Below are 288,358 nucleotides of genomic sequence, written 5' to 3' on the forward strand. Positions count from 1 at the left end.
GCCCACTGGGCTTGGCCCATCCCGTCCCATTGTTACAATTGAGGCCCTGCCCCCTCCCAGAATCCTCCCATCCACTAGATTCAAAGCCAGATTATGCCATGTGCAACAAACAAAAATAAGGGTAACACGCTCAGTAGGATATTGAAGTGATACCCCTGAGCGGTCTGGACAGCGAAATCTCATCTTGAATAGCTTATGATCCTCTCAATTACTGTTCTTGTGGAGGAATGTGTAGCTCTCCCCATATTCTATCCTTGTCTTATGATATGATAGGTGGCAATTGCCAGGCTGCCCAAATCCCAAGGAGAAACTTAGACAGTTTGCAATTTGTATTTAATTATGAGAAGGTATCTTCACTGAAGTCAGTTGTAAAAATGTCATTACAAATTAAATATTTAATTTAAACATTTATTAAAAAGAAAGAAAAGAAAACTTAAACACATAAGATTATATTTACATAGTTAACAATAGTTCTGCAATCATTACCCAAAAGATTTTTGCTTAGTTAAACTCAGAGCCAAACACCCCTCCAAGGAAACAGTACTCAGAGTTTTTCTAAATAAAAATACCACTAAGATTACCAGAAAACATCCATTATTGTTAAAGGGCAAGTATTCAAAAGACTTCTCATTCTCTCATTTGAAACTGGAATACTAAAGCTTATGTCAAAACTTGCAGACACAACATTTGTCTTTTCTGAGGGTGGCTGCAGAGTGCTTTCTTCACAGGTCTGTTTCAACACACATATTGTTTCAGTTCTCATGGCCACGCCTACCTGTACAGCCTTCAATGTCTCTTTAAATATGTTCTTTCTGCTTTCATCTTCATCTCAATTATTTTACACCTTTTTGAAGTTCCCTTTCCCAGAATAGAGATCTCACATGTTATTTTTTATGGCTGCTTCTTTTGGGTAAAAATAAACTTAACAATTTGTTGTATTCATTTACGATCTTTGCAATTATACATTTTCCTTTTGAAATACAATACTTTAACTTCAAGTCACCTACCTTATCTTCCAAATGCATTTTGCTCACTGTTCCCATCTTAACCTTGCTTATCTCCACTTCAAAGGAGGTGCCACATGTGGCTCGCATGTACTGGCAGCACCTATCATTCGAGGACCTGCTGGACTGGGCATGCCATCGAAGACATCGGCTGAGCAGGGGGACAGTGCAACATACCTGCCAGATCATGGTGCACCTGACACCTGAGGAGTACCAATGTCCTGGGGGGGAAATTTGCCAATGCTCTTTGGGAGGGTTTAAACTAATTCAGCAGGGGGATGGGAACCTGAATTGTAGCTCCAGTGTACAGGAGGTTGAGATTAGTGAGGTCATGAGTAAGGTTTCAAGGTCGCAGGAGTGTACCGGCAGGTAGGAAGGTGGTTTGAAGTGTGTCTACTTCAACGCCAGGAGTATCCGGAATAAGGTGGGTGAACTTGCAGCATGGGTTGGTACCTGTGACTTCGATGATGTGGCCATTTCGGAGACATGGATAGAGCAGGGACAGGTATGGTTGTTGCAGGTTCCGGGGTTTAGATGTTTCAGTAAGCTCAGGGAAGGTGGTAAAAGAGGGGGAGGGGTGGCATTGTTAGTCAAGGACAGGATTACGGTGGCAGAAAGGACGTTTGATGAGGACTCGTCTACTGAGGTAGTATGGGCTGAGGTTAAAAACAGGAAAGGAGAGGTCACCCTGTTGGGAGTTTTCTATCAGCCTCTGAAAAGTTCCAGAGATGTCGAGGAAAGTATTGCAAAGATGATTCTGGATAGGAGTGAAAGTAACAGGCAAAGTCTTGAAAAGGATTATAAGAGATAGGATCTATAATCATCTAGAAAGGAATAATTTGATTAGGGATAGTCAACATGGTTTTGTGAAGGGTAGGTCGTGCCTCACAAACCTTATTGAGTTCTTTGAGAAGGTGACCAAACAGGTGTATGAGGGTAAAGCAGTTGATGTGGTGTATATGGATTTCAGTAAAGCGTTTGATAAGGTTCCCCATGGTAGGCTATTGCAGAAAATACGGAGGCATGGGATTCAGGGTGATTTTGCGGTTTGGATCAGAAATTGGCTAGCTGTAAGAAGACAGAGGGTGGTGGTTGATGGGAAATGTTCAGCCTGGAGTTCAGTTACTAGTGGTGTACCACAAGGATCTGTTATGGGGTCACTGCTGTCTGTTATTTTTATAACTGCTCTTGAGGAGGGCGTAGAAGGATGGGTGAGTAAATTTGCGGATAACTAAAGTTGGTGGAGTTGTGGACAGTGCGGAAAGATGGTGCAGGTTACAGAGGGACATAGATAAGCTGCAGAGCTGGGCTGAGAAGAGGGAAATGGAGTTTAATGCAGAAAAGTGTGAGGTGATTCAATTTGGAAGGAGTAACAGGAATAGAGAGTTCTGGGCTAATGGTAGGATTCTTGGGAGTGTGGATGAGCAGAGAGATCTCGATGTCCATGTACATAGATCTCTGAAAGTTGCCATCCAGGTTGATAGGGTTGTTAAGAAGGCATACGGTGTGTTAGCTTTTATTGGTAGAGGGATTGAGTTTAGGAGCCATGAGGTCATGTTGCAGCTATACAACACTCTGGTACGGCCGCATTTGGAGTATTGCGTGCAATTCTGGTCGCCGCATTATAGGAAGGATGTGGAAGCATTGGAAAGGGTGCAGAGGTGATTTACCAGAATGTTGCCTGGTATGGAGGGAAGATCTTATGAGGAAAGGCTGTTTTCGTTGGAGAGAAGAAGGTTAAGAGGTGACTTAATTGAGGCATACAAGATGATCAGAGGATTGGATAGGGTGGACAGTGAGAGTCTTTTTCCTCGAATGGTGATGGCTAGCGTGAGGGGACATAGCTTTAAATTGAGGGAAGATAGATATAGAACAGATGTCAGAGGTAGGTTCTTTACTCAGAGAGTAGTAAGGGTGTGGAATGCCCTGCCTGCAACAGTAGTGGACTCGCCAACACTAAGGGCATTCAAATGGTCATTGGATAAACATTCCGGATGATAATGGAATAGTGTAGATGGGCTTTAGAGTGGTTTCACAGGTCGGCGCAACATCGAGGGCCGAAGAGCCTGTACTGCGCTGTAATGTTCTATTGTTCATGGGGGAATGGGGGAGGACACCCGCCCCCGAAGGTGACCGTCGCCCTGAACCTTTACACCACAGGGTCCTTCCAGTCGCCGAGTGGGGTCCTGTCCGGGATCTCACAGAGCTCGGTGCACAGGTGCATCCGTGCCATCATGGAGGCCCTATCTGCCCAGTCGGCGCAATACATCCATTTCAATATGGACCAAACCCACCAGTATGCCTGGGCAGCGGGGTTCGCCGAGATGCCCCGGGTCCAGGGGGTGATTGCCGGGATGCATGTCCCCCTGCGGGCCCTGCAGATGACAAGACGTTCTACACGGACCAAAAAAGGCTCCATTTGATAAACATGCAGCTCGTGTGTGACCATGAGATGCGTATCATGCATGTCTCTGCCTGATGTGTGCACAACAACTTAATCCTGGCACAATCGATGATTCCCGGACTCTTCCAGGCACGCCCCTAGCTGACGAGTTGACCTTTGGGCAACAGGGTTACCCACACCTATGTAAGCCTACTTGCGACAATAAAGATTAATATTATTAAAATATTATGTGCTGGAGAGGAGGATGACGGCAGGCCCCGTCCAATGAGGTGGGTTTGGGAGAGCGTGAGGGCAGGACCTGATGGCCTGACAGGCACAGGAGGCCGCACAACATGTGCGCCAGGGTCAACGCACACGGGATGCTCTGATCGCCTCCAGGCTCACCAACTTAGGGCACGGGTGGGACTGGCCAGGGGCACCGCATCCCACCCCACAAACCCCCCCCCCCCTCCCAAGGCCCCAGCCACCCCGACCCGCCTGCAACCCCCTCCGTGTTACATACCTACTACACTACGGGGTGCGGGCCCTGCGTTGGCAGTAACAGCGGCTATGGTCCATGGGATGGAGGATGATGCAACCTGCTCTACTATAGGCTCCGCAGCTGAGCATCATTTGACAAGGTCTGACTCCTGCCCATGGTAGCACTTCCCACCGCTGGGTATCCTTACATGTGAACTGGCCAGTCCACCACATGGTCCCATTGAATCCCTGGGATGGCAGAGGTGGGGACATTGGAGGGTGAGGGGTGGTGGGATGGGACTGGCTGAACTGTGGTCCCTGAGCCAAGTCAACCCTCCAGCATCCATCTATTTCCCCCCATCCCACTACTCCCGAGCCGCGTCCCCTCTGCGACCAGCCCAGACTAGCCCACCCCTCACACCCTTCGGACAGAGCACCGAGGCAGGTTGTAACATTGTGCACAGATGTTTAATATGAAAACATATATACAGATATGCAGCACGGTAGCACAGTGGTTAGCACTGCTGCTTCACAGCACCAGGTATCCTGGTTTGATTCCCAGCTTGGGTCACTGTCAGCACGTTCTCCCTGTGTCTGCATGGATTTCCTCCGGGTGCTCCGATTTCCTTCCACAAGTCCCGAAAGACGTTAGGTGAATGGGACATTCTGAATTCTCCCTCAGTGTACCCAAACAGGTGCCAGAGTGTGGCGACTAGGGGCTTTTCACAGTAACTTCATTGCAGTAAGCCTACTTGTGACACTAATAAAGGTGATTCATTATTATTATTCTTAAAAAAATCTTTTTATTCTCCTCATTTTCGACATTTTCAACAATAAACAACCAAAGAAAAACAAAACAAAATAACAATCCCACAAACACAAATTACCCCCACCCAATATACAGATCAAAACATCCACCCATACTTTCCAGGTAAAAACCCCCCACAAATTAACAATCCGTAAACAGTGTAACCAAAGACAACAATACCGCCAAATCCCCCTCTCCCCCTCTCGAATGTTCAATGGCAACCAATTCTCCAAAGTGTATAACAAACAGCCTCATGACTTATGAGTCCCTTCCTTCATCCCCTTCAGCTGAGGCTTCACCCTCACGAGAGTTAAAGAAATTCAAGTACGTCCCCCCCGCCAAGCTGTGTCACAGGATAGAGAAGGCGACCTCGACCCCAACAGGACCTGCCTCCGGCCATCAGCACGGCAAAGGCTAACATCTGCCCACGCACCCGCCTGCTGCCCAAGCCGGTCCGACCTCTGAAAAAGGCTTCCAGGGGCCTTGGTTCCAAGTTCATGAGCACCACCCCGAGATGACCCTGAAAAACAAACCCCTCACATTCCACATAGCTATCCTAACCGGGGGTCTCTCACCCCCCTCCCCTCCTATCCACCATCCACATAACTTCAGGCCCTGCCATCCGCTTCTCCTCGAAAACACCTCACCCAGCATCGGTCCCCTCCCCCAACTTTTCACACCTCCTAGGCACATCGAAACCTGTTCTACCAGACTCTGATGGCCGCACCCCCTCCCCCCACCCCACTCCCGTTCACTGTCCAGACCACACTCCCCTCCAATCCCCTCCCCCCTTCTGGTCTCAGGAAAACAAAGAAATCCCCTTCAACACACAACCCCAATGTAAACACACAAACCCTAAAGAACCATCATTGCAAAAGAAAATCGCGAATCTTACCTTGTCCAAATAGGCAACTTCAACTCATTTAGCACATATAATAATAACATGCAGTGAAAAATAGAGCTACATACACTCCACCACCCCCGTGCTCTCAGTCCAAGACCAATCCTCAGTCCCATTTCTCACTTCTGCCCGTCGTTCTGCCTTCACAAACACCGCCGCCGTTTCCACCATCTCAAAATAAAAGTCTTTGGAGTCGTAGGTCACCCTCATCTTAGCTGGGTACACTATGCCGAACCGTACACTGCTGTTATACCGTGCCATCTTCACTCGGCCAAAGATCGCCCCCTCGCCAACTCCACAGTAAAGTCCTGGTATATACGTATACCAGCTCCAGCCCACTGCACCTCCCGCTTCTGCTTTGCCCAACACAGGGCCTTCTCCTTCACACGGTACCCATCGAGGTGAGTTGATCACTGTGTTGTGACAAGGCCTCATCCACTCCCTTCAGTTTCTCACCCTGCTACCGCACCTTGGCCGATGTCCTTGACACCGCTGTCTTCACTGGGCCAATCGCCTGCTCCACCAGCACCTTCAATGCTGCTATTTTCACCTTCCTCATCACCTCCATGCTCTTTGAGAACTGTTTTCAAGTTCCATAACCATTACCTTGGACATCTTTTCTCCATGAGCAGTGGGGCCCCGCCCAGCGACCCAGCCTCCACCATCCTTCCAGTTCCTGAGCCGATCCTTCCTCTCGACGCCGAACCTTAATTTGCTCCATTCTTCACAGTAGCTTTCCTTTGGGTTTTGGACATCTTTCTTCCTTCTGTCTTCCTGCACTTATTTAACCAAAAATTGCCCCGGGGATCGGGCATTAAATTCTAAAAAATCAAGCCTCAAGCAGGAGCCATCCAGGAGATGCACCTCTTCTTACATGCCGGCACCGGAAGTCTATTATTATTATTATTTTCACTAAACTGTGCCCTGCCCCTATGCCAATTTAAATGGTGTTTACTTTTCTGCCCTTACAGGATACCTACATGAATCTCAGGACGGTGCATCAGGAACGGAGGCGACCCACCCTGCGCCCTGGGACACCTTTGGCAGGCGTCTTCTCGGCCCAGCTGCTGCTCGGGTCTCCCAGGTGGCGTGGTGCGCTCTGTTCTGCCCATTGCCCACCAGGTGCGCCAAGGACAGGAGTGAGGTGGGGTGTCTGAGATGCTGCGGTATTCCGGCGCCTGCCCTGCGGGAGTCATTGGCACGGGCCCTATCTCCTTAAACTTCCTTGGGTGCCCGATGGCCCCCAGGCTACTCCATGGGATGGGGGTGAGAGCGGAGCTATGCCCTGAAGCTCCCCGTCACCTGGCGCTGCCAGTCCTGGAGGCCCACTGCCACCTTGACCAGGGTGTGCAAGCTCACGGCTATGGAGCACAGGTATTGACCACCTCCGCCTGAGACTGCGCCACGTCACGCTATCACTGTGCCACCACCTTCTGGGTATGTGTCACATCAACCAGTGACTGTGCCACCTCCCTCTGTGTCTGCGCCACATTGGCCAGTGCCTGGGCAATGCCATGGCCTACTGTGACTGGGCCACGCTGAGGAGCACCGCTGCAATGTCTAGATGGCTCTGGCACATGGCTGCCTGTGAGAGGGCAGCCCTGTCCTGGACCTCGGCCACCGCCTGCACATATTGCCCCAAGCCTTGGACATGCTGATCCATAGCTCAAACCCTCGTCGCTAAGACTTCCACCGCGGACGCCACCCATGCGGTGTCGGCTTGGGTGGCACACATGGCTGGCACCTCCTCCTGCTCCTACATACGGTTGCACTTCTCCATCTGCATCTGTAGGTGCTGGTTGCTCACCGGCAACCCTTTGTGCAGTTCCTGGCTCTGTGACTGTATCTCCATGATTGATGGGACTGTCCGTTCCAGAATCCCGACATCCATCTGGATGCCAGCTAGTCCCTGGCGTCGGCCTAGCCTCCGACTGTCCGCCCCCATGGGTGTTTCTATCTCCACCTGCTGTACTGGAGCATGTGTGAGGTGAGAACCAGATAGTGTTGCAGGAGCCTTTTCACTAAAGTGCCCAACAGAGGTGAGTGCCTCTGTGATGGTGGAGGGTGTTGGAGACAGCCTTGACAGGAAATCCATGTCATCCTCGGACTCGAACTCCGGAGTGTCCTGGGTCTCAGCTCTCTCGCTCGCATCCGTGTCGGTGTTCGGCAGCCGGGTTTTTGGCTGTGGCTGGGGGCAGGGGAGACCACAATAATCCATCCCATCACCAACAGCTCCTGAAAAACACAAGGAAAAATGGGGGGGGGGCAATGGGAGTGGTAGGGATGTGTGGAGCTGGGATGAGAGTGCTGTGAGTGTGTGGGGGTGGTGTGAGGGTGGTGTGCGCGTGAAGGCTTTGTGGAGGTGTTGTGGGGGTGAGGGTGGTGTGGGGGTGTTGTGGGGGTGGTGTGGGGGTGAAGGTGGTGTTGGGGGGGTGACACACGTGTCACGGGGAACCAAAACTCAGCAGGGTCTCACCTCCTCACCCGATCTCCACCCTCGCGATTGCTCTTTCCTTGGGCCCGCTGACCACATCCAGTCCTCACCCGATCTCCACCCTCGCGATTGCTCTTTCCTTGGGCCCGCTGACCACATCCAGTGCCCTCTGCCCTGCCACGGTGAGGGGCCGCAGGTCCGGTTGTCCCCCTCCAGTCATCTCCCACTCCCAGCGGTTATGGGCGGCCTTCTCCTGGGAGGAGGGGAAACCAAAATTGCATAGACTTAAGACAGTCCGATGAAAGCAGCGCAGGGGGTGGGTAGCTGCTGGTCGCTAGCACAGTGCTGCCTACTCACCTTGGCCACCCTGAGGAGGTCGTGCAGATTCTTATGGCACTGTTGGCAGGCCCAAATGGTGTTGTTGACCGTGGCACTTACAGTCTCTGCCACCTGTGCCCAGGCATGGCGTATGGTGGCGGCTGGCAGCCTCCTTCCCAGGCCAGAGTACAAAGTCGCCCGCCTCTCCTTCATGGCATCTAGCAGTGTCTCAAGCTTGGCACCTGTAAAATGAGGTGCCGCTCTTCGCGCTGCCATCTTGTTGGCTGGGATGCTGTGTGTGGGGAGTGCAGTGTGTATATGCGGCTGCGTTTGTCAGCCTCCTGAGTGTCAACCACGGACCCGGTTTCTCATTGGAATCCACTGTGATCCACATGGCGCTGCTGCTACCCCTTAACGGTGTGGTAAACCACTGTAGTATATTATATGTATTGTGGTAAACAACTGCCTGATGGCTCTGCCTCCCCTTGGGCTCGGTATAATGGTGGCTGATCTCTGCGTCTGCCCCAGTTCGGGATCAGAGGCCAGGAGGCTTTCTGTTTAGTTTATTAATGCCTCAGTTACGTTCACTACTCGTCTTGTGTTGATTGATGGCACATCAATTTAATAAGCTAAACTTTTAAGGTGAATTCATCGCTCAAGTCTGATCACCTGGAGCTGGACCCACAGGCAGCCGACACCACTGCGACATTCGAGCATTAGCTAAGCTGCTTCAAAGCTTACCTCGGACCCTCCACCGAAGACGTCACCGACCTGCAAAAGCAGCAAATACTCAACGCACGGGTGAGCCCGCAAGTCTTCCTTCTTATCAGAGACGCCCCCTCGTATGCGGAGGCGATAATGCTGCTGAAGGGACAATATGTAAAGTCTGTAAATGAGGTGTATGCTAGGCACCTTCTTGCCACGAGGCGACAACGCCCCGGAGAAACACAAGCCGAATTCCTGTGTGCCTTGTGGGTACTCGGCTGGAACTGTGCTCGCCAGGCGGTATCGGCTACCCAAGACACGGAGCTGTTGATCAGGGACGCCTATGTCGCAGGCATTAAATCGAATTACATCTGCCAGTGATTGCTAGAAGGGGGTACACTCGGCCTCCCAGAGACAGTGCAGCTCTCAAACTCGCTGGAGTTTGCTTTCCAGAACATGGAGGCCTACACCTCCGACCACACGGCACCATCGTGGACCTCGTGGGCGCCGCCATGATCCGACTCGAGTGCGGCGCAAGCCTGTGCCGCGCAGCAGCCCACCAACGCCAGAAGCCCGAATTGCTACTTTTGCGGCCAGGGTATGCATCCCGGACAACGCTGCCCTGCACGGAACGCGTCTTGCAACGGGTGTGGGAGGAAGGGCCACTTTGCTAAAGCCTGCCAGGCCCGACCTGTCCCTAAAATTCCTAGGCCCTGCAGAGCTGCTTGCTGCCTGTCGGGGCCGCCCCCAGCTGCCACGCCACCTGCCATGTGTGACCCGTGGGTGCCGCCATCTTCGCCGCCATCTTCGAATTCGGCCACCATGCACGACCAATGGGGGCAGCCATCTTTGACGCCATCTCCGATGCCACCCGCCACGTGCGACCCATGGGGGCCGCCATCTTGGGACCGCTCCGCAGCCTCCCGGGACCCCTGCTCACCCGGTCGTACGCTGGCCACTGCTACCTCCGACCGGCCCACCCATCACATTCCGACGCTCGCCTCCGTCACATTCGACCAGTCTCGACCTCATCACATCACAAAATCCACGATGACCGTCCGGATCAACGGGCACGAGATGGCCTGCATTTTTGACTCCGGGAGCACAGACAGCTTTATACACCCAGATACGGTAAGGCGCTGCTCCCTCTCAATTTTACCCGCGACCCAGAAAATCTCCCTGGCTTCCGGGTCACATTCAGTAGAAATCCGGGAGTACTGTGTCGTGACCCTTACTGTATAAGGCGTAGAGTACACTAACTTTAAGCTCTACATCCTTCCCCATCTCTGCGCTGTCCTATTACTGGGGCTCGACTTCTAGTGCCACCTCCAAACCTTACCTTAAAGTTCGGTGGACCCCTGCCCCCCCTCACCGTCTGTAGCCTCGCGACCCTTAAGGTTGCCCCACCCTTGTTCTTCGCTAACCTCACCCCGGACTGTAAGCCCGTCGCTACTAGGAGCAGATGATATAGCGCCCGGGACAGGGCATTTATCAGGTCGGAGGTCCAGCGACTCCTACGAGAGGGGATCATTGAGGCTAGTACCAGCCCCTGGAGAGCCCAACTGGTGGTCTGCTGGGGAGAAGCACCGGATGGTCATCGACTACATTCAGACCATCAACAGGTACATGCAGCTCGATGCGTACCCCCTCCCCGCATATCTGACATGGTCAACCAGATTGTGCACTATGGAGTCTTCTCCACAGTTGACTTGAAGTCCGCGTACCACCAGCTCCCAATCCGCCTGGAGAACCGCCAATACACTGCTTTCAAGGCAGATGGCCGCCTCTACCACTTCCTCAGCGTTCCCTTCGGTGTCACCAATGGGGTCTCGGTCTTCCAGCGATAAATGGACCGAATGATTGACCAGTACGGGCTGCGGGCCACGTTCACATACCTAGATAATGTCACCATCTGCGGCCATGACCAGCGGACCATGACCTCCGGCATTTCCTCCACACCGTTAAACTCTTTAACCTCACCTACAATAAGGATAAATGCGTTTTCCGCACAACCCGCCGAGCCATCCTTGGCTACGTTGTGGAAAACGGAGTCCAAGGGCCCGACCCCGACCGCATGCGCACCCTCCTGGAACTTCCCCTCCCCCACTGTCCCAAGGCCCTGAAAAGATGCATGGTGTTCTTCTCTTACTATGCCCAGTGGGTCCCCAATTATGCGGACAAGGCCCATCCACTTATCAAATCCACCATTTTTTCCCTGACGGCTGAAGCCCGCCTGGCCTTCAACCGCATCAAGGCAGATATTGCCAAAGCAGCGATGCACGCTGTGGACAAGTCCATTCCGTTCCAGGTGGAGAGCGATGCGTCGGACTTTGCTCTGGCTGCTACCCTGAACCAGACGGGCAGTCCCGTGGCTTTCTTCTCCCGTACCCTCCATGCCTCCAAAATTTGACGCTCCTCCATCAAAAAGGAAGCCCAAGCCATTGTAGAAGCTGTGCGACATTGGAGGCATTACCTGGCCGGCAGGCGATTCACTCTCCTCACTGACCAACGGTCGGTTGCCTTCATGTTTAACAATATACAGGGCGGCACAATCAAGAACGACAAGATTCTGAGGAGGAGGATCAAACTCTTCACCTACAACTACGAGATCTTGTACCGACTGGGAAAACTCAATGAGCCCCTAGATGCCCTATCCCCTGGTACATGTGCCAACGCACAAGTAGACCGACTTCGGGCCCTTCATAATGACTTCTGCCACACGGGGGGTCACCTGTTTTTTCATTTTTATCAAGGCTCACAACCTGCCTTACTCCATCGAGGAGGTCAGGACCGTGACCAGGGACTGTCAGGTCAGCGCGGAGTGCAAACCACACTTCTATCGGCCAGACAGAGCGCACCTGGTAAAGGCCTCGCATCGACTTCAAAGGGTCCCTCCCCTCCACTGACCGTAACGTGTACTTCCTCAACGTTGTTGACGAATACTCAAGATTCCCCTTTGCCATCCCATTCCCTGACATGACCTCTGCCACCGTCATCAAGGCCCTGCACAGTCTTTTCACCTTGTTCGTGTTCCCCACCTACATCCATAGCGATCAGGTTTCCTCCTTCATGAGCGACGAGTTGCATCAGTTCCTGCTTAGCAAGGGCATCGCCTCAAGCAGGACGACCAGCTACAACCCCCGGGGCAACGAACAGGTGGAGAGGGAGAACGTGACAGTCTGGAGGGCCGTCCTCCTGGCCCTATGGTCCAGAAGTCTCCCAGTCTCCCGCTGGCAGGAGGTCCTTACCGATGCGCTCCACTCCATCTGGTCGCTCCTGTGTACAGCCACCAATGAGACACCTCACGAACGCATGTTTGCCTTCCCTAGGAAGTCCACCTCCGGGGTCTCGCTCCCGTCCTGGCTGACAGTCCCAGGGCCCGACCTCCTCCGGAAGCATGTGAGGAGTCATAAATCGGATCGACTCGTCGAGAAGGTCCTGCTCCTTTACGCCAATCCACAATATGCCTACGTGGCACATCATGACGGGCGGCAAGACACAGTCTCCCTCCGGGATTTGGCACCTGCAGGTTCCCCAGCGACCATCACCACCACCCCCGACCCTACACCACTACCTAGCTACTTCAAGATCTGGCACCCGCAGGTCCACTGGCGACCATCACCATCACCCCCGCCCCTACACCGCCCCCCCCCTTCCATCGACTCAACTACTGGGTGAAGAAGAGGACAACACGCTCCCGGATGCGCAGGTCTCAACACCAGTGCCCACATCACAGCCGGGACTGAGACGATCACGGCGCAAGGTCAAGGCCCCCGACAGACTTGACCTTTAAGTCCATTTCAGCCCCCCTGAACTCTTTTTTTAAAACAGGGGGTGAATGTGGTAAACCACTGTAGTATATTATTTGTATTGTGGTAAACTGCTACTGTAGTACATGTAATGTGGTAAACTACTGCCTGATGGATCCGCCTCCACTCGGGCTTGGTATAAAGGTGGCTGATCTCCGCCTCTGCCCCAGTTCAGGATCAGAGGCTTTCTGTTTAGCTTATTAAAAGCCTCAGTTACGTTCACTGCTCGTCTTGTGTTCATTGATGGCACATCAAACGGTCGATGAATTGGTCCAGGTGCGGTACCAGTTTTGCTGTCGTAGAAGTCCATGAAACCTGCCCCAGTGTCAACACTTAGTCCCAGGAATGGAGAATTCCGCCGTATTATAAACCCTGCAGATGTACAACGAACTGGCTGAATGTTAGGAAAACATCAGTACTCAATAGAGCAGTAAGTCAGATTTAGTGGGAAGAAATGAGTAAGGTGTCACAGGGAATAGTGCTTGGATGACTAGCATTTCTAATTTACGTATGTGACCTTTTCAGAAACTGAATGTACAGGGATTTATGTGCAGTGGAAGCAGCAGTGAAATTGGAAAAGGCAGTTCAGAAATTACATGACAAGTGGGAAAGCTCTGCGAATGGTTAGAATATTGGTCGATAAAAGTTAATGCAGACAGGTGTAAGGGAATACACATGGGAAGAAAAGAAAATGGGTGATGCACATACCCCATGAATAACATGGCGAATATGTTAAGTAGCCTTCCAGATAAAGAAAGGCTCTGGAATCATTTATAAAACAATTAGAAGAATTAGGATTTCACTGGATAAATGGATCAAATGGCATTTCTTATCCACAATTATCTGATGAAATGCAGCAGAATGGAATACAATGAGGCACGTGCAACACTAAATATGAACGTACAATCGGCATGGTGAAAACAGGTTTCATTGTGTGTAAGCATCCATCGGAAGGGACTCGCTGGGAGGGCAGATAGGACCTCTATTTTATTTCTGAGCTGAACAAAACCTCCAACGGTACAGCACCCCTCAAAATTGTCAGCCTAGATAATGTGCTCTCAAGTCTTTGGAGAGGGGCATGAAGAAAAGCTCCCTTATTCAGACAAGAGGGTGGGGTACCATGGAACTCTAGCTGATGAAATGCCAGCTAGGCTTCATCGAAATTGTTAGCATTGTTGTCTGGGATTAACCCTCGCGTTAAGGTGCTAAACTGAGGAAAGACAAATTCCGATGACATTAGACAGGAATTGAAGAATTTGCTTTGGGTGCGGCTGTTGGAGGGGAAATCAACATTGGGCATGTGGGAGTCTTTCAAGCAACAGTTGATTAGGATTCAGGAAAGTCATGTTCCTGAGAGAATGAAGGATAAGTATGGGAAGTTTAGTGAGACTTGGCTAACGAGGGATATTGTGAACCTTGACAAAAGAAAAAGGAGACTTTTGTACGGACATAAGTTGGGGACAGTTTAAACCCTTGAAGTAGGAAGATACTTAAACGGGAAATTAGGAGGGCTAGGAGGAGACATGAAAAGTCCTTGGCAAGCTGGGGCCTCTGTTATTTGTAGTATACATAAATGATTTGGAGGAAAATGGAGCTGGTCTGATTAGTAAGTTTGTGGATAACACCAAGATTGGTGGAGTGACAGATAGCGTTGAGGATTGTCAAAGGATACAGCAGGATATAGATAGGTTGGATATTTGAGCAGAGAAATGGCAAATGGAGTTTACTGTTGGGGCTGGTTTAGCACAGTGGGCTAATTAGCTGACTTGCAATGCAGAACAATACCAGCAGCACGGGTTCAATTGCCCAACCGGCCTTCCTGAACAGGCGCCAGAATGTGGCAACTAGGGGCTTTTTACAGTAACTTCATTGAAGCCTACTTGTGACAATAAGTGATTATTATTATTAGATAGCCTCATAAGTACATCCCTGGTCTTGTATTCTCGCCCTCTCGAAATTGCATTTGGCTTCCTAACTGCTGACTGAACCTGCACGTTAACCTTAAGAGAATCATGAGCAAAGACTCCCAAGTCTCTTTGTGCTTCTGATTTCCTAAGCATCTCCCCATCAGAAAATAGTCTATCCCTCCATTTCTCCTTCCAAAGTGCATAACCTCACACTTTACCATATTGTATTCCATCTGCCTCTTCTCTGCCCACTCTCCTAGCCTGTCGAAGACCTTCTGAAGCCCGCCTGCCTCCTCAATACTACCTGTTCCTCTACAGATCATTGCATCATCTGTAAACTTAGCAACAGTGCCTTCAGTTCCTTCTTCCAGATCATTAATGTATATTGTGAAAAGTTGTGGTCCCAGCACCGACCCCTGAGGCACACCACTAGTCACCGGCTGCCACCCTGAAAAAGACCCCTTCATCCCCACTCTCTGCTTTCTTCCAGTTAGCCAAACCTCTACCCATGCCAGGTCTTACCCTTACGCTTAACACCATGGCCCTTAACCTATTGAGTGTCCAAAAAGTTTAGGTGAGGTTACGGGGATATGAAAAATGAAACTGAAATGAAAATCACTTATTGTCACAAGTAGGCTTCAAATGAAGTTACTGTGAAAAGCCCCTAGTCGCCACATTCCAGCGCCTGTTCGGGGAGGCTGGTATGGGAATTGAACCGTGCTGCTGGCCTGCCTTGGTCTGCTTTCAAAGCCAGCGATTTAGCCCTGTGCTAAACAGCCCCTGCGCTGGTGGAGGTGTGGGCTTAGGCAGGGTGTTCTTTCCAAGGACCGGTACAGATTTGATGGGCTGAATGGTCTCCTTCTGCACTCTAAATTCTATGATTCTATGATTCTCTGAGACCACAGATCTTTGAAAGTAGCAACACAAGTGGTACCACATTAGCTATTCTCCAGTCCTCTGGGATCTCACGGGCGAAATTCTCCCGAAACGGCGAGACGTCCGTCGACTGGCGCCCAAAACGGCGCAAATCAGTCGGGCATCGCGCCGCCCCAAAGGTGCGGAATGCTCCGCATCTTTGGGGGCCGAGCCCCAACATTGAGGGGCTAGGCCGACGCCGGAGGAATTTCCGCCCCGCCAGCTGGCGGAAACGGCCTTTGTTGCCCCGCCAGCTGGCGCGGAAATGACATCTCGGGGCGGCGCATGCGCGGGAGCGTCAGCGGCCGCTGACAGTTTCCCACACATGGGCAGTGGAGGGAGTCTCTTCCGCCTCCGCCATGGTGGAGACCGTGGCGGAGGCGGAAGGGAAAGAGTGCCCCCACGGCACAGGCCCGCCCGCGGATTGGTGGGCCCCGATCGCGGGCCAGGCCACCGTGGGGGCACCCCTCGGGGCCAGATCGCCCCGCGCCCCCCCCAGGACCCCGGAGCCCGCCCATGCCGCCTTGTCCCGCCGTTCAAAAGGTGGTTTAATCCACGCCGGCGGGACAGGCAATTTATCGGCGGGACTTCGGCCCATCCGGGCCGGAGAATCGCGGGGGGTGGCCCGCCAACCGGCGCGCCGTGATTCCCGCCCCCGCCGAATATCCGGTGCCGGAGACTTCGGCAACCGGCGGGGGCGGGATTCACGCCAGCCCCCAGCGATTCTCCGACCCGGCGGGGGGTCGAAGAATGACGCCCCACATGTTCGTTTGTTCAATGAGGATACAAAGATGTCAATTAAGGCCCAGCTATTTCCTCCCTTGCTTCTCTCAGTATTCTGGGGTAAATCCCATCCGCTCCAGGAGACTTATCTACCTTAATATATTTTAAAGCCCCAATACCACCTCCTATTTGATGTCAACATTACCTAGACGGTCCACACACCTAACCCAAGAATCATCTTCCACAAAGTCCTTTTGTTTGGTGAACACTGATGAAAGTACTCATTTAGTACTTCACCCATTTTCTCTGGCTCAACACAGAGATTCCCCAATCCCTTTTATCCATGCCCATCATAATCTTGTCGATCTCTATCAGATCACCCCTCAACCTCCGTCGTTCTCTGAAAACAGTCCAAATCAATTCAGCCTCTCCGTAAAGCTAATACCCTCCAGACCAGGCAACATCCTGGTAAACCTCCTCTGCACCCTTTCCAAAACCTCCACATCCTTTGTTCTTTGAATTTCAGCAGACAATCCTGTGTAATTTAAAGCAATTTAATTTACTGCCTGTCAGCAACAGGAGCAGGTCGTCAGCTGCTGGTCCACTTGCTGTTCATAATGCATTTGAATTCAATGGACTGAATTGAACATTACAGGGTCAAGCAGAGTGGCATCATAATCGGCTGTTAAATGCTGCTAACATCCTCTCAGCTCCAATCAATGGTTGTTCTCAATAAATGGACAGTTTTCCACTTTCACCTTCTTCTTGTTATGTAGATGAAATGTCTTATACGCTGGGAACTCGCTATTTGAATATTGTTCCATGTGTATATATTAAAAACTTCAAAATGTAGAGTATGTGGGATAACTCTCAGCTTGTAGAGCTTCCAACAGATGATGTTCATTCCAAATTATCATGGATTCTGCCAAATGTATTGAATCACTGAAGGATTTTCTTTATAGAAACAATACTTGCATTGTTAAATGTATGTATGTATGTATGTGATGTATACATTGATTTGTTGGCTTCATGACAACATCAGTTTGTTTTGGGCTCACTAGAAAAGTCAATTTTGACACATTGACCCCAGAGTTCTTGACAGGTATGCAAGCAGATAGCCACTTCAATATCTCAAAAACAGGTTCACTAACAAGTTTCTAAACCGTGCTTCATGAAACAAGTCAGTGACTCTGCTCAGCTTGCTTTTTGTAAATTTATTTTTGTCAAGAGTTTGTCAAAAAATCAACAAGATGTCATGTAAATTGGCATACAATCAATTATTTCTTTCCGAAGTACTAATAGTGGATGTTGTCTATATGGACTTCAGTAAGGCCTTTGACAAGGTCCCTCATTGTAGACTGGTACAAAAGGTGAAGTCACACGGGATCAGGGGTGAGCTGGCAAGGTGGATACAGAACTGGCTAGGTCATAGAAGGCAGAGCGTAGCAATGGAAGGGTGCTTTTCTAATTGGAGGGCTGTGACTAGTGGTGTTCCGCAGGGATCAGTGCTGGGTTCTTTGCTGTTCATAGTATATATAAATGATTTGGAGGAAAATGTAACTGGTCTGATTAGTAGGTTTGCAGATGACAGAAAGTTTGGTGGAATTGCGGATAGCGATGAGGACTGTCAGAGGATACAGAAGGATTTAGATTGTTTGGAGACTTGGACGGAGAAATGACAGATGGAGTTTAATCCGGACAAATGAGAGGTAATGCATTTTGGAAGGTCTAATGCAGGTGGGAAATATACAGTGAATGGTAGAACCCTCATGAGTATTGAAAGTCAGAGAGATCTAGGTGTACAGGTCCACAGGTCACTGAAAGGGGCAACACAGGTGGAGAAGGTAGTCAAGAAGGCATACGGCATGCTTGCCTTCATTGGCTGGGCCATTGAGTATAAGAATTGACAAGTCACGTTGCAGCTGTATAGAAGCTTAGTTAGGCCACACTTGGAGTATAGTGTTCAATCCTGGTCGCCACACTACCAGAAGGATGTGGAGGCTTTAGAGAGGGTGCAGAAGAGATTTACCAGGATGTTGCCTGGTATGGAGAGCATTAGCTATGAGGAGCGGTTGAATAAACTCGGTTTGTTCTCACTGGAACGACGGCGGTTGAGGGGCGACCTGATAGAGGTCTACAAAATTATGAGGGGCATAGTCAGAGGCTTTTCCCCAGGGTAGAGGGGTCAATTACAAGGGGGCATAGGTTTAAGGTGCGAAGGGCAAGGTTTAGAGGTGTTGCTAATTGTGTTTCTCTTAATTTGGATCTGAAGATGGCGGCCAATATGGTCGCCTTCCTTAATTTTAATTACGTTTTGCTCTAGAGTCGTCAGGTATCTTTCGATACCACCACAAGGTTCAAAACCGAATACTGATCAAAGACTCGATACACCAGTTAGTAAGTTCAAACTCAATGCTCATTTATTTACGCACAAAGTCAAATATACTCATGCACAAAACTCTACAGACTAAACTATCACTACTGCTAAAGCCTATACTTAGCTTCAGGCGCCCACTCAGTCAGAGGAACAATGGCAGTTGTTTGGTTCTGTGGCTGCTGGAGTTGAACTGGTATGGAATAACAGCTAAGAGCGTCTGTCTGGTAGCGTGCGTTGACCTTGGACTTACTTGCTCTGATGCAGCTTTAGCAGGTCTCTCCTTGGTGAGAGCCGGAGCCACGAGAGCAATTCTCTCTTGGGGGATCCTTCTTATACCCAAAAGGAGCTTTGCGTGCTTTTGGGCGAGCCTTGAACTTGGCCCCAATTAATTGGGCCGTTTCCCAATCGTTCCTATCGATTTTTCCAATAGAGGGGTGGGTGCCCTGATGGCTGGGCATGTCGTAGGTGGCCATTGGCCTGCTTTGTTCTGGTCTCCTCTGGCACCGGGGTGTCTGCCTTGGTATTGTTTACTTAAATCGTTTACTTTTGTCCCCGGGGATGACTCATTGGTATGGTAATGGTTTTGCAGTATCGGTCTTGTCTGGGAGCTACAGCTCCAATCAACAGACAAACCCTGCACCTGCTTGCTTTCTCAGTATTGTCCATTTTCCCTGAAATCTTTGCAAAGTGTCCATTTTGTAAACGGGAAGTGGCCATCGCAGATGGTTTCACAGCCTCCTTGTGATCCTCAACGCGAAGCGTGAAGGGTCACATTACTGCGTCGTCTTCGTTCTTTGACCAAGCGGGGCACCCTTAAGCACTTCACGGGCTCTACACTGTCCTATCCTATGAAACGCAATTTTTTTACCTAAACTCATTTTACTTACATACATCAGTATAAAACTCTACGGGGCGCTATGACATTCAGGCATGCATTACAAAATAAAAAACTGGAACCTCGAACTATCCTCACTCAAACAATCAACAATAATTCTACAACATTTTAAATGAACAAACAGCAGCAACACAAGTTTCTCTGGCTTGGCAGTCAGGCACAGAGGTTTACATTTCTTTATTGAACAAAACACACATAAAGAGAAGCGGACGCACTTTAATTCATGTCATGGGGTTCGGGGATTTGGTGAAGTCCGAAAATAGGGAACCTAAACTTGTCGCCAGTACTTAGAGGGCTTCTACTATGTAGGACAGTGAATACCAGGTGATAAACTTATCACACCATGTCGGGGTATCGTTAACTGTGGTGATATACATCACTGTAAGTACACAAAGGGTTAATGTACATACACTACACCTAGCTAGACACTAGAGGGAACACCAGAGACATGACACACTGGCAGTCAACCAATAGGTCAATAAGATAGGAAAAGACCAATGGGCAGTCACGATACACACAGAGGTGACACTACCACAGGAGGGCATTACACCAACCCATATAAAAGGACACATCACACATGCTCAGTCTCTTTCCAGTGGAGACTCTCAGTGAGCACAGACACAGGGATGATTGAAACACAACACTCCCACCACGTGGATTATAGCAGACTGGTTAGTCAGTCTGAGTAGCTATAGCAGGATTAACAATAGCATCGAATCCAAGTAGGACAATTGTTAATAGTTCAATAAACGTGTTGAAGCTATCTGCAAGTCTGAACCTTCCTTTGTCAGAGTGCACATCAAGGAAGCAGCTTATGCTATGTCAAGAGCATAACAAAACAGGAGCTACTGCTCCAATCAACAGACAAACCCTGCACCTGCTTGCTTTCTCAGTATTGTCCATTTTCCCTGCAATCTTTGCAAAGTGTCCATTTTGTAATCGGGAAGTGGCCTTCCGAGATGGCTACAGAGGAGATGTACGAGGCAAGTTTTTTACACAGAGGGTAATGGTGCCTGGAACTCGCTGCCGGTGGAGGCGGTGGAAGCAGGGACGATAGTGACATTTAAGGGGCATCTTGACAAATATATGAACAGGATGGGAATAGAGGGATATGGACCCAGGAAGTGTAGAAGATTTTAGTTTAGATGGGCAGCATAGTCGGCACGGGCTTGGAGGGCCGAAGGGCCTGTTCCTGTGCTGTACTTTTTTTTATTCTTGGTTCTTTGTATAATGCAAACACAGCTCAATATAAAGTTGCCTTTAACAGAAGAGTCTGACAAACATGAGACAAATGCAGTCGGTCTCACTTTCCCGCATTTGCAAAGCACTTTGCTGTAGTGTCTTATTCCATGGTGTGGTAAACCACTGTTGCACCTGTATTAGGTGATGTAAGGTAGGACCTGTACTACAGGTTCGCCGGTAGTTCCCGCCTGCTGGCTCCGCCCAGTAGGCGGAGTATAAATATGCGTGTCCTCCATTCAGCAGCCATTTCGCCAGCTGCTGTGGGAGGCCACACATCTTAGAGCAATAAAGCCTTAGTTGTATCCAACTCTAGTCTTTGTTCAATTGATCGTGCCTCAATTTATTGCTCTAAGATTTTCTAAAAGATGGACCTCCGAATCAAACCAGATCGCCTGCAGCTGGATCAGCAATCAAGCGATGCCAGAAAGGACTTTAATCACTGGCTAGCTTGCTTCGAGGCGTGTATCAACTCAGTGACCACCCCTGTTCCGGAGGCTCAGAAGATGCAGATCCTGTACTCAAGGTTGAGCTCCACGTGTTTCCACTGATCCAGGACGCCCCGAACTACGGGAAGGCCATAGCGCTTCTCAAATAAAAGTACGCACAGAAAACGAACACGCTTTTCGCCAGGCACAAACTCGCCACTCGCTCCAAACTCCCTGGTGAGTCCATAGAAGACTTTTGGCGGGCCTTAATCCCACTCGTCCTGGACTGTGACTGTCAGGCCGTTACGGCCACCGAACATCCCAACATTCTTATGCGGGACGCATTCGTAACGGGGATTGGGTCGGACGCAATACGCCAAAGACTGTTAGAAGGGGCCACGCTCAACCTCGCGGAAACAAAGAAGCTAGCGCTCTCCATGACTGTTGCCTCACATAACATTCAGGCCTACCCTACCAGCCACGCGGCCCACCCCTCCTACCCCTCGTGGACCCCACAGACGGCCGCCCCAGCGGGGGCCTTACCCAGCCAGTACGCCTGCTCCACACTCCAGCGCGTGCACCCCGGGTGTCCCCGATGTAACTTCTGCGGCCAGCAGAAGCACCCTTGCCAACGCTGCCCGGCCCGCACTGCCCTTTCCAAGGCTTGCGGCAAAAAGGGGCACTTCGCCGTGGTGTGCCAGGCCCGCGAAGTCACCACTATCGCCCCCACCCCCCTAGCCTACATACCATGGGCGCCGCCATCTTCATCTCCCCGGACCACGCGCGGCCAGTGGGCGCCGCCATCTTCACCTCCCAGGACCACGCGCGGCCAGTGGGCGCCGCCATCTTCACCTCCCGGGGCCACACGCGGCCAGTGGGCGCTGCCATCTTCACTTCCCAGGACCACGCGTGGCTAGTGGGCGCTGCCAGCTTCTCCCCCTCAGTCCACGTGCGGCCCATGGACGCCGCCATCTTCACCTCCCGGGGCCACACGCGGCCCGTGGGCGCCGCCATCTTCACTTCCCTGGGCCACGCGCGGCCATTGGGTGCCGCCATCATCTCCCCCTCAGTTACGTGCGGCCCATGGGTGCCGCCATCTTGTCCAACCCCCGCAATGTACGGCCCATGGGTGCTGCCATTTTGTCCCCTGCAGGATCTTCAGGCGCCGCCATCTTGTCTCCCCTCACGGGACATGGACACCAACAGCATTCCAGGACCTGGGCCCCCCAGGCTCCCCATCATCCGACGACAACGACGACTGACCACGATTCGCCTCAGTGGCGATCGACCAGTCTCGTCCGCACAACCTGGCCACCGCATCGACCAGTGTGAACATCAACGGCCACGTGGCCTCTTGCCTGCTGGACTCCGGGAGCACCAAAAGCTTCATACACCCGGATATGGTAAGGTGCTGCTCCCTCGCGGTACACCCTGCCAACCAAAAAGGTTTCCCTGGCCTCCGTATCCCATTCTGTCGCGATCCGGGGGTTCTGCACGGTCACACTCACCGTCCAGGGCATAGAATTCAGCAGCTTCCGCCTCTATGTCCTCCCTAACCTCTGCGCTGCCCTACTACTCGGCCTGGACTTGCAGTGTAACCTCCAAAGCCTAACCCTCAAATTCGGTGGGCCCCTACCACCCCTCACTGTGTGCGTAAAGGTCGATCCGTCTTCCCTCTTCTCCAATCTAACCCCGGATTGCAAACCCCTCGCCACCAGGAGCAGACGGTACAGCACCAAGGACAGGACCTTCATCAGGTCCAAGGTCCAGCGGCTGCTTCGGGAGGGCATTATCGAGGCCAGCAACAGCCCCTGGAGAGCCCAAGAGGTAATCGTTAAAACTGGGGAGAAACACAGAATGGTCATGGACTACAGCCAGACCATCAATCGGTACACGCAGCTCGACGCGTACCCCCTCCCACGCATATCTGATATGGTCAATCAGATTGCACAGTACCGGGTCTTCTCAACGGTAGACCTCAAATCCGCCTACCACCAGCTCCCCATGCGTAAATCAGATCGCCCATACACCACTTTCGAGGCGCATGGGCGTCTCTATCACTTCCCCAGGGTTCCCTTCGGCGTCACTAACGGGGTCTCGGTCTTCCAAAGGGAGATGGACCGAATGGTCGACCGGTATGGTTTACGGGCCACCTTCCCATACCTAGACAGCGTCACCATCTCTGGCCATGACCAGCATGATCACGATGCCAACCTTGCCAAATTTCTCCACACCGCCACTCTCCTACAACAAGGAGAAGTATGTGTTTAGCACAACCCGCTTAGCCATACTCAGCTATGTGGTCCAGAACGGAGTTCTGGGGCCCGATCCCGACTGCATGCACTCCCTCATGGACCTTCCCCTCCCCCAATGCCCCAAGGCCCTCAAACGCTGCCTGGGGTTCTTCTCGTACTACGCCCAGTGGGTCCCAAACTATGCGGACAAGGCCCACCCACTCATACAGTCAACCCATTTTCCCCTGACGGCCGAGGCACAGCAGGCCTTCGTCCGTATCAGAGCCGATATCGCCAAGGCCGGGATGCACGCAGTAGATGAGACACTGCCCTTTCAAGTAGAGAGCGACGCATCGGATGTCGCCCTAGCCACCACCCTCAATCAGGCAGGCGGACCCGTGGTATTCTTTTCCTGCACCCTTCATGCCTCAGAAATTCGGCACTCATCCGTCGAAAAAGAGGCCCAAGCTATCGTTGAAGCTGTGCGGCATTGGAGGCATTACCTGGCCGGCAGGAGATTCACTCTCCTCACTGACCAACGGTCGGTAGCCTTCATGTTGAACAACACACAGCGGGGCAAGATCAAAAACGATAAAATCTTGCGGTGGAGGATCGAGCTCTCCACCTATAATTAGGAGATTTTGTATCGCCCCGGCAAACTCAACGAGCCCCCAGACGCCCTATCCCGAGATACATGTGCCAGCGCACAAGTAGACAGACTCCGGACCCTGCACGACAGCCTTTGTCACCCGGGACTCACACGGTTGTACCATTTCATAAAGGCCCGCAACCTGCCCTACTCCGTCGAGGAAGTACGGACAATCACCAGGGACTGCCAGGTCTGTGCGGAGTACAAACCGCACTTCTACCGGCCAGACCGTGCGCGCCTGGTGAAGGCCTCCCGCCCCTTTGAAAGCCTCAGCGTGGATTTCAAAGGACCCCTCCCCTCCATCGACCGAAACACGTACATTCTCAGTGTGGTCGATGAGTACTCCAGGTTCCCCTTCGCCATCCAATGCCCCAACATGACGTCTGCCACCGTCATCAAAGCCCTAAACACTATCTTCGCTCAGTTCGGTTTCCCCACCTATATCCACAGTGACAGGGGATCCTTATTCATGAATGATGAGCTGCGTCAGTTCCTGCTCAGCAGGGGTATTGCCTCCAGCAGGACGACCAGTTATAACCCCCGGGGAAACTGGCAGGTAGAGAGGAAGAACGGGACGGTATGGAAGGCCGTCCAACTGGCCCTACGGTCCAGGAACCTCCCAGCCTCTCGCTGGCAGGAGGTCCTTCCTGATGCACTCCACTCCATTCGGTTACTGCTGTGCACCGCTACTAACAACACACCCTCTGAATGTCTTTTTGCCTTCCCCAGGAAGTCCACATCCGGGATGTCGCTCCCGACTTGGCTCGCAGCTCCAGGACCAGTCCTGCTCCGTAGGCACGTCCGCCTCCACAAGGCAGACCCGTTGGTGGAAAGGGTGCAATTGGTCCATGCCAACCCCCAGTATGCCTACGTGGCATACCCCGACGGCCGCCAGGATACTGCCTCCCTCAGGGACCTGGCACCAGCAGGTTCAACACACACACACCTCTCCGACCTGGAGCCACCCTTCCCTCCCCCGGCGCTCCCAGCATTATCCCCATCAGGACCATCCGTCCTTCCGCTGCCCACGCCCGAGGATGAAGAGGATTTCGGCACGCTCCCGGAGTCACCGAACATCGGGCCAGCATCGACATCGCCGCCACCACTACGTCTTTGTTTAATTGATCGTGCCTCACATAGAAACGTAGAAACTAGGAGCAGGAAGAGGCCATTCGGTCCTTCAAGCCCACTCCACCATTCATTCTGATCATGGCTGATCATCCAACTCAATTCCGCCTTCACCCCATTTCCTTTGATCCCCTTCGCCCCCATGTTCTGTATCGAACTGCTTCTTCAAAACATACAATGTATTGGCCTCAACAACGTTTTGTGGCAGCGAATTCGACAGGCTGACCATTCCCCGGGTGAAGAAATTTCTCCTCATGTGAATCATAAAGTGTCTCCCCCGTATCCTCACGCCATGACCCCTGGTTCTGGCTACCCCCATTGAAGTTATATTTATTCATGTCCTCACTTTCACACAATTCCTATTTTGATATATTTGTTGAGAGTAGTAATAGAAATAAACGTATTCTAACATTTTTTACCCACTTAAAAAAGCAAAAAAATAACTAACTTACAGTTGTCTCATTCACTGTGTTTTCTTAGCTGCAAAATAATTTTCTGCAGTCCCACCTCTTTCTACCAAACCTGAAATGGTTAATGGCACTTTCATTGTTCAGTAACACTGATTGACTCTTTAACAATAGAGGGTAAGATAGAGATTGTATGGACTGAAGGGAGGCTCATCGGTTGGAACTGCTTAGCTCCCAGAAGGCTGCATGGGAATTGCAAAAAATTAATTCACACTTACAGGAACCTCGATTTCCCTCCAGTAACCTTGCAGAGGTAAATCCATTCAGTAATGATAAAGGATATTCTTCACAACTGTTGATGCATACGGATAATTAAATCATTGGTATTCTGACAGCCTTTAGCCAGGAACTCAGTCACTTTGGAGCAACTGGAAATCCAGTGAAGCAGCTAAGTGGTGACCACGCTGCAGCAAGTGAAGTTTATTTGTTTCCTGCCTCCTGCAAACGCTGTTTGAACACATGATTGGAGAGCTGGCCCTCCAAGCAGGGAAACGTCTGATGATTTGGAACAATTCCATCTGCTTTAATACAACATTTTAAAATTAATTGTAGTGGGAAATAACTGTTTGCTGATTTTTTTATTTGGTACTTGTCATAATATACACACAGGTATATATGATGGTGCACAGACAGGCAGTGATTGACACACAGGATGACCAGTGAACACACAGAACACAGCAGCCAATCACCAGACAGGACATGGCCACTATAAAGCCAGAGGGCACTTGTTTTCCCAGCTCTTGGGATCCAGCTTCTGAGACAGTCAGAGCCCGTGAGCAGCAACTAGAACATCCACCATGTGGCAGTAAGATAGTCTGGTCAGGTTAGCCTCAGGTCTCCAGTCAAGAAAGCATAGTGTCAACCCACAGTTAAAGTATGTATGATAGTTAAGAGTTCAATTAAATCGAGTTGCATTTCTTCAAGTGTTGGAAGCCTGTCTCTCTCACTGCTGCAGCAAACGCAGTCCTCGCAGACCCGGCATACCCAACACATCATGGTACCAGTGAGTCATGCTTGAGTTTGACGGACCTACCTTGAGATAGTCTGCCTTTGACCAGCAATCAGCCATCCGGTAACATGGACAGGGTCCGCGCTCGCCCGCAGCTCCGCATCGCCGCCAACCTCGGTGCTAACTGGAAGATTTTTAAGCAGACGTTCCAGCTGTATCTTGACGCCACCGACCTTGAAACCGCATCGGATGCCAGGAAGATCGCTCTCTTCCTCTCTACAGCCGGGGGCCACGCTATCCACATCTTCAACTCCCTCACCTTTGCTGAAGGCGAGGACAAGACAAAGTTTAAAACAGTCCTGCTGAAGTTCGACAGCCACTGTGACATTGAAGTCAACGAGAGCTTTGAACTCTATGTGTTCCAGCAGAGGCTTCAGGGTAAGGATGAACCTTTTCAGTCCTTCTTAACCCATCTCCGTATCTTCGCGCAGTCCTGCAACTGCGGCTCCACTTCCGACTCCATGATCCTCGACCAGATCGTTTTCTGGGTCCACTCCGATCCCCTTCGCCAGCAGCTCCTTAAAGTTAAGCAGCTCACCCTTACCATCGCCATCGAAACCTGCGTCCTCCATGAGCACGCTAACAACTGGTACTCCCATATCAAGGCGGCAAGGCCCCCACGATGCATAACGGGTGCGGCCGTAAACAACTCCAGGGCCTGAGTCTGGATGAGGGCGGCCATTTTGCGCGCTTTACCCGGCCTCCTGTGCATGCGTGCCACGACCAAGGGGACGGCGAGGCCGACGACCGAACTGCGCAGGTGCGCACATCGTTCGACCGCACCGCGCATGCGCGGTGGCGCACGGAGCGTCCTGACGTTGGCGCCATGACGTGCAACAACTGTGGCTCCGCCCATTTAAAGCAGCAATGTCCTGTGAAATCTCAACGCTGTCTCCAGTGTAGCAAGCTTGGCCACTACGCAGCCCTGTGCAGATCTGCTCAACTGCCCAATACACGGCGATCCCAGTTGCAGTGCAGGAACGTCTGGTCAGTACAGCAACCCGTTGCAGACTCCGACATGGTTCCAGATTCCGACACCGAGGGCCTCACATCCCCATTCCGGGTGGACATCATCACCAAGCATACGATGCTTTCAGCGAAGAAGGTGAAACAACTCCCAGTGATGAGCATTGATCTGGACGATGAGTGGTGTGCCACCCTCACGGTCAACAAGGCTCGCATATGCTTCAGGCTGGACACCGGCGCTTCAGCGAACGTCATTTCGAAGTCTGACACCAACCGCGTCAAGCCAAGCATTCTACCACCGGCCTGCCAGTTCCTCGACTACAATGGCAATGCCATTGCTGCCAGTGGCTCATGCCAGCTTGCGGTATCCCATCGTTCTTCAAAAGCAACCCTGCATTTTGAAATTGTAGGAACCAACAGAGTTTCCCTGCTCGGTACTCGGGCCTGCAAAATCCTGAATCTTGTGCAGCGGGTTCACACCATGTCGTCCGCAGAGGCAACGGCCTCGATAGATGTCAACTTCCAAGCCCAATTAGATGCCATCATAGCACAATACCACAGCGTCTTCGAAGGTATGGGGACATTACCTTACCGATACAAGATACTGCTGAAGCCGAATGCCACACCTGCGGTTCATGCAACGCGTTGGGTGCCAGCACCCCTTAAGGACCGCCTCAAGCAGCAGCTGCAAGACCTCCAGAACCAGGGCGTCATTTCTAAGGTCACTGAACCCACGGACTGGGTTAGCTCCATGGTCTGTGTCAAAAAAACGTCAGGGGAACTCCGCATTTGTATTGACCCCAAAGATTTGAACCGTAACATCATGAGGGAACACTACCCTATACCTAAACGAGAAGAGATCACCAGCGAAATGGCTCACGCCAAGTTTTTCACGACCATAAGACATAGGAGCGGAAGTCAGGCCATTCGGCCCATCGAGTCCTCTCCACCATTCAATCATGGCTGATTTCAACTCCATTTACCCGCTCTCTCCATAGCCCTTAATTCCTCGAGAAATCAAGAATTTATCAACTTCTGTCTTAAAGACACTCAACGTCCCGGCTTCCACCGCCCTCTGTGGCAATGAATTCCACAGCCCCACCACTCTCTGGCTGAAGAAATTTCTCCTCATCTCTGTTCTAAAGTGACTCCCTTTTATTCTAAGGCTGTGCCCCCGGGTCCTAGTCTCCCCTGCTAATGGAAACAACTTCCCTACATCCACCCTATCTAAGCCATTCATTATCTTGTAAGTTTCTATTAGATCTCCCCTCAACCTCCTAAACTCTAATGAATATAATCCCAGGAGCCTCAGACGTTCATCGTATGTTAGGCCTACCATTCCTGTGATCATCCGTGTGAATCTCCGCTGGACCCGCTCAGTGCCAGTATGTCCTTCCTGAGGTGTGGGGCCCAAAATTGCTCACAGTATTCTAAATGGGGCCTAACTAATGCTTTATAAAGCTTCAGAAGCACATCCCTGCTTTTATATTCCAAGCCTCTTGAGATGAATGACAACATTGCATTTGCTTTCTTAATTACGGACTCAACCTGCAAGTTTACCTTTAGAGAATCCTGGACTAGGACTCCCAAGTCCCTTTGCACTTCAGCATTATGAATTTTGTCACCGTTTAGAAAATAGTCCATGCCTCTATTCTTTTTTCCAAAGTGCAAGACCTCGTACTTGCCCACGTTGAATTTCATCAGCCATTTCTTGGACCACTCTCCTAAACTGTCTAAATCTTTCTGCAGCCTCCCCACCTCCTCCATACTACCTGCCCCTCCACCTATCTTTGTATCATCGGCAAACTTAGCCAGAATGCCCCCAGTCCCGTCATCTAGATCGTTAATATATAAAGAGAACAGCTGTGGCCCCAATACTAAACCCTGCGGGACACCACTCGTCACCGGTTGCCATTCCGAAAAAGAACCTTTTATCCCAACTCTCTGCCTTCTGCCTGACAGCCAATCGTCAATCCATGTTGGTACCTTGCCTCGAATACCATGGGCCCTCATTTTACTCAGCAGTCTCCCGTGAGGCACCTTATCAAAGGCCTTTTGGAAGTCAAGATAGATAACATCCATTGACTCTCCTTGGTCTAACATATTTATTATCTCTTCAAAGAACTCTAACATGTTTGTCAGGCACGACCTCCCCTTACTAAATCCATGCTGACTTGTCCTAATCCGACCCTGCACTTCCAAGAGTTTAGAAATCTCATCCTTAACAATGGATTCTAGAATCTTGCCAACAACCGAGGTTAGGCTAATTGGCCTATAGTTTTCCATCTTTTTCCTTGTTCCCTTCTTGAACAGGGGGGTTACAACAGCGATTTTCCAATCCTCTGGGACTTTCCATGACTCCAGTGACTTTTGAAAGATCATAACTAACGCCTCCACTATTTCTTCAGCTACCTCCTTTAGAACTCTAGGATGTAGCCCATCTGCGCCCGGACATTTATCAATTTTTAGACCTCTTAGTTTCTCTAGCACTTTCTCCTTTGTGATGGCTACCATATTCAACTCTGCCCCTGACTCTCCTGAATTGTTGGGATATTACTCAGGTCTTCTACTGTGAAGACTGACGCAAAGTACTTATTTAGTTCCTCAGCTATTTCCTTGTCTCCCATCACTAGATTACCAGTGTCATTTTGGAGCGGCCCAATGTCAACTTTTGCCTCCCGTTTGTTTTTAATTTATTTAAAGAAACTTTTACTATCATTCCTAATGTTACTGGCTAGCCTACCTTCATAGTTGATCTTCTCTTTCCTTATTTCTCTCTTTATTATCCTCTGTTTGTTTTTATAGCCTTCCCAATCTTTTGACTTCCCACTACTCTTTGCCACATTATAGGCTTTCTCTTTTGCTTTGATGCATTCCCGAACTTCCTTTGTCAGCCATGGCTGCCTAATCCCCCCTCTGATAACCTTTCTTTTCTTTGGGATGAACCTCTGTACTGTGTCCTCAATTACTCCCAGAAACTCCTGCCATTGCTGTTCTACTGTCTTTCCCACTAGGCTCTGCTCCCAGTCGATTTTCGTCAGTTCCTCCCTCATGCCCCTGTAGTTACCTTTATTTAACTGTAACACCTTTACATCTGATTCTACCTTCTTTCTTTCAAATTGGAGATTGAATTCTACCATATTACGATCACTGCCTCCTAAGTGCTCCCTTACTTTAAGATCTTTAATCAAGTCTGGCTCATTACATAACACTAAGTCCAGTATGGCCTGTTCCCTCATGGGCTCCATCACAAGCTGTTACAAAAAGCCCTCCTGTAAACATTCAATGAATTCCCTTTCCTTGGGTCCACTGGCAGCATTATTTACCCAGTCCACCTGCATATTGAAGTCCCCCATGATCACTGTGACCTTGCCTTTCTGACATGCACTTTCTATTTCGTGGTGCATTTTGTGCCCCCAGTCCTGACCACTGTTAGGAGGCCTGTACATAACTCCCATTATGGTTTTTTTGCCTTTGTGGTTCCTCAACTCTACCCACACAGACTCCACATCATCTGACCCTATGTCGTTTAGTGCTATTGATTTAATTTCATTCCTAATTAACAAGGCAACCCCGCCCTCTCTGCCCACCTCCCTGTCTTTTCGATAGGTTGTGAATCCCTGGATGTTTAAATGCCAGTCCTGAACCCCCTGCAACCATGTCTCTGTGATGCCTACCACATCATACCTGCCAGTCACAATCTGGGCCACAAGCTCGTCTACCTTGTTCCGTACACTGCGCGCATTTAAATATAGCACCGTTAATTCTCTATTGACCGTCCCTTTTTGTTTTCTTAGTGTGGTGGGCCTTGGTTTACTGAGCCTTTCCATACACTGTCATATTTTGTGGGATGGGGACTATTGTAACCTCTCCTGAGTTTTGTCTTTTTGTGCTTTTTTGTATTCCTAAGCAGCTACGCTTCCCACTGATTACTTCACCTCTTGGTTCCCTGACTTTCCCTTCCCCCCCAATCTTTAGTTTAAAGTCCTATTGACTACCCTATTTACTCTTTTCACCAGAACACTGGTCCCAGCTCAGTTCAGGTGGAGACCATCCCAACGGTATAGGTCCCCCTGTCCCAAAACTGATGCCAGTGTCCAAGAAAAGGAACCCCTCTTTCCCACACCACTCTTTCAGCCATGTGTTAACCTCCCTTATTCTTGCCCCCTATTGCCAATTTGCACATGGCTCAGGCAGTAATCCGGAGATTATGACCCTTGAGGACCTGTTTTTTAATTTGAATCCTAGCTCTTTATAATCTCTAAACAGGTCCTCTTTCCTAGACTTGCCTATGTTGTTGGTACCGACATGGATCACAACAACTGGATCCTCCCCCTCCCTCTCCAGTATCCTTTCAAGCCGGTCAGAGATGTCCCGCACCCTAGCACCGGGCAGGCAACATACCATGCAGGACTCTTTATCCTGCTCACAAAGGATACTATCTATCCCCCTGATAATAGAATCCCCTACAACTACAACTTGCCTATTTACTCCCTCCCCTTGAATGGCCTGCTGAACCATGGTGCCTTGGTCAGCTGACTCATCCTTCCTGCAGCCCTGTTCGCCATCCACACAGGGAGCAAATGCCTCATACCTGTTGGACAGGGTCAAGGGCTGAGGCTCCTGAGTTCCTGACTGCTGGTTCCCTTTACCTGCCTGACTTGCAGTCACACCCTGCTGTCCCTGGCCACTGGCAGGATTTAAACTACTTACTCTGACAGGTGTGACTGCCTCCTGAAACACAGTGTCCAGTTAAGTCTCCCCCTCCCGGATGTGCCTCAGTGTTTGAAGCTCAGACTCCAGCTCATCAACTCTGAGCCGGAGCTTTTCGAGCAGCCAACACTTACTGCAGATGTGGTCGCTGCAGCACACAATGGGATCTGCCAGATCCCACATCAAGCAGCTCAAGCACATCACCTGACCAGCCATCACTAATTAATTAATTAGTTTAATTTAAGTTAACGAGTTTAGCTGTGTTTTTTTTAAAATTGGGGGCAGATTTGCTATCAACCAATCAGATCACAGCTTCCCTCTGACGTAACTTTTTTTGGGAAAAACTGGAAAACAGGAAGTTACTGTTAGGTTTTTATACTCACAGAGACTGCTCCTCCTCCTCCGAACGGCTCCCGAAATTAGGCCTGAAGAAAGAGAGCGAACAAAACAGTCGGGAAAAAGCACCTTCTCCCACTCTTCACCGAATTACCTCACTGCACCAAATTACCAAATTCTCACTCTGTCTGTGTCTCACTCACTCAGGCTGTGTCTCCTTGACCTGCGCAATGCTTACTAATGTGCGCTTTCTGTCTGTCTTTTATACAGACTTTAGGATGACTCACACTAAAACTTCAAAGAGAAGAAAACAATGTGTACCTTTGTGCCCCTCAACAGGCCTCAGGTGACTGCCAGATAACTGCCTCTCAGCAATTAGTGTGGGGGCAGCTTCAGCCAATCAGACACTAATCTACACTGCACTTGTAACTGAAAAACAGCAAAATTAGATTAACCACTTACCTTTCCCAATTACCTCACTGCACCAAATTACCAAATTCTCACTCTGTCTGTGTCTCACTCACTCAGGCTGCATCTCCTTGACCTGCGCGACGCTGGATGCCTCCAAGGGGTTTTGGCAAATACACCTGGACGCGTCCAGTCGAAAGTTGTGTACATTTAACACCCCGTTCGGTCGCTACTGTTACAACCGGATGCCCTTTGGCATCATCTCCGCCTCGGAGGTGTTCCACCGCATAATGGAGCAAATGATGGAGGGCATCGAGGGGGTGCGAGTGTACGTCGATGATATTATTATCTGGTCCATAACTCCTCAGGAGCACATCGATCGCCTCAAGCGAATGTTCCACAGGATCCACGAGCATGGCCTCCGACTCAATAGAGCCAAATGCTCGTTCGGTCAAGCAGAAATAAAGTTCCTTGGCGACCATATTTCGCAGTTCGGTGTGCAGCCAGATGCAGACAAGATGTCGGCGATCAACGCCATGAAGACCCCGGAGGACAAGAAGGCGGTCCTCCGCTTCCTAGGGATAGTCAATTTCCTTGGGAAATTTATCCCCAACCTTGCATCACACACCACAGCTCTCCGCAATCTTATCAAAAAAACTACGGACTTCCAGTGGCTCCCCGCTCATGAGCAAGGGTGGCGTGAACTCAAGGCGAAACTCACCAAGGCCCCGGTACTGACGTTTTTTGACTCCGCCAAGGAGACAAAGATCTCCACCGACGCGAGCCAACCTGGCATTGGGGCAGTACTCCTCCAGCGGGATGAATCCTCCTCCTGGGCCCCAGTCGCATATACCTCTAGAGCCATGACACCTACTGAGCAACGATACACTCAGATTGAAAAAGAGTGCCTGGGCCTCCTGACAGGGATTGACAAATTCCATGATTACGTGTATGGACTCCCCAAATTCACGGTCAAGACAGAGTGCAGGCCATTGGTTCATATCATCCAAAAAGACCTCAGTGACATGACGCCAAGGCTACAACGTATCCTCCTCAAACTCCGCCGCTACGATTTCGACCTGGTCTACACCCCAGGCAAAGAGCTCATTGTGGCCGGCGCACTCTCTAGATCCATCACCACGCCATGTGAGCAGTCGGACTTTGTCTGTCAGATAGACGCTCAGGTGAAGTTTTGTGCATCCAACTTTCCGGCGACTGCTGAAAGGGTCGTGCAAATTCGTCAGGAGACGGCCAGGGATCCTTTACTCTAGTGGGTAATGCAACATCTCACGGATGGTTGGCAAAAGGGGCAGTGCCCCCAGTTTTATAATGTAAAGGATGATCTAGCGGTAGTGGGTGGCACATTAATGAAGCTGGACAGGATAGTAATCCCACAGAGCATGCGAGAGCTGGTCCTCGGCCAAATCCACAAGGGTCACCTGGGAGTCGAAAAGTGTCGCCGTCGAGCCCGAGAGGCAGCATATTGGCCAGGCATCAATCAGGATATCGGCAACACGGTCCTCAATTGCCCAATGTGTCAAAGGTTCCAGCCGGCTCAGCCCAAAGAGACTCCACAGCCGCATGAACTGGTGTCCTCCCCATGGTCCAAAGTTGGTATTGACCTCTTTCATGCAAGTGGCCCGAGATCGTCCCTCATTCGCATGCATGATGGCTCCTTTCTTCGGTGTAATAGGCGGGCACTGCGGCTGCTTCCACGCCTGCCACCTGAACGTGATGTCCCGCCTCGCATGCTGGTTCCTCAGGACGCGCCCTTCCACGAGGCCACCGATCTGCCAGTTCTTTTACCGACCTCTACATTGGAGGCAGTTCCGCCCGTTCAAGTGCAGGCGGCCCCTGACCCACCCTTGAGGCAGTCAACCAGAATTCGTCGCCCGCCACAGAGAGTGAATTTATAGACTGAATGTTGCATTACCTTGCGATCTGTTTACACATCTGTACATATTGTTTCTTCCTAATTTGTTATCTGCCCTCTATCTGCACTAGACACCTTCCCATGTAAATACGTTAACATACTTTGTACATAGTCAGGCTCCTGTACACACACACACTCACTATTTATTGACCTACACACATTTTTTAATTAGTAAAAAAAAAAAGTGGAGGAGATGTCATAATATACACACAGGTATATGATGGTGCACAGACAGGCAGTGATTGACACACAGGATAACCAGTGAACACACAGAACACAGCAGCCAATCACCAGACAGGACACGACCACTATAAAGCCAGAGGGCACTAGTTTCCCTGGCTCTTGGGATCCAGCCTCTGAGACAGTCAGAGCCCGTGAGCAGAAACTAGAACATCCACCATGTGGCAGTAAGATAGTCTGATCAGGTTAGCCTCAGATCTCCAGTTAAGTCAGCATCGTGTCAACCCACAGTTAAAGTATGTATGATAGTTAAGAGTTCAATAAAATCGAGTTGCATTTCTTCAAGTGTTGGAAGCCTGTCTCTCTCACTGCTGCAGTAAACGCAGTCCTCGCAGACCCGGCATACCCAACACATCAGTATCTATCCCCTTTTGTGGCCTACTATTTCTGCCATTACCACCTGTCCTCATGCTATTCTGAATTAACCAAGAGGAGGTATAAACCAGATCAAGAGCCAACTGTCCCTCCTTTAGAGAGGATCTGGGTTTTCCTCAGTGCTTCTAATTAGTGGCACTGTGAAGATCACAAAATCAGGATGATGGGCAGCATGAAGTTAAACCACCCATCCATAGATTAAATGGCACAGTTTGTTCGTCAGCATGCAGTAAAGTTCTGCCATTCGTGGGAATCACAAAATGTTTGCAAATGGCAAAATTGCCAGCAATATGAAGGCAGCATTGGCTCATGCAATTATTGTGCAGCAAATTGTAATACCTGTATACAACCGATAGGGGGAGCCTCCGAACAATACAAATATATTAATAATAATAATCACTTATTGTCACAAGTCGGCTTCAATGAAGTTGCTGTGAAAAGCCCCTAGTCGCCACATTCCGGCACCTGTTCGGGGAGGCTGATACAGGGAATTGAACCCGCGCTGCTACCTTGTTCTGCATTACAAGCCAGCTATTTAGCCCAGTGTGCTAAACCAGCACCTTAGCCAAAATTCTCTGCTTGGGAGACGATGGGCGGCATTCTCCATCCTGGACGCCGGAATCATGAAACGTGATTGGGAGAATAATCACGTGTGAGGCAAAAATCATGGCCGGCGCCGGGCACCCGACGGAACCATAGAATCCTTAAAGTGCAGAAGGAGGCCATTTGGCCGATCGAGTCTGCACTGACCCTTGCAAAGAGCACCCTACCTAGGCCCATGCCCACCCTATACCCATAACCCAGCAACCCCACTTAACCCATTGGATACTCAGAGGCAATTTGAAATGGCCAATCTACCTAACGTGCACATCTTTGGACTGTGCGAGGAAAGTGGAGCACCTGGAGGAAACCCACGCAGACATGGGGAGAATGTGCAAACTCCACACAGTCACCCGAGGCCGGAATTGAACCTGGACTAGTGAGGCAGCAGTGTTAACCACTGTGCCATCGTGCTGCCCTAAATGCCATGCTCCAGTGCCTTGACAGCGACGTCAATGCATTCTACTCCACCTGTACATTAAACACCACTGGCATATAATTAACGGGCTTGACTGGTATTCTCCGCGGCTCCCACGATGCTCCCCCTCCGCCAGGAGGCATTACCGATGGCAAGTTTCACTTGTGGTTTTAAAAATCGGGAAACAGGCGCCATGGTCGCTGAGGGAGAGAGAGGAGGTAGGACATGCTCCCAGAGGGCGCGACTGTGGACTGGCAGTCGTGCCGCTGGCATGGCTGGCTGGGGAGGGGCAACTGCCAGGTCTGGGAAAGGTGGTAGCGAGGGGGGTGATTGGGGGTGACCAGCAGATGGGCAGTGGGGCCGGGCTGACCGCACCCCCACCCCCCAGCGGACCACAGTGTCCAGGCATGGACCACCACTGTCACGGCCTGCAAGGCAGCTATCTTCCGGCGCAACCCACTGACCGCTTACTGTGGCCCAACATTGTGCAGAGTGACACTGGCTGTATGGGTGCCCCCACCCAACCCCCAATCTCCATCCCACTTACCCACTCTCAGAACCACTCATCAGCAGGGCATCATGCGGTCCACCATACAGGACAGGGTTCGCAGAGCGTACAGCTGTTCCAGGTAGGGCCAGCCATTGGTGCTGCTGCCGGGCACCAATTGGGCCAGGGGTGTGTTGCAGAGGGCAGAGTGCTGGGGGAATGGCCAGGGGTGGGTGAAGGATTGGGGAGGCGGGGGTAGATGACATGTGGGAGCAGGGGCAGCAGTGAGGTTGGGTCATTGTGTAGCCCAGTGGACCTGGGTGGGCAGGGGTGCATGTCTGCCTTTCACCCCCTACAGACAATCGATTTTGGAATCCAACCAGGAATGGTGGCCTTAATCCTGGTCGCCGCAGGCCTGCAAGATGAACTGACTCTGTATGAGTAGGAGCTGCTCAAAGAGGGTCCTGCAGTAGTAGAGCCTGCCTCAGAGGAAGAGGAGCCAGCAGGCGAGGATAGAGAGCTGGCTGCCCATCAGGCCGAGGAGTGGCAAGGAGGTGCGGTATGAGGCCTCGTGTGTACCGGTAGCGGCTGTCATTGGAGCACCTGCTGGACTGGGTATGCCGCCGAAGATTCCTGCTGAGCAGGGGTACCAAACCCTCATGTAAATTCAGCCCCCCAAACCTCTCTCCCCCTCCACATCGCAAATCAGCCCTCAACCCTAGATTTTCCCAGTCTCCCCTTCCCCTCAAGTATAGGGGTGACTCAACTGCCCGCACCCCCAGAGACCCCCAAAATAGGGGGAATATCTGCAGAGACCCCCTAAGTAGAGGGAATGTGTGGCTCTCAGATGGACTTTGGAGGCAGTGCCCTAAAGGGGTTACCCCTTTGGCCCACCATGAGGTTCACTACGTCAGGGCCATGCTGGAAGATACCAGGAGCAAATCCCGCATACGTGATTCCTAGCCCAGAGGACCGGAAAATCATGCGAACGTGGAGAATTTGCAACCTCCCGCTCACGTGGGAGTGAACCCCAATCCTGGGCGTCAATCCCATTTTCACCCCGGGTGCCCGATTCTCCACCGCATCAGGAACCCTGCTACTAGCGGCGAGGGCGGAGAATTTCCCCCACTGGATTGAAAATTTTAAAAAACAAAACTCGTGAATATTTCAAAATTGAACAAAGCTGTTATTGCAGCTCTGGAACGAGAGGTTAATCTTTCCATTTAGGCTGCGCATCAGCTGTAACCATCCCAGGCACCACTTCTCACCCATGTCGGAAAGATGCTTACCAAAGGAGAATTAAATGTCCATTTCCAGGACTAACGGACTGAATTCGCTTCCAAAGACTTCAACACCATGCCCCTTTTAAAACCTTTCAAGATCTCTGCACAATCATGGCTGCCATCTCCTCGGTGAAAGAGGAGAGAGGGGAAAGAAAATGCGGATAAGGGAATATTGCGAATGCGATGGATGCTGTCGTGTATGAAGTGCAAAGTGCGGCTAAGCGAATATGTAAACAAGGAAGTCACCATACAAGCGTTCTCCTTTGCCGTCACAGATTTTTCTGCAGAACCACAATCTAATACAAGATGTGTGATAAATTCTACAGACCTTACACCTGCAGTCGCTTTGAACACACCAGGTTGTAGAAGGTTGCTGCTGGTGCATTTTCCAGTGAGGTTGAAGCACCTTACAAATGTGAGATGTGGTACACACTTCTTGCAAGTGACACACCTACTTTCTGTCATAATATACATCAGTACATTATGGTGCAATCACATACACACACTGGTGGACATGCAGTAGGACCAAGCAGCATACATAACACCGCAGCCAATCACCAATGAGAGCACATGCACTATAAAGACAGGGGACAGGAGAGTTCCCGCTCATTCTAGCAGCAGCCAGCTCAGAGCACAGAGCTCGCAGCCTGCATCACAGACATTCACCATGCGCTGAGTGCCTCACCATAGCTAGTGATAGGAAAGGGTCCACAGTTAAGCTGGTACTGCTTATACCCACGTTTGCAGTATGTTAGCATAGTTGAACAGTTAATAAAATAGCGTAACACCACTTCCAGCATTGTTGGCTTGTTTGTGAACCAGAACACCCAACATGACATGGTACAAGGAGTGGCCGCAATCTAGCACTTATGAGACCTACCTGCAACTTCTCAGCATTCCGGCATCCTACAGCATGGAGAACATCAACCCGCCGCCGCCGCTCCGCATCGCTGGCAATCCCGGGGTAAATTGGAAAATATTTAAACAGCGCTTCCAGCTCTTCCTCGAGGCCACGGACAGGGAGAATGCATCGGACACCAGGAAGATAGCCCTTCTGCTCTCCACGGCTGGGCAGCATGCCATCCGCATCTTTAACTCCCTGACATTCGCGGATGACGAGGACAAGACCAAGTACAAGACGGTGCTCCTCAAATTCGACACACACTTCAGTATTGAAGTCAACAAAAGCTTCGAAAGGTACCTGTTCCAGCAGCGCTTGCAGGGCAAGGACGAGCCTTTCCAATCCTATTTAACACACCTCCGCATCCTCACGCAATCCTGCGGCTATAGGCCAACCTCCGACTCCATGATACGCGACCAGATTGTTTTTGGGGTCATGTCGGACACCCTGCGTCAGCAGCTCCTTAAAGTTAAGCAACTAACCCTAGCGACTGCCATCGAGACCTGTGTCCTGCAGGAGAATGCCACTAGCCGGTACTCCTACATACAGGCAGCTGAAACGGCACGGCAAGGGCCCCATGAAGCAGAACGGGTCCAAACGATCGAACACCTCCCGGGCCGCAGTCTGGAGGAGGGCGGCCATTTCGCACGCTTTTCGTGACCCCCCGCGCTTGTTCGCGCCAAACGAGGGGACGGTGAAGTGGAGGAACGCGATGCGCAGGCCTGCACCACGCAAGGCCGTACTGCGCATGTGCGGTGGCGCAACGAACGCACTGACATCACGACGTGCGGCAACTGTGGCTCTGCCCACTTAAAGCGGCAATGCCCTGCAAAATCGAAACAGTGCCTACGCTGTGGCAGGCTTGGTCACTATGCTGCCTGCTGTCGAGCAGCCCAGCCTGCCAACTCTCAACGATTTAACCAGCCTCGCAGGAATGTTCGGGCAATCCAACCGACCTTCACCGAGTCTGATCCTGACTTCATGCAGACCAGTGACTCCGAGGACACGGAGCCTTTTTGAGTCGCTGTTATAACCAAGAACAGGCTGTCCCCGAATCGAAAGCACCAGCCGCTGTTGGTGCACAGCATTGATCCGGACAACGAGTGGTGTGCCATCCTGACGGTCAACCAATCCCAGATCAGATTCCGTCTGGACACTGGTGCTTCTGCCAATCTCTTCGCATGGTCAGCATTTCAAACCCTGGGGGTCAAACCAACAATTCTTCCATCCAATTGCCAACTGGTCAACTGTAATGGTAACGTCATCCCCACCACTGGGTCATGCCAACTCGAGGTGACGCACAACTCGCGAAAAGTCACCCGACCCATCGAGATCGTGGGCTCCTCAAAGGACTCCCTGCTAGGCGCACAGGCATGCAAGCTCCTCAACCTCGTGCAGCGCGTACATTCCCTCTCTCCAGAGGTCACGTCTGACTTCCAAGATGCGGACTTCAGGGCGCAACTAAGTGCCATCATCACTCAACACCGAGATGTCTTCGAAGGCTTGGGCACACTTCCCTACACATACAAAATCCTGCTCAAACAGGACGCCACACCTGTGGTTCATGCACCTCGCAGAGTCCCAGCACCCCTCAAGGACCGCCTCAAGCAGCAGCTGCAGGATCTCCAGGACCAAGGAGTGCTTTCCAGAGTGACGGAACCAACCGACTGGGTCAGTTCCATGGTGTGCGTCAAGAAACCTTCCGGCGAGCTCCGGATCTGTATCGACCCGGAGGATTTAAATCGTAACATCATGCGGGAGCATTACCCTATCCCCAAGCATGAGGAGATCACGTGCGAGATGGCTCGAGCCAACATATTCACCAAACTGGATGCATCAAAGGGCTTCTGGCAGATTCAATTGGACAAGTCCAGCAGAAAGCTGTGTACTTTCAACACCTTATTTGGCAGGTACTGCTACAATAGAATGCCATTTGGAATCATATCAGCATCTGAAGTGTTCCACCGCATCATGGAGCAGATGATGGAGGGCATCGAGGGTGTGCGCGTCTATGTGGACGACATCATCATCTGGTCCACCACCCCGCAGGAGCATATCAGTCACCCCCAACGCGTTTTTAAGCGAATACGGGACCAAGGCCTGTGCCTCAACAGAGCCAAATGTTCTTTCGGCCAGACCAAACTCAAGTTTTTAGGAGACCACATCTCCCGGTTGGGTGTGCGGCCGGATGCGGACAAGGTGGCAGCCATCACGGCCATGCAGAAGCCGGCGGATAAGAAGGTGGTGCTCCAGTTCTTAGGAATGATCAACTTCCTAGGAAAGTTCATTCCTAACCTCGCTTCCCACACCACGGCTCTCCGCAACCTAGTTAGGAAGACGACGGACTTCCAGTGGCTTCCCGCCCACCAGCATGAATTGGAGGAGCTCAATGTCAAGCTGACCACTGCCCCGGTATTGGCGTTTTTCGATCCTGCACGGGAGACGAAAATATCAATGGACGCTAGCCAATCTGGCATAGGGGCGGTGCTCCTGCAATGAGATGACGCCTCATCATGGGCCCCTGTTGCCTATGCATCACGGGCCATGACCCCCACAGAGCAGCACTATGCGCAAATCGAGAAGGAGTGCCTAGGCCTGTTGACCGGTGTCAACAAGTTCCATGACTACGTGCATGGCCTTCCCCAGTTCACTGTGGAGACCGACCATCGCCCGCTGGTCGGCATCATCCAAAAATACCTCAGTGACATGACCCCTCGCCTACAACACATTCTGCTCAAGCTCCGGACATATGATTTCCAGCTTGTGTACACACTGGGTAAGGACCTGATCATAGCCGACGCTCTGTCCAGGGCAGTCACCACTCCGTCCGGCCCAGAGGGGTTCGTTTGCCAAGTTGACGCCCATGTGGCCCTCACGGCCGCCAATCTGCTGGCCACGGATGAACGCCTAACCCACATTCGCCGTGAGACTGTGGCTGACCCCTGCTACAACGTGTGATGCGCCACATGACTGACGGATGGCACAAGGGACAATGCCCGCAGTTCTATAATATTCGAGACGATCTGGAAGTCGTTGAAGGAGTCCTCCTGAAGCTGGACCGCATCGTGATCCCACACAGCATGCATCACCTGGTTTTAGAGCAGCTGCACAAGGGCCATCTCGGCATAGAGAAGTGCCGACGGAGGGCCCGAGAGGCTGTCTACTGGCCTGGCATAAATGAGGACATTGCCAACACTGCTCAATTGCCCCACCTGTCAGCGGTTCCAGCTGGCCCAATCACGGGAGACCCTTCAGCCCCATGAGTTGGTCACGTCCCCTTGGTCTAAGGTAGGTGTGGACCTGTTCCTTGCGCTCGGCAGGGACTATGCTCTCATAGTTGATTATTTTTCCAGCTATCCCGAGGTTGTACGCCTGCACGACATCACGTCATCGGCTGTTATCCGTGCCTGCAAAGAGACCTTTGCTTGTCACGGCATCCCACTCACTGTGATGTCGGACAATGGCCCCTGCTTCGCGAGCCAGGAATGGTCCAACTTCGCCAGCAGGTACAACTTTGTACACGTGATGTCCAGTCCCCTGCACCCCCAGTCAAATGGCAAAGCAGAAAAGGGCGTCCACATCGTAAAGAGGCTCCTCTGCAAGGCTGCTGATGCAGGATCCGACTTCTGCCTCGCCTTACTGGCCTATCGCTCGGCTCCACTGTCCACGGGCCTGTCACCAGCCCAGCTGCTGATGGGTCGCACCCTCAGGCACACTGTACCGTCCATTCACGTCCCAGACCTCGACCATGCTCCGGTCCTTCAGCGGGTGCAACAGTCTCGCGCGCAGCACAAGGCGGCGCATGACGCTCGAGCGACTGATCTTCCTGCTCTGGCGCCAGGTGACAACGTCCGAATCCATCTTCCGGAGGGTGGCTGGTCTGCGACTGCTCTGGTTCTTCGGCTGGTGGCTGCCCGTTCATTCCTGGTTCGTCTGCCTGTGACTCCATTTGCCGCCGCAATCAGCGTGCCCTTCGTCTGGTTCCACGCTCACTAAGCGATCCTCCACCTGTGCCGTGCCGTCCTGTTGTCCCCGACCTGGACTTTGTAGAGCTTCCGGATACTCTGCATCCTCCTCACTTGGCCGTGGCCCAGCCCGATCCTCAGCCGGTGGCTCCTGACCCACCCTTGAGGCGGTCAACCCGAATATGTCGCCCACCTCAGAGACTTGATTTATGAGCCTTACAATGTTGGACTCGATGCTTTGTTCTTTCATCCTGTTTCAGCATTTCACTAGTTTGTTTATATCATTTGTTATTAGTTTTGTTGTTGGTGTAACACCTTGTATTTCTTTTCTCTGCACCAGGCACCTTCCCGTGTATATAGACTAGCCTCATATACATAGTTATGTAAATACTGCACACACATGGTCAGATACACTCATTACACGTTATTTATTCCCACATAGGCACATGTTCTTTGTAAAAAAGGGGGATGTCATAATATACATCAGTACTTTATGGTGCAATCACATACACACACTGATGGACATGCAGTAGGACCAACCAGCATACATAACACCGCAGCCAATCACCAGTGAGAGCACAAGCACTATAAAGACAGGGGACAGGAGAGTTCCCGCTCATTCTAGCAGCAGCCAGCTCAGAGCACAGAGCTCACAGCCTGCATCACAGACATTCACCATGTGCTGAGTGCCTCACCATAGCTAGTGATAGGAAAGGGTCCACAGTTAAGCTGGTATTGCTTATACCCACGTTTACAGTATGTTACGTCGGTGAACAGTTAATAAAATAGCGTTACACCACTTCCAGCATTGTTGGCTTGTTTGTGAACCAGAACACCCAACACGACACTTTCTGTAGCACTTCCCCTCTCACATTCTGTCGATAACAAATGCTACAAACAACATATCCACAGCCGCATTGCAAGTAACACCACCGGCGACCCACCAGTAATGCAAATAACTTTGGTTTGTGAAAACGGAAAAAAGGTATCCAATGCTTAAGAAAGCAGAGATCTTGCCTTGTCGAGCAAGAGAGGCCCGGTTTTGTTTTTCAGCGGTGTAAGCTCTTCATGAGATAAAAATGAGACATGGTTTGGGGAAAAATATGTCTCTTTGACAGCGCCAGCCGAAATGTCTGAAATCAATCAAACCTCATGTCTCTGTGGTATTCTATGAATGGAACACACGGAATCTTGAGACTTCAATAGACAATGGCAATCAAAAACAAACATCAGACAAAGTGTCACACCAGTCGTCTGGATTGACAGTCAGTCAGTAGACCTGCTGTGCAGGTCAAAAGGTCAGGAACTGGAAAACGTCCACAAACGAAGCTGAAACCACAGTGCTCTTTTTTTCATGTCGATAAAAAAATCATCACTTTGCACCAATCGCTGCTGCATTTGCTGGCAAATATTCAATCAGTTAGATTTCTAATCCTGTGGATAACGAAAAATCACACTGTAAGGCACTCAGGCTTGCAAAGACTTGTGGCTTGTTCAAAGAATCTATATGACTACTCAGGATACATCACGCATGGAAGATGAAATCCTGCATATCCTTCAAAAGTACCCTGATGTATTTAAAGGTATGGGCATTTTACCTTACCAGTGCAAGATTTTACTTTAAAAAGATGCTAAACCTGTAATTCATCTGCCGAGAGGGTTCCAGCTCCTTTGCGAGAGAGGTTGAAACTAGAACTTGACCGATTACAATCACAAGGAATCATCTCTCAAGTCACGCAGTCGACTGAACTGGGTCAGCTCTCTAGTATGTGTTAAAAAAACATCTGGAGTGATGTGTTGGGTACTCTGGATCTGTGGAGACTGCGTTTACCTTAGCTGTTACATTGACAGGCTACCAACACTTGTAATAGTACAACTCTATTTTATTTAACTAAGAGCTGTTAAACATACTTGCACTGTGGGTCGGCACTATGTTAGATTGACTGAAGACCTATGCCTAACCTGACCAGCCTATACTGCTAGCACATGGTGGATGTTTGTGCTACTGACTGCGGGCTCTGTCTCTCTCAGAGGCTGCATCCCGAATGAGTGGGAAAACTGGTGCCCTCTGTCTTTATAGTGACCGTGCCCTAACTGGTGATTGGCTGCTGTGTTGTGTGTGTTGATTGGACTTGCAGTGTGTCAGCGAGTGTGTGTCTCTGCACCATCATATACTGATGTGTATATTATGACATGGAGATCTTCAAATCTGCATAGATCTGAAGGATCTAAACAAAAATATTCATAGGGAACATTATCCCATCCCTAAGCGTGAAGAGTTCACATGCGAGATGGCGAATGCTTGTATCTTCACAAAACTCAATGCTTCGCAGGGATTCTGGCAGATGCAGCTTGACGGTTCGCGCAGATTATTATGCACTTTCAATACTCCATTTAGACGCTTCTGCTTTCACCGCATGCCTTTTGGATAATATCCACTTCAGAGATTTTCCATAGGATAATGGAGCAGATGTCTGAGGGTATCGATGGTGTAAGGGTGTATGTCGACGACATAATCATCTGTTCCACGACTGAAGAACACATTTGTGGTTTAAAAAAGGTGTTTCAATGAATGCATAAGCATGGATTGAAACTAAACCAGTCAAAGTGCATGTTTGCACAAGCATCTTTAACCTTCTTAGGAGATACCATATCCTCTTAAGGTGTAAGACCAGATAATGTGAAGATTTCTGCGATCCAGAATATGAAAATGCCAAACAAGCTGTTCTAAGATTTCTGGGTTTTGTAAATATCTTGGGCAAGTTTATCTCGAACCTGCCGACGAGAACTTCAGGATTACGCAATCTGATCAGGAAGACCACCACTTTTGAATGGACACAAAGTCATCAAAATGAATGGGTGGATCTCAAACATCAACTCATGACCAATTCTTGCCTTTTTCGACCCAAATAGAGCAACCAAGATATCCACTGATGCAAGTCAGGATGGAGTAGGCGCAGTTCTTCTACAGCAGAACGATCAATCTGATTGGGTTCCAGTTGCATATGCTTCCAGGGCTATGACTGCAACAGAGTGCAGATATGCACAGATAGAAAAGGAATGTCTCGAATTACTCACGGGAATACTGAAATTCCATGACTATGTGTACGGGCTTCCACCATTTCCAGTGGAAACGGATCACAGACCGTTAGTCCATATAATAGATAAAAATTAAAATGACATGGCTCCTCGCCTACAGTGAATCATGATGAAGTTAAGGAGGTACAACTTGGTATACACTCTGGGAAAAGATCTCATCATTGCTAATATGTTATCCAGATCAATTGATGCAGAAAGTACACCGCCAGAATTTATTAGAAACATCGAAGCTCAAACGCAGTTATGTATGGAGAATCTTCCGGCATCTGGGGCGTCATTCTCCGACCCCCCGCCGGGTCGGAGAATGGCCGTTGGCCGCCGTGAATCCCGCCCCCGCCCCCGCCGAAGTCTCCGCTCCCGGAGATTGGGCGGGGGCGGGAATCCAGCCGCGCCGGTTGGCGGGACCCCCCGCTGGATTCTCCGGCCCGGATGGGCCGAAGTCCCGCCCAGGAATTGCCTGTCCCGCCGACGTAAATCAAACCTGGTATTTACCGGCGGGACCAGGCAGCGTGGGCGGGCTCCGGGGTCCTGGGGGGGGGCGCGGGGCGATCTGACCCCGGGGGGTGCCCCCACGGTGGCCTGGCCCGCGATCGGGGCCCACCGATCCGCGGGCGGGCCTGTGCCGTGGGGGCACTCTTTCCCTTCCGCCTCCGCTACGGCCTCCACCATGGCGGAGGCGGAAGAGACTCTCCCCACTGCGCATGCGCGGGAAACTTTCAGCGGCCGCTGACGCTCCCGCGCATGCGCGGGGAAACTGACAGCGGCCGCTGACGCTCCCGCGCATGCGCCGCATTTCCGCGCCAGCTGGCGGGGCAACAAACGCCATTTCCGCCAGCTGGCGGGGCGGAAATCCCTCCGGCGTCGGCCTAGCCCCTCAATGTTGGGGCTAGGCCGCCAAAGATGCGGAGACTTCCGCACCTTTTTGCCGGCGCGATGCCCGTCTGATTTGCGCCAGCTTTGGCGCCAGTCGGCGGGCATCCCGCCGTTGGGGGAGAATTTCGCCCCTGATGAGAAGCCATAACTGATTTGTCAAGAAACAAAGAGAGATGCAACTTTGCTAAGGGTGTGCATCCTCTCCAACATGGTTGGCCAAAAGGACGATGTCCACAATATCAAAACATTCAGACCGAGTTAACAGTAGTTGATGGGCTATTGGCACAAAATGACCAAATTGTAATTCCACTGAGTCTACGCTCTGAGATGCTACACAAGATTCACGAGGGACACCTAGGAATCGAGAAATGTAAAAGGAGAGCACGACAGGCAGTGTTCTTGGCTGGCAACAACAAAGATATCACTGACATGTGACATCTGTCAGAAGCATCAACCTGCATAGTGTAAAGAAACACTTCAGCAACATTTCACCTTGGACTAAAGTAGGCATTGATCTGTTCCAAGCTACTGGTCATGACTACGTTCTCATCATGGACTACTACCCAAACTTTCCGGAGGTGATGAAACTTCCTGATCTTACTTCTTCATCTGTCATAAAGACATGTAAGGAAACATTTTCGCGACATGGAATTCCACAAACAGTAATGTCCGATAATGGTCCTTGTTTCGCTAGTTGGGAATGAACAGGATTTTCAAACAACTACAATAATCGTCATGTGACATCTAGTCTACACTACCCACAATCCAATGGGAAGGTTGAAAAAGGTGTTCACATCATCAAACAACTTATCAGTAAAGCGAATGATTCACAATCTGACATACGTTTGGCTTTGTTATCATACCGAGCAACTCCTTTTAAGTTCAGACTATCACGAGCTCAGATGCTTTTTAACAGAGACATCAGAACAACTTTACCAGAAATACAATTTAAGGATCCTGATCACTAATGTGTTCTCAACAAAATCAAGGAACAACGTTCTAAACAGAGGCAATACTATGATCAACACATGATCAAACTCTAACCACTGACAAAAGATAACACTGTCAGACTAAGGAATCCAGAGGGAGGATGGTGTGCTCCAGCCACTGTACTCAGGCAAGCAGCACCGCGATCCTACATCATCAAATCTGCTGAGGGTGCGATTTTTCGACACAACCGCCGAGATCTACTGAAGATTCAACTTCAACCGCCAATTTTTGCTACATTAAATCGGAATGAGTCACTTATTCAACAAAATTTCCATCACAGCAAAAAGACAGATGACGTTCACAAAGATGTAAAAATATCCACATCACCACTTCAACAGTTAAGAAGGGGCAGCACGGTAGCCTTGTGGATAGCACAATTGCTTCACAGCTCCAGGGTCCCAGGTTCGATTCTGGCTTGGGTCACTGTCTGTGCGGAGTCTGCACATCCTCCCCGTGTGTGTGTGGGTTTCCTCCGGGTGCTCCGGTTTCCTCCCACAGTCCAAAGATGTGCGGGTTAAGTGGATTGGCCATGCTAAATTGTCCTTAGTGTCCAAAATTGCCCTTAGTGTTGGGTGGGGTTATTGGGTTATGGGGATAGGGTGGCGGTGTTGACCTTGGGTAGGGTGCTCTTTCTAAGAGCCGGTGCATACGCGATGGGCCGAATGGCTTCCTTCTGCACTGTAAATTCTATGAAAAATTCTATGAAACAGAAGAAGAAAGACACCTAACCGACTCAATTTATAAAGATTGGACTCTTGCATGATACTCATAAATGATCCTTGACTATGTATAGTGATCACTATCGTCATGCTTGTTCAGATATACATATCATTATTTATCTTATTGTGTTGTACAATTTTCTTTACCAGTACAGTAAAAAAAAGGGGGATGGATGTAGTGATCTGCATATCTGTATGTATATAAAAGGTTAATATGCAGAAGTAACAGGTAGGTAACCACTAGATGGCAGCACTAGAGATAGGTATAATAGACAGACTCAAGCCGAGTTCCTGCCTCTTCGTGTTTGGAGAAAATAGTAACCAGAGGTAGAGAGAGATAGCTCAGAGTGCAGGTGTTGTTAATCATAGTTAATATATATTTAATCTTGTTAATTTAATCTCTAGCTTAGTTGTTGGTGAGAGAATGAACTCACAGTTTATTTGTTAACGTTACTCAATAAACAATTTGCTTTAATTGGAGACTTTGGGTGTGAATGAACATCGAGTACAGGATCATCTTGGTAGGAAGCAAATGTTTAACATATATAACAGGAAAGACTCTGAATTTGCATGTCGTTCTACATTTTTGGGGGGGCTGATATAAGTTCTTGAAATCTCCTGAGCTAGTGTTTGTTGCAACTGTTATTCCATTTGGATTTGATAGGTGGCACAGTGGTTAGCACTGCTGCATCACAGCACCATGAACCCGGGTTCAATTCCAGCCTTGGGAGGCTGTCTGTTTGGAGTTTGCACATTCTCCCCGTGTCTGTGTGAGTTTCCATCGGGTGCTCCGGATTTCTCCCACGATCCAAAGGTGTGCAGGTTAGATGGATTAGGCATGCTAGAATTGCCCCTTAGTGCCCAAACATGTGTGGGTTATATTAAGGGGTTATTGAGATATGGTGGTGTATGTGGAGTGCTCTTTCAGATTCAATGGGCTGAATGGCTAACTTCTGCACTGTAGGGATGTTTCCACTTGAAGGAAAACCTAGAACGAGAGGACACAATCTCTTTAAAACAGAGATGAGGAGGAATTCCTTCGGCCAGAGAGTGGTGAATCTGTGGCACCCTTTGCCACAGAAGGCTGTGGAGGCCAAATCACTGAGTGTCTTTAAGATAGAGATAGATAGGCTCTTGATTAATAAGGGGAGCAAGGGTTATGAGGAAAAGGCAGGAAAATGGGGATGAGAAAAATATCAGCCATGATTGAATGGGCCGAGTGGCCTAATTCTGCTCCTCTGTCTTATGGTCTCATATGGATTCTATTCTATGATAGGTCATACTGACTGTGATTTGCCTGTTAATTCATGTTTTATGTACATTGATTTTGCTTCATGTTAAAATAGACGATACAAAAAGGGAAATGGGAAATCTTGTTAATTTCCTCATTTGGGGTTTGTTTGGTAAATTTGGCTATTTTGGATTGTGATCCCCCACATGGATCGTAATATCAATGCCAGGAAAGAGCATTACCAAATAAATTGCTTGGTCTTCAATAAAGGCTCGATCCTGTTACCCCTCTCTCATTGAATACAAAATATCATGCTGCTACTTCAGTCCCATATCTTATTAAAACAGTAAAAGATATATACAAGGCCAAATGGTACAAACACTCATTTTGTGTTGGAGAAATAGGGTACCCTCCCCTCAGTACCAATATACGGGGGGGTTGATACTCTGATTATTAAAACAATTCACAACACATTTCTACAAAAAACAAGTGGTGCAAGCACCAAACTTTGCGCTGGAGAGACCAGATACCCTCGCCTCTGTACCAACAGCAGGGAAGGGAAGGGGTGTGGTGGGGAGAGAGGGGAAAGGAGGGTGGTGGGGAGGGAGGGAGTCGGGGTGTTGGTGGAGGGGGGCCCCAATAGGACACTGCCTGACCTACCTACGGAGGCAGAAAAACAAAAGAACCTTCCATTATGATGTGCCAGATTCCGGGAGTCCCTCAGAGGGGGTGCGGGGCCATTCCACCCAATGCAACTTACCATCCTGGACTTGTTCAATTACTCAGGGGAGGGAATCAGCGATAACCCCCTGCTTCTTAGGTACTTAGCGAGTTACAGTTTGGAAGACCCTCTGTCCCAACCGCTGTCTTCGGGCGCCTCTGCCACCATCCCGGACCTGTTTCCGGAGTTATTTTCTGGGCCTTCCGGTGACCAGGTGGTGGGGGCGGAGCAGGCATCTGCACCACCGTCTCCCGCTGGCCCGGGACCCCGGGAGGAGCCTGTGGAGATTCCGCCTGTCGATGATCCCGGTGGAGGGATCAAGGCAGGCCCTGGGTTGGTTGGTGGGTCCGTGTCACCCACCGCACTCAGTGTGGTGAAGGATTCGGGCCCAGAGGGCGACTATCCGAAGGCTGTCAGCTGCCCTGTGTCGGGAGCGGAGGGTGCACATGAGGCTCTCTGCAGTGGGGTGCAGGGCTTACTCGTGCCTGACACTGTGTCGCTACTTCAGTCCCATGTTAAAGGAGCTTACGTCACATCTGTTATGCTTTATTGATGTGGAATTCGACCATTACCGGTGCTGTTTACTTTTGCAGCTGCTTAATGGTTATTAAGCCATTTGAGAAAGTAGAAACAAACGCAAATGTCAATAACTGGGATTGCCTAGATTTTCTGTTTTAATTGTAATTCAATCGCAGATAAATGTTATTTACAGTGGAAAATTTGATAGAACTTAAGTATCATTACACAGCTATTAATATTAAGAAAAGTGGATAAGAAGAAAACACCAAGAGAATTATTTTCATATACTTGTTGGCTTTTCAATACAAAATTCAGCACAAGATTTAATGACTCTCTGCAGATCTATATATGCATATAACGTCTTGTATTCAACACTCACCCATCAATCACCCATTTCAATGTGTAACATCTGAAAACATACTTCATATTTGCTTCCATAATTTTTGTATGGCACAACAAATCGCAATACAACAGGTACAGACTGCTATGCATCATAAAAATAGAGGCTGGATTCTCCGATTCTGGGGCTATGTCCCCACGCCAGTGTGGGAACGGTGGCATTTTATGCCATAAGAAATGGCTCAAAATGGCCACCGATTCCCCGTTTTGCTGGGGGCTAGCAGGATGGCAGCTGGCGATATGTCCCGGAAAATTGCCGGGTCCGTGGCCGCGCATGCGCACGGCGGCGGCCTGCAGCGACTGCACTGTGCTACATGGCGGAGACAGCCTGCGGACCCGGCCCGCGAAATAGTGCCCCCATTTGGCCGGCTTGCGCACCCCAGACCACCCCCCGAATAATGTCACCCCTGCCCGCGGATCGGCCCTCACATGACTGTGGCGGTGCTGGACTGAGTCCGCAGTGCCACGCTGAGTTCCCGACGGATGAGACCATGAGAGACCCACGCCGTGGGGACTCGGTCGGTCGGGGGCAGAGCATTGGGGTCGGGCAATGTCCTGAGGCCTTTGATATGTGGCGCGGCGTACTCCTAGAGTATGCCACTTTGGAGGGGGCGGAGTATCGTGAAAGCGGTGCCACTCCCGATTCTGTCGTAAGCTTGGATTCTCCGGCCGATCGCCAAATGCGATTTCGGAGTCGCCGACCGGAGAATCCAGCCCAGGGTTTCCACAAGACCAAAAGCAAAAAAATCGGCATAATATAGGCAAATTGATCACCACAGGTAATTTAATGTATGCTTGAAATTTATTTTTTCATGAGGACAACTGTGTTCAAGGCCTGAGTTGTGAATTTTTCTGAATTCCTTAAATCAGATTGTAAGTAATCCAAAACTGAATACAGCTTTCTATTTTTAACACATCATACAAATAGACGACAATTCTGAGAATGTATCTGTTATAACCCACACAGAGGTCACAGCATAAGAACTATCAGATTCCTTGTGAGCCCCATAGAGTACGAACTTCCCCAGGAATGGGGGCGGGGTTTCCTCGACAAGGACAAGCTCACTAGTATCAACAACCTGACCTGGGTTCAGGTCGGGGAGGGAGATTATCTGGGGAGTGGAGATTCTTGTATATTGTAAATAAACCAAACCTTTGTTTTCTACCTGCTTGGTCCAGATGTGCTACTTTGGCAGATTCTACAGTATCAGTGTCAAAATTCACACCACTCATTATAAATCTCAGAAATGCCATGTGATGGAATTCCTCTGATTGCGATGAGCAAAATTTTCATGCTTTCATGCCGCATTAGAGGAAGGATGTGGAAGCATTGGAAAGGATGCTGAGGAGATTTACCAGGATGTTGCCTGGTATGGAGGGAAGATCTTATGAGGAAAGGCGGAGGGACTTGAGGCTGTTTTTGTTAGAGAGAAGAAGGTTAAGAGGTGACTTAATAGAGGCATACAAAATGATCAGAGGATTAGATAGGGTGGACAGTGACAGCCTTTTTCCTCGGATGGTGATAGGTAGCACGAGGGGACATAGCTTTAAATTGAGGGGAGATAGATATAGGACAGATGTCAGAAGTAGGTTCTTTACTCAGAGAGTAGTAGGGACGTGGAATGCCCTGCCTGCAACAGTAATGGACTCGCCAACATTAAGGGCATTTAAATGGTCATTGGATAAACACATGGCTGATAATGGAATAGTGTAGATGGGCTTTAGATTGGTTTCACAGGTCGGCGTAACATCGAGGGCCGAAGGGCCTGTACTGCGCTGTAATGTTCGAATGTCTAATACAATATGTATTTTTTAAATGGATGAATGCAAAATTGACTTTACGTGGTATGCCAGAACTTATTGTTCCAAAGGGGTGGCACGGTGGTAGAGTGGTTGGCACTGCTGTCTCACAGTGCCAGAGACCTTGGTTCAATTCCGGTCACGGGTGACTGGGTGGCGTTTGCACATTCTCCGGGTGTCCAGACTGAACCATGTTTACCAGACTGATTCCAGGGATGGCGGGACTGTCATGTGAGGAGAGATTGACTAGGTTGGGATTGTTCTCGCTGGAGTTCAAAAGAATGAGGGGGGATCTCATAGAGACTTATAAAATTCTAACAGGAGTAGACAGGTAGATGCAGGGAAGTTGTTATTGGGTGTGTCCAGAACCAGGGGTCACAGTCTGAGGATTCAGGGCAAACCATTTCGGACAGAGATGAGGAGACATTTCTTCACACAAAGAGTGGTGAGCCTGTGGAATTCATTACCACAGGAAGTAGTTGATGCTAAAACATCGAATATATTCAAGAGGCGGCTGGATATAGCACTTGGGGAGAATGGGATCAAAGGCTATGGGGAGAAAGCAGGATTAGGCTATTGAGTTGGATGATCAGCCATGATCGTGATAAATGGTGGATCAGACTCAAAGGGCCAAAAGGCCTCCTCCTGCTCCTATCTTCTATGGATCTATATGTCTGCGTGGGTTTCCTCCGAGTGCTCTGGTTACCTCCCACAATTCAAAGGTGTGTAGGTTAAGTGGATTGGCTCAGCTAAATTGCCTCTTAGTGTTCCAATATGTGCAGGTTAGGTGGATTAGCCACGACTAATGCGCAGGGTTGTGGGGCTAGGGAGTGGGACTAGATAAGGTGCCCTTTCAGAGGGTCGGTACAGATTTGATGGGCCAAATGGCCTTCTTCTGCACTGTGGGGATTCTATGGATCCCATAGACAGTAATGTGAAATCCTGCGTTTTCCTCTTGCTTCCTTCTCAGCCTGGTAATGGAAAGGAGATGAGGATTGACACAGCACTCAGCAGAAATTACTAGAGCTGTGAACATAAGAGCAAACATTTTTATCAAAGCAAGTCAAAACACAAGCCCCATATCTTCATTTTTATCAGCTTTAATAACCATAAATGCTAATTTAAATCACTTTTAGGGTTATTCTGCTATGTACCTACCATGATCAAAATATTTATGTAAAAGCAAATTACTGCAGATGCTGGAATCAGAAACAAAAACAGAAAATGCTGGACAATCTTAACAGGTCTGACAGCATGTGTGGATCGAGAAGGGAGCGAATGTTTTGAGTCTGGATGACTTTGACAAGGAGTCATCCAGACTCAAAACATGAGATCCGTTCTCTCACCAAAGTATTTTTGATGTCATCTTAAAAAGTCCATACCCACTAGGTGGAGGTGAATAAAATTAAGTGTCTGAATGAAACTTTATACACCCAAGACAATGAATGGAATTGATTCAATTAGTTTAAAGTCTGAGTTTCACTGCTCCAGATTCAATGGGGGACAAAGTATCTCTTGCAAAAGAGATCTTGCAGGATTTATTATTGCAAAGTATTTCAGGGCAAGCCTAGTTTCTGCTGTATTTTGCATTGGTTTAAAAAATCATTATGCTAGAAACTGTAACCGCCCACAAAGCAGGTCATTCACCAAGGTGAATTAAACACTGCTGGGGGGTTTTGCTAATTGTGCTCGTTTGCAGGCTTTTGAGGAGATTTTAAAGTTAAGCTGTTTCTTTTGGGCACTAAGGTAATAATAGCTTTTGAATGCAATTGATTTGAATTTACTGAGAAACAAACCACTCCGCCCAATATTACGAGCAAATGGCTCTTTATGTTTTGAAAATTCATTTTCAGTCATTTAAAATATCGTTAATCACCTTGGGATTGGCATTGTGATTGAAAATGCTTATTTTCGTGGCAATCCATTTTTTGCTGTTACAATGAATCTCCTGCTACATGAAGTCCCAAAATGCTTATTTTCGTGGCAATCCATTTTCAGCTGTTACAATGAATCTCCTGCTACATGAAGCCCCCTACCTGCTGACTGGCCTGGCAGCCTCCAGATTTACCTAGGTCACAAGCCGGTTGTCTGCCTCTGAATGCTCACTTTCAGCAGGCATTTGACCATTGGAATTTTAATGAGATCCAGCAATTAAAGTGAGTCAGACCTCCCTGCAGTTCCCTGCATCCTGCTGTCTGTGCCTGGGAAGTTAAAATTCCCTCTTTTATGTCTTGATAATGCAGCAAAAAGGTCATTTCAAAAGTCAGAGTTTCCTCGTTAGGTGGACTTGCTGACTATCTTGTGAGAACAGGCATTTGAATTCAAAGTGAGATTAAAAAAAAGTCTTCCTGAACTTTCCTCCCTGATTTGCAATTAAAGATGAGACTAAAAGAAGAAAAATAAATAAATACTTGCTTTATGTACTACCAAATGCAGAGCAATGTGGGACCCATAGGGGGCGATTATGAGGCCACACTCCCAGCCCGTAAGAAACTCAGGACCAGCTCAAAATCCGGAGAGAGTCAAGAAAAGCGATTTCTCTGGTGTGATTGGGTTTTGTAACCCCCCGTCCTGGTGGAGTTGTGAAAATTGTGCCGTAGGAGCCCAGTTACCTCATATTAATACATTATCATGTCTTTAGTGAGCACTGGGTCCAGACCTTCCCCCTCACGGACTATTCACCGGGTGCCGCCAGCATTTACAACAGGTTTGGCTGGGTGTGAGGCAGTCGGGGGGGTCCCTCCAGGCCGCATACGTAAGTGTAGCCTCCAGCGGGGGGGGGGGGGGGGGGGGGGTGCGTATATGTGTGATAGGCAGGGGGAGACCAGACATTGAGGGGGGGAATGATGCCGGCGATGAATGTCAAGTGGGGGGGGGGGGGGGGGGGGGGGGGTGCAGTTTGCCAGCAATGAATGTCAGTGGGGTGGTGGGGGGGGTGCAGAGCCATCGAGACCTCTGTGGAGTGTGTTGGGGGCCGTTAGACTGAGGCGCTGGTTGGCACGTCCTTTACTGATTGTGCCACAATATGTTTGGAGTCGGATCCATGCTCCATAAGGGGAGCAGAGTGATGCTGTAAACCACACCCACACTTTCTTGGCTAAGGTGCTCATAATGTTGTGAGAAACCAGGATGAGCACCTTTTTTTCACCAGAACTAACATTTTGCCATTTTTTGGTAAGATTCCACCCATGATCTTTGTCCACAAATGAGTTGTAATCCAGGTTTGTATGTAAACAAACTTCCTGGAATTCTGGGACAGATCTTAACCCCAAGAAGTGAAAAAAGTGTATTTATGGTAAGCAAACGCGAGTAAAAGATGCTTCTTAATTATCGTTGCCTTTCATGGCAGTCAGTTCACTTCCAGCTTGCTATTTGAGGCCTTAGTTGGTCATGTGGTGCCTGAAAAACAGCCGATGGATGCAGGATCAACCTTCTTGCTCGAGGAAGATGAGACCTCTGTCAAAACCATAAGTTGGGACAGAGAAGGATAAAGGAATGCCCCTGTTGATTTATTTTCTTCCTGACTGAGTCTTCTCTACTTTCTCCAACCACCTGCCAGTTATTGGAATTATCGGTCTGACTGACCTTATATCATATCACTGTAGAGAACCAGATAAACTGTTGCATCGTCTCAGAGAAATTATCATTTCCAGAATAACATTCTAGAAACTAATTTCTAGAATAACATACAAATTGCTGAAAAAAAGAGATATGCTGCCAAAGCTTTCCATTGTGCTCTCATGAGGAAAATTGCACAAATACCGATAGTAAAGAGAACAGCAATTTATACTGCATGAGAAGAGAATGCTGATTAATTGGCAAGAGAGTGACATCAGGTGTTACCTGGCAGCCTAGCCACATGGCGTTGACACCTCTTGCTGCTAGTAAAATACCAGCAGGGGCTGTTTAGCACAGGGCTAAATCGCTGGCTTTGAAAGCAGACCAAGGCAGGCCAGCAGCGTGGGTTCAATTCCTGTAACAGATGTACCAACCTCCCCGAACAGGCGCCGGAATGTGGCGACTAGGGGCTTTTCACAGTAACTTCATTTGAAGCCTACTTGTGACAATAGGCGATTTTCATTTCATTTCAAGAGGCATTTCAGTGACTTGTAAATGGCCACTTAACGGCCTCAATTTTTCCAAGGGCGGGTGGGCTAGCCGACATCTCCCCACTGCTGCTAAAATAATAATAATAATCTTTATTGTCACAATCAGGCTTGCATTAACACTGCAATGAAGTTACTGTGAAAAGCCCCTAGTTGCCACATTCCGGCACCTGTTCGCGTACACTGAGGGAGAATTCAGAATGTCCAAATTACCCAACAGCATGTTTTTCTGGACTTGTGGGAAGAAACCAGAGCACCCAGAGGAAACCCACCCAGACACAGGGAGAACGTGCAGACTCCTCACAGACAGTGACCCAAACCGGAATCAAACCCGGAACCCTGCCGCTGTGAAGCAACAGTGCTACCCTCTGTGCTACCTTGCCGCCAAATACCAATGGAGGTGTGACCACCTCTCTATATGTGCTATCCACAACACTCTCCCCTTCTGCTGCCACAGCTTTGAAACCCAGGCTTCCATGTGCTGTTGCTAGAAACACGTTGTGCACACATGCTGGATCATGGCACTGGAAATGTTCCCAGCTTCCCACATAGAGCAGGAGGAGCACACCACAGCTTTGGGCTCTCCTGCCATGACTTACTCCTTTAAATTAAATTAAACCTTTTGGAATTACGCTAGGGCCCTTCTTCCCTGATCCGCGTTGTTACAGAATTTAGCCCTTACAAACGATGAACTACAAAATAAAACCTTATAAACTATAGGCAATGTAAGTAGTAAATACTTACCCGTTTATACTCATGGAACACAAAGCATCACCTCATTCTCTCCTCCCAAACTCCAACTTAAGCACTCTACTGTAGCATAAAGCAGCGCTCCAGTGCAGACAAAGTTAATACTGTATGATGGCCTGCTTTCATACTCTCTGAATCTAGCCTCTGAATACCTGTTTAAGCCAGTTATCTAATTAACTAGTTGTAGCTGCAAGCACAGCCTGTTTTAAAGATGGCCTAAAACTCTTCGGGCGGGATTCTCCGTCGACCGCTGCCACAATTGGGAAAGGCGATTGGGTGGAGAATCGGTTTTGACGGCGAAATCGAGGCAGGAACCGGGTTTACACCAAATTTGTAATTCTTCAGTGCCTCGAAAGCGACATCAGTGCACCATTTGCATATTATTAGTGGGCCTGACCCGGTATTCTCCGGGGCATCCACGATTCTCCGTCTCCACTGGGGGGATTTCCCTATGGCGAGGTGCTTTCTAAAATCGTGAAATAGGCACCATTGCTGTTGAGGGGGAGAGAGGGGATACAGAAAGTGTCCAACATTGCCAAAGTGCGCTAACAGTTGTGCCGCTGGTCTGGGGGCTTCTGCCAAGGCCGGGGACAGTAGCGGGGGGTGGCCAGGAGGAGGACTGTGGAGTCGGGGTGGATGGGCACGCAACATTTTTGGCGCAGCCTTCAAGGCAGCCTTGCAGCTGCGCACGCCTCTGACTGCCCACTGTGAACTTAGCACCACGGGTCATATGGATGTTCCCTCAGTCCATCCCCCTATGTGACCTCTGGCCCCAGCCGACCCATCAACGGGATGGGTGCCCTCTCGCACTATCAGTGCCATCTTGTTGGCTGGGATGAGTGTGTGGCGAGTAAAGTGTGTATATGCAGTTGCAGCTTGTCAGCTTCCCGAGTGTCAATCACAGACCCAATGAATCAGACACAGCGTTTCATTGGAATCAGTCGTGTTCCATGTGGCGCCGGTGCTGGCCCCTTAACGGTTACTGAATCGGTCCAGGTGCTGTTTTGCTGTTGTAGAAATCCACAAATCCTGTCCTGGCGTTAACACTTAGTCTCCGGAACGGAGAATCCGGCCCACCTTCTTTCAACCCAAACAGCAACTTTTAGTTAATAACTAAATTAAAGAAAGATGAGACTTTATGTTGAAATTAACCCTTAAATTCCCTCAATAAAGATGGAATCGAGAGCAAGAGATAAAAGATACTGAAAGAAAAAATTTAATTTGATTTCTATTTTTATGTTGCCATTAATGATTAACATCGTATGGAGTGTAACCTCACATTATTAAAAGCACATTTTTAAGTCTTATCACACCATTAAAACCTCACTTACACTCAAATGGAGAGGTGTAGCCTTTCTGGTGAATTTTGCATGTAGGTCTCATTCAGGTACAGAGAATTCATGCTGCTCCATATGTTTTGATATCAAGTCTTTCCATTCATAACTCCTAGAAAGGCGGAACAACTTCAATAGCAACTTGCTTGTTTTTACATTTGATGTGCAGTTGATGGAAATTGCTGCTGATACACTCTTTAGTAATGGTTATTTTTAGATTATATTTATTGTAAAATTAGCACGTTAAATGTTTGCATGCTAATTACACACTAGAATGTAGACCCACATTTCAAGCAGAGCTTTATTGAGGGAGGTAAGATGTTGTTTCCTTTTTGTCTTGAACTTCTCAAGCAGAATAATATCATTCCTCACACTTAGAATATACTAACATTGAAATAAATTGGGGTTAATTGATTTTTAAAAAAATGCTTCATTTTCGAACGTTGAATAGAACCAGTTTTCTAAGTTTGATGTATTGAATGACTCATGAATCACTGGAAATAGATAACATCACTGCTTTTTTTGACGTAACGCAGTACAAAAGCATCATTGTCCCTTAATTAAACAAATAAATGTGGTTTTAGATCAAAATAATAAATCCAGCGATTGTTTGCTGAATACATAATGTTGCCCGGACAACAGATGAGCCAAGAGACACATAATTGTTTCATTTTAAAGAAAATTCTGAAGAGAGACATCACGAACTTTGTAGAAACAGGAAATGTTAATCAAAGAACCCAACGATAAATTAAACTGCCGTGTTTGAAAAAGATGGGTTCATTAAATATAATTGGCTAAAAATGTTTGTTATTTTTATTGGTACAATTATGGTTAGTGACTAAAACGGTGTCTATTAGATTATTTTGGCAACCAACATCATCTGTTTAAAATGGATGATTTCTGAAAATAATGTCGATAGATCCCATAAGACCATAAGAGGTAGGAGCAGAAGTAGGCCATTCGGCCCATCGATTCTGTTCCGCCATTCAATGAGGTCATGACTAATTGGATATGATGCTCCCATTTGCCTGTCTAATCTCCATAACCCTTGATTCCCTTACTGATTAAAACATCAATCTCAGCCTTGAACGTACTTAACAGACCAACCTCTACAACCTTCCGTGGTAAAGAGTTCAACAGATTCACTACCCTCCGAAAGAATAAAGTTCTCCTCATTTCTGCCTTAAATGGACATCCTCTTATTCTGAGATTATGTCCTCTGGTCCTAGAATCTCCCACAGGGGAAACAACCTCTCAGCGTGTTCCCTGTCAAGCCCCCTGAGAATCCTAGATGTCTCAATAAGGTCACCTCTTATTTTTCTAATCTTCAATGAGTATAGGCCCAATCTAATCAACTTTTCCTTGAAAGAAAACCTCTCCATACCTGGGATCAACCTAGTGAACCCTCTCTGGACTGCCTCCAATGCCAGTATTTCTTTCCTTAGATAAGGGGAACAAAACATTTCACAGTATTCCAGATGTGGCCTAACTAGTGCCTTGCATAGTTTTAGCAAGACTTCCCTACTTTTATACTCCATTCCCTGTGAAATAAAGGCCAACATTCAATTTGCCTTCCCGATTACCTGCTGAACTTGCATGCTAGCTTTTTGTGATTTATGCACAAGGGCCTTCTGTCAGAAGAAGCAAATGGCCGCAATCTAACGGCCACATTGCACCCGGCATGGATTTGGGTGAGCCAGTTATATAGCAGGAAATGTCAAAATCGAGATGCCATCAAACCCACTCCCGATGACGGGTTCCGGATCTCGCCCAAAGATGGGAAAAAAAATCCTAAACTGCAATTTGCATTCATTTCAATCTCATTAGCGAGATTGAAGTCAAATCTAACGGTCTCCTGGGATCTAATCTGTTCCCCTGTGAGAACTCACGCTGGTGTCGTTTAGTGCTAGAACACAGAACATAGAACATTACAGCGCAGGACAGGCCCTTCGGCCTTCGATATTGCGCCGACCTGTGAAACCACTCTAAAGCCCATCTACACTATTCCCTTGTTGTCCATATGTCCATCCAATGACCATTTGAATGTCCTTAGCGTTGGCGAGTCCACTACTGTTGCAGGCAGGGCATTCCACGCCCTTACTACTCTCTGAGTAAAGAACCCACCTCTGACATCTGTCTTATATCTATCTCCCCTCAATTTAAAGCTATGTCCCCTCGTGCTAGACATCACCATCCGAGGAAAAAGGCTCTCACTGTCCACCCTATCCAATCCTCTGATCATCTTGTATGCCTCAATTAAGTCACCTCTTAACCTTCTTCTCTCTAACGAAAACAGCCTCAAGTCCCTCAGCCTTTCCTCATACGATCTTCCCTCCATACCAGGCAACATTCTGGTAAATCTCCTTTGCACCCTTTCCAATGCTTCCACATCCTTCCTATAATGCGGCGACCAGAATTGCACGCAATACTCCAAATGCGGCCGCACCAGAGTGTTGTATAGCTGCAACATGACCTCATGGCTCCTAAACTCAATCCCTCTGCCAATAAAAGCTAACACACCGTACGCCTTCTTAACAACCCTCTCAACCTGGGTGGCAACTTTCAAGGATCTATGTACATGGACACCGAGATCTCTCTGCTCATCCACAGTGCCAAGAATCTTACCATTAGCCCAGTACTCAGTCTTCCTGTTATTCCTTCCAAAATGAATCACCTCACACTTTTCTGCATTAAACTCCATTTGCCACCTCTCAGCTCAGCGCTGCAGCTTATCTATGTCCCTCTGTAACTTGTAACATCCGTCCGCACTGTCCACAACTCCACCGACTTTAGTGTCATCTGCAAATTTACTCACCCATCCTTCTACGCCCTCCTCCAGGTCATTTATAAAAATGACAAAGAACAGTGGCCCCAAAACAGTTCCTTGTGGTACATCACTAGTAACTGGACTCCAGTCTGAACATTTCCCATCAACCACCACCCTTTGTCTTCTTCCAGCTAGCCAATTTCTGATCCAAACTGCTAAATCACCCTGAATCCCATGCCTCCGTATTTTCTGCAGTAGCCTACCATGGGTAACCTTATCAAACACTTTACTGAAATCCATATACACCACATCAACTGCTTTACCCTCATCCATCTGTTTGGTCATCTTCTCAAAGAACTCTATAAGGTTTGTGAGGCACGACCTACCCTTCACAAAACCGTGTTGACTATCTCTAATCAAATTATTCCTTTCCAGATGATTATACATCCTACCTCTTATAAACCTTTCCAAGGTTTTGCCCACAACAGAAGTAAGGCTCACTGGTCTATATTTACCGGGGTTATCTCTACTCCCCTTCTTGAACAAGGGGACAACATTTGCTATCTTCCAGTCTTCTGGCACTATTCCTGTAGACAAAGATGACTTAAAGATCAAGGCCAAAGTCTCAGCAATCTCCTCCCTAGCTTCCCAGAGAATCCTAGGATAAATCCCATCCGGCCCAGGTGACATCTATTTTCACACTTTCCAGAATTGCTAACACCTCCTCCTTATGAACCTCAAGCCCTTCTAGTCTAGTAGCCTGAATCTCAGTATTCTCCTCGACAACATTGTCTTTTTCCTGTGTGAATCCTGACGAAAAATATTCATTTAGCACCTCTCCTATCTCCTCGGACTCCAAGCACAACTTCCCACTACTGTCCTTGACTGGCCCTACTCTTACCCTAGTCATTCTTTTATTCCTGACATACCTATAGAAAGCTTTAGGATTATCCTTGATCCTACCTGCCAAAGACTTCTCATGTCCCCTCCTGGCTCTTCTTAGCTCTCTCTTTAGGTACTTCCCAGCTAACTTGTAACTCTCGAGCGCCCTAACTGAACCTTCATGTCTCATCTTTACATAAGTCTCCTTCTTCCTCTTGACAAGTGTTTCGACTGCTTTAGTAAACCACGGTTCCCTCACTCAACCACTTCCTCCCTGACAGGTACATACTTATCAAGGACACGCAGTAGCTGTTCCTTGAACAAGCTCCACATTTCCATTGTGCCCATCCCCTGCAGTTTTCCTCTCCATCCGATGTGTCCTAAGTCATGCCTCATCGCATCATAATTGCCTTTCCCCCAGATATAACTCTTGCCCTGCGGTATATATCTATCCCATTCCATCACTAAAGTAAACGTAATCAAATTGTGGTCACTATCACCAAAGTGCTCACCTACCTCCAAATCTAACACCTGTCCTGGTCCATTACCTAGTACCAAATCCAATATGGCCTCGCCTCTCGTTGGCCTATCTACATACTGTGTCAGGAAACCCTCCTGCACACATTGGACAAAAACGGACCCATCTAAAGTACTCGAACTATAGCGTTTCCAGTCAATATTTGGAAAGTTAAAGTCCCCAATAACAACTACCCTGTTGCTTTCGCTCCTATCCAGAATCATCTTTGCAATCCTTTCCTCTACATCTCTGGAACTTTTCGGAGGCCGATAGTAAACCCCTAACAGGGTGACCTCTCCTTTCCTGTTTCTAACCTCAGCCCATACTACCTCAGTAGATGAGTCCTCATCAAACGTCCTTTCTGCCACCGTAATACTGTCCTTGACTAACAATGCCACCCCTCCCCCTCTTTTACCACCTTCCCTGAGCTTACTGAAATATCTAAATCCCGGCACCTGCAACAACCATTCCTGTCCCTGCTCTATCCATGTCTCCGAAATGACCACAACATCGAAGTCCCAGGTACCAACCCATGCCGCAAGTTCACCCACTTTATTCCGGATGCTCCTGGCATTGAAGAAGACACACTTTAACCCACCTTCCTGCAACTTTGAAACGCCACTCATGACCTCACTACTCTCAACCTCCTTTATACTCGAGCTACAATTCAGGTTCCCAAGCCCCTGCTGAACTAGTTTAAACCCTCCCGAAGAGCATTAGCAAATTCCCCCCCCCAGAATATTGGTACCCCTCTGGTCTAGGTGCAGACCATCTCGTTTGTAGAGGTCCCACCGACCCCAGAATGAGCCCCAATTATCCAGAAATCTGAAACCCTCCCTCCTGCACCATCCCTGTAGCCACGTGTTCAACTCCTCTCTCTCCCTATTCCTCGTCTCGCTATCACGTGGCACGGGTAACAACCCAGAGACAATAACTCTGTTTGTCCGAGATCTAAGTTTCCACCCTAGCTCCCTGAATTCCTGCCTTACATCCCCATTCCTTTTCCTACCTATGTCGTTGGTACCTATGTGGACCACGACTTGGGGCTGCTCCCCCTCCCCCTTAAGGATCCCGAAAACACGATCCGAGACATCACGCACCCTGGCACCTGGGAGGCAACACACCAACCGTGAGTCTCTCTCGTTCCCACAGAATCTCCTATCTATCCCCCTAACTATGGAGTCTCCAATGACTCATGCTCTACTCCTCTCCCCCCTTCCCTTCTGAGCAATAGTGACAGACTCTGTGCCAGAGACCTGTACCCCATGGCTTAACCCTGGTAAGTCCCCCCCACAACAGTATCCAAAGCGGTATACTTGTTACTAAGGGGAACGGCCACAGGGGATCCCTGTACTGACTGATTCCTCCCAGTGCCTCTCACCGTCACCCGTCTATCTTTATTCTTCGGAGTAACAACATCCCTGAAGCTTCTATCTATGACCACCTCTGCCTCCCGAATGATCCGAAGTTCATCCAACTCCAGCTCCAGTTCCCTAACGCGGTTTCTGAGAAGCTGGAGATGGGTGCACTTCCCACAAATGAAATCAGCAGGGACACTGACAGCGTCCCTCACCTCAAACATTCTGCAGGAGGAACATTGCACTACCTTCCCTGTCATCCCCTCTAGATAAAAAAAAAGAAAGAAAGAGCTTACCTGTTATTCACTCCCCTTCTCAGCAAGCACTCACTCAGCAACCTCTGCACCCTGCACGATAACACCTGAGGGAAAATAAATAAAAACTACTTACGAGTCACCAGCCAATCCCTTACCTGCAGGCTGTGACTTCACGGTTCAACTTTCCACTTCTACCTGCCCTCGAGCCTTCCTCTTGATCCTTACAGCAGTTGTTTTCTTTGGTTAGAGGAGGGGGTAGGGAGGGAAACACTGAAGAAGTGTTTCAGGTTTAAGTGTCACTTGACAAGAGCTCCTCCACAAACCACCTCCAAGTTAGGGTGAGCACACGGACGTATGCAAATTTCCCCTGCAACGGCCAGTCAGCATCTCCGCTCTACTGCCCTCTGCTGGATGCTTGCCTTCACTTGAACAGCTAGGGTCTCTTGTTCAGGTACGCCTCCAAGTTAGGGTGAGCACACGGACGTATGCAAGTTTCCCCTGCAACGGCCAATCAGCAGCTCCGCTCTACTGCCCTCTGCTGGATGCTTGCCTTCACTTGAACAGCTAGGGTCTCTTGTTCAGGTACGCCTCCAAGTTAGGGTGAGCACACGGACGTATGCAAATTTCCCCTGCAACGGCCAATCAGCAGCTCCGCTCTACTGCCCTCTGCTGGATGTTTGCCTTCACTTGAACAGCTAGGGTCTCTTGTTCAGGTACGCCTCCAAGTTAGGGTGAGCACACGGACGTATGCAAATTTCCTCCAAGTTAGGGTGAGCACACGGACTTATGCAAATTTCCCCTGCAACGGCCAATCAGCAGCTCTGCTCTACTGCCCTCTGCTGGTGTTTTTCAGTGCTGCTTTTCAAAAACATGAAGCTGGTGCAATGACTGTTGAGGGGACCTGAGGAGGTGTGTACCCATCTCCATTTGTAGAAATGCAGCTCAAGGGCACTGGAGTTGGTACCACAGTGCTCAGTAGGGCAGGTGGGGAACATCCCAGGGGGTTTGGGCTTGGTCAGGGGGCTGAATTCTTTCATGTCTGTGGTCACGCAGGGCCCGGGGCGGGAGGGGTGTTGTGGAGGGCAACAAAGGGTGGGGCTGTAGGCAGGCCCGCTGTGAAAATTAAAGTGACAGAGGCCTCATAAGTATCAGCTGTAACATGTTTCAATAGTCTACCCAATGGACATTTCCATTTCCCCTAGCTACAGATAGTGAACCCCTTCAGTGCCCCCAGTGCCCACTCAGCGCTCCTCAATATCCTGCGGTCTAGTGCTATTTCTAGATCTGTCCCCAGGATGCACATCAGATGTGAAGGCAGTCTGCTGCTTTCCACACCCTGTGGCCTTTGATCCCCTTGGCGTATGTCCTCTGGAGGACCTGGAATTGGACTGCCCCGGCCGACTTGCCAGTGTCACTAGCATCGCCGTTACAACCTATTCTGCCCACTGCCCATGGGAAGCACTGGCGTCAGGAGGGGGGGGGGGGGGGGCGGCGGGGGGATTAAGAAGAACTGGAGGCCACACCCATTTCCCTGGTGGAAGGCCCGGGTTGGCCTCCAATGTTTCCTTCTCCCTGATGGAGCTCGCTGGGCCCTGAGGGACTCCATGGGATGGAGCTGGGGTGAGCTCCTGAGGCTCTGGGTTTTCTGGCGCATCGGGTCCTGGAGGCTCCCCCCGTTGTCTGCACCATGGTATCAACGCCCTCAGCGATGCTCCTCAGTGACTGGGACATGCTCTGCATGTGCCTCAGCAATGTTCACCTGCATCTGGGACACGTCCTTCGGTGACTGGGACATGCTGTTGAAGTGCTCAGCCATGGCTATCACTAACTGCGCCACACCTTGGACACCACCACTCATAGCGCAGACGTCGTGCACAAGGCTTTTCACGGTGGTTGTCACCCTAGCATTGTTGGCCTTGTGCCATCTCCTGTGCCCGTAGCCTTTGGGACTCCTCCAATCGGCTATAGACTTGCTGGAGTGTTGCTGTCATCCCCCTCTGAATCTCAAGGCTGCTCTTTCAGATGTGCCAAATGGCCTCCTTCTGCGCTGTAGGGATTCTATTCTATCCCATGAAGAGCATGCAAGGTGTCAGCCAGCATATTGTAGAGGGGGGGGGAGGGGGGGAGGGGGTGGCGGTGCAAATTTGAGGAGTGGCAGGCGGAACTGATGTCGGGAGAGAGGTGGTGACTTACCCTTGCAGTTCATTGGATGTCATTGGTTTTCTTTCAACACTGGATGGCAGTCTTCCAGTACAAGCTGCCTGCACTCACACTGCAGCTGCCACTGCCTCCCAGGTAGCATTGCTGGCCCTGCTGCTTGGCCTCTGACCCCTTCGGGGAACAGGATGGTGTAGCCAGTTAAAATGGCTAACTCACGATTTAGATTGGCTAACTCCCGATTTAAAATGGCGAACGGCAAAGGCTGATGGGAAAGTCAGCCAACAGGGCACAAACGAGCAGCTGCAGGTTGAGTGTTTATTTACCTCTGGAAAGGCCAGACAAGATCGATACCAGCAACCATCAGCATAACAAAAAACCAGCCATCTGCATACTAATGAGCAATCCCCAGGAACAATAAGCAACATTTAGACACATAAAGCAAATCCAGACTCTTTGGCGCCAGCAGAAGCCTACACAATGGGAGGTGAACGACCACCTCAGGACCGCCCATCGATCAGGGAACCGCTCCAGCATTGGAGAAAATCAAACCAAGTGATTGGGACAAAGTCCAATCACTTGGAACCAGGTACAGGGTCTGCCCCGAAAGGCGGGAAGCCCCTGGGGACTATAAGAATCAAGCCCAAGTTCAAATCGTTCTTTTTGACCGGGTCACTCAGCAACGCGAACCAACCCTTGACAGTGACCGGTTCAGCCGCCGCCGATATCCAGTAAGTCTTACTTCAATGCTTGCTACAAGATAGGCGCTCCTAGCTACCAATCTGTACCAACTTCGAATCCCGCAGGCTCAGAACCCGAACGAAAGGCCATTCGTTTCCCTGACCTGGTGGGCCAGATCCAAGTTAAGAAGAGGCCTGTTAGTTGTAGAAGTAGCTTAGACGTAGAATTTATGCATGAGTAGTGATTACTGTGTATAATAAATGTGCTTTGATTTAAATCTTACTCATCGGTGTATTGGATTATTGATCATTACTCGGACTTGAACCACGTGGCGGTATCAGAAAGATACCTGGCGACTCAAGAGCAAAGGTGATAAAACAGAGCAATTAAACTAAGGCAAAAGTTAGCAACAATGGCCCGTCATGCATCCACCGCATCCAACAGCCTGTCCAGGTCAGCATCGCTGAAGCGAGGGGCTGGTGTGCACGCTGCCATTCTTATTTTGTCTGTGTTGACTATGGTGAGGGAGCGTTTAAAAACAGCTGCCTCTTGCTAGCGGCGAGCAGCTGGGGCAAGAGCATGGTGAATCCGACAACGAGCGAGCCTGGAATGGCCAGAAGCTCGTTGGGGCACATTTCCGGCAATAAATGTTGTTCGATACAGGCAGGAAACACAGCCACCTGAACTCTGGCTCTTTGATGCAGAGGACAGTGTCATCCCCCTCACTATACTGTCCACTATTACATTTTTATGTGTTCTTGAATGACTTCATATACCACAATACCATGGCCAGTCAGGTCATCCACCCTGCAGCCCCCTGTTTCATCCAAAAAAACTGAGAGAACCTCAAACCTGTTGGACAATTACAGGAGCACATATTCCTGCACTCCTAACCGCTTTGTCCCTTTAGCTAACACAGCAGCTGTCACCACCCCTCCCCGTCCCTGACCCCTTTCCAAAGCAGAAGACCCTATCCAAAGAGGGGGAAGAGGTGGCCCACTGGTATTGTCACTGGATAGTAATCCATAGAACAAGGGTAATAATCTGGGGACCCGGGTTCAAATACCATGGCAGGTGGGAGAATTTAAACTGAATAAAATATCTGGAATTGTCGCTTGTCGTAAAAACCCATCTGGTTCACTAATGTTCTTTAGGAAAGGAAATCTGCCATCCTTACCTGGTCTGACCTACATGTGACTCTTAAATACCCTCTGAAATGGCTTATCAAGTCACTCAGTTGTATTCAAAAGCTACAATGACACAATGAAGGAATGAAACCGGATGGACCACCTGGCATTGACCAAGGACCGGAAACGAGGGCAAACCAAGCCTTGTCGACCCTGTAAGATCCTCCTTACTAACATCGGGGGCTTGTGCCAAAGTCAGGAGAGCTGTCTCACAGACTAGTCAAGCAACAGTCTGACATAGCCATATTCACAGAGTCATACCTTACAGACAATGTCCCAGGAACCACTATCCCCATTCCTGGGTATTCGTGTCTCACCAGCAAGACAGACCCAGCAGAGGTGGCGGCACAGTGATATACAGTCGGGAGGCAGTTGCCCTGGAAGTCCTCAACATCGACTCTGGACCCCATAAAGTCTCAGGTTAAACGTGGGCAAGGAAATATCCTGGTGATTACCACATACTGGCCACCATCAGCTGGTGAATCAGTACTCCTCCATGTTGAACACCACTTGGAGGAAGCACTGGGGATGGCAAGGGCACAGAATATACTGTGGGTGGGGGGCTTCAATGTCCATCTCCAAGAGTGGGTCGGTAGTACCACCATAGACTGAGCTGGCAGAGTCCTAAAGGACATAGCTGCTACATTGAGATTGCAGCAGGTGGTGAGGGAACCAACAAGAGGGAAAAACATACTTGACCTCAGCCTCACCAATCTGCCTTCTGCAGGTGCAGCTGTCCATGACAGTATTGCCAGAAGTGACCACCTCACAGCCCTTGTGGAGACAAAGTCCCATCTTCACATTGAGGACACCCTCCGTTGTGTTGTGTGACACTCTCACCGTGCTAAATGGTATAGAATTCGAACAGCTCTAGCAACTAGAGTCAGAATAAAGGAGGGAGATAGAGAACCTGGTGGATTGGTGCAATGGCAACAATCTATCCCTCAATGCCAGCAAAACTAAAGAGCTGGTCATTGACTTCAGGATGCAAATTGCTGTACACACCCCTGTCAGCAGCAACGAGGCCAAGGTGGAGATGGTTAACATTTTCAAATTCCTCGGGGTGCACATCACCAAAAATGTGTCCTGGTCCACCCATGTCGACGCTGCCACCAAGAAGGCACAACAGCGCCTAAACTTCCTCAGGAAACTAAGGAAATTTGGCATGTCCACACTGATTCTTATCAACTTTTACAGATGCACCATAGAAAGCATCCTATCTGGCTGCATCACAGCCTGGTATGGCAGCTGCTCGGCCCAAGACTGCAAGAAACTTCAGAGAGTCGTGAACACAGCCAAGACCATCACACGAACCTACCTCCCATCCACTGACTCTATCTACACCTCCCGCTGCCTGGGGAAAGCGGGCAGTTGAATCAAAGACCCCTCCCACCCGGCTCACTCTTCCAATTTCTTCCATCGGGCAAGAGATACAAAAGTCTGAGAACACGCACGAACAGACTCAAAAACAGCTTCTTCCCCGCTGTTACCAGACTCCTACACGACCCTCTATGGACTGACCTGATTATTACTGCACTCCTGTATGCTTCACCCGATGCCGGTGTCTATGTATTTACATTGTGAACCTTGTGTTGCCCGATTATGCATTTTTTTTTCCTTTTACTACATGATCTGTTTGAGCTGCTCGCAGAAAAATACTTTTCATTGTACCTCAGTGCACATGACAATAAACAAATCCCTCCATCCATCCAACTCAAGACTGGTCATCCATGAGGTGCTGTAGGCCATCAGCAGCACAGAATTGTACTTAATCACAATCTGCAACGTCATGGTCTGGCATATCTCCCACTCTACCAGGACCACCAAGCCAGGAGGTCAACCCTGGTTCAATGGGTTTGAGCAGCACCGTAGCAGCGTGGTTGGCACAGTTGCTTCACAGCTCCAGGGTCCCAAGTTTGATTCCCGGCTTGGGTGACTGTCTGTGTGGAGTCTGCACGTTCTCCCCGTGTCTGCGTAGATTTCAACCGGGTGCTCTGGTTTTCTCCCACGGTTCAAAGATGTGCAGGTTAGGTGGATTGGCCATGATAAATTGCCCTTAGTGTCCAAAAAGGATTAAGTGGGGTACTGGGTTATGGGGATAGGGTGGAGGCGTGGGCTTAAGTGGGGTGCTTTTTTCAAGAGCTGGTGCAGACTCGAATGGCCAAATGGCCTCCTACTGCACTGTAAATTCTATGATATGATTCTATGAATGAAGAGTGAAGGACAGCATGCCACGAGCAAACCAGGCATACCTAAAAATGAGGTGTTGATCCAAACTGTGTGCCAAACAGTATAAGCAACAAGTAATAGCTGTGTGATTCCACAACAAACACATCAGATCCATGTTCCACAGTGCTGCCACATCCAGCACTGAATGGTGGCAGACAATTAAACAACTTACTGGAGGAGAAGACGCCACAAATATCCCCATCCTCAATGGCGGAGTTCTGCACAAATACAAGGCTGAAGCATTCGCAACAATCTTCAGCAAGAAGTGCCGAGTGGATGATTCATTTCAGTCTCCTCCGGAGGTCCCCAGCCCCACAAATGTCTATTTTTCAGCCAATACGATTCAAAGAACAAGAACAAAGAACAAAGAAATGTACAGCACAGGAACAGGCCCTTCGGCCCTCCAAGCCCGTGCCGACCATGCTGCCCGACTAAACTACAGTCTTCTACACTTCCTGGGTCCGTATCCCTCTATTCCCATCCTATTCATGTATTTGTCAAGATGCCCCTTAAATGTCACCATCGTCCCTGCTTCCACCACCTCCTCCGGTAGCGAGTTCCAGGCACCCACTACCCTCTGCGTAAAAAACTTGCCTCGTACATCTACTCTAAACCTTGCCCCTCTCACCTTAAACCTATGCCCCCTAGTAATTGACCCATCTACCCTGGGGAAAAGCCTCTGACTATCCACTCTGTCTATGCCCCTCATAATTTTGTATACCTCTATCAGGTCTCCCCTCAACCTCCTTCGTTCCAGTGAGAACAAACCAAGTTTATTCAACCGCTCCTCATAGCTAATGCCCTCCATACCAGGCAACATTCTGGTAAATCTCTTCTGCACCCTCTCTAAAGCCTCCACATCCTTCTGGTAGTGTGGCGACCAGAATTGAACACTATATTCCAAGTGTGGCCTAACTAAGGTTCTATACAGCTGCAACACGACTTGCCAATTCTTATACTCAATGCCCCAGCCAATGAAGGCAAGCATGCCGTATGCCTTCTTGACTACCTTCTCCACCTGTGTTGCCCCTTTCAGTGACCTGTGGACCTGTACTCCTAGATCTCTTTGACTTTCAATACTCTTGAGGGTTCTACCATTCACCGTATATTCCCTACCTGCATTAGACCTTCCAAAATGCATTACCTCACATTTGTCCAGATTAAACTCCATCTGCCATCTCTCCGCCCAAGTCTCCAAACAATCTAAATCCTGCTGTGTCCTCCGACAGTCCTCATCGCTATCCGCAATTCCACCAACCTTTGTGTCGTCTGCAAACTTACTAATCAGACCAGTTACATTTTCCTCCAAATCATTTATGTATACTACAAAGAGCAAAGGCCCCAGCACTGATCCCTGTGGAACACCACTGGTCACAGCCCTCCAATTAGAAAAGCATCCTTCCATTGCTACTCTCTGCCTTCTATGGCCTAGCCAGTTCTGTATCCACCTTGCCAGCTCACCCCTGATCCCGTGTGACTTCACCTTTTGTACTAGTCTACCATGAGGGACCTTGTCAAAGGCCTTACTGAAGTCCATATAGACAACATCCACTGCCCTACCTGCATCAATCATCTTAGTGACCTCCTCGAAAAACTCTATCAAGTTAGTGAGACACGACCTCCCCTTCACAAAACCGTGCTGCCTCTCACTAATACGTCCATTTGCTTCCAAATGGGAGTAGATCCTGTCTCGAAGAATTCTCTCCAGTAATTTCCCTACCACTGAAGTAAGGCTCACCGGCCTGTAGTTCCCGGGATTATCCTTGCTACCCTTCTTAAACAGAGGAACAACATTGGCTATTCTCCAGTCCTCCGGGACATCCCCCGAAGACAGCGAGGATCCAAAGATTTCCGTCAAGGCCTCAGCAATTTCCTCTCCAGCCTCCTTCAGTATTCTGGGGTAGATCCCATCAGGCCCTGGGGACTTATCTACCTTAATATTTTTTAAGACACCCAACACCTCGTCTTTTTGGATCTCAATGTGACCCAGGCTATCTACACCCCCTTCTCCAGACTCAACATCTACCAATTCCTTCTCTTTGGTGAATACTGATGCAAAGTATTCATTTAGTACCTCGCCCATTTCCTCTGGCTCCACACATAGATTCCCTTGCCTATCCTTCAGTGGGCCAACCCTTTCCCTGGCTACCCTTTTGCTTTTTATGTACGTGTAAAAAGCCTTGGGATTTTCCTTAACCCTATTTGCCAATGACTTTTCGTGACCCCTTCTAGCCCTCCTGACTCCTTGCTTAAGTTCCTTCCTACTTTCCTTATATTCCACGCAGGCTTCGTCTGTTCCCAGCCTTTAAGCCCTGATAAATGCCTCCTTTTTCTTTTTGACAAGGCCTACAATATCACTCGTCATCCAAGATTCACTCCACGTGATATCAAGAAACGGCTGAAGGCACTGGACACTGCAAAGGCAATGTGCCCTGACAATAGTACTGAAGAGATGTGCTCCAGAATGTGCCGCACCACTAGCCAAGCTGTTCCAGTAGAGCTACAACAGTGGCATCTACCCGGCAATGGGGAGAATTGGCCAGGTGTGTCCTGTACACAAAAAACAGGACAAATCCAACCCAGCCAATTACCGTCCCATTGATTTACATTGGACAAAAGAGATGAATGCCGGAGGTGAGGTGGAAGTGACTGCTCTTGAAATGAAATGAAAAATGAAATGAAAATTGCTTATTGTCACAAGTAGGCTTCAAATGAAGTTACTGTGAAAAGCCCCTAGTCGCCACATTCCGGCGCCTGTTCGGGGAGGCTGGTACGGCTGTGACATCAGGGCATCCTTTGACAAAATATGGCATCAAGGTGCCCTAGCTAAACTGGAGTCAATTGGAATCAGGAGGGAAACTCCTAAGTACTGCAGTGGTTCACGATGGCAACTCACCACCACCTTCTGAAGGGCAACTAGGGATGGGCAATAAATGCTGCCCTAACCAGCATCACCCACGTTCTGTAAATGAATTTAAAAAAAGGCATGACCACCTCCCGAAACAAGACGTACAGGTAACTCTCTCCCTTCCTGATGTGTCACAGTGTCCGCCGCTCAAAAACCAGCTCTATTTTTTTAAACTTTCTAATAATTTTAGCAGAAAGCACCTCACATAAGCACATGTGAAACAGGTAAATGTATTTAACATATTTGCAACAAACATCTGGGGGACGATTCTTCGAGCCCCCCGCCGGGCCGGAGAATCGGAGCAACCGCGCCACGACGCCGGCGCGTGATTCTCCGAGGTGCGGAGAATTGGCACCATTTACGGCGGCGCGTTTGGCGCGGCGCCGGCCGCGGGAATCGGCGGGGCCGCTAATTCCCAGGCCCGGATGGGCCGAGCGGCCACTTCGATAGGACAGAGTCCCGCCAGCGCCATTCCCCCCTGGTCGCTGCCGGCGGGAACTCTGTGGGAATGCTTGGGGGGGGGGGTGGTCTGTGGGGGGGGGGGGGGGGGAGGGGGCTCCCTCACCGGGGGGGGGGGCCTTCGATGGTGTCTGGCCCGCGATCGGGGTCCACCGATCGGCGAGCCGGCCTCTCTGTCGGCGGGCCTCCTTTCCTCCGCGGACAATGTTATATCCCAGGTTGTATGCTTGTGCTAGTCAATCCCATGAGTCACCAATCAATCAATGAGATATGGACATGTTGTACAATAGGCCTTCCTGTGTGCACATGACAGCACAACTTTAAATTTGTTGTGTACAGGAACATCCCTCCCCCATTCCTCGACCAGCTCAGCTTTGTGTTGGCAGTGATTCATATTCCAAATTGGGAATAACGAGTTAGAAAAATTAAAGGGCAGTATGGTGCGCAGTGGCCAGCACTGCTGCCTCACGGCGCCGAGGCCCCAGGCCCGACTCCGGCTCTGGGTCACTGTCCATACGGAGTTTGCACACTCTCCCCGTGCCTGCATGGACCTTGCCCCCACAACCCAAAGATGTGCAGGGTAGGTAGACTGACCACGCCAAACCGCCCCTTCATTGGAAAACTGAATTTGGTGCTCTAAATTTATTTAAAATAAATTAATTAATTAAAGTACAAAGGGATTGCTATACTATTGCAAATTATGCCTTTGAATGAAAACTAGGCCAATTTGCTCCATCCCTTCTCTTTTTTATAAATGTTTTTTTATTGGGTTTTGAACAAAGTATATTTACCGTTATGTACACAGAATAGGATATATATATAGAAGAGAAGGGAACACACACAAACATACCAAAATAAAAGTAATAACAAAAAATAAAAATAAAATAAAGTAACTGGTAAGGTTGTGGTAATCACCACTAGTAGTATTACATGTATTATGGTAAGGCCCGTATAGTAGAGGTACATGGGTAAATCCCTGCCTGCCGGCTCCGCCTAGTAGGCGGCGTATAAATGTGTGTGCTCACCGGTGCTGCAGCTGGTTCCAGCTACAGGAGGCACAACATCTTTGCTCAATAAAACCACGATTATTCCACTACTGTCGTCTTTGTGGTAATTGATAGATTTTGTTCAAACAATGGATCTCTGCATCAAGCCTGATCGCCTGCAGCTGAGCCCTCAAGCAGCCAATGCTACGAAAGCTACCTCCGAACATCCGCTGAGGAACCCTTGGACTCACAGAAGCTCCAAGTCCTTTATTCACGGTGAGCCCTGATATTTTTCCTCTCATCCGGGATGCGCCCACTTACTCCGAAGCGATGGGGCTCCTGAAGCGACATTACGTTCGACTGGTCAATCAACTATACGCCAGGCACCGCCTGGCCATGAGACAGCAACTCCCCGGCGAGTCTCTGGACGATTTCCGGCGTGTCCTGCACATCCTAGGTCGTCCTGTGGCTGCCAGGCAGTTTGGGCAGCCCAGCACTCAGAACTTTTAATTTGAGACGCTTTTGGTACGGGCATGTGGGCTGCGTGGGTCCGCCAGCGGCTACTGGGAGGGCTACGCTTGATCTTTCGGGAACAAGGCAGCTCGCTAACTCGTTAGAAGTGGCCTCCCGTAATGTCCAGTCATACGCCCCCGACCACACGGCACCCTCGTGAGCATCGTGGGCCCCACCAGCTGCCGACTCCAGCTCACCGCAAGCCTGAGCCGTGCGGCAGCCAGCCAACCCTGTGGGGCCCAAGTGCTATTTTTGCAGGCAGAACAAACACCCCAGATAGCGCTGCCCGGCGCGGAGCGCGACATGCAACGGATGTGGAAAGAAGGGACACTTTGTTTCTGTTTGCCAGGCCCGGTCGGTCGCCGTTGTTTCCAGGCCCGGTGTTCCGGCACCCCCCACATGCGACCCAGGAGCGCCGCCATCTTCCTCATTGCCAGCCACGTGCGGCCCGTGGGCGCCGCCATCTTCTTTACCGCAAACCACGTGTGGCCCATGGGCGCCGCCATCTTTGATGCCCCCCACCATGGGGGCCGCCATCTTCGGCGCCATTTTGGATGGCGTCTCAGGACCCTTGCTCATCTGGCCGTTCATCGCCTGCCGCTACCGCCATCACCGCTGACCAGCCCGGGGCCTCCCAGCATCTCCTGCAGCTCGCCTCGATCACCCTGGACCAGTCCTGGACCCGCAACCTCGTGCCTGCAACAACGACAGTGAAGATCGATGGGCACGAGACAACCTGCCTTTCTGACTCCGGAAGCACGGAGAGCTTCATCCACCCCACTACGGTAAGGTGCTGCACCCTCCCCGTGCACCCAGTCACCCTCCCCGTACACCCAGTCACCCAGAAAATCTCCCTGGCCTCCGGATCCCATTCCGTGGAAATCCGGGGGTACTGCATCGCGACCCTCACCGTCCAAGGCGTAGAGTTTAGCAACTTCAGGCTCTACGTTCTCCCCCACCTCTGCGCTGCCCTGTTACTCGTGGCCTTCTTCTCCCGCACCCTCCATGCCTCTGAAATTCGGCACTCCTCTGTCGAAAAGGAGCCCAAGCCATTGTGGAAGCTGTGAGACATTGGAGGCATTACCTGGCCGGCAGGAAATTCACTCTCCTGACTGACCAACGGTCGGGTGCCTTCATGTTTAATAACACACAACGGGGCAAGATCAAAAACGACAAGATCTTGAGGTGGAGGACCGAGCTCTCCACCTATAATTGCGAGATTTTGTATCGCCCGGGGAAGCTCAACGAGCCCTCTGATGCCTTATCTCGTGGTACATGTGAAAGTGCACAAGTGGACCGTCTCCGGGCTCTCCACTATGACTGCTGCCACCCGGGGTCACCCGGTTCTTCCATTTCGTCAAGGCCCGAAACCTGCCCTACTGCATTGAGGAGGTCAGGACCGTCACCAGAGACCGCCAGGTCTGCGCAGAGTGCAAGCCGCACTTCTACCGGCCAGATCGCGCGCACCTGGTGAAGGCCTCCCGCCCTTCTGAACGCCTCAGAGTGGACTTCAAAGGACCCCTCCCCTCCACCGATCGTAATATGTACTTTCTGAACGTGTTTGACGAGTACTCCCGGTTCCCTTTCGCCATCCCATGTCCCGATATGACTTCTGCCATGGTCATTAAAGCCCTCCACAGTATCTTCACTCTGTTCGGTTTCCCCACCTATATCCACAGTGATCGGGGATCCTCTTTTATGAGTGATGAGCTGTGTCAGTTCTTGCTCAGCAAGGGCATTGCCTCGAGCAGGACGACCAGCTACAACCCCCGGGGAAACGGGCAGGTGGAGAGGGAGAACGGGATGGTCTGGAAGGCCGTCCTGCTGGCCCTGCGGTCTAAAAATCTCCCGGTCTCCCGCTGGCAGGAGGTCCTCCCCGTCGCGCCCCACTCCATCCGATCGCTCATGTGCACCGCTATTAACGAGACCCCTCATGAACATGTGTTTGCTTTCCCCAGGAAGTCCACCTCCGGGGTCTCGCTCCCAACATGGCTGACAGTTCCTGGACCCTCCTCCTTTGCAAGCATGTGCGGACCCATAAGTCGGACCCCTTGGTCGAAAGAGTCCGCCTCCTACACGCGAACCCGCAGTACGCCAACGTGGCACACCCCAACGGGCGCCAGGACACAGTCTCCCAGTGCTGCAGCCATTCTGGTTCCAGCTACAGGAGACACAACATCTTTGCTCAATAAAGCCTCGATTATTCACTACTCTCGTCTTTGTGGTAATTGATAGTGCATCAAAGGTATTATGCACCAGCTCAACAGCAGCAACTCTGTAAAATTGGCAATATTATTTACAACACATAAGTAAGCATCTGTTTGTGTGTGCGTGGAGGGGGGAGGGGGCTGGAGACTGGGGAGGTCGATATACATTTGGGTGCCGGAGAAACAATTACAGAGGGCAATACTCGAATGGGTCTGGTGTTGGTGTTGTCACTTTCTTCTCCCGGACGGGTTTCGCTGCCATTGTCGTCTCACGCTCACCTCCGTTTCAACCGTTCGTCCCGTCTTTCGCCTGTATTCTCCTTGCTCTCTGTTCCTGTAGATGCCCAGTTTGTTATCGTTTCCCGTGCCCTCCTTCCGCTATCATTTCCCTGCCTCCCCTCCACCTCCCTGGTTCTCCTCTATTGTTCCCTGTCTCTTCACTCTTCCCCTCCTCCCCCCCTTCTGCCCCCTCCCTCCTCCTGTGGTTAACCTCCAGCTCTATGGCTTCGAGCTGAAGTTCCTCAAGCCCCCAAAACTTACTTCATTACTTACTTATGGTACTTTATTTATTTTCAAGTTACAAAATAAACTAGTATGTTCCTGTACTATTTTAAACCTTAGGAACACTCATTAGATATTCATCAGATACACACCACAGCTCGCTGCTCCTGCAGCAGGGCAAGACCACTTTCTGAAGAGTAAAAAAGTTAGAAAGCAAAAAGCAAATGAGCACCTCTATGTCCTCTGCACCGAGTTCCCACTTTGATCCAAATTCCCAAATATACTAAATTTGACTGTTTCTCACTGAGGGTGAGGTCTCTTCCACCTCTCATGCGTCCTTCACAGATTAAGGCTATGTTTTGTTACTGGTGGTGACTCCGCGCAACCTCAAACAGACCATTGTTTGCAGCAAACTACCCAGCCTTCAGGAGAACAGCGACCACGACACCACACAACCCTGCCATGACAATCTCTGCAAGACGTGCCAGATCATCGAAATGTGTACCATCATTATACGTGAGGACACTACCCACCAGATATACAGTACATACTCGTGCGACTCGGCCAACGTTGTCTACCTCATACGCTGCAGGAAAGGATGTCCCGAAGCGTGGTACATTGGCGAGGCCATGCAGACGCTGCGACAACGGATGAACGGACATTGCGCGACAATCACCAGGCAGGAATGTTCCCTTCCAGTCGGGGAACACTTCAGCAGTCAAGGGCATTCGGCATCTGATCTTCAGGTAAGCGTTCTCCAAGGCGGCCTTCAGGATGCGCGACAACGCAGAATCATCGAGCAGAAACTGATAGCCAAGTTCTGCACACTTGAGTACGGCATCAACCGGGACCTTGGATTCATGTTGCATTACTTTCATCCCCCACCATCTGGCCTGGGCTTGCGAAATCCTACCAACTGTCCTGTCTTGAGACAATTCATACCTCTTTAATCTGAGATTATCCCTCTCTCCAGTCGCTCCGTCTCAACCTGTAAAGACTTAATTACCTGCAAAGACTCGCATTCAAAGTATCATCTTGCATCATTGACTGTCTATATATGTGTTTCTGGAATCCACCTTTTAGAACATAGAACATACAATGCAGAAGGAGGCCATTCGGCCCATCAGGCCCGCACCGACCCACTTAAGCCCTCACTTCCACACTATCCCCCTAACCCAATAACCCCTTCTAATCTTTTTTGGACACTAAGGGCAATTTTAACATGGCCAATCCACCTAACCTGTACGTCTTTGGACTGTGGGAGGAAAACGGAGCACTCGGAGGAAACCCACGCAGACATGGGGAGAACGGCAGACTCTGCACAGACAGCGACCCAGCAGGGAATTGAACCTGGGACCCTGGTGCTGTGAAGCCACAGTGCTATCCAATTGTGCTACCGTGCTGCCCTCTTCATTCACCTGAAGAAGCAGATGTGCTCCGAAAGCTAGTGATTCAAAACAAACCTGTTGGACTTTAACCTGGTGTTGTAAGACTTCTTACTGTGCCCACCACGGTCCAAAGCCGGCATCTCCACATTTGAACTTAGTGCCATGGGTCGTATAGGTGTCCCCCCTGGTTGCCCTCTGGCCCAGGCCGACCCATCAGCTGCATGGGCGTGCTCCAGCACAACCAGTGCCATCTTTTTGGTTGGGATGAGTGTGTGTGGGGTGTGTAACATGTATGTGCATCTGCAGCTTGTCAGCCTCCCGAGTATCAATCACGGACCCGCAAATCCTGCACCATTTTTCATTGGAATCAATTGTGTTCCATGCGGTACCAGTTTGAGCCCCTTAATAGTAGCGGAATCATACCAGGTGTGGTGCCAGTTTTTCTGTCGTGAAAGTCCACACATTCTGTGTTGGCGTCAACACTCAGTCTCAGAACTGGAGAATCGCACCCACGGTGTTTAGCATGTTTCCCTCCATGATATTTCCTGGATAATGAGCAAATTTAAAGGATATGTTCATTTAATATTAGGAGGTTATATATGGGGTGACGTGACGAAAACTACTCATTGTTAACAACTGTTTTGGACAATGCAGAGTTTAGATAACAAGAATGTCTGGACAAATAATACTGGTGGCAAAACATTAATGGAGCAAGGGAACAGGATTTGTGGTCAAGTGATCCTTTGATGTTTAAAATGGAGGTTAAGCAGAAAGACGTTCATATAAAGTGTATAGTCCTGCTAGCCACTGTTGGACACTCTTCACACAGAACTCAATTGCAGCAGCTTTAAAGGAACGGCACGGTGGCACAGTGGTTAGCACTGCGGCCTCAACGCTCCAGGGTCCCAGGTTCAATTTTAGCCGTGGGTGAATGTCTGTATGGAGTTTTTACGTTCTCCCCGTGTCTGCGTGGGTTTCCTCCGGGTGCTCTGGTTTCCTCCCACAGTCCAAAGATGGGCAGGTTAGGTGGATTGGCCATGCTAAACTTTCCCTTGGTGTTGCAAAGTTTAAGTGGGGGTACTGGTTAATGGGGATAGGGTTGAGGTGTGGGCTTAAGTAGGGTGCTCTTTCCAAGGGCCGGTGCAGACATGATGGGCCGAATGGTCTCCTTCTGCACTTTAAATTCTATGATAAGTGTCTTTAAAAAAAAAATCTATGATAAGAAGGGACTTGGAAGAGCAGCTGACCATTAAGGTTATTGGCAGTGCCAGCTTTCTGATGTATATTACCTGCAGTTGTCCTTGCAGCAGGTGGTATAGCTCTGAGTTGCGATATTTTCTGTCCCAGTGCCTGTGTCAGTTCAGCACAGTCATTGCTAGGTAGGTACACCTCCATCTGTAAATGTGGATGGGAGGATACTATCAGGAAAGCCACAGTATGTCTCTGGTGCAGTCTGAACTGCCTGGCATTCCTCCATTATATTCTCCTCTGATCAAAATATCATAATGGGAAATTCCCATATCAAAAAGAAGGCAGTGTGTGAATATTTGGCACAAGGCCCATCGGCCAACGAAGTGGAAACAGATAAAAATCTAAAGAAGAAATAGGAATTTGTTCTGAAGGAGCGTCAAATTGCTGGCAGGAATATTATTATAAGGATCTCAAAATAGCCTTGTAAATAGCACAGCCCTTGTGTTATGTAGTTTGGAATAACACAGGCTGCCACTTGGTGCAGTTTTAAGTAAAAGATGCTCCAGACTTTGAAATGATTTCAATGTGTTTATTGAACTATTAGCACAGTTCTCAACAAGTTCGACTCTCTGCTAATCTAATTGTAGTAACTCAGTCTAACTGAACCAGCCTTGCTCTAAGCCACGTGCTGGGGTGTGATGCTGAGGATACACCCTGTCTCACTCTGTAGATGTTGGTCTGTGGAAAGAGGCAGGGTGTGAGTGCCTCATCCCTTTTATAGTGAGATACCACCCCTGAGTGTCCTGACTGCTCAATGGTCGTGTCCTATTCTAAGTGTTCATTAGCTGCATGTTTGCATATCATAACAACCCTGGGTGCTCATATTAGTTGGAGATCATGGGCAGTATATTCTGTTCTGGAGTGTATATTGGCTGGTGGGAGGAGAATTGGGAATAACCTCCACTCGGGTGCAGGGCACCTGGCCAAGCTTGATCTGGCATTGTTCAGCTCATCATGTGCACAGATGGCATGGTGAATCTCACAACATGCCAAGCAGGAAGTTGCCAACCCACCTTTATTTCAGTCAGTCAAAAGTCTTGCCGCTATATTTAAATGGCAATCAGTCAGCCATTCACTTACTGCAAGCCAAGAGCTCTGAATTCTCGATCCATCAGAATGTAACAGAACAATGCATGGCTCCAAGGTTCAGTGATGCTGCCCTGCAAAATTCTCTTCCAGGCTGTATAGGAAAGGCGGGAGTTGCTGTTGCCCAGGGATGACAGCAGGAGGCCTTGCAGTCTGAGTATGGCAAACTGGGCAGAGGTCATAGCGGAGGTGGGCACCCGTGGGGACACAAGAAAATCACCCAGAAGTGAAGCAATAGGATCAATAGGATGCTGCACTCCACGAGGGAAAGTGGCACTACTGCTCATTGCAAACTGACACACCTAAGGGCATCAGGCAGTGTAAATATGTACGTGTACAGGGATGGAGACAAGAGCTTGGCTTGCAGATGGGACATGTGCACTGAGTGTATGGCAACCACTTCATGCTCTCAGTGTTCTATTAGTTGCAGGACATCCTGCTTGTTAATTGCTCACTGGGGAGAGCTCAGGAGAGGGCAAAGGCTCCTAAACTGCTTATGCACCCATTGGGATGACACTCAATCCTTCTGTCTGCAGGACAACAATGCTCAGAACTGGAGGGAGTGGGCTTAGGTTAGTGGGGACATTCCAGATGTCAGAGCGCTCAGCATCTGAGAAATGGAGGCTGCCAAGTGAGCGGCCAGGACCACAAATCAGGAAGTGATTCCCAACCCTCTGTATGCAAATTTATGCATGGCAGGGATTGCGAGGGATTCCCTAGGGAACCCCACATGCGGGCTGCCATTTTGAACGGGCGGCTTGATAGTACGGTCCCGGAACTGGCCACCCCCCTCCAACATTGTAAATCAGGCCTCACCCCCGGATTTTCTGGGTCTCTCCCTTTCCCCCCAAGTAAAAAAGGGGAACCCCCCCATAGACTATCAGAAAAAGGGGACCCCGCACAGGGACCCTCTTAATAGGGGGAGCCCCCACAGACCTCCCAAATAGGAGGACACCCCCAGAGACCCCCAGAATACGGGGACACCCCATAGAGACCTGTGACATTATAGAAATATTCAGTATACAAAGAATTAATGTCATATTACAATTAACCACTGGATGGAACTAGATGCAGTATTATATAAAGCACTGACTCTCAGGTTTCTGGGAGAGGGAAGGCTGGGAAGAGTGCAGAGGAGAGATCTAGAGAGGATGGAGTACAGTTAGAGTTAGAGTGTAGTGACTAGTATTAGTAGAGTGTAGAGTACTATAATTATTGTTTACTATAGGAGTAAGTGGTCAAGCTTAATTTGAGTAGCGTAAATAAAAGTTGGTTTTGTTAATGAACTTAGCTTCTGTAGTCTTTGTGAATACCATAACATCCATCCTGATAACAGAATCACAAAGAACACCACAAGACCCTCTAAATAGTGGGACCCCTTCAGACCCCCTAAGTAGAGGGACCCCGCCACAAACCTACCAGAAATGAAACCCCTGTCAGGAATGGCCCAGAAAAGAAAATATGTCAGGAAACTCCCAGAAAAGGTGAATCTGGAATCTAGACAGGAAGTCCAGCTAGAGACAGTGAAATAAATATTGTTATAAGACTCACCTGGACATACACCTGTTGGTTCAGACAGAGGAGGCACCATGTGTCAATTCCTGGAAGGAGAAAGCAGTGACCCGTGTTTAAACCCCTCAGATCCTTGAGCTGCAAGCCATTCATTCATTTCCCTTAATGGGCTGTGATTTACAGTTTCCCCACACACAGCTTCATTCATCTTTTTCATGGTGCACTAACTCTTAAGTGCTGTAACCACAATGTTTGCAAACATCAACCACTTCAAAGCAAGTTAAGTGCTGTTAATTTCCAGCTGAGCACCTCAAACTCACTCAATCAGGAAGGGGTGGGGGGGGGGGGATATTGGAATGCATTCCACATGTGGAAGTACCACGTGCCACATGTATGCAGTAGTTAGCCCCTTGCATTTGTGCAAAGCCCAACACTCCAGCTGTCTAGCTCTCAGGATCCAAGAAGAATTTGACCAATTTGTGCATTCTTCTGAAGAGGGCATGTCACCGCTTGAATGCATATGTGTGTTGCTGGCTGAGAAATGTCGCACAGGTCGCAGTGAAGACCTGGAAGGAGCCGCTGATAAAAAAAGTTTAGGATGGGATGGGATTTCCTCCAAGTCCTTGTGGACATAGGTATTCATGGAGAAGCTGGCACATGGGAGCAATCACATTCCTGGAACCAGCAAAGGCCCTTCCCTCATTTGTAGATAAGTGCACTGCCTGCATTATAGAACATAGAACATAGAACGATACAGTGCAGTACAGGCCCTTCGGCCCACGATGTTGCACCGACATGGGAAGTAAAAAAAAACAAAAGCCATCTAACCTACACTATGCCATTATCATCCATATGCTTATCCAATAAACTTTTAAATGCCCTCAATGTTGGCGAGTTCACTACTGTTGCAGGTAGGGCATTCCACGGCCTCACCACTCTTTGCGTAAAGAACCTACCTCTGACCTCTGTCCTATATCTATTACTCCTCAGTTTAAGGCTATGTCCCCTCGTGCTAGCCATTTCCATCCGCGGGAGAAGGCTCTCACTGTCCACCCTATCTAACCCCTTGATCATTTTGTATGCCTCTATTAAGTCTCCTCTTAACCTTCTTCTCTCTAACAAAAACAACCTCAAATCCATCAGCCTTTCCTCATAAGATTTTCCCTCCATACCAGGCAACATCCTGGTAAATCTCCTCTGCACCCGTTCCAAAGCTTCCACGTCCTTCCTATAATGAGGTGACCAGAACTGTACGCAATACTCCAAATGCGGCCGTACCAGAGTTTTGTACAGCTGCAACATGACCTCATGACTCCGGAACTCAATCCCTCTACCAATAAAGGCCAATACTCCATAGGCCTTCTTCACAACCCTATCAACCTGGGTGGCAACTTTCAGGGATCTATGTACATGGACACCTAGATCCCTCTGCTCATCCATACTTCCAAGAATTTTACCATTAGCCAAATATTCCGCATTCCTGTTATTCCTTCCAAAGTGAATCACCTCACACTTCTCTACATTAAACTCCATTTGCCACCTCTCAGCCCAGCTCTGCAGCTTATCTATGTCCCTCTGTAACCTGCAACATCCTTCCACACTGTCGACAACACCACCGACTTTAGTGTCGTCTGCAAATTTACTCACCCACCCTTCTGCGCCCTCCTCTAGATCATTTATAAAAATGACAAACAGCAACGGCCCCAGAACAGATCCTTGTGGTACGCCACTTGTAACTGAACTCCATTCTGAACATTTCCCATCAACCACCACCCTCTGTCTTCTTTCAGCCAGCCAATTTCTGATCCACATCTCTAAATCACCCTCAATCCCCAGCCTCCGTATTTTCTGCAATAGCCTACCGTGGGGAACTTTATCAAATGCTTTACTGAAATCCATATACACCACATCAACTGCTCTACCCTCGTCTACCTGTTCAGTCACCTTCTCAAAGAACTCGATAAGGTTTGTGAGGCATGACCTACCCTTCACAAAGCCATGCTGACTATCCCTAATCATATTATTCCTATCTAGATGATTATAAATCTTGTCTCTTATAATCCCCTCCAAGACTTTACCCACGACAGACGTGAGGCTCACCGGTCTATAGTTGCCGGGGTTGTCTCTACTCCCCTTCTTGAACAAAGGAACCACATTTGCTATCCTCCAGTCCTCTGGCACTATTCCTGTAGCCAATGATGACATAAAAATCAATGCCAAAGGCTTCCTGTAGCCAATCTCTTCATCTCTTCCCTGGCTTCCCAGATAATCCTAGGATAAATCCCATCGGGCTCCGGGGACTTATCTATTTTCAGCCTGTCCAGAATTGCCAACACCTCTTCCTTACGTACCTCAATGCCATCTATTCTAATAGCCTGGGTCTCAGCATTCTCCTCCACAACATTCTCTTTTTCCTGAGTGAATACTGACGAAAAATATTCATTTAGTATCTCGCCTATCTCTTCAGACTCCACACACAACTTCCCATCCCTGTCCTTGACTGGCCCTACTCTTACCCTAGTCATTCTTTTATTCCTGACATACCTATAGAAAGCATTTGGGTTTTCCTTGATCCTGCCTGCCAAATACTTCTCATGTCCCCTCCTTGCTCGTCTTAGCTCTCTCTTTAGATCCTTCCTCGCTACCTTGTAACTATCAAGCGCCCCAACTGAAACTTCACACCTCAACTTCACATAGGCCTCCTTCTTCCTCTTAACAAGAGATTCCACTTCTTTGGTAAACCACGGTTGCCTCGCTCGACGCCTTCCTCCCTGCCTGACCGGTACGTACTTATCAAGAACACGCAGTAGCTGTTCCTTGAACAAGCTCCACATATGCAGTGTGCCCAACACTTGCAGCCTACTTCTCCAACCTACCCCTCCCAAGTCATGTCTAATGGCATCATAATTGCCCTTCCCCCAGCTATAACTCTTGCCCTGCGGGGTATACGTATCCCTTTCCATCACTAACGCAAACGTCACCGAATTGTGGTCACTGTCCCCAAAGTGCTCACCTACCTCCATATCTAACACCTGGCCTGGTTCATTACCCAAAACCAAATCCAATGTGGCCTCGCCTCTTGTTGGCCTGTCAACATATTGTGTCAGGAAACTCTCCGGCACACATTGTACAAAAAACGGCCCATCTAATGTACTCGAACTATATCTTTTCCAGTCAATATTTGGAAAGTTAAAGTCTCCCATAATAACTACCCTGTTACTTTCGCTCTTATCCAGAATAATCTTCGCCATCCTTTCCTCTACATCCCTCGAACTATTTGGAGGCCTATAGAAAACTCCCAACAGGGTGACCTCTCCTTTCCTGTTTCTAACCTCAGCCCATACTATCTCGGAAGAAGAGTCCCCATCTAGCATCCTCTCCGCCACCGTAATACTGTTCTTGACTAGCAGCGCCACACCTCCCCCTCTTTTGCCTCCTTCTCTGAGCTTACTAAAACACCTAAACCCCGGAACCTGCAACAACCATTCCTGTCCCTGCTCTATCCATGTCTCCGAAATGGCCACAACATCGAAGTCCCAGGTACCAACCCATGCTGCCAGTTCCCCTACCTTATTTCGAATACTCCTGGCATTGAAGTAGACACACTTCAAACCACCTACCTGAATACTGGCCCCCTCCTGCGAAGTCAAATCTGTGCTCCTGACCTTTATACTCTCAATCTCCCGTACCCTAAAACAACAATCCAGGTTCCCATGCCCCTGCTGCATTAGTTTAAACCCCCCCCAAAGAGCACTAACAAATCTCCCCCCCAGGATATTTGTGCCCCTCAGGTTCAGATGTAAACCATCCTGTCTGTAGACGTCCCACCTTCCCCAGAAAGAGCCCCAGTTATCCAGAAATCTGAATCCCTTCCACCTGCACCATCCCTGTAGCCACGTATTTAATTGCTCTCTCTCCGTATTCCTCATCTCATTATCACGTGGCACGGGCAACAACCCAGAGATAGCAACTCTGTTTGTTCTCGTTCTGAGCTTCCATCCTAGCTCCCTGAAAGCCTGCCTGACATCCTTGTCCCCTTTCCTACCTATGTCATTAGTGCCAATGTGGACCACGACTTGGGGCTGCTCCCCCTCCCCTTAAGGACCCGGAAAACACGATCCGAGACATCACGTACCCTTGCACCTGGGAGGCAACATACCAAACATGCGTCTCTCTCGCTCCCACAAAATCTCCTATCTGTGCCCCTGACTATCGAGTCCCCAATTACTAATGATCTGCTCCTCTCCCCTCTTCCCTTCTGAGCAACAGGGACAGACTCCGTGCCAGAGGCCCGTACCCCATGGCTTACCCCTGGTAAGTCCCCCCCCCCACAAGTATCCAAAGCGGTATACTTGTTACTCAGGGGAACGACCGCAGGGGGTCCCTGCACTGACTGCTTCTCCCCAGTCCCTCTTACAGTCACCCATCTATCTCCAATCTTTGGTGTAACTAATTCCCTGAAGCTGCTATCTATGACCCCCTCTGCCTCCCGAATGATCCGAAGTTCATCCAACACCAGCTCCAGTTCCCTAACTCGGTCTTGGAGGAGCTGGAGATGGCTGCACTTCCTGCAGGTAAAATCAGCAGGGACACTAACGGCATCCCTCACCTCAAACATCCTGCAGGAGGAACATTGCACTCCCTTTCCTGCCATCCCTCTAACTTACAACCAAGATCTGATTAATAAATAAATTAAAAAAAAAATAATAATGTAAATATGGCACTTACCTCACACCAATGGGTCTTATTATTAGGTTAGAGGAGGAGGGCGGGTGGGAGACACTACACGTGTAGTGTCTTGGGTTTCCTCTCCACCAGAATTTATTGGTGGGGGGGGGGATCCTTCCCAGAAGTCCGCGGGTCGAACTCCCGGTTCCGGGTCGAACTTCTGGTTCCCGCCTTATATATAAAAAAAAAAATAACACAGAAACGAAGAACAGAAACGGGACCAGGTAAGTGTTTTTAAAGCCAAAACTCACCTCCCGACAGGCCCCTGCACGCCGCTCCCGCCGAATTGGGCAAATGTTCAACATTGCACCGGCCTCCATGCCTATTCCTGCTCAGGCTGTTGATCTTCCTGGCCCTGGGTTAAGCTATGCTAGTTCCTCCTCATCGGCACAAGAGCCAGTAGAAAGGCAGGGTTTCCTGGAACCTGCATCATTTCAGCCTTGGTGGATTTGTGAATGAATTGCAGAGATCCCTATAATGAGCATATTCTTTATAGATTAGCCTTCATCTCTGAAGCTCAAAGTCAATGCTAAGCCCTGTTCCTGGCTTATATCTAGACATGACAGTTCCATCCTACTCCTTCATGATTCAGGAAATCCTGGAGAAGCAGAGATGGATATTCGTCCTGTTCATACATGATTATCGGGACATTGTATAGTGACTGGGGTGATGACAGACAATGCATGAATACTCCTGCAAATACTATTCTGCTTGGCCAAGTGTGCCTTCTGCACTGTAGGGATTCCACGGAATCTATGATTATCTCCCAGTCCAAAGATGTGCAGTTTAGCTGGATTTGCCATGCTAAATTGCCCCTTAGTGTCCAAATGTTAGGTGGGGTTTCGGAGATGGGGTGGGCAGTGGGCCTGCTTGGGGTACTCTTTCAGAGGGTCGGTGCAGACTTGAAGGGCCGAATAGCCTCCTTCTGCATGTTGGAATTCTATGATCCTATGATTAGTCTCAAGATTATCTAAGAGACCAGTGCCTTGGTATGATGAAAAGACCACATATATCCTTGGGAACCATGTAACCATTTATCCAGGAATATGGAGATTTGGAGTTTGGAATTTGCTGCTGTCCCCCCCACCCATGTTCCTTGAAGGCACACACCAAACTCCCTTCCTTTCCTATCACCTCTGATAGCAGCAAATGCCAATCAGGACACAACGTTCCACAACAGTTCCACTCCTTGATGCGTTCCCGCTGGAATGCGATCCATTAATCACAGAGCACTGCTGGATTATTGATGTTGGAACCTCAAGAGGAGAACTCAGCTGAGTCTGGCTCTCTGTGGAGTGGACATAGGGTGTTCCTTTACTTAGACCCTCCCAAATAAAGCAGAAACTATTTCCTCATGCAAAGAGACCCCTCCCATATCAAATGCTTGAGAGGTTTTATGAACTGTGCAACAAACCTGAGAGCTTCAACATGGTGTGTGAGGTTTGCCTGCGTGTGAATTGCCTTCTACCCTCCCTGTGTTAGCTTCCCTCATCCTACTAAATAATTACCACTTTGTTATTTCTCTCCCTCTTGTAACCCTTCAACAACTACCATGTTACCTTGGACCCTAATGTAATGTACGTGGACATTTCTGCTCTCTCCCCGTTCCCAAACTGCCGATGTGCCCATACCCCGCATAATCCTGACCCCTGCTATTCTTGAAGCTATCTGTACCCTGACATTTTGCAACCCAAGGTCCATGAAACAATCCATGAGCCGCCCGACCCCACCTGATCCAACTTCTTCCTCTGATTGTGACTATACACTCTGCCTCCCAGTGCCCTCATTCGAACCCTTAGCACCAAAGTCTGGAGTTCAGCGGCCCCAATCTTTAGACCCATGTTTACAATACTCACTACCCAGAGAGGCCATCACACTATAATGGGGCCTTAGGCATGTATGAAATGCTTGCTTTCCTTAACAATCCCCGGCAGAGCGACCTCTTGCCCTGAACACCCTCCCAACTTTTTCTGTTAACCCTGCCCCCTTCAGAAGAATACCTCCCCATCCACTTGACTCCACTAACCTCCTCACAGGAATCTCCCTGAACCCCACATGCCATGGGAATCCACCTAATCTCCGACTGACAACTAGCCTGAACCCCCTCCTTCCCCCGTCGACTGTCCAATTCCTCCCGACTGTCTGGCCCCTCGGAATCCTGACTTGCCGACCGCCCCCCCATGACTGTCTGCCGCCACTGCTGACTGGCTCAACCTGACCCTGTCTGACACCCTTTCCCTGACAGCGAACCCATCCTTGAGTGCCGAATCCCCATGGCTGCCCAAACCCGCCAACTACCCAATCCCACCCCTGTCTGTCTGACCCCCCTCCCCCCCGCCCCCATGACTATCCAACACCTTCCTGGCTCTCCAACTTGCATAACTATCTGATCTTCCCCTGGTGACTGTAAAGCACCCCCCCCTCCCCTCTACTGCCATTGAGTGTCCAACCCACCCTAAATTGTAACCATTAAAGTTGAACATTTACCTCTTCCATGGCTTTAAAGTGACTGGACCTTTAAACCTACCTGATTTGGCCGGCATAGTAGCACAGTTATCACTGTTGCTTCACAGCTCCAGCGACCCGGGTTTGATTCCCGACTTGGGTCACTAGCTGTGCGGAGTCTGCACGTTCTCCCCTTGTCTGCGTGGGTTTCCTCCGGGTGCTCCGGTTTCCTCCCACAAGTTCCAAAAGGCGTGCTGTTCAATTGGACATTCTGAGTTCTCCCACAGTGTACCCGAACAGGCGCTGGAATGTGACAACAAGGGATTTGCAGTAACTTCATTGCAGTGTTAATGTCAGCCTACTTGTGACAATAATAAGAATTATTGTTATTATTGCTATTATTCTTGCCAAATCAGTGATTTCTAGGTTGACTCCATCTATTGCTGGGTGATGAAAATTATGCTGCTCGTATTTATCAACAGTGATCTCCCACATTCTGAATTTCCAATCTCGTCTGTTCCTTTGGGCAGGAACTCAATGGTGGAAAAATGCTTCTTTACAAAGAGTAAGACAAAAGGGCAAATAAATTCAAGTTGATTTTAGCACCATTTATGGGTGTCGCTGGCTCTTATCTGCAAGAGACAGTGGACAGACAAGATATGTTCCTGATTAAATTTGTACCCTTCAGCCAGTCTTTCCTGGTGCATTGGCAGGAGAAATACAACTAGTCTCAATTCACTCCCATCTGTGCCCTGGCTTAGGAGATGAAATTCGCCAAGGTTCCAGTTGCTGATCACTTGTTGGAAATACACATGCTGAGATTTTGCCAGTGATCTCCTCAACCTATGATATACTAGTTGGCCCAGCACTGCTTCCTGTGGCACTCCACTGGTGCCATGTCAGTATAACTCCATTCACAACCATCCTTTGCTTCCTCTAGTTTGGCCAATTTTCTATGCGCTTCGTCATCACTCCCATTTCCTATGTCGGCTAGCCACTTACGTTATGTCTTAAAGCCTAAAAAAATGGCACATTCACAACAATCCTATGATTAACAAATCTCTATAATTTTGTTGAACTCCAATGAAATTGTTAGGCACGATGTTTTATGATTGCAGCACGGTAGCATTGTGGATAGCACAATTGCTTCACAGCTCCAGGGTCCCAGGTCCCAGGTTCGATTCCCGGCTTGGGTCACTGTCTGTGCGGAGTCTGCACATTCTCCCCGTGTGTGCGTGGGTTTCCTCCGGGTGCTCCGGTTTCCTCCCACAGTCCAAAGATGTGCAGGGTAGGTGGATTGGCCATGCTAAATTGCCCTTAGTGTCCAAAATTGCCCTTAGTGTTGGGTGGGGCTACTGTGTTATGGGGATAGGATGGAGGTGTGGACCTTGGTAGGGTGCTCTTTCCAAGAGCTGGTGCAGACTTGATGGGCCGAATGGCCTCCTTCTGCACTGTAAATTCTATGATCTCACCAGGTGGGGGTGGATTGGTTCAAGTATTTTAAAGCGTGGCCCTGATGCGGCGGACCCCACGGTGGGCCAAGGGGGTAAATATGTGAAGTCAACCACAATGTTTATAAACATCCAAGAGATAAGTGCTTTCACGTACTCGTTTTCTCATCAGAAAGCAGAACGTTTTTGATGTCGTACTGACCTGTCAATCATAGGTAGATGTTTATATATAGTGTGGTTAGGTTCACAACAGATTACTTAGATGCCTCCAGACATGAAGGGAGATGGAAATAAACAATAAAGACACCTGGCAGTACAGAAGCCATTATCCTGTCAATGTCACCTATTTAAAGCTATTTGTCTTTGAAAGTGAATAGCAGCCTCGTAGGTCAAAGATTCAAAGCATTGTAATGTGTTTTGACTTTCTATGAGTAAGAGCTGCAGCTTTCTACACTTCTGTCAGAGGCAGCAGGTGTAAGGGACAGGTAAGTGAAAAAAACAGTGATTTCTCAATGTTTCTGCCTGCATTGCTCTTTGGCTTCCAGGCAGGGGTGACTGCAGGGTGGGGGGAAGGGGGGTCTCTGATATGGGGGGTCTCTGATGGAGTTGTCTCTAATATGAGGTCCCTGTTATAGGGGGTATCTGATATGGGGGTCACTAATATGGTGGTCCCTGATATGGTGGTCTCTGATGTGGTGGTCTCTGATATGGTGGTCTCTGATATGGTGGTCTCTGATATGGAGGTCTGATGGCAGATTTGATGGGGCTCTCTGATATGGGGTTCTCTGATTTCCTCACAACATGCATTTCTGCCTAGCTTTGCATCATCCGCAAATTTGGAAATATTACATTTGGTCCCCACATCCAAATCATTGATAGATATTGTGAACAGCTGAGGCCCAAGTACTGATCCTTGCGTTACCCCACTGGACACACCCTGCCAATGAGAGAATTACCCATTCATTCCTAAACTCTGTTTTAGTCCTGTTAGCCAATCCTTAATCCAGAACAGTATATTGTCTCTTATCCCATGTGCTTCTACTTTATAAATTAACCACCTTGAAACAAGTTTGGCTTATTCATCCGCAGCACTTGGTAATACAGTGATATCAAAGATGGGGACAGAGGGCACGATTCTCCCCAAAAATGACTAACAGTGCGATTCTCCAGCCTCGTGCTCTCATTTGAGCGGAGTCCCCTGTCGGCCCAGGGTGTACATTCGAACAAATGACGGACAGCATGTGCCGCAGGAGTCTCTGCTTCAACAAGGAAACGGGGCCGCACCTGTGCCATGTTCTTGCGGACTTGGCACCACATTGAGGAGGAGGCCACCTGCTCCTGATTGCCGTCAAGGTCAACGCATCCCTCAACTTTTAAGCCTCAGAATCCTTCCAGGGCTCGAGGTGGGACCTGTGTGGCATCTCGCAGGCCACAGCCCACAAGTGCATCCGACAGGTCACAGATGCCCTATTTGCCCGGTGGAAGACGATATCAAGTTTGACATGGACCAAGCCTAATAGGATGCCCGGGCACAGGTTTCTCCGCCATTGCCAGAATGCCATAAGTCCAGGTGGTAGTAGATGGCGCGCATGTTTCCCTGTGCTCATTGGGCCATCTGGAAGTGCACTGTATAAACAAAAAGGTATTTCACTCCCTGAACATAGAGCTCGTATGCGTCCACCACATGAAGATCATGCATGTGTGTGCACACTTCCCAGGGAGTGTTCATGACGGCTACATCCTGGGGCAGTTGGTCATTCCTGCTCTCTTTGAGGACACCCCAGAATGGGCGGCTGGCTCTTGGGGGATAAGAGGTACCCGCTGAGAACCTGGCTAATGACGCCAGTATGGAGGCCGGAGACCGAGATGGAGACCCGGTACCACAAAGTCCATGTGGCCATCTGGGCTGTAATTGAGCGGTGCATCGGGCTGCTCAAGATGTTGTTGTGATGCCTCGATCACTCCAGTGAGGCACTGCAGTATGGCCCCGGAGGGCGGCCCGCTTTGTGGTGGTCTGTTGTATCCTCCAGAACCTTGCACAGCAGCTTGGCAATGAGATGGAGGTTGGTGATGAGAAACATGTGGCCGCCTCCGAGGAGGAGGAGGAAGACAAGGATGATGAGGCAGCACTGGGCCAGCAGGGGCTGGAGGACGAAGCCGGGGAGGAACTTGGGGGCCAGACGGAGGCTGAAAGACAGGCAATAGCGGCGAGTGTCCGGCAAGCCCGGATGGTCAGGGAATCCCATATAGTCGCCCGGTTCACTTAGGACGTGGCCTGAGTGGTCCATCATTGCTACCTTACCCATCCACCACCCCTATTTCCCACCCTCCCAGGGTCTGTGTCACATCACTCCAGGGTTCTGGTATTGTGTCGGCACCATTAGCGGGTCACTGCCGGGGACAGGGGAGTGATGATAATATGCAGAGAGTTGAGCGCCATTGCTTCTCAATCTATGCCATAGTCTGACCCCTGCCTGTCTGCTGAGTGCCCGCTCACACCCATCACCTGCATGCTATATGCCCGGGGATGGGGGTTTGTATAGAGAGATGGGCCAAGGGTTCGATGGTCAGCCCGCATTGGGAAGAAAGTGTCAGGCGTCATAATGGTTGTGCTCAAGGGTGTTATTCAATTCCCCACTCTCCCGATGGTGCCGCCCCCCAACACCCCCCACTACCTCCCCTCACACCCTACCTACCCCCCTCACCGCTCCTCTGGTGCCCTCAGTGTTCCTCAATATGCTTGGCCCTCCTGGCTCTGCCACTACTTCTAGCACCCCAGGGTGCATATCAGAATGGAGGCAGCCAACTGCTTACCTCATCCTGTGGCCTTTGATGTCTCTGGCATGCATCCTCCGAGGGCTCTGGGGCCGGAGAGCTCCGGTGCACTTGCCGGCGGCACATGCACAGCATTGCTGCCCTGTCCCATGTGCTGGCTGCAAGACGTGGCTTCATCAGAGCGGTGAAACCCGGGGGAGCTGGTGGCCACCGTCGCTATTCCATGGGATAGGTCCAGGTTGGCACCCACGGCCCCCTCCTCCCGGTCAGCGCCCATATGGCTCTGGTACTGGGTAACATCCCCCAGCAAGTCGGATATTCTGCCGAGACCCTCAGCCATGGCCGTCGCTGACTGTGCGACGTCTTGGACACCTTCATCAATGGTGCTGACGTTGTGCACCACTGCGGTCGCCAGCCTAGCAGTGCTGGTCTTCCCCAGTGACATAATGGAATTTTTGACTTTCAACATTCGGAAAATAATTTCCATATATTGACATCACATTATCAGGCCTCTACATTTGGGTTGCACGTGCCAGGGGGTGGTGTGTGTAACGTTTGTGCACTGGAAGCCTTTAAAAATGGCACTCCAATCTTTAAAAACTAAGCTGCTGATGGTGAGGGTTGAGTTAGAACCCACCTTACCAGTGTGACAGTGTGGAACCCGCCCCTTGCCATTTTTCTTCTTAAGACCACAAAGATACAGCCGTTGCTGTCGACAGCTTCATCACCACTTTTCTCACTCGGTGTTGGCCTTAGTCGATATTTGAAAAAATTCCGCCCATAAGGTGTCGAGTTCGCTGACCAGGCCGCCCCTGGGAAGGCATCCCATTTGAAGGCGCCCTGCAGGTAAATCTTGCAGATGTTTGGGTAATAGGTCCCCCTACAGAGCTCACCTCCAGATTAAAATCCAATCAAAGAACAAAGGACAATACAGCACAGGAACAGGCACTTCGGCCCTCCAAGCCTGTCCCGGTCATGATACTAACCTTGGGCAAAACCCTCAGCACTTCCTTATGCCGTATCCCTCTATACCCATCCTATCCTTCTATTTGTCAAGATGTCTTTTGAACGCCTTTAATGTATCTGCTTCCACAACCTCCCCTGGCAACGCGTTCCAGGCACTCACCACCCTCTGTGTAAAAATCCTGTCTTGCACATCTCCTCTAAACTTTGTCGCACCGACCTTAAACCTATGCCCCTGGTGACTGACCCCTCCACCCTTAGAAAGAGTGTCTGCCCATCCACTCTATCCTTGCCCCTCATTATCTTGTAGATCTCTCAATCAGGTCACCGCTCAACCTCCGTCGTTCTAATGAAAACAGTCCGAGTCGATTCAGCCTCTCAGCATAGCTAACCCTCCAGACCAGGCAACATCCTTGTAAACCACTTCTGCACCCTCTCCAAAGCCTGCGTTAGTGTGGTGACCAGAATTGTGCGCAATATTCCAAGTGTGGCCTTACCAAGGTTCTATACAACTGGAGCATGACTTGCCAGTTTTTAAACTCGATGCACCGTCCAATGAAGGCAAGCAGGTGGGCATTGCCGAGGCACTGCAGCGCATGACCCAATCACTGAGGATGGGCAGGCACTCTTCCATATGCTTTCTTGACTATCTTGTCCACTTGTGTTGCCACTTTCAAAGGTCTGTGGACCTGCATGCCCAGATCTCTCTGACTTTCTATATTCCTAAGAGTTTTGCCATTTACGGTATATTTCCCCCCTCTGTTAGGCCTACCAAAATATATTACCTCACATTTGTCTGAATTAAACTCCATTTGCCATTTCTCTGCCCAAGTCTCCAACCTATCTATGTTCTGCTGTAACTTCTGACAATCCTTAACACTGTCTGCCACTCCACCAACCTTAGTGTCATCCGCAAACTTACTAATCAGACCAGCTACATTTTCCTCCAAATCGCTTATATATACTAAAACAACAGAGGCCCCAGCAATCCTACAGGCCTATGGAGATTTCTGGATCGTGTGGAACAAATATGTAACACAATTGGATATTTTTCCAGCCCAACCTCACTAAAATCCTGCTGCAACAATTCTTTAATTTCTGCTGTCAAGGTTAAATATAATTTTGTTGAAAATACATATAGAAATGAAAGAAACCTCCTGATATCAAAGGGATAGCTGGCATTTGTGTTTGTGTACAATGCTAAGTGGGCCCTGCTGAGCAGCAGGTGGATTGGTCTGAATTGGTAGCAATCCTCAGGCTCTGGGTTTGTCACAGAGGACAGTCATGAGATGGAGAGCAGACAACTTCCAGAGTGACACTGCCACTGACTGGCAGCTTAGCAGCTGTGGTGCTGAGAGTGAATAAATAGGTATGTTTCAAGAAAGGTGGGTCATTCAACATTTGAATGCATTTTAGCAAATCCTCATGAAAGGATACCTTTTCTCATTTACTTTGAAATAGCTGATGAATTATATCAGTTGTATTAAAATACATTGGGCGCGATTCTCCGCTCCCGCGCCGGTTGGGAGAATCACCTGGGTCGCCAAATTTTCCCGCGACGTGGGCCGACGCCCTCCCGCGATTCACGGAAGCGGCCAGACCGGCACAATCGTGTTTTGCGCGGCGCGGTACAGTTATTCGCCCAAGACAGCCAAAATGGCGATTCACCGGTACCCCCGCGATTCTCCGGCCCAGATGGGCCGAGCGGCCTGCCCAAAACAGCGGGTTCCCCCCGCCGCCATCCACACCTGGGGCGAAATTCTCCGTTATCGGCGGAAAGTCCGCCGATCGGCGCAAAAAACGGCGCAAATCCGACTTGCGTCACGTCGGAAAAATGGGTCGATAGTCTCCGGCCCGAAATGGGCTAGCAGCGACGTAACGGGATCCGCGCTTGCGCAGTGGTTCACGCCGTGCAGGGTCATACGCGCCGCACGGCGTGACGGCTCATGAGGCCGCGCTGCTCCCCCCCACCCGACCGGAACACCCGACCGGAACACCCGACTGGATGGCTGGCCGCCGCTCAGCCCCGAGGTTCGAGTCACGCGATGTGGAGGCGCTCCTGGATGCGGTGGAGCAGAGGAGGGACGCCCTGTATCCCGGGCACGGCCGCAGAGTTGCCCCACGCCACAGCCGGCGACTGTGGAGGGAAGTGGCAGAGGCCGTCACCGCTGTGGCCCTGACACCACGGACAGGCACCCAGTACCACAAGAAGGTGAACAACCTCGTCAGAGCAGGCAGGGTGAGCCTACCCCATATCCCCCCCCTCCCCCATATCCCACCCTCCCCCATATCCCCCCTCCCCCATATCCCCCCTCCCCCATATCCCCCCCTCCCCATATCCCCCCCTCCCCCATATCCCCCCTCCCCCATATCCCCCCTCCCCCATATCCCCCTCCCTCATATCCCCCCTCCCCCATATCCCCCCTCCACCATATCCCCCTCCCCCATATCCCCCCTCCCCCATTTCCCCCTCCCCATATCCCCCACTCCCCATATCCCCCCTCCCCCATATCCCCCCTCCCCCATATCCCCCCTCCCCATATCCCCCCTCCCCCATATCCCCCCTCCCCCATATCCCCCCTCCCCCATATCCCCCCCTCCCCCATATCCCCCATATGCCCCCTCCCCCATATCCCCAGGTGAATCCAGCCCTAACCTTAACCTCTGCAATGCACGCGCAACCGATGGCGTGCATTCATTTACCTGCCTAACAGTGTTGCCTTTTACCCCTGCCACCCCCCCCCCCCCCCACAGGTGAAGCGCGCACACAACAATAGGGAGCATGTGAGGACTGGAGGAGGCCCCGCTGATGAGAGGCGACTGACCAAACACGAGGAAAGGGCCCTGGAACTGGCTGGCGGACCTGAGGACCGGGAGGTTGCTGATGCAGAGGTCGGGGGCGTAGTAGCAAGTGAGCCACCGACAGCCCGTCCCCATATCCCCCCTCCCCTATATCCCCCTCCCCGTATCACCTGATCACTGCCTGATGTCTAACCATGCATGCTTCATTGTGTATCGCAGGACCAAACGTCCAGGCACCCATCCCCGCAGATGCAGACCGCCCGCAGGATGCCCCTCGGAGGCCACGGGAGACGGAGAGACCCGGACCCTCCAGCATGCGACGCCCGCAGGATGCCCCTCGCACACCACGGGAGACGGAAAGACCTGGAGCAACAGGGAGACGACACCCTCGTCACGTGTGGGAGCGACCATCCAGCGATGAGGGGGGCAGCCACAGGCCCCCGTCACATCCGAGCCAGGACACCACTACCCAGGACACCACTACCCAGGACAGCACTACCCAGGACACCACTACCCGGGACACCACTACCCGGGACACCACTACCCGGGACAGCAGTACCCGGGACAGCACTACACAGGAAGACGAAATACCGGACAGTGACTCAGAGTGGATGGGTGGAGACGAACCCCCAACCCAAAGGGCCACCGTAACCTTGACAGACACGGGGAGTGGGTGTCCCCCGCCAGTGCCACGCGGTGACAGGTGTGCCAGCAGGTGGCAGATGTGTGCCACGGTTTCCTGGCTCATCCGGAGTCTCCTCCTGCATTCCCGATGCGTGAGGTCCTGGTATGACTGCCTGGGCCGGTACACACGGGGCGCCCTAGGGTGCCTCCGTTGCCGTGGGGCCGCAACGTCCTCCTCCCCCTCCTCGTCCTGTCGGTCGGGTGTCCCTCCAGCCTGGGCGGCTGCCGCCTGCCCCTCTGCAGCAGCCTGCGCCGCCTCTCTGGCACGCTCCTCCTCCTCCTCCTCCTCCTCATCCAGGGCAACATAGACATGAGCGGCTGCCGCCACGGCGGCCAACATCGCTGGATGATCTGAAAACATGACGGCCTGGTGGGGGGAGGGGAACGACGACATGTCATCATTGCCCATATCCCCTCCCCCCCCCCAGCCAGGTGGCATGGACCGCATGGGTCCAACTGTTGGAGGCTGGCACCTGGCCAGGTGGACCAACTCACTTGCCCTCCCATCCCCCTCCCCAGCAGGGACCCCCCCCCCCCCGGCACGGTCCCACCCCCCCCAATCTCCACCCCGGCACGGACCCCCCCATCCCCCTCCCCGGCACAGACCCCCCCACCCCAACCTCCACCCCGGCACGGACCCCCCCATCCCCCTCCCCGGCACGGACCCCCCCCCCCCAACCTCCACCCCGGCACGGACCCCCCCCCAACCTCCACCCCGGCACGGACCCCCCCCCCCCAACCTCCACCCCGGCACGGACCCCCCCATCCCCCTCCCCAGCACGGACCCCCCCTCATCCCCCTCCCCGGCACGGACCCCGCCCCCCCAACCTCCACCCCAGCACGGACCCCCACATCCCCCTCCCCGGCACGGACCCCCCCCCCAACATCCACCCCGGCAGGGACCCCCCCATCCCCCTCCCCATCACGGACCCCCCCCAACCCCCACCCCGGCACGGACCTCCCCCCCAACCTCCACCCCGGCACGGACCCCCCCATCCCCCTCCCCAGCAGGGAACCCCCCCCATCCCCCTCCCCGGCACGGACCCCCCTCCCAACCTCCACCCCGGCACGGACCCCCCCTCAACCTCCACCCCGGCACGGACCCCCCCATCCCCCTCCCCGGCACGGACCCCCCCCCCAACCTCCACCCCGGCACGGACCCCCCCATTCCCCTCCCCGGCACGGACCACCCCCCAACCTCCACCCCGGCACGGACCCCCCCCACCAACCTCCACCCCGGCACGGACCCCCCCATTCCCCTCCCCGGCACGGACCACCCCCCAACCTCCACCCCGGCACGGACCCCCCCCACCAACCTCCACCCCGGCACGGACCCCCCCATCCCCCTCCCCAGCAGGGACCCCCCCCCCCAACCCCCTCCCCGGCACGGACCCCCCCCCAACCTCAACCCCGCCACGGAACCCCCCATCCCCCTCCCCGGCACGGAGCCCCCCCCAACCTCCACCCCGGCACGGACCCCCCCATCCTCCTCCCCGGCACGGACCCCTCCCCGAACCTCCACCCCTGCACGGTCCCCCCATCCCCCTCCCCGGCACGGACCCCCCCCCAACCACCACCACGGCACAGACCCACCCCAACCTCCACCCCGACACGGACCCCCCCCCCAACCTCCACCCCGGCACGGACCCCCCCCCATCCCCCTCCCCGGCACGGACCCCCCCCATCCCCCTCCCCGGCACGGACCCCCCCCCAACCTCCACCCCGGCACGGACCCCCCATCCTCCTCCCCGGCACGGACCCCCCCCCCCCCCAACCTCCACCCCGGCACGGACCACCCCATCCCCCTCCCCGGCACGGACCCCCCCCCCCAACCTCCACCCCGGCATGGACCCCCCCATCCCCCTCCCCGGCACGGACCCCCCCCAACCTCCACCCCGGCACGGACCCGCCCCCCCAAACCTCCACCCCGGCACGGACCCCCCATCCCCCTCCCCAGCAGGGACCCCCCCATCCCCCTCCCCGGCACGAACCCCCCCCAACCTCCACCCCGGCACGGAACCCCCCCAACCTCCACCCCGGCACGTACCCCCCCCAACCTCCACCCCGGCACGGACCCCCCCATCCCCCTCCCCGGCACGGACCCCCCCCAACCTCCACCCCAGCACGGACCCCCCATCCCCCTCCCCGGCACGGACCCTCCCCCCCAACCCCCTCCCCGGCACGGACCCCCCCCCAACCTCAACCCCGCCACGGAACCCCCCATCCCCCTCCCCGGCACGGAGCCCCCCCCAACCTCCACCCCGGCACGGACCCCCCCATCCTCCTCCCCGGCACGGACCCCTCCCCGAACCTCCACCCCTGCACGGTCCCCCCATCCCCCTCCCCGGCACGGACCCCCCCCCAACCACCACCACGGCACAGACCCACCCCAACCTCCACCCCGGCACGGACCCCCCCCCAACCTCCACCCCGGCACGGACCCCCCCATCCCCCTCCCCAGCACGGACCCCCCCCCATCCCCCTCCCCGGCACGGACCCCCCCCATCCCCCTCCCCGGCACGGACCCCCCCCCAACCTCCACCCCGGCACGGACCCCCCATCCTCCTCCCCGGCACGGACCCCCCCCCCCCCAACCTCCACCCCGGCACGGACCACCCCATCCCCCTCCCCGGCACGGACCCCCCCCCCCAACCTCCACCCCGGCATGGACCCCCCCATCCCCCTCCCCGGCACGGACCCCCCCCAACCTCCACCCCGGCACGGACCCGCCCCCCCAAACCTCCACCCCGGCACGGACCCCCCATCCCCCTCCCCAGCAGGGACACCCCATCCCCCTCCCCGGCACGAACCCCCCCCAACCTCCACCCCGGCACGGAACCCCCCCAACCTCCACCCCGGCACGGACCCCCCCCAACCTCCACCCCGGCACGGACCCCCCCATCCCCCTCCCCGGCACGGACCCCCCCCCAACCTCCACCCCAGCACGGACCCCCCATCCCCCTCCCCGGCACGGACCCTCCCCCCCAACCTCCACCCCGGCACGGACCCCCTCCCGGCACTCCCCCGGAGCCCAGCCTATTCTAACCACCCCCCCCCCCCACCCCCCGCCGCACACACACACACACAAGCCGAGACACACCTCTCCTCACGCATTCAGACTGCGGCCACGCCATCGCCTGCCCAGAGCCAACCCCCCAGGCCGTCACTCACCTCCACGCTGGTCGGCGTGAACCTGGAGCACAGGGTCACGCCGATGAAAAGGAGGTTTAATTTACGTCGACGTGAACGGTCATCACGTCGACGGGACTTCGGCCCATCCGGAAGAGAGAATATCGGCAGGCCGAAGATCGGCTGCCTTGCGCAGACCCGTGACATTCTCCGCGGCAGCAGCGACATTAACGCCCCGCCGACTTTTCTCCCTTCGGAGACTTCGGCAACCGGCGGGTCGGGATTCACGGCGGCCAACGGCCATTCTCCGACCCTCTGGGGGGTCGGAGAATGACGCCCCTGGTCGCTGCCGGCTGGAACAGCGCGGGAACGCTGGGTGGTGGGGGGGGGGGCGAGGGGGGGGATCCCGCACCGGGGGGGGGGCCTCAAATGGGGCCTGGCCCGCGATCGGTGCCCACCGATCGTCGGGCCGGCCTCTCTGAAGGAGGACCTCCTTTCCTCCGCAGCCCCGCAAGATCCGTCAGACATCTTCTTGCGGGGTGGACTCGGAGAGGACGGCAACCACGCATGCGCGGATTACGTCAGTTATGCGGTGCTGGCCGCGTCATGTATGCGGCGCCGCCTTTACGCGGCACCAAGGCCTGGCCCGTGTAAATGACGCGGCGCCACTCCTAGCCCATTATCGGGCCCTGAATCGGTCGGGAAAGGGGCCGTTTCGCGCCGTCGTGAACCTCGACGGCCTCCGTTTCGGAGAATCCCGCCCACAGTTTCTGAAAGAGGTTATCATAATGAAAATGGCTTCCACTGAATTCAAATACAAAGAACTCTACCAATGTTTAAAAGTAAAAATCCAAGAAGGTTTGTGTTAATACAAGGACATAAAATTTGTGCTTGTTGCAAAATTGCAATCTTATTTAATACACATATATTTTCTACAGAACTAAATAAAGAAATCGTTGTTCCATCATTATTGTATGAATTCTTCTAAATTAAAAAAGAATGGGGATGAACATGAAGCGAAAGGGCTTTGGAACATCAAGAACTGTATTTGCAAAGATAGGTAGCGCAGTTTCCTATCCGCATAAAGGTGGCACGATAGCACAGTGATTAGCACAGTTGCTTCACAGCTCCAGGGTTTCAGGTTCGGTTGCCGGCTTGGGTCACTGTCTGTGTGGAGTTTGCACTTTCTCCATGTGCCTGCGTGGGTTTCCTCCTAGTGCTCCGGTTTCCTCCCACAGTCCAATGATGTGCAGGTTAGGTGGATTGGCCATGATAAATTGCCCTTAGGTCCAAAAAGGTTGGGTGGGGTTGCTGTATTACAGGGTTGGGGTAGAGGTGTTGGCTTAGGTAGGGTGCTGTTTCCAAGGCCAGTGCAGACTTGATGGGCCGAATGGCCTCCTTCTGCACTGTAAATTCTATGACAAGGTACAGGGTCCAATTCCAAAAGAGTCAATTCCCTGCAGTGGTTACTAGAATTGTCGTGAGGGAACTCAGATAAATGTAAAAAATAAACTGAGATTGTTTAAGGCAAGGAGCCACGTCCCACCGGAATTGGAACGGGGCACGGCCGTTATATCCCAGGAGTGGCCTCTTTTGGGATCCATGACTTACGTTACGCCTCGCGGGATCTGGTTAGGGCAGGACACAGACTCGCATAGTCTTAACCGCGCTGACGCTGAATCGAATGACCACCGGCATATACCGGCCTTACCGAGGATTCCCCAGACGGGTACCTTTGCGCACTGGCCCCCCTAAACTGTGGCCAGGCGGATCGGCACATTGTCTTCCAGGCAATTGGAGGCCCCTGGATGGTTGGCCACTGGGCAGGGTAGCATCCTGGCACTGCTGGTGCCACTGTACAGTTTGACACTGCCAGCCTGATACCATGGCAGTGCCACCCAGCACCCTGACAGTGCCACCCAGGTGCCACCTTGGCACTGCCAGGGTACCCATGTAGTACTGCTAGGCTGGCAGGGGCACTGTCGGAATGCCATTCTAGCAGTGACAAGGTGCCCGTGTGGCATTTTGCCCATGCCGGGGATCGAGCCCGGGGGGCCGGCATTTAAAAATGGTGTCCCAATCACTTCCTGCACTGAGCAGCTCTGCTCGTCGGAGCACAAAAACAAAACAGCGCCATTATATAGCAGGGTCTTTCTTGGCACTACAAGCACCAGGAACAACCCCACTAATCCCGCCCAGAACAGACTCAATTTTAATTTGGTTAGATCACACCCAAGATCTGAGTTTTGTTTATGTACCTGTGTGTGGGAATGTTGTTATGATCATATAAGCAGGAACGAACTGGCTTCCCTCTATTAAATCTCCTCAGTTCGTCACAACAATGGTTTACATTTTTTTTAATGAGGCTATGCTTTCACAAAATCAGAATGTATTTAACTATTAGAGTGGAGTAACAAGGAACGAATCAAACAAGGTTTTCTTGAGTGAAAGAAACAGCACATTTATTAACCACTTCTCAGTAAAAACATGGCGCCAAACATTCGATGCTCATGCAGTCTTGAGGGCGCACACACACAAGCCTTGAGGGCGCACACACACAAGTCTTGAGGGCGCACACACACAAGTCTTGAGGGCGCACACACACACAAGGGAGAATATATGGTTAAATGTCCGTTGAGTGTCCTTGATGCTTAGACTTTAAACGTTGTGACCAGGTGCAGAAGATATTGCAACTATTACGAGATCTCGGTAAACTGGCTGGTTTCTGGTAAAGTTGGCTTCTGAAGCCTAGCAGCACTCTTATTCTACAAGAGGGAGAGGGAGCAGCACTCAGCTTGTTTCTCTGATGATGTATGTCTGGACACCGCCCATGTCACTTGCAATCTCTCACTAGTGGCCGACAGCCTTGCCTTGAAATACTTTAACCATCGTGTATTTCCACGAGGTTTTGGGTGGGTCTGTCTGTGGCAGCCATTGTTTCAATATCCAAAATTTTGCATTTTTAATGCCTCTTCCTTTGCCAGTTATGAGATTCGATGGGTGTCTTGATTATCATAATGTGGAGGTGCCGGTGTTGGACTGGGATGGGCACAGTAAGAAGTCTCACAACACCAGGTTAAAGTCCAACAGGTTTATTTGAAATGTTTCATAGAATTTACAGTGCAGAAGGAGGCCATTCGGCCCATCGAGTCTGCACCAGCTCTTGGAAAGAGCACCCTACCCAAGGTCAACACCTCCACCCTATCCCCATAACCCAGTAACCCCACCCAACACTGAGGGCAATTTTGGACACTAAGGGCAATTTATCATGGCCGATTCACCTAACCTGCTCATCTTTGGACTGTGGGAGGAAACCGGAGCACCCGGAGGAAACCCACGCACACACGGGGAGGATGTGCAGACTCCGCACAGACAGTGACCCAAGCTGGAATCGAACCTGGGACCCTGGAGCTGTGAAGCAATTATGCTATCCACAATGCTACCGCGCTGCTCCTTCAGGTGAAGTGGAGGCAGGTTCGCAAACACAGCATATACAGGCAAAGACACAATTGCAAGATAATTACAGATTGGAATGTGAAGAATGGTTGGAATGTGAGTTTTTACAGGGAAACAAATCTTTACAGGTACAAACAGTGTGAGTGGAATGAGGGATTATACCTGTGATTAAAAAAAGAAGACTCATGGTCCTTTCGATCTCTTTCTATAGCCACTCTACCTGTACTCTGAGAGTCAAACACTTCCGGCAGTTTCTTTAACATAAACCAAGCAGTTATTTACTCAAGGGAAAGAGACAGAGGTTGTATGTCAACATTTTAAATCATCATGACACAGAACATCTGGAAAGATCACTGAAGTCAGCCTGAAACCATCCAAGCCCTCCACCTACAGGACTCATAAATGATTGAGTTTCTTTTGGGACCATTAAACCATTTAACCTAACCTCCCTCTTTGTAATTTACTTCCATGTGTGTGTGAACTCTTGAATGCACATGTGGGTGAGTGTTTGAGCATTTTTATTATTTTTATTAAATCGAGTGTTAAACACGATAATTACTATTTTCCATTCTTTAAAAAACTAACAAGAAAATCAGCCAGTGTGTGCCTTTTACAGTCAGGACACTTAAACACTCACTAAATTGACAAATGAATTATTTTCAAAACACTTGTTGTGGTTGTTATGTTCTGTGTTGTGGCTGTAGTACAGATGCATACAGAACATCTAGTTCTTTGACTAGTAAGATAGTTTTATTAACAAGATGGACACATGGAAAGGTAACCAATGAACTATGATACAAGCAGTAACAAAATAAATTAATTCAGTGAATTATCCTGGAGCTACTTCTAGTGTGACTGTCCTCTAGTATGACTTACTACCAACTGCTGAATCTCTCGAATCACACGGCGTATCTCTATCGCCACCTGCTGGTCGGAGGTCGTACCAATAACTATATACATTGATAGATAACTGTATGCATTGATGTGCATATACATATCACCACAATGGTCAACTGAGATGTGGAAAGAGAGAGGAGCATTCCACCACTTCTCAGCTGACAATTCTGGAACTTTGGGGCCTACATCCATGGTTGTATTTGTTTGAAAATCTTGCCATAAGGTTGAAGTGGCCAATGAAGACTTGAACCCTTCCTCTTGTAATTGATAATATGGAAAGATGTGTCATTTAATACATGGAAGTCTGGCAATATCTGGTCTGAGAGAAACATGAGAGGATACAGGGAAAGATCCCACTTAGGGTTAACAGCAGCTGCCAGGGAAGGAATGTAAAATGCAGATAGCCTTGGTCAAGCAGGCTTAGCAAACAAGACAAACAGGATTTTGAATGAAGCCAAAAACAATGGCTCACACCTTGATTGAAAGTAACTATCTTAGTTAGCAGCTGGAAAAAAGAATGAGATTCAGTTGAATTTGGTGATAATTCGAGGTGTGAAAATTTGCTAAACCAGGTAAATTAAAGAAAACTGGAGACTATAGTCTATGAGAAACATAATTCAAAGCCAAAATCAAAGTCAAAATTATGAGCTGAGAACACAATTGGAAAATAAAACTATAGAAATGGCAGGAACCAAACCAAAAGTAACACTTCTTGAAGTCAAAGCATTTTGAACATCACAAAGGAAACAATGTAATCAGATCAATGAGATGAAGTCATGTCAAAATGAATACTTAGTTGGATTAGAAAGTTTAGATCAAAGATACTTTTTACAATCAAAGTGAAAAATGTTACTTGACAATAACGTCATAAAAACTTAATAACTGTTAGAAAAATATATAAACCTAGAGACCAGAGCACGGACTACCCAGAACCATAACTCAGAGAGAATCAGAGAAAGAACAAGAGGAGAAGCTCAGAGTCAGATTACAGTCATCTCGGCCATGGGAAAGGGACCGGGCAAAGCAGCCGAGCTAAAATAACTAATACACCTAAGGAAGACTAGAATTTAAAGAGTAGGCCGATTCAGCTCAGAGTCAGCTCAGAGATAGCCAGCAGAGTCAGCTCTCACAGCTCGGTACATGGGAAAGATAGGACACAGCAACCGAGCTCATCCATGAATACATCTAAAGAAGACCAGATTTTAAAAAGAAGATTGATTGTCAAGTTGGGCCTGAAGGTCCCTTCAACCAACCAGAAGGATCCAGAAGCAAGATCTTTTTACTTTTCTGTAAAGAATGTATTTGCAGCTTTTAAAAGAAAAAATATAATAATAAAATAACTTAATTTAACCTGAAATAGTGGTTATTCCAAAGTCTACTTTACTTACTTAGCAATGCGGGACCCAGGATCGATGCTACTAAGTGGAGTAGATGAAATCTTCGGTGAAGGTACATGCTCCTGTGACTTGGCCAACGTTGTCTACCTCATACACTGCAGGAAAGGATGTCGCGAGGCGTGGTACATTGGCGAGACCATGCAGACGCTGTGACAACGGATGAACCGATATCGCGCGACAGTCACCAGGCAGAAATGTTCCCTTCCAGTTGGTGAACACACCGGCAGTCAAGGGCATTCTTTGGGAAAGCGTTCTCCAAGGCGGCCTTCCGGACGTGTGACAATGCAGGATCACCGAGCAGAAACTGATAGCCAAGTTCTGCACGCATGAGTACGGCCTCAACCGGGCCTTGCATTTATGTCTCACTACATTCACTCCCCTGGGCTTGCGAAATCCTAGCAACTGTCACCGGACAATTCACACCTCTTTAACCTGTGATTATCCCTCTCTCCAGTCACACCATCTGGACCTGGAAAGACTTAATTACCTGAAATACCTCGCATTCAAAGTTTCATCTTGCATCATTGGCTTTGTCTATATATGTGTTTGTGTAACCTACCTCTTCACTCACCTAAAAAAGGAGCTACACTCCGCAAGCTAGTGATTTGAAACAAACCTGTTGGTTTTTAACCTGGTGTTGTAAGACTTCTTACTAAAGAATGTAGGTGCAGGAGAGACCACCCCCCCCCCCCCGATAAAGCAAAATCCCCTCTGAGAAACCAAAATCCTGAGAAACTGGCCCAGGTTTTGGAAGAAATTATGTATATTCTGGAGGACCAATTGATTGTGCCCAGCACAATCAGAGCAGCTAGAGTTCTCCAGTTGTTCTTGTAACCAAGCTTGATGGCTCAATAAAGCTTTGCTTTGATTACTGAAAGGTTAAAGCAGTGACCAGAGCTGACTCCTCCCAATCCCTTGCCTGGAAACTGAATTGATAGAGTAGAAAACTCTATTATATCTCAAAAATAGACTCGTGAAAAGAATGCTGATGAATTCCACTCAACCATCTGAGCTAAAGAAATCTTGGTTTTGGTCACTGTTGTGTAATCCCATTTGGGTCACAAAATGCCCCAGGCATGTTCCAAAGGTGGATGAACCAGGTAGTTATATAACTTTGTGTAATACAATATATTACTCTTTTGAACCAGCCGAGTTGTTGAAATGAGCAATAGTCTTCTTGTAAAGATAAACTAATTTATTGAATAATATAAATCAATATTGTGAGTTCTTTTTACTTAATACTCAACTAGTAAAACAAAGCAACAGTTGTAGAGCTAACTAATTAAATTATACAATACAATGCTTTGATAACTAATAACTTCTTCTCTCTCCAGCTTTCCTATGTCTCTTCTCTCTGCACTCCAGACACACCCTCCAACAGAAAGAGCAGGGCAGCTATTAATATAGGTCCTGACAGTGAGACATCGAGGGCAAAATTCTCCGTTATCGGCGCAATGTCCGCCAACCGGCGCCAGAAACGGCGCAAATCCCACCTGCATCACGCCGCCCCAAACGTCGCTAAGTCTCCAGCCCGGAATGGGCTAGCAGCGACGTGACGCTATCTGCGCTGGCTCACGTGGTTCACGCCGTGCGGCGTGACGGCTCAAAAGATGCGCTGCTCCCCATACCCGACCAGAAGACCCGACCGGATGACCGCCTGCCGCTCAGCCCCGAGGTTCCAGTCCCGCGACAATGAGGCGCTCCTGGACGCAGTGGAGCAGCGGAGGGAGGCCCTGTATCCTGGACACGGCCGCAGAGTCGCCCCACGCCACAGCCGGCGTCTGTGGAGGGAGGTGGCAGAGGCCGTCAGCGCTGTGGCCCTGACACCACGGACAGGCACCCAGTGCCACAAGAAGGTGAACGACCTCGTCAGGGCAGCCAGGGTGAGCCCCCCCCCCCTGCCCGATATCCATATCCCCCATATCCCCCTCCCCATATTCCCCATATCCCCCTCCCCATATCACCCTCCCCCATATTCCCCCTCCCCCATATCCCCCCTCCCCATATCCCCCCTCCCCCATATCCCCCCTCCCCCATATCCACCCTCCCCCATATCCTCCCTCTCCCATATCCCCCCTCCCCATATCCCCCATATCACCCCTCCCCATATCACCCCTCCCCCATATCCCCCCTCCCCCATATCCGCCACCCCCATATCCCCCTCCCACATATCCTCCCTCCCCATATCCCCCTCCCCATATCCCCCCTCCCCATATTCTCCCTCCCGCATATCCCCCTCCCCATATCCCCCTCCCCCATAGCCCCCCCTCCCCCATAGCCCCCCTCCCCATATCCCCCCTCCCCCATATCCCCCCTCCCCATATCCCCCCTCCCCCATATCCCCCCTCCCCCATATCCCCCTCCCCCATATCCCCCTCCCCCATATCCCCCTCCCCCATATCCTCCCTCCCCCATATCCCCCTCCCCCATATCCCCCTCCCCCATATCCCCCCTACCCCATATCCTCCCTCCCCATATCCTCCCTCCCCATATCCCCCCTCCCCCATATCCCCCATATCCCCCCTCCCCCATATCCCCCATATCCCCCTCCCCCATATCCCCATATCCCCCCTCCCCATATCCCCATATCCCCCCTCCCCATACCCCCCTCCCCATACCCCCCTCCCCCATACCCCCCTCCCCCATATCCCCCCTCCCCCATATCCCCCCTTCCCATATCCCCCATATCCCCCTCCCCCATATCCCCCTCCCCATATCCCCCATATACGCCTTCCCCCATTTCCCCAAGTGAATCTAGCCCTAACCTTAACCTCTGCAATACACGCGCAACCGATGGCGTGCATTCATATACCTGTCTAACACTGTTGCCTTTTACCCCTGCCACCAACCCCCACAGGAGAAGCACGCACACAACACCAGGGAGCATGTGAGGACTGGAGGAGGCCCAGCTGATGAGAGACCACTGACCGAACATGAGGGAAGGGCTCTGGAACTGGCTGGCGGACCTGAGGACCGGGAGGTTGCTGATGCAGAGGTCGGGGGCCCACCATCAAGTGAGCCACCGACAGCCCGTCCCCATCTCCCCCCCTCCCCCATATACCCCCTCCCACATATCACCTGATCACTGCCTGCGTGTCTAACCATGCATGCTTCATTGTGTATCGCAGGAGCAAACGTCGAGGCACCCATCCCCGCAGATGCAGACCGCCCGCATGATGCCCCTCAGAGACCACGGGAGACGGAGAGACCCGGACCCTCTGGCATGCGACGCCCGCACGATGCCCCTCGGAGAACACGGGAGACGGAGAGACCTGGAGCAACAGGGAGATGGCGCCCCCGTCTCATGCGGGTGCGGCGACGCAGGGGTGTGCCACCCAGCGACGAGAGGGGCAGCCACTGGCCTCCGTCACAGCCGAGCCACGAAACCACAACCCAGGACACCCCTACCCAGGAGACCCCTACCCAGGAAACTGAAATACAGGACAGTGACTCAGAGTGGATGGGCGGAGACAAACCGCCACCCCAATGTGCCATGGACTCAGAGTCGGACGATGCGCACGACACAACGCCACTACTGTCACCAACACCCTCCACCATCGCAGAGACGCTAACCTCGGTTGGGCACTTTAGTGATGAGGCGTCTGGTACACTCACTGGTGCGCACAACACAGCCGTCCCGGTACAGCAGGTGGAGGTAGGAGCAGCAGAGGGGCCGGGCGGTCGGAGGGCAGCCCGGCGCAAGCAAACATCTGCCGCCCAGATGGATCCCGGGTTCCTGGAGTTACCACACCCACACATAGATCCGATGCAACCACCGAACCTGAGACGAGCGAAGAGGGTGACGGCCAGCTTGCGGCGGCTGCAGTCACAGGTGGAGGAGTCCACCCGTGGCCAGGAGCTGGCAGTGGTGCCGGTCATGCGTGCCACCCAGGCCGACACCGCACGGGTGGCGTCTGCGGTGGAGGCAATGAGTTCCGACGGTGTCAGACATGGGGAGCGGTTTGCGAGGCCTGGGGCTTTCCGTGCAGGCGGCGTCTGTGGCCCAGGACATGGCTGCCCTCTCACAGGAGGCCATGAGCCAGCGCCAGTGGCAGATGGCAGAGGGGCTCAACTCCGTGGCACAGTCTCTGAAGTCCATAGCCCAATCTCTGCAGGCCATGGCCCAGTCTCAGCAGGCCATGGCCCAGTCTCAGGAGGCCATCGCTGAGGGCATCGGCGCCATTGCCCATGTGCGAGCCAGCATCGCACAGTCACAGGCAGGGATTGCCAACCCCCTGAGCTCCATGGCTGCAAACCTGCAGACCCCTGTTGATACCAGCACAGGCCTCCAGGACTGGCAGCGCCAGATGTCGGGGGGGCGTCGGATGGCCAGTCCGTTCGTATCCCCCAACCATGTAGAGGCCTGGGGGCCATCGGGCACCCCGAGGGAGGAAGAGGCGCTGGGGCCTGTTCCGGGTCCCATTGTAGGGGAGGTCCTGGAACACCTCAACACCTCGGGCTCCCCCCCTTCCGTCCAAGGTGCATCGGGTGGGCAACGGGCAGGACAGGCTGGCAGCTCGCCATCCCAGTCGCCCGGGCCGCAGCCTGGCCCATCTAGGCCAGGACGCCCCAGGAAACGGCCGCCAAAGGGATCCCATGTCAGAGGGCAGGAATCACAGGAGTCCACCTCCAGTTCTGCTGTACCATCTGGGGAACCACCTAGACGTAGTCAAATGGCCCGTAAGGCCAAATAATTAGACACTGAGTAAGTTGGCACGGGTGCAGGGCACAGATGAGTTTTAGAGGCTAGGGCACGTGCATGAACTCCTTTGGTTATTAAAGTCAATGTTACACCTACAGAAGCTGCCTTTGTGCTCTGTCCAAAGTGTGCAGGGGTGTCATGTACGTTGAGCGCAAGTGTGTGTGTGAGGGGTGGTCTTACCTCAGCCCCAGGTGAGTCTGCCCCCTTCCCCCTGTGCCGCCATCAACATCCCCCCGTGCAGAGGACGGGACCGTGCGCTGCAGTGTCACAGCCGCATGCAGCGATGGTCCGGGTGGATGGTGGTACTGTGGCCATGGGTCAGACATAGTCCAACGATGTGGAGCCAGGAGCTCCCCGCAGGGCGGGTTGGCATCATCCTCCATGGCCTGCAATAGACATGCGTCCACTGGCAACTGTGTGAGCCCGGCCGTTGTGCCGCAGGTGGATCGGCAATGGGGTGTGGTGTGCATGCGGGTGGGGTGGGTGGGGTTGGGGAGGGGGGTGAGGGTGCTGGGTGGGTGGATGTGTGGGGGGTGTGGGTGGTCGGGTGTTGCCATGGTGTGCGGTCTGAGCCATAGTACCCGATTCCCACGCCCATCTAGTCAGTGAAGCGGGCGTCTATCAGCCTGTCCCATGCCCTTGGCCCAGCCGGTAATGGTGGACAGCCACCCGCCTGTGTCTACCCCGTTTGCCCTGACCATTACCCCCATCCTCCTCATCTGGGGAGAACTGGGCCTCTTCCTGCTGCTCCTCCACTCCTCCCTCCTCTGCCTGCGGCACATCGCCCCTCTGCTGGGCTATGTTGTGCAGGACGCAGCACACCACAATGATGCGGCCGACCCTATCTGACCGATACTGGAGGGCGCCCCCAGAGAGTCCAGGCACCTGAAACGCATCTTCAGCACGCCAAAGCACCTCTCTATCACTCCCCTTGTCACTACATGGGCATCATTGTAACGGTTCTCCGCCTCATTGCGTGGCCTCCGTATCGGCGTCATCAGCCACGATCGCAATGGGTAGCCCCTGTCGCCCAGCAACCAGCCCCTCAGCCTGGGATGGCGTCCCTCGTACATGCTGGGGATGGATGACCGTGACAACACGTATGAGTCGTGTACACTGCCTGGGTAACGGGCGCAGACGTGCAGGATCATCATGCGGTGGTCGCAGACCACCTGTATGTTCATCGAATAGGTCCCCTTCCTATTGGTGAACATGGCCCTGTTATCTGCAGGTGACCGCACGGCGACGTGCATCCCATCGATCGCGCCCTGGACCATGGGGAACCCGGCCACGGCAGAGAAGCCCACGGCCCGGGCATCTTGGCTGGCCCGGTCCATGTTGAAGCTTATGTAGCGGTGCGCCATGGCATATAGGGCATCTGTCACTGCCCGGATGCACCGATGCACCCATGTCTGCGATATGCCGGACAGGTCCCCACTCGGTGCCTGGAATGACCCCGTTGCAAAAAAGTTCAGGGCCACCGTAACCTTGACGGACACGGGGAGAGGGTGTCCCCCGCCAGTGCCACGCGGTGACAGGTGTGCCAGCAGGTGGCAGATGTGTGCCACGGTTTCCCGCCTCATCCGGAGTCTCCTCCTGCATTCCCGGTCCGTGAGGTCCTGGTATGACAGCCGGGGCCGGTACACACGGGGCGCCCTTGGGTGCCTCTGTTGCCGTGGGGCTGCGACGTCCTCCTCCCCCTCCTCGTCCTGTCGGTCAGGTGTCCCTCCAGCCTGGGCGGCTGCCGCCTGTGCCTCTGCGGCAGCCTGCGCCACCTCTCTGGCACGCTCCTCCTCCTCCTCCTCCTCCTCATCCAGGGCAACATAGACATTAGCGGCTGCCGCCACGGCGGCCAACATCGCTGGATGATCGGAAAACATGACGGCCTGGTGGGGGGGGAGGGGAACGACGACATGTCATCATTGCCCATATCCCCTCCTCCCCCCAGCCAGGTGGCATGGACCGCATGGGTCCAACTGTTGGAGGCTGGCACCTGGCCAGGCGGACCAACACACTTGCCCTCGCATCCCCCTCCCCGGCACGGACCCCCCATCCCCCTCCCCGGCACGGACCCCCCCCCAACCTCCTCCCCGGCACGGACCCCCCCAACCTCCTCCCCGGCACGGACCCCAACCTCCTCCCCGGCACGGACCCGCCATCCCCCTCCCCGGCACGGACCCCCCCCCCCCCAACCTCCACCCCGGCACGGACCCCCCCAACCTCCTCCCCGGCAAGGACCCCCCCCTCAACCTCCACCCCAGCACGGACCCCCCCCATCCCCCTCCCCGGCACGGACCCCCCCCCAACCTCCACCCCGGAACGGACCCCCCCCATCCCCCTCCCCGGCACGGACCCCCCCCCAACCTCCACCCCGAAACGGACCCCCCCATCCCCCTCCCCAGCACGGACCCCCCCCCAACCTCCTCCCCGGCACGGACCCCAACCTCCTCCCCGGCACGGACCCCAACCTCCTCCCCGGCACGGACCCCAACCTCCTCCCCGGCACGGACCACTCCATCCCCCTCCCCGGCACGGACCCCCCCCCCCCAACCTCCACCCCGGCACGGACCCCCCCAACCTCCTCCCCGGCAAGGACCCCCCCCCCAACCTCCACCCCAGCACGGACCCCCCCCATCCCCCTCCCCGGCACGGACCCCCCCCCAACCTCCACCCCGGAACGGACCCCCCCCATCCCCCTCCCCGGCACGGACCCCCCCCAACCTCCACCCCGAAACGGACCCCCCCATCCCCCTCCCCAGCACGGACCCCCCCCCAACCTCCTCCCCGGCACGGACCCCAACCTCCTCCCCGGCACGGACCCCAACCTCCTCCCCGGCACGGACCCCAACCTCCTCCCCCGCACGGACCACTCCATCCCCCTCCCCGGCAAGGACCCCCCCCAACCTCCACCCCGGCACGGACCCCCCCATCCCCCTCCCCGGCACGGACCCCCCCCCCAACCTCCTCCCCGGCACGGTCCCCAACCTCCTCCCCGGCACGGACCCCCCATCACTCTCCCTGGCACGGACCCCCCCCCCAACCTCCTCCCCGACACGGACCCCCCCAACCTCCTCCCCGGCACGACCCCAACCTCCTCCCCGGCACGGACCCCCCCCATTCCCCTCCCCGGCACGGACCCCCCCCAACCTCCTCTCCGGCACGGACCCCAACCTCCACCCCTGCACGGACCCCTCCATCCCCCTCCCCGGCACGGACCCCTCCCCAACCTCCACCCCGGCACGGACCGCCCCCCAACCTCCTCCCCGGCATGGACCCCAACCTCCTCCCCGGCATGGACCCCTCCATCCCCCTCCCCGGCATGGACCCCCCTCCCGGCATTCCCCCGGAGCCCAGCCCACTCTAACCACCCCCCCCCCCCGCCGCACACACACACACACAACCCGAGACACACCTCTCCTCACACATTCAGACTGCGGCCACGCCATCGCCTGCCCAGAGCCAACCCCCCAGGCCGTCACTCACCTCCACGCTGGTCGGCGTGAACCTGGAGCACAGGGTCACGCCGATGAAAAGGAGGTTTAATTTACGTCGACGTGAACGGTCATCACGTCGACGGGACTTCGGCCCATCCGGAAGGGAGAATATTGGCAGGCCGAAAATCGGCAGGCCGAAAATCGGCTGCCTTGCGCAGACCCGTGCCATTCTCCGACGGCAGCGGCGACATTAACGCCCCGCCGACTTTTCTCCCTTCGGAGACTTCGGCAACCGGCGGGGGCAGGATTCACGGCGGCCAACGGCCATTCTCCGACCCGCTGGGGGGTCGGAGAATGACGCCCCTGATCCCCCATGTCACAGAAACGTATTATTATTATCATTAAGCATCTTGTCTAACCAAAAGTTTTTGAATGACCAGAAAAGTACCCAGTGATGAGCAGACTACTGCCTGTACATTATTCTAATTTCAGCCAAGTATCGGAAAATCCCAGAAATATGCACAGTTGCACCAACGGCCGGAATAAATAGTCCAGCAACTAACCTGTAAGCCTTGATTCATTTGAATATCACTCTTGGAGGACCCTTCCTTCCGTTTAATGCTGTGTCAGTTGTGTGAGGTTAAGCCAAGATGCCAGCCAGAATATAGCATTTAAAATGGGCAGTGCTGGCATCAAATCATCATTGCGTGCTAACTGATGTTGCCAGTGATCATTAGATGCTAAGTTGACTGCGTTGCTTTGCTCTGTACTGGACTTTTGCCATTTTTCCCCACCACTGTGGCATTATCTTGACAGAAGGGATTCGTAAACTGATGTAGATTGAAAGGCAAACAGAAGCAAATGTGCATGTTAACCATTAATTGATTCTTAACAAGGTTTAGCACCTTGTTAATGCCAGGTCTGTATATTAATATGTGTTAAACTGGATTACTTTGTTGAAGAATATTAAGAATAAAAAAATATGTTAATGACCGATTATTGCACATTTGCACACCCTGCATGTGTACCAGCTCCAATTTACAAAGGAATGTTATTTTGCCTCGGCTTCCAGAGATGGTAGGTTGCCAGTGGTCTGCAGAATGTTAGGACTGACCAATTTCAGGGGAAGAAGATGAAAAAAACTAAGATAGCTTACTAAGTGGTGAATATAAAGGTAACTGGATATGTGGGGAGGTGGTGGCGTTGTGGTATTATCACTGGACTAAACCAAAGACCCAGAGTAATGCTCTGGGGACATGGGTTCAAATCCTACCACTGCAGATGATGAAATTTGAATTCAATAAAAATCTGGAATTGATGACCATGAAACCATTGTTGATTGTCGTCAAAACCTATCTGGTTCACTGATGTCCTTTAAGGGAGGAAATCTGTCATCCTTATCTGGTCTAGCCTACATGTGACTCCAGACTCACAGCAGTGTGGTTGACTCTTAACTGTTCCCTCAAGGCCAATTAGGGATGGGCAATAAATGCTGGCATAGCCTGCGACGCCCACATCCCATGAATGAATAAAAAAATATAGAATTTCCAATAATAAATTGCATAAAGTATTCGAATTTCAAATTAAATTTTACATGAGGAGGATTCCGGGTGTGGAAGAAATCAAATTAGAATTACGAACAGTGAAAACAATCAAATTAATAACTTAATTTCAACTATACTTACAAATACAGTACACAGTAACATGGAATTGATTTCCTGTCTGAAAATTAAAACAAAAATCTTAAATGACTATTAACATGTACTGAAGAGCAGGAAATTGATTTGATATGTTACAATTGGTATTTTAAATTTACCATTGAGCCATTGACCCATAATTTGTTGTAGTGAGGCATCTCACAATGACTGCCATGATTTTAATTTTTCCTGAGCTTCCAGCTCCAATTAATTTTCTGCCACACATTGCTAATTGACAATGATGTGGCAAGGTCAAAAGATTTGGGTCTTTGGTGAACAATGGTGTTATGTTCCTGTAAGGAAGCATGAACGTTTAAAGAATTCCAAACATTGGGAATTAAGCAACAAAACTACATTGCATAATTTCATGTTTTCAAACAAAAACAAACTTGATAGTATATAAAGAGAAATTAAACAAAACTATTCGCTTCACACTATACCTTTTAAAACTTTACTCTACAAGAGCTTCTACTTTTTAGTTTGCCTCAAGGATTCCTTTATCTAACAAATTCATGGAGGTTCACTCACTTTTCCTGGGACCAACCAAAAAGTATGCCACAGCCCTCAGGAATTGACTTTAAGTTTCCTCATTATTCCAACTTTCACCAAGGGACAAGATTCATGGAGATACTTATTTAACCTTTGGCTGAGTGATGCTCCAACTTACTTTAAAGGTATCACAACTGTGAATCTCCAGCTCTTCTTCCAGTCCTTGGACACACATAGACTACTTTTTCACAGTCTGCTTCCACAACCTCTGTGCATTACTTTCCAAGCTAACTATTCAAGCTGACTGTTTTCCATCACAAGGCCCTGTGAAGACCACTGTATATTTCAATGCAAATCGTCGAGTGCTTTTCCCTCACAAAATCCAATCTGAGCTTCTACCCCACCCATATTTCACACGGCAAACAACAAAGTCAGTATTTCCTCTGCTTAAATGCAGGACTGATGAACATTCATTTTCATTGGCTTTCCCAACTGAGTGAGTTACAGCATATATAAGACTAACAATTTAACCGCCTCTGCCTATTTCCAAACTGAACTGATTTCTTCTGTTCAAACACACACAGATAAACAAAATAATTTTCAGGATCCACCCTGACCTACTCTCTATTACAATGTGGCAGGCTCTGGGGAGCTTTACTGTGAGGCAGAGAACCTTAACAGTGGGTTTACTGCTGAGAAAAGGTGGGGCTGGTGAGTTCCCTATTGGTGCGGCCAGATGACATAACCCAATGTTAATGATAGATTTGTGCTCCTTTTCATATTTGAAGCATGGGAAACACTTTGGATTGACCTGGAGTTAGTTTTTGAAGTGATAAAATGCACTAAAGCACCTTCATTTTGCGTTTAGTTGCAATACTTTAGAAGATATTGGTGTCGGGTGAAACATCCTTGTTGTTGAAAGTCTAAATTTATGTCTGCACTGCTGGAGGTTCGAGTACCACACACCAGGGGCATTCAAGGATATTTGCTCTGAGGAATTAAATCAGATTTTTTTGCTGTTGCATGTAATTCGAATTGAAGAATCCCACAGAAAGAATTTATGTAACCTTGCACCCTATCCCAATCAGAATGAGTACTCAGATGTTGTGCTTTTTTCTTTGGCAGATCCTCCCTTCTTTCCACAGATATCATTCAACAACACCTCTCACCTCTACCCACCAACCCCCCTTCCCCACCCCCCAACCCCTTATCCCCACCACCACCCAACCCAAATTACAAAGATAAGCCAGGTATATGACTTATACTTTCTTTGAGATTTCAATTAAGTCTTAGCACCAGGACCTTTTTGAAAATCAAGCCATTACAATACTCACTGCCTGATATATTCAATCTACTTATTTTTGTTCTTTAGAATTGTGTCCTGATGCATGATTATTGAAGGTACTAGCTTATAGGAATTATAGACTCCAGTGGTGTAAGGAGTCAGGATTAACATCAGCTGATAGCATCACAAGTTCAAGATGCTTTAGTCTCTGTTGTGTATATATCATTTCGGATCCCTCAAAATATCAACCTTGTGAGGTTGTTAGACTACACTTCCAATGGCTGTGCTCACTGAATGTTTTTATTCCACTGGGACCTGAAATGCAATCTAGCACTGTCAGTGCCTACCAAATCTCAGCAGTATCGATATGAATGGCAGTTCATGTGAAACCTGCCTTTTATCTGTGTAGCTGACTTTATCATTGAATCATAGAATCTATAGTGCAGAAGGAGGCGATTTGACTCATCGAATCTATACTGGGCCCCGAAAAGAGCACCCTACCCAAGCCCACACCTCCACCCCATCCCCGTAAACCCAGTAACCCGACCTAACCTTTTAGATGCTAAGGGCAATTTTGCATGGCCAATCCACCTAACCTGCACAACGTTGGACTATGGGAGGAAACTGAGCACCTGGAGGAAACCTATGCAGACAGGGGGAGAAAGTGCAAACTCCACGCAGACAATAAGCCGAGGCTGGAATTGAACCCGTGTCCCTGGAGCTGTGAGGCAGCAGTGCTAGCCACTGTGCCCCGTGCTGCCCTTTACTTCCAGGAGGTCTTACATACCAGTACTAACCATAGAATAATAGATTGGAATCAAGTATACATTTCATCCTGTTTGTGTACATTTTAGCAACAGAAAATGTATTCACTGTGTTAGGAAATCAAAGGTATTTATATTTGTAGTGGTAAACATTCTAAATAAGGTATCGTTTTAAGTGGGTTTAATTTAATGTTTCTGTGCCTGGAAGGGTAAAATCTGTAATTAGATTCATGCTGGACAAAGGTGTTTGTATGTGTGGGGGTTGGTTAAGTTCTAACTGTGTTCTGTTGTGCTTACAGAGGGTAACGGTTTGAAGGATAAATAAAACATCAGTGATTGATTAGCAACTGGGGGCTTGTAAGGTAGAGAAGTTTTTATGTTTTAGTTTCAGCAGAATTTGTGGGCAGTTGGAGATAGGTAGTGAGAGAGAAGGCAGCTCTTACAGCTCTGTCAGAAGCAATAGGTTTTAGAAGGCGAGCGAGGGAATATACCTCTTGGCTTTGCTAGAAGAAAGACCATACTATGGAGTAATGGTGAAGAGAACAGATGCCAGAAACTTAAAGTCCAGCTAGTTAAGGAAACTAGAGAAATTAAGAGAAGGTTTCAAGAATTATGGAGTTTACAGAACAGAGGAGGCTGGGAACCATATCAGAATACTATGCAGTAAAGTCAAAGAGAGTTGAAAAGTCATTGGATCCTGAGAGGCCAGAAAGCTAACAGCAGTATTGCTAAGGTTTGTGAGAAATTACTACAGTTTTGAAGGCATTATTTGAATAATCAAGGAAATAGATGACTGGATCTCAGAGTTGTGTTAAAGCATTTAAAATAAAAGAAACCTGAAGAGAGAGGTGTAAAATCTGAAAGTGAAATCTCGATGGAAGCAACGGAGGGAAAGCATAATTTAAAAGAAGATTTGAAAGTGCGACTTTTGAAAGTCACTTGTGTGGAAGCCGGTATTCAACGAGACAAGGTGGCATAAGAATCATCTGGGGGGGGGGGGGGGGGGATGAGGTGAGATCACAGAGACATAGAGCTGAGAAGAATATTTTGCTTCAGTATTCACTAGAGGGACCTTGTTGCTTGTGAGAGCTGCGTACCAGGTTATAGGCTGGAACAGGTTGATATTAAGAAGGAGGATGTGCTGGAAATTTTGAAAAGCATCAGGATAGATAAGTCCCCTGGGCCAGATGGGATATTACCAATGTTACTGTGGGAAGCAAAGGACGAGATTGCTGCGCCGTTGGCGATGATATTTGCGTCCTCACTTTCCACTGGCACAGTACCGGATGATTGGAGGGAGGCGAATGTTGTTCCCCTGTTCAAGAAAGGGAATAGGGAAATCCTTTGGAATTACAGACCAGTCAGTCTTATGTCTGTGGTGAGCAAAATACTGGAAAGAATTCTGAGAGATAGGATTTATGATTATTTAGAGAAATATAGTTTGATTAAAGATAGTCAGCATGGCTTTGTGAGGGGCAGGTCATGCCTCACAAGCCTCGTTGAATTCATTGAGGATGTGACGAGACACATTGATGAAGGTCGGGCAGTGGATGTGGTGTATATGGATTTCAGTAAGGCATTTGATAAGGTTCCCCATGTAGGCTCATTCAGAACGTCAGGGGGTATGGGAGACAGGGAAATTTGGCTGTCTGGATACAGAATTAGATGGCGAAAGAAGACAGCGAGTTGTCGTGGATGGAAAGTATTCCGCCAGGAAGTCGGTGACCAGTGGTGTCCCGCAGGGATCTGTTCTGGGACCTCTGCTCTTTGTGGTTTTTATAAATGACTTAGATGAGGAAGTGGAAGGGTGGGTTAGTAAGTTTGCCGATGACATGAAGGTTGGTGGAGTTGTAGTGTTGAGGGCTGTTGCAGGTTATAACAGTACATTGACAGGATGCAGAACTGGGCTGAGAAGTAGCAGATGGAGTTCAATCTAGATAAATGTGAAGTGATTCATTTTGGAAGTTCGAATTTGAATGTTGAATACAAGGTAAAAGGCAGGATGGAGGAAAATGAAATGAATGAAATGAAATGAAATGGAACAGAGGGATCTTGGGGTCCACATACATAGATCCCTCAAAGTTGCCACCCAGGTTTATAGGGTTGTTAAGAAGGTGTATGGTGTGTTGGCTTTCATTAACAGGGGGATTGAGTTTAAGAGCCGCGAGGTTTTGCTGCAGCTTTATAAAACCCTGGTTAGACCATACTTGGAATATTGTGTCCAGTCGTGGTCGCCTTATTATAGGAAAGATGTGGATGCTTTGGAGATGGTGCAGAGGAGATTTACCAGGGCCTGGACTGGAGGGCATGTCTCATGAAGAAAGGTTGAGGGAGCTAGGGCTTTTCTCACTGGAGCGAAGAAGGAAGAGAGGTGACTTGATAGAGGTGTACAAGGTGATGAGAGGCATGGTTAGAGTGGATAGCCAGAGACTTTTCCCCAGGGCGGAAATGGCTGTCACGAGGAGACATAATTTTAAGGTGATTGGAGGAAGGTATAGGGGAGATTTCAGAGGTCGGTTCTTTACACAGAGAGTGGTGGGTGCATGGAATTAACTGCCAGCGGAGGTGGTGGAGTCAGAGTCAGGGACATTTAAGCGACTCTCGGACAGGCACATGGAAAACCATAAATTGAAAGGGTGTGGGTTAGTTTGATCTTAGATTGGGATAAGTGGTCAGCACAGCATCGTGGGCTGAAGGGCCTGTACTGTTCTATATTCTATGTTCTATGTTCTAAGAAGGTTGAGATGCCCAAAAGATATCTGAAGTGACTTTCAGGTTTGTGAAATTTTACTGCAGCCTGTGGAACGTGATTTCAAATAACTATGGAAATTGGTGGCTTGATCTCAGAATGAGTGTCAGGAAACCTGAATGGGGATGGTGTAAATCCTGGACTAGATTCAATATTAAAAGTGGAGCGTAAGCTTGGGTTAGAAGACTCTCAGAGTCATAGAATACGACAGTGCAGAAAAGGCCCTTTGGCCCATCGTGTCTGCACTGATGCATGAAAGGCCCTGACCTGCCCACCTAATCCCACTTGCCAGCACTTGGACCATATACTTAAATGTTCTGGCGTGCCAAGTACTCATCCAGGGTGTTTTAAAGGATGTGAGGCATCCCGCCTCTACCACCCTCCCAGGCAGTGCATTCCAGACGTCACCACTCTCTGGGTAAAAATGTTTTTCCTCAAATCCCCCCCTAAACCTCCCACCCCTCACTTTGAAGTTGTGCCCCCTTGTAACTGACCCTGCAACTAAGGGGAACAGCTGCTCCCTATCCACCCTGTCCATGCTTCTCATAATCTTTTACACCTCTTTCAGGTCACCCCTCCGTCTTTTCTGCTCCAGAGAAAACAACCCAAGCCTACCCAATCTCTCTTCATAACTTAAATGTTCCATCCCAGGCAACATTGTGGTGAATCATCTCTGCACTCGCTCCAGGGCAATTACATCCTTCCTATAATGTGGCGACCAGAATTGCACACAGTTCTCCAGCTGTGGCCTCAGCAAAGTTCTATACAACTCCAACATGACCTCCCTGCTTTTGTAATCTATGCCCCGATTGATAAAAGCGAGAGTCCGATATACCTTTTTCACCACCCTATTAACCTGCCCTTCTGCCTTCAGAGATCTATGGACAAACACGCCAAGATCCCTTTGTTCTTCGGAACTTCCCAGTGTCAGACCTTTCATAGTATACTTCCTTGTTAAATTACTCCTTCCGAAATGCAGCACCTCACACTTTTCAGGGTTAAATTCCATCTGCCATTTATCCGCCTATTTGACCATCCCATCTATATCTTCCTGTAACCCAGGACACTCAATCTCACAGTTAACCACCCGGCCAATCGTTGTGTCACCCGTAAACTTACTAATCTTACCCCCCACATAGTGATCTATGTCATTTATATAAATAACAAACAATAGGGGGCCCAGTACCGATCGCTGTGGTACGCCATTGGTCACTGGCTTCCTGACACTAAAGCAGCCGTGTCTCATCACCTTCTATCTCCTTCTGTTAAGCCAATTATGAATCCACCTTATCAAATCACCCTGTATCCCATTTGACTTCTTAATAAGGCTCCCATGTGGAACTTATCAAAGGCTTTGCTAAAACCATGTAAACTACATCAACTGCGCTACCCTCATCTATACACTTGGTCACATGCTCAAAAAATTCAATGAAATTTGTTAGGCATGACCTCCCTCTGACAAAGCCATGCTGACTATCCCTGATCAAACCTTGCCTCTCCACGTGGAGATAGAGTCTCTCCTTCAGAATCTTTTCCAGTAGTTTCCCAACCACTGACATGAAACTCACTGGTCTGTAGTTCCCTGGTTTGTCTCTACAACCTTTCTTAAATAGTGGGATCACATTAGCTGTTCTTATTTGTCAAACCTGGATTGGATTTGGAATGAAAACCGCTAAAGGAAATCATAATTTAAAACAAGATTTAAAAATGTCACTTTTGAAAGAAGAATTTGAAATCACTTCTGTGGAAGCTGGACTTCAGTGAGACAAGGTGATTCATGGTATAAGAATCTTTTGGGATGATTTTGCAGCAAAATTCACAGACATTCACTTGAGTTCACTGAGGAGTGTGTCTTGCCACAGCCATCCTGTGTGCTTAAAAGGGGCTTTTTGTGTTAATGAAACCATAGCTTAAAATGTACGTTGTAATCCATATAAATCTTTAAATCTGTGCGTATTTGTTTTGGTAAAGGGGGGAGGAAAGAAGTATTGTATTATAATCTAATTTTTTCATGTTTAAGAAATGTTTTTCTCTTGTTGTTAAAACTAATTACTAGTCCTGAGACTCTGTTCCTCCATGTTTTACAAAACAAAGTAAAAGTTACAGTCTTTTGAGCCAAGGTTCCATTCTGTTATAACATCAAGTGGGATCATTAACAATTGATAGAAAGCAGATTGCTCTTTCAGAACCTCTTTGTCAGGCTAACACCAGGAAGATGGCAGGTTGTATTTTGTATGTTTGAACACATAGAACTCTATACAGTCCATAGAATACCGACAGTGCAGAAGGAGGCCATTCGGCCCATCAAGTCTGCACCAATCCTCTGAAAGAGCAGTCTATCTAGGCCCACTGCTCCTATCCCCGTAAGTCCTCCAAACCATCTAACTGGCACAGCTTTGGACTGCTGGAGGAAATTGGACAACCCAGAGGAAACCCACGCAGACACGGGAGGAAAGTGCAAACTCCACACAGACAGTCGCCCAAAGCCAGAATCAAACTTGAGTCCCTGCCACTATGTGGCACCAATGCCAACCACTGTGCCAACATGCCGCCTCTCCATTATTGTGGTCTAAGTAAGCAATGCTTACTCACAATGCTGCAGTTCGTGCTGGAATTACTTACTTCTACAAATCATCTCTCCCACTCAGAAGTTATCAAAACTGTGTTTCAATAAACATCAAAAATAGTTTACAGAAACTTTAGGGAACAAAATCAAGAGTTCAAGTTTGATCATTCTTTTCCTCTTTTATTTTTGCAAACTATTTATTTTGGATAGCCATTGCACATAATTGAATGTCTCATTACAAATTCAGGTTTTCCCTCGATATTCTTTCCAGCTCAGTGGCCCCAGTCACTCCCTTAACGATCTGTGTGTCTTATCAAAGTATTTAAAAATGCAAGGCCACCTTCCAAGGTGAAGGTGAAGAAGCAGACAAGACACTCTCAGGGGAATGCCAAGAGAGGGACATTTTCTATAATGTAAAGACCCATCAAAACTCATCGATGTCTAAGGAAGATACACTAAACTGCAAAGCATGGGAATTTAACTGCAAAGCACGGGAATTTGAGTCAATGGCTGCCACAGACAGACCCACCCAACACCTCTTGGAAATATACAATGGGTGATGTATAATGGGTCAAGCTGTAGCCACTGCTGAGGAGATTGCTAGTGACATGGAACACTTTGAGCTGAGGAACAGGCGGAAAAGCTGCGCTCTTTCCCGCTCTCTCATTTCCAACAGGAGTTACCCGGTTTGAGAAGTTAACTATCAGAAACCCACCAGCAAACAAAGATCTCATAATAATTGCAATATCTTCCACATCTGACTGCAATCAAGAAACCGACTAACTTAAATTGGCTGCAACATTTGTAATCTACATCTCAAGGAAAAGCAAGCGACATTTAACCATATATTCTTTAAATCGTTTTTTATTGAACTCTAATGTCCCTTTTTTCTGATACCTGTGCGTGTGTGGTGTCACATTTTTGTTATATTTTCCCTTGGGTTTAGTGGTAAATAAATTACTTTCTTCAGCTCAAGTAAACCTTGTTTGATTGTCTCCGTATTGCTTATTGCATTAATGGTTAAATACATTCTGATTTCTAAAAAGGTATATCCTCATGAAAAAAAGAGACCAACAAAGGAGGTTGAACTGAAGGGAGCCAGTTCATTCTTCTCACCTTGACATAACAGTGTAAATGGGAGAATGGATGGAGTAACAAATCAAATCCCCTGGAGAGCTGTACTAGATGTGTGTGCCTTATGCATTTGTACTTGAACTGAAATTTTGAATAATAGTGAACTTCAGTGCATATATTTTAGAAATCTGCAGCAATGATATCACTACAGCATGTATTATACTCACTACTACTACCAGTATTGCCCCTATTAAGAACCAGGAAGATGAACATTGTTTTATTACGGTTACAGAATGTCTGCCTGTAGCAGCAAATATATTTACAGAGGGACACCAAACATGCTGGTTCCTGTCGGGCCAGTCTTTATATTATGCTCTTATGAGCCCCAGCTAGGTGGGCCTTTGCCCACTAACTTGGCAGCTCATATTCCACGTGTCCCACAGGGAGATCGACCAGGGTACCCTTGTGGGCCTCATGCAGGTTATTACAGCCTCCACTACTTGGTAAAATTTTGACTGCCTCAAGAAAGATTTCATTTTGTAACGATGCTACAGATACAATTTTCTATTTCCAGTGTGTATTTCTAGTGTGTGCTTTTACCTACAGCTAGTATGAGTCACACAAGAGTTTTATGAATTGGTCAAACTAAGGTATTCATATCTTCATCCTAAGGCAAATGTTGAGGCAGTTCAAAAGTAAATAGGATCTGTAGACTGTAATTGTGGTGTCTTGTGACGCAGTGGGTAGTGTCCCTGTTTCTGAGTCAGAAGCTCTGGGTTCAAGTCCTGGCCTAGGACTTAATGGCCTGGGAAGGTGCATTCATAATGCAGCCAAACATGTTGAACATCAACTTGAGGGCGATTCCTGGTCAGTAATGTGTATGAGGAGTGGTGCCCGTCAATTTTTAAGCCTCAGGTGACAGACGGGCAACCTGTTCCAACAATATTTAGCTATGGAAACAGACAAAAGTCTTCCTTAGTACACCACTCAGCGTGGGAAGAGATAGAATATGACATAACGCCTCAGATCCACAGTAAGTGCCTGTGTGAGAATAGTTCATGTAATGAAAGAAATTGGATTCAATTAAAAATATTGGATAAATCCAGCATCAGATAAATATAGTTAACAATTTTGATCCTATATCTCCAAGTGACTCAAATCCCTTCGCCCTTGATCAGACATGGAACGAAGGGTGAAAAACAAATATATATACATTTGAAAGTTCATGATACGTCACTGAATGGGCTTCTTTCAATGTTCAAAAGGAGGTTTGGGAAGTTAAGGGCAGCCTGGAATCCTCCCATGGAGGCAAACCAAGCTGATTTTGCAGAATACCCCAAACAACCAGCAAAAGAAAACAGCATGGAAACAACTAACATTAGCATTTACTGTCAGAGGACAAGAAATTATGGAACAAATCCATTAAGATCTGTAAATCCATTAAGACTACTGCAGAAAATACGGAGGCATGGGATTCAGGGTGATTTAGCAGTTTGGATCAGAAATTGGCGAGCTGAAAGAAGACAAAGGGTGATGGTTGATGGGAAATGTTCAGACTGGAGTCCAGTTACTAGTGGTGTAAAACAAGGATCTGTTTTGGGGCCACTGCTGTTTATCATTTTTATAAATGACCTGGAGGAGGGCGTAGAAGGATGGGTGAGTAAATTTGCAGATGACACTAAAGTCGGTGGAGTTGTGGACAGTGCGGAAGGATGTGACAAGTTACAGATGGACATAGATAAGCTGCAGCGCTGGGCTGAGAGGTGGCAAATGGAGTTTAATGCAGAAAAGTGTGAGGTGATTCATTTTGGAAGGAATAGCAGGAAGACAGAGTACTGGGCTAATGGTAAGATTCTTGGCAGTGTGGATGTGCAGAGAGATCTCGGTGTCCATGTACATAGATCCCTGAAAGTTGCCACCCAGGTTGAGAGGGTTGTTAAGAAGGTGTACGGTGTGTTAGCTTTTATTGGTAGAGGGATTGAGTTTAGGAGCCATGAGGTCCTGTTGCAGCTGTACAAAACTCTGGTGCGGCCGCATTTGGAGTATTGCGTACAATTCTGGTCGCCGCATTATAGGAAGGATGTGGAAGCATTGAAAAGGGTGCAGAGGAGATTTACCAGAATGTTGCCAGGTATGGAGGGAAGATCTTATGAGGAAAGACTGAGGGACTTGAGGCTGTTTTCGTTAGAGGGAAGAAGGTTAAGAGGTGACTTAATTGAGGCATACAAGATGATCAGAGGATTGGATAGGGTGGACAGTGAGAGCCTTTTTCCTCGGATGGTGATGTCTAGCATGAGGGGACATACCTTTAAATTGAGGGGAGATAGATATAAGACAGATGTCAGAGATAGGTTCTTTACTCAGAGAGTAGTAAGGGCGTGGAATGCCCTGCCTGCAACAGTAGTGGACTCACCAACACTAAGGGCATTCAAATGGCCATTGGATAGGCATATGGATGATAAGGGAATGGTGTAGATGGGCTTTAGAGTGGTTTCACAGGTCGGAGCAACATTGAGGGCCAAAGGGCCTGTACTGCGCTGTAATGTTCTGTGTTCTATGAAAATAGACTGATGCTTTTGTACAGATCGGTTGTATGGATCCCGTGTTAATTTGCCTTTTCACATCATGGATGTTGACAGACGTGCTGCTTATTTCCTCCTCTTTCTGTTTTTATTCTATATTTCTGGAAAATGTAGTCTCTTTTCTTTTTACAACTATTTACTGTTCTAGATATTGGACTTTACATTGTTACTCTTGTAAATTTGAATCACAACTAGCAATCAAATTAAGTGTTGCCGAATGAATTAGAGTAACTAGAATGATCTGTTGTTTTACGGAGAAATCAGTTTATGAAAGTTGGCTCTGTGAATCTATAAAACTGATAACAAATCAATTGTGCCCTTAATAGGGACAGGCTGTGTGTTTCGTGCTCTGCAGACTTGATTGAGTGCAAACAAATCTCACTTATCTTTCTACCGTTATATATAGAGCACTGAGACGTCTAAAGGGTTAATGTTGAACTGCGAGATAAAACTAATTTGCACAATTCACATTTGTGAGCAATTATAAACACAGACTATTATAAGTATCCTTGAGCCCCTCAGGCTTGATCAACTTGAATTAAATATTCAATGATGCTTCGCCAATGTGTGTTTACCATGCTGAAACTATGTAAGAAAGGAACATGTCTGATGCTAGTTTTTCCATTAATAGGGAGAATCCTTTTATCTATTTTTCCACAAGGGAATCCATGTTGTGCCTCCAATTTTCCATACGGTGCAATGAATTTAAAAAACATTAACCTAAGTAACATAGGACTATTCTGAACCCTCAGGAGTGGGTTGAGTCAGGAAATATTCATCTTCATGTTTGTCTCTTTCTTCTCAGTTCACTGTTTCTCCATTTGTGAGTTCATTATGAATGTTATAATAATGTTTAGATGCTTGCGTGGTTCTGCTAAGTGCTTTACTCCGACATTGAATAAATGTTGCTGATACAAAATTAATCATGCTTGCATACTTTTGCGATTAGCTTCATGAAGGATTACCTGAACAGTGTTGTTGGATCAGAGGTAAGCAGCCATAGGCAGCACAAAGAGGTAGCTACAATCAAATACCACCACTTCCAGGAGGGTCTCCTTCACCGAACTGCACCCAGGTCATGTTTTTATACTAGAGGGGCTACATCTGTCAAGGGGAAGTCCCGCCCCATTACTGGAGTGGTTCACATTTCCAGAAGACACGGGAAACCTGATGGTTCCTATCCCATGGACTCCGCTGGGCTATATCACGCCTTCCCCACCCCCCAAGTCCAGAGGCATGTCCATGTCTGTCGAAACCTGTCCTAGACCTCTGGTCCATTTAGATCGGGTCTCAATCCCGAGGTTGAACAAGTATTAGTTCAACTAGTTATTTTGCATCAGTCTTCACGGTGGAAGACACCAGTGGGATGCCAGAGCTCCAGGGAAATCAGGGGGCAGAGGTGAGTGCAGTGACCATCACTGAGGAGAAGGTTCTGGGGAAACTGAAAGGTCTGAAGATGGATAAATCACCTGGGCAGGTTGTACTACAGCCCAGAGTTCTAAAACAGATAGCTGAGGAGATTATGGAGGCATTGGTGGTGATCTTTCAGAAATCACTTGAGGCAGGAAGGGTCCCAGAGGACTGGAAAGTGGCTAATGTAACACCACTGTTTAAGAAGGGAGGATGCAGAATACGGGAAATTGTAGGCAGGTTCGCCTGACTTCAGTCATTGGTAAAATTTTAGAGTCCATTATTAAAGATGAGATTGCAGAGTACTTGGAAGTACATGATAAAATAGGACTGAGTCAGCATGGCTTTGTCAAGGAGAGGTCATGTCTGACAGATCTGTTAGAGTTCTCTGAGGAGATGACAAGGAAGTTAGACAAAGGAGAACCAGTGGACGTGATTTATTTAGATTTCCAAAAGGTCTTTGACAAGGTGCCGCATAGGAGACTGTTAAATAAGTTAAGAGCCCATGGTGATAAGGGTAAGATCCTGGCATGGATAAAGGATTGGCTGACTGGTAGAAAGCAGAGAGTGGGGATAAAGGGGTCTTTTTCAGGATGGCAACTGGTGACTAGTGGTGTGCCTCAGGATCTGTGTTGGGACCACAACTTTTCACACGACACATTAATTATCTGGAAGAAGGAACTGCAGGCACTGTTGCTAAGTTTGGAGATGATACAAAGATCTGGGGCGAAATTCTCCTACCCGCCCAGCCACATTTCTGCCCCGACCGGCCGGCGGGAGTCTCCGTAACACCGGCCGGTCAATGGGGTTTCCCATTGTGGGGCAGCCCCACGCTGTCGGGAAACCCCCGGGCGCCGGCAAAACGGAGACTCCCGCCGGCGGAGAATGACGCCCCTGTAGAGGGACAGGTAGTATGCCGAAGGACTTGGACAGGCTAGGGGAGTGGGCAATAAAGTGGCGGATGGAATACAATGTGGAAAAGTGTGAGGTTATGCACTTTGGAAGGAGGAATGGAGGCATAGACTATTTTCTAAATGGGGAAATGCTTCGGAAATCAGAAGCACATAGGGACTTGGGAGTCTTTGATCACGATTCTCTTAAGGTTAAAGTGAAGGTTCAGTCGGCAGTTAGGAAGGCAAATGCAATGTTAGCATTCATGTCGAGAGGGCTAGAATACAAGACCAAGGATATATTTTTGAGGCTGTGTAAGCCTCTGGTCAGAACCCATTTGCAGTAATGTGAGAAGTTTAGGGCCCCGTATCCAAGGAAAGATGTGGTGGCCTTGGAAAGAGTCCAGAGGAGGTTCACAAGAATGATCCCTGGAATGAAAAGCTTGTCATATGAGGAACGGTTGAGGGCTCTGAGTTTGTAGTCGTTGGAATTTAGGAGGATGAGGGGGGAGCTTATTGAAACTTACAGGATACTACAAGGCCTGGATAGAGTGGACGTGATGAAGATGGTTCCACTTGTAGGAAAAACTAGAACCAAAGACAGTCTCAGATTAAAGGGACGATCCTTTAAAACGGAGATGAGGAGGAATTTCTTTAGCCAGAGGGTGATGAATCTGTGGAATTCTTTGCTGCAGAAGGCTGTGGAGCCCAAATCACTGAGTGTCTTTAAAGACATAGATAGATTTGTTCTTGATTAATAAGGGGATCAAGGGTTATGGGGAGAAGGCAGGTGAATGGGGATGAGATAACTACCAGCCATGATTGAATGGCGGAGCAGACTTGATGGGCTGAGTGGCCTAATTCTGCTCCTATGTTTCTGCTCTTATGCTCCACCAAGGTTGCGACTCAGCTTTAGTTGTCAGGGCTGCCAGCTATTTCCTAAGGAATAAGGGCCAAGAGGCTCACACATCCTCAGGGTCCCCAAAACTTTCATGCACTGTTACTTACCCCCCAACTTTCCTCAACACAAACCTCACCATCTAGATGTCCAAGGAAAGTGCAATAATTAATCACAAGTCCCTCCTGAAAGATCCTCCAGTGGTCCCATGTGCACGGGCTAGCAGTCCTAGACTGATGGCCAGTTGTAAGTCATAGTTTGCGAGGGCAAATTCAAGGAGCTGCCCTGTTTTGAGATGGAAGGGAACTTGATCTAAGTGAATGTCCCACGCTGCAGGCATTGTTCCTGGACTGATGCTCCCTGGTCAAGATAGCCAATGGGTCAGGGCCTGGTAAAGATTAGTCGGGGAAAGCCAACCTCTCTCTCCCTTGCAGGATTTAGAGATGGAGCCAGTAGAGAATTATGGTGATCTGTTCATAGCGTTGGAGGATGAGAGACTTGAGCATCAATATGCGGCTGTATTGATGCTGGAGCATCAACATGATGATGATGAGGAGCACACGCCAACATCAGCGGCTGCAGTTGGCACCAGCCGGGGAGGGAACTCTAAATTGCAGACGTCAGCCGAGAGGTACCGTACTTGGCTTTCTTTCATTGAGCTCATTGACCGTATATGCTGCTGAAGACTTCGACTTACTAAGTGGATGGTGTCCTCGCCGACACAAATTTGTTATGTGGTACATGAATTTCAGTGCCAGTGTGATGGTAGGTTTGTAGGCTATACATCCTAAAGACTGCTGGATTGTATCAAATAGCATGTCCCAGCTGCTTTTCGCAAATGGCAAGGTACAGATTGTACCCAACCAGCCCATGGTTGAAAAATCAAAACATACAGGGGTATTTTAAGCTCCTGTTTTCAGGGTATCAGCGACGAGAGTGGGGAATCCTGCGGGAGTACAACGCACGGTTTATACTGGTGGGATTTCCCATTGCGATTGTCCCCACCCCCCCCTGCCAATGATGTGAAGGGAATTTTGTCACTGAATGGTGAGATCCCCATTTGAATACATTTTAATACCATTATTAGGCCATTATGCCTGATAATCACATCCCCCCCTCCCTCACCCCCATTAGGTTGTCCATTCACGTTGGCATGAGGTCATTCCAATGTGAATCACAACCGGTCACCCAGGATGTGCACCTGGTGAACAGAACCTACCAGAGGAGCTCAGGTCAGTACATCGCTCAGAGGGGAGAGGTACCGTACTTGGCAGGGGGAGAGGGGCAGGGGGAGAGGTTCATGCTAAGCACTGCCCCATGGCACTGTACCCTGGAAATGACCCTTGGCACTGCCCCTACCACTACCCCAAGCACTGCCTGGGCCATGCCAAGGGGGCAGTGTTAGGGGGTGTTCCTTAGGAGAGTGTTCTTTGGGGGAGGGGTTGTCAAGGGGAGTTGTTTGGAGAGGAAGTGTTTGGGTGTGATTCTATTGTTAATTTTTTGTATCGGGAAACCTTTAAAACTGACATTGCTGGTGGGGCAGGCTCATTCAGAACCCGTGGGCCTGCTCCTCATATTTTTTCAGCGATAAGCCAAATGATATGGCAGAGAAAGCCACCTTTGGGGGGCTCGCTATGCAACTCTGCCTAATTTGGGGGAAATTAGTTTAGGATTGTCAGTTGGGCTTACAGTGTGGTGTGTGTGTGCACTGGAAGCTATATACATTAATACACAGGGTTCTGTTCTTTGAGACCGGAAGAACATGTACACACGTTGAGCTGAATTCTCCTCCATCGGGATTTTCCATTTTGCTAGCAGCCCGGGTTTTTCCCGACGACGTGGGGCTGCACAACAATGGGAAACTCCATTGACCAGCCAACGAAACGGAGAATCCCGGGTGCGGCGGGATGGAGAAACCCGCCCATTTTGTCTGCTTTAGCTAAACAAAATAAGTGACAGCCAATCGTTGAATTATTTTGCAGAGCAATGCCTTGAGCAATCAGGGTCAAGCTGCCTGGTTTCGATTTCAAACAATGCTTGGCAGTTAACTGTCAGTCACCATGAGCTGGTGCATTCTCCAAATCAACGCCTTAATCAATCAGGATCAATTTGCCAACCAATCAGCACTCTCTTCACATACAGTATGAATTGTTGTTTTCCCCTTATACTGGTATTCCTGAACCAAGGATCTCCCAAAAACCCCTACAGAGAAGAAAAAACATCGGAGGCCTGGCCATCCCAAGCTTACAGTACTACCACTGGGCATCACGGCACGAAGGGTGAGGGGATGGATGAAAGAAATGGAATGGGTGAGGATGGAGGAGAGCTCCGATACAGGGATGACCCTCCAGGCCCTCGCCACGACAGCACTCCCATCCCGACCAGCAAAACACTCAGTAAGGTCAGTGATGGTAGCCACACTCCAAACGTGGAACCAGATGAGGCAGCGATTCGGCTTGACCAAAACGTCCACCATGGCCCCCATTAGCGGCAACCACAAGTTCACATCAGCCTTGCTAGGCACCCCATTTAAGAGGTGGAGACATGATAGGGGGTACTGACTGTAAGGGACTTTTACACGAGGACAGGCTAGCGACCTTAGAGGAACTGATGGACTGCAGCTACCCAACAGGAACAACCTCAAACACCTACAGGTTAAAAACATGCTCCGCAAGGAAACGCTAGCATACCTGTGGAACCCGAGACGCACAATGCTGGAGGAACTACTGGGCACGAGTAACGTGGGAGGGGGAACTGCAGGGATCTGTACGGACGACTATTAGAAAGGACCAGCTCCCCACTGGATGAAACGCAAGGAAAATGAGAGGAAGGACTAGGGATGAAAATAGGTTGGGGACTCTGGAGCAAAGCGCTGAACAGGGCCAACGTCACCTCCATTTGTGCAAGGGTAAGTCTCATGCAGTTCAAAGTGGTGCACAGAGCACACCTAACCAGAACCCAAATGAGTAGGTTCTTCCAGGAGGTGGAGGACAAATGCGAACAGTGCCAGGGAGGCCCAGCCAACCACACACACATGTTCTGGGCATGCCCCAGACTTATTGGGTTCTGGACTGCCTTCTTCGAGGCAATGTCCAAGGTTGTGGGGGGTGGGGGTAAAGCCGTGCCCCAGAGTGGCAGTCTTTGTGGTATCAGACCAGCCAGAACTACTTATGGGGAAGGGGGACCGACGCCCTTGCCTTTGCTTCCCTAATCACCCACCGAAGAATCCTGCGCGGCTGGCGATCAGCAACACACCCCAAGGCTGCAGACTGGCTGGCCAATCTGTTGGAAATTCTGCACCTGGAGAAGATCAAATTTTCCACCTGAGGGTCAGAGGGGGGCTTCCACAAAACGTGGAGGCCATTCACCAACTTGTTCCAGGACCTGTTCAGAGCCAACAGCTAATAGAGCGATGGGAGGGGTACACAGGAGCCAATGAGACAGCAGGGAACAGACAGGAAGGTGATGGGAGGGGGGTTGTAGTCCAGGGGAGAGGAGGGGGAGGCTGGAGAATGGCTGGAATGGTTAATGGGGGCCTAAAGCAAAGCCACAAAGAACAGAATCCCCCCAAAACACCAAAAACAGGATGGGGGGGGGGGGGGGGGGGGTTGGAGGTGAGGCGTGGGGCCAATCAACAAAGGGTTGAGGGGAACGGGAAAGAACTGCATATATGTGAATAGATGACAATCGCCCACTGTATGATATGAGACCTACGAAAGTATCTTAAAGGGGGGCCCAAAACCAATGGAACATTTCTTGTATATTGTAGATGATGCACATTCCCTTGTCTGTTGTGCAGTATATAAAATGAATAACTGCAATAAAAATATTTTCAAAAAGTGGGGGGAAGGGGAAAAAAGGTGCGGGGGTTAGGGGAAAGAGGGATTGGGCTTCGGTGGTTTCTTTTCTCAATGTCTGGTCTTTGTAAATTGCATTTGGTTTGTACAGATTTTTTTAATTTGGAGTGTAAAAAATGAAAAACTCTCATAAAACATTTTCAAAAAAGAAATACTGGCATTCTTGCAAAAGATCCTGATGTGTGCAAGATAAAAAGCTTCAACATGTCTCTTTTTTCAGCATTATTCAAGCTCTGTATTACCAAATGACGATAGAGGTATAGAGTCATACAGCACAGAAAAGGCCCTTCGGCCCATTGCATCCGAGCCGATCAAAACCAACCACCTAACTATTCTAATCCCATTTTCCAGCACTTGGCCCATAGCCTTGTATGCCCTGGGATCACAAGTGCACATCTAAATATTTCTTAAATGCTATGAGATACTCTGCCTTCACCATCTTTTCAGGCAGTGAGTTCCAGAATCCGACCACCCTCTGGGTAAAAAGGTTTTTCCTCACACCCCTGCTAAACCTCCTGCCCCTTACCTTAAATCTATGCTCCTTGGTCACTGATTCCCTCCATCAACGGGAAAAGTTTATTTCTGTCTATTGTATCTATGCCCCTCATAATCTTATAGATCTCAGTCTCCTCTGCTCCAAAGAAAACAATCCAAGTCATAGAACATACAGTGCAGAAGGAGGCCATTCAGCCCATCGAGACTGCACCGACCCACTTCTACCCTATCCCCATAACCCCTCCTAACCTTTTTGGACACTAAGGGCAATTTATCATGGCCAATCCACCTAACCTGCACATCTTTGGACTGTGGGAGGAAACCGGAGCACCCGGAGGAAACCCACGCAGACATGGGGAGAACGCGAGACTCCGCCCAGACAGTGACCCAGCAGGGAATCGAACCTGGGACCCTAGCGCTGTGAAGTCACAGTGCTAGCCACTTGTGCTACCATGCTGCCCAAGTCTGCCCAATCTCTCTTTGTAACTAAAACTCTCCAGCCCAGGCAACATTCTGGTAAATCTCCTCTGCACCCTTTCCAGTGCTATCACATCCCTCCTATAAAGTGGTTTCCAGAACGGCACTGTATTTCTATTTATTATAGAAAATGAATAGAATTTTTAACATAATGGAAAATGGTGGCATTACACAAATATAAACTTTGCTTTCCGAGGTCAGAGAGTTTCCTCAGCAGTAATTATGACATTATACACTTTTAAACACCCACGTACACCACAAGTAACAAGTCATATATTTCCCAGAGCAGGGTGGAGGGGGAATCTAACAGCATTATTCCTGCGTAAAATGGACATTCTCATCAGTTTAGTGATTTTTATAAGACTGCGGCTTCTACTGCAGAGAAGCAGCGAATCACAGTAATTTAGAGATTTCTGTCTTTCATTGCGCAAAGCAGGACACCAGATCCATGGAAGATCTTCAGAATCCTTACAATGCAGAAGAGGGCCAATCGGCTCATCGAATCTGCACTAACCCTCTGAAAGAGCACTCGACCCAGGTCCACTCCCCCATCATGGGCAAAATTCTCCCCCAACGGCGCGATGTCCGCCGACTGGCGCCAAAAACGGCGCCAATCAGGTGGGCATCGCGCCGGCCCAAAGGTGCGGAATGTTCCGCATCTTTGGGGCCGAGCCCCAAAATTGAGGGGCTAGGCCGGCGCCGGAGGGATTTCCGCCCCGGCAGCTGGCGGAAATGGCGTTTGTTGCCCCGCCAGCTGGCGCGGAAATGCGGCGCATGCGCGGGAGCGTCAGCGACCGCCGACTGTTTCCCGCGCATGCTCAGTGGGGAGAGTCTCTTCCGCCTCCGCCATGGTGGAGGCCGTGGTGGAGGCGGAAGGGAAAGAGTGCCCCCACGGCACAGGCCCGCCCGCGGATCGGTGGGCCCCGATCGTGGGCCAGGCCATCGTGGGGGCACCCCCCGGGGGCAGATCGTGGGCGGGCTCCGGGGTCCTGGGGGGGGCCCCCAGGACCCCGGAGCCCGCCCACGCCGCCTGGTCACGCCGGTAAATACCAGCTTTGATTTACGCCGGTGGGACAGGCAATTTCTGGGCGGGACTTCGGCCCATCCGGGCCGGAGAATTGAGCGGGGGGTCCCGCCAACCGGCGAGGCCCGATTCCCGCCCCCGCCCAATCTCCGGTACCGGAGACTTCGGCGGGGGCGGGATTCACGGCGGCCAACGGCCATTCTCCGACCCGGCGGGGTGTCGGAGAATGACGCCCCATATCTCCATAACCACACCTACCCTGCATGTCTTTGGACTGTGGGAGGAAACTGGAGCACTGGAGGAAACCCACACAGACACGAGGAAAACATGCAAGTGCCACACAGACAGGTCAAGTGCCAAGGTCGGAATTGAACCCGATCCCAGATGTGGTGAGGTAGCAGTGCTAACCACTGGGCCATCGTGCTTCTCAGCTTTTCAGCTGATTGCAGCAAACACTGACAGTTACACAATTATTTCAGCTGCAAAATCTGGGCCATTATCTTTGTTACTTCTACCATTAGAAAATAATGAATTCTTAGGAGACAGATTTTGTCGACTGAAACAAAATTAGGAAGAGTAGTGGATGTAACCTGTTCAAAGAAGATGTTTTACTATCTGCCATGAGGTATCTGGGCTCTGTTTGTGACCACCTTACACAGTACAAGCAAAATCAAGGCTCTTTTCTGCAGCATGGACTACTGCTTTGGCATCTGTGTTCTTAGCTCTGTATTGATGCATTCCCAGACTTTGATCAAGTGATATCATTCATGTGATTCTTCATCAGATGCTTTCCCACACAGACTGCAGCAATTTGTGGCAGCTCACCACCACCTTTTCAAGAGCACTTAGGGATGGACAACGAATGCTGGCCTTGCCAGTAGACCTTTTCCCATGAGAGGATTAAAAGAGATGACATTTGGGGTGGGATTCTCCGGCCTCCCTGCCGCGTGTTTCTCGGCAGCGGGAGGCAGCACGCCGTTCGCTGGCAGCAGGATTCACTGCTCCTGCTATTGCCACCCCATGCCGTCGGGGGTGAGCTGCCGGCAAAACCGCCAGCGAACAGCCGGAGAATTCTGGCCTTCACCATGTGACTTTCGACCACTGTTTGAAAAACATTATAGATTTGTCTCAGCTGAGTATCTCAATTATCACCAAGCCATGGATGAAATACTTGACCTATTTGTTTTACAATTAAATAAATAATATAACTTATCACCGGGACGTCTTGGCCCACTGTGGGCAGGCAGCAAGCCATTCAAATTCTGGTTGACTTCGATGGGACTAGAAGATCTCACCAGCGTGAGGGCCAGAAAATCCAGCCCCATAAATTGAAGGAAGTACACAGATGGATGCAAACACTTAAGAATAAGCAATGTTTAAATGAAGCTATTTCTGTGATGTGCCTTCAGTATTGTAATGAGAAATACCAAGTAATTGATTCAACAAATCATCAATATTAATAACTTCTAACTACAGTTTTTGTACAATTTAATGGCCTTTTATAGTATACTTCAAATTTTAAAAGTGTAAAAAACAAAAAACAAACCTCGGTCAACTCATTGATTCCTGTGTTGTTCTCTGCCTTGCTCAAACCAGATGGCTTCAATGTGTAGTGTTGATCAGAGAACAATGAGTCTTGTAAACTAGCAAAACTATGTATTTAACACTACAATTGGATTCAACACTTATCTCTAAGAAACTAACAGTTGATTAAACACACATAAACAAGACTCACTTAACATTTAACTCAATAACTCATTAACAACTCACTTGCTCTCTCACCATCTTCAGTACTCCTAGCTTATCTCCAGTTCCTACCACCAACTCCAACCTTGAGTCCCACAAGGCACTGCCCTCTCTCTTATATACCTCTGAGACTAGCTGCTCCCTTAAGTGGCTCTCTGTGTACATATATTAATCGTTAGTTTACTGGCATGTATGATAATACCACACTTCCGACATACCACTGCTAAAGCCCAGCTGCCTGTTTTTTCTCTCTCTCTCTAACCGACTGCCCCCCCCAGCCCCCCTAACCCCTCCCTGGTTTGGATGTTGTGCCACCTTGTTACCAGAGTTTGAAATAATAATTATTTTAGACACAAAGGGTTGGATTCTCCGCAGCCCCGCGCCAAAATCACGTTCGGCGCAGGGGCGGAGAATCCAATTTCACGCTGAATTCGGGCCCGGCGCCGGTTCGGCGATTCTCCAGGACCCAAGAATTGGCACGATCGCAGAGTACGCCGCGCGGCTGGGGTCCCATTGAAAGAGGTCAACCCAGCGATCTCCCGCTCCCTACTGGCCGAGTTCCTGACAGCGTGGAACTAACCTGCTATTGCCGGCCGGGATGCTCGTGTGGCGGCTGCGGGCTCAGTCCGCGGCTGCCCTCGTGGGGGTGGGGGGGATCGGACACCAGGGGAGGCCTTATAGGTGGCCGGGGTTAATATCCGGGCGGTCAGATCCTCGGGAGCGCGGACTCAAAACCGGAGGTGCAGGGGCCCATATCCGCAGCTAAATCTGCATGAATCACTTTGGGTCCCTGCTAGCCCCCTGCAGGGCACTGAATTAGCTGATCTTTTTTGCAGGAAACCCCAGAGTAAAACTCCAGCGTTTTTACGCCAGCATGAGGACACAGTCCCATTTTGGGAGAATCCAGCCCACAATGAGGGAGCTGCATTGAGTGTATTTTTGCTGCTCTCTATGTGGCTTGTGGACTGATGCATTGGGCTGAAAATATGCTCCGCGATTGGGAGCGTTTCCCATTTTGTGGTTTGTATTATGCGGTGTGATGATGTCGGGTGGCGGACAATGTCCGGTTTATGATAACATCATACTAGGGCAGGTCGGAAAGTTGTGAACCCACTCCTGTTATTTAAATGTCAATTTAAATGCCAATTGAGCCAATTAGCAAACTATCTGACTGGAATAATACAGCCAGAAGGCAATTATACGCATTCAAGGTGGCGATTTAAGTTATGTGGAGAAGCTGCTTTTGTTTGGGCAAGGTTTTTACCTGCAGCTCAAGGTAGAGTCTGAGATTTGCACCTCAAAATCCTTTGATTGCAGGGATTGCTTTTACAAATGGCAGAGTCAAATTATGGATATTTTTTCTTGGAAAGTGCTCTCCTTTCATTCTGAGACGAGATTTTGCTTGTTCATTAAATATTCTCCTGACCATAACCCAGGGGTGAGGAACGAATTCTCTCAGGGACCAATGCGGACAGTTGATTGTGGATATGCCATTGTAAAGTAAAGATGCTCAACAGAGCAAGGGTCAACATTGGACTGGAGAATGGCACTGCCCAAGGTATGAAGTGTAGAGTCACTTGGAAACAGTTCAGAGAGAATCTGTGTAAGCAAATGGCTTACCTGCATGGAGACCATGCACCATGCATGGTAATATCTGCAATCTGTGAGCAGTTAAAGATGACCAAAAAGGGTGCATTTTCAAATATACAAGTCTCAAAATCTCCTCATTGAGAGATTTAAAGAACCCATAATACTACACACAGTGGTAGCAAACAGCACCATACTATAACATGGCTTACACCGCTGGTATCGGTGGTGATGACCAACGGTGATCATACCACGGTGATCAACAACGGTAAGAAAAGTGGCAGCTGAATGCATGAACCCAGATCAGTATCCCAAGATTTTAAAAAACCTGAAGCCTATCTAGAGTAACGGGCATCCAAGAAGAAACATTGCAAGAAGCCTGGGTGAGAGACCACAAACAGGTGAGCACACATATTTATCCTAGGGATTTATCCTAGGATTCTCTGGGAGGCCAGGGAAGAGATTGCTGGACCTTTGGCTTTGATTTTTATGTCATCATTGGCTACAGGAATAGTGCCAGAGGACTGGAGGACAGCAAATGTGGTCCCTTTGTTCAAAAAGGGGAGCAGAGACAACCCCGGCAACTATAGACCGGTGAGCCTCACATCTGTAGTGGGTAAAGTCTTGGAGGGGATTATAAGAGACAAGATTTATAATCATCTAGATAGGAATAATATGATCAGAGATAGTCAGCATGGCTTTGTGAAGGGTAGGTCATGCCTCACAAACCTTATTGAGTTCTTTGAGAAGGTGACTGAACAGGTAGACGAGGGTAGAGCAGTTGATGTGGTGTATATGGATTTCAGCAAAGCGTTTGATAAGGTTCCCCACGGTAGGCTATTGCAGAAAATACGGAGGCTGGGGATTGAGGGTGATTTAGAGATGTGGATCAGAAATTGGCTAGCTGAAAGAAGACAGAGGGTGGTGGTTGATGGGAAATGTTCAGAATGGAGTACAGTCACAAGTGGAGTACCACAAGGATCTGTTCTGGGGCCGTTGCTGTTTGTCATTTTTATCAATGACCTAGAGGAAGGCGCAGAAGGGTGGGTGAGTAAATTTGCAGACGATACTAAAGTCGGTGGTGTTGTCGATAGTGTGGAAGGATGTAGCAGGTTACAGATGGATATAGATAAGCTGCAGAGCTGGGCTGAGAGGTGGCAAATGGAGTTTAATGTAGAGAAGTGTGAGGTGATTCACTTTGGAAGGAATAACAGGAATGCGGAATATTTGGCTAATGGTAAAGTTCTTGAAAGTGTGGATGAGCAGAGGGATCTAGGTGTCCATGTACATAGATCCCTGAAAGTTGCCACCCAGGTTGATAGGGTTGTGAAGAAGGCCTATGGAGTGTTGGCCTTTATTGGTAGAGGGATTGAGTTCCGGAGTCGGGAGGTCATGTTGCAGCTGTACAGAACTCTGGTACGGCCGCATTTGGAGTATTGCGTACAGTTCTGGTCACCGCATTATAGGAAGGACGTGGAGGCTTTGGAGCGGGTGCAGAGGAGATTTACCAGGATGTTGCCTGGTATGGAGGGAAAATCTTATGAGGAAAGGCTGACGGACTTGAGGTTGTTTTCGTTGGAGAGAAGAAGGTTAAGAGGAGACTTAATAGAGGCATACAAAATGATCAGGGGGTTGGATAGGGTGGACAGTGAGAGCCTTCTCCCGCGGATGGATATGGCTGGCACGAGGGGACATAACATTAAACTGAGGGGTAATAGATATAGGACAGAGGTCAGAGGTAGGTTCTTTACGCAAAGAGTAGTGAGGCGTGGAATGCCCTACCTGCTACAGTAGTGAACTCGCCAACATTGAGGGCATTTAAAAGTTTATTGGATAAACATATGGATGATAATGGCATAGTGTAGGTTAGATGGCTTTTGTTTCGGTGCAACATCGTGGGCCGAAGGGCCTGTACTGCGCTGTATTGTTCTATGTTCTATGTTCTATGTTCTATAATAAGAAGCTGCATGTAAATTGTAGAATAAGTGGCCCAGGCTCAGTGGGTTGCAGAGATCTGCAAGGAAAACATAATCAATAACCTCCTGGCTCCCCAGTGTTGCATTTGGGGGGGTGCCCCAAAGATGTGCTGGGGAATCCCTCTTGGATATTCTCATATAAAGGTTTACTCAGCAATTGAAGGGCTATCCTGGCTGGGAACCATCCGACAGAATGATTGAAATCACTAACTTTGGACTGTTCTGCTAGTTTTACAGTCAGAGTTACCGTGAAAGAGTTAGAAGAAAGAACAAAGAACAAAGAAAAGCACAGCACAGGAACAGGCCCTTTGGCCCTCCAAGTCTGTGCCGACCATGCTTCTCGTTTAAACTAAACTCGCATGCGATTTACCGGTTGCGCCAGGATCAGCACCGGGCGCAACAGCGTCGCTGAGCTGTGCCCAAAAATGCCAATGGAGTATTTAAAAAACCAAGAGTTGTTGGTGCTCTGAAACTGGAAATCAGAGTCGACAGAAAGAAACTTTCACTTTAAATATTGAAAAACGGTCTCGGCAAAGCTCCTGAAGTGAAGGACATTCAAAGACCAGAAGGAGTTGAAGATCTGCAGAGTTTTAGAACAGCAATCGCTGCAAGAAGAAGTTTTAAATGTTTTGCAGGCTTGAAGGGAACAAAGCAGCCAATCCCCAATGATCTCAAAAAAGCATTGAAAAAATAGAGAGAAACTAACACCTGCAGGGCAGTTAAAAAAAGATAATTGCCCTGAAATCGATTTTCGGAGCCCGGAGAAAATAATTACTGCGGCTTCCAAAATTCAAACAAAAGCAGGCACATTTAATAATAATAATAATCTTACATTAACACTGCAGTGAAGTTACTGTTAAAAGCCCCGAGTCGCCACATTCCGCCGCCTGTTCGGGTTGACAGAGGGAGAATTCAGGGGCAAAATTCTCCCCCAACGGCGTGATGTCCGGCGACTGGCGCCAAACACGGCGCCAATCAGACGGGCATCGCGCCGGCCCAAAGGTGCGGAATGCTCCGCATCTTTGGCGGCCTAGCCCCAACATTGAGGGGCTAGGCCGACGCCGGAGGGATTTCCGCCCCACCAGCTGGCGGAAATGGCGTTTGTTACCCCGCCAGCTGGGGCGGAAATGCGGCGCATGAGTGGGAGCGTCAGCGGCCGCTGTCAGTTTCCCGCGCATGCGCAGTGGGGAGAGTCACCTCCGCCTCCGCCATGGTGGAGGCCGTAGCGGAGGCAGAAGGGAAAGAGTGCCCCCACGGCACAGGCCCGCCCGCGGATCGGTGGGCCCCGATCGCGGGCCAGGCCACCGTGGGGGCACCCCCCGGGGTCAGATCGCCCCCGCGCCCCCCCCAGGACCCCGGAGCCCGCCCACACCGCCTGGTCCAGCCGGTAAATACCAGCTTTGATTTACGCCGGCGGGACAGGCAATTTCTGGGCGGGACTTCGGCCCATCCGGGCCGGAGAATCCAGCGGGGGGTCCGGCCAACCGGCGCGGCCCGATTCCCGCCCCTGCCCAATCTCCGGTACTGGAGACTTCGGCGGGGGCGGGGGCGGGATTCACGGCGGCCTACGGCCATTCTCCGACCCAGTGGGGGGTCGGAGAATGACGCCCCAGAATGTCCAAATTACCTAACAGCATATCTTTCGGGACTTGTGGAAGGAATCCGGAGCACCCGGAGGAAATCCACGCAGACACAGGGAGAACGTGCAGACTCTGCACAGACAGTGACCCAAGCCGGGAATCGAACCTGGTACCCTGGTGCTGTGAAGCCTCAGTGCTAACCACAGTGCTACCATGCTGCCCATTAGGTGCAGCATGGTGGCATAGTGGTTAGCACTGCTGCCTAGTAGCAGGGACCCAGGATCAATTCTGGCCTTGGGTGACTGTGGAGTTTTTACATGCTCCCCGTGTCTGTGGGGGTTTCCAGAGAGACGATCCTGTCACTCTGGTTGGTCGATGCTTTTTTGAGTTCCTATATTGTCTTCCCCTGAGCCTGCAGCTTGTTCCCCATCCCATCGAGCGCTATCTGCATGGCGACCAGCGCCTCCGTCACTGCCACCTCGACGGCCACCTCTCCACTTTGATCTCTTTCTTCATCGCGGTCAATTCCCTGGTTAGGAATGTCTTCCATCCCTCTCCATGTGGGGGGTGGGGAGCTCATTGGCCGGGTCGTCGGTCTCCCTCTCTTGTGGGACCCCTCATCTTGTGGGTCTTTTGACTTTCTTGCTGGCTGCGCCTGCTCTTTACTAACGCTTCTGGCTTCCCTGTGGCCTCTTGATCTACTGCTTGCTGTCATATTGCTTTTCTTCTCTGCCTAGTATGTTTAGGAGTTAAATAGTTTGAATTTCCAGGCTAAATTCGGCCAAAAGTGCCTATTTTACTGTATTCTGGAGGAGAGCCACATGATGGGCGGCACGGTAGCACAGTGGTTACTTCAATGTTGCTTCACAGCTCCAAGGTCCCAGGTTCGATTCCTGGCTTGGGTCATTGTCTGCACGTTCTCCCCGTGTCTGCATCGGTTTCCTCCGGCTGCTCTGGTTTCCTCTCACAGTCCAAAGATGTGCAGGTTAGGTGGGTTGGCCATGCTAAATTGCTCTTAGTGTCCAAAAAGGTTAGGCGGGCTTACTGGGTTACGGGGATAGGGTGGAGGTCTGGACTTAGGTAGGTACTCTTTCCAAAGACAGCTCAGACTCGATGGGCCAATGGCCTCCTTCTCCACTGTAAATTCTATGATTATATAGAACATAGAACATAGAACGATACAGCGCAGTACAGGCCCTTTGGCCCTGTAGCGCACAAAGACTCCGAGAGACGAATAGAGTGAAGTCGATGAGGCTTTATTAAGCATGACTGTTCCCCCGCAGTTCAGTAGTAGACTGCCTGTGGGGGAGGATTCCAGGTACTTATACTCCGCCTTCAGGGCGGAGCTAGAGGTCAACGTCCAACCAGGACCCGGGATCTGTCAGCCAATGACATCATGGCTTCACAGTCCCACTGACGAATGTGATATAAAATAGTTACTTTAGAGTTACTAGTTAATGTAATGTAGAAATAAGCCACTTTGATTTTTGCAGTTAGGGACAAAGGAATTTGAGACCGCATGGAAAAAGCAGGAAGAGGTGTGTCTATGAGAGTGAGACTGCATTGATAGGGGCCAGAGAAAGGGATTGGAAGTGAGCCAATCAGAATAGATCGAACAGGTCAGGAGGGACATAGGCTGACCTATGTCCGTCGAGTATGTGAAACTTGATACCATTTGAATTGATTTTGCAGAGATCTCTTTGTCTTTTAGTCAGTCGTTTTCTGGAGTGTAAGAGGCAGGATGTCCTGTTACATTTCTGTAAGATGATTCAAGCTTGCAAGCTAAATAAATAACTTCTGTTTACGTGCGAATCCGTCTCAACTTTTATTGAGGCCAGACTGACAGAGAAAGAAATTTGGAGATCAACATTTGGTGCCGAAAACCGGGATTTCTCTGGGCGATCCTGATCCAACTGCGAAATCAGAATTAGACTGATTATGAACAGGAGGACGGGAACAAAGGGCCCTCAATGTAGAAATGGAAAACGACCAGCATTGATTGTTCCCCTCTTCTTATCGTCTGATTAGTCTGGTCACTCGCGGTTGGCACAGAAAGACCGCCTCGACGAAATCACAGGTCAGTCTGGGGATTAGCACTTTAATTGATGGGATTTCATATTGTTGTTTCGGCTTGGGTTAGGGTTTTGGGCTGATGGGACTTTAAATAATAAAGGTTCAGTCTATTATTAGGGTTCAGAGGCTGATGTGACTTAAATAATAAAGGTTCAGTCTATTATTAGGGTTCAGAGGCTGATGTGACTTAAATAATAAAGGTTCAGTCTATTATCGGGGTTCAGAGGCTGATGTGACTTAAATAATAAAGGTTCAGTCTATTATCAGGGTTCAGAGGCTGATGGGACTTTAAATAATAAAGGTTCAGTCTATTATATGGGTTCAGGGGCTGATGGGACTTCAATAGATGGGGGTTCAGTCCAGTATAACTGTTTTTAAATCTGAAGATGGTTCAACTCTATGTGTGAGTGTTTTAAATATATAGTTGATTAAGCTAAAATTGTCTCCTTGGACTGTAAAGTTCCGAGGTCTAGTTGAGATTGTGAGGTTGAAGCAGAAGTCTCTCAAAGGGTTAACAGCAGCAGGCGGAGTTGAAAACAGAAAGTGCTTCTCACTCAGGCTTTGAGATAACATCAGCAGCCGTAGTGTAATCGGATACCTTTCCTTTGAGTCAGTGAACTCCAGCAAAGTTACGTTTTGAATTAATTAAAGGAAACCAGTGGGTTTCTCCACCTCTTTGATAAAAGTTATTATTTTCGAAAGCAATTGATTGAAATTGCCAGAATCTTAAATTTTACTTACTTGAAATAAGGTTTATCTCATTTTATCTGGAGATTAATAGAAACTTAAAGAAGATCATGGACACCATTTTAAAAAGTGTCAATCTGGAGATGATAATTGATTTTGCTAATACTTATGATAGTTGATTTTGCTAATACTTATGTGTATGTAACAGAAAAAAAAACTTGTTAAAAGAAAAATTGTTAAGATAAAGAAATAATTAAGTTGTAAATGTTATACAAGTTTGTGTTAAGCAAATTGTAAATTTAGTTCTAAGTTGAGATCAGAGCTAAGCTTGCAAGTTGCAGTAATTCAATTTGAATTTTCAAACATTTTTAAGTTTTAAAAAAAGAAGAGAGCAAATAGAGAAAAGAAGGACACAGATCTTGAATGCGTTGAATAGCACATTTCAAAGGCCCATAAATCTTTCTGTTATCTTAGACCTAAAACCTAGGAAGATTGACGAGCCATAGGAATGTCTGGGGCGTTTTAATGAAATCTACCGGGGGCAGTCAGGCGATTTGCTGTATCAAAATGGTCAGAATTCCCCTCAATACTGTGCTATGTTAATGCATTGCCTACCACCTTCTGTGGTTACTGCTGTGAAATGTAATAACATGAATTGGACAGAGAACGGCCCTTCCCAGATGGCAAGGGCAGTCAGATTTTACTGGAAGGAGGGTGTAGGCCAAGAAGGAGGCTCAGTTACAAAGGTTAAGACTGAGTATGTAATGAAAAAGGATGATCTGCGATCCCAACAAGCGGCAGAAATGGTAGTTTACCAGCAGGAGCTCCAATATAGTGACTTTGGGTGGGTGGATCAGCGAAGAGGAGGATGAGACAACAGTGCTATATTTCTATCACCCCCCAGTGGTGGACGTTAGACATTGAACAGCCACTATCACTGCATCACGTTACCCTGGCCTATGACAGAACTGGACGAAACAGGGAGTTGGAGGACAAATACCGGCCATTACTTGAGACCGAATGGCCAGTCAAGGTTACAGCCACAGTCACGGGAAAAGAAGGTACAGCCGATTTTGTTACAATATCACCACATTTATGGCCACAGTCAGCTTCGGTAAGCCCTCATATTACACGTCAGGTCCATGACCAGTACCATGCCAGGGATATGGGGCGAATGGTCAGCATCTTACCGCAGCTCGTCAGAATAGGTATGAGATATACCTTTTGAACAATCCACGTCTGACATTTAAATACTGTACCACTATCAATTCAGCCTGTTTTCTTAGTGGTCCCCCTGTCCATGAAGACGCACCTGGCCACGACTGTTTAGCCTTGATTCAGGAAACTACCACAATAAGGGGCGATTTGAGTGACATTTCGTCAGAACAACCTGACATGATTATGTGTGGTCAAATATCCCACCGGGGTTTAGTTAATGACCTACTGCAGGCCCTCCTTCTGCCAGCGCAGATTTCCGTTATTAAATGCGCTGCCCACACGAATGGTACAACCCCAGTTGACGTTGGTAATGAACGAGCAGATTGTGCAGCGCGCACAGCCGCACAAATTCAGCAAGTGATGGTGCCTAAAATGTTAAGTCAGACTAAACGATCTACTATGAATGTGTCTGCTTCTGACAAGCCAATGCCAGACGTCATAAGGTTACAGGAGGACGCTCCTGAGAGTGATAAACAAATGTGGAAACGGTTAGGTTGTACATATGATTCTGTTTCCTCTTTATGGACCACGCCTGCACATCAGACTTGTATGTCTGATGTACTGGCTTTATGGGTCATCGAATGTGTACACTTTGCAACTCATTGTGGGGCTCGAGGGACTAGTGATTTGTTGCTGGACACTTGGTGGCACCCTAAAATGCAGGGGTTGGCCCAAAGTATCAGTAATCGGTGTTTGATTTGTCAGCAATATAACACCGGAAAAGGTATCCCTTGTGGGAAGGGGCAAACCCCGTTGCCCAGTGGTCCCTTTGAGACGCTCCAAATGGATTACATTGAGTTGGAAAGGTGTCAATGTTATAAATATGTTTTGGTCATTGTGGATGTGTTCAGCAGATGGGTCGAGGCGTATCCGACTATCTATAGTAAAGCTGTTACTGTGGTTAAAGTCTTGATGAGGGAAATCATTCCCCGGTACGGTATACCAGCTCAGTTAAGTTCTGATAATGGGCCTCATTTTATTGGACAAATTAACAAGGAGTTTTGCTCCCAGTTGGGCATACGCCAGCAGTTACACTGTGCTTACAGACCGCAGGCAGCCGGGGTGGTTGAGAGACACAATCAGACCCTCAAAACTAAAAAAATTGAGTCCATCTCCACTACTGTAAAAGGTCGGATACTAACCTGCCTCCCTTCTCCAGTGCTATTTTACAGGTGTGGAGCATGATGGAGTGGCTACGCATCGTCTGTCTGATATTTGGCCTCACTTCGCTTGGCGTGTTATTGGCGATGGACATGGAAAAGGGGAATATTATGTATCTGTGTAGCCCCAACCAATCTACAAGGATACATCACCTATGCACAGGTGATGTTCTTCACTGCCCCCATATACGAGGACATGGTATCGACTCATGGAAGGTCATCAAAGTTAAGGAGAATGCGGGAGTCATGAAGCAGCTGCACCGGCCCCGGCGATGGGAAGGGAACATTATATGGACATTGCCTTGTTTTTGGAATACATGTAAATTTGATTTTGGATGTGTTAAGAGTGGTGCAATAAAGGTAACATCAGGCTGTCAGAAGAGTGTAGGAAGAGACCATGAGAAAGAGAAAGGGACTAGAGAGAGGACGGGGCGTGTGAGAAGGGAAGTACAGCTAGAACGTAGGTTACCGGGAGATGCACTTAAGTTAATTAAAGGCCAAACTGAGGAAAACCCGGGTAGTATGAATCTCTTCTACCAGATTTACCACCGTCTGTATGGCCAGGGACGGGTTGTCTGCTACCCAAACCCCGCAGCGGTGTCTAGGTTATTTTCTGTTTCACCGCTTTGGGGCACTCCCCAAACGGTGGTTCATTGTCAGCGTTCCGAGCCATTGCCCGAGCACGTCACTCTTCCTTACGATCCGGATTCAGCACCACCGGCTATTTGCCTTCCCCTCCCTCGGGATAATTCCCATTCACAGTATGATAGGCTGCGACGGTGGAGGGCGTACATACCTAGCCACTTCATTCCCAATAGGGATTCCCGGTCGTACGAGAATTGCTTCAGCAGTGAAGGATATGGCTGTTTGCTGGTAGAGGTGGACACAAATATAACATGTCTGTTTCCCACCTGTACGGACAGGAGGTGCCATATCACCCAGGCGTCTGGCCAATGCGTTTGTTATAGCACCACTTGCGTTCCATTGAACGCTGGCCTCCAGCTCCTTTGTGGCTGGGCGAATGTCTCTCATATCACTGTTGGGAATAGGGCTTTCTGCATTGCTGGGCGGCCCGAATGGGCATTTCAAAATTGGATAAACTGGGCTACTGGGAGGTCCTTACGCAACCGATATGCTGATTGTGATGCTAGTCTCCACACGGAACAAGGATACTACTTTTTATTTAATGGTACGGCGACCAACGTTTTGTCACCCCATTTCCCCGCCGAATTGCTATAGGGACTCTAGTCCCTACCACAGTCCCCTGCCCTTCGGCGTGGAAGCTGCATAATCAGTTAGCACGCCGGGCAGTCTCTGCTGAATTTTGCGAGAACTGGAAAAAACCTCAGGTTCTTGCACCCAACCGGGGCCACTCAGCCGGGTGGGGCATTCTGAGCGTATTGACACTGGGAGGTGTGGGGGGTTCCTTGGCTGTTAGTGATCGGAATTATTTTATTTGCGGCCTTACCATCTTGGGAAATGAAACCTTGGGAGCCCTCGGGGCAATAACCAAGGAGTTGTCTCAGCTGCGGTTGTTTGCAATGCAGAACCGGTATGCTCTTGACTATCTTCTGGCCCGTGAGGGTGGGGTATGCGCCATAGTGCAGGGCAAGTGTATCATGGGAGTTCAAGACTTGACCGCTAACATTACTAAATTTATGGATCGCATACGGGATCACTTGGACGGGATGCAGGATCCTGACTCTTGGGGTAACTGGGGATCTGGAGGATGGAAGGACTGGTTGATAAATATGGCCATGTATCTAGTGGTAGCTATCGGCTGCATCTTTGTGGGCCTGGCCATCCTTAAATGTGTGATGGGTAGAATGCGGGGTGCACTAGATCAGATCACCGCCCCAATCACCGAGAAAAAAAATTTAACTGTTAAAATCCATGAGGGTGAAGCAGATGAAGGGGGGCTAAGACAGGAATTGGAAATGCAGCGACGGATCTTTTTAGATGAGGAACCGTAGCTATAGATTGGATAGTTCGGTTATCATGGAATGATAAAAGGAGGGAATGACGAATGTGATATAAAATAGTTACTTTAGAGTTACTAGTTAATGTAATGTAGAAATAAGCCACTTTGATTTTTGCAGTTAGGGACAAAGGAATTTGAGACCGCATGGAAAAAGCAGGAAGAGGTGTGTCTATGAGAGTGAGACTGCATTGATAGGGGCCAGAGAAAGGGATTGGAAGTGAGCCAATCAGAATAGATCGAACAGGTCAGGAGGGACATAGGCTGACCTATGTCCGTCGAGTATGTGAAACTTGATACCATTTGAATTGATTTTGCAGAGATCTCTTTGTCTTTTAGTCAGTCGTTTTCTGGAGTGTAAGAGGCAGGATGTCCTGTTACATTTCTGTAAGATGATTCAAGCTTGCAAGCTAAATAAATAACTTCTGTTTACGTGCGAATCCGTCTCAACTTTTATTGAGGCCAGACTGACAGAGAAAGAAATTTGGAGATCAACACCACATGACCCCTAATGCATACTACCACATTCACCCCTTGTTAAAAATGAACCCGGCGGGGTGATGCTTCGCATGGTGGTAAGGGTTTACAAGGCTGGTCCTGGGAGGAAAACTTTCGCATGTTATTACAGTATGTACAAGGTTTTTTTTTGTTTCAAACTATTTACAGTAATCGTCAGGAAAAGACAAAATGTTCTCGTTAAAAGTCCACATACTGTACTGTTAGATCAACGCCACGAGTCGGTCGGGCGGTCTGGTCGTCCGTGTCGATCACCTCGGCCCCGGTGGTGGTGGTGGTGCTTGTTCCGGTGTTGTCATCTCCGGGAGCCTTACGGTTTCAGCTTGGGCTTCATTCCTGGTCGGGCCTGGGAGGAGGACTGATCCTCCTGGGAAGGGGGCGGTCGCGGGGTGCGGCGGTGGCAGGAAGGGGGGGGGGGTTGGGTGATTGGTGTCGGGGGGGTGTGTGTGATGCCGGCGGGCGCCAGATCTCGCAGGGAGACCGTGTCCTGTCGGCCGTCGGGGTACTCCACGTAAGCGTACTGCGGGTTCGCGTGGAGGAGGTGAACCCTTTCGACCAACGGGTCCGACTTGTGCGCCCGCACATGCTTTCGGAGCAAGATGGGTCCTGGGGCCGCCAGCCAGGTTGGCAGCGACGTTCCAGAGGAGGACTTCCGTGTCGGGGTGGATAAAGCTCTCCGTGCTCCCGGAGTCGACTAGGCATGGTGTCTCGTGCCCGTTTATCAGCACCGTTGTCGTCGTCGTCTGGAGTGTCCGGGGCCGAGCTTGGTCCAGCGTTATTGAAGCGAGACGTGGTTGTAGTGGTTGAACGTCTTCTTCGAACCCCGTGGAGCCGTCGACACTGGGGTCCGTTGTTGCCGTCCAAGATGGCGTCGGGGGTGAACAAGATGGCTGCCCCCATGCATCGCACATGGCTGGGGGTCACAAGATGGCGGCGGGGGTGGACAAAATGGCCGCCCCCATGCGTCGTACAGGTCTGGGGTGGTCCAAGATGGCGGCGCCCTTCCTCCCCTCGTGGTGGCCGGGACCCAAAATGGCGGCGTCTGCGGGTCACACATGGGGCGCTGGGGAGGTTGGGGAGCGTTAGGAACGCGCGGGGCTCCCTCTTCTCTGGGGACAGCGGTGGTCGGGACCCAAATTGGTAGCGCCGGCGGGTCATATGTGGGGCGCGGGGGGGGGGGGGTTTGGGGGGCGTTAGAGACGCGCAGAACTCCCTCTTCTCCGGGGAGAGCGGTGATCGGGACCCAACGTGGTAGCGCCGGCGGGTTATACATGGGGCGCGGGGGCGGGTGGTTGGGGAGCGTAAACGGCGTGCAGGGCTCCCTGTTCTCCCGGGACAGCGGTGGTCGGGACCCAGAGTGGCTGCGCCTGCGGGTCGTACATGGGGCGCGGGGGGGCTTGGGGAGCGTAAACGGCGTGCAGGGCTCCCTGTTCTCCCTGGACAGCGGCGACCTCGCGGGACCGGCACACAGCCGCGAAATGGCCCTTTTTCTCGCAGCTCTTACAGATCGCTGCGCGGGCCGGGCAGCGCTGCTGGGGGTGTTTCGCCTGGCCGCAGAAATAGCAGCGGGCGCCCCTGGTGCGACTTGGCGTTTGGACCGCGCAAGCCTGTGGAGTGTCCAGGGTGGGAGTGGGTTTGTCACAACGGGTACGTACGGAGCCCAATGGGCTGCCGCGCGGTCGGGGCCGTAGGCGCGGGTATTTTGCGCGGCCACGTCTAGGGAGGCTGCTAGGGCCTGTGCCTCTGAGAGTCCGAGCGACTCTTTTTCTAGAAGTCTTTGGCGGATTTGGGAGGAGTTCATACCTGCCACAAAAGCATCGCGCATTAACATGTCCGTGTGTTCATTTGCGTTCACCGACGGGCAGCTGCAGGCTCGTCCCAAAATTAGTAGCGCGGCATAGAATTCATCGATTAATTCTCCGGGACTTTGCCGTCTCGTTGCGAGTTGATAGCGAGCGTAGATCTGGTTTACTGGGCGGACATAGAGACTTTTTAGTGCTGCGAACGCCGTCTGGAAATCCTCTGCGTCTTCGATGAGAGAGAAAATCTCGGTGCTTAACCTCGAATGCAGGACCTGTAGTGTTTGGTCTTCTGTGACCCGGCCGGTGGCCGTTCTGAGGTAGGCCTCGAAACAAGTCTGCCAGTGCTTGAAAGCTGCTGCCGCGTTCACTGCGTGGGGGCTGATTCTCAGGCATTCCGGGATGATCCTGAGCTCCATAGTCCCTTAGTCACGCTTAATAAATTGTAGCTCACAAAGACTCCGAGAGACGAATAGAGTGAAGTCGATGAGGCTTTATTAAGCGTGACTGTTCCCCCGCAGTTCAGTAGTAGACTGCCTGCGGGGGAGGACTCCAGGTACTTATACTCCGCCTTCAGGGCGGAGCTAGAGGTCAACGTCCAACCAGGACCTGGGATCTGTCAGCCAATTACATCATGGCTTCACAGTCCCACATGACCCCTAATGCATACTACCACAGGCCCACGATGTTGCACCGAAACAAAAGCCATCTAACCTACACTATGCCATTATCATCCATATGTTTATCCAATAAACTTTTAAATGCCCTCAATGTTGGCGAGTTCACTACTGTTGCAGGTAGGGCATTCCACGGCCTCACTACTCTTTGTGTAAAGAACCTACCTCTGACCTCTGTCCTATATCTATTACCCCTCAGTTTAAAGCTATGTCCCCTCGTGCCAGCCATTTCCATCCGCGGGAGAAGGCTCTCACTGTCCACCCTATCTAACGCCCTGATCATTTTGTATGCCTCTATTAAGTCTCCTCTTAACCTTCTTCTCTCCAACGAAAACAACCTCAAGTCCATCAGCCTTTCCTCATAAGATTTTCCCTCCATACCAGGCAACATCCTGGTAAATCTCCTCTGCACCCGCTCCAAAGCCTCCACGTCCTTCCTATAATGCGGTGACCAGAACTGTACGCAATACTCCAAATGCGGCCGTACCAGAGTTCTGTACAGCTGCAACATGACCTCCCGACTCCGGAACTCAATCCCTCTACCAATAAAGGCCAACACTCCATCGGCCTTCTTCACAACCCTATCAACCTGGGTGGCAACTTTCAGGAATCTATGTACATGGACACCTAGATCCCTCTGCTCATCCACACTTCCAAGAACTTTACCATTAGCCAAATATTCCGCATTCCTGTTATTCCTTCCAAAGTGAATCACCTCACACTTCTCTACATTAAACTCCATTTGCCACCTCTCAGCCCAGCTCTGCAGCTTATCTATATCCCTCTGTAACCTGCTACATCCTTCCACACTGTCGACAACACCACCGACTTTAGTATCGTCTGCAAATTTACTCACTCACCCTTCTGCGCCCTCCTCTAGGTCATTGATAAAAATGACAAACAGCAACGGCCCCAGAACAGATCCTTGTGGTACGCCACTTGTAACTGAGCTCCATTCTGAACATTTCCCATCAACCACCACCCTCTGTCTTCTTTCAGCTAGCCAATTTCTGATCCACATCTCTAAATCTCCCTCAATGCCCAGCCTCCGTATTTTCTGCAATAGACTACCGTGGGGAACCTGATGTGATGTGCGACTGCTCAGCTGGAAGTCTTCCCTGCATGCTATTGTAATGTAAAGGTACTCGGCAGAGTAAGGGTTAGTATGGGACTGAAGAGTGACACTGCCCATGGTATGATGTATAGTGTGTCACTGGAAACAGTCTAGAGAGAACCTCTGTAAGTAAGCAGCCTACCTGCATGGAGACAGCACCAAGAATGAGGTTATCTGAGATTCTCAAATAGTTAAAGACTGCCAATAAAAAGTTCCTGGTTATATATACTCCTCATTGAGACATTTATAAAAACCCATAATACAAGATGCAGTGACAACAAAGAGCACCAGATTATAACAAGGATGATAGTGAAGGTGACCTGAAAGAATACAGCAATGTTGTTGCAATTTCCCCTGGCCGTGACAGAGGGGATGACTGTGCCACCAGGAACACCTGAACATGCCAAAGGGTTCTGTAGAGCTCTAGCCACAGCTACACCAGGGATTACATGAAACATTGTCCTTCCATCTTGCAGTTGCAATGAGCGAATCCTGAAGCCTTTACATCCAAACATCCTCTCTCAACATTTGGATTCCTACCTCAACCTTCAAACAAAAGCACAGCTATCAATAAGAAGAGAAGCATGAGGGAATGTGAGTTTTGTGTTCCTGCACCAGCCTTCAAGGCATATCAATGTCAAGAGGAATGCCATGCATGTGCACCTATTCGTGAACAATGTGGATTTTTATGAACATGTTTAGGGGTTCTCTGGCACAGTGTTCCCTCTTCGCCTGTGGCTGCACTGGAGAGAGGCATCGGATCTGCCATCTCCCTTGCCCTGGATGACTTTGGTGGCCTTCCTCTGTGCGTCTGTGGCCTTGAGTGGCTGGCCACTCCAGGAGACATACAAGTATTCAGTTGCCATGGCAATAGTCAATGCTTGTGTCAATGACTGATGAACAGAGGTGATTCTGCCCTAGCAAATGTTCCTTGAGAGGCAGCTGCTGTTCATCTCCTGCACTTAGACTGGCTGGTCCTCCCTGCCAACCGGAGAGGTTTCAGGAGATGAATGGGTGACAAAGCTCCCTGTTGCCCCGGGTTTGTGTCCTTGTGCTCAGAGCCAGTGCACAGGTGTGCAGGTAAGAGCGCATCTCGATAATTGCATTCTCCATGCGCTCAGTTTGCCTCTCCATGACAATTGCCAGTCTGTCCATTGAGGAAGATTGGTGTCCACACCTGCATGTGCATGACCCCTGTCCAACACGCAAAACCCTGCTGAAGGGGCATATGCTCAATGGTGCAGCATGCAGATCAGATCCTGCACCCACTATGGGATTCTCACCCTCGGGGTAGGAAGGCAGCTGGTAGGGTGGTCAGGTCAGGTTAGGTCAGGTCAGGGAGAGTTGGAGGGTCTGGGGCCGGTCTGGGCATCGGTGGGGAGGTGTGGGGGGGTGGGGTGGGGGGGGAGGGGGGGGCGGTCAGGTGTGATCGGTGAGAAGTTGGGGGTCAGTGGGAGGGGCTGGTCTTGGATGGATTGGGGTGGGGTCCAGTTGGCTGGTGGGGTCTAGTTAGGTTGCATCAGGTCAGGTGGAATTTGAGGGATCAGAGGGTTGTCAGGGAGTCAAGGGAGAAATTCAGGTAGTCAGTTGTGTCATTATCCATGAGTTAAACTAAGATTTATCCAACATTTTCTGGGTAACTATTCAGATTAAGTCAGGACTGTGTAGCCACCTAAATTGGCCAGCTCCCGATTTAAAATGGCGAATGGCAAAGGCTGATGGGAAAGTCAGCCAACATAGACAGAAACCAGCAGCTGCAGGTTTGCTGTGCATATACCTCTGAAAAGGCCAGACAACATCGATACCAGCGACCATCAGCATAACAAAGTAGCAGCCATCTACATACTGATGAGCAATCCCCGGGAACAATAAGTAACATTTTGGACACACAAAGCAAAGCCAGACTCCTCGGCGCTAGCAGGAGCCAACACAAAGGAGGTGAACGAGCACCTCAAGACCGCCCATCGATCAGGGAACCGCTCCAGTATTGGAGAAAATCGAACCAAGCGATTGGGACAAAGTCCAATCACTCGGGACCAGGTACAGGGTCCGCCCCAAAAGGCGGGAAGCCCCTGGGGACTATAAGAGTTGAGCCCCAAGTTCAAATCGCTCTCTCTTCACCTCTGCGTCCTGCCCGGGTCACCCAGCAACACGAACCAACATTGACCGTGACCGGTGCAGTGACTCCCGACAGAAGTAAGTCTTAATTCAACGCTCGCTACGAGATAGGCGCTCCTAGCTACCAATCCGTAACAACTTCGAATCCCGCAGACTCAGAACCTGAACGAAAGGCCATTTGTTCCCCTGACCTGGTGGGCCAGTCCGAAGTTAAGTATAGGCCTGTTAGTTGTAGAAGTAGCTTAGACTTAGAATTTGTGCATGAGTAGTGATTACTGTGTATAATAAATGTGCTTTGATTTAAATCTTACTAATCGGTGTATTGGGTTATTGATCATTACTCGGACTTGAACCTCGTGGCGGTATCATAAAGATACCTGGCGACTCGAGAGCAAAGTTAATAAAACAGAGCAATTGAACCAAGGAGAAAATCAGCAACATTATTTGGCGACCCAGATGGGACCCGATCTAGAAGTGGAAAACCACTCCGGGAGAACCCAGAATTTGAATTAGAGATCCAATTGGAAACGGAAAACCACAAGTGTTCAAGCAGTTCTGATCAATACTCATAATTCGGAAGTGTGTGTATGCATGCGTAACTAACAGGGCAATAAGGTAAAACTGATATATTTTTTGTTGCGCCAAAACTGTCGGAAGTTTGTATATCGGAAAGTAGCGAACGCCGTACCCGTATTTACAGCACCGCCTTAATACCCCTGTCCCAAATTTGAAGAGCAGCATTCGGATAGGAAAGATGGCAATGCAGGCAATGCAGTGCCTCATGAACCCAGAGGAATTTGTGGTCGCAGCGACCAGCAGCAGTAGAGTGGCACAATGTCCCATTTGGGAGGAAGAGATCAGGAAATATCTCAAAGGGAAAGAATTGCCCCTTTGGAATGAATTCTGTGACAACGAGGAATCAGGCCCCGGGAGTATAGGACATACTTGGTGGGAGACCCTGAGCGAGATCCACAAAAAGAGCTCAGGGAAAGCTCGCAAGCCGATGACAATTGTGTCCTGCTTGGCACAATTGCGAGGCACAGAGGAGGTCGTCAGGACGCTCTGGAAAGAAGTAGAGGGCATACATTGAATGAGTAAGGTCGATGTAAGCGAGGTAGAAAAGGAGAATTTAGAATTGAGGAGGAAGTTGGCAGCAAAAGACGGAGAGGTGGAGGATGCAAAAAGGGCACACCAGTCTTGTGTGGCGCACTTAAGCAGCTTCCAGTCTCAATATGAAAAGGCCTATCAGGACACGCAACGCGCAGTCCTGGTGCATGAAGAAACAGAAAAGCAGGTAGAAGCGTTGCAGAGACGGTGCAGCGACCTAAAGGCAGCATTAAGAGCACTCCAGGCTGCCACCACAGAGCAAAGACAAAGTACGCTAGATCACGCAAAGTGCCGGAAGCAGATTGCAGAGCTGCAATCGCTGCTTTCAGTTCAGAAAGGCTTCCAGGAAACCTTTGGAGCAAAATTAGATCAGGAAGACGGCCCAGATTGGGAAGAATTAAATGAAACAGCGCAGAGATATGTTCAGGGAACATGTGCGCAGGGAAAGCCACAAAAGAGGAAAGCGCCCCAACCCCCCACAGAGCAGATATTTCAGGCTCCAATGAACCCAGTCACCACCCACCGCACAACCACATCGGACGATGCGGAATTTCTATACTCCACCCCCTTAACAGTGACCCAAATACGAGATGCGTGCGATAAGATCACATCGTTCTTCCCCACCTCAGACCCCCACCATTTCTTTGCCACAGTAATGCATCAGGCGACCATGTACGGCCTGGATGAGCGAGAGCATGTAAAGCTCAGTTTTAAGTTTAGACCCTTCAGTCGCAGCAGTCCTTCCCGACCCACAGAATGTAGGAGGAGGCACCCTTGCAGAAATGCAGGCAATCCTGGATTCGATCGGGTATAACCGGGGTGACCCCGTAGATGGCCTCAACAAATGCAGGCAAAAGAAATCCGAGCACCCCACAGCGTTTGCTGGACGCCTGTAAATCCACTTTGCAGCAGTCTTTGGAGAGTTAGACCGCGCCCATTTGTCCCCAGACAACATGGCCAAATGGACCCGCACCCTTATCTCCCATGCCACAGAAACAGGACAGAAAGCTTGCGCGAGTTATGATCCCTCAGAGGCGGCCCATAACGAGAAGTGGATAGTGAAAAGATTGTCCCGCGCTTGGGAGCAATCTATACAAAGCAAAGCCGCAGTCAAGAATCCCGAGGAAAAGCAGGCCGACGCAGATATACAGGCAGTAAAAATACACCAGAACCCCGCATGGGTGAATGAAGGAAAGAACAGCCCCCCACCCAAGTCACAGGAGTGTTACAACTGTGGACAGTTGGGATACTTTGCAAGGGAATGCAATGCCCCTAGAAAGCCACAGAGAGCCCAGCAGACGGGCACTCTAAGAAGACAGAGCCCATTCATAGCGTTAGCACCCGTTCAGATCAGACGGACCTGACCGGAACGGACTGACGGTGTTCGGGCTCCCCCAGTTGGGTCTGCGACACCCTTTGGGATAGGTCCGGACGACCGGTAGTTGCAGCAAAAATTCGGGGACAGCCCATCGAATTTCTATGGGACACAGGAGGGTCCCGCACCATGATAAATTCCTCCACAATGTTCCAAAAGGACACGTGGCCCACTACAGCCACTATCACCTTAAGTGACTTTACAGGCCACTCACAGCAGGGACATATCACAGCCCCTGTACCCATTCAAATCGGTACCATCACCACCAAGCACCCCGTAGTTTTAGTTGACCTGCTCCACACAGCAGAACACATTCTGGGAATCGATTTCATGAATTCCCACAATCTTTCATTTGATCCAGTCAACCAGTGTGTCTGGAAGATGGCAAAATCCTCAAGAGCCCCCACAACACTCAACATAGGAGAATACGCGAACAAAATTAGCGCCGTAGGCAAATTTTGGTTCAACCCGACCACGCTTAGTATGGACAAGCATGTTAGGGCAGTTCTGCAAAAGAACAGGGCAGCATTCGCGACCCACAAGCACGACTGTGGACGGATGACTGGCTCCATACAAATAACAGGACCTGACCCTAGACCCCCAAAACAGTATGGATTTCCCCAAGAGGCAGAGGGAGAAATCTCAAAGGTAATAGAAAGCTTATTAGAGCAGGGCGTACTTAGATCAGTAGCCTCCACTAATAATGCCCCGATTTGGCCAGTGAGAAAGCCCGATGGATCATGGCGACTGACCATCGATTACCGGGAACTCAACAAAATCACCCCCGCAGCAGCCCCCACAATAGCAACAAGTCCCAAGACCATGCTCAAGCAGGGACCCAATTCCCGTTTCTTTACGGTTTTGAATGTCAGTAATGGATTCTGGTCCATTCCATTGGCAAAGGCGTGCCAATACAAATTTGCCTTCACCTTTAAAAATCAGCAGTACATGTGGACATGCCTGCCACAAGGATTCCACAACTCCCCCTCCATTTTCCACCGACAGCTGGCAAATGGTTTAGACAAATTCTCTTGCCCCGAATGTCTGGTTCAGTATGTAGACGGCCTACTACTGCAGACAAACACCAAGGAAGCGCACATTGAGCTTCTGTCCGAACTCCTGGAACTCTTACACTCAATTGGTTGCAAAGTCAACTGCCAAAAAGGACCCAATTTTGGAAGATAAGGTGATATATTTGGGAACAATTATCACACATGGTAAACGCGAGATCGAGCATAAAAGGATTGACTCGATTGCTAAATTGCCCCTTCCCCAGAAAGTTTCAGCCCTCCAGTCATTTTTAGGACTGGTTGGCTACTGCCGAAACCACATTGACGGTTTCGCCAGCAAGGCAGCACCTCTCTCAGACCTCCTAAAGAAAGGAGCCCCCTGGGAATGGCTTCCGCAGCATACGGATGCTGTGAATGCGTTGAAGCAATCACTCATAGCAGCCGCCGCGCTACAAGTTCCAGACCCGCTTTCCCCTTACGCTATAGAGGTAGCAACCACAGACCGCACCCTTTCAGCCGTGCTCCTTCAGGAACGGCACGACCAGTTAAGGCCCGTAGCTTACGCCTCCAGAATTTTAGATGCTGTGGAGCAGGGATTTTCAGCCTGTGTGAGGCACCTGCTCGCAGAATTTTGGGCAGTTCAGTATTTTTCGTACATTATCGGACCGAACCCCATCACAATTCTCACCGAACACACCCCCACCTAACTTTTACTGGACGGACGACTCAAGGGCGGTACAGTCAGCCAGATTAGAGCAGCTAGATGGACCCTTCTCTTGCAGGGACGGGACATCACTGTGAAACGGACAAAGACGCACACCTTTTTAGCTGACGTCTTACAGTACCACGGAACCCCCCATGAAAGTGAAATTATCTCTCCACACCACAACACAGGCCCCTTTATTGCGAAAACACCCCCCAGAAAGATAGGTAGTTCAACCCAGAGCCCCCAGCACACAGATACGTGCGAGCCCATAAAGATCTATGTGGATGGATCTTCCACAGTCTTGGATGGGAAGCGCATAACAGGTTGCGGTATATATGTCGAGGATGCGCCCTAGAGGAGATAACAATAAAACTGCCAGGCCACTTAGGTGCGCAGGCAGCAGAGCTTGCGGCCATCGCATATATAGTGGAACACCCAGATTCCTGCCCCAGCCCAGCAGACATATACTCGGACAGCCTCTATGTCTGCAACAGCCTCACGGAATTCCTGCCCTTGTGGAAAGCAAGAGGATTTGTTTCCGCAGATGGAAAACCCCTCCCCTCAGCCCCATTGCTCTGTCACATTTTAGAGAGAGCACAGAACAGGACTTTTGGGATCGTCAAAGTTCGTAGTCACCATCGTTCCTCCTCCCCTGGAAATGTGAAAGCCGACGCACTGGCTAAAGCAGGTTCCAGGCATGGATACTTTTGGACACCCCCCGAAAGCGCACCAGTGAATGCAGTTCAGGTCTCGCAGACTAGTATCGAGGATCTAGTGCAGGCCCAGAAGCAGGACAGCAATCTCAGGGAGATTGCAAAAGGAAACTATCCAGCACCCTATGAGAGATTTCAAAATGCACTGACCACACATGATGGTGTGGTGCTAAAAGACACCCTTTATGTGATTCCTGAACAGGACAGGAATCAACTGATTTGTTTGTTCCATGACGGTCATGGACATCAGGGAATCGATCCCACTACAGCCCACCTCAAGCAGCTTTGTTGGTGGCCGAATTTAAAGGATGATGTAAATCACTACATCGAGAATTGTCTTATCTGTGCCCAGAATAATCCAGATAGATATGCCAAAAAGGCTGAGCTTAGTCACACCCGACCCGTTAATGGCCCCTGGACTAACCTCCAGATTGATTTTATAGGACCATTGCCCCCTTGCAGGAATGGTTATAAATATGTACTCGTGGTGATAGACACGTTTACCAAATGGGTGGAAGCATTCCCATCCAGAACAAACACTGCAAAGACCACAGCCAAGATTTTGATCCACCACATCTTTACAAGATGGGGACTCCCCCGCAGCATTGAATCCGGCCAAGGTTCCCATTTTACGGGACGTGTCATACAGAACGTCCTCACGATATTTGGCATCACCCAAAAATTCCACATAGCATACAACCCACAGTCGAGTGGTATCGTGGAACGCATGAATTGGACCCTAAAATCCACCCTCAGAAAAATGTTCCAGCAAAACTACACCACTTGGGACTTAGTCCTCCCTTTTGCGCTGATGTTTTTGCGTAATACAATTTCTACTTCCACAGGTTACACCCCACACACCCTCATGACCGGACGCCCCATGAAAGGCACAGAATTTTTTTTAGGTTTAGTCTTGACCAGCCCCGAGGTGACAGCCCTCACACATGAGAACGCAGTCAAACTATTAGTGGATAATGTTAAAACGGCTCAGCTAGCAGCCGCAATGAAATTGGGCACAAGGAAGAAACAGAGCAAGGCTTGTTTTGACAAGACAGTGCATGCGACTGAGTACAGTATAGGACAGCAAGTCACGCTCTCCGTATACAACACCAGCACATTCCTGTCACCAAAGTACTTGGGCCCGTACTCCATTGCGGACAAAGTAAGCCCTTCCATATACAAGATAAAGTATCCCAACGGAAAGACTGCGTGGTTCCATATCAACCAGCTGAAGGCATATGGAACACAGTCTAACCACGCACACCACGTCATGCTCGACGCAGTACACCACACCCCGCCCACAGCCAACGCAACCCTACCCTCCCCCAACACGTCCAGCCCAGCCACGGACTCGACCTCGACTCCACCCCCGAAATATACACTCCGCCCCAGAACGCCCACAGACTGCAGCAGCAGAGACAGTGATTGTGACTCGGACGATAGCCACAGCACACCTCCCTACTATCCCCATGCAACAGGACCCACACCCAGCAAATCCGACTACGATCCCAGTGATCCCTTCATGATCACTTTCCTAAACAAACCCCACCACCGAACACCGACCTACCATGACGACCCCAATTCTGTCCCCACATAACTAGACACCACCTATTGGCACAGAGGCAACTCATACAGACTCGTCCGAAACAACGAGAGCGACCCCAAATCACACCATGCAGCCCTATCACCCTTAATACATTCAAGAGTTTGGCACCCGGGAGAAGATGACGACCTTGAGTCTGACTCCCAGAACGAGAACCCCTTTGCGACCCTGTTCTCAACCGATAACTGAGGTGTCCAGATGATGTTTGAAAGGAATCGCTTGGGAGAAACGGTATCCTTTCTGATGGAACCTGCAGCACATTTTATGTTGTTTGTAAGTTTGTTAAATGTTGTTTGTCAGACCGGAATTTTTTTTTCCACCGCCCCATGCCTTTTCGACCGAAACCTCTGAGGACTTGCCCACAGAGACTCGCTATTGGCCAGACGCTAGTTCAGAGGAACTAGTTTGTCTGCAGAGACTTGTTAAGGTCCTAGACGCCAGTTCAGCGGAACTCATCTGACGACGGAAACCCAGACCTCCATTCGTAACTGCTCTTCTGGTTCAAGGAAAGAGCCACTACGGCAGCCCCACCACGATGACTACATTTCTTGCCCGTTCTTGTCGGTTGCTCAGGCAGTGGAGATACGGCTTGGGACCCGCCCTGCCTGGGAACCCCCCCTCTGGTCAGCTACGCTCGGGTAGGGGAGACACGGCATTGGTAGCCATCCTACCCGGGGACTCCATCCAACTCATACCCGTCGCGGCCCATACGCACCTCATTTTGGAAATTTTGGTTCAAAAAGTTTTAGTTTGTTTCAGGTAACCATTAGGTTGCCAACCACATGCTATTTACATCCTGAAACATTTGGATGGCAAATCGCACAGTCTGCGAGACGGCTCGCATTGGTTTATTATTTGAAAGTGTGTCTTGTCCTAAAATTCGGTTTTTGAAAAAAAAATGAGGGAGTCACACATAGTGACCAATTATAAAGGGAATAATTGGCACTAAAGGACAGACAGACTATCGTACAAGATGTTAAACCAAGATAGTTACAGACGCTATGCTTGATTCCACAGAACTCCAGAAGCTCCAGGACCGGAGAAGAGAAGAGAAGAGAAGAGAAGGGAAAAAGAAGCACCATGAGGACTTCCTTCGGATGGTTCATCATCACAATGGACATTGGGTTGCGCGTGAACGCGAACCCCATGACTTCAAGCCCCCCTGCAGTTAATGTTTCACTTCCCCACAGTACCCAGAGCCCAGTCACCAGCGACACCGCACCATCGTGGTGTGCCAGGTTTATAACCTGGTCCTCCCTGTCCTATGTAATAGAATCCTTGTTGGTATTGGCGATGCTCTGCTGCATCGTGCGGACTATGCGTCAATGGAAATGGAGAAGGAGAGCCTACCGCGCTCGCACCCCGGTACATAGGATCCGATCCCCTATTTTCGGATACGACCAGACCCCCGACCCCCGCGATCTATAATAAAGAGCGTTCATTTGCGGTTTTATTGTAAATAAAGAAATGTAAAGAATGTTCATGAGCAATTGTACGATCCTGAGCTTGACTGCCAAGCCAGAAAACATGTGTATAGACTGCTATGATTTTGTTTGTATGGTTGAGGAAGTTAGAGTGATGAAATGTTTAAGTGAGAGTAGTGTATTAAGGATAGTTAGAGGTTCCCAATTTTTTGTTTTGTAATGCATGTCCCTGTTCGACATAGCGCCCCTTAGAACTGTCTGTTAAAATTTTTTTGCATAGTTATGGTCAGTGTAGAGGCCATGAAAGAAGTGCTCCGCAGGTCAGGGAATGGAAAGCAACGTAGTTATGTGATCCTTCACACTTCACGTTAGGATCACAAGGAGGGTGTGTAGCCATCTAAATTGGCCAGCTCCTGATTTAAAATGGTGAACGGCAAAGGCGGATGGGAAAGTTAGCCAACATAGACAGAAACCAGCAGCTACAGGTTTGCTGTGTATTTACCTCTGAAAACGCCAGACAACATCGATACCAGCGACCATCAACATAACAAAGTAGCAGCCATCTGCATACTGATGAGCAATTCCCGGGAACAATAAGTAACATTTTGGACACACAAAGCAAAGCCAGACTCCTCGGCGCCAGCAGGAGCAAACACAAAGGAGGTGAACGAGCACCTCAAGACGGCCCATCGATCAGGGAACCGCTCCAGTATTGGAGAAAATTGAACCAAGTGATTGGGACAAAGTCCAATCACTTGGGACCAGGTACAGGGTCTGCCCTGAAAGGCGGGAAGCCCCTGGGGACTATAAGAGTTGAGCCCCAAGTTCAAATCGCTCTCTTTCACCTCTGCGTCCTGCCCGGGCCACCCAGCAACACGAACCAACATTGACCTTGACCGGTGCAGTGACTCCCGACAGAAGTAAGTCTTAATTCAATGCTCACTACGAGATAGGCGCTCCTAGCTACCAATCCGTACCAACTTCGAATCCCGCAGACTCAGAACCCGAACGAAAGGCCATTTGTTCCCCTGACCTGGTGGGCCAGTCCGATGTTAAGTATAGGCCTGTTAGTTGTAGAAGTAGCTTAGACTTAGAATTTGTGTATGAGTAGTGATTACTGTGTATAATCAATGAGCTTTTATTTAAATCTTAATAATCGGTGTATTGGGTTATTGATCATTACTCGGACTTGAACCTCGTGGCGGTATCATAAAGATACCTGGCGACTCGAGAGCAAAGGTAATAAAACAGAGCAATTGACCCAAGGAGAAAATCAGCAACAACTGTCAGAAGATCCTGAGGGATCTTGGCATGGGCCATGTGGAGAGGATCTTTCCCCTTGTGAGAGAATCTAGAACTGGGTCACTGTTTAAAAATTCCCTGGGCGGGATTCTCCGTCCCGCCGTCCCTGTCTTCTGGTGCAGCGCATCCCCGCCGGCAGAGGGATTCTCCGTCCTGGCAGCCGGCCAATGGGGTTTCCCATTGTAGGCACCCCGATGCCGTCGGGAAATCCACAGCTGTGAGTGCGCTGCCGGCGAAGCAGAGGATCCCGGTGATGGAGAATCCAGTGCCAGGTGCTGCCCATTTAGGATAGGGATGGGGAGAATTTTTTTTTCTCAGGTGGTCATGAGTCTTTGGAACTCACATCCTCAAAAGGCAGTGGAAGTAGAGTCTTTGAATATTTTTAAGGCAGAAGTGGACAGGTTCATGAGAGTGAAAGTGAAAGTGAAAGTGAAAGGGAGTGGGTAGGATTGTGGAGTTGAGGTTGCAATCAGATCAGCCATGATTTTATTGAACGGTAGCCATGATGTGGAGATACCGCCGTTAGATTGGGGTGGGCACAATAAGCAGTCTTACAACACCAGGTTAAAGTCCAACAGGTTTATTTTGAATCACTAGCTGTCGGAGCACAGCTCCTTCCTCAAGTGAATGCCTGAGGAAGGAGCAGTGCTCCGAAAGCTAGTGATTCGAAACAAAGATGTTGGACTTTAACCTGGTGCTGTAAGAATTTTTATGAACAGGGGGGCAGGTTCAAAGGGGCACATGGCCTATTCCTGCACCTAATTCATGTCTCCATACATTTTTATGTAAACATCCGACTCTCAGTCAGAGCTGGAGAGTTTTGTGGAGCATCCTGGAGAACAGGGGAATTGCCCCATGGAAGTTCAAACTTCCCAGGCAATTCCTATGGTGTCATACTTTGATACCTTTGAGGGGTTTCAAAGAACAACTTAGGGTCTGGAAGAACTGCTGGGAAACTTGGGAAGTATCAGTTTTGCACAGCCAATTAGAGAGTACTACAATGCAACGCTTAATATTGCCATCTATTTGATTTGTAATAGTTGATTGTTATTCTTTCGAAGAGAAATATCTTTAAAATTGGAATTAATATGAAAGTAATGTCTAATAAAACTGAAGACCATCAGTGTGTCAGCTTTTTATCATTTCAGTATTAATTATGTAAGGTTCTAAATATAGGATGATATCTAATTCGCTTTACACATAATTTATATAAATTCAAATGAAAATGGTCAAACATAAAATAGAAATTTGTGTTCAGTGAGTTATGTTCTTGTTGAGTGCCATCTTGTAGTAATGGCCAATCAGAATGCATTTTGTACAAATGTTAATTCATTATGTAGCAAGTGAAAGATTGAAACAGAAAGCAGCGAATGAGGTATATTTTAGTTAAAAATCTCCATGTCCAAACTCAAATGTGAAGGACACAAATCACTGATGGCAACTCTGGATTTTAATTCAGGTTTAGTGATCCATCACATCTCAGGGTGGCACGGTGACACAGTGGTTAGCACTTCTGCCTCACTGCTCCAAGGACCCAGGTTCAATTCTGGCCTGGGGTGACTGTCTGTGTGGAGTTTTCACTTTCCCCCCGTATCTGCCTGGGTTTCCTTCAGGTGCTCCAGTTTCCTCCCACAGTCCAAAGATATGTATGTTAGGTGGATTGGCCATGGTAAATTGCCCCTCAGTGTCCAAAAGGTTAGGCGGGGTTACTGGGTTACGGGGATAGAGTGGAGACGTGGGCTTAAGTAGGGTGCTCTTTCCAAGGGCCGATGCAAACTTGATGGGCCAAATGGTCTTCTTCTGCACTGTTGGTATTCTATGATTCTATTCTATGCCCATCCCAGTGAGATTAGTTAATCCTTTAATGTTGACCAACAAGATATTTCACTCGTCATAACTGCAGGGTGACAGGATGCAGCTATGGAAATATAAACATGTTTGGATTACAAATTAAATCCTGTACAATGAAATTGTCATTCTAATGGTGTAAGAGCCAAACTCATATGATATGCATTTTTGGAAATCAATCATTTATTTAACATCAAATTCTACATTTTCTGCTGCAATGGGCCTTCCTGTGTATTTCCTGTTTAATACTTTATTTCCCCTTTTTTGTTTGCCGTTACATTTTGATCCATGGATGATTAATAGACCTATGACTTTAAGGGCAGTAACCTGCAAGTGGCCTGGAGGATTGATTCAAACAGAAGAATCCAGAAGTCTGTGCTGATTTAAATTGGTGATTTCAGACTGGCTGGTATCAGTGAGAACTCGGTTTGATTGATTGGCTGATGGCCAATGAATTGGCATAAAAGGCTGTGCTCTGCCCGGTAACAAGTGGTGATTGGATCTGATACCACTGGACTGTTTTCAGAGTCATGAGATTTTGAGTTTGGTTTCAGTTTGACTCCTGACAGCTTAGAGAGAAGACCCATTCTCTCTGTTTTCTCCAGAAAGGCTACGTTTCTGAACGGCCAGAAAGCCTGGGTGAGTCTGTTTACAGGAGAACCATTACAGGCTGTGCAGGCAAAGTTCAGAATCTGTTAACTCACCACAGAACAGCTGGTGTGCATCGAGTATCTTTCTCTAGAAGGCCTGCTGCCTGTGAGTACTACCTTTTCTACACTACAGAAGCCTGAAGACAAATAATGAGCTGAAAGCAAGATTTAAGGAAACAAAGTCTCTGCCTCTCCAGGAAAGGTGTGAGTATGGTGCTTGTAGAAACTGCAGGAAAACCAGTTACGGGTGCAACACAAATATTGTAACCTACAAGCATTCTGTGAAGAAAGGATGCTCGGAACAATCATCTGAAGCAAAGACTCTTCTCACTTTCACTTATAGTTTTCCCATTTTCCACCCCTCTGAGTTTGTATGTCTGGTGTGTGTGTGTAGAGGGTGGGGAGGTAGGTTAAAGTAAGAGTCAGGTACTTATTAATATTTAGCCAACTGTGTCTGCTGCGTATTTCATCACTATTCTGGTTATAAATAATCAGTGATTGTGTTTCAAATTACAAACCTGGTGACTGTAATCATTATTGGGCAGCCAAGGACCAAAGAATTTGGGTACTTTTTGAAGAATTATTGGTTAATTCACTTGTGTTGTGACTCCGCGGCCTGTGGGCTGGAATTGCCCATGCACTAGCCCAGGGTGTCGTAATATCGCGTTCAAACTAAATGGGACCATTCTGGAGGAGATGAAGGAATACAGCTATAACTACGAAGAATTGTGAGTGAATTCAGTTATAAATAAGGAGTTATAAGATTAAAAAGAGTGCTTATCTTATCAAGTAGGACTTAAAAATTAAAAGCCGAGATCATCTGCAAGACAAAGGTTAGAAGTTTATACAAATGCCTGGGTATAATTGTGTGCACAAGGACACCAACATCCTATGGCACAGGATATGGTATTTTCTCTAATGCAAGGCAGTTTCTGAAAAACAGGAACTGGCCTCAACATCACCTCAGCAAGGCATTGATAATTCTGAAATACCAATATCTATCAATGGATAACCTGAAGGATGTGCCTAAAACACTTGTCAACTAAATCCTGGAAACGTACGTGCAGCAATGAAGTGACCATCATCTGCACTTCTCAGTATCATGCTTGTTTGAACAATGTTAACTAAAATGAAGAATGTTGGCTAAAACAGAGGATGTTGTCCAGCATGTGTGCTCAACATACTCCCTGCTGCTTCAGTGTTTTTGAGGTATAAATATTGGAATCACACACTCGGATTTTTTGATTTGCTGGATTGATGCCAGCATATTTCAAGGCAAAGGTATGGTTGCTGTAGCCATGATAGTTCTCCCCTTAATTGGGATGGAGGTATCTCATTAGCCTTTGTAGCTTTCTGCTCAGGGATTTAATGTAAATAATTTTGAGGAAAATCTTCAATACCTTTCAGTAACATTTATAAGACCTGGAGTCTCTATTAGAAATAAGATTATACTTTCTTTTCCAAAACAACCAATGTTGCTATCACTATCAAACGTGAATTGTTTGTTCATTTCTTTAAAAAGTTTAAGTCATGGACCACACAAGCATCCTAGATGACCACAAGTGCAGAAAGTACTCCCAACTGCAGAAACGTGGGCTCAAACGATGCCTGGAGACACAGTAGCGCATCATGAGGCTGAGAGTTAAGTGGAAAGCATGTTTACAGAGGTGGTCACACCGCAGCTCAAGGGACTGGAGTAAAGAAGAGTGGCCAGCAAATAGTCCAAGCCAAACGGGCAGGTAGTGCAGCTATCCCAGTGGAGTCCTGCTTTCAAATCAGTTTTCCATTTTAGAAACTCATGGTTCCTCAAGGGAGTGCAGTCTGAGCCAAGCTTCTGGCTCAACAAGTGGCCTGACTGTACAGGAGGGAGGAAGAAGGAAGGAAGAGTGAATGAAGAACAAAGAACAAAGAAATGTACAGCACAGGAACAGGCCCTTCGGCCCTCCAAGCCTGCGCCGACAATGCTGCCCGTCTAAACTAAAATCTTCTACACTTCCGGGGTTCGTATCCCTCCACTCCCATCCTATTCATGTATTTGTCAAGATGCCCCTTAAACGTCACTATCGTCCCTGCTTCCACCACTTCCTCCGGCAACGAGTTCCAGGCACCCACTATCCTCTGTGTAAAAGACTTGCCTCGTACATCTCCTCTAAACCTTGCCCCTAGCACCTTAAACCTACGCCCCCTAGTAATTGACCCCTCTACCCTGGGAGAAAGTCTCTGACTATCCACTCTGTCTGTGCCCCTCATAATTTTGTAGATCTCTATCAGGTCACCCCTTAACATCCTTCAATCCAGTGATAACAAACTGAGTTATTCAACCTCTCCTCATAGCTAATGCTCTCCATACCAGGCAACATGCTGGTAAATCTCTTCTGCACCCTCTCTAAAGCTTCCACCTCCTTCTGGTCGCCACGCGACCAGAATTGAACACTATACTCCAAGTGTGGCCTAACTAAGGTTCTATACAGCTGCAAAATGACCTGCCAATTTTTATACTCAATGCCCCGGCCAATGAAGTCAAGCATGCCGTATGCCTTCTTGACTACCTTCTCCACCTGTGTTGCCCCTTTCAGTGACCTGTGGACCTGCACACCTATTTCTCTTTGACTGTCAATACTCTTGAGGGTTCTACCATTCACTGTATATGCCCTGTCTGTATTAGACATTCCAAAATGCATTACCTCACATTTGTCCAGATTAAATTCCATCTGTCACCTCTCTGCCCAAGTCTCCAAATGATCTAAATCCTGCTGTATCCTTTGGCAGTCCTCATCGCTATCCGCAATTCCACCAACCTTTGTGTTGTCCGCAAACTTACTAATCAGACCAGTTACATTTCCTTCCAAATCATTTATATATACTATGAACAGCAAAGGTCCCAGCACTGATCCCTGCGGAACACTACTAGTCACAGCCTTCCAATCAGAAAAGCACCCTTCCATTGCTACTCTCTGTCTTTCATGACCTAGCCAGTTCAGTATCCATCTTGCCAGCTCACCTCTGATCCCGTGAAACTTCACCTTTTGTACCAGTCTGCCATGAGGGACCTTGTCCAAGGCCTTACTGAAGTCCATATAGTCAACATCCACTGCCCTACCTGCATCAATCATCTTTGTGACCTTTGAGTGATAGGGGAGTCATTAGTTAGGGGATCAAACAAACGTTTTTGCGGCTGTAGACATGACTCCAGGATGGTGTGTTGCCTCACTGCGGCCATGGCCAGGGATGGCACTGAATGGCTGCAGGGCATCCTAATAAGGGAGGGTGACAAGTCACACATTGTAGTACAAGTTGGTACAAATGATTTAGGTAGAACGAAGGATGAGGTCTTGCATCAGGAATTCAGGGAGCTGGGCAGCAGATTAAAAAAGCAGAGCCTCAAAGGCTTTAATCTCTGGATTACTCCTGATGACACATGTCAGAAAGTACAGAAATAGTAAAATAGGGCAAATGAATGCATGGCTCAAGGGTTGGTGCAGGAGGGAGTGGTTTATATTCCTGGATCACTGGGATCACTTTGGACTATTGCGAGCAGGTTTGGACCCCGTATCTGACCATGGAAAGGGGTCCAGCGGAGGTTTATAAGAATGATCCCTGGAATGAAGAACTTGTCATATGAGGAACAGTTGAGGACTGTGGGTCTGTACCCGTTGGAGTTTAGAAGGATGACGGGGGATCTTATTGAAACTTGCAGGATACTGCGAGGCCTGGATAGAGTGGACGTGGTGAGGATGTTTCAACTTGTAGGAAAAACTAGAACCAGAGGACACTATCTCAGACTAAAGGGACGATCCTTTAAAACAGAGATGAGGGGGAATTTCTTCAGCCAGAGGGTACTGAATCTGTGGAACTCGTTGCCGCAGGAGGCTGTGGAGGCCAAATCACTGAGTGTCTTTAAGACAGAGATAGACAGGTTCATGATTAATAAGGGGATCGGGGGTTATGGGGAGAAGGCAGGAGAATGGGGAGGCTAAAATATCAGCCATGATTGAATGTCGGAGCAGACTCGATGGGCCGAGTGGCCTAATTCTGCTCCGATGTCTTATGGACCCTTTCTGTGGAAAGTGGGATGTATACAAGCAGGACGGCCTGTACCTGAACCAGAATGGAACCAATATCCTTGTGGCTGGGTTTGCTACTTTTGTTGAGAGGAATTTAAACTAGTTCAGCAGATGGAGGGGACACAGACTGTTAGTACGATAGGGACAGAGTATACTAAATTAAAGGAACCAAGGCAGAGGTACCTCAGCCATATTGAGTTCCAAAGGAGCAAGGTGAGGCTGGATGGCCTTCACTTTAATGCAAGGATGAGTTAAGGGCATTGATTGACACGTGGAATTGTGATATTGTTGTCATAAGAGAGATGTGGTCGAGGAGAGGCAGGACTGGCACCTCAACATTCTGGGGTATAGGATCTTCAGGCCAGACAGGGGAGGTTGTAAAAGAGGAGGTGATTGTCATAATATACACCAGTACATCATGGTGCAGACACACACTGATGGACACACAGTGGGACCAATCAACATACACAACACCGCAGCCAATCACCAGTGAGAGCACACGCAATTCTCCTATCAGGAGACTAAGTCCCGACGGCGGAGTGAAAACCGGAGTGTTTCACTCCGGCGTCGGAGGCCGTTCCAAGCCCCCTTTTCTCCCGCCCCCGGGGGGGGCTAGGAGCGGCGCCGCCTCATTTACGCGACCGGCGGCGTGTAAATGACGCCACCCGCGCATGCGCGGTTGCCGTCCTCCCCGCGGCCGCCCCGCAAGAAGATGGCGGATCGATCTTGCGGGGCAGTGGAGGAAAGGAAGTCCTCCTTCAGAGAGGCCAGCCCGCCGATCGGTGGGCACCGATCGCGGGCAAAACCCCTTTTGAGCCCCCCCCCCCCGTGCAGGAACCCCGCTCGCCCTCCCACAGGCCGCCCCCCCAGCATTCTCGCGCTGTTCTCGCCGGCAGCGACCAGGTGTGGATGGCGCCAGCGGGAACCTATCGTGTTGGGCAGGCCGCTCGGCCCATCCGGGCTGGAGAATTGCCGCTCGCCCATTACCAACGGCAAGTGGCGAATCTCCCAGTGGCCAGCCGTGATTCGCGCAGCTAGATAGGAGGACAGAGCTCACAGCCTGCAACACAGACATTCACCATGTGCTGAGTGCATCGACTGGTTAGGACAAGGCAGAGGTCTTTAGTTAAAGCTGGTATCGTATTAACCCACGGTCTAAGTATGTTTAAACAGTTAATAATTCAATAAAACAGTGTTGCACTATTTCAAGTGTTGGTGACCTGTATGTGATCCAGAGCACCCAACACATCAGTGATGCCGCCTTATTAATTAAGGAGCCAGTTACTGCAGTTAGAAAGGACAATGTCTTGGAAGGGTTTTTGAATGAGGCTTTACAAGTAGAGTTTAGGAATAAAAAGGGACTGTCACATTGCAGGCAGTGTATTTTAGGTCTTCAAATAGCCAACAGGCAATAGAGGAGCAGATATGTAAACAATTGACTGAGATGTGTAAAAATAATAGTTATTATATTAGGGGATTTCAACTTCTCAACATTAATTAGGATAGTCATAGTGTAAAGGGTTGAGAGGGGTCAGATATCTTGAAATGTATTCAGGAGAGCTATTTATGTCAATATGTAGAAGAGATCCAGAGGTGCTGGATCTAATTTTGGGGGTGAAACCAGGCAGGTGTTCGAGGTGGCATGGGGGAAGATTTTAGTGATAGCAACAGCAACACAGTATGATTTAAGTTTATTATGGAAAAAGGAAAAGATGGTCTGCAAAAAATGGTTTTGGATTGGGGGAAGGCAGATTTTATTACATTAAGAGAGGATCTGGCCAAAGTAGACTGGTGGTAGATTGCTGTTTGTGCGACTGGAGGCCGGTGTTGAGTGGCACACCACATGGATCAGTGCTAAGACCCTTATTGTTTGTGATATATATAAACAAGATAGATGAGAATGTGGAGGGGAGGAGGGGGGAAATAAGTAAATTTGTGGATGACACAACGATTGGCAGGGTGGTTAATAGTGAGGAAGAAGGTCTTAGGTTGCAGGAGGATATAGCTGGATTGGCCAGATGGGCAGATCAGTGGCAGGAATTTAACCCTGAAAAGTGTGACGTGATGCACTTTGGAAGGACTAACACGACAAGGGAGTACTCAGTGAATGGGAGGACAATAGGAAGCTGATCTTGGTGCTTGTCCACAGATCCCTGAAGGTGGCAGGACAGGTTAATAGGATAATTAAGAAGGCATATGGGACACTGGCCTTTATCAGTCATGGCATAGATTATAAGTGCAGGGAGGTTGGGCCACAATTGGAGTGCTGTGTTTAGTTCTGTGTCCAGTCACTGTAGGAAGGATGTGTGGAGGATGCAGAGGAGGTTCACCAGGATGTTGCCTGGGATGGAGCATTTGACTATGGAGAGAGGTTGGATAGGCTCAGGTTGTTATTTTTAGAGTAAAAAAGACTGAGGTGGGGGAGGCTGATTGAAGTGTATAAGATTATGAGGGGTACGACCAGGATGGACAAGGATCAGCTGTTCCCCTGTTTGAAGGGTCAATAACGAGGGGGCATAATTGTAAGGTGGGGGGGGGGGGGGGTTAGGGGATTGAAAAGGGATTCGAAGAAAAACCTTTTAAGCCAGAGGATGATGGGAGTATGGAATGCACTGCCTGGGAGGGTAATAGAGGTGGGAAACCTCACAACCTACAAAAGGTAGGTGGATGACCACTTGAAATGTCATAATATTCAAGGCTATGGGCAAAGTGCTGGAAAGTGGGATTAGTGTAGACTTATTGTATTTTTGTCAGTGCAGACTTGATGAACCTAAGGGCCTCTTCTGTACTAGATGACTGTCTATGGCGCTACATTTAGAAATTATGTAGGCCGTGTGATGAATATAAGAAATTGTCATTTTTGTAGTTTGCATTTTTGTGCAGTAAAGCTATTAAAACCTAGGCTAGAATGCTTACAGGCAGTATGTCTGCTAGAGCTGTGATTAAAAGTGAGATAACAGGGGAAGTATTTTGCTATTAAGTATTAATAACCATGTAGCGCACAAAGACTCCATGAGACGAATAGAGTGAAGTCGATGAGGCTTTATTAAGCGTGTCTGTTCCCCCGCAGCTCGATAGTAAACTGGCCTGCGGGGGAAGACACCGGCTTCTTATACTCCGCCTTCAGGGCGGAGCTTGAGGTCAACGGCCAACCAGGACCCGGGACAATTTCGTCCTGTTGCAACTATTTACAGAGGGTATAGGAAGAAAAGCAAAATGTTCTTGTGAACAGTCCATATTTGTTTTACATCGACGCCACGAGTCGGTCGGGCGGTCTGGTCGTCCGTGTCGATCGCCTCGGCCCCGCCGGTGGTGGTGGTGCTTGTACCAGTGTTGTCGCCTCCAGGAGCCGTACGGTTTCAGCTGTCGGTGCAAAGGGGAGGGGGACCGATCCTCCTGGGAAGGGGGCAGTCGCGGGGTGCGGCGGCGGCAGTAAGGGGGGGGGTTGGGTTGATGGTGTCGGGGGGGATGTGCGTGTTGCCGGCGGGCGCCAGATCCCGCAGGGAGACCGTGTCCTGTCGGCCGTCGGGGTACTGGGGGTTCGCGTGGAGGAGGTGAACCCTTTCGACCAATGGGTCCGCCTTATGTGCCCGCACATGCTTTCGGAGCAGGATGGGTCCTGGGGCCGCCACCCAGGTCGGCAGCGACGTTCCAGAGGAGGACCTCCTAGGGAAGACAAGGAGACGCTCATGCGGCGTTTGATTAGTGTTTGTACATAATAACGACCGGATGGAATGGAGAGCGTCCGGGAGGACCTCCTGCCACCTTGAAACTGGGAAGTCCCTGGACCGTAGGGCCAGTAGGACGGCCTTCCAGACCGTGCCGTTCTCCCTTTCTACTTGCCCGTTCCCCCGGGGGTTGTAGCTGGTCGTCCTGCTTGAGGCTATGCCCTTGCTGAGCAGGAACTGGCGCAGCTCGTCACTCATGAAAGAGGACCCCCTGTCGCTGTGGACGTATGCGGGGTAACCGAACAGTGTGAAGATGCTGTTCAGGGCTTTAATGACTGTGGCCGCGGTCATGTCAGAGCAGGGAATGGCAAAAGGGAAGCGGGAGTATTCGTCCACTACGTTAAGAAAATATGCGTTGCGGTCGGTGGAGGGGAGGGGCCCTTTGAAATCGAGACTGAGGCGCTCGAAGGGGCGGGAAGCCTTAATCAGGTGCGCTCCATCTGGCCTGAAAAAATGCGGCTTGCATTCCGCGCAGATGTGGCAGTCCCTCGTGACTGTACGGACCTCCTCTAAGGAGTATGGGAGATTGCGGGACTTGATGAAGTGGTAAAACCGAGTGACCCCCGGGTGGCAGAGGTCCTCGTGGAGGGTTTGGAGGTGGTTAATTTGTGCGTTGGCACATGTGCCGCGGGATAGGGCATCGGACGGCTCGTTCAGCTTTCCGGGATGATACAAGATCTCGTAGTTGAAGGTGGAGAGCTCGATCCTCCACCTTAAGATCTTGTCGTTTTTGATTTTGCCCCGCAGTGCATTATCGAACATGAAGGCTACCGACCGTTGGTCGGTGAGGAGAGTGAATCTCCTGCCGGCCAGGTAATGCCTCCAATGTCGCACAGCTTCCACTATGGCTTGGGCTTCCTTGTCCACTGAGGAGTGGCGGATTTCTGAGGCGTGGAGGGTCCGGGAGAAAAAAGCCACGGGTCTGCCCGCTTGGTTAAGGGTGGCCGCTAGAGCTACGTCGGAGGCGTCGCTCTCGACCTGGAAGGGGAGGGACTCGTCGATGGCGCGCATCGTGGCCTTTGCGATATCCGCTTTGATGCGGCTGAAGGCCTGGCAAGCCTCTGTCGACAGAGGGAAGGTCGTGGTCTGTATTAGGGGGAGGGCGTTGTCTGCGTACTGGGGGACCCACTGGGCGTAGTACGAAAAGAACCCCAAGCAGCGTTTCAGGGTTTTTGGGCAGTGCGGGAGGGGAAATTCCATGAGTGCGCGCATACGTTCGGGGTTGGGGCCTATTATCCCATTGCGTACTATGTAGCCCAGAATGGCTAGCCGGTCGGTGCTAAAAACGCACTTGTCCTCGTTGTACGTGAGGTTCAAGGCTTTGGCGGTCTGGAGGAATTTCTGGAGGTTGGCGTCGTGGTCCTGCTGATCGTGGCCGCAGATGGTTACATTGTCGAGATACGGGAACGTGGCCCGCAACCCATGTTGATCAACCATTCGGTCCATCTCCCGTTGGAAGACCGAGACCCCGTTTGTGACGCCAAAAGGGACCCGTAGGAAATGGTATAATCGCCCGTCTGCCTCGAAGGCTGTGTACTTGCGGTCACTTGGGCGGATGGGGAGCTGATGGTAGGCGGACTTGAGGTCCACGGTGGAGAAGACTTTATATTGGGCAATCCGATTGACCATGTCGGATATGCGGGGGAGAGGGTACGCGTCTAGTTGTGTGTACCTGTTGATGGTCTGGCTATAGTCAATGACCATCCTTTGTTTCTCCCCTGTCTTCACTACTACCACCTGCGCTCTCCAGGGACTATTGCTGGCCTGGATTATGCCCTCCTTTAGTAGCCGCTGGACTTCGGACCGAATGAAGGTCCGGTCCTGGGCGCTGTACCGTCTGCTCCTACTGGCGACGGGTTTGCAAACCGGGGTGAGGTTCGCAAACAAGGACGGGGGTTGCACTTTGAGGGTTGCGAGGCCGCAGATAGTGAGTGGGGGTATGGGGCCGCCGAATTTGAACGTAAGGCTCTGTAGATTACATTGGAAATCTAATCCCAGCAAGGTGGGGGCACAGAGTTGGGGAAGGACGTTAAGTTTGTAGTTTTTGAACTCCCTCCCCTGCACCGTAAGGGTAACTATGCAGAATCCCTGGATCTGTACGGAGTGGGATCCTGCAGCTAGGCAAATCTTTTGTGCGCTGGGATAGGTGGTCAAGGAACAGCGTCTTACCGTGTCGGGGTGTATAAAGCTTTCCGTGCTCCCGGAGTCGACTAGGCATGGCGTCTCGTGGCCATTTATTAGGACCGTTGTCGTCGTCGTCTGGAGTGTCTGGGGCCGAGCCTGATCGAGCGTAATCAAAGCGAGCCGTGGTTGTAGTAGTGGAGTGGGGTCCGTTGTTGCCGTCCAAGATGGCGTTGGGATGAACAAAATGGACGCCCCCATACATCGCACGTGGCTGGGGGGGTCACAAGATGGCGGCGGGGTGGACAAAATGGCCGCCCCCATGCGTCGTACAGGTCTGGGGCGGTCCAAGATGGCGGCGCCCCTCCTCCCCTCGTGGTGGCCGGGACCCAAAATGGCGGCGTCTGCGGGTCGCACATCGGCGCCCCTCCTCCCCTCGTGGTGGTCGGGACCCAAAATGGCGGCGTCTGCGGGTTGCACATGGTGTGCTGGGGGGGGGCTGGGGAGCGCTAGGACCGTGAGCGCTAGGACCACGCGGAGCTCCCTCACCGCGAGCGCTAGGACCGCGAGCGCTAGGACCACGCGGAGCTCCCTCACCGGGGACAGCGGTGGTCGGGGCCCAAGTCGGCGGCGCCGGCGGGTCAGGCGTGTGGCCGCGAGCGCTGGGACCGCGCGGAGCTCCCTCACCGGGGACAGCGGTGGTCGGGGTCCAAGTAGGTGGCGCCGGCGGGTCAGGCGTGGGGCGCGCGACGGGGTTAGGGTGGCGTTAGGGACGCGAAAAACTCCCTCCTCTCCGTGGAGAGTGTTGGCCGGGACCCAAAGCGGTAGCGCCGGCGGCGGGTCATACATGGGCTGCGGGAAGGGGGGTTGGGGAGCGTAGGCGGCGTGCAGGGCTCCCAGTTCTCCCGGGACCGCGGTGGTCGGGACCCAGAGCGGCTGCGCCTGCGGGTCGTACATGGCGTGCTGGGGGGTTTGGGGCGCATAGACTGCTTGCAGGGCTCCCGGGACGGCGGCGATCACGCGGGACCGGCACACAACCGCATAATGGCCCTTTTTCCCGCAGCTTTTGCAGATGGCTGCGCGGGCCGGACAGCGTTGTCGGGGGTGTTTCGCCTGGCCGCAGAAATAACAGCGGGCGCCCCCAGTGCGACTCGGCGTTTGGACCGCGCAAGCCTGTGGGGTGTCCGGGGGGGGGTAGGGGGTTTGCCGCGACGGGTACGTACGGGGCCCAATGGCCTGCCGTGCGGTCGGGGCCGTAGGCGTGGGTATTACGCGCGGCCACGTCTAGGGTGGCTGCTAGGGCCCGTGCCTCTGAGAGTCCTAGCGACTCTTTTTCTAGAAGTCTTTGGCGGATTTGGGAGGATTGCATACCTGCCACAAAAGCATCGCGCATTAACATGTCCGTGTGTTCGTTTGCGTTCACCGACGGGCAGCTGCAGGCTCGTCCCAAAATCAGCAGCGCGGCGTAGAACTCGTCCATCGATTCTCCGGGAGCTTGCCGTCTCGTCGCGAGCTGGTAGCGAGCGTAGATTTGGTTAACTGGGCGAACGTAGAGACTTCTCAGTGCTGCGAACGCCGTCTGGAAATCATCGGTGTCTTCAATGAGGGTGAAAATCTCCGTGCTCACCCTCGAGTACAGGACCTGCAGTTTTTGTTCGTCTGAGACTCGGCCGGTGGTCGTTCTGAGGTAGGCCTCGAAGCAAGTCTGCCAGTGTTTGAAGGCTGCTGCCGCGGGGGCTGATCCTCAGGCATTCCGGAATGATCCTGAGCTCCATAGTCCTTTTTAGGCACGCTTAATAAATTGTAGCGCACAAAGACTCCAGGAGACGAATAGAGTGAAGTCGATGAGGCTTTATTAAGCGTGTCTGTTCCCCCGCAGCTCGATAGTAAACTGGCCTGCGGGGGAAGACTCCGGCTTCTTATACTCCGCCTTCAGGGCGGAGCTTGAGGTCAACGGCCAACCAGGACCCGGGATCTGTCAGCCAATGACATTAGGGCTTCCAGTCCCACATGACCCCCAATACATACTACCACAAACCATTTTGCCCCTTTGCAGATAGATAGCTGATGTAATATTGTAACAGTTTGAGCCTGGCTCAACGAATCAAGGCACATATTATAAAAAGAGACAAAATAATGCTGTATGCTTTGAGTGCAGCTGGTGTAGCTATTGGGCGGGGCCTGGTCTGTCTGAAAAAAGGAGTTGTTTCCAGGCCTCTAAGCTGAGCAGAATGTGTTGCCTTTTTTACCCGCTATAAATATGGCAATCTATAAGGTTGCCCTTCTTTCTTTGGATATCGATATTATATTGCTCAGAGTCACCAGGTATCAAATGCTACCACCACAAGGTTCAACCGGGTATCGATCAAAGAGCCAAACACCAGTTAGTTAGTTCAAGATCAAGGGTACTTTATTTACACACACAATTATCATGCAACATAAACACTACTAGTTAAACTACACCTATCAACTATGACAACCTGTACTTAACTTCAGCCACCCGGCTTAGATCAGAGGAACAGTGGCCGTTGTTCGAATCTGGATCTATCGGGTCTGGAGAAGTAACTGCTGTTCAGCTAGGCTCGTCCATCTGGTAGCAGGCGTTGAACTTGAACTTGCTTCTGGTGGTGCTGCAATTGGAGGTAGACGTTGCCGGAGTGCCAGGTCCAAGAGAGATCGAACGCATGGCGGTCTCTCTCTTTATCCTTGGGGAATTTTGTGCTCTTTTGGGCGGTTCTTCGGTTTGGGCCCCATTAATTGGGTAATTCTTGATCACTGGATTTGATTTGAGCCAATAAAAGGGCGGGTGCGTTGATGGCCGGGCGTGTCCTAAGCGGTCATTGACCCTGTTGTTGATGCTTCCTGAGTACAGGGAGTGGCGCCAAAATGTCTGGGATTGTATCAGTTGCTCAAGTATCAGTCTTTTGTCTTACGGAGATGGGCCATCAAAATGCTAATCGGTTGGGGGTTTCGATACTGTCTGGATTCTTTGCTCACAAATATACATTCAGGCTCTGAGCCTGCCTGAACCTTACATTGTCCATTTTCCCGTTATGCTTTACGACCGTCCATATTTCTTATTGTAAGTGGCCATACCAGATGGCTACAAATGTTTTCAGCTTGGTTAAAAAAAAATGGTTTCTCTCACCAAGGTTTCTGCACCAAGATAAGCAAGTAAAACCTGATTGTTAACTTTATTCCTAAGTGGTACTTGAAATCTAGGGATTGCTTCATTGGAATGTAGGGGAATGTTTTAGGAAGCAAGATAAGTTGCTGTGACTGTTAACTGTGAATTTATTTCTTTGTTCTAATGTGCATAATTCTGTGTTCATATTAATGTTTGTTTTAGTGTAAAAGATGTCTACTGATCAATGTTATCACTCCTGTGGTGCAGTAACATTTCCTCACAATTTTACCAAAGACAAACAGTCAGGGTCAAGTCCGAGATCTTAACTAAAATTAGGGTTCTGGTCCGGGCACATAACAGGTGAAATTCTCCCAAAATATGACAAACGCGAAAAGCTCTGTCCTCGTTCGCAACTGGGATTCTCTGGTCCTGTTGGAAGTGAATGGAGTTTTGGCTTGAACGCCAATTTCTCAATTCTCACATGCAGTGGGGTGGCCCCAGCTGAGATCTGAGAATCTCAGTGTCTTTTTGGATGGGAAAACTGACCCCAACACAATCCTCCCACATTTAGTCAGTTTCTTGGAGCCATGGATGAAGTCCGCTGAAAACGTGATGTGTCGTACCCCAAGATGCTGGTAAGCCAACTTGACAAAGGTTGATGCACCATTTCTAAAGGCCACCCCGATCTCAAAGTGAGAGAGCCCCCTTGCACCATGGCAGTGCCAATCCAGTTGCCAAACTGCCAGGTGGTAATGCCAGGGCACTGCCTCACCATGCCCCCAACCACCTGATGCTCCAATGGCTTCCACCCCCCCTCCCACCCCCCCCCACCCCCCCCGGCATGGCTATCACACCTGACCTCCGGCGGTAGAGACCAGTAGTGATTCCCGCTGGCCTCACGCTGCGCCAGGAAGGGGGGGATACTGAGAACCAAGAGAAACCAATTTTAAATGGCCTCCCAGCCATGTGTTTCTCGGCAGCAGGAGGCAGTGTGCCGTTCGCTGGTGGCAGGATTCTTTCCTCCCTCTGCAGTCAATGGGAATCCCATTGAAGCCACACCATGCCTCTGGGAAACCCAGGGGCAATAGTGCGCTGCCAGTGCGACCAGAGAATACCGGCACCGGCGAACGGCTGGGAGATTCTAGCCAGTATATTTAAATAAATGAGGGCGTGAACCAGATTTTGTCACCTGCTGCTGGCCGGGAGCATCACACTCGGTTCAGTACCAAGCGCAGAGCCCGTTTAGGTTTCTCCCGCATAGGGTTTCTCTCCTGGCATAGCGGGATGTATGCCTATTACCATGTTCATGTGCTTGCCGCCCGTCAGCAGGGGAGCTTGTACTCCACGAGGCTCATGGGAGACTAATTGCTCTAGCTCCTTAGGTCTCGTGCGGGTTAGAACAATGCTTAATCCTGAACATTTTTCTTCCCAACCTTAGCATGGTTTTCCTGCAGTACCTTTAATAGTAAGGAAGAAGCCAACAACTGGGGAAAAGAAGGGAAAGCAGTTAGAACTGAGGAGGTGATCGAAAGGGAAAGCGATGTTTGGGAGGGGCTGAACTAGAACTAACAACAGTCTGAACACTGTAGCAGGGCCAAGGGCCTCAGTGCTGCACTTTCTGGCCTCACATGCAAATAAATACTTTGGAGAAATGAATGTACCTTTTATGGTGGTGGCGGTCTCCAGTGTTCCCTTTAAGCACACGTATTTTCACAAATGCAGCCTAACTTTTCAAAAAGGCTGCAAACACCCCTCAGTCCTGCAGATAGGAAGCCTGTTTCAAGTGTGGGCCCTGAATATTTCTTTACCAACAGTGTGTGTTACCCATTCCTGGTGCAGTCACCCCGATACAGTGCTCAGGTGCCTGAAAGGCTGGCCCGGTATGATATTATAAGCCAGTGAGCCTTGCTATCTGATAACACTTGCTGCCCATTGCTCTTTGTAAAAGCTTCCTTGCTGGAAACATAGAGGGGTGAAGTTGGTCAACCTCATGAATGTAAAACAGGCACGTAGTTAATCAATGGCCAATTTTCCACTGCGTCTGAACTTCTCTGTACTGGAGTTAAAAGAATGATAGTACAAATCATTTTTGGAGTCTCATGGCCTAATCTCACTGCCTTTTTTACTTGGTTTAAAATGAATAGTATTGGCAATATTTTCCAAGACAATGGCAAATAAAAACTGGCTTGGTGAAACAATAGGCTGTTGTTTTCTTGTGAGTTTGTTCCGTACTGTTGCCATGGATCAATTTCATCCCCATTGCATTTTTAATAATTTTGACAGAACAGTGAAGCATATAGAGCATGCTAATTCAGCATTACATTCAGCAGAAGGGTCCTCAGCACATGATGATAAAAGATTGCTCCAACAGGATAGAGCCGGACCCATTTCACAGCTGAGCCCCTGGTGGGAAGGAAGCAGGTAATGCACGCAATGGCAATGAATCACAAGACATGGGCAGAGTGGGGAGACAGGATGTAAGGCTGGTGGAGCACTCTCAAGGAGCTGTACGTCAAATGAGTGTCAACTTTGCCTCCATCAACCAAGTCTTGCTGACAGCATGAGCACGGCAGTCAGTAACGAAAATGTACACAGAGCAGGGCACGGCACAAGCTTGTCTCCCAAAGGATTGTGTAGCTGTTGAATGTTTCCTGGCAGACCAACTCTGCATCTGTTTTGAATCCATTTCCAAAGACAAGAATGACGTCTTAGGAACAGTGTTTGACCTTCCACACAAGGGCCCTTTTGTTGCAGTCGATGTACGAGATAGCTTCAAGGATGAACTGCTGATGGACATGTAGACCATTTGAAACCAAATGTGAACAGTGAGTACTGGGGAAGGAGTTGAATAATTGCAATAGCTGGAGCTGTTCACAAGGTTTACTTACACGGGTAGATGCTGACAAAGAAGGAAAGGACGAATGAATGACTGGAATGATAGCCAGTTCCAGCAAAACAATTACATCCATAGCCGAAGCTAACAAGAATAATAATTAATTGCTGAGGCTAGTCTAAAACGTGATAGAAAGGTCAGTTGGAGTTACAGTCTATAATCTATGATACTGATTGCCTTAAGTTACAGGTGAGGCACAATGATATTAGATCTTGAAGCATTATTTTTTAAATAAAACTGGAGACATTTTTCACATTTTGTCCCTCGTCTTAATGCATTTGATTTAACCTATTGCATGTGAGAATGAAACTGATTGTAAGTCATCGTATAATTGAGTAAATTAGCCATATGGAGCACTAAAGAGAGGTGTCAAGCAGAATTTTTACATGATTGATTGTAATAGATGGTTTCCAGTTTGGAATTGTTCACTTCAAACATGTATAATTTGCCACTCATTTTCCCTCATCAATTACACGTAGGCAGGAATTAGGAGCTTAAAATTTACAGGACTGATTTGGAGCTCTCGATTCTGACCAAAGCTGCCTTTATTTTTATTCCTTCGTGGGATGTGGGTGTCGCTGGTTGGCCCAGCATTTACTGCCCATCCCTAACTGCCGTTGGACTCAGTGGCTTGCTCGACCGTTTCAGAGGGCATTTAAGTCAACCACATAATAATAATCTTTATTGTCACAATAAACACTGCAATGAAGTTACTGTGAAAAGCCCCGAATCGCCACATTCCGCCACCTGTTCGGGTACACAGAATGAGAATTCAGAACGTCCAAATTATCTAACAGCACATCTTTCGTGATTCGTGGGAGGAAACTGGAGCACCCGGAGATAACCCACGCAGATATGGGAGAACGTGCAGACTCCGCACAGACAGTGACCCAAGCTGGGAATTGAACCTGGGACCTTGGCGCTGTGAAGCAACAGTGCTAACCACTGTGCTACCGTGCCGCCGTGGGTCTGGAGCCACATTTAGGCCAGGCCAGGTTAGGATGGCAAATTTTCTTCCTCAGAGGACATTAGTGAACCAGATTTTTTTTTTAAACGAGTCAAGAAAATGGTTTCATAGTCATCATTAGACTTTTAATTCCGGATATTCTATTGATATAGGGGGGATGTCAGAGGTAGGTTCTTTACCCAGAGAGTAGTGGGAACATGGAATGCATTGCCTGTGGAAGTAGTTGAGTCGGAAACATTAGGGACCTTCAAGCGGCTATTGGATAGGTACATGGATTACGGTAGAATGATGGGGTGTAGATTAATTTGTTCTTAATCTAGGACAAAAGTTTGGCACAACATCGTGGGCCTAAGAGCCTGTTCTGTGCTGTATTTTTCTATGTTCTATGAATTCAAATTTCACAACATGCCACAGCTGAATTCGAACTTGGGTCCCCAGAACATTAAACTGGGTTTCTGGATACTAGTCCACTGACAGTACCACGATACCACCACCTCCTCTGGCAGGAACAAGTTTGGTGATCAATTCAAGTGTCAAAAATTGACTTTCTTCCCCATTCCTGGCAGGAAGTTGCCAATGGCCATTTTAAACAGCCAACTGAAAAGTGCATGAAAGGTATCCACTGGAAACAGGTGAGTGTCTCATAAATAAATGTGTGTGGCAAGCTCACTGAGTAAAGCCTTACGGAAATGGCATCAGAGCCTGACATGATTGGAAGCAGTTTTCAAAGTTGCCAATAGACATTTGAGGAGTAGAAAATTTGTGTCATTGAGATTGGTGGGCTTCCAAGGCATTTTCAGAGCTTAAAGATTGCTTTGGATTGCTCTCTTATTGATCTGCTTATCAAATTTACATTATTGTAGGGCAGCACAGTAGCACAAGTGATTAGCACTGTGGCTTCACAGAGCCAGGGTCCCAGGTTCGATTCCCTGCTAGGTCACTGTCTGTGGGGAGTCTGTATGTTCTCCCCGTGTCTGTGTGGGTTTCCTCCGGGTGCTCCGGTTTCCTCCCACAGTCCAAAGACGTGCAGGTGAGGTGGATTGGCCATGATAAATTGCCCTTAGTGACCAAACAAGGTTAGGAGGGGTTATTGGATTACGGGGACAAGGTGGAAGTGAGGGCTTAAGTTGGTCGATGCATACTCGGATGGGCCGAATGGCCTCCTTCTGCACTGTATGTTCTATTGCTTATCTATCAAGGGTACAATCTTTGCATCATAAGGTAAGGAATGGATTATTCAGAGTGGCCTGAAGTCTGGTAATACAATTCTGCTGTTAATTTATTGTTATGTTATATGCATTTGATTTTTACCTGCGATTAAATATTTGGGCCACCAGGATAAAGCTTTTTGTAATGGGCACAGTACAATAGTGGCAATGGTTTGGACTGGTAATCCATAGGTCCAGACTGATCATCTGGAGATATGAGCTGAAATCCTTGGCAGCTGGGGGAGTTTAAAGTTAATTAATGAATGAATTTGGAATGATAAAAACAAGTTTCTGTGATAATAATCATGAAACTTGTAAATGTTCGGTTCACTCAGGGAAGGAAATCTGCCAAACTTACCCAGTCCGGCCTTTGTGTGTGTGGTGAGCCACGTATGGCTACGTAAGGCTGTTGTATATATGTTCACGATTGTTCTACTGTTCTAGTACTATCATTATCTCCACTGTTTTATATACTTACTGTTATTGCTGTTCTGTTATTGGTTGGTGCTTTTGTACTGTTGGAATATTGTTATAGGTGCTGCTGTTGGCTCCGCCTGTGGCTCCGCCCCTCTGAGGAGGTATAAAGCCCGTCGATCTGGGGCAGTCTTGCAGTGCGGGAGGAGCTACAGGCTGGCACACTTTTGTCTATTAAAGCATCGGTTCACTACTACTCAGCATCTCGACTGAATTGATGTCCATCGATTTAATAGACTAAAAGTTTTTTTTGATAATGGATGCTGCCCTCAAACCTGAACGTCTCTAACTGGACCCGCAGGTCGCTGAAGCGTCGGCTATCTTTGAGCATTGGCTCAGTTGCTTCGAGGCCTACCTCGACTTCTCGACTGCTGTGGTTTCCCCGGCACTCAGACAGCGTCTCCTCAGGATCTTCCAGTTAATCAGGGACACAGCCTCGCATACGGAGGCTTTAGACGTACTCAAGGGACAGTTTGTGAGGCCGGTCAACAAGGTCCTCGCTTGACACCTCCTGACCACGCGCCGTCAGCGCCGGGGTGAGTTGCTCGCAGAATATCTTCGTGAATTGAGGGTACTCGCCCGTAGTTGGAACTGCCGTGCGGTCTCTGCAACGGAGCATTCGGAGCTAATGATTCAGGACACTTATGTGGCTGGAGTCCGGTCCAGCTATATCCGGCAGCGTCTCCTCGAAAAAGGGGCTCTTGACCTCGAGGCGACAATGAAGCTGACTACCTCATTAGAAGTGGCTTTCCAGAGACTTGAGACCATCCCGTCCAACCCGTGGCATCCTCGGGGACGTCAGAGGCGAAGCCATCACACGGCCCAGGTGTTCCTCACTCCTGCACCGCACGGCTGCCGGCCAGCTCTGGAACATCTTGCTGTTATTTCTGCGGGCAGGTCCAGCATCCTTGGCAGCGCTGCCGAACACGCAGCGCTGCATGTAATGAGTGCGGCAAGAAAGGTCATTTTGCGAAGGTATGTCTGAGCTGCTCTAAAGCCCCAAAATCAAAAGCCTGTCTGGGCCGGCCTGAGGCTCACAGGCCTCGCAATGTGGCATCTTGCCTGCCGGGACCGCCCCCTTCCGATGTATCATCCGCCGTGTGCGACCCATGGGGGAAGCCATCTTGGCCGACATCATCGACGACGCCATGTTGTGATCACAGATAGTCCTCCGCATTACCTCAACTCGGTTAGCTCGACCAGTCCCGGCCTTACCATCTGCGAAATTCTATGATGGCTGTCAAATTCAATGGGCAGGAAGCGTCTTGTCTCTTCAACTCCAGGATTACAGATAGTTTCGTCCACCCAGATATGGTAAGGCACTGTTCCCTCCAGGTGCTCCCCGTCTCGCAGACTATATCCCTCGCCTTCGGTTCGCACTCTGTGGTGATCCGGGGATATTGCGTTGCAAACCGGTCAATACAAGGTGTGGAGTACACTAACTTTAAGCTCTACGTCCTTCCACATCTCTGAGCTCCCCTCCTGCTCGGTTTAGATTTCCAGTGCAACCTTAGAAGCCTAACACTAAAATTCGGGGGACCCCTGCCCCCTCTCACAATAGAACATAGAACATAGAAAATACAGCACAGAACAGGCCCTTCGGCCCACGATGTTGTGCCGAACCTTTGTCCTAGATTAATCAAAGATTATCATTGAATTTACAGTGCAGAAGAAGGCCATTCGGCTCTTTGAGTCTGCACCGGCTCTTGTAAAGAGCACCCTACCCAAACTCAACACCTCCACCCAACACCAAGGGCAATTTTGGACATTAAGGGCAATTTGTCACGGCCAATCCACCTAACCTGCACATCTTTGGACTGTGGGAGGAAACCGGAGCACCCGGAGGAAACCCACGCAGACACGGGGAGGACGTGCAGACTCCGCACAGACAGTGACCCAAGCCGGAATCGAACCTGGGACCCTGGAGCTGTGAAGCAATTGTGCTATCCACAATGCTACCGTGCTGCCCTTAAGAACAAATAAATCTACACAATATCATTTTACCGTAATCCATGTACCTATCCAATAGCTGCTTGAAGGTCCCTAATGTTTCCGACTCAACTACTTCCACAGGCAGTGCATTCCATGCCCCCACTACTCTCTGGGTAAAGAACCTACCTCTGATATCCCTCCTATATCTTCCACCTTTCACCTTAAATTTATGTCCCCTTGTAATGGTTTGTTCCACCCGGGGAAAAAGTCTCTGACTGTCTACTCTATCTATTCCCCTGATCATCTTATAAACCTCTATCAAGTCGCCCCTCATCCTTCTCCGTTCTAATGAGAAAAGGCCTAGCACCCTCAACCTTTCCTCGTAAGACCTACTCTCCATTCCAGGCAGCATCCTGGTAAATCTTCTTTGCACCTTTTCCAAAGCTTCCACATCCTTCCTAAAATGAGGCGACCAGAACTGTACACAGTACTCCAAATGTGGCCTTACCAAAGTTTTGTACAGCTGCATCATCACCTCACGGCTCTTAAATTCAATCCCTCTGTTAATGAACGCGAGCACACCATAGGCCTTCTTCACAGCTCTATCCACTTGAGTGGCAACTTTCAAAGATGTATGAACATAGACCCCAAGATCTCTCTGCTCCTCCACATTGCCAAGAACTCGACCGTTAACCCTGTATTCCGCATTCATATTTGTCCTTCCAAAATGGACAACCTCACACTTTTCAGGGTTAAACTCCATCTGCCACTTCTCAGCCCAGCTCTGCATCCTATCTATGTCTCTTTGCAGCCGACAACAGCCCTACTCACTATCCACAACTCCACCAATCTTCGTATCGTCTGCAAATTTACTGACCCACCCTTCAACTCCCTCATCCAAGTCATTAATGAAAATCGCAAACAGCAGAGGACCTAGAACTGATCACTGCGGTACGCCACTGGTAACTGGGATCCAGGCTGAATATTTGCCATCCACCAGCACTCTCTGACTTCTATCGGTTAGCCAGTTCGTTATCCAACTGGCCAAATTTCCCACTATCCCATGCCTCCTTACTTTCTGCAGAAGCCTACCATGGGGAACTTTATCAAATGCCTTACTAAAATCCATGTACACTACATCTACTGCTTTACCTTCATCCACATGCTTGGTCACCTCCTCAAAGAATTCAATAAGACTTATAAGGCAAGACCTACCCCTCACAAATCCGTGCTGACTATCCCTAATCAAGCAGTGTCTTTCCAGATGCTCAGAAATCCTATCCTTCAGTATCCTTTCCATTACTTTGCCTACCACAGAAGTAAGACTAACTGGCCTGTAACTCCCAGGGTTATCCCTAGTCCCTTTTTTGAACAGGGGCACGACATTCGCCACTCTCCAATCCCCTGGTACCACCCCTGTTGACAGTGAGGACGAAAAGATCATTGCCAACGGCTCTGCAATTTCATCTCTTGATTCCCATAGAATCCTTGGATATATCCCATCAGGCGCGGGGGACTTGTCTATCCTCAAGTTTTTCAAAATGCCCAACACATCTTCCTTCCTAACAAGTATTTCCTCGAGCTTACCAATCTGTTTCACACTGTCCTCTCCAAAAATATGGCCCCTCTCATTTGTAAATACAGAAGAAAAGTACTCGTTCAAGACCTCTCCTATCTCTTCAGACTCAATACACAATCTCCCGCTACTGTCCTTGATCGGATCTACCCTCGCTCTAGTCATTCTCATATTTCTCACATATGTGTAAAAGGCCTTGGGGTTTTCCTTGATCCTACCCGCCAAAGATTGTTCATGCCCTCTCTTAGCTCTCCTAATCCCTTTCTTCAGTTCCCTCCTGGCTATCTTGTATCCCTCCAATGCCCTGTTTGAACCTTGTTTCCTCAGCCTTACATAAGTCTCCTTTTTCCTCTTAACAAGACATTCAACCTCTCTTGTCAACCATGGTTCCCTCACTCGACCATCTCTTCCCTGCCCGACAGGGACATACATATCAAGGACACGTAGCACCTGTTCCTTGAACAAGTTCCACATTTCACTTGTGTCCTTCCCTGCCAGCCTATGTTCCCAACTTATGCACTTCAATTCTTGTCTGACAACATCGTATTTACCCTTCCCCAATTGTAAACCTTGCCCTGTTGCACGTACCTATCCCTCTCCATTACTAAAGTGAAAGTCACAGAATTGTGGTCACTATCTCCAAAATGCTCCCCCACTAACAAATCTATCACTTGCCCTGGTTCATTACCAAGTACTAAATCCAATATTGCCCCTCCTCTGGTCGGACAATCTACATACTGTGTTAGAAAAGCTTCCTGGACACACTGCACAAACACCACCCCATCCAAACTATTTGATCTAAAGAGTTTCCTCTCAATATTTGGGAAGTTAAAGTCGACCATGACTACTACCCTATGACTTCTGCACCTTTCCAAAATCTGTTTCCCAATCTGTTCCTCCACATCTCTGCTACTATTGGGGGGCCTATAGAAAACTCCTAACAAGGTGACTGCTCCTTTCCTATTTCTGACTTCAACCCATACTACCTCAAAAGGGTGATACTTCTCGAACTGCCTTTCTGCAGCTGTTATACTATCTCTAATTAATAATGCCACCCCTCCACCTCTTTTACCACCCTCCCTAATCTTATTGAAACATCTATAACCAGGGACCTCCAACAACCATTTCTGCCCCTCTTCTATCCAGGTTTCCGTGATGGCCACCACATCATAGTCCCAAGTACCGACCCATGCCTTAAGTTCACCCACATTATTCCTGATGCTTCTTGCGTTGAAGTATACACACTTCAACCCATCTCCGTGCCTGCAAGTACTCTCCTTTGTCAGTGTTCCTTTCCCCACTGCCTCATTACACGCTTTGGCGTCCTGAATATCGGCTACCTTAGTTGCTGGACTACAAATCCGGTTCCCGTTCCCCAGCCAAATTAGTTTAGACCCTCCCGAAGAGTACTAGAAAACCTCCCTCCCAGGGATATTGGTGCCCCTCTGGTTCAGATGCAACCCGTCCTGCTTGTGGTCCCACCTTCCCCAGAATGCGCTCCAATTATCCAAATACCTGAAGCCCTCCCTCCTACACCATCCCTGCAGCCACGTGTTCGGCTGCACTCTCTCCCTATTCCTAGCCTCGCTATCACGTGGCACCGGCAACAAACCAGAGATGACAACTCTGTCTGTCCTGGCTTTTAACTTCCAGCCTAACGCCCTAAACTAATTTATTACCTCCACACCCCTTTTCCTACCTACGTCGTTGGTACCAATGTGCACCACGACTTCTGGCTGCTCCCACTCCCACTTAAGGATCCTGAAGACACGATCCGAGACATCCCTAGCCCTGGCACCCGGGAGGCAACATACCTTCCGGGAGTTTCGCTCGCGACCACAGAATCTCCTATCTATTCCCCTAACCATTAAATCTCCGACAACTATTGCTTTTCTATTCTCCCCCCTTCCCTTCTGAGTCCCAGAGCCAGACTCAGTGCCAAAGACCTGGCCGCTAGGGCCTTACCCCGGTAGGTCATCCCCCCCCAACAGCATCCAAAACGGTATACTTGTTTTGAAGGGGAACGGCCACGAGGGATCCCTGCACTGTCTGCCTGTTTTTTTTTTTTTTTTCCCCTGACTGTAACCCAGCTTTTCTTGTCCTGTACCTTGGGTGTGGATACCTCCCTGTAACTCTTCTCTATCACCCCCTCTGCCTCCAGGATGATCCGAAGTTCATCCAACTTCAGCTCCAGTTCCCTAAAACGGTCTTTGAGGAGCTGGAGTTGGGTGCACTTCCCGCAGGTATAGTCAGCGGGGACACCGGTGGTATCCCTCACCACCCACATCCTACAGGTGGAGCATGCAACTGGCATAGCCTCCATCCCCTCTTACCTTACAGAATATAGCTGCCCTGTGGACCAACTGGATCTCCGCCCTCCGACTCTGCTCCCAGTCAGCTGCACTCTCTGTAAACCCCTGGCTCTCTTCTCACTCTTTGCGGAAATGTAGGAAACAAAATGAAAGGAGCACCTTACTCCCTCCTCACCTAACTCCCTCAGTCACCAAACTCTCACTATAGCACTCAAATGCACCAAATTCAGCACCCTCTCCGTCACCAAACTCTCACTACAGCACTCAAATGCACCAAATTCAGCACTCAGTGCAAACAAAGTCTGCACTGTAGGGGATCACTTTTATACTGTAAATCTAGCCTCTGAAAACTGGCCTAATCCAATTAACTAATTAACAAGCTCCAGCTGCAAGTACCTACAAGTAGAAGCTTTGTTTAAAGCTGATTGAAAATTCACCTTCTTCTAAACCAAACAGCAAATTTTAAGTTAATTAACTAAATAAAAGAAAGACTAGACTTTTGATAAAAATGAAGCCTTATACTCCCTCAGTCACCAAACTCTCACTATAGCACTCAAATGCACCAAATTCAGCACTCAGTGCAAACCAATTACCTAGTACCAAATCCAATGTGGCCCCCTGTCTTGTCGGCCTATCCACATATTGTGTCAGGAAACCCTCCTGTACACACTGTACATAAATTGCCCCACCCGAACTGTTCGACCTATAGAGGTTCCAATCAATATTTGGAAAGTTAAAGTCACTGATGACAACTACCCTGAGACCTCCACACCTATCCATAATCTGTTTTGCAATTTCTTCCTCCACATCTCTATTACTATTTGGGGGCCTATAGAAAACTCCTAACAATGTGACCGCTCCTTTCCTATTTCTAACTTTGGCCCATATTACCTCAGTAGGCTGTTCCCTTCAAACTGCCTTTCTCCACCTCTTTTACCACCTTCCCTACTCTTACTGAAACATCTATACCACGGAACCTCCAACAACCATTCCTGTCCCTGTTCTCATCATGTCTCCGTAATGGCCACATCATCGTAGTCCCAAGTACCGATCCACGCTCCAAGTTCACCTACCTTTTTCCGGATGCTCCTTGCATTGAAGTAGACACACTTCAACCCATCTTTCTGTCTGCCGGTACACTCCTGCGACCTTGATACCCTCCTCAGTACCTCACTACTCTCGACACTGGCTTCTGGACTACAGCTCGTTTTCCCAGGCCCCTGACAAATTAGTTTAATTTGCCGTAGCAATTTTCCCTCCCAGGATATTGGTGCCCCTCTGGTTCAAGTGCAAACCGTCCTGTCTGTACAGGTCCCACCTTCTCCAGAATGTGCTCCAATTATCCACGTACCTGAAACCCTCCCTCCTACACCATCCCTGCAGCTACATGTTTATCTGCACTCTCTCCCTGTTCCTCACCTCACTAGCACGTGGCATCGGCAACAAACCAGAGATGACAACATGGTTTGTCCTGGCTCTCAGCTTCCACCCTAGCTCCCTAAATTCCTGTTTTAAATCCCCGTCCCTTCTCTTACCTATGTCGTTGATACCGATGTGTACCACGACGTATGACTTGTGACAGGATTCTGAAAACATGGTCCGAGACGTCACGGACCCTGGCACCTGGGAGGCAACATACCATCCGTGAGTCTCTTTCGCTGCCACAGAACCGTCTATCTGTCCCTCTAACTATCGATCCCCAATAACTATTGCTCTGCTGCTCTCCCTCCTTCCCTTCTGAGCCACAGGGATGGACTCAGTGTTGGAGATCTGTTCACCGTGGCTTACCCCTGGTAGGTCATTCCCCTCAACAGTATCCAAAATGGTATACTTGTTACTGAGGGGAACAACCACAGAGGATCCCTGCACTGACTGCTTCCTCCTAGCCCCTCTCACCGTCACCCATCTATCTTGATTCTTCAGAGTAACTACATCCCTGAAGCTACTATCTATGACCACCTCTGCCTCCCGAATGATCTGAAGTTCATCCAGCTCCAGCTCCAGTTCCCTAACGCGGTTTCTGAGGAGCTGGAGAAGGGTGCACATCCCACTGGTGAAATCAGCAGGGACACTGTCGGCGTCCCTCACCTCAAACATTCTGCAGGAGGAACATTGCACTGCCTTCCCTGCCATCCCCTCTAGATAAAAAAAGAAAAAGAAAGAAAGAGCTTACCTGTTATTCACTCTACCCCTTAGGTTAAAGGAGGTGGAAGGGTGGGGGACACTACAACTGTAGTGTCTAGGGTTTAGAAACTGCCCAAATTAAATGCAGGTAAAAATAAAACACTTAACCAGTAACCACTGCGCCCCACACAAGAACAGAAATCAGCTGTTATGGGCCTGCGCAAACAATTTAAATCTTTACTACTTACCGAGCAGTCACTCTGTCCTCACTCAGACCGGATTCAGCTGGAAATTCCAAACAGCAAGTTTAAAAAAAACTTTACTCCCCTTCTCAGCAAGCACTCACTCAGCAACCACTGCACCCCGCACCATAACACCTCAGGGAAAAGAAAAACTACTTACCAGTCACCAGCCACTCACTTACCTGCAGGCTGTGACGTCACGGTTCAACTTCTTTCTACTTCTACCTGCCCTCGCGTCTCCCTCTTGATCTTTACTCGGCTGGGATCCTTACAGTGATTGTGTACTGGCGAAAAGAATGAATGCTCCCCATCCTGCAGATGCAAAAGCCTCCACGGGTCTCCCCGCCCATCTCCCCCATAAACGCAGTCTACACCTTTGCACTCCTCCCTCCCCCCACACACACACACAAAACCCAAGTGGGTCAGTCAATACGGCTTGGATCTACCCATCTTTGGACTCAGCAGTGTACTCAAGTTTCCCCCCCGCTCTCCCTCCAGTAGTAACTGGTGCGTATCCAAATCCGGTATGGAAACCAGCATCTTCTTCATAAATCATATGTTATCCCAAGTTGGGACATACCCGCTAACCAGCACCACCAACCTCACCTCGAAAACACCCGTTACTATAATGTACCTGCCCCCTCCACCCCCCCCCCCCCCCCCCGGTCTGTCACCACCTTCTCCATCTGAAACCTCACTCTCTTACCCAATAAATATTGTTACCCCACCCCAAGCCCTACTACCAAAGACCAAGTGGATCACCCAGCCCTTCCAAAGCCTCATCTGATCCTTCACATTCAGATGGGTCTCTTGCAACAGCATCATGTTGTCTTTCAAGCTCTTCAAAGGCGGAGAAATTCTTGCTCACCACCATTCGCCCCCAGCCCTCACATGTTCCACATTACCAAGCAGCCCTGAGGTCTTTCACGCTCTCCACCCCTCCTATCAGCCATAACCTCCAATCCTGGCCCTGCCCAACCGGTGGGACCCAGCCCTACCCCTAGTCACCATCAGCCCCTACCCCTCCTCCTTCCCTTCCCAGAAGCCCCCCAGCTATTCCTCTCAAATCTATCCCCCACCATTCACACCTCACAGGCCCATCGAAACCTGTCCGTACAGGTTCCGAAGATTGCGACCCTTCCCCCCCACCTTGCTCCCACGCACGAGCCAACTTTTGTTTGCTATCAAGGTGGCCCCTGCCAGAACCCCCAGCCAATATCAAAGAGAAACCCAACACAAATGCCCCCCCACCCACACCCAGACCTTCCAAACCACTAACACAATTATCCCTCGGACCAAGAAGAAACAAATCCCAACAAATTACCCCAAAGTCCCCAAACCATCCCCTCCCAAGCACAATCTAAAAGGAAAAATGATAAATAGTTAACAACAAACAAAATCCTAACTCAATTTAGTTCCAGTCCTTCAGCTTTTACGAAAGCCTACGCCTCCTCCACCGTCTCAAAGTAGTAGTCCTTGGAGTAATGTGTAACCCTCAGTTTCGCCGGATAAATGGTGGCATGGTGGTTAGCACTTCTACCTCACAGCTTCAGGTACCTGGGTTCAATTCCGGCCTCGGGTGGCTGTCTGGGTGGAGTTTGCACTTTCTCCCGTGTCTGCGTGGGTTTCCTCCAGATGCTCCGGTTTCCTCCCACAGTCCAAAGAAGTGCAGGTGAGGTGAATTTCCATGCTAAATTGCCACTTAGTGTCACAGAGGTTAGGTAATGCTGCTGGGTTATGGGGATAGGGTGGAGGCATGGGTTTAAGTGAGGATTAAGTAGGATGCTCTTTCCAAATAGCCTCCTTATGCACTGAAGCGAATGTATTCTATTCTAGACCACCACAAATCTTACTTTGCTTTTATACAACACCGCCTTCGCCCGACCAAAGGCCACCTGCCTTCTTGCCAACTCCACCATGCGGTCCTGGTATATATGCATACCACCGCCTTCCCACCTCACTTCTCGATTCAGCTTCACCCAGCTCAATACCTTTTCCTTCACTTAGTAGCTGTGAAAGCAGACTATCACAGCGTTTGGTGGTTCATTCGCCTTTGGTTTTGGCTGGATCAACCGGTGAGCCCTGCCCAGTTCGTGAAGGGAGGAGCCCTCCTCCTCCCCAACAACTTGATGAACAGCTCCACAAAGTACTCCGTTGGCCTCTGGTCCTCTATCCCCTCAGGCAGTCCCACAATCCACAGATTCTGCCGTTGTGGCCTGCTCTCCATGTCCTCCACTTGGACTCTCAGCCCTTTGTTACTCCCCACCACCCTCCACAGCTCCTCACACAGCGAGGGGAACTGACTGCTGTGCTGCGACAATGCCTCCTCCACCCCCTTCAACACCTCTCCTTGCTCCCGCACCTCCATCGACGTCTTTGCCACAGCCTCCTGTATCGGGGCAAGAGTTTCATCCACTCACTCCTTGAGCGAGGCCAGCATGTCCTTTCGATGCCTGTTGAAGTGCTTGGAAAACAGCTGCTCAAATTCCCCCACTATCACTTCAGCCAGTTTAGCCACTGTTATGGGCGATGTCCAACCCGACGAGCTTGCTTCCACCATCTTTCCTCCCACTGAACTCCTCACCGAGCTTGCCGGCGGACTATTGCTCACACCCTTTCTTCACGGGTTATTTTCCTGAGATTTCAACATCCTTTGGTTGCTACAACTTTTCTAACAATAAATCATATAAAATTCTCCCCAAAGTCTGGGCAAAAAAACAGAAGGTCTAGCAGGAGCCACCCAACATGCGACCTCTACCTATTGTCGCCATTGGAAATCCATCTGTTGTTTTCTTGTTTGGATTGGCAACAGCTTTGTCCTGTTAATGCCAGCTCTGAGTTGCTGTTATTGGCTGAAAGGGCCATAGGCTTCTTTAATGTACTGATCTGAGCACTTTTCTTTCCAGTCTTTACCATTGCCAACAGCTGGAAATCTGCCTCTGTTGGGTTAGTTATTTGGAGCATTGATAAATGTTACTGGCAAATAATTCCAGTTTAGACAGTCAGGTAACTTTGCATGTTGCTCACAGCACTGTAAATTCCAACTCCTGGTCTTCTTGCCAAATGTATATATTGCCTTATGCACTCTTATAAATACTTGAATAAAACGACTTTTCATTAGAATGAACCAAACTGACGAGCAATGAAGCTTGAAGTTTTCTGATGGTACAGCAGTGCTGTCTGACAAGCTGGCTGCTCCGTTTGATTGTCCATTTCAATTATTCTTGTCAACTGCCACGCTATCTGAGTGGCAAGCAGGAAACGTCATGTCTGTCCAGAGAAGGGATCAACGTGAGAATCCTGGTTAAATTAGTGAGGTGTCAGTATTCATTACAATTGCCTGTGGGTGCTCTCTGTTGTTACGCAATATAAAAACAGCATAAAGTAAATAGGTGCGATGGTAGTAATTAGCTTGGCACCTTTCAATAAATCCCAATTGTCGAATGGCCTACATTCACATATCTGCATTTGAATTGCGTCAGTTTCAAGTATCTGTTATTAATCTTTCTTTTAATGTGATTTTAATGGAAACTGACCATTGCCAACACACCACTGGTGATTGGAAGTGGCAATGTTAATTGACTAGAAGGTTACCCACATCACTGGCAACTGGAAGAAATCAATTTCAAACAAAAATGATTTAATGAATTTGCTACTTCAACGTTTTTGATTACCACTGGAAACCTCAGTAAAATGGAATGTTTTACGAGCAAATAACACCAGTTAGCCTGCTTTAGTTTAGAATTGTACATTAAATTGAAATTTGAACATATAATAATTGTAATACATGTAACCAGGCCTGCAAACAGTGTTGTAAAGACTGTTTCTGAATAGCATGTAGTCTAGTCGAGTGCACAACAAAAGCAGGTAGACTATCCAGCCGACAATCCATAGTAGAACCAGAACTTAACTTCTGTGAAAAATTAGAGTAAAATATGGATGAAGGTGGAACTCAAAACCAAGATGAAAATTTAAAAAAAATAAAAGGGGGAAATCAGTTTTCATGGCAACTGCAGAGTGAATATAACTTATTTTATACTTTAAATAAAACTTTCAATGCACTGGTTTACCAAACATGCATTAAATTAAGGCCTGGTTTGAGTGTAGCTAAAAGACTGAGGTAAATACACAAATGAGCACATTAGAAATTGCTGCCTGACAAATTAATTGGATTTGTTCCCTAATAATTGGCTTCCTTGCTGTTGCGAATCACTGTGTCAAAGGTTTATTGCCCAGATAAACCTGTGCTGTAAAGTGAAAACTGTTAATAACAATCAACATATTTTCACATCTAGATGGACATTATTTGTGGGGCTTTACTATCCAGAAGGTTTCCAATTAAAATGGTTCCTCGGCTAAGTTTAATACTTACGCGTATCCATTTACTCTTGATGGGGGGCATAAAAAATGGTGGTCATTTAGTGCTCTCACTTAAGTGTACATTAAAGATTTTGCTTCCTCCAAGATTTTATTTCTTAGCTCCCACACGACATGCACAGTTAAGTCACACAGTGCAAAGAAGATCTCTGTTTTCAAAAAATATATTTTCTTAGTTCAGTGGAGATAAATATGTGAAATTGCTTCTTTTTGTGAATCCCAAACTTAACCAAACACACAATTGCAAAATAATAACTGCATTTGTCTTCTGTCAAAGAATATTGACATAACATTACTACCGGAAAATTGCTTTGTGATTTGGTGTGTCTTACAAATAACTGCGATTTCACACTCTCTGGTACTTTAACTAAAAATCTGTGGTCTGTTATCTGAAACAATATAGGTTTAGAACAATAAAATGAAGACTATTCATTCTTAGTCACCGGAGAGAGTTGTATTGTAATGGGTGAGAGAGTCCTTTATCTCTTAATTAGTTATAGTCTAAGAAAGTAGAGGAAGTTGCAGATCCAATCGGCCATCCAATATTCATTACAGTCAATAACAGTCAGCATTTTCTTCTTTAAAACATTAATGCTTTTGGATTAAGTGATTATTATTTACAATCAGGTTATACTATACCTCACATTGGATTATGCTGCTAAATTGACCATAACAATGTACAATGTTAACATCAAACAAATGCATTAATCCTTCTTTTTGCTACCCTCATTTATTGAACAGTTACATATTAAATAAATAATGTTGGCTTTAATCTCTTACGCATTAGATTTATATTTTATATTTTGTGTTTGAGCACTACAGGTGCATCTATTATATAAAATTTAATAAATGAGTTCATTATCAAACCCAATAAATCCGATTGATTAAATTCAAATACTTTGTCAACCAGCAATCTATTATACAGACTAATGCAGAACTGTCCAATTTCATATGTCATAAATAGGCTACTTAATTAAACATTTATAAGATCAATTTCAGAAATAATTAAAGGTTTGGAACTAAGTATTGAGTCGCTAGAAATAATAGCAGCCTCTGGCAACAAATGCAGACTGTAGTTTTAATTAAATTTAAATTGCTCACAAAGTGAAACATTTGGATTATTTTCTGTGACTCACTGTGGTAATATTTTTGATTTTAAAAATATATACATTCACTATTTCTGCAAAAGCTGTACCCCACGTTTACCAGCAACATTGGTATTGTAAAGATGTTTGGTATTTTTAATGTAAACATCTATGATTCATCAATGGCTAACACACAATTGTCACAGACCAGAAAGAGGCCATTCAGCCTGTCATGTCTGCACCAGCTCTCCGAATTCCCTTGCCTTCTCCCCAGGATCCTGCACATTCACCTTTTTCAAATATTAATCCAATGCCCTCTTGAATGCCTCAATTAAATCTGTTTTCACTAGTTTTTCATGAATATAACTTTTGATCCTATTACTAACACCATTTGAAATGAAATTTGCTCGATTAATGCAAAGTTATTTTGTTGTTATATAAATCTCTGATTCAACCCTATTTTTGCATTCTGCTCTCGGCATCACACTTTGTGTTGGCCTTGAAAGGTTGATGCAGAATGCTTTTAGAATGAAAAGGGTTAAATTGTGAGGGGAGTTTACCAAGGCCGGTTGGGTGGCTTCAATGGGAAATGCCATTGATAAGTGGTGGGTGTGTGGAATCCCACCACCAGCGAACGGCACGCCACAGAGAAACACACGCCTTAGGGATCGGAGAATCCAGCCTGTAGACGAGGTTTGCATTCCTCCTGTGGCTCAGTTGATGGCGGTCATGCTTCTGAGTTAGAAAGTCCACTGGAGAGAATAGAGCACAAAAAAAACTACGCTGACACTCCAATGCAGTACTGCAGGGACACTGCACTGCTGGAGATGCAGTCCTTCAAATTAATTGCAAAACCTGACGGTCAAGGACAAATTTTCCTTTTGGTGACTGAATACCCTCTGTTCCGATATACAATGCTAACAATAGCAAATTAATATTTCAACTTTCAAATGTTAGAGTGTTATCCAGCCTTAATAACTACTTGATTGGTCACTTATTCTTTGATTGTACATTGAGACTCAGCACTTATTTAATCAGCTGTTTCTAGCTGGTTACTAGTGGTACAATAACTTTAGTGCTATAGCCATTGAGGTACTCTCTGTAGGAGGATTTCAGGAAATTGTTGTCAGTTTGGGAACAGAAGAAGATTCACATGTCTGCCCGGTGATTGCCCATTAAAGTTGCGAAATTTGGTTGCATATTTGATATGTATAACTTTTTCTCTCAAATACACTTGGTATTGTTTGCTATATGAGAGTCCTGACTTGCCTTATGTGATTATGTCTCATTTAAACTAAATTATTATATGGGTGAATTTGGAACCAAGTAATTCAACACATGCAACCAAATGAAACAGAATCTAAATTTTAATTATAATAACCTTTAAAATTGACACAGCTCTTCTCCCTCTCCTCCATTATCTAGCTGCATGTTCTACTCTGTGTAGCCTCACTTCATTCTCCCAGTCACGTTCTATTCCCAGAGGAAACCGTACCAAGCAACAAATGCGTCAAAGCAACTTGATTCAGGACCACATTTTAAATGACCAAAAATCTACTTCAGCACCAGCCAGTTCACTTCCAAACTTTAGCTAAGTATTGGAAACCTCCAAAATCATAAACAATGACACAAGAAACCTGAAGTAATAATCTAGAAATTAACCTGTAATTAACCTCCTAACTCCCTAAATTCAGCTTGTAAGACCTCATCACATTTTTTACCTATATCGTTAGTGTCTATATGCACCACGACAGCTGGCTGTTCACCCTCTCCTGTCAGAATGCCCTGCAGCCACTCCACGACATCCTTGACCTTTGCAATAGGGAGGCAACACACCATCCTGGAGTCTCATTTGTGGCTGCAGAAATACCTGTCTATTCCCCTTACCATTGAGTCCACTATCACTTCAGCTCTGCCACATTTTTTCCTGCCCTCCTGTGCAGCAGAGCCAGCCACCGTGCCATGAACCTGGCTGCCGCCACCTTCCCCTGGTGAACCATCTCCCCCAACAGTATCCAAAATGGTGGACAACTGTTGCAGTGACACCTCTCTTTCAGGAATGCCAGCCTTAAAGGGATATTTATTCTTTGTTGTGACATTTGTTCTCATTCTGAGCCTGTTTCCCCGCAGTGGCAAGGCACAGCTCTGCCTGATTTGCCACATTCGATCAAATCAATGAGCGCAAACCTGTGGCAAAGTACAATGGCGGAAATAGCAGGTAAGGCTTTATTGTGCTGCTCACATCAGCCCGAATGCTAATGCCGGTCACGATTTGCAGTGCTACAAAGGCCAAATGTGGCCCGAAGGATAGGCTGGTGTGGCCGAATTACTATTCATTACTTTATTCCCACAGATCTCCTGTGGAAATTATAAGAGTGGCAGACAAGAAATTATCGAATGTGATACTGAAAATGTCATCGGCCTCCCTGGTTGTTGACTGAAACAGAAAAGGCAGAGGCTAGAAAATCTATCTGGGTTGCACATAACAATAGCCCATTGGGGTAAGTTAATTTGTTTTGAATTTGGCACACTGAAGGATGGTGTAACATTAATTCCACATCACGATCACAGTAATTGTGCTGCTGCACCAGACCAGAGGCTCATGCTGTGTATCAGTTCCCTAAAAATATGCGTGTTTATAGACGATAATCTCACATCATTAACCTACTCAGAGGACAGGGCTCATATTTGTTCAAACAATGAAAGGTAGACGGGGCAGTCACAGTCACTGAGACAGATTCGAAGAAACAAGAGTTGCTGTTTATTTTCATTTATAAATGGATCTGCCCTTTAAAACAATACAGGCACAGCGTCTCAAAACCGGAACCGTTTGGACCAGATCCGTGCCAGCTTTCAGATCTTTCGTTTTTTGTGTTGGCCGCGTCGAGCTGGGATGGATCAGGTCAAGGTTTGCTTGGACCACTGCAATGGTGGGAAAGGACAGGCACACAAAGTTGACCATTAGTGGTCACGCCACTGCACAAATGCTAGTCCAACAAGCCGGTAAGGTTTTTTATACATCTAATAATAATTTAAAAAAAATAATGCGTGGCAGCTTAAAAAAAGTGTCTGATTTTTGGACATCGCTAGTTTTTGGAAACCTGCATATGAGGCCCTCTGTATAATGCTGGTATAGGCGCAGGAGAATACAGTGGAGCTGATTTTCACTTGGGACCGAAAAATACATTTGGTAGTCTTGCCGCCCCTTTAACTTCGCCATCCCCATTCTAACATTCATAGGGGCCTTTTGTTGAGTGGACAAAGTTGCCTGTCTGAAACAAGTGGTGGGCCCTGTCTCTCACAAAAGGCATTGACCGAATGATACGTACTTGTTACCAGTCAGGAATAAAGCAGCAATGTTTTATGTTTAACATGATGTGGTGATATGCATCACTGTAAATACACAAGGGGTTAATGTAGATACACTAGGACACTGTAAATACACAAGGGGTTAATGTAAATACACTTAGACTAGATAAACACTAGAGGGAGCACCAGAGACATCATGACACACAGGCACTCAACGAATAGGTCAGTGAGATGGGACACAAACAATGGGCATTCAAGACACACCCAGAGGTGACACTAACACAAGGTGACACTAACCCATATAAAAGGATAGGGCACACATGCTCTTTCTCTTTACATAGGCGACACTCAGAGAGATAGGAGCATATCAGGAAAGTACCACACCCACGCATGGATTAGAGCAGACTGGTTAGTTAGATCGAGTTACTATAGTGAGATTAGCAGGAGAGTCGAATCCAAGTAGGAGAATTGTTAACAGTTCAATAAATCTTATATTGAACCAACGCCTTCGTTTGGTGTATACTTGATCAGTTAATTGCATCGTGTGCAATCCGTGTTACCCCAGGGTGAACAACATGACACATGACAGTCAGGCTTTTGGAAAGGGCCGTTTTGGCAGATGAGGGAAAGGAAAGAATGCAGAGGGATAAATTTGTTTTATTTCCGATAGGTAAGATAATTCATCAAAGCAAAGTTGCGATTTGTTTGAATTATTTTTCAGCAAGGAGTACTGGGGTGAGTTGTTTGCCAAGCCCTTCAAACTTACCCCAGCCTAGGTCCATTTATTTGAACATGGGGGGTCATTTATAATACAGAGCAGGTTCCCAGTGCGATTTCTACCATCAAGAGAAAAGACACCAGTTGAAAGAGGAGAATCCTGTTAGTCCTGCTGTAGGGACACCACTGCATCTTCAGGAGACACAGAGAGGACTTTGAAGGGATCATTAAGGATGCTGGGGAAGATCTGCTTCAAGGTCTTGAATCAGCAAGTTCCTGTTCCTGAATAGAAGGGAAAAACAGAACAGCAGCCCTCTTTAGCACAGTGGGCTAAACAGCTGGCTTGTAGTGCAGAACAAGGCCAGCAGCGCGGGTTCAATTTCCATACCGGCCTCCCCGAACAGGCACCGGAATGTGGCGATTTAGGGTTTTTCACAGGAACTTCATTGAAGCCTACTTGTGACAATAAGCTATTATTATTATCCTGGAGGACCTTCTGCTTTCCTGGCCTATGGCCACATCAACCATTGGTGGTACTGATAAGAGACAAGAAGTGAGGTAGACAGGAAAAATTACACCAGGGTGTCAGGACTCAAACCCTCCTCCATCATTATTTTCATATGGTGACGTGGGGAGGCACATCCCAATCGAGGTGAAGCAGTTGTTGGCGAGACTGCCAGAATGTTACACTATTCTACTACTATCTTGCGCAAAATCAGCAAGTGATATCGGCTAAATGAAGTGAATCTGCTTATCACTGTTGCACAGGTGTTTCCCTTACTGTGGAATGAAGCAGCTTAAGGATTCAAAGAAAACTCTGTCTGTGTTTACAGGATGCTATGTGACCATTCACCTTCACTTCAACCCATCTCTGTTGTCCAAAAAATTCCATCCAAATTCTTTTTGGAAATAGCCTGTAACTCCTGCATTTTATTTCCAATACTTCTAACAGAGGCATAAAAGCAATCCAAAGAACTCTGTGCATACCTTACCTGCTGTTCGCACCGATAACAAGTGGAATTGGAGAATTGAAGGGTGAACATGTTTTTCACTGAATGGCTTCTGATAGCGTTTTGTGTGTTAGAATGTTCTGGTGCATTCCATGCCATAGTCTGGTTACGGTCCAGAAATTCATGCAGACATAGTTAAATTATTAACTTGTCCAATTCCTTGTTTTACCAGCACAATTTATGTTCAATGTCTATTCTGAATGAATGGACAAAATCTTCCGCTTTGCGATGCCGCAAACTCGTACCTCGATTGTGCGGAACATCGGGCATCTGGCCAAAATCGAGATCTGCGGCAGGCGCCGATATGGGTGCCAAGCTCTGATCCCTCGCTGGTGGCGATATCGAGGTTTGCGCCCCGCACCCGCCATGGAATGCAAAACCGGTATTTGCATTTAAATGTATTCGCGCGTTTGACCCACTATGCTCCAGGCCGCCGCAATGCTCCGCCCCTCTCAGGGAGAAGTCATGCGCAAATGATTTACTGCAGCTATTTACAAATGGGGACTGGGCGCCATGCCTGCTGAGGGGGAGAGAGAAGGTAAACAAAGTTTGAAAATACTATTTGGGGAAGGGCTGGGGGAAGTAGCGGGAATCATAGAATCATAGACAATGTAGAAGCAGGTCATTCGGCCCATCGGGTCTGCACCTGCCCTTGGAAAGAGCACCCCACTTAAGCCCACGCCTCCACCCTATCCCCGTAACTCAGTAACCCCACCCAACCTTTTTGGACACTAAGGGCAATTTAACATGGCCAATCCACCTAACCTACACATCTTTGGAATGTGGGAGAAAACCGGAGCACCCGGAGGAAGCCCACGCAGACCGGGGAGAACGTGCAGACTCCGCACAGACAGTGACCCAAGCTGGGAATCGAACCTAGGACCCAGGAGCTTTGAAGCAACAGTGCTAACCACTGTGCTACCGTGCAACATGGTGACAGCTCCTCTGATTTGGGGTGTCCCCCTCGGGAATGGATGGCCTGGCTCAGGCAACCATTGCTGCAGTATTTGTTTTAAACGCACCCATTTGGTACACCCACTGTGCTGTGACACTACTGTGTCCTGTAAATGTTCATAGAGCCTCTGGTCATTTGGATACCCACTCAAGCCGCCCCTCTGGAAACTCTCAGACTCCAGCTGGCCCATCACCGGGATGGGTGTGGCCGAGCTCAATCAGTGGCACACCAGGTGCTAGCCCCCCCTCAGTTCAATCATCAGAAGCTCAGCCCCTCTGCAGGGGAAGCAGGGGAATAGCAGAGATCACCCCAAATAAAGGACACATGCACCATGGCCATTGGCACCCTCCCTGGCACACTGACCCTCTCAGGGCAGAAGCCTCAACAGTTACAGTATCAGCTAGCCCACTTGGCAGGACTACCAGCTGTGTCCAAGCCCTGCCTGCCCCACTGCCCCTGCTCCCATCCATCCTGTCCCTTGACAGGTTGACACAACCTATGTGTCACATTCAGGACCCATATCACACTGCAGCTAGACTTCCAGCAGACGCACACCTCCCTACCTCACCCCCATCTGTAGAACCTCCCCCCACATAAGCCTCTAAGCACGGAGGTGATAGGTGGCACACAGTGACCCTCCCCACCGCACAACCAGGTGCCAGCCTGATAGCGGGGTAACACACGGCCCACCCAATGAGAACACGCACAGTAGACCCCACTGGGGAAACAGGACAGGGGCCATAGGGCCTATCATTGACACAGGTTGCGGCAGCCATCGGTACCCCTGTTGACAGGGACGAGTGGTGAGAATAGAGGTTCCCTGGTGCCACTCACGGATGGGGACAGGGGTGCAGTGTGGAAGGCAACATCTTGGGGGGGACAGCTGAAGGGTGGGGTGGGTTTGTGAGGGACATGTGGAGGATGGAGCTGAAATGAAAGTTGGCATCACCATGTAGTCTGTGGATTTGGATGGGCAAGGGAATACTCATCTTGGTCACGTGTCTTCTCTTTCCTCCCCCTGCAGAGAATGAATTTCAGAGTACAGCCAGCAATGCTCGCTACTCAACTGGCCACGTCTCCCATTGCAGGCGCATGGAGGCCGGAGACACGGGGCTTGCTCGGGGAGGACCCTGCACAAGAGGAGCCTGTCCGAGAAGTGCAGGGGCCAGCCAGTGAGGCTTGAGTGCTGGTTATCCAACAGGCCGAGGAGGAGGTGGGAAAGAGGCACTGCATTAGGCCACATTTATACCATCAGTGCCTGTCTTTCGAGGAGCTGCCAGGTCGCCTGTGCCACCAAAGGAGACCGTGCACCACCTGTGCCAGGTTATGGCGCACCTGGCACTGAGGGGCTATGGAGGTGGATACCCGCTCCTGGTAGCTGTCAACTTACGGTCTCCCTGAACCTTTATGCCTCTGGGTCTTTCCAGGGACCAAGCAGGGACCTGTCTGAGATCTTACAGACATCTGTACACAGATGCATCTGCACTGTGACGGGTATCCTATATGCCTGGGCAGTGGACTATATAAACTTCAGTCTGGACCAGGCAAACCAGGATTTCCGGGCAGCAGGATTTGCCGCCATCACTGGCATGCCCCAGATACAGGGGGTGATCGATGGCACACATGTCCTCCAACAAGCACTGGCTCATCAGGGGGTGCCCTTCATCAATCGGAAGGCTGCCCACTTCCTGGATGTGCAGTTGGTGTGTGACTACCAGTTGCATTTCATGCACGCCTGCGCCTGATATTCAGTCAGCATGCATCACCCACACGTGAGATACAAAAGTCTGAGAACACGCACGAACAGATTCAAAAACAGTTTCTTCCCCGTTGTTACCAGACTGCTAAACCACCCTCTTATGGACTGACCTGATTAATATTACACCCCTGTATGCTTCATCCGATGCCGGTGTCTATGTATTTACATTGTGGACCTTGTATTGCCCTATTATGTATTTTCTTTTTATTTTCTTTTATTTTCATGTACTCGCAGAAAAATACTTTTCACTGTACCTCGGTCATGTGACAATAAACAAATCCAATCCAATCCAATCCTGGTGCACCCATCGGTTTCCGGCATCTTCAAGGTACTTCCTTGTGCGAGGGGCTGGCTCTTGGGCAACAAGGGTTATCCGCTGAGGTCTTGGCTAAATGAGCCCTGACCGGAGACCCCAGACTTATGCAAAGAATCGCTATGACAATACCCAGGCAACAACCAGGAGCGTCATTGAGCGGTGCATCGGCGTCCTTCAGAGGTGCTCCCAATTCCTGGACCGCTTGGGTGGGATGCTCCAATATATCCCTAGGAGGGTCTCTAACATCAGGTTGGCCTACTGCGTCCTTCGTAACATTGTGCTGCAGAGGTGGGTTATGCTGGAGGAGGGGGAAGAAAGCCTGGCCTCATCGGACGAGGAGGATTACCAGGAAGAACAGGGCATGGAGCACGGGCTGGCACAACAGACCGCTCACTGTGTGCTGCAGTTCTGCTACACACGGGACAACCTCATCACCTCCAGATTAGCCAACTAAGAGACCTGGCCATCAGCAGCACCCTAACCCTAGCCCACCTCTCCATAAACTCCCCACACCCCCATCTCCTTCCAAGTGACTACCCTTCCCCATAGCCACTCACATCCTCCCTGTCCCCCCTCCCATCACTCCATCCCACCCACCCAGCATCCCCTCCATAGAGTCTACCAGCATCACTACAGGGTCATTACTGCCATGGGTTGGCAGTATCACCAGGCCTTGTCCAGAGAACGGAGGATGATGACGACTTGCTGTGAGATGAACTCTGGTGTTCCTCCTCGTCTGACTCCTGTCTTGAGGATCACATTCCACTGTCTGTCTGGGTGGTCACTGCATGTGTGCTGGCCAGGTAGGTTTTCATTGGCCTCTATTGGATTGAGGGTGTGATGTGAAGAGTGAGGGACAGGAATGATGCTCGGGGAACAGTGGTGGTGGCTCACCTGAGCTGCCCTAAGGAGGTCGTTCACCTTCTTGCAGCACTGTCCACCTCGGCCATCTCCGCCCAGGCACGGTTCATGACCGCAGGCTGGAGCATCCTGACCACCCTGGGGAAGAAGGTGTCCAGCCTACCCTCATCGTATCCAACATTCTATCAAGCTCTGACTTGGTGAAGCGTGGTGTTCGTCTTCTCTGAGCCATCTTCTTGGCTGAATGAGTGTGTGTGGGCAGTGGAATGCTTACAAACAGCTCCAACTTGTCAAGCTGTCCAGCCCCAATTCCAGTCCCAATGAATCCAACACCGGTGGGAATGAGAATTGTTCTAGATTCATATGGGCAGAGTGCTGGTCCATTAGCATGTACTGAATTGCTCCACAAATAGGGCCCCCAACAGGAACAGGAAACAATTCAAACCCGGGTCCCTGGCATTGTGAGTCAACAGCGCTAACCACATCAAAGAGCGGTAAGTACATTGCAATCACATGCTTGAGTGATTGAAATGCACCTCGTGATAAGGGGGTCTTTGGGGTGTTCTCCCATTGAGGGGGTCTTTATGAGGTCCCCTTATGAAAGGCGGCCTTGGGGGGCCTCCCCATTGAAGGGGTCCCTGGGGGGGTCTCCCTATGAAAGGGTTCCCTTGGGGGTCTCCTCATTGTCGGGGACCTGAGGGGGTTTCCCTATTAAGGGATCCCTCAGGGGGTCTCCCCATTGAAGAGGTCCCTGGGGGGATCTCTATTAGGGACAGCCCGGTAATACAGTGATTAGCACAGTTGTTTCATAGCTCCAGGGTCCTAGGTTTGATTCCTGGCTTGGGTCACTATCTGTGCGGAGTCTGAACGTTCTACCCGTGCCTGCGTGGGTTTCCTCTGGGTGCTCCGGTTTCCTCCTGCAGTCCAAAAGATGTGTAGGTTATGTGGATTGGCCATGCTAAATTGCCCTTAGTGTCCAAAAGGTTTAGGTGGGGTTACTGGGTTACAGGGATAGGCTGGAGGCATGGGCTTAAGTGGGGTGCTCTTTCCAAGGGCCTCCTTGTGCACTGTAAATTTTATTATGTAATTCTATGATCTATTATGGGAGTCCCTGGGGTGGGTCTTCCTCGATAGGGAGCTCAAAATGGCGGCCCGATTGTGGGACACCCTAGTATTCCTCGCCATGCAAATAGTGAAAGCCTTCCCGATTTGCGCTCCCGGGTCCCTGGCATTGTGAGTCAACAGTGCTAACCACATCAAAGAGCGGTAAGTACATTGCAATCACATGCTTGAGTGATTGGAATGCATCTCGTGATAAGGGGGTCTTTGAGGGGTTCTCCGATTGAAGGGGTCTCTATGGGGTCCCCTTATGAAAGGCGGCCTTGGGGGGCCTCCCCATTGAAGGGGTCCCTGGGGGGGGTCTCCCTATTAAATGGTTTTTGGGAGGTCTCCTCATTGTAGGGGCCCTGAGGGGGTTTCCCTATTAAGGGATCCCTCAGGGGGTCTCCCCATTGAAGAGGTCCCTGGGGGGATCTCTATTAGGGGCAGCTGGTAATACAGTGATTAGCACAGTTGCTTCATAGCTCCAGGGTCCTAGGTTTGATTCCTGGCTTGGGTCACTATCTGTGCGGAGTCTGCACGTTCTACCCGTGCCTGCGTGGGTTTCCTCTGGGTGCTCCGGTTTCCTCCTGCAGTCCAAAAGATGTGTAGGTTATGTGGATTAGCCATGCTAAATTGCCCTTAGTGTCCAAAAGGGTTAGGTGGGGTTACTGGGTTACAGGGATAGGCTGGAGGCATGGGCTTAAGTGGGGTGCTCTTTCCAAGGGCCTCCTTGTGCACTGTAAATTCTATGATGAAATTCTATGATCTATTATGGGAGTCCCTGGGGTGGGTCTCCCTCGATAGGGAGCTCAAAATGGCTACCCGATTGTGGGACACCCTCGTATTCCTCGCCATGCAAATAGTGAAATGCTTCCCGATTTGTGCTCCCAGGCAGAACATGTATCGGTAGCAATTGTCCTCTGATGGGAGAACACCCAAACGGAGAATCTCACCCATAATCTCCCAATTGGAGAATTTTACCTAAAGTGTAGTCTAATAATAGGTTAGCTCGCAAGCCTTTAAATGCAGTGAAATGGAATTTTCTGATGGTGTAGTGGTATGCTCTCTGACTCCTGGGGATTAATTAGTTGCATTTGCTGCACTGATGGGGAGCCCAACTTCATTGCTGCACCTCCTGGACTATAAGCAACGCATACGCGGGCTTGCTATCACAGCTCGTGGCTGTGATCTATTTGCCCCGTTAGCCATGTGTGCAAATCCCCATACGGCCACTAAATCTCATGAGCCGCCAAAAACGGGATTTAATCTGGCAAGACCTGATGCACGATCAATGACCACTAAAGCGAGGTTGTAGTCCAACTGAAGGCTTTAATAAGCTAGATGTTTCCCCCAGCAGCTCAGGTACAGAATGAAGGCTGCTGGGGTGGCACGGGCTCTTATACCCCACCTAGCTGGGCGGAGCTACCATACATCCTAACCTATATAAAGCATACAGTTTCCACCAATGGTGCTCCAGCCTATCCGGTACCGTAATACCTATAATGCCACATTCACCCCCTGTTAGAAAAGAGTCCAGCGGGGGTGGTGGCCTGATACTACAATCATGGCAACGTGGTAGAATTAGTTATGGAGGTACCGTAATACATCTGTACAGTGTTTTGTAACTATTTACAATTCTGATAGCTATGAACATTTGCTGATTTACATTTACAGTTTACAGTTTACAATTTAAAATGAAGCAATCAGTTTACAGTTTACAGTCTACAATTTAAAATGAAGCAATCAGTCGATCGGGGGCCGTGGTCATCCTCTGTGATCATCGGAGCTTCGGCAGTGACTCCGGTGGAGGCGCGGGCGCCTGTGACTCCGGGATCGTGGCTTCGATCTCCATGGCTGCTTCGGCACCCCTAGACGCCGCTGGTGGGGAAAACGGTTGAACTGGGAAGGGAGCGCCTGCGGGGGGCATCGGTGGGTGGGGGGGCCGAGACGGGGCAGGCGGAAGGACCGATCCTCCTGTAAGGTGCCGCGGTGGAGGGGAGGGTGGGACTGGTGGCTGGGGCGTGCGTGGGGTTCCAGCGGGCGCCAGGTCTCGTAGGGAGACCGTATCTTGTCGGCCGTTGGGGTACTGGGGGTTAGCATGGAGCAGATGGACCCTCTCGACCAATGAGTCCGACTTGTGCGCCCGCACGTGTTTTCGGAGCAGGATGGGTCCGGGTGCTGCCAGCCAGGTTGGGAGTGAGGTCTCAGAGGAGGACTTCCTGGGGAAGACAAGGAGATGTTCGTGAGGTGTCTGGTTGGTGGTCGTACAAAGCAGTGACCGGATGGAGTGGAGGGCATCCGGGAGGACTTTCTGCCAGCGGGAGACTGGGAGGTTCCTGGACCGTAGGGCCAGTAGGATGGTCTTCCAGACCGTTCCGTTCTCCCTCTCTACCTATCCGTTACCCCGGGGGCTGTAACTGGTCGTCTTGCTCGAGGCGATGCCCTTGCTGATCAGGAATTGATGCAGTTCGTCGCTCATAAAGGAGGACCCCTACGTATGTAAGCGGGGAACCCGAACAGTGCAAAGATGCTATGGAGGGCCTTGATGACAGTGGTTGCGGTCATGTCGGGGCGGGGGACGGCGAATGGGAACCGGGTGTACTCATCAGTCACGTTCAGGAAGTACGTGTTGCGGTCGGTGGAGGTGAGGGGGCCTTTGAAGTCCATTCTGAGGCGTTCAAAGGGACAGGAAGCCTTTATCAGATGCGCTTTCTCTGGCCTGTAGAAGTGCGGTTTGCACTTCGTGTGGATTTGGCAGTCCCTGGTGGCTGTCCTGACCTCCTCAATGGAGTAGGGCAGGTTGCGGTTCTTGACAAAATGGAAAAAGCGAGTGACCCCCGGGTGGCAGAGGTCCTCGTGTAGGGTTCGGAGGCGGTCCACTTGTGCGGTGGCACATGTGCCGCGGGACAGGTCATCAGGCGGCTCATTTAGCTTCCCGGGACGATACAAGATCTCGTAGTTGTAGGTGGAGAGTTCGATCCTCCACCACAAGATCTTCTCGTTTTTTTATCTTGCCCCGCTGTGCATTATCAAACATGAAAGCCACCGACCGTTGGTCCGTGAGGAGAGTGAATCTCCTGCCGGCCAGGTAATGCCTCCAATGTCGCACAGCTTCTACTATGGCCTGGGCCTCCTTTTCGACTGAGGAGTGGCGGATTTCGGAAGCATGGAGGGTACGAGAGAAGAAGGCCACCGGTCTGCCCGCTTAGTTGAGGGTGGCCGCCAGAGCTACGTCGGACGCATCGCTCTCGACCTGGAAGGGGAGGGACTCGTCGATGGTGTGCATCGTGGCCTTTGCAATGTCTGCTTTGATGCGGCTGAAGGCTTGGCGGGCCTCCATCCACAGGGGAAAAGCTGTGGATTGGATCAGGGGACGGGCCTTGTCCGCATAGTTGGGGACCCACTGGGCGTAGTAGCTGAAAAACCCTAGGCAACGCTTCAGGGCCTTGGAGCAGTGCAGAAGGGGAACTCCATAAGGGGGCGCATGCATTCAGGGTCGGGGCCTATAACTCCATTTCGCACTGCGTAGCCGAGGATGGCTAGGCGGTCGGTGCTAAACACGCATTTATCCTTGTTGTATGTAAGGTTAAGGATTTTTGCGGTCTGGAGGAATTTTCGGAGATTGATGTCGTGGTCCTGCTGGTCGTGGCCGCAGATGGTGACATTATCGAGATACGGGAATGTTGCCCGTAAACCGTACCGGTCAACCATTCGGTCCATCTCGTGCTGGAAGACCGAGCTGGGGTCCTGGGGGCTCATCAAAGATGGCGGCTCCCGTTGGTCGCACATGGCTAGGGGTGCACAAAATAGCGGCGCCCATCCTGCCAACGTGGCGTCTGCGGAACAAGATGGCGGCGCCCGGGGTCCGCACGTGGCCCTGGTTTAGGAAGATGGCGGCGACCGCTGGCCGCACGGGGACCGTGGAGAGGTTTGTGGTTGCGGTCCACATTCGCCACTGGAGACCGCGGCAACCGCACGGGCCTGACATACCCCTATGAAATGGCCCTTTTTGCCGCATCCCTTGCAGGTGGATGCGCGGGCCGGGCAGCACTGGCGGGGGTGCTAGGCCTGCCGCAAAAGTAGCAGCGGGGGCCCCCGGGGTTGCCAGGCCGCCTTGCAGCGCAGGCCTGTGGGGGGATGGGGGACGTCTCGGGGTCGGCCGCGGAGGGTTTCCACGCTGCCCGGGGGCTGCCGCGCGGTCGGGAACGTAAGCGCGGGCATTCCTGGAGACCACGTCCAGGGAGCCTGCAAGGGCTCTGAGACCCAGAGTGTCTTTTTCTAATAGTCGCTGGTGAATTTGTGAGGATAGCATACCTGCCACAAAAGCGTCCCGGACTAAGAGTTCAGTGTGCTCGCTCGCCGAAACTTGCGGGCAGCTGCAGTTTCTCCCCAACACCAGGAGTGCACGGTAGAATTCTTCCAGCGATTCCCCAGGGGTTTGTCGCCTTGTTGCAAGAAGGGCATAGAACTGGTTTACCAGGTGAATATAGTGTCCTTTTAGCAGCTCTATTGCTGCATCGAAGTCTTCCGCTGCCTCGATGAGGGTATAAATCTCCGGGCTCACCCTTGAGTGCAGGACTTGCAGTTTCTGCTCTCCCGTGGCTGTGTTTTCGGCCATCCCGAGATACCCTTTAAAGCACGCCAGCCAGTGCTTGAAGATTGCCTCTGAGTTCGCCGCATGGGGGCTGAGTTGCAGACACTCCGGCTTGATTCGGAGCTCCATCCTTTCTTCTTAAAAAACTAGCTTATTAAATTGATGGACGATCAAGGACCACTAAAGCGAGGTTGAAGTCCAACTGAACGCTTTAATAAGCTAGATGTTTCCCCTAGCAGCTCAGGTACAGAATGAAGGCTGCTGAGGTGGCACGGGCACTTATACCCTGCCTAGCAGGCCAGAGCTACCATACATCCCAACCAATAGAAAGCATGCAGTTTCCACCAATGGTGCTCCAGCCTATCAGGTACCGTAATACCTTTAATACCACAAGACCTAAGTGTGAAATAACCACCACCCACCCCGCCTCCTTCCGCCGGTGACATAATCAGGTTCACCCGATGAACCCGATTTTCAAAGTGTAGATATGTTATCATTTAATTAATGTGTTTAATGCTGTAATACCCCCTCACGATATCTGTTCCCTCGCCGGCAACTTGACATCGTGCCGGTGCGAATCACTACTGGTTTTCAGAAATGAAAACCAGTCATGATGACCAACCTAGGGGTGCAGAGGTGCCTGTAGGCCCCAGGTGTTGTGGAACATGCCTGGGCATTGCCCTCTTGCATTCTAGCACTGCCAGTGAGCACACGGAAGGGGCACTGGCAGGTGACACATGTAAGGGGGGTTACCAAAAGACCATAAAACACAGGAGCAGAATTAAGCCACTCGAACCATCGAGTTTGCTCCGCCATTCAATCATGGCTGATATTTTCTCATCCCCATTATCCTGCCTTCTGCCCATAACCCCTGATCCCCTTATAAATCAAAAACGTATCTGTCTCTGTCTTAAAAACAATCAGTGATTTGGCCTCCGCAGCCTTCTGCAGCAAAGAATTCCACAGATTCACCACCCTTTGGCTGAAGAAATTCCTCCTCATTTTTGTTTAAAAGGATCATCCCTTTAGCCTGAGATTGTGCCCTCTGGTTCCAGTTTTTCCTACAAGTGGAAACATCCTCCCCACGCCCAAAAGCAGAACTAGGGAGCATAGCCTCAAAATAAGGGGAAGTAGATTTAGGACTGAGCTTAGGAGGAACCTCCTCACCCAAAGGGTTGTGGATCTATGGAATTCCTTGCCCAGTGAAGCAGTTGAGGCTCCTTCATTAAATGTTTTTAAGATAAAGATAGATAGTTTTTTGAAGAATAAAAGGATTAAGGATTATGGTGTTCGGGCCGGAGAGTGGAACTGAGTCCAAAAAAGATCAGCCATGATCTCATTGAATGGTGGAGCAGGCTCGAGGGGCCAGATGGCCTTCTCCTGGTTCTTACGTTCTTATGTTCTTAAATCCACTCTATCCAGGCCTCACAGTATCCTGTAAGTTTGAATAAGATGCCCCCTCATCCTTCTAAACCAATGAGTACAGACCCAGAGTCCTCAACCGGGGGGCATGGTGGTGCAGTGGTTAGCACTGCTGCCTAAGGCACTGAGGCCCCGGGTCACTGCCTGTGTGGAGTATGCACATTCTTTCCATGTTTGCGTGGGTTTCACCCCACAACCCAAAGATGCACAGGTTAGGTGGATTGGCCATGCTAAATTGCCCCTTAATTGGAAAAAAATTGGGTACTCTAAATTTATTTTAAGAAAGGGCAGAACGGGGACAGCACGGTGGCACAGTGGTTAGCACTGCTGTCTCACGATGTCGAGGTCTCAAGTTCGATCCCGGCTCTGGGTCACTGACTGTGTGGAGTATGCCCATTCTCCCCGTGTCTGCGTGGGTTTCGACCCCACAACCCAAAGATGTGCAGGGTAGGTGGATTGGTGACGCTAAATTGTCCTTTAATAGGAAAAAATGAATTGGGCACGCTAAATTTATTTAAAAACGTTTTTTAAAAAGGTCGGAACGGTAGCACAGTGGTTAGCACTATTGCTTCACAGGTCCAGGGTCCCGGGTTCGATTTCTGGCTTGGGTCACTGTCTGTGCCCGAGTCTGCACCTTCTCCCTGTGTCTGCATAGGTTTCCTTTGGGTGCTCCGGTTTCCTCCCACAAGTCCCGAAAGATGTGCAGGTTAGGTGGATTTTCCATGTTAAATTGCCCTTCATGTCTAAAAGGTTAGTTGGGGTTACGTGCACCCGGAATGTGGTGAATAGGGGCCTACTTGTGACAATAAAGATTATTTTTTAAAAAGGGCACATGTATCTATCACAATAAACACCTCAGTACACTAATGTTCCCACCTGCCTTGGTGCTCTGTCTGCAGGATGTGAGAGATGGGCTAAGCTGGGAGCAGAAGTACGCCGGTGGGGGTGGGGGAGGCGGGGCAGGCATGGCGAGAGGCCACTGGTGAGGGGTGTGAGCGACAGAGGTGGGCACGTGCCAGAGCCCGCAGTGCAGCCACCGCACACCACCCCGGGAAAGACCAGCAAGAAAATGCTTCATTTTCCACTGGTGTGTAACAATTGTCACCTGATGGTAGAACAACTCCCATCCCATGTGAGATGGGGTGGAGAGGTTTACCACTGGAGCAGCTGCTCAGTGAAGGACCAGACATAACGTAGGGCATTTTCTTGGACTGGGCGAGATTGAGCTGGCAGACTTCCTTGTCCCCAGATTGGCAAGGTACCATTCAGCAATTCAAGCAATTCAAGCACACGGCCAACCCAGTGAAAATATTTTCCTCAGTTGTCCGACTATGCTCATCAAGTGTGTGGTGGGCTAGTTCTGCACAGTGACCGATCAAACACAACCACATGAACATTGACCCCAATTAACTTCACTATGAAATTGGTTACTTTGAGACTCTAGCCCTTCGTTCTGCTCTGCGGCACTATAATACACTTGAGAACTATAAAGTGTAGTATATATATCTTACACAAAGTGTGAATCAGCAAACAAGGGTATGTGAAAGGGTCAGGATATCTGAACCTTATTCAAGTGTTGAGAAAAATCCTGTTAGTTCAGTGATAGTCTGTATCTCAGCCACCCCCCCCCCCCCACACTACCCCCTCCAACCTGCTGACAGCATGTGAGGAAGGATATAGCCCCACTTGTCCATTGGCACTTGTATTTAATATTTAGATTTAAACCCTTGGAGTCAGAAGTCTGAATTTCTGAACATTCAAAATACTGCAGCAAGTGGGAAAACATTGGTGTTCAACGCAACTGGAAAACAGAATGGAAGGTTGGACTGTCAAATAATCAGCCAAAACCCAGATTTCTACACAAAATCCAATTTTCTGCTTGGTTGAAATGGAGGAGAGGATTTAGCAGCCCCTAGAGAACATCCCTGACTATCCGCAGAACATTAACTCAAGCAGCTCAAGAAATAAATGAATTGGAAATATGATCGAGTCCATACATGATTAAATTATGCGAAAAGATTACTGAATCACAAAAATGTTCCCCTTCCCCTGTCACTTTGTTTTTTTTTGTGTTCATTGAGGCGAAGGATGTTCGTGCGGGGAAACGGAATGCTTTTCATTTTAGCCATCAAGCTTCAGCATCAGCCTTGGCGAACCTCCAAGGGAAGGGCATCGCACGTAACACCGGTTCACTCCACTTTGTCCCCAATAATGAGCCTCAAACGAGCACTCGTTCTCCCAGCAGAGCGACATTTCCATTCTCTGTGGCAAAATCAGAATTAGTTTGTGCTCTGACCTTGCGTCCATCAGCTTACTGAAGGAGAATTCACATCGGACCTGCACAGCAAGTGGCGAGGGAAAGCTTTCACTGGATGTGCGCTGAATTTAAACCCACAGGTCTCTCTGGTGAAAGGAGACGACAAATCATTTTAAAAATCTGCAACCGAGGACTTGTGAAATTACCCATGATACTGACTCATTGCACCATTCAGTCCCAGTCACTGGTCTTTAATATACAAGGGGGTGATTTTGGCTTTGGGTAAGTTGTGTCAGTCTCTGTCACGTGCTGGACAGCGAGCATATTCCACGCCTCAGCAATGAGTCGTCTTCCATCAGGAAGTTACAAACGCAAATGAAATGAAATGAAAATCGCTTATTGTCACAAGTAGGCTTCAATGAAGTTACTGTGAAAAGCCCCTAGTCGCCACATTCCGGCACCTGTTCAGGGAGGCTGGTATGGGAATTGAACCGTGCTGCTGGCCTGCCTCGGTCTGCTTTAAAAGCCAGCGATTTAGCCCAGTGTGCTAAACCATCAGCTACTTTTTAAAACTCTTGCTTGTACTGAAAATGTTTTGTTGCTTTGATTGGTAGAGTAGACAGAAAAACATGGGTCGTTTGTACAGAAATTTGTTTCGGAGGATTTGTCTGACGAATGCAGCTTTGCATATATTATGGGTAAAATGTAATATTTGTCACCTATTGACAGTTTTATCAATCAAAATGTGTGAACCAAGGGGCAGGATTCTCCGGCTCGCCAGCCGGTCAATGGGGTTTCCCATTTAGCCCCACGCCGTCGGGAAATCCCCGGGCGTGCGCGCACTGCCGGCGCAACGGAGAATCCCGCCAGCGGATATTCCAGCCCAAGGAGTTTTGGAGTTTGTGGCGCAAATTCCAGATAGTCATGTTTTTTTATCCACCACCCTCCTGATTAAAGTCTCTGGGCGGGATTCTCTGTCGGCGAAATCGGGAAATACGATTGAGCGGAGAATTGGTTCCGATGCTGAAATCGCAGCGGGCGCCAATTTGACGTCAAATCGCTATTCTCCGTAGCCGCGACAGCACCGTCAATGCGTTCCGGAACTCACTTACAGTAAATGGCGTTTGCATATCATTAGCAGGCCTCACCCGGTATTCTCCGGGGCCTCCGCGATTCTCCACCTCCGATGGACTGAATTTCCAATGGAGCGGTTCACTTGTGCTTTTAAAATTCGTGAAACCGGCATTGTAGCTGAGGAGGGGGAGAGATAGGAGGTAGAGAGAGAGGAGGTAGGATACGGCCAGGGCTGGGGGCGGGGGAGGGAGGGGGGGAGTGACGGGGGCGAGCCGTGTGACCGGGGCGACCCCCACTGGGACTGGTGCATTGCCCAACCGTGGACCGCCAATACTGCAGCCTTGCTGCGCACCCCATTGACCACCCACCTTCGCCCCTGGTTCTGCAGAGTGACATAGGCTGTATGGGTTCCCCCTGCCAACCAGCCATGCACCCTAGCTCCCACCCCCACCCTCTACCATACACCCCACCACCCAACCGGCCGCCACCCACCAGTGGGGCATCAGGCAGCCCACCCTGGGCAATGCCCACTGTAGTCCCTACGGGAGCACCAAGCAGGTGCCATAGAGCATCACTGGCAAGGGCAACGCCAGCCCACGGTACCACTGGCAGCAGGGACAGGAGCCAGGGCCAGGGGACCCCACGGTGCCGGGCACCGACGGGGCCAGGGATGCGGAGATGGGGGGGCATGAGGGGGCAGAGCCCGAAGTACCAACCAGGTCCACCATGTAGCCAGTTGGACCTGGTTGGGCACAGCGATATGCACCATGCTACCATGTTGGCCTTTCACCTCCTGCAGAATATGGATATTGGAATTCGGGCAGCACGGTAGCACAAGTGGATAGCACTGTGGCTTCACAGCGCCAGGCTCCCAGGTTCGATTCCGCGCTGGGTCACTGTCTGTGCAGAGTCTGCACGTTCTCCCCGTATCTGCGTGGATTTCCTCTGGGTGGCCGGTTTCCTCCCACAGTCCAAAGATGTGCAGGTTAGATGGATTGTCCATGATAAGTTGCTCTTAGTGACCAAAAAGGTTAGGAGGGGTTATTGGGTTATGGGGATAGGGTGGAAGTGAGGGCTTAAGTGGGTCGGTGCAGACTCGATGGGCTGAATGGCCTCCTTCTGCACTTTATGTTCTATGTTCTATGTTCTATGTTCAGCCAGCAATGGTGGCCTTCCTGCTAGTCACCGATTCCCTGTGGCTATACGAGCTGGTGCTGCTCGAGGAGGAGGAAGCTGCAGCAGCGGAGCGTGCAACAGTGGAGTGTGCAGCAGCGGAGCCTGTTCCAGAGGAACAGCAGGCAGCCATCCAGGATGGAGAGCCAGCTGCCCAACTGGCCGAGGAGGAGGAGCTGCATAAGAGGCGCCGCATGCGGCCTCGTGTGTACCGTCTGTCATTCGAGGACTTGCCCGACCAGACATGCCATCGGAGACTCCGGATGAACAGAGACAGCACGGCACATCTGCCATATGATGGCACAGCTGGCACTGTGGGGGTATGGGGGAAGGACGCCCTCTCCCGGTGACTGTCAAGGTGGCGGTCACTGTGAACTTTTAAGCGACGAGGTCCTTTGACGAGTGGGACCTGTCCAGGATCTCACAGACCTCTGTGCACAGGTGCATCCGTGCCGTCACGGAGCCCTTTATGCCCGGTCGGCTCAATACATCCCCTTCAATGTGGACCTAGCCCACCAGGATGCTCGGGCAGCGGGGTTCATCTCCATCAATGGGATGCCCCGGGTCCAGGGGGTGATTGACGGGATGCATGTCACCCTACGCGTGCCTGCAGATGACAGGCCACTCTACACAAACCGAAAGGGGTTCCACTCGATGAACTTACAGCTGAAAAGTGACCATCAGCTGTGCATCATGCACGTCTGCACCCGATACCTGGGTAGTGTGCATGGCGCCTTAATCGTGACGATTTGTGACATGTTCAAGACATCCCCCCGACTGGGGGTTGGCTCCTGGGTAACAGGGGTTATCCACTGCTGATGACACCTATCCGGAGGCCACAGACCGATGCCAAGAACCGCTATAACGATGCCCATACAGCGACCAGGTCAGTGATCGAGCGGTGCTTCAGTCTACTGCAGATACGGTCCAGGTTTCTGGACTGCTCTGGAGGGGCCCTCCAGTATGATGCTGAGAGGGTCGTTGGCTACGTGGCAGCCTGCTGCATCCTCCACAACATCGCATAGCAGGGGGACGATGATCTGGAGGGGGAGGTACGCTCGTCCTCGTGCGACAAGAAGGATGCGGAGGAGGAGGAGGATGGGCAGGACAGGGAGCCCAGGCAGGCTTGGGAGGCCGCACGACGTGTGTGCCAGGGCTAATTGTGTCCTACACCCGTGTCAACTTAACTGGTGTCTAACGTTCTGGCCTTACGGGCCCGAAGGCTACGTCTTGGTGGTTCCCCAGATGATACAGCAGGAGTGGAGGCGGCCTGCTGTGATTCCCATCCTGCGACCTGGGTCCACGTTGGCGGGTGTCTTTTGGAACGACCAGGTGACATTGTGCCACGCTATTCTGCCAGCTGCCCACCAGATGCACCAAGACAGGAAGGGGGGGGGGAGTCCAAGGTGGGAGTCACCGGCACGGACCCCATCACTTATAAGAATGATCTTTATTGTCACAAGTAGGCTTACATTAACACTGCAATGAAGTTACTGTGAAAAGCCCTGAGACGCCACATTCCAGCGCCTATTCAGGTACACGGAGGCAGAATTCAGAATCTCCAAATTACATAACAGCACATCTTTCGGGACTTGTGGGAGGAAACCGGAGTACCCGAAGGAAACCCACGCAGGCACAAGGAGAACATGCAGACGCCACACAGACAGTGACCCAAACCGGGAATCGAACCTGGGTCCCTGGCGCTGTGAAGCAACAGTGCAAACCACTGTGCTACCATGCCGCCCATCTCCTCCTCCCTCGGGGTGCCTGATAGCCCCCGGGCTACTCCATGGGATGGGGGTTGCGAGCAGAGCTATACCCTGAGGCTCCCCCCAACCTAGTGCTGCCAGCCCTGGAGGCCCACTCTGGTCTCGGCCAGGGTCTCCACGGTCGCGGACATGGAGCACAGGGAGTGAACCATCTCCGTTCCGAACTGCGCCACATCATGCTGCGACTGTGCCACCACCTTCTGGGTTTGTGTCACATCAGCCAGTGACTGCATCACCTCCCTCCGGGACAGGGTCACCTCCCTCTGTGTCTACGCCATGTCTGGGCAATGCTGCCGACGTTCCCAGCCATGGTCTGCTGTGACTGGGCCACGCTCAGGAGCGCCGCTGCAATTTCCAGGTGGCTCTGGAAGATGGCTGCCTGTGAGTCTGCAGCCCTGTCCTGGACTGCGCCCAGCGCCCACACAGAATGCCCCAGGCTGTCGACCACAATGCCTCCACCACGGTCACCACCCGTGCAGGGTTGGCCTGGGTGGCATGCATGGTTGGCACCACCTTCTGCTCCTGCACACTGTTGGACTCCTCCAACTGCACCTGCAGGTACTGGATGCTCATCGACACCCCCACATGTAGTCCCTGGCTCTGCGATAGCATCTCCCCAATCAATGGGACTGTCCATTCCAGAAACCCAAAACCATTCCTGATGGCAGCTAGTCCCATAGGATCGGCCTGCCCTCCGACCGTCCGCCCCCTCGGGAGTTCCAACCTCCACCTGCTGTAACCGGGTCAATTGTGTGGTGCGCACCAGAGAGTATCCCAGGAGCCAACTGAGATGAGTGTCTCTGGGATGGTGGAGGGTGTTGGAGACAGCTGTGACGGGAAGTCAGTGTCATCCCCGGACTCGAATTCCGGAGTGTCCTGGGTCTCAGGTGGAGGGCTGGCATCCGGGCTGCTCTCAGCTCTGCTTCCTAGCTCATTGGGGGGCTCCGACTGTGGCACTGGCTGGGGACGGGGGACGCCAGACGGACCCTCTCCATCTCTGGGAGTTCCTGCGAGACACAAGACAAAGCGCATGATTAGACCGTGGGGCGGGGAGTGGGGGGTAATGTGTGGTGTGGGTGAGGATGCTATGGTGGTAGGAGGGGTGAGGGTGAGGGTGGGGGTGTGTGTAAGTGTGGGTTGAGGGTGAGGGTGGTGTGGTGGTGAGACTGGTGTGGGGGGCTGGTGAGGGTGATGGTGAGGGTGGTGTGAGGGGGGGTGGGGGGGGGTTGTCACACATGTCACGGGGAACCGCAACTTAGCAGGATCTCACTTCCTCGCCCATGGCCGAACTCCGCCCCAGCGACCTCCCTTTCCTCCAGACCATGTCCAGGGCCCTCTGCTCTGCCTCGGACAGGGTCTGCAGGTCTGGTTTCCAGTCTTCTCCCTCTGAGGTGTAGGGTTATGGGTGTGTGACAGGTGTTGGTGCCAGGGGCACAGTGCCACCGACTCACCCTTGCCGTCCTGAGGAGGTTGAGCAGTTTTTTTTCCGGCATTGCTGTCCAGTCCGAGCGGTGTTTTTCACAGCGCTGATTGCCTCTGCCACCTGCGTCCAGGTACGGCAAATGGGACGGCTGGCAGTCTCCTTCCCGGCCGGAGTATGGGGTCACCTGCCTCTCCTCCACCGCATCCAGCAGCATGTGAAGCTTGCAGCCGCTCTCCTCATTACCATTCTTCCCCCAGCCCGTGCCGAAGCTCCCCCCGCCCAGCAGCATGGCTTCCCCCCAATTGTGACAGCGCTGGACACAATCCGCAGCCGCCACGCTGTGTTCACGAAAACTGAGAGTACAAGTGAACCGCACCGTCGGGAACTCGACCCATCGGAGGCGAAGCATTGGAGGAGCGCCTTCAGGTAATGTCCTGAAACCGTCCCAACTCCTCGATGATGCCGTTTTGGAGGGGGCGGAACATCAGAAAACAGACACCGCCCCAGATTCGATCGTAAACAGGGATTCTCCGCCCGATCGCCGATTACGATATTGGGCAACGGAGAATTCCGCCCATAGTCTCAGAATTGGAGAATCCTGCCCACATGTATCAGCCCTCGCTGTTTCTTCACCAGAAATGGACAATAAGCCTGAGAATGTGTTATCATGTGCATAACTTTGTCGTAGAAATGATTTGACCATAAATGTGTGAATTGTACCATGTGTCATAGAATCATAGAATTTACAGTGCAGGAGGAGGCCATTCAGCCCATCGAGTCTGCACTGGCTCTTAGAAAGAGCACCCTACCCAAGCCCACACCTCCACCCTATCCCCATTACCCAGTAACCTCACCCAACACTAAGGGCAATTTTGGACACTAAGGACAATTTAGCAAGGCCAATCCACCTAACCCGCACATCTTTGGACTGTGGGAGGAAACCGGAGCACCCGGAGGAAACCCACGCACACATGGGGAGAACGTGCAGACTCCACACAGACAGTGACCCAAGCCGGGAATCGAACCTGGGACCCTGGAGCTGTGAAGCAATTGTGCTAACCACAATGCGACCGTGCTGCCATTCTCCATCCAGGAGCCGCAGTTGTGCAGGCCTCTCCCACACGGCCCAACATAATCCTGGCATCCACATATTCCACTGGCACACAAGGTGCAATTGAACATCTATGATGTGTTGGGTGTTCTGGATCACATACAGGTCACCAACACTTGAGGTAGTGCAACACTATTTTATTAAAAGGTTAACTATTTAAACATACTTGAACTGTGGGTAAATATGATACCAGCTTTAACTAAAGACCTTTGCCTTGTCCTAACCCGTTGATGCACTCAGCACATGGTGAATGTCTGTGTTGCAGGCTGTGAGCTCTGTATTCCTAGCGAGCAGCTACTCGAATGAACGGGAACTCTGATGTCCCCTGTCTTTATAGTGCGTGTGCTTTCACTGGTGATTGGCTGTGGTGTTGTGTATGTTGATTGGTCCCACTGTGTGTCCATCAGTGTGTGTCTGCACCATGATATACTGGTGTATATTATGACATCCCCTCTTTCATATTAAAAAATGTGCCTGCATGACAATAAATAGTGTGTGGTGAATGTTCCTGACTACGTGTGTGCGAAATATTTACAGGACTATGTACATAAAACTAAGCTATTTATATGGGAAGGTGCCTGGTGCAGAAAAAACAGTGTGTCACAAATAACGAGATGAACACTACATACAAAGCACTTGAACAATTAAACGGAAGAACAGAACAGACCAGAGAGTCCATTAGTGCAAAGTTCACAAATTAAGTCTCTAAGGTGGGCGACAAATTCTGGTTGACCGCCTCAAGGGTGGGTCAGGAGCCACCGGCTGAGGAGCGGGCTGGACTGCGTCAGAGTGAGGAGGATGCAGAACCGGAATCTCTGCATAGTCCAGGTCAGGGACAACAGTGGGGCGTGGCACTGGCGGAGGATCATGTAGCGAGCGCAGAACAATACGAAGGGCACGCCGATTACGGCGGAGAATGGAACCATCCGGTAGACGAATCAGGAACAAGCGGGGAGCCACCTACTGAAGAACCACAGCAGTTGCAGACCAGCCACCATCTGGAAGATGGATGCGGACATTGTCATCTGGAGCCAGAGCAGGGAGATCAGCTGCACAGGCGTCATGAGCCGCCTGTGCTGTGCACGAGACAGTTGCATTCGTTGAAGGACTGGAACGTGGTCGAGGTCTGGGACGTGAATGGACGGCACCATCATCCTCAGGGTGCGACCCATGAGCAGCTGGGCTGGCGACAGGCCCGTGGACAGTGGGGCCGAGCGATAGGCCAGCAGGGCGAGGTAGAAGTTGGATCCCGCATCGGCAGCCTTGCAGAGGAGTCGTTTGACTATGTGGACGGCCTTCTCCGCTATGCCATTGGATTGGGGGTACAGGGGACTGGATGTCACATGCACAAAGTTGTACCTCCTGGCAAAGTTGGACCATTCCTGGCTTGCAAAGCAGGGGCCATTGTCCGACATCACCATGAGTGGGATGCCGTGTCGCGCAAAGGTGGCCTTACAGGCACGGATGACTGCAGACGATGTGATGTCATGCAAACGTACCACCTCCGGGTAGTTTGAAAAATAGTCTACAATCAGAACATAGTCCCTGCCCAGCGCGTGGAACAGGTCGATGCCGACCTTGGACCAAGGGGACGTGACCAACTTATGGGGCTGTAGGGTCTCACGTGATTGGGCCGGCTGGAACCGCTGACAGTTGGGGCAGTTGAGCACTGCGTTGGCGATGTCGTCATTGATGCCGGGCCAGTACACTGCCTCTCGGGCCCATTGGCGGCACTTCTCCATGCCAAGATGGCCCTCATGTAGCTGTTCCAAGACGAGCTGGCGCATGCTGTGCGGAATAACAATGCGGTCCAGCTTCAGGAGGACACCATCGACTACCCCCAGATCGTCTCTGATGTTGTAGAACTGCGGGCATTGGCCCTTGAGCCACCCGTCTGATAGGTGGCGCATGACACGCTGTAGCAGGGGGCCAGCCGCAGTCTCGTGGCGAATTTGGACGAGGCGTTCATCCGTGGCCGGTAGATTGGAGGCCACGATGGCCACATGGGCGTCAACCTGGCAGACGAATCCCGCTGGGTCACACGGGGTGTTGACTGCACTGGACAGCGTCGGCTATGATCAGGTCTTTGCCCGGGGTGTATACGAGCTGAAAGTCGTATCGCCGAAGTTTGAGCAGAATGCGCTGGAGGCGGGGCGTCATGCCGTTCAAGTCTTTTTGTATTATATTGACCAGCGGGCGATGGTCGGTCTCGACGGTGAATTGGGGAAGGCCGTACACATAATCATGAAACTTGACGACACCGGTCAACAGGCCCAGGCACTCCTTTTCTATCTGCGCGTAGCGCTGTTCCGTGGGGGTCATGGCACATGATGCATATGCAACGGGGGCCCATGATGAGGCCTCATCGCGTTGCAGGAGCACTGCCCCAATGCCACATTGGCTGGCATCGGTCAAAATTTTTGTCTCTTTCGCTGGATCAAAAAAGGCCAATACCGGGGCCGTGGTAAGTTTGGTTTTAAGTTCTCTCCATTCGCGCTTGTGGGCAGGAAGCCATTGGAAGTCTGTCATCTTCCTGACCAGGTTCCTGAGAGCTGTGGTATGAGAGGCGAGGTTAGGGATGCACTTCCCCAGGAAGTTGACCATGCCCAGAAATCGGAGGACCGCCTTCTTATCCTCTGGCTTTTTCATTGCTGTGATGGCAGCCACCTTGCCCGCATCCGGCCGCACACCCAAATGGGAGATGTTGTCCCCGAGGAACTTGAGTTCCATCTGGCTGAAGGAGCATTTGGCTCTGTTGAGGCATAGGCCCTGCTCCCCTATGCGTTTGAACACGCGCTGGAGGCAAATGATATGTTCCTGCGGGGTGGTGGACCAAATGATTATGTCGTCATCATAGACGTGAACACCTTCAATGCCTTCCATCATTTGTTCCATTTGGAATACTTCTGACGCCGATATGATCCCAAATGGCATCCTGTTGTAACAATATCTGCCAAAAGGGGTGTTAAAGGTACACAATTTCCTGCTGGATCTGTCTAGTTGAATTTGCCAGAATCCTTTTGAGGCGTCAAGTTTGGTGAAGAGCTAGGCCCGAGCCATCTCGCATGTGATCTCTTGGGGATTGGGTAATGCTCCCTCATTATGTTGCGATTCAGATCCTTTGGATCATTGCAGATTCTGAGCTCGCCGGAAGGCTTCTTTATGGACACCATGGAACTGACCCAGTCGGTTGGTTCCGTAACTCTGGAGATCACTCCTTGGTCTTGGAGGTCCTGCAGCTGCTGCTTGAGGCGGTCCTTGAGGGGTGCTGGGACTCTGCGAGGTGCATGCACCATAGGCGTGGCGTTCTGTTTGAGTAGGATCTTGTAAGTATATGGGAGCATGCCCATGCCTTCGAAGACGTCGCGGTGCTGGTCGATGATGGCGTTGAGTTGCGCCCTGAAGTCAGCATCCTGGAAAGCAGATGTGTCATCAGGAGAAAGAGAGTGAACTCTTTTAACGACGTTTAGCAATTTGCACGCCTGTGCGCCAAGCAGAGAGTCCTTCGAGGCGCCCACGATCTCGAAAGGAAGGATGGCTTTTCGTGACTTGTGCGTCGCTTCGAGTTGGCATGAGCCGGTAGCAGGAATGATGTTGCCATTGTAGTCCAATAGCTGGCAGGCCGATGGAAGAATGGTTGGTTTGACACAAAGGCTTTGGAAAGCAGACCACGCCATGAGATTGGCGGGGGCACCAGTGTCCAGGCGGAATCGTATTTGGGACCGGTTGGCCGTCAGGGTGGCACACCACTCATCGTCTGGATCGATGCTGTATACCGACAGCGGCTGGTGTCTTTGCTTCGGGGACAGCCTGTTTTTCGTGACGACACCGACTCGAAAAGGCGCCTTTGGGTCCTCGGTGTCACTGCTGTGTGGGAGGTCGGAATCGGACTCGGTGACCGTGGGTTGAATTGCCCGAACATTCCTGCGAGGCTGGCTGAAGCGATATGAATTGGAAGGCTGAGCTGCTCGACAGCAGGCAACATAGTGGCCAAGTCTTCCACATCGTAGGCATTGTCGAGATTTTGCGGGATATTGCCATTTTAAATGGGCGGAGCCACAGTTGCCGCACGTCGTGACGTCAGCACGTTCGCTGCACCACCACGCATGCGCGGTGCGGCCCTGCGTGGTGCGCGCCTGCGCATTACGTTCCTCCACGTCGCCGTCCCCTAGTTTGGTGCGTACAAACGCGGGAATCCGCAAAAAGCCCGCAAAGTGGCCGTCCTCATCCAGGCTGAGGCCCTGGAGATGTTCAATCACTTGGACCCGTTGCGCCTCATGGGGACCTTGCTGCGCCGTTTCAGCCGCTTGTACCTGGGAGTACCGACTGGTGGCATTTTCATGTAGGACACAGGACTCGATGGCGGTCGCTAGGGTGAGTTGCTTTACTTTGAGGAGCTGCTGACGTAGGGGGTCCGACTGAACACCGAAAACGATCTGGTCGCATATCATGGAGTCGGAGGTGGGCCCGTAGCTGCAAGATTGCGCAAGGATGCGGAGGTGCGTTAAAAAGGATTGGAAAGGTTCGTCCTTACTCTGCAAACGCTGCTGGAACACGTAGCGTTCAAAACTTTCATTCACCTCTATGCTGCAGTGAGTGTCAGCTTTGAGGAGAACTGTCTTGAACTTTGTCTTGTCTTCTTCATCTGCAAAGGTGAGAGAATTGAAAATGTGGATGGCATGGTCCCCGGCCGTGGAGAGGAGAAGAGCAATCTTTCTGGTGTCCGAGGCACCATCCCTGTCCGTGGCTTTGAGGTAGAGCTGGGAGCGCTGTTTGAAAATCTTCCAGTTGGCCCCGAGGTTGCCGGCGATGATGAGCGGCGGCGACGGGCTGATGTTGTCCATGTTGCAGAATGACGGAATGCTGACGGAAGGCAGATCATTTGCAGGTAGGTCTAGGAAGTGCTAGTATGCAACCACTCCTGGTATCATGATGTGCTGGGTGTTTTGGATCACATACAGGTCACCAACACTTGAAGTCGTGCAACACTATTTTATTAAAAGGTTAACTATTTAAACATACTTGAACTGTGGGTAAATACAATACCAGCTTTAACTAAAGACCTTTGCCTTGTCCTAACCAGTGATGCACTCAGCACATGGTGAATGTCTGTGTTGCAGGCTGTGAGCTCTGTGCTCCAAGCTAGCTGCTGCTCGAATGAGCGGGAACTCTGATGTCCCCTGTCTTTATAGTGCGTGTGCTCTCACTGGTGATTGGCTGCGGTATTGTGTATGTTGATTGGTCCCACTGTGTGTCCATCAGTGTGTGTCTGCACCATGATATACTGGTGTATATTATGACAATCTAGACTTCCAGCATGTTTAATCCATGGTGACGTGCCAGCAACAAAAGCATCAGCAATCTGGGAAAGTATATCTTCAACAACATTAGTAGGTGTCCGTTTGAAAGAGTGTCGCGCACCAGGTCTCACAGCTTCAAACCGGATTGCTTTCTGGACTCATATATCACCCTGAACCCGGTGTTCCAGGACCCAGATATCTTAGAAAAAAATTGTCCTTCTTTCCGGCTACAGAACAGCAGCCTCCAGGCATTTGCAGCCACCAGCAGGAGTAAGCAGCAAACACAACCTGCAGCTGCGAAGTGCTCACATAACTAACAATGCAAATTCCTTTTAGTAATCGTCTTTAGTTGAGCAGCCAGAGGCTGCTCACAGCCAAAGGGAGTTAAAGTGACCTTCAGCATATAACCACGAGCAGGGTTCTGTCCTGGAAGTGTTTGGTACGATAGACAGGCAGCATCTGTGGTTGCCCCTGTTACGGGTATGTACAATTTTGGAGGATGGCCTGTGGGCTCCGCAGAAGCTAAACTCCTCACCCCCCCCCAGCCCATAGCCGATCACCAAACTATGGCGCTCAGCACCCCGACCAGGAACCCCCCACCAAAGGGTCCCTCCACCCCGCCCCTCCCCCCCCCCCTCGAGCACTGGGTCAGTAGGTCGAGTGACCCTGGCCTCATGCCGGGGATTGGGAATAGTTATTCACCTCCTCAATTCCCCTGAGCAGACATTGTGCTAGATTCCTGTTTTTAAATAAGAGTGCTAAACGGCACCCGTGTGACCAGTCGCTGGGGAGCTGGTTGGTTGCCAGGAGGCTGTTAGATTGAGCTTCCATCTGACCAATGAGATGGAGTGTGCTCTTACTTGGTGCTTTGCCACGTCTGGGCAAGATCCGGAACCCGCCACCGGAAGTGCGCCGATTAGATCGCACACCGATTCATACCCGGTGCAGATCCCAATTCTGGACTCGCCCATGGATCGACACCGGGCACAACTTGGCTATCAAAATGTGCCCAGAGTCTTCCCAAAAATGGCTCAGGCGAGAAAGCCAGTATGAAATTCGCAGGTTGCGTAGTGGGCTTTTCTCACAGTGTTGAACAGCACTCTATGCAATTTCAAAGGGGATGTGGAATTCATACAGGTGTGGGGCTGAAGAAGCCAGCAATGGTGGGAATCCTGAGCTCGGCGTGCTGTTTTTAAAGGGTGCCCCGATCTACAATTTAACTAAATTGCATTCCCCCTGCCCCAATGGAAACTCAAACCCCCACGGACACAGTGAACACCCTCCCCCACACAGATATCGAGACCCCCCCACACATGGGGAATCCTCCTCCCCAACAGACATTGTGACTCTCCACGGACATCGAGACCCGAACAAACAGAAACCGCCCCCCTCATCCCAGCGGACATCATGACTCCACATGCAGAAGGGCAACCTCCTCCCATTGATAAGCGGAGCACCCCCAAATACAGAAAGGAAACACCCACAACCCCCGCCCCCCCATGGATATGGGGAACCCGCGCAATGGAGATATCCAGAGGGCCAGGGTCCCAGGTTCGATTCCGGCCTGGGTCACTGTATGTGCGGAGTCTGCATGTTCTCCCTGTGTCTGCGTGGGTTTCCTCCGGGTGCTCCGGTTTCCTCCCACAAGTCCCGAAAGACATGCTTGTTCGGTGAATTGGACATTCTGAATTCTCCCTCAGTGTACCCGAACAGGTGCGGGAATGTGGTGACTGGAGGCTTTTCACAGTAACTTCATTGCCGTGTTAATGTAAGCCTACTTGTGACAATAAAGACTACTATTATTAAAAAACCAATTAACTGGTCATCAGTATAATGCTCTTTGGGGGAGTGTGCTGTGTGGAAATTGACTGCAGGTATCCTATATTAAAACAGTAACGACACATTAAAAGTACTTCATTGGCTGTCAAGCATTTTGAGATACTTTCCATTGCCTGGAAGATCATTGCCTAAATCCTCACAAGCCATCTTCTCCCAGTCTCTGAAAGAATCCTTGCTGAGAGCCAGTGTGGCTTCTGCCATGAGAATGTTGCTTTAAGAAATGTTTGGCTGCTCATATTACTACAGTGATGTCAGAGTGTGGGTGGAGCTGGGCTGTCTGTCAGCTTTTTACTTCGTTTTAGGCTGTTTGCTGCAGGGTGTGTTTTAGTTTTGTTTTCAGTGTTGGAGCTGAAGCCAGACAGAGCAGGTGTACTGTTGATCTCTCTGCCATCAAAAGACTATCTCTTGATCATTTGGTGAATTTCGAATTATAAATGTTCTCAGTAGTGAATGTAAACCTAATGTGCTTCTGTTAAAAGGTGTTTCTTTCGTCTTCTGGATGTTGTTTGGGAAGTTATTAAGGATTACTTAGTGTTGTATTCTTTGGGGCTGTATTTGAATTGATGTTTGCTAAGATGTTCACTGTATGCTTTAAAAAGGTTAACTTGAGTTCATAGAATAAACATTGTTTTAATTTAAAAGTACTGTAAAGCTCGGTTTGCAGCATACCTGTAGAGTGGACCGTGTGCTCCCCATAACCACAATCTATTAAAAGTCGTAGGTCAGGTGAACTCCATGATACACTTTAGGGTTCTCTAAACCCTGGCCCATAACACCTCCGACCAATCCATGGAACAACAGACAAGACTTTCACTGCATGCAACTTCAAGAGAAATTCCAGAAGCAGCATCAACCAATCTTAATGCCTCTATCAATCAGGAAGTGCTACGGAAGACCCTGTCAAAGCCGGCTGTCCAGAGAAATTCATCAACATTTTCCGACTCCTCCACAACAAGATGTCGGTGACAGTCCTCACTGATGGGAATAATACCGAAACCTGCTGGTACGTTCTGGTGCTTGGCCGGTATGGATGATGCACAGTAGAACATCTAGTTCTTGCCTAGTTAAATTTTTTTATTATAAAGTAAATGCATGGTAAAGATAACTATGAGAAATATATTACAAACTACTAATACTGATAAATTATCCTCGAACTACTGCAAGTATGACGATCCACCATAACAACTATCTCCCAACTCCTCTGAGGTACAGAGTCACTTGCTAGATTTACACTGCCACCTACTGGTCGGAGGTCACGTGATCAGCCGGATTGGGGGGGCTGCCCCCCCCCCCCCCCCCCCCCCCCGCCGACTAGCCATCACCTACTCTAGGCCAGTCCCACGTCCAGGTCCCGCGCACCCACCAGTCCCTCAGGCGGCGCACTCCCGTCCCGACCACCTCTTCCCTTGCCAGCTCCCTCTTGATCCCAGCAGCAGCAACCCAGTTATTCCCCCTCCCCCCCCGTTAGATCCCCATCCAGCATGGTTACTCCCCCCATAATGCTTCCGAACGTCAGCTGACTCCAGCTGACTCCAGCTGACCCCGGCTTCCCCCGCTCTCTCCTTGACCACCCCGTGTGTGGATCTCTCGTCCTCCTTGCGCCTATCTTCCCGCCATCATCTCCCTAGCGCGGGAAAAAAACCTCGATCAGCCCCGTCCCCTATGGCGCAGCTCCCACTACAGCCCCGTTCCCATTCCTCACCCCCCACCTATGTCCCTTTTTCCACCGGCGCCCACATTTCTCAGTGTCCCCCCGTCAAAGAAAAAAGGAATTCTTCTCTTCTCTTTCCCCTCCCCAACTATCATCACGATACTGTGAACCTCCCATTCCCCAATTTACATTTCTGAACATCAACATCGTCATCTCCCCCACAGCATCAGTCCCTCAGTTCTAGTCCAACTTTTCTTTTTGGATGAAGGTCCATGCCTCTTCCGACGTTTCAAAATAATAGTGTCTATCTTGGTACGTGACCCACAATCGCGCCGGCTGCAGCATCCCAAACTTTACTTTCTTCTTGTGAAGCGCCGCCTAGGCCTGATTAAAACTCGCTCTCCTTCTCGCATCTCCGCGCTCCAGTCCTGATACACTCGTATCACCGCATTCTCCCACCTGCTACTCCGTACCTTCTTGGCCCAGCTCAAAACAGCCTCTCTGTCCGTGAAGCGGTGAAATCTCACCACGATCGCCCTTGGTGGTTCTCCAGCCTTGGGTCTCCTCTCAAGGACCCGGTGAGCCCCTTCCACCTCCAAGGGGCCCGAGGGGGCCTCAGCTCCCATTAGCGAATGGAGCATCGTGCTCACATAAGCCCCAACGTCAGCTCCCTCCACTCCCTCGGGGCGACCCAGAATCCGGAGGTTCTTTCTCCTCGATCTGTTCTCCAGGACTTCGAGTCTTTCGATACACCTCTTGTGTAGCGCCTCGTGCATCTCCATTTTTACCGCTAGGCCCAGAATCTCATCCTCGTTCTCAGCTGCCTTCTCCATCACCCCACGGAGCTCTATCGCCTGGGCCTTTTGCGTTTCTTTTAGCCCTTCGATTGCCAACAACATCGGCGCCAGCACCTCCTTCTTTAATTCCTCCACACAACGTCTAAGGAATTCCTGCTGATCCGGCTCCCATGTCATCTGGTCTCCACCCGTCGCCATCTTGCTTCTTCCTTCTCTTCTCTGCCGCTGCTCCAGAGGATCCTTTGCAATCGGGCCACTACCACCGATCTTTTCCATACACACTAGGGGGGACTCCTTACTTCGTCGCCCCACACTGGGTTTGGTCTGAAAAAATTTCCGTTGGGGCTCCCAAAAAGAGCCCAAAAGTCTGTTAAAGCGGGAGCTGCCGAAACATGCGACTTAGCAGTGCATCGCCGCAACCGGAAGTCATATCGAGTCTTTCTTGATTGTTTCTCTGAGGTTTTATGTTTTTGCTGCGAGATTAAAAATAAATTTTCCAATGAAATTTATAATTTCTAACATTCTAAGTATATGTTTTGTCATTGGGACTTGGCATATTGAAGATTGCCTTTATTTTTTCTTGATCAGGTTGTATACCTTTTACAGAAAGTTTATCTCCCGAGAAACTAATATTGTCAACAGCAAATTGACATTTGGCTTTATTCAGCTTTAAGCCATTCTTTTTAATGCTCTTTTAGCACTCTGAGAAGCCTTTTGTTGTGCTCTTCTCGTATTGATCCCCAGACAATTATGTCGCCAACATATACTCTGACCCCTGGAATTCCTTCCGCGATGTGTTCCATTGCCCGATGGAACATTTAAATGCAGAAATTATACCAAATGGCCTTCAGAAAAAACAATTTCACCCGAGTGGAGTGTTGGAAGTACACAGCTTTGTGCTTCCTTTGTCTAATTTGAGCTGCCAGAATACTCGTGAAGCATCTAGCTTACTAAACCATGTTGCTCCTGACATCTCACATTTGATGTCTTCCCTCTTCGGAATCGGATAATGTTCTCTTTTAATGTTTAGACTTCAGGGGCGGGATTCTCCATAATGGGGCTATGTCTCCACGCCGGCGTGAAAAGCGGCGCCAACCACTCCGGCGTCAACGGTCGCCGATAATGGGGAATGCTCCCCTTCCTAGGGGGCTAGGTCGGCGCCAGAGTGGCGCCAGCTACGGCTGGCGTATTTCCGCGCATGCGCGTAACGCCCGGCGTGATCCCGCCCGTGTGCGGCGGTTCCCTTCTCCGCGCCGGCCCCCGGGTAATATGGCGGAGCCCTACAAGGGCCTGGCATGGAGAAACATAGGCCCCCGATCGCGGACCAGCCACCGTGGGGGTCTCCCCTGGGGTCGGATTCCCCCACCCCTCCCCCTCCAGGATGGCCCCCGCAGAGACCCCTTCCAGGTCCCGCCGTGTGGGACCTGAGTAACCCACGCTGGCGGGACTCGGCCGAACTCGGCAGCCACTTGGCTCTTCGGGGCCCGGAGAATCGGCGGGGGAGAATCGGGAAGCCGGCGTCGGGGCGCGATTCTCACGTCCCCCCGGAGATTCTCCGACCCGGCGCGGGGTCGGAGAATCCAGGCCCAGATCTTTGGGGTCCATACAGATATCACTTCTTAACGTAGACCACAGAGTTTACCCAATCTGTAGGTTCTTCTATGCATTTGATTATGCCTAAAGCCGTCATCGTTTCTAGCTCATCCTTCAGTCTGTCCTTCAGTGGAGCTGGTACACACCTTGGTGCGTGCATTACTGGTTGCGTGTTCTCTTTTAACTGGATTCAATATGTGAAAGGTAAAGTGCCAAAGTGTTGAAATACCCCAGGAAGTTCCTTCAGCATGGAACCTACTGATGCATTTTGTCTGGTTACAGCACAGCCTGCACCGTAAGCTCGCTTAACTAGCTCAAGTGGTTCAGATGCTTCTACTCCCAGCAGAGATTCACCTTTCGCCTCTAGAATGGAAAATTTAACTGTCTAAACTTTATTCTTCACATTTACAAAGAGCTTGCGTGCTCCTAGCGTAGTAATTTCATTTATGTTGTAGTCTTTCAGTAGTACTGCTTTATTTAACACTTGCAGTTTAATTCTCATCTCTTTTCAATCTGACAGACTGATGGGATTGGCCCTTGCTCCCGTGTTGAGTTTGAAGTTGATTAATGTGTCATTAATCATTAACGGAACTGTGCATTTGTCTTTTGGAGTATTGCATTTACTTTACTGTTGCTGCAAATCAGCATGAAAATATTGTCATTTTGACTATCCTTGTTCTCACTGGAAATCATGTCGATGAAGAACGGGTCTCTGAGGCATAGTTCATCAACCATGTTGATTGATTTTGCTTGTCCGCTTTTTTATTGGTAAAGCAGTGCTTAGCAAAATCAATTTGTCTTTACATTTGGAGAATATCTTCTCAAACACTGGACATTGCTGTATTGCTTGCATAAGATGGAGGTTTCAGCCAGTAGCTAAAAATGGCTGCCGGTGTTGGGCCAACTTTTTGACTCGAATGCGTCACTTTACTAATGGCATTGGCTGCCTCTCCTATCTTCGCACCAAAATGTTTGAGATTAAAAGTGCAAACAAATTTTGATAGCATCATCAAGCTGGAGCTCATTTTCTCTTAACAGCCTCTCGCGTACTTTGTTGTTACAAATCCCGAAAATGATCTGATCGCGGGTCATCAGCGCTTGTAAGGTAGCAAAATTACACGACTGAGCCTTCAATCACAAATCGGTCAGAAAACTATCAAACGATTCGCCTGCCTTAAGGGTGAGCTTGAGAAATATGCAGTGCACGAACATTTTTTTTTTAAGTGCAATGTCGGTCAAATTGCTTTACAACTTCCTCAAAGTTCTTGCTATCCATTTTGCTAAAACAAGCATATTAAATGTTTCTATCACTTGTGGATCTGCTACAGTGAGCAGCAACACTATGCGTCTCTCATCAGGATGTGCCTGCAGACGAAGAGTTTCAACATAGAATGTGAATTGCTGCTTGAATGTACGCCAATACTCATCTACATTACCAGTGACTCAAAGCTGTTGTGGTGCCTTCAGACCTTCCATCCTGGACTTCGAAGTCTAGCTGTGCATTGAGTACAAGTTGCCAGCAGTTCACGAGGTTAGCAGATGATTTTATTTTTACCTTTTTCTTCTTCAGAGTTATCTTTGGTTGTTCGAATCTCCAAAGAATCTTGTTTTCGTAGTAGATCTTCAGATCTGGTACCATGTTACGTTCTGGTCTAGTTCATGACGAGTTAAAGTATTTTATTATAAAATAAATGCGTGGTAAAGATAACCATGAGAAATATATTACAAACTACTAATATCCTAGAGCTACTGCAAGTACAGAGTCATGTGTTAGATTTACACTGCCGCCTCCTGGTCAGAGGTAGTTTACACCATTATGTACATGATTGCTTATGTATATCATTGCACCTTCTAAGTCAAGACTGTGATCATCACCTCCATCCTTTTCTCCATCTTCATCGCGACCATCCTTCACCTTGTCAAGAGCAAGCTTCCCAGTGGAGTGGGAATCATCTACAGGATGGACGGAAACATTTTAAACCTCAACCAGTTGAAATCCAAGAAGAAAACAACACAGTGATCACTTGTGGACAGTATGTGGATGACATCGCCTGTCCACTCTCTTAGGAAAGAATTTCCATGCAATGCTTGACATCTTCATGGAGGCATACCAAAGAATCGGTGTCAGCTTCAATCTCAAGAAGACTGAAGTCCCACCCTAGGACTGGTCTCTCCACCCATCAAGATCAATGGATAAATCCTACAATGTGGAACATTTCCTATAGCTGGAGAGCCACCTCGCCTATAAGCCTGACACCAATGTGGAGATCCAACATCGTAGCCAATCCGTAAGTGCCTCCTTTGAACGCCTAAGGGCAAGAGTCTTTGATGACCATGACATCCATGCTGACACTAATATCCTCATGTACTGGGCAGTTGTTCTTTCAACTCTTTTATCCACCTCAAATCCCTAGAAAGGTACCATCAGTGCTGTCTGAGATGGATTTTCCGCATCAGCATACTAACATCAGTGTCCTTGAAGGAGCAAAGAGCAGCGGCATTGAGGCCGTGATCATCCAAATCCAACTTCTCTGGGCCAGCCATGTGCTTAGGATGTCAGACATTCGATTGTCAAAGCAAATCTTCTTTGGCTGGTTTAGCACACTGGGCTAAATAGCTGGCTTTTAAAGCAGACCAAGGCAGGCCAGTAGCATGGTTCAATTCCCTTACCAGCCTTCCCGCACAGGCGTCGGAATGTGGTGACTAGGGGCTTTTCACAGTAACTTCATTGAAGCCTACTTGTGACAATAAGCGATTTTCATATTTCATTTCATTTCCAGGAAGGCTTCAGAATAAAAAGAAGACAAAGGAAGTGCTTCAAAGACACCCTGAAGGCTTACCTCAAGAAATGCACCATAGATGCTGCAGCCTGAGAGACCTTTGCTCAGAAGAGACCGACTTGGAGGAACCTCCTGATTGAAGAGACAAATTTCTTTAAGGACATTTGACGGTAAAGGGAGACTGAGAAAGGGGTACCAATGGTATAGAGTCCAAGAACCGATCTCACCTCCCGGAAACACCTGCCAAGTGTACGGTCGAAAATGCAGCTCTAGAATCGGGCTCATCAGCCATGCAAGAACCCACTGAACCAGGGACCAATAACACAGAGTTCTTTGGTGGATAATCATGCTCGTTAGCGAGTGATCGTCGAAGAAGGTCATGGAAGGTGCTATATGAATGCAAATCTTTCTTTAATGGAATTATTTTTTGCCTGATCGTGATTGAAGACTTTGTGGTTAAGCTTCTTAATTTGAGGAATCCCAAAATATGAATAAGGCATTATAAAATGTTTTTTCATATTATAAATGTTAAATCAAGTTTCTGTTGTCACAGGTAATGAGGGGTTTGCAGTTTTCTTTGCCTGGTTTCTATTTTTGTTCCATTTAATAGGTGCGAAAATATACAAAGGGCAAAGACATTGCAGAATGCACCCATTTATGTAATCAGAGAATTTTTTAAATATCACAGACATTTAATAAATATTCTGGAGGCATAAGCAGAATGAGTAGAATTGTTAAAGTAATTATATCAAATAAATTCAAGTTTCGAATCTATAATTGCTTCCTTTTGATTCCTTGTTCTGCCCTTGGCTATCTTTTCCCTTTGTCCTTTTGTCTCTGCCTCTGTTTCACCTTTCAGTAAGAAGTCTTACAACACCAGGTTAAAGTCCAGCAGGTTTGTTTCGATGTCACTAGCTTTCGGAGCGCTGCTCCTTCCTCAGGTGAATGAAGAGGTATGTTCCAGAAACACATATATCGACAAATTCAAAGATGCCAAACAATGCTTGGAATGCGACCATTAGCAGGTGATTAAATCTTGACAGATCCAGAGATGGGGTGACCCCAGGTTAAAGAGGTGTGAATTGCATCAAGCCAGGACAGTTGGTAGGATTTCGCAGGCCAAATGGTGGGGGATGAATGTAATGCGACATGAATCCCAGGTCCTGGTTGAGGCCGCACTCATGTGTGCGGAACTAGGCTATAAGTTTCTGCTCGGCGATTCTGCGTTGTCGCGCGTCCTGAAGGCCGCCTTGGAGAACGTTTACCCGGAGATCAGAGGCTGAACTCCAGAATCGCCAAGCAGAAACTTATAGCCAAGTTCCGCACACATGAGTGCGGCCTCAACCGGGACCTGGGATTCATGTCGCATTACATTCATCCCCCACCATCTGGCCTGCAAAATCCTACCAACTGTCCTGGCTTGATGCAATTCACACCTCTTTAACCTGGGGTCACCCCATCTCTGGATCTGTAAAGATTTAATCACCTGCTAATGGTCGCATTCCAAGCATTGTTTGGCATCTTTGAATTTGTCTATATATGTGTTTCTGGAACATACCTCTTCATTCACCTGAGGAAGGAGCAGCGCTCCGAAAGCTAGTGACATCGAAACAAACCTGTTGGACTTTAACCTGGTGTTGTAAGACTTCTTACTGTGCTCACCTCAGTCCAACACCGGCATCTCCACATCACCTTTCAGTGTTTAATCCATTACTTGTTTGCCAATACAGTTTTATCACATGTTACTGGACTGGAATGAGAGGAAAGGCGAAATAAAGAGATTAAACCTGAGAGAGGGAGTGAGAGAGAGGTGGGGAGAGGGAAAGCAAGTGGGAGAATGAGACAGAGTGAGAGGGAAAAGATAAAGAGCACATTGGGAATAGTTTTAAATCATAACGAGTTTCTGCAGGACTGTTGATTGTGGAGCCAAAGTTAGATACTGGGCAATGAATGTATTAGATAAGTACATAAGTAGATAAGACACAACAAGCATTGCCTGATTTAGTCATAGAGTGACTTTGTTTTTATGAAGGAGTGAGGTGTTAGAACTGAGATATGAAATATTTTACCAGTTCAGCCAGCCAATCCCCCCAGATCGGATACTGTACAGTTATTTGCAGAGTAAACTTTCATCTCATTGATATGCCACATCCTAACCTCAACATTTTCTATTTCCCACACAGGTCATCATGTGACCACTTATGAAGCAATGTCAAATCTGAGGCGGTTTAGCACTAATCACTGATTTTTAATGGCGCTAACTCACTCTGCCACCTAGATCCTCGCTTTTCAAATATTACATCTTGCTGCATTTTCTTTTTCAGCATTTGTGGTTCTGTGATTCTTTTTTGGGACTGCAAATACCCAAAACACCGTCCAAATAAATTATAACTCTGCAGCTTTACCAGTAAAACCTGATGACAGGTCCCTGCCCTGAACAAATTCCCAGAGATTGTGTATACACCTCCGGGTCCATAATTTTTTAAGATTAAATGTATCCATAACTTTGCCTTAGTTCCTACTTTAGTTCTTGTTCATCCAGGCGCCAGTAACTTGTAAAATGGGAAAATGTAGTGACATCCCTTAAAGGGATATTGACTTGACACCATGAGAAGGGAATGGCGACATGGCATCCAGTCTTAATTTCACATTTGCTTTGAATGGAGCACACACACACATAACTCTAATGTTTTCACGCTTGATACCTAAATATAACTGTTCTCATGTGCCTAGCCTTAATAAATGAATGCAAAACGTGCTTCCCTAATGCTCAGTGGGCTAGACAGCTGGTTTGTGATGCAGAGCAAGGCCAAAAGCGCGGGTTCAATTCCCGCACTGGCTGAGGTTATTCATGAGGGCCCCGCCTTCTCAACCTTGCCCATACCTGAGGTGTGGTGATCCTCAGGTTAAATCACCACCAGTCAGCTCTCCCCCTCAAGGGGGAAAACAGCCTATGGTCGTCTGGGACTATGACAATTACTTACCTTTATGATTGATTGGTACCTTGTGTTTTTTACAGTAAATAAGTCAGGGTATTATATCATTATAGTAAACAACCTGGTGATCAGCAGTCATCAAACAGTGTGGCAGCAAGATTAATTCCAGGTATGACATGGTGAACAGCCTTGGGGCATGCTATGTGGCATGAGACATAACCCTCAATGTTTTGGTCAGGGTCAGAGTGTGCTGGGAATGTAGCGTGCGGCTGTGCAGCAAAACTTTGAAGACACAGTGCTGAGATACTGCTCAAATAAACTGTATTGCAATAAGTTAGTTGCTGTAGAAAGAACAAAGCAAGTATATGACCATAATCTGCACTTACTGATTCAAACACTGAGCAAGAAAGAATTGGTGTTCAACAGCCTGTGGTGCAACACCAAAGTACAGCAGATCTATTTCTTTGGTTCCATTTATTCCAGTATTGGCACATCTCCCGATCCAAGTGAAATTGGGGATATTAAGGCCATACCAACTGCTCGAGATAAGGACAATCTTTGAAGATGTCTAGTTCTCTTTAATTTTTACCTCCAACATTCCAAGGGGAGCGATGACTGGTGGTGATTTAACCTGAGGATCGCCACTTTTGCTCAAAAATCTTCACTGCTGAGGAAATTGTTGAGAAGGGATGTGCCTTTCCTTGGCACGAAGACCACCAATACCTTTTCGAAGATCTGAAACAGTCATTTTCACAAGCATTGACCATGCAGCTTTATGATCCTAGGTAGGCAACTAGCCTGTAGATAGATGACTCACAGAAATGTCTGGGAACAAGCATGCTACAAAAAGGCAAACCGATTGTATTTACTTCAAAATCTCTGTCCGTGATGCAATTCAACTACTCCAATATTGAGTGGGAAACATTAACTTTCGTGCTTGGATTCATGCATTTTCATTCCTATGTCTTTGGCAAAACATTTGTGGTGAAGACCGATCACAAATCTCTGGAAATGGAAGTGAAAACCAATGACCAGTGCACTGCCAAGATTGCAAAGTCCCTTCAAAACATCACTGCAAAAGTAGGGATATAATGATGGAGCTGTGTAAGACACTGGTGAGGCCACAACTGGAGTATTGTGTGCAGTTTTGGTCACCACATTACAGGAAGGATGTAATTGCTCTGGAGAGACTGCAAGAAGATTTACTAGAATATTGCCAGGGCTGGACAATTGTAGCAGGAGGAAAGATTGGAAAGGTTGGGGTTGTTTTCCTAGGAACAGAGAAGGTTGAGAGTGAGGGAGGGCTTCAGGTATTTGGATAATTGGAGCGCATTCTGGGGAAGGTGGGACCTGTACAAGCAGGACGGGTTGCATCTGAACCAGAGGGGCACCAATATCCTGGGAGGAAGGTTTTCTAATACTCTTCGGGAGGGTTTAAACTAATTTGGCAGGGGAACGGGAACCGGATTTGTAGTCCAGCAACTAAGGTAGCCGATATTCAGGACGCCAAATCGTGTAATGAGGCAGTGGGGAAGGGAACACTGACAAAGGAGAGTACTTGCAGGCACGGAGATGGGTTGAAGTGTGTATACTTCAACGCAAGAAGCATCAGGAATAAGGTGGGTGAACTTAAGGCATGGATCGGTACTTGGGACTACGATGTGGTGGCCATCACGGAAACTTGGATAGAAGAGGGGCAGAAATGGTTGTTGGAGGTCCCTGGTTATAGATGTTTCAATAAGATTAGGGAGGGTGGTAAAAGAGGTGGGGGGGGGGGGGGGTGGCATTATTAATTAGAGATAGTATAACAGCTGCAGAAAGGCAGTTCGAGTAATATCACCCAATTGAGGTAGTATGGGTTGAAGTCAGAAATAGGAAAGGAGCAGTCACCTTGTTAGGAGTTTTCTATAGGTCCCCCAATAGTAGCAGAGATGTGGAGGAACAGATTGGGAAACAGATTTTGGAAAGGTGCAGAAGTCATAGGGTAGTAGTCATGGGCGACTTTAACTTCCCAAATATTGAGTGGAAACTCTTTAGATCAAATAGTTTGGATGGGGTGGTGTTTGTGCAGTGTGTCCAGGAAGCTTTTCTAACACAGTATGTAGATTGTCCGACCAGAGGAGGGGCAATATTGGATTTAGTACTGGGTAATGAGCCAGGGCAAGTGATAGATTTGTTAGTGGGGGAGCATTTTGGAGATAGTGACCACAATTCTGTGACTTTCACTTTAGTAATGGAGAGGGATAGGTACGTGCAACAGGGCAAGGTTTACAATTGGGGGAAGGGTAAATACGATGTTGTCAGACAAGAATTGAAGTGCATAAGTTGGGAACATAGGCTGGCAGGGAAGGACACAAGTGAAATGTGGAACTTGTTCAAGGAACAGGTGCTACGTGTCCTTGATATGTATGTCCCTGTCAGGCAGGGAAGAGATGGTCAAGTGAGGGAACCATGGTTGACAAGAGAGGTTGAATGTCTTGTTAAGAGGAAAAAGGTGACTTATGTAAGGCTGAGGAAACAAGGTTCAGACAGGGCATTGGAGGGATACAAGATAGCCAGGAGGGAACTGAAGAAAGGGATTAGGAGAGCTAAGAGAGTACATGAACAATCTTTGGCGGGTAGGATCAAAGAAAACCCCAAGGCCTTTTACACATATGTGAGAAATATGAGAATGACTAGAGCGAGGGTAGGTCCGATCAAGGACAGTAGCGGGAGATTGTGTATTGAGTCTGAAGAGATAGGAGAGGTCTTGAACGAGTACTTTTCTTCTGTATTTACAAATGAGAGGGGCAATATTGTTGGAGAGGACAGTGTGAAACAAATTGGTAAGCTCGAGGAAATACTTGTTAGGAAGGAAGATGTGTTGGGCATTTTGAAAAACTTGAGGATAGACAAGTCCCCCGGGCCTGACGGGATATATCCAAGGATTCTATGGGAAGCAAGAGATGAAATTGCAGAGCCGTTGGCAATGATCTTTTCGTCCTCACTGTCAACAGGGGTGGTACCAGGGGATTGGAGAGTGGCGAATGTCGTGACCCAGTTCAAAAAAGGGACTAGGGATAACCCTGGGAATTACAGGCCAGTTAGTCTTACTTCGGTGGTAGGCAAAGTAATGGAAAGGGTACTGAAGGATAGGATTTCTGAGCATCTGGAAAGACACTGCTTGATTAGGGATAGTCAGCACGGATTTGTGAGGGGTAGGTTTTGCCTTACAAATCTTATTGAATTCTTTGAGGAGGTGGCCAAGCATGTGGATGAAGGTAAAGCAGTGGATGTAGTGTACATGGATTTTTAGTAAGGCATTTGATAAAGTTCCCCATGGTAGGCTTATGCAGAAAGTAAGGAGGCATGGGATAGTGGGAAATTTGGCCAGTTGGATAACGAACTGGCTAACCGATAGAAGTCAGAGAGTGGTGGTGGATGGCAAATATTCAGCCTGGATCTCAGTTACCAGTGGCGTACCGCAGGGATCAGTTCTGGGTCCTCTGCTGTTTGTGATTTTCATTAATGACTTGGATGAGGGAGTTGAAGGGTGGGTCAGTAAATTTGCAGACGATACGAAGATTGGTGGAGTTGTGGATAGTAAGGAGGGCTGTTGTCGGCTGCAAAGAGACATAGATAGGATGCAGAGCTGGGCTGAGAAGTGGCAGATGGAGTTTAACCCTGAAAAGTGTGAGGTTGTCCATTTTGGAAGGACAAATATGAATGCGGAATACAGGGTTAACGGTAGAGTTCTTGGCAATGTGGAGGAGCAGAGAGATCTTGGGGTCTATGTTCATACATCTTTGAAAGTTGCCACTCAAGTGGATAGAGCTGTGAAGAAGGCCTATGGTGTGCTCGCGTTCATTAACAGAGGGATTGAATTTAAGAGCCGTGAGGTGATGATGCCGCTGTACAAAACTTTGGTAAGGCCACATTTGGAGTACTGTGTACAGTTCTGGTCGCCTCATTTTAGGAAGGATGTGGAAGCTTCGGAAAAAGTGCAAAGAAGATTTACCAGGATGCTGCCTGGAATGGAGAGTAGGTCTTACGAGGAAAGGTTGAGGGTGCTAGGCCTTTTCTCATTAGAACGGAGAAGGATGAGGGGCGACTTGATAGAGGTTTATAAGATGATCAGGGGAATAGATAGAGTAGACAGTCAGAGACTTTTTCCCCGGGTGGAACAAACCATTACAAGGGGACATAAATTCAAGGTGAAAGGTGAAAGATATAGGAGGGATATCAGAGGTAGGTTCTTTACCGAGAGAGTAGTGGGGGCATGGAATGTACTGCCTGTGGAAGTAGTTGAGTCGGAAACATTAGGGACCTTCAAGCAGCTATTGGATAGGTACATGGATTATGGTAAAATGATGTAGTGTAGATTTATTTGTTCTCAAGGGCAGCACGGTAGCATTGTGGATAGCACAATTGCTTCACAGCTCCAGGGTCCCAGGTTCGATTCCGGCTTGGGTCACTGTCTGTGCGGAGTCTGCACGTTCTCCCCGTGTCTGCGTGGGTTTCCTCCGGGTGCTCCGGTTTCCTCCCACAGTCCAAAGATGTGCGGGTTAGGTGAATTGGCCAATGATAAATTGCCCTTAATGTCCAAATTGCCCTTGGTGTTGGGTGGAGGTGTTGAGTTTGGGTAGGGTGCTCTTTCCAAGAGCCGGTGCAGACTCAAAGGGCCGAATGGCCTCCTTCTGCACTGTAAATTCAATGATAATCTATGATTAATCTAGGACAAAGGTTCGGCACAACATCGTGGGCCAAAGGGCCTGTTCTGTGCTGTATTTTCTATGTTCTATGTTCTATGTGACATGATTTTAAAAAAAATATATTTTTTATTCTGCTCCCTTTTCACATTTTCTCCCAAATTTACACCCAACAGTAAACAATAATCAGTAACAAATGTAATGTCAATCCCTATATCAATAACAATGATCCTATCCTCCCATCAACATTAGCCCGCATGTTAACATAAACAAATGACAAAAAGGAATCAGGAATCACCCATAGTCACCATTAACACACAGTCCCCCAACCCCCCTAATGTTCGATGTGATCCAATTCTCGAAAGTGCATAATGAATAACGCCCATGAATTGTAGAATCTCTCCATCCTTCCCCTCAGTTCAAATTTGACCCTTTCAAGCGTCAAGAATTCCAGCAGGTCCCCCCCGCCACACCAGGGCACAGGGTGGAGAGGTTGATCTCCACCCTAGCAGAATCCGCCTTCAGGCGATCAACGAGGTGAAGGCTACAACATCTGCCTCCGCGCCCGCTTCCAACCCCGGCTGGTGGGGTTGACATGATTGAGGTGTCCCAAATTATGAGGGGTAGAGATAGAGTAGACAGGAGGAACCTGTTTCCCTTGGTACAGAGTTCAAAAACCAAAGGACATAGGTTCAAGGCAGAAGGATTAGGGGGGACATGAGGAAAAACATTTTTACGCAAAGTGTGGTGGGTATCTGAAATTCACGACCTGAATTGGTGGCAGAGACAGAGATATAAACTCTTTAAAAAAGTACTCAGACCTGCACCTTATGTGCTGTAAACTGCAGGGCTGTGGGCCATGTGCAGGAAGATGGGATTAGAAAGGGCACCTGGGTGTCTTTAGGTCAGCATAGGCAAGAGGGGCTGAATGGCCTCCTTCTGAGCTGTATCATTTCATAGAATTCATAGAATTTACAGTACAGAAGGAAGCCATTCTGCCCTTACAAAGAGCGCCTTACTGAAGCCTACGTATCTACCCTATTTCCATAACCCAGTAACCCCCACTTAACATTTTTTGGACACTAAGGGCAATTTAGCATGGCCAATCCACCAAACCCGCACATCTTTGGACTGTGGGAGGAAATCGGAGCACCCGGAGGAAACCCACACAGACACGGGGAGAACGTGCAGACTCCGCACAAACAGTGATCCAGTCGGGAATCGAACCTGGGACCCTGGAGCTGTGAAGCAACTGTGCTAACTACTATGCCACCGTGCTGCCCCTTCTATGGTTCTGTGGTTCTAAAGATTCAAGTTTACGACTATGAGATTAGGTACAAGCCAGGTAACTTGACGGTATTATTGGATACATCTAGCAGATTATCTAACCGCAGCATAAACAGAAGATATATCCTGAGATCTACAAGGTGACTTCATTGACATCAAACTTGAAGATGTTCTCCAAATAGATCTGGTATATTTTGAAAATTGATCTGGTACATAAAGCAAATGCCAGCAACTACAAGAAGAAATGGCAAAAGATCCTACACTACAGAAACTGTGGACACCATCATCGAAGGATGGCCTGATTCAATTCAGCACTTACAGTCGACCTTTGGGAAAAGATGTTGACTTAACTATATGCACACCAAGAGAGGGGAGAGATACAAAAAGCTCCAGGGAGACAATTATTTCACACAGAGGGTGGTGAGCTGCCAGAGGCAGTAGTAGAGTCAGGTACAATTTTGTCTTTTGAAAAGCATTTAGACAGCTATATGGGAAAGATGGTTATAGAGGGATATGGGTCAAATGAGGGCAGTTAGGACTAGCTTAGTGGTAAAAACATGGACAAGTTGGGCCGAAGGGCCTGTTTCCGTGCTGTAAACCTCTATGACTCTATGACATGAGACCATTTTGGCATTATCGGGTTGAGCTAGGTATCTCCCAGGGAGTCATTTTCAAAGGGAGGATTGTGGCATCTAGGGGCTTTTCACAGTAACTTCATTTGAAGCCTACTTGTGACAATAAGTGATTTTCGTTTCATTTTCAGAAAGGCAGGTCAACATACTGGAACATTTATGATCATATATTCGTCAACACCGTTTTTAGTCACACTTGGACATTAATTGGATGAGAAGACTCACAAGAGAGCTATTCTCTGGATATGAACAATGACAGTGGCGTTGCCATGAAAGTGTGAGGCATGCCTAGAGCATATGCCAAGTCAGCACAAAGCCCCACTGGTTCTACATGAAGTTCCTGCCCATCCTTGGTCCAAAATCACATCCGTTCACTTTCATGTTCATGGCATTGACTTCACCATCATCGTCAACTGCTTTACCAAGTACCCTATTATTTCACAATTACACAATACGTTAAGCATAACTGTTCTGTACACTTTAAGTACTATTTTCAGTTTATTTGGTGGGCATAGATAGATCATTACAGATAACAGTACACAATTTAGTGGTAAGCTATTTCATAATACATGTGGAATATCAATCATATTGCCTCTTCCCCTCGTTACCCTAAATCTAACTGCCGGAGTTGAACTACTGGTTTGCAGAGTGGAATTCTTCATTCTGAAATGCAGACAAACCAAGCAAGATCTACACATTGCAATGCTACATTTGAGAGCAACACCTTTAAATGAAATTATTCTATCACTGGCAGAGCTCATGTCTGACAGACCAGTTTTTTAAAAAGTTCTGTGGAAACAGAGACATTAATGGCGTTCAAATGGCATCATGACAAATACATGGAAAGGATGGGTATAGAGGAATATGGCACTCAGAAGTGCTGAAGGTTTTGGCCAAGGATGGCATCATGACCGGTACAGGCTTGGAAGGCCAAAGGGCCTGTTCCTGCGCTGTATTGTTCTTTGTACACCTAGGATAGTATTCAAAATACAACTGGGAACAACTTGAAAAATGACAATCCCTCTAATTACTCTGAGCAATTAAAGAAACCTGTGAACAAGATTACCAATTCAAGATCTGAACATACCGAAAGATTACATTTGAGCTTTGCAGATTCACAGCTTTTTCTGTTCTATACACTTATGTAATGGGAACTAAACAGGAACATGCATTGGAAATAATTGTTCTTCTTTGGGAGGGAGGAAAATATCTTTAAAAAGGGGAATGTTGTAATATGCCTTTTTACAGGATATCAGCAGTGCATCTCTAGAAGGGATGTGACACAAAATCCAGCCTTAGTTTCACTTTTGCTTTGAGCAGGGCGCACACACACAGCTCTGATGTCTTAAACTGTATTCCTATGTGTAACTGTGCTCCTGTATCTGGTCTTAGTAAATGAACCCACAACATGTGTACCCAATCCCTTATGAGTGATTGGTGCCACGTTTAATTTACCGTAAATTACGACCACCTACCAATGAGGTGAAAGTTTACAATTATGGATACATTTTAGTCTCAATGAATGATAGAACTCAAACTTTACACACAATCTCCATTAATTCATTAACATTTAATGTTTTAGGAGCTGTGATAAAAGTAACTTTGGATTAATAAATCATGTAAATTAAAGACTATTGAATAAAACAAAAATAACCTTATAGTTTGTGTGTCTACACTTGTATAAATACAATGAAATCTGATCTTGATGCACATTATATTGGTATGGTAAGATTCTGCTCAGCACAAATTCACACAGAATGATCTCTAGATCCTAAAGTAATTCAACGAGCAGATTTTTGCCGTTACCTTGATTTATTTTGTAGTCACATTGCTTAAAAAATGGTGACATTTAGTACAGTCGATTTACTGTGTTATACCATCATACAAAGAGTGAGCTTTGCATTTATCAGACGTATATACCTCAAGCAAATGGGTTGAATTTAAGGAGGACACTTAGACGTAGGTTTTATGCTTGACGTGGTTTACAATAGTCTTGATCTTTGTTTTTGATTGGATTATTTAAGTGGAACATGAAGGGCATTTAGAAGGCAACAAGTGAACACAATGCTTTCCTATTTACTTGCTGATCAAATGCCCAAAAGCAAGAAAGGTTTAATGTCAAAAGTAAATTAAAATGTCTTCAAAATACTTCTGGGATAATTTTTAATTCAATGCTCCATAAACCGTGTCAGCTTCAAAATTGACGGGTTCCCTGAAGTTTTGTTAAAATTTATTAAAGCAAGACTGAAGTGACCTTTCATGCACTTTATTAAAAATTGCAAATTTAGAAATAAAGTAGAAATGAATCTAGCATAAAAAATACATTTTCAGAAAGGATAGTGGCGACCCTGAATTCAATAGTTAATTACAACTGACTTTAATTAAAATTAGTGACTAGTGATCTTGGCATTTGTATATTTGATTACTCTGATAATTGTTTTGATTATTTAATATTTTTTAACCAGCACATTAAAAGCTCGTTGCCACAATTACATGTCTGAATCCTTCCAATCAGGTTTCCACCCAGCCCTGCTATTGAAATGGCACTTATCAAAACCACAAATGACATTTTATGTGACTGTGGCTGCAATGAATTACCCCACCTCATTCGTCTCAATCTATCTGCAATCTTCAACAGAGTTCCATAGAATCCCTCCAGTGCAAAAGAAGGAGATCCGGCCTATCGGGTCTGTACCGACTCTGCAAAGAATACCTTACCTAGGTCCACTCTCCCGCCCATAACCCATAACCCCACCTAACCTGCACATTTTTGGAGTGTGGGAGGAAACTGGAGTACCCAGAGGAGAACGTGAAAACTCCTCACAGTCACCCAAGGCTCTAATCAAACACTGGTCCCTGGTGCTGTGAGGCAGCAGTACTAATTACTGTGCCACTAGCCCAACCTCCTGCTCCATCTCTCCCACACTGTCCAGCTGTGTAGGACTGCCCATACCCGGTTCGAATGATTAATATTGAATTGTAGCCAGAGAATTACCTGCAATGGTTTCATTTCTCACTCCTGTACTATTACCTTGGGATTCCCCCAGGGGCCCATCCTTGGCCACCTTCTATGGAGCATTGGCCATGCTAAATTGCCCTTAGTGTCCAAAATTGCCCTTAGTGTTGGATGAGGTTACTGGGTTATAGGGATAAGGTGGAGGTGTGGACCTTGGGTAGGGTGCTCTTTCCAAGAGCCAGTGCAGACTCGATGGGCTGAATGGCCTCCTTCTGCACTGCAAATTCTATGATATTCTATGATTTATCATCTAACTTCGGCTCCTGCTGCTATCGTCTGAAAACATAGTAGATTCCACATTTGCGCGAAAGACACTCAGCTCTATTTCCTCCCTGCCCCTCTCAACCATTCCCTTGTCTCTGATTTGTCAGACTGCCTGTTCAACAGCCAATATGTGAAACAAGAAATTTCCATCAACTATTTAATTGGAAGACTAAAGCCATTGACCACAAAATTTCGCTGAAATCCTTCTGACCACTTCCAGCATGGTTTGCATGCTGTGCCCTGAGCGTGGGTGTGCTGTGCAAATGCCAGAGCATGCAGGGTCTTCCAATTGTGAAGTCAAACAGAATCTAACACCGAGTTGACATGCAAACTAGATTTTAACCTTACAAGTCCTGTTGATGCCCCTTCTTAATCAATCCTAGCTGAACACATATTCAACTGCATGAGGGACCTGCCCCACCCACTCTGCCTAAAGGACCACTATGGGACTTCCAAGTGAAGTGCTTTTGATTTTCTTTTGCTGCTGTAGAGTGAATGGAAGTACTTTGCTGAATGATATTGGAGAGGTGTGGACTATTTTCTGGATTAAGGACACCAGAGGAGTTAGAAGGTACCTCTGGAGAAAGTCTGTTTCAGGAATGGACACTATGGTTACCGTAGCTTTTGTAGCATAACTTGGATGTGCAGCAGAGAAGGGAAGCTGTGTGCAGAGTGAGGAGAAGGAGGAATCACAACAAATGGCCCCACTCACCAAGATTCTTCAAAGAGCTCTCCTTCCTCCATCTCAACCAGAAACATAGTTTGAGGTGCCAATGTTTTAGCAAGGAAGTGTGACTGAATTGTGCCACCTCCTCCAAGCAGACCTGCAGCTGCATAGAAGTGTGAGGGCAGAGCAACCTGTGGCTGCAAAGATAACCATGGCCTTGAATTCCTAAACAACAGATGGAATTTCTAACATTTCACGGTTAACCTTACATTGCTGCATCAGGATTGTGACAGAGGCCCTGTCCATCAGGAGAGGGGACATGATCATCTTCTCTCCAACCAAAGAGATGCAGAAGGAGTGAGCATTTGGATTTGCCAAGCTAGCAGGATTCTGAATGTGGCAGTATATCATTGATTGCATGCATGTCGTGCTGCAGGCCCCATATATTAACAGGGAACCACTACCATAATGGCCGCCACTTTGTCAACATATAGTTGGTGTATAGTCATACCCAGATCATCCTATATGTGAATGACTGCTATCTTGGCAAAGGTCAATAATTGTGTTGACTTTGGTTGATGTGTCTGCCATAGCTAAATAGCTAGAGGCATGTGGAGTTAATGGTTCAAGTCAATGACCTATCATCAGACCTTTTCTCCCATTTCCACCCTACATAAATGTTTACTCATCTGAAACTCAATATGCCCATCGCCTTATATCCCGTTCACCTAACATGCCTATGCCAGTTGACCCACACTGGTTCCCTATCTGACAATGCCTCAATTTTAAAATCCACACCCTTGCTTACAATTCCCTTCATAGCTTCCCTCTTTGCTGTCTCTGCAATCTTCCCCCGTCACACCAATCTCCAAGATCTCCTTGCTCTTCTAATTCTCACCGCTTGAACATCTCCAATTTTAATCGCTCTATCATTGGTGGAAATGCAACAGCTGCCAATCCCCTAAACTCTGGAATTCCCTGATTGGCCCTCTCTGCTCTCTATTTCTCTCTCTTTTCTTTGTCCAGATGCTCGCTAAAACTTCCATCTTTGCCCAAACCTTTGGTCATCTGACCTAATCACTCTTTATGTGCCGAAAGATGTGCTTGTTAGGTGAATTGGACATTCTGAATTCTCCCTCAGTGTACCCAAACTGGCGCCAGAATGTGACAACTCGGGGATTTTCACAGTAACTTCATTGCAGTGTTATTGTAAGCCTACTTGTGACACTAATAAAGAATATTATTATTATGTGGCTTGGGGTGCTAGTTTGTTTTATAATGTTCCTGTGAAGAGTCTCAGGATGATTTATTATGTTAAAGTTAGTGTATAAATGTAAGTTGTCAAAATAATTTTATTGATAATTGGCTCCTTTTAATGACCCCAGGGCATTTTGTTATATTTAAGATGCGTGCAATCTAAATTGAAGTTGCTGGAGTTGTTGTATTGGTTCATGAAACTTTGCAGTTCAAAAAGTGGGAACAACATCTGAGGTATGCAGTATATGACCCCAGGTTTATGGGCTCTATTTGTTTCCTTCCAGCTCTGTGGTGATGTTTCCAAAACTTACAGTTCCATAATCACAAGAAAATATTTAGAAATCACTTGCAAACAGTGGCACAACATGGGGTTAGCCAACCTTTACAGGGCTGGAAAACCCCAACTCACAACATTTGGAAACGGTGTGTTCCACCGTTATTGATCTGTTTGATACAGAATGCTTTTGTGCATTCATCCATCAGGAAAGTACTTTTAAAGAGAAACCCATTGATTAATGTTACCAACTGATTCGTATTTAATTTTGCTTATATTATTAGGGCATGCATCTAATCCTGTTGATCTTGCCTCATTCGAGATCAGCTGAAGTGACAGATGTGGTCGTTCAGTCTATTACCTCTGTCCATGTCTATCACATCCAGCCATGTGATATGAACAACTGGTGAAACTGGGCCAACTCACAAGAGGGCAGGAATTGTTGCAGCTACAATTGGTTTGATATCCCCATATTGAAAATGGCTGCTGTGCTAAGAGCGCTGTTTTTTTTGCTCCTAACACAGCTACTCACTTAAAAATATATGCATTCTGGATAGAACCAGTAGTAATATTTACGAAATATCATTTCCAGAAATAATTGACTAAAAAAGTATTGTAGATGACTCATGGATTACTAAATTCTCAAAAATAATGGGTTCACCAAGTTCAAAATTCTGAGCAGACAGTTGAATCTATTGCATTTAATTTGTTTCCTCCATATCTGAAAGCATGAAAGCAAAGAATTTAGTCACTGAAAATATCCAGTCAGTCTACCAACAGAAAGGCTAGTTGTGTCCTGGGAAACATGACAAGGTCATTTTTACCATAGGCCAAATTATGTTATTTTTAACTATGTGTTGACAATGAGTGGGGCAACCTTTGGAATTGTGAGTTCATTTTTGGCTATTCTACCTTCGGAAGAATGTATGGAAAAGGTCCAGAGAAGATTGACAAGGTTCTTTCCTGATATCATATTGCTTCAAGTTGAGAGAAAACAATTTCGGCAACTGAAATTGTTTTCAGAGTTAAAAAGACAACCGTCCAGAACATTGTGCAGGTGACAGTCTTCATTCTTGGTTGGGCCCCCCATGGGAAAAAGAACATTCAAAGTCCCTTTGCACCGCAACACCCCTCCCAAGAACAAGCCAAACCCAATAAAGTACAGACATGTTGCAAAATGCAAGCAGGTATAGACTCTTAGGCACAAATCACATCCCAGTGTGCAAAACTTAAATGAAACCAATTCAGATGTCTGCATTTTACCTGCAGGCCCGTGCAGTAATCTACCTCTGACAACAGACCATTCGATTTTCCGAGTGGGTTAGGAGAAAAATTTAGCCTAATCCTGCTCTAAGCCAACTTTCAGCATTAGCACTTACAGCAGAGGTCTAATTGTGAACAAGAGCTTTGTTTGCAATTACCCCTTTGGTACTGTGGAATCTCAGGTGTTTCAGCAAAGAGAAGAGATTAAAGCTGAAATCTTCCTGGATTGTTCCGTTCGGCATCACATTAGTAATTAGCACTTTACAGTGGCATTTTTATGGCCAAGTTAAATAACTACACTTGAAATCACAGAAAGCATAGTATTGTCATCTGGTGGCTATCACCAGTATTGCAACAAATGTTCCATAGTTAATACATAGAGACATACATAGAAAATAGAAGCAGGAGGAGGCCATTCAGCTATTCGAGCCTGCTCTGCCCTTCATTATGATCATGGCTCGATCATCGAGTTCAATACCATGATCCTGTCTTCCCCCATATCCCTTGATCCTTTTAGCCCAAGAGCTATATCTAATTATTTCTTGAAATTACACAATGTTTTGGCCTCAACTATTTTTGTGGTAGTGAATCGCACAGATTCATCACTCTCTGGTGAAGAATTTCTCCTCACCACAGCCCTAAAAGGTTTATCCCTAATCTTCAAACTATGACTCCTAATTCTGGACTCCCCCACCTTTGAGAACATTCTTTCTGAATCTACCCTGTCTAATCCTTTTAGAATCTTTTTTTATTTTTATAAATTTAGAGTACTCACTTCATTTTTTCAATTAAGGGGAAATTAGGCGTGCCCAATCCACCTAGCCTGCACATCTTTGGGTGTGGGGGTGAAACCCACGCAAACACGGGAAGAATGTGCAAACTCCACACAGACATTGACCCAGAGCCGGGATCGAACCTGGGATCTCGGCGCCACGAGGCAGCAGTGCTAACCACAGTGCCACCGTCCTGCCTGCTTTTAGAATTTTATAAGTTTCTATGAGATCCCTTCTCACTCTTCTAAACTCCAGTGACTATAATCCTATCCGACTGAAATGACTGTCCGCCATCCGAAGAAACAGCCTGGTAAATCTTCGCTGCCCTCCCTCCATAGCAAGAATATCCTTCCTCAGATAAGGACACCAAAACTGCACACAATACTCCAGGTGTTAGCACACCAATGCTCTATACAACTGCAGTAAAGCATCACTATTCTTATACTCAAATCCTCTCTCCATGAAAGTTAACATACCATACATACGAGGAAGCAGCTGGCTGCCTCCAAATGTATCCTGGGTCACACCTATACATAATGGTAGAGCTAGGAGGGCAAAGTACATTGAGGATCACCGTGGGCACTGGGGAAGTAGGGGGGGGGGAGGTAAGGGGTGATGGGGTAGGGGAGGGGCAGCACCATGGAGAGGGTGGGGAGTTGTCAAACACAATAAACACCTTTGTGAACAACCAGTGTGATGCCTCTGGTACCTTCTTCTGCAATGCTGGCTGACCTACAAACCCTTGGCCCATCTCTCCAGGCATCACCTTCTCCCCGTGGCACCCACGCACCCTCCAGCCATGGGCATGTCCGCGGACGTGTGTCCCATGTCCTGGATGTTTGGATGTTGGCTGTTGCATGTGTGATGTTGCCTCCCGCAGAGTTCAAGCACAGTGTCCAGGCATAAAGTTGTGATAGGGATGCTTGGCAATGACTCCCACATGCTACATGGTCCACCCACCCATAGGAATCTACTTGGGTGGTGTGAAGTGCTCAATTAACCACGATTACCAATTCCCGATGAATGATAGCCTTCAGCCGCGCGGCCAGAGGCCTCGGCGGTCGGTGGGGTTATGGGTAGTCGGTAGTGCAGACAGGCAAGTGTCATGATATTCAGATAAACATATCATGGTGCAAAGACACATACACACTGATGAACAGATCAAGGGACCAATCAACACACACGCAACATCACAGCCAATCACCAGTGAGAGCACATGCACTATAAAACGGGGAACACCACAGTTCCCGCTCATTCCAGCAGGAGACAGCTCAGGGCACAGAGCTCACAGCGTGCCACTCAGACATACACCATGTGCTGAGTGCCTCTCTAAGATAGTGTTAGGGCTAGGTCCACAGGTTAACGGGTAAATTATGAGCCACAGTCATAAGTTTACAGATGTTGTTATCAAGAGTAATAAAACAGAGTTGTACCATCTGCAACCGTGTTGGTTCGTCTGTATAGCGGAACACCCAACATGACAGCAAGGACAAGTGTTGCCCCAGGTACGGATAGACATGATCCAGGGATTGGCATGGTGGCGTCATGAGCCGTTGCCCCCAGATGCCCTCCAGCACCCCCCCCCCCTCCCCTTCCATGGCAGTCCACCCCTGTGGAGGGTCCCTTACTCCCAGCTGAGGGTCCCTCACCCCCCACCAATCACTGGGGTGGCATGTCTCCACTCTTCGACTCCCCGCAGAAGACATCCACCAGGTTCATGTTTTTCAAAAGTAGCATGACGACTGATGGGATGATGGGAGGCTGTTGGATATGGGTTAGCTTTCATTAATTCTATGGAAATGGGGCTTAAGTGGTGATATTTGGTTTCTTGCCACTCTATGGTGAGACCCCGATTTTGCCTATGGGAGCGGGCCGGTTGCATCACAAACTGTTTGACTGTCTGGCGCGGTTCTCGTTTTTGGCCTTTCCCGCTATTCACCAGCCTAATTTCTCTTGAGCGAGAGTGTAACAAGGCGAGAGAATCATGCCCATGGTGTGTCCCTTGATTATAATGTCTTGGACAAGGTGTAGGGCATGGTCTAAAGTAATTAGTTCCTTTAGAATCCTAAAAAGCTGCAATCAGTTCTCCTCTCAACTATCGCTTTTCCAGTCGAAACCTGCCCAATTTACATAATGGATTCTTACACTCCATCCTGTTAATCATCCTGATTAGTTTCTTCCACATCCTTTCAATGGTTACAATATCCTTTATCCCGTGGCCAGCAGAACTGGGCACAGCATTCTAAGTGCAATCACACCAATGATTTATAAAGCAGCAGGATTACTTCACCATTTCAGGTCAATATTGATCTTTTAACACATCCTAACACCTGATTTGCTTTACTCACTGCTGAGGAGTGAGTGAAGGTCAGGGGAAAAACCGAGAGGCAGAGCAGATGAGAGAGAGTTCCAGAAAGTAAGGTCATGCATCAGATCCTTCATTTTGTTTTGCATATGCTGACGGGTCTACAAATTTCTCGCATTTTCTGTCTTTCAATCCAGAGCTTTGCGCTCACTTGATTAAAATGTATGTATTGAATAGTATTATTGTTATACTGGAATATTGTAAATGTGACAGAAGCAGCACTGAGAAAGACAGAAATGAAGCTAAAAGGAGATCCATTATTGCTATGGAGAAATAGGTGCAGCAGGTGCAGTGCGACCAGCCAAAATGAATAAATTCATACACACTACAATTACGAGCAGGAGCTAAAGCATGAAGAAATTCATGTCGACTTGCTTGTTATAATTTGCCACATTAGCTGCACAAAAACATCTGATTGCAATGATTTGGTTGGATTGTGCTGCTGCTCCAGATAGGCATTCTGATAGTTAATGACAAGGTTATTCTCCTTAAAGTTCCTGGAAACAGCTCGACCATTATCCATAGTTTGCTGTAGTTACTAACCACAATTTTATGGCCACAAAGAATCCACCACGAGTTTGTAGAGTCAAACAGAAAGTAGCTTTTATTTACAACAATATTTACACAGCACCAGTAATTCACTTCTGGACTTTCGGTTGCGGTTATGCCTGGGTAGGTCGCACGTTTGGCAGCTCCCGCCAAAAACGGACTTTTGGGCCCTTTTGAGGAGCCCCAGCAGCACTTGGACAGCGATTTCTGGTGTGGGAAGGCAGCAGTAAGGTTCCCCCAGCATTGTATGGAGTGGACCAGGAGTGGAGCGAGTAAAAAAACTGGAGAAGGGAGGAGAGCGGGTGTGGAAAAGTAAGATGGCGGCGGGTGGAGACCAGGCAGCGTGGGCGCAATGGTCGCAGGAGCAGCAGGAGTTCCTGAAAAGCTGCTTTGCGGAGCTGAAAGTAGAAATCCTAGCTCCAATGAAGGCGTTGATAGAAAAGCTGGTGGAGACCCAGAAGGCCCAAGGGGCGGTGATCCGAGAGGTGCAGCAGAAAGCCTCTGAAAACGAGGGCGAGATTCTGGGCCTGGCAGTGAAAGTGGAGGCGCACGAGGCGCTGCACAATAAGTGGCAGGAAAAGTTTGAGGACCTGGAGAATAGGTCGAGGAGGAAGAACCTCCGGATTCTGGGTCTCCCTGAAGGGGTGGAGGGGTCCGACGTTGGGGCCTATGTAACCACAATGTTGAACACGTTAATGGGCGCGGGAGTCTTCCCGTGACTCTTGGAGCTGGATGGGGCTCACAGAGTCCTGGCAAGGAGGCCTAAAGCCAATGAGCCGCCAAGGGCTATAGTGGTGAGGTTTCACCGCTTCATGGACAGGGAGTGCGTCCTGAGATTGGCGAAGAAGGAATGGAGCAGCAGGTGGAAGAATACGAAGATCTGTATTTATCAAGACTGGAGTGCAGAGCTGGCTAAGAAGAGGGCTGGATTCAACCGGGCCAAGGCGGTGCTCCACCGAAAGGGGGTGACTTTCGGGCTGTTGCAGCCAGCGCGATTGTGGGTCACGTTTCAAGACTGCCACCATTATTTTGATACGCCGGTTGAGGCGGGGACCTTTATAAAAAACGAGAAGTTGGACTCGAAGTAAGGGTTTGATGTGGGGTTGGGTTTGTTTTTTCGTTTTTGTGTGGGAAAGCTGGGGAGTGGGAAGGGGTGAGTGGATGTGATATGTGGGTTTTGTGGGTTTGTGGGCATCGGTATTGTTTTGCAGGGGCCGGTCCCCATGAGCGAAGGGGGGAGGGGGGGGCAGGAGGCTCTGGGTCGTGGGGAACTGGGGTGAGGTTGTAGGAGAAAGGAGCTGCGCCATAGGGGTGGGGCCGGCCCAGGTGGAAAACGCGTGCTTTTCCAGCGCTGAGGAAGGGGGGGGGGGGGGCCTGAGGGGAGGGGCGGGGCTGGAGAGGTGCTCACATCGGCGTGAAGTGGGGGATGGGGTGGGGATTCCACACGGGGGGTCGTTGGCAAAGGCGGGAGTGGCCGTGGTCAGCAGGAGTCAGCTGACTTACGGGAGTGCAACGTGGGGAGCAAGGGGGTTAGATGGTGGTCTAGCTGGGGGGGACACTGGGTTGCTGCTGTACTGACCGAAGGGGAGCTGGAGGTAAAAGGGAGAGTCGGGGCGGGGGTTCGTCGCCTGGAGGACTGGAGTGTGCGGGAGGCGCGGGCACGTGGCTGGCCTAAGAAAGGGGATGGCTAGTCGGCGGGAGGCGGGAGGGCGAGTAGCCCCCTAATCCGGCTGATAACATGGACTGTGAGGGGCCTGAATGGGCCGGTCAAGAGGGCCCGGGTGTTCACACACTTAAAGGGACTGAAGGCAGACGTTGTTATGCTTCAGGAGACAAACTTGAAGGTGGCAGATCAGATCAGGCTGAGAAAGGGATGGGTAGGGCAGTCTTTCATTCACGGCTGGATGCGAAGAACAGAGGGGTTGCAATACTGGTGGGGAAGCGGGTGTCATTCGAGGCGCTGAGTATTGTGGATGATAATGGGGGTCGATACGTGATGGTGAGTGGTAGGTTGCAGGGGACCCGGGTGGTACTGGTGAATGTGTATGCCTCGAATTGGGACGATGCAGGGTTTATGAAGCGCATGTTGAGTCGGATCCCGGACCTGGAAGCGGGGAGCTTGATAATGGGGGGGGGGGGGAACGTTAATACGGTAATGGACCCAGCATTGGGCCGATCCAGGTCAAGGACGGGTAAGAGGCCAGCTGCGGCCAAGGTGCTAAGGGGGTTTATGGACCAGATGGGGGGAGTGGATCCGTGGAGGTTTGCCAGGCCGGGCCAGAGAGTTCTCTTTTTCCTCCCATGTACACCAGGCCTATTCACGGATAGACTTCTTTGTGATGAGTAGGGCACTGATCCCAAGAGTGGAGGGAACGGAATATTCGGCTATAGCGATTTCGGACCACGCCCCGCACTGGGTGGAGTTGGAGTTGGGGGAGGAGAGGGACCAGCGCCCGTTGTCGCGCCTGGATGTGGGACTGTTGGCGGATGAGGCCAATGATGATGGGGAGGTGCAGGTGGGTATGGTTTGGGAGGCTCTGAAGGCGATGGTTAGGGGAGAGCTAATTTCAATGAGGGCTCATTGGGAGAAGAGAGAGAGGTTGGGGAGGGAGAGGTTGGTGGGGGAGATAGTAAGGGTGGACAGGAGCTATGCAGAGGCCCCCGAAGAGGGGCTGCTCAGGGAGCGCCGGAAGCACCAAATGGAATTTGATTTATTGACCACGGGGAAGGCAGAGGCTCAGTGGAGGAAAATGCAGGGGGCAGTATATGAGTATGGGGAGAAGGCTAGTCGGATGCTGGCGCATCAGCTACGTAAGAGGTAGACGGAGAGGGAGATTGGAGGAATCAGGGATAGGGGGGGGAATACGGTGCAGAGTGCGGGTAAAATAAATGAGGTATTTAGGGATTTCTATGGGGACCTGTACAAGTCAGAGCCCCCGGTGGGGGGGAGAGGGAATGCGGCGGTTCTTAGATCAACTGAGGTTCCTGAGGGTGGAGGAGGAGCAGGTGGCTGCTCCTCGGTTCCCGGTTGAATTTTATAGGAAGTATGTGGATCTGTTGGGCCCGTTGCTGGTGAGAACCTTCAATGAGGTGAGGGCGGAAGGGACTCTGCCCCCGACAATGTCTTGGGCGCTGAACTCGCTGATTCTCAAGCGGGCCAAGGACCAACGGCAGTGCGGTTCGTATAGGGCGATCTCGCTCCTTAACGTAGATGTCAAGTTGCTGGCGAAGGTCCTTGCTACGAGGATTGAGGTTTGTGTCCCGGGAGTGATACATGACGACCAGACGGTGTTCGTGAAGGGCAGGCAGTTAATTGCGAATGTGCGGAGGCTCCTGAACGTGATTATGATGCCCTCGGTGGGGGGAGAAGCGGAGGTGGCGGCGGCTATGGACGCGGAGAAGGCCTTTGATTGGGTGCAGTTGGAGTACCTTGGGAAGTGCTTAGCAGGTTTGGGTTCGGGGAAGGGTTCATATGGTGGGTCAGGTCGTTATACAGGGCCCCGGTGTCGAGCGTGTCTACGAACTGGCGGAGATCGGAATATTTCAGATTGTACCGAGGGATGACACAGGGGTGACCCCTGTCCCCTTTGCTGTTCGCGCTGGCAATTGAGCCGCTGGCCATGGCATTAAGGGAGTCTAGGAACTGGAGGGGGTTGGTCCGTGGAGGGGAGGAACACCGGGTGTCATTGTATGCTGATGACCTGTTGTTATATATTGCAGATCCATTGGAGTCAATGGCGGAGGTCATGCGGATCCTTAGGGAGTTTGGGGACTTCTCGGGCTACAAGCTCAACGTGGGGAAGAGTGAGCTCTTTGTAGTGCATGCGGGGGGCCAGGAAATGGGGCTAGAGGAGCTGCCATTGAAGAGGGCGGAGAGGAGCTTTCGATACCTGGGTATCCAGGTAGCTAAGAGACGGAGGGCGCTGCATAAGCTTAATTTGGCACGGTTGGTGGACCAGATGGAGGAAGACTTTAGGAGATGGGATGTGTTGCCACTTTCCCTGGCGGGTAGGCTGCAGTAGGTCACGATGACGGTCCTCCTGAGGTTCTTGTTCATGTTCCAGTGCCTGCCCATCCTAATCCCCAAGGCTTTTTTCAAGCGGGTAAGTAGGAGTATTATGGGGTTTGTATGGGCGAGCAAGACCCCGAGGGTGAAAAGGGTGTTTCTGGAGAGCAGTCGGGTCAGGGGCGGGCTGGCGCTGCCGAATCTGTGTGATTATTATTGGGCAGCGAATGTGGCGATGATCCGTAAATGGGTAATGGAGGGAGAGGTTGCGGCGTGGAAGAGGCTAGAGGTGGTGTCTTGTGTGGGTACTAGCTTGGGGGCGCTGGTGACGGCACTGCTGCCACTACCGCCGATGCGGTACACCACGAGCCCGGTGGTGGCGGCGACATTGAAGATCTGGGAGCAGTGGAGGCGACATAGGGCCTCAGTTTGGTCCCCGATACGGGATAATCATAGATTTGTGCCGGGCACGACGAATGGGGGATCCTAAGTTGTCTGCGGGCAGGAATTAAAAGGATGGGGGGCCTGTTCATAGATGGGACTTTTGCTAGCCTGGGGCGCTGGAGGAGAAATTTCGGTTACCTCCCGGAAACGCTTTTAGATATATGCAAGTGAGGGTATTTGTGAGACGGCAGGTGAGGGAATTTCCGCTACTTCCAGCACGAATGATTCAGGACAGGGTGATTTCGGGTGCATGGGTTGGAGAAGGCAAGATCTCGGCGATTTATCAGGAGCTGCAGGAAGCGGAGGAGGCCTCGGTGGAGGAGTTGAAGGGCAAGTGGGAGGAGGAGCTGGGGGAGGAGCTGGATGAGAGTCTGTGGGCTGATGCCCTGGGCAGGGTCAATTCCTCCTCCTCTTGCGCCAGGCTCAGTCTAATACAGTTCAAAGTAGTACATAGGGCACATATGACAGGGGTGAGGATGAGTAGGTTTCTTGGGGTGGAGGACAGATGTTTGAGATGTTCGGGGAGCCCAGCAAATCACTCCCGTATGTGTTCTGGACGTGCCCAGCGCTGGAGGGGTTCTGGAGGGGCTTTGCGAGGGCTATGTCCAAAGTTGTGAACACCCGGGTCAAGCCGAGCTGGGGGATAGCACTATTTGGGGTATCGGACGAGCCGGGAGTGCAGGAGCTGAAAGAGGCCGGAGTTCTGGCCTTTGCGTCCCTGGTAGCCCGGCGGAGGATCCTACTAATGTGGAGAGATGCGAAGCCCCCGAGCGTAGAAGCTTGGATCAATGACATGGCAGGGTTCATTAAGTTGGAGAGGATAAAGTTTGCCTTGCGAGGGTCTGTGCAGGGGTTCTCCAGGAGGTGGCAACCGTTCCTAGACTTTCTCGCGGAACACTAGGTGGAGGTCGAAACAGCACAACCGGGGGGGGGGGGGATTTGGTTTATGTTTTCATTAAAAGGGGGCGTTTCCCCCACTTATATATTTACTTATTAAATGGGGTTAATGTATCTCTGTTTGATTTCCTATGTACAATTATGTTTTTTTTTCCTTCCTGGAGTGTTTGGTTGAAAATTGTTGAAAAATTTGAATAAACATATTTTTAAAAAAAGTAATTCACTTCTGGTACCCTCTCTCGCCGGTACCACACTGGCCATCTCTATTTATAGAGCTGAAAGGTTAACAATAGCCTCGCCCCACCCCCACCCCCCCCTCATTGGGGGAGGTCATATTTTTATTTTTTATTCCAAGATGGCGTCTGAGTGTGGCACCTTTCTACGAGCTCTCCCCTACAGATCCTCTTCCTACATCTTTTATAACTATTATTATAGTATGCTCTATGTGTTCATATATAGAGTGATCTGCCAGGACTGTAATAATAATAATAATCTTTATTATTGTCACAAGTAGGCTTACATTATCATTGCAATTAAGTTACTGTGAAAATCCCCTAGTCACCGCATTCTGGCGCCTGTTCGGGTACACCAAGGAAATGTCCAGTTCACCTAACAGCACATCTTTCGGGACTTGTGGGAGGAAACTGGAGCACCTGGAGGAAACCCACGCAGTAACGGGGAGAATGTGCAGACTCCACATAGGAATATAGGAATTAGGTACAGACTTGCCATTTTAACACAAGACCCTGCTCCCATGCCCACATTTCTGCCCTTGGCCTGCTGCAATGTTCCAGTGAAGCTCAATGCAAACTGGAGGAACAACATCTCATCTTCTGGTTAGGCACGCTACAGCCTTCCGGTCTCAACATCGAATTCAATAACTTCAGATGATTAGCTCTACCCGTCCTCGACCCATTTGTTTTCATCCCATTTCAATTTAACTGTCTTTTACCATTTATTTCTTGTCTTTCTTTATATATATTTAAGCCCCATCTTATGCACCTTTTCTTACCCTTTCTCCCCTTTGCTTCCCCTCCCCCCACATCTACATCTGTCACAGTTTACACTCTGGTGTTAGTTTCTCTGCTGTTTGGCCTTTCACACCTTTTGTTCTCTCTGAGGACTACCATTAGCACTCTTTCCCCGTGGTTTCTGTGGCTATGACTCATCTTTCATTCTCACTCCAAAGTATAAATATTTCCCACTTTCTCTGTCTGTTAGCTTTGACAAAGGGTCATCTGGACTCGAAACGCTAGCTCTTTTCTCTCCCTACAGATGCTGCCAGACCTGTTGAGATTTTCCAGCATGTTCTTTTTTTAATTAGTTGCAGAAGGCGGCAATTCAGCCCTCGAGCCTGTCCCGCCATTCAATCAGATCATGGCTGATCTCCTCCTGCTCTCAAATCCACCTTCCCACCTGTTCACCATATCCCTTCAACCTGTTTTTGTTTTACAGAAACATATCTATCTCAAAAAATAAGCAGAACAATACTTCTCACTGCACCTCGGGACACGTGACAATAAATAAATAAATCAAATCAAATCAAACCAAAAATCATATTCCCCAAGAATCTTGGGTTAACCATTTGGCCCCAGCCAATAGGATCCAGTTATAACACAGATCAACAGACATTTAAAAAAGCTAACACATGATTGGTTTAATTGAGCTGAAGAGAATTAATTTGCTCTGACACCTTAAAAGGTTAAATCTTTGTTTGAACTTTAACAATATGGATAAACTACCAGGATTAATCTTGTTTCGTGTTCATGGTTTTTCCACGGTGAAGCACTTTGGAGCATTTTCCAAATTGAAAGTGCTATTTAAATGCCGTTGTTGTTCAATAGCCCTCTTAGCGGTACTGATTCATCTATACATTTTAAGACTTATCAGCAGCAACTTGGATTAATCACTTCAAAGCTAACTCCGGTTGTTTCATGGCCGGGTTAACTGACCTTGACTTCCTGTTAAAGGCACAAAATAGTTTAGCTCACAATAAACTCACCGATCTCTGCCGCACACCAGTTCGCACTTGAGTCTGAAACAAGGTTGATTACGATATTTGAGGTGCGCTCATTTCAACTGAACAACAGGCTTTTGCCAAATTAAATGGAATGTAATAATCATTTATTATGCAGAGAATTGAGATCAGTGTGATAACTGAAGCACTTGTTGAAGCCTGTGATTGTAGTCAATGTTACGATGAAGTGTCAATATTCATGTTGATGAAACATGCTTTGAACAAGGAACCATTACATGAGTGAATGAAACATTACAGGTTTTTATCTCCTGTCTCCACTTGACTTTGTGTCAGTAAGTTCCTCTTTACATGTGCTCAAGTAACTATCCAATCAGTGCCCTCCACCTGTTTATGCTTAACTTGATAGAATTAACACATCAGATCTGACAAGATTTGAGCTTCTCAAATGCTGATGCGCATTTCGTAGGGCTGCACTTTGAGCTTATATGGACACATATCACCAAGAAGCATCGTCACTACTAGGGGAAAGAGGGAACAGTATTTTGAATTTAAAAACAAAGGCAGCAGGATTAATCCAGTCAGTAACATGCAGCTGCTTCATCAATGATCTTTCTAAAAAGTCAGCCTCAGAAAAGTACAGAATTTTCAAGAGAATCCAGTTCACCAAGGCACCCTAAGACACTAGTAATGTTTTGAAACAAAGTAGGGTAGATGTTCCCCTTGTGCATCCACTGGGTGCAGAATACAATACCAGTAAGTGCGGTATGGTAGTACAGTGGTTAGCACTGTTGCTTCACAGCGCCAGGGACCCGGGTTCGATTCACAGCTTGGGTCACTGTCTGTGCGGAGTCTGCACATTCTCCCTGTGTTCTGTGTGGGTTTACTCCGGGTGCTCCGGTTTCCTCCCACAAGTCCCGAAAGACGTGCTTGTTAGGTGAATTGGACATTCTGAATTCTACCTTGGTATACCCGGACAGGCGCCGGAGTGTGGCATCTCGGGGATTTTCACAATAACTTTGTTGCAGTTAATGAAAGCCTACTTGTGACAATAATAAAGATTATTATTATTATCATAATCAAAGGGGATCTATTTCCTCCTCGAGACAATTGTGTGACTTTGGGGTATTGCAGGGACTGGACCCCGAAAGAGACTAGCACTCAAAAATCTGACAAGAGGGCGCACCACTGCAGTCTGTGGTGATCAACATACAAAGGGGGTCCTGACACCTTTGGATCATTCTGCAAAAGGAAATGTTAAGGTGGCTCTGGTGTTGTCTATAAAGCCTTTGGCCTAATTCCAACAGACCTTCCAATCTGCAGGAATCCTGGGGCAGGCACCAGGTTTACTCAGCTATCTTTTCTGCTGTGGCATCAAATTGAAAGATGCTAAGGAAACTATGACAGGAAGTTGGGAACGCCTCTAACTGCCTCATTAAAATGGGTACCATTGTCATGTATCTATTGCAAATATAGGCCCATTAACCTCAGCAGGGAGGGAGGGAGCAAAAATCCGATAGGACCACTGACAATTTCCTCTTTAATGTGCTTGAGTCATACGAATCTCCTATGTGCAACGTGTTATTGAAAATATGGAAAGATGTGTAATTTGAAACATGGAAGTCTGGCAATATCTGGTCTGAGAGAAACATGAGAGGATACAGGGAAAGGTCCCACAAAGGTTTAGCAGCAGCTGCAAAGAGCAGGATTGTAAAATACAGATATCCTTGGTCAAGGAGGCTTAGCAAACAAGACAAACAGGATTTTGAATGAAGCCAAAAACAATGGCTCACACTTTCATTGAAAGTAACTATCTTAGTAAGCATCTGGAAACGCATGGATGAGGTTCAGTTGAAATTGGTGACAATTCTATGTGTGAAATTTTGCTCATACCAGGTAAATTAAAGAAAACTGGAGACTATCAGTCTACGAGAAACATAATTCAAAATCAAAGTTAAAATTATAAGCCGAGGACACAATTGGAAAATAAAACTATAGAAATGACAGGAACCAAACTAAAAGTAACACCTCTTGAAGTCAAAGCATTTTTGAATATCCCAAAGGACACAATGTAATCAGATCTATGAGATGAAGTCATGTCAAAATGAATACTTAGTTGGATTAGAAAGTTTAGATCAAAGATACTTTTTACAATCAAAGTTAAGTAAAAGTTACTTTACAATAAAGTCATTAAAAACAATATAGCTGTTAGAAAAATATATAAACCCGAAGAAAGGGAACAGTAACCAGAACCAGAACTCAGAGGGAGAGAGAGAGAGAAGAAACAAGCAGCTCAGAATCAGATTACAGTCAGCTCAGCCATGGGAAAGAGACAGGGCATAGCAGTCGAGCTAAAACAGCTAATACATCTAAGGAAGACTAGAATTTAAAGGATAGGCAGAGTCAGCTCAGAGTTAGTTCAGAGACAACCAGCAGAGCCAGCTCTCACAACTCGGTACATGGGGAAGATAGGACACAGCAACCGAGCTCATCAGCGAATACATCTAAAGAAGACCAGATTTTAAAAATAAGATTAATTGTCAAGTTGGGCCTGAACATCCCTTCAATCAACCAGAAGTATCCAGAAGCAAGATCTTTTTCCTTTCTGTAAAGAAATTAATTGCAACTTTTAAAAGAAAAAATATAATAATAAAATAACTTAATTTAACCTGAAATGGTGGTTATTCCAAAGTCTACTTTAATTACTTAGCAATGCGGGACCCAGGATCGATGCTACTAAGTGGTAAGTAGGTAAAATTCTTCGGTGAAGGTATGGGTTATACCGGGGGATAACTTGAAAACATAGTTTGACCTGAATAGCACCCACTGAAGCCTGCATCGGAGTCAGGGAGTGAGAAACCCTGTTTCACCATTTAGAATGTCAACCATTTTTGGTATCGGGGGACTTCTAAGAATAGTGGTGAGTTTTCAAAAACAAACAAAAAACTAAATCTATCCTAAACTGTTCAATGGACAGCTGCTGAGATCCAACACCAATTTGTGTTCCTTGCTCCCAGGCTGTAGAAATGAAATATATTGGCGAGCTCAGTAATTTCATATAATAATTGCTTATTGTCACAAGTAGGCTTCAATGATGTTACTGTGAAAAGCCCCTAGTCGCCACATTCCTGCACCTGTTTGGGGAGGCCGGTACGGGAATTGAACACGTGCTGCTGGACTTGTTCTGCATTACAAGCCAGCTGTTTAGCCCACTGTGCCAAACTGACCCTTTTTGAGTCTAGCTCAGAAGCGTAGTTGTTTATTGCAGATAAGGAGACCATTCAGTCATTAGATCTGTTCTGGCTTTTTGCAAGTATAATCCAAAACTAATCCAATTGGCCTGCCCTCTCCTCATAACCACGTTAACGTGCGCCACTTCAATTATCTATGAAACTTTCCCATAAAATATATTTTGTCATTCTTGCACAGGCTATAAGCATCACTGGCAAGACCAGCGATTTTTGCCAATCCTTAACAGCCCTTAAGAAAGCAAGGTGCGCCCTCTTCTTGAATCACTGCAGTCCACGTTGTTTATGTAAACCCACAGTATTGTTCAGTTAGTTCCAGGTTTTCGACCCAGTGTCAGTGAAGGAATAGCACCATAGTCAAAAGTCAGGATGGGTGGGTGGCTTGATGGAAAATGCAGCTGATGATGCTCCAATGCATCTACTGATCTGCTGCCCGTGTCCCTTTACATAGTAGAGGCTTTAGAAAATGCTGTCGAAAGTGGCTTGATTAGTTGCTACAGTGCTTCTTGTAGATGGTACACACTGCTGCCATTATGAACCAGTGGTGGAGGGAGTGAATGTTTAAAGTGGTGGGTAGGGTGTCAATCAAGTGAGTTGCTTTGTCCTGGATTGTGTTGAGCTGGAGCTGTATTCATCCCGGCAAGTGGAGAGTATTCCATCACACTCCTGACTAGTGCTTTGTAGATGATGGATGGCCTTTGCGGAGCCAGGAGATGAAGATGTTAAGATTTCTGTCTCAAACACTTCTTATCACAAGGTATTCCTTTTTCCATGTTGTGACATTTCTGACAACTTGCCTCCTCACTTTAACAATGAAGATTTTAAATTATTAACACCTTGTGAGCTATTTAAAGTGGGGTTTCGGGAATGGCCCAATATCTCAACTCTCCCTTTATAACTACTTGTTATATTATTCCATTGACAGTATTTACTTCTGTGAGTTAGAAGGTTATGTACTTGGATTGCGCTTTTAAATCTCCTTCCCCCCCCTCCCCGTAAGCCCTTCTAAACCACTCGCCTCCGATAAAATGCTCCTAAAACTTACCTCTTTGACAGAGAATTCGACCAACTGTCCTAATATTTCCCTGTATGATTCATTTCAATTTTCATTTGATAACATCTTCTGAAGTGCCTTGAGACATTTTACTATATTAAAGGTGGCATATAAATGTAAGTTGTTGTTAAGCACACATGTTAATATATGTTAGTGCAGTACTAAATTTTCAGGAGTGCTGTCTGTTGAATGAGATGACAAATTGAGTTCCAATGCTTTCTCTTGTGGACATAAAAAATCCACATCACAAACTGGAGGAGAACATACATTCTCCTGCACTGGCCAATATTTATCCCCCAATTGGCGCCACTGACAAACAGATTATCCAGCCATTTATCCAATTGTTTGTGGGAATTTTCAGTTTGAATACTACCATGCTCACTTACGTTACATCAACTCCATTTCAGAAATACTTAGTTGACTGTGAAGCATTTTGGGGATATTCTCGGACATGAAAGAGATACTCTTCACTCTTTGCCAAATCTCCACTTTCATGTTGTCAGTACTTTTCTATGATTGCATGTCCTACGCCCAAATCCAAACCACTCTTATTTTGGTATGTGTGCCAAGGCAATCCAACACTGTATCCTGGGCTACACGGCTTCCAACTCATAAAAAAGTATATCTAATACTGATGAAGATTTCCAGTTCTATGAGATTATTTTTATGTTTTTTATACTCCAGTTCTTTAATCATTCTCATAACTCTTCTCTGTAGTTTTTCCAACAGAACTGCATTCTCCTTTTAGTGAGGGCTCTAGTAATGCATATGATATTCCAGCTGTAGCCTGATCAATGCCCAACAGAATGGTAGGTAATCTCCTTTGATTTACACTCTGTCTCTCTTGTTAAACAGCTTAATATACCATTTCATTCTTGACAGCTATTGACTTAATAATTTGACGTACTTATCTGCCATGATTCCAAGACTCCATTTTGTGATTTCTCAGTAATTCTATAAATGTTCTGCTATTTTATATCCATACGTGCATGACTTTACATTTCTATACATTAAACTGCACAATGCCACCTTTCCAAATAGTTGCTTATCTCCATGTAACACGATGTTAATTAGCCTTGCTGCCAGCTGAAAACTTTGAGATGAAGCAACTGACAAACTCTTATGAAAATGAAGATCCCTGCATGGGATTCTCCGGCCCGCCAACCCCGTTTTCCAGCATGCGCATCCCTGCCGGCAGCCGGATTCTCCACTCCCCCAGCCGGCCAATGGGGTTTCACATTGTGGCCCCCCTATGGCATCGGGAAACCCATGGGCTTGGGTGCAATGGTGGTGAATCGGAGGATCCCGCCGATGGAGATTTGCGCAGCCTGTCTCTTGCCTAAACTCGGTTTCCCATCGGCTGGCCATAGTTCAATTCGGCTCAACATATTCCAGTAGTCCTTCACCTTGTTTTTCATGAAGAACTTTACTCAAAGCTTTACTGAAGTTCAGGTAAACCACATCTATGGTCACGGTTCAACGGGCGATGTTTCAACTGATGTAATGAGCGGGCATTCCCGGGTGCTTACCGACAGCCAGGCCAGCGAGACCACGGCACTTATTGCTGGAAATGATCCCCTGCGGGCTCCATGCCAGAGCTGGCTGTCCCACCAGCTGATTTGCCTGCCCGGTGGGTCGGACCATCTGGCGTAGCCACCCCCCCCCCCCCCCCCCCCCCCCCCCCACGATGTCATCCAAGTGAACACCTCGGAGGAGAGTTATGAGTGTGTCACCATCGAGGCATCACAGCCATCACCCCCACCTTCAGCCATGCAGAGACACACACCTCGGTGGGTGACATTAGTGGACAAACTTCTGGGGCACAATCTGGTGAGCACCACACAGTTGCTGATGCACATCAGGTGGAGGTAGGAACATCCAAGTGAGTCAGCAGTCGGAGGTCTGCTGGGTCGGAGGTCTGCTAGGTCCCAGGGCTCAGCTGAGTCCCAATCAGATGCCGAGCCTCTGGATAAGGTTATCCCAGAGCTGATGCGGACGCTCGGGTGCAGCCGTGAGATTCATGCTGGGACATGTCCCAGTCAGAGCTGGGCATTGCCGGAGCTGTCCAGAGCATGTTCCAGTCACTGAGGAACATCACAAAAGTTGTCAATGTTAGACATTTAACTGCTGTTGTATAAAGAGTCAAAAGTTCTGTTCCTTCTCACCAACACCTTTGTTTCACTTTAACAGACTATGCACAAAACTCTAACATCACATCACCTGACACAAAGGCCACCTGAAGCCTCTTTACATATCAGTGTCAATTATTGGATACTTAACATAAATGGGGCAACTAATTGGAATGTCTCTTATCCCATTACTTAACAGTCTCCCCTTCCTTGGATAAAAAAAATAATTAGGTGAAAACAAAATTACAAGAAACTCAAAAACACTCACGCAATTTCCCCTCTTCTTTTATTTTCATTTTTGGAAGAAAATAAACAGTCATAGAAACAGGCACCCTTCATTAACAATATCCAAACGTTTCTGTGAGCTAGCCCCCCCTTTTTGTAAAACAGTCTGACAATTGATAGCTACTGTCAACCCATTTAATCTTTGCTATTTCCCCTCTGTCCAACATCTGCTTCAAACTTGCGATGTCTATCCGTAACCTCTTTTCATTGACACTTTTGTAGAGTGCACATTTTCCCACAGGGATTCATTGTCAATGTGACATTCAATAGGTATATTACCCAAATCCCCTAATCCCAAAATTTCTGTCAATATCTAAGACATATAAAAGGCCATATCCACCACCTCTACAAGGCTCAACGTCTCAAAGTGCTTTTGACCACTCTCCTTATTTTCTTTGTTTCCCACGCAAGAGAGCAACATTTCCCATTGTTCCCCAAAAGGAATATTATAAAACCTCCTGCGCCTGAAACCCCATCTCATAAATTTGCATCGGATGCATCACTATAAGCTATGAGTTTCAAGTGCCTACGGACACCTAAAACTGGGAACCTCAAAACACACTCCTGCATTTTTAGATTGACCAATGCTTTATTTGCTCTTATTATGTCTTCCACTTTGGGATCATTCATTTTTGTACTCAACTCTAAGACATCAAAACTCACGTCCGGTCTAATCTGTCTACCTTACCAATCCCGTTGCCCAATTAAACTTCGCAGTTGCTCTTTTTCCATTTTTGAAACAATTGCGTCTTTTTGTGAAACCCGGCCACAGCAAATTGCTAATGGGCGGATGCTTTCCAAATAAGATTGCTGACGTAAAGTTGCCACTAACGTAGTCTGTCCGATTTCCAGTCCAACATATTTAAATGCACAGGAAGCCTGACTTCCAACCCTGAATTCTTTCCTCAAACCAGAGATTACCAAACCAGAGGGGGCAGCATGGTAGCATTGTGGATAGCACAATTGCTTCACAGCTCCAGGGTCCCAGGTTCGATTCCGGCTTGGGTCACTGTCTGTGCGGAGTCTGCACATCCTCCCCGTGTGTGTGTGGGTTTCCTCCGGGTGCTCCGGTTTCCTCCCACAGTCCAAAGATGTGCAGGTTAGGTGGATTGGCCATGATAAATTGCCCTTAGTGTTGGGTGGGGTTACTGGGTTATGGGGATAGGGTGGAGGTGTTGACCTTGGGTAGGGTGCTCTTTCCAAGAGCCGGTGCAGACTCGATGGGCCGAATGGCCTCCTTCTGCACTGTAAATTCTATGATATGATCTATGAATAAGCTTTAAAAAAAGTTTCTGGGGAAACATTTGATTCCAATGGCTCTGATGACCTAAATAGGTCTACCCTCTCCCTTAGCTCCTCCAGACTGGCGAACCCTTCCTCCAAATACAAATCCCTCACCTTGACCAGCCCCACTTCCCTCCACCTCCTGTATACACTATCCACCCCCTCCCGGCCCAAACCCATGATTCTCGCACAGCGGCATTAGCACCGACATCCCTTCCACCCTAAAATGCCTCCACATCTGATTCCATATCTTCACGGTGGACTGCACCACTGGGTTCCCTGAATATCTACTCGGAGCCATTGGCAATGCTGCCGTCACCATAGCCCTCAAACTAGACCCCTTACAACAAGGTTCCTCCTCCATCCTAACCCACTCTACCCCTTGTCCTTCCCACCACTGCCGCACCTTGTCCACATTCGCCGCCCAGTAATAATGAAGCAAGTTTGGCAATGCCAACCCCCCTTGCTGCCTCTGCCTCTGTAGCAGGACCCTCCCCACCCTCGGCACCATCCCCGCCCATACAAAGTCAGAGATGGTTGTGTCCACTTTCCGAAAAAAGGCCTTTGGTATAAAGATCGGGAGAGCCTGAAAGATAAACAAGAACCTCGACAGAATATTCATTATCACCACTTGGACCCTCCCCGCCAACGTTAAGTGCAGTGTATCCCACCTCCCTGGCCTCCTCTACCAGCTTCGTTAAGTTCGACTTATGGAGCCCCGTCCATTCCCTCGTTACCTGAATCCCCAAGTACCTAAACCTATCCCTCGCTACCGTAAATGGCATCCCCCTAAATTAGCCCGCTGGCCCAGCTCATTCACCGGGAATACCTCGCTTTCCCCTACATTCAGCTTGTATCCCGAAAACCCTCCAAACCTCCCCAACAGGCCCATAATCCTTCCCATACTTTCCAACAGATCCAAAACATACAGCAAGAGATCATCGGCATAGGGCGACACCTGATACTCCACCTGACCCCTCATTACCCCTGCCACTCTGCCGACCCCCTGAGAGCCATCGCCAATGGCTCTATGGCCAGCGCAAACAGCAGCGGCGACAGCGGGCACCCCTGCCTCGTACCCCTGTGTAAGTCAAAGCTTCGTGAGCTCATATCATTCGTTTTCATACAGCAACCGCACCCATGCAACAAGTCTCGGCCCAAACCCAAACTTTCCCAAAACTTCGAACAAGTACCGCTGCTCCACCCGATCAAATGCTTTCTCTGGGCCCATGGACACCACCACCTCCGGTACCAGAACCTTCGACAGATTTATCACCACATTCAACAGCCATCTTATATTACTCGCGAGCTGCCTGCCCTTCACAAAGCCTGTTTGATCTTCTGCAACCACCCCCGGGACACAATCCTCCATCCCCCCAGCCAACAACTTAGCCAATATTTTCACATCCATGTTCAATAGTGATATGGGTCTATATGACCTACATTCCATCGGATCCTTTCTTTTTTGGGGATTAGTGTGATTACTGCCTGCTTCATCGTCTCGGGCAACTCCCCCTTCGCCAGTGCTTCATTAAACGCCCCCAACAGATGTGGTGCCAGGTCCTTATAAAATTCTGCCCGGTACCCATCCGGCCCAGGGGCCTTCCCCGACTTCATACCCCTGCTACTATCCAGCACCTCCCTCAGCCCCAGGGGCTCCTCCAATGCCTGCCTCTTTGCTTCCTCCACCTGGGGAAATTCCAGCTCGTCCAGAAACCACCCCATGTCCCCCTCCTCTCCTCCTGGGTCTGCCTCATCAAGTCCCTGGTAATACTCTCTCAATGCCTCATTTATTTTCCCTGGCTCTGACACCGCATCCCCAGCCCCAGTCCGTATCTCCAATATTTCCCTGGATGCAGCCTGCCTTCGCAGCTGGTGTGCCAGCATGCGACTCGCCTTCTCCCCATTCTCGTATTGCACCCCTCTTGCCCTACGCAGTTGAGCTACCGCCCTCCCCGTTGTCAGCCTGTCAAATTGCCCCTGCAACTTTTTCCTCCTCGCCAATCCCTCCATGGTGGGCACCCTCAAATATTCCCTGTCCACCTCCACTATCTCGCTCACTAGACGGTCATGTTCCGCCCTCCTTTCCTTATTCACACGAACCGTAAATGAGATAATTTCTCCCCGGATCACTGCCTTCAGTGCTTCCCAAAAAATGCCCGCCGACACCTCCCTCGTCTGACTGAACTCCACATAATCCCTAATCGCCAACCACACGTTATCACAAAAACCTCCATCCGCCAACAACCCCGAGTCAAACCTCCACCCCGGCCTCTGCTCTCGTCCCGTACTGAACCGAATATACAGCCAGTGGGGTGTCCGAGATAACTATCCCCACATATTCTGCCTCCTCCACCCCAACCAAAATCTCCCGACTCACGATAAAGTAATCAATCCTCAAATCCACCTTATAGACATGTGAAAAGAAGGAATACCTCCCTTCCCCGTGGGTTCTGAAAGCGCCATGGATCCACCATAACCATCCTCTCCATAAACTCCCCCAGTTCCCTTGCCATTCGTACCCTACCCATCGATCTGGGGCTCGATCTATCCACCCTCGGCTACAGGACACAGTTAAAATCTCCTCCCATGATCAACTGGTACATGGCCAAATTCGGGATTGCTGCCAGCAACCCCCTCATAAAACCCACATCATCCCAATTTGGGGGATACACATTTACCAACACTACTGGTGCCCCTTCCAATACCCCACTCACAATCACATAGCTCCAACCTGGATCGCTCACCTCCGTCGCACTCACAAATCCCATTTTTTTGCTAATTAAAATAGCCACACCCCTCAATTTCAAATCAAACCCCGAGTGAAAAACCTGCCCGACCCACCCCTTCCTTACCCTAACCTGGTCCTTCACACGGAGGTGTCTCCTGCAAAAATACACCCCCCGCTTTCAAGCTCCTGAGGTGCGCGAACACCCGCGACCTTTTAACCGGCCCATTTAGTCCCCGGACGTTCCACGTTACCCACCTTACCGGAGGCTTGCGCCTCCAATCCCCTCTACCGTCCATCAACTTCCCCACTTAACTCCTGCCAATTTAATTCCACTCTGTACCTAGCCCATCCCAGATGGCCCCTTTCTTCGCCCTTGACCATGTCATCACTCACTCCCTGTCGCGTCGCAGAAACCCCCCCCGCTTTTCCCCTTCTCCTTCTTCCCCCCCACTTCCCCTTTCCCCCTTCCCCCGGCCACCCCTCTTGGCCTTCTCCCCCACCACCTCACCTCCGTTCACCAGTATAACCTGCTAGCGCGGCTGCCCCTGCCCACAGGCACATCCTAATGACCTCCCCCTCCCTCTCCCCCCCAACTCCTCAGCTCAAAGAAGAAGACCTCCTGTTGGCCTTACCCTCTCCCACCCAAACAAGGACTTCTCCTGAACTCCAGGTAGCCTTCTCCAAAAGCAAACAAACAGATGTTAAACACAAACATTCCCATAAAACAGGAGGGGGGATGGGAACATCCATCCCCACATAACTTTTCACCCCTACAACTCCTTACAATCTCAACATTGAACAGAATCCCCCCCCCCCCACAAAAAAAGGCAAAAATCCCCCAATCCCTACACCCACTTTAAACCTGCTCCCGACCATTACATAGTGCCAGCACCCCGGTTCCCAAGCATTGTCCACTCAGTTCTCCCCCAGTTTATGCACCTTAATGAAGCCTTCGGCCGCTTCTGGGGTCTCAAAATAATACTCCCGGCCTCCGATGGTCACCCATAATTTCGCCGGATAGAGCACCCCAAACCTGATCTGCCGCCGGTACAGCACCGCCTTGGCCTTGTTGAAACCTGCTCGCCGTTTTGCCAACTCGGCTCCGATGTCCTGCTTCTCCCTGGCCCACCGTAGAATTTTCCCTTTCTCCACAAATTTATGGAGTCTCACGATCACCGCCCGCGGCGGCTCCCCAGCTCTAGGCTTTTGCCTCAGAGACCTATGCACACGGTCCACTTCAGGTACCTTATCTAGCACCCCTTCTGCCACCAGTCCCGCCAGCATCCTCGAGACCTACCTCGTGGCACCCACCCCTTCCATTCCTTCAGGCAGGTCCACTATTCGCAGGTTCTGTCTTCTCGAGGTATTCTCCTGCTCCTCCACCTTTGCCCTCCTAGGAGCCCCACCTCCACCTCCAGAGCCAACACACGATCGCTGTGGTCCGAGATCACTCCTTCAATTTCCCGAATCTGTGACCCCTGCACCTCCAAACACCTCTCCATCTGCTCCAAAGTACTCTTCAGGGGTGCCACAGCTTCTGCAAAGGCCTTTGCATGATCCTCTTGCATTTCTTTCCTCTGTTCATGGAATTCCTCCTTGATAAATTCACCAGTTCCTGTACCTGGGGCCTTACAGTTTGCCCCTCCCCCACCTGCATGCTGGAAGAGACTGTCTGTGAAGCACAAGACTGTTTCAACTTTCCAGCCAAACCTCTCACTATTTTCTGCCGGATCCGGTGATCAGAAGACATACCATTCCAGGGGTAAACTACTCCTTTAACATTCACCTACGCCTTTTCATCAAAATTCCACCCGGATCTGGGTAAAAAGAGCCCTTTTCTGTGACTTTGAACAGGAACAGCCCTTTATGTGACCAATGACTCCATGGTCACAAGAGGAAGTCCCACAGGGCCCTGTCCTGGATGTGTTCAGTAGGTCAGGCAGGCAGCAACTGCAGTTTCCCCCGATATGGGTATACATATTTAGAGAGATGGCCTTTAGGACCCGTGAGCGCTGAGCCCCTCATCCCGCCAACCCAGGGGTGACCCCAAACTGATGGCACCCAGCCATCCAACCAGGCCCATCCCCCGACCAGGCCCAACCTCCTTGGGAACCCCCCTCCCCCCAGCCTCAGGGCACCAGCTTCATTGCCCCTAGGTTGCATGCCCCCAACAAATTAAGATAGCTACTCACCTCCTCCAATCCCCTCAACAGCCATTGTGCTCGGTTCCAATTTTTAAATAGAGTGCTAAACTAGACCCACGTGACCACTCACCGAGGAGCTGGTTAGATCACGACAGGCCGTGTGATCAGGCTTCCATCTCACCGAAGATGTGGAAATTGCCCTTAATTGGCCTCGATTGGCTTCAGGCCGTGTCGATGCCTGAACCAGATCCCATCGATGGCAGCGGACCGGTTAGTTCGTGACTAATCTGTAACCGGCACCAATCCTAATTTAGGCCTCTCCCACGACTTAACCTGCGCGCACGGATCCACGCCAGGTGCAATGCGGCCGTTAAGTCGCACCCTGTATTTTTCTACCTATCTGCAATCTTATTTCCTCCTTCTTCAGTAGCCATGCTCGAAGGTAGCATTAGTGACCATGGACCTCCATTGGAATGATCCATGGCTATGTTTGGTAAAGCATTGAACAAGAGCAGAAGATACCTGGGAACCCCACCACCTGGAGGTTCCCCTCCAAGTCACTCACCACCCTGACTTGGAAATAAACCGCCGTTCCTTCACTGTCACTGGGGCAGCATCCTGGAACACCCTCCTACCTAACAGCACAGTGAGTGTACCTACACCTCAAGGACTGCAGCAGTTCAAGAAGGCAGCTCACCACCACCTTCTGAAGGGCAACCAGGGATGGGCAATAAATGTTGGCCTAACCAGCGACGCCCATTAAAATACATTGTCTTCTGCAGTGGGAAACTCTTATTTTATTAAGTTGATCTCGCATGATTTTTCTTATAAAGCTATGTGGACTCATTTTTAGTAGGTAGTTCCCTAAACATTGGAATCAGATTGTCTTTGATGTTTATTGCAAAATGTTCCCTGGCATCGGCATGACATTGATTGGTCAAGTCCTGTCCAGTTTCCCTCTGGATTCTGCATCTTAATTCTTCGATGCAAGCTACCATGGTATTTGAACACATTGTGCGTTCAGGCCAAAACTTATTGTCAGGATAGTCGGATATCGACTCCAATTATTGGGATTAAATTGAATATGAACAACGGAATTAAAAATTTATGGAAGCCGAGAACTCCATTTTCTCATTCATACTTTGACCAGTGGGTCGTTGCTGCTTTTTTGTCGCTTGACGGTTACACTGAGACCATGAGACCAATGAGCATCTGAATGAAGTAATGACCTAATATCCACCTATGGAAAATGAAGGATGGGATTAGGTTAGACTTGTGTGCCTGGGCAAGAAAATCTGGAAGTCTTTATTTCAAGATTTATTTCACTCCAGTCCTTTTCCCAAACATGCCACAAGGCAGAAGTGTTTTTCAAACTTTTTTGCTCGGGGCCCATTTTTACAAACCGGGCATCGTTCGGGACCCAAGCTGGCCGACCTTTACCACCCACCATTTTCACTTACCTTTAATGTGACTGTTGAGCCTGTTTGGTCCTCATGGCCACACTGGCTTTGTTATTTTTAAAAAATAATTTAGAGCACCCAATTATTTTTTCCAATTAAGGGGCAATTTAGCATTGCCAATCCATCTATTCTGCACATCTTTGGGTTGTGGGGGTGAAACCCATGCAGACACAGGGAGAATGTGCAAACTCCACACAGACAGTGACCCAGGGCCAGGATTCGAACCCAGGTCCTCAGCGCCGTAGGCAGCAATGCGAACCACTGTGTCACTGTGCTGCCCCTGGCTTTGTTATTTAATGTTACATTCCTGATAATGACTTCAGCTAACACACATGAACTTTGAATCCTGATTTGCAGTGGCAATATTAATCAAACCATACCTCAAGCAATCATCTTTATGTTGCTTTGTTCCTATTTTCAGCTTCTTCTTCATGGGTTGTTCACCAGAGGCCCTGGAGCTCACAGCAGTACTGTTGGCAGCTACAAAATGGAGGAATCTCTCTCGCACCCTGAACACGTGATGTCTGAGTTAGGGCCCATGACCTGGTCTCTGCCACCGCTCCAGGATGGAAGACTCCAGCGATTAATAAAAATCTGCTCCTGGGTAACGAGCTGACGGCAGGAGGCGGTGTTCTGCCCTGTGAGGGGCATGCATGCGTAGAACGCCCGGCATTTTTAAAAGCTAGTCGTGCGGTGTAGCGCACAAAGACTCCGTGAGACGAATAGAGTGAAGTCGATGAGGCTTTATTAAGCGTGTCTGTTCCCCCGCAGCTCAATAGTAGACTGGCCTGCGGGGGAGGACTCCGGCTTCTTATACTCCGCCTTCAGGGCGGAGCTAGAGGTCAACGGCCAACCAGGACCCGGGATCTGTCAGCCAATGACATTAGGGCTTCCAGTCCCACATGACCCCCAATACATACTACCACATTCACCCCTTGTCAAAAATGAACCCGGCGGGGTGATGCTTCGTATGGTGGTAAGGGTTTACAGGGCTGGTCCTGGGAGGAAAAAAAACATTCACATGGCAATACAGTATTGTACAATTTTGTCCTGTTTCAACTATTTACAGAGGGTATAGGGAGAAAAGCAAAATGTTCTTGTGAAAAGTCCATATTTTTGATTTAGATCGACGCCATGAGTCGGTCGGGCGGTCTGGTCGTCCGTGTCGATCGCCTCGGCCCCGGTGGTGGTGGTGGTGCTTGTACCGGTGTTGTCGTCTCCGGGAGCCTTATGGTTTCCGCTTGGGCTTTATTCTTGGTCGGGCCTGAGGGGAGGGGAACCGATCCTCCTGGGAAGGGGGCGGTCGCGGGGTGCGGCGGTGGCAGGAAGGGGGGGGTTGGGTGAATGGTGTCGGGGGGGGGGGGTGTGTGATGCCGGCGGGCGCCAGATCCCGCAGGGAGACCGTGTCCTGTCGGCCGTCGGGGTACTCCACGTAAGCGTACTGCGGGTTCGCGTGGAGGAGGTGAACCCCTTCGACCAACGGGTCCGCCTTATGTGCCCGCACATGCTTTCGGAGCAAGATGGGTCCTGGGGCCGCCAGCCAGGTCGGCAGCGACGATCCAGAGGAGGACCCCCTAGGGAAGACAAGGAGACGCTCATGAGGCGTTTGATTAGTGCTCGTACATAATAACGACCGGATGGAGTGGAGAGCGTACGGGACGACCTCCTGCCACCGTGAAACTGGGAGATCCCTGGACCGTAGGGCCAGTAGGACGGCCTTCCAGACCGTGCCGTTCTCCCTCTCTACTTGCCCGTTCCCCCGGGGTTGTAGCTGGTCGTCCTGCTAGAGGCTATGCCCTTACTGAGCAGGAACTGGCGCAGCTCGTCACTCATGAAAGAGGACCCCCTGTCGCTGTGGACGTATGCGGGGTAACCGAACAGTGTGAAGATGCTGTTCAGGGCTTTAATGACTGTGGCCGCGGTCATGTCAGAGCAGGGAATGGCAAAAGGGAAGCGGGAGTATTCGTCCACCACATTAAGAAAATATGCGTTGCGGTCGGTGGAGGGGAGGGGCCCTTTGAAATCGAGACTGAGGCGTTCAAAGGGGCGGGAAGCCTTAATCAGGTGCGCTCCATCCGGCCTGAAAAAATGCGGTTTGCATTCCGCGCAGATGTGGCAGTCCCTTGTGACTGTACGGACCTCCTCTAAAGAGTATGGGAGGTTGCGGGACTTGATGAAGTGGAAAAACCGAGTGACCCCCGGGTGGCAGAGGTCCTCGTGGAGGGTTTGGAGGCGGTTCATTTGTGCGTTGGCACATGTGCCGCGGGATAGGGCATCGGACGGCTCGTTCAGCTTTCCGGGACGATACAAAATCTCATAGTTGAAGGTGGAGAGCTCAATCCTCCACCTTAAGATCTTGTCGTTTTTGATTTTGCCCCGCTGTGCATTATCGAACATGAAGGCTACCGACCGTTGGTCAGTGAGGAGAGTGAATTTCCTGCCGGCCAGGTAATGCCTCCAATGTCGCACAGCTTCCACTATGGCTTGGGCTTCCTTTTCCACTGAGGAGTGGCGGATTTCTGGGGCGTGGAGGGTCCGGGAGAAAAAGGCCACGGGTCTGCCCGCTTGGTTAAGGGTGGCCCCTAGAGCTACGTCGGAGGCGTCGCTCTCGACCTGGAAGGGCACGCATCGTGGCCTTTGCGATATCCGCTTTGATGCGGCTGAAGGCCTGGCAAGCCTCTGTCGACAGAGGGAAGGTCGTGGTCTGTATTAGGGGGCGGGCCTTGTCTGCGTACTGGGGGACCCACTGGGCGTAGTATGAAAAGAACCCCAGGCAGCGTTTCAGGGCTTTTGGGCAGTGCGGGAGGGGAAATTCCATGAGGGCGCGCATACGTTCGGGGTCGGGGCCTATTATCCCATTGCGCACTACGTAGCCCAGAATGGCTAGCCGATTGGTGCTAAAAACGCACTTGTCCTCGTTGTACGTGAGGTTCAAGGCTTTGGCGGTCTGGAGGAATTTTTGGAGGTTGGCGTCGTGGTCCTGCTGGTCGTGGCCGCAGATGGTTACATTGTCGAGATACGGGAACGTGGCCTGCAACCCATGTTGATCAACCATTCGGTCCATCTCCCGTTGGAAGACCGAGACCCCGTTTGTGACGGCAAAAGGGACCCTTAGGAAATGGTATAATCGCCCGTCTGCCTCGAAGGCTGTGTACTTGCGGTCACTTGGGCGGATGGGGAGCTGATGGTAGGCGGACTTGAGGTCCACGGTGGAGAAGACTTTATATTGGGCAATCCGATTGACCATGTCGGATATGCGGGGGCGAGGGTACGCGTCTAGTTGTGTGTACCTGTTGATGGTCTGGCTATAGTCTATGACCATCCTTTGTTTCTCCCCTGTCTTCACTACTACCACCTGCGCTCTCCAGGGACTATTGCTGGCCTGGATTATGCCCTCCTTTAGTAGCCGCTGGACTTCGGACCGAATGAAGGTCCAGTCCTGGGCACTGTACCGTCTGCTCCTAGTGGCGACGGGTTTGCAATCCGGGGTGAGGTTCGCAAACAAGGACGGGGGTTGCACCTTGAGGGTTGCGAGGCCGCAGATAGTGAGTGGGGGTATTGGGCCGCCGAATTTGAACGTAAGGCTCTGTAGATTGCATTGGAAATCTAATCCCAGCAAGTTGGGGGCACAGAGTTGGGGAAGGACGTTTAGTTTGTAGTTTTTGAACTCCCTCCCCTGCACTGTTAGGGTAACTATGCAGAATCCTTGGATCTGTACGGAGTGGGATCCTGCAGCTAGGGAAATCTTTTGTGCGCTGGGATAGGTGGTCAAGGAAC

At 49.3% G+C, this 288,358-nt stretch overlaps 1 long non-coding RNA gene across 1 annotated transcript; it reads right to left on the reverse strand.

Moving 5' to 3' along the window:
- Positions 1-52,769: 52,769 nt before the first annotated feature.
- Positions 52,770-186,738, reverse strand: LOC140388188 (uncharacterized). Its single transcript, XR_011934121.1, has 3 exons — positions 186,614-186,738; positions 59,977-60,091; positions 52,770-54,815 (listed from the first exon to the last, which is right to left on the reverse strand). It is a non-coding gene; the product is annotated as an uncharacterized lncRNA (long non-coding RNA).
- Positions 186,739-288,358: the final 101,620 nt, after the last annotated feature.

This window comes from Scyliorhinus torazame, chromosome 2 (genome assembly GCF_047496885.1).
Source record: "Scyliorhinus torazame isolate Kashiwa2021f chromosome 2, sScyTor2.1, whole genome shotgun sequence".
NCBI classification, from domain to species: domain Eukaryota; kingdom Metazoa; phylum Chordata; class Chondrichthyes; order Carcharhiniformes; family Scyliorhinidae; genus Scyliorhinus; species Scyliorhinus torazame.